At 36.6% G+C, this 232,959-nt stretch overlaps 4 protein-coding genes across 4 annotated transcripts in view; 2 read left to right on the top strand and 2 right to left on the bottom strand.

Moving 5' to 3' along the window:
• Positions 1-41,893, bottom strand: part of LOC140135580 (rhophilin-1-like) — an 83,938-nt gene extending 42,045 nt beyond the window's left edge. The window contains exons 1-4 of the mRNA XM_072157121.1: positions 41,688-41,893; positions 34,372-34,490; positions 9,111-9,315; positions 594-671 (exon numbers count right to left, since the gene is read on the bottom strand). Of these exons, the coding sequence (XP_072013222.1) occupies positions 594-671; positions 9,111-9,315; positions 34,372-34,490; positions 41,688-41,741 (456 nt within the window). The 5' untranslated portion in view covers positions 41,742-41,893. The remainder of the gene's footprint in view (positions 1-593; positions 672-9,110; positions 9,316-34,371; positions 34,491-41,687) is intronic.
• Positions 41,894-58,326: 16,433 nt separating this feature from the next.
• On the top strand, positions 58,327-60,876 carry LOC140136509 (heat shock 70 kDa protein IV-like). Its single transcript, XM_072158221.1, has 2 exons — positions 58,327-58,587; positions 59,507-60,876. The coding sequence occupies exons 1-2, from the start codon at positions 58,400-58,402 to the stop codon at positions 60,474-60,476; spliced, it is 1,158 nt and encodes a 385-aa protein (XP_072014322.1). The 5' UTR covers positions 58,327-58,399; the 3' UTR covers positions 60,477-60,876.
• Positions 60,877-63,927: 3,051 nt separating this feature from the next.
• Positions 63,928-173,213, top strand: LOC140135579 (dynein axonemal heavy chain 5-like). The gene is given in 79 exon segments (XM_072157120.1): positions 63,928-64,227; positions 82,950-83,084; positions 83,562-83,679; positions 84,362-84,522; positions 85,274-85,630; positions 86,707-86,883; positions 87,443-87,556; positions 88,188-88,295; positions 88,950-89,259; positions 89,954-90,090; positions 92,794-92,879; positions 93,342-93,663; positions 94,413-94,619; positions 95,521-95,692; positions 96,290-96,435; positions 97,140-97,284; positions 98,021-98,299; positions 98,877-99,064; positions 99,506-99,623; positions 99,942-100,075; positions 100,342-100,543; positions 101,313-101,548; positions 103,600-103,818; positions 104,450-104,608; positions 105,060-105,202; positions 108,648-108,888; positions 109,770-109,969; positions 110,628-110,781; positions 111,249-111,412; positions 112,050-112,257; positions 112,819-112,980; positions 114,826-115,050; positions 116,877-117,049; positions 117,600-117,778; positions 118,277-118,464; positions 119,180-119,374; positions 119,719-120,015; positions 120,676-120,922; positions 122,450-122,691; positions 123,889-124,029; positions 124,967-125,213; positions 126,140-126,282; positions 129,646-129,780; positions 131,372-131,494; positions 132,260-132,473; positions 133,106-133,215; positions 133,596-133,882; positions 135,105-135,297; positions 135,759-135,889; positions 136,335-136,488; positions 136,877-137,041; positions 137,608-137,834; positions 138,465-138,687; positions 139,085-139,186; positions 139,885-140,127; positions 141,903-142,031; positions 142,954-143,040; positions 144,887-145,024; positions 146,681-146,808; positions 147,711-147,879; positions 149,964-149,991; positions 149,994-150,089; positions 150,092-150,117; positions 150,978-151,133; positions 152,130-152,312; positions 153,525-153,768; positions 153,921-154,035; positions 154,796-154,986; positions 156,284-156,571; positions 156,976-157,205; positions 161,693-161,845; positions 162,778-162,933; positions 164,624-164,740; positions 165,386-165,487; positions 166,393-166,553; positions 167,392-167,548; positions 168,447-168,599; positions 169,157-169,369; positions 170,792-173,213. Coding segments are annotated over 79 exon segments (14,022 nt in total). The 5' UTR covers positions 63,928-64,098; the 3' UTR covers positions 171,179-173,213.
• A 2,651-nt stretch (positions 173,214-175,864) lies between these two features.
• On the bottom strand, positions 175,865-215,626 carry LOC140172431 (pregnancy zone protein-like). The gene is given in 34 exon segments (XM_072195579.1): positions 175,865-176,018; positions 176,753-176,855; positions 177,710-177,887; positions 178,387-178,514; positions 179,813-180,040; positions 180,554-180,765; positions 181,770-181,932; positions 182,250-182,324; positions 182,873-183,032; positions 183,475-183,556; positions 184,278-184,454; positions 185,311-185,452; positions 186,609-186,721; positions 187,498-187,639; positions 189,049-189,316; positions 189,776-190,021; positions 191,239-191,500; positions 193,530-193,602; positions 193,975-194,070; positions 194,073-194,240; positions 195,424-195,573; positions 196,011-196,183; positions 197,343-197,601; positions 202,207-202,407; positions 203,118-203,297; positions 205,034-205,143; positions 206,395-206,527; positions 208,755-208,863; positions 209,745-209,850; positions 210,880-211,066; positions 211,565-211,620; positions 213,257-213,458; positions 214,045-214,219; positions 215,454-215,626. Coding segments are annotated over 34 exon segments (5,208 nt in total). The 5' UTR covers positions 215,525-215,626; the 3' UTR covers positions 175,865-175,938.
• Between the last annotated feature and the right edge of the window lie 17,333 nt (positions 215,627-232,959).

The following is a 232,959-nucleotide window of genomic DNA, read 5'->3' as shown; positions in this document are numbered from 1 at the left end:
GGCCTCAGCGTAATAAAAATACATCGGGTATCAATATGGCAGCCACCATGGATCGCAAACTCGCCGCTAATCGTCGTAAGGAATTAAGAATTTCTCCTTTATTTGGACGTATATAAGCTGGGACTTTTACTGTTTGTCGTTTTTATTATTGCTGCAACTATATAGCCATTGATTAGTTTATGGTACAGATTCCCTTTAATAGTCTGATGTATTTCTAAGGTAAGTTATCCGCTTTCAACAAATGCTATGTGTTTTCAGTTCACTGCTGTGATTTTTATTTCGCTCAAACGATCAGCTTTGCAGACCTGAAACTTTTCCTCTTTTTAGCGGATTTCAGCTTTTTACGTTGATCAAATAATACACAATTTCTTTTATTTTCAGCCCAATTTGAGCCATTTTACCCCAATTTTATGCTGTTTTTGAGCTTTTTTGAGCTTTTTCAGCATTTTTCACTAAAGGTTAGTTTCAGGTCTGTTTTTTTGTTCTTCTTGATGCTTTGACTGAGGTACACTTTTACATAATTTGTCAAAATGGTATGCACCAAAATGTCAAACTAAATACTGGACCATTGCATAAGGGTCAAATTAAGTTACCTGTCTCAGGTCCATGAATTCCTGTACTTCTGCTGCATAGTTTTCTCTCTCTTCACTGTAGTGTTCTTGGATATAATCCTGAATAAAGAAACAAAGAAAGAATTGGCGATAATTAATTGGTGGTAATTAATGCAACAAGCTTCATGTAGCTATTGGCATGAAGCGCCCTAGTGATATTCAGTATTTAACCTCACGTAGCTGATGAAACCTGAGAGTGACACTGATATTTAGATAAAACAATGTGATATTTAGGACAGCAGCTGTGGGGCAAAATTACAAAATTTGTATTGCATTTTGTATTAAATATTATAATTATTGTTTCTTATTTATAACTTGTAAAATTGGCAAATATTCTCCTTGTCCTTTACTGCGCTATTCTGATCTTGCGCTAGCATACATGTACAAAAGTACAAGTCGTGCACACAGACAATAGAGTTAACAATTGATTACCTGTATAACAATAAGACTGTCAAGCTCAAATAACAAATCCTAGCAATGACCATGCACTTCAATAATAAAGCAAAAATATTACCAGTGTTACCAACTCTGTGAAATTAGAAGCCCAATTCGGTTACTTTTGAAGATATTCAAAGCTACTTTTGACCACTTCTTATGTCCCACAGAAAATGAAAATGAAAAAGGTATGAGAAACATTGCATATGGGTCACTTTTCAACATTGGCTCCCTGCGACTTTCCGTAGTTACCTGTCCCGTAGAAACCAATAGTTTTAGCAATAAATTGGGCTACATGTACTTATCAGTGATTTGAGCCATGATATGGGCTGAAATTTGTTGGCAACTCTGAATATTACAAGTCTGCAATGCGCAATATGGGCACGGTAAAAGGCAAATCACAAAACATGGGGAGTAACTTCGCTAAATTGGGAAATTGCTGCATAGAATTCATATGTCTAGAGGTGTCACATTTGACATAATGCTGTGAGGAGGGCATGAAGGTTAACATTATTATGAAGATATTTTTTTCTAATATCAAATTTTATAATAATAATTTATTCTGTGCTTTCATTTGATCCTAATTCTTTCAAAATTTGTAGGTAAAACAGGAAAGCATTTTGGAATATTCTTGCATTAGGATTGGCTAAGCTTGATCGATTACTGCTTTACTATATGGTAAAATAAGCTTTAAAGTAGAATATTTGTCTTGACCAATATTAAGGGTTTAAAAAATGTAGATAAATGTAGATATTTATATGCTTTAGTGCTTTTATCTGATGAAAAGTGGTTTTGAAAAGTTCTACAAAGTGTTTCTATGATCAAAAACATTAACACTAGTATTGGTCCTAATGGCTAACCTTAAAGCATGTTTTACACAGCAACTTGAATTTATATAAATATCTTAATTAACCTTTCATTAATTAAAGAAAATGCAACACCCATTATGGGATTGTTAGTATAGTCACTATACTCTTGCAGTAAAAACCTTCTAAATACCCTTCAAATGGTGTCAAAAAGGCCCAGTACAAACAAAACAGGCCTCCGATGGTATGCATTTCAAGTTTGTACAAAAACAGTCTATATAAAGTGGCATGAACACAAGTAATTGACTATTTATTTTGTAAGTTTTCTTGGCTACTTGTACTCAAAGCACCATTACATGTAATGCAATTCAAACAGAAACTTTCAATTTTGGCTTGTTGACTACATGCTCTTATCCATTCATGTACAAATACAGCTTGGCAATTGAAAATTTTCAGTCCAACTTTGCGTCATTGTGTTGTGCACTTTGGCAAGGCTTTCCACACCTACTACCTCTCCCCACCCAGGTGTAAAATCTGCTTTATTCAATCCCGGTGGGGTCACTCAACTTGCAATACTGACCGCACGATCGTTACCAAAATCAAGGAAAAAGGGGTCATTTTAGGGCATGTCCGGACAAAATTGTCCGTGAAATTGGCAAAATAGGGGTGTTTTATTGCACAAATGTTCTGCTAAATTGAAAAAGGGTTCTTATTATTTTCTCCTGATCCCGTGGCCAGATAAAAAATCACAGGAATAAATTTGGTTTCCTACTTTGTACTCATCCGTGATCAATATTGTTCTCGGTTCTGATTTATATGCAAGGGGTACTACTTGAATTCTGTGATGCCCTTGTTAATTACTGAAAAAAAACATTCATAGGCCTAAAAATCCCTTCCTTGAAATGTTGAAATAGGGTCAAAATTGCAAATGTGTCCTCGGAATCTAAAAAATAGGGGTGTTTCAGAGTACCATTTTGTCCTTGTTTTGGAGTAAAAAAGGGGGTAAAATTTCATGATTTGTCCTTGAAATCGACTGCAAAAGGGGGTCATTTGTACTTGTGGTAACGGTCCTATGCGTCCCCCCTGCCAGGGAGTGACCCCACCGGGTATTCAATGGCGGGAATGAGCAGACAAGCTGAGGTGGAGGTTGGGCACTCCGTCCTGTAAACACAGGACATTCATCTCCTTTACCTTATTAATATACTAGTTTAAAAAAAGCTTACATCCAAATACAAACTGCAAAACATGATGGAATGGAAACCAACCAAGCTACACTCAGTGATTTGATTGAAACATCAGAATTCATTGCAATTTAGCACTTAAAATCACCAGGTAAAGCAAGTGTTATGTATATGTAATTACAAATTCCCCCTCCCCCGCAAACTCCCCTGAATGCAGCTCTAAACAGAATATTATTATGAAATGATATTGAGGTTATTCAGCACCCACCCACCCATGTCAGTTGTTGATTTTACAATGACAGAGGCCGTCCTTGACGAGGACATCATAATCAATAACACTGTGCATCAATAATAGTCTCTACTCCATTTACAAGCTGATACAATTTCAATATCCATGCACAATTATTTACAATGAGACTATACATGTATAGTCTCAGCATTATATACATAGCTATAAATGAATGAGTGTATAAGCACCGAGCATCCACTATTCGCAGCATTGATAATCAATATCAGAAGTGAAAAGCCGACATATGACTACCCTGGTAATCTGGTATAATTATATGCGCTCAAATAAGGAAGACTTTTTCCAATTGATCAGGCCAAAAAAAGGTTTGTCTCAAAGCTTGCGCACGCATTTGTAAAATCACGAGATTTGAAAAAAAAAAAAATTTTTAGTTTTTTCCGGCAAAATTCGGCTAAAATCAGACTTTTTTCTCTAAATACCATATAAAAATACAAAGTTGGAAATTAAAAAAAAACACTCGTGAGCTTTGAGACAAACTTTTTTTTTTTTTGGCCTCATTTATAACAGGATTCTCAACAGTTTTCACTGGGGCCAAATTTTAGAAAAACCTAGATAATTTAATAAAATCTTTAGTGTGAAGGAGTCTGGAGCACAGAGCATGACCATAAGGGCTAAGGGGTGGATTCCAGGGCCCTACTTTGAGGCCCCAGCAATGTCACACACCCAAAACCTCCTTGTGTCTACTTACTGTGACAAAGAACATGATGAACAATGGCATCCACTTCAGATTTGACTTAAGTATATCAAGTATAGCACTTGGATTTACTCAACGGTGTCCCTCATATGGATCCATTTGAGGTGATTCTACTCTAAATGTTTGAATTGGCTTAGGCGTAATACCTCACTATCTATGAACTCCTGTGTGACACGTTATATGGACAGATGATTAACTTGGAAAACTGGAAAAAACTTATGCCACCAAATGACTCCTAGTCCTAGATGACCTTACACTCAAAAATTCACCAGTACCTCTGAGGAACCCTCACCAAAGGATGACTCCCCTGGCCCTGAAGTTGCATCAAAATCCATTGAATTCTGTGTTCTCAGCAGCACATCCCTATACGTGTACCTAACCAAACTTGCATAATTCTGTATCCCATCTCATGTAGGGCTGCACATACAGGGTGTTCCTGAAAGAACTGTATCGTCGGCAACTTAATTGTTGCATCATCAGTGCATGAGGCATCTATATATTTGACTCTGTGGAACGGGCTGAAAATGAGGAAGTTTCATAAAATTAGTTTGGTTTATGCGTTAAAATACCCAAACAATTCAGTTTCCGACGATACAGTTCTTTCAGGGACACCCTGTAACACATAGGTCTCATCTCCTAATATTAAGCACTGGCAGATGGCACCATAAAATGTAGGCCTACATGACATTTTGATTTGAACTTGCCTTACAACCTACTACACATGCACCATCTGGTAATGTAATGATGATGGTCTTCCTCGAATTCAGTCCATAACATCCATGGTTAAAAGCATTTTGAGTTGACAACAAATTAGACTTATTGTAGTACCAACGTTTTTACGTCATTGCATTTCGAGCTATTACCATCCTTCTAATTATCAATAAATTAGGTACTTCAGATATTACACCATTAGCTCTACCGCACATCCCACCAAACTAGAGCGATAACCGCACCATAGCTGAACCATGTGGCTTTGGCAGTATATTGTGGTAGGCCTATACCACTGTCACCCGGAGTCTGTAATGGACATAACTCGAAATGCTACGAAGGTATGACCACCGAATGGTGTTAATGAATCGGGAAAAGTAAAGAATATAAAATAAACTAGAGTAACTGTGCCCTTTGCAAGGGCACGAGGTAAGTTAGGCGGATGACTGTGACGATCTGATCAAGCAGCAATACTGTGCAGGATAGTATTAATTTTAATAAGACTGTTTCATTAATTGCCGCTTTTAATATACCTTGATCGTGAGAAGCTGGCATTTTGAAAACTTGACTTTTGACCTCTGTATGACCCCCTTAATGACCGTAAATGAATTTTAAAATATTTAAAACATGTTAAGAATGTCATAAAGATCATTGCATTTAAATTTCAGGTCAATTGAGGCATTTTGAAAACTTGAACTTTGAACCCTCTATTGCCCCTTAATGGCCTTAAATGAATTTGAAAATATTTTCAACATGTTTAGAATGTCATAAGGATCATTATGCTTAAATTTCAGCTCAATCGGAGCATTTTGGAAAACTTGACCTTTGACCCCCTTAATGACTTTAAATGAATCTTAAAATATTTTTTAGATGTTTAGAATATCATAAGGATCATTGCATTTAAATTTCAGCTCAATTGGAGCATTTTGAGAACCTTGACCTTTGACCCCTTTATGACCCCTTAATGACCTTAAATACATTTTTAAATGTTTGAAACATGTTTAGAATGTCACAAGGATCATTACATTTAAATTTAAGCTCAATCTGAGCATTTTCAGTTAAAATGACCTTTTTGACCCCTGTGACCCCTGGATGACCTCCGACGCTTGGAAATATTTTTATTATATTCTTTATGTTTTCCTCTTTCATATGACACCACTCATGGGGTCATACCTTCGTGGCATTTAGAGATATGTCCATTTCAGACCAAATGGTTAGTTAGTAAGCTAGTAAGTAAGCTAGTAAGTAAGCTAGTAAGTAAGCTAGTAACATACACTCTTATAGGCTGATACCATTTCATGGTTCAGCATTCAGCAAAAACCCAGGCCAAAAACAAGTGATAAAAGCTGTTGGCAAAATAACTGAAGCAAACAAGATACAATGTAATATAGATAATTTGGGTGCCTTCTCTTTTGACTGGAAATTGGGTGACATAAATGAAGAGCTTATTTCCAAACTGTGTTAAGTCCACAAGATTCAGTTTTAAAAAATTAGGAATTATGGCAATGAAAAATAGTTAGATTTCTATAAAATTACTGTGAAGTGAAGGTGACATATATACTAATATACCGTAAATGTTCGCCTAATGGCGCTATGGGCTCCTTTGATATAAGTGGAATTTTAGGCACAACCTGAAAGTGCCATCCCGTAATATTCGCACCAGCAAATAAGGGCACTGAACTTTAATTCTTGTTGGGATTTCAGAAGAGGGAGCTCTCTATTTGCACATGAAATTTACCCCAAGGCAAAGGAGCCCAGGTGCGCCATTAGGCAACCGTTTACGGTAGGACCATAAAAACATGTTAAGTTAAAATCTGGAGACTTTTGATTTGTTTTAATGAATTAATTTGTTTTTAAAATGTGGGTGGACTTAATAAGCTCTTCAAATACCTTTTGCTATTAAAAACTACCAAAAAGTTGCAGGGAAAATCTTCAAATTGGGCTACCAAATTTGTGGACTTGTTCTCAAAAGGTTGTATGAACTCTGGTGTACCCATATGACCAAAATAACATTCATGGCAAGATTGGTATCCCAAAATATTGACATATCATGTCACTGTCTTGTTGATCATCTCTTTTCTTCTCCAGTACTTTCTTCTCCAGTACAATCTCTCACTTCAAGTTCTTCCATTGTTTACAGACACAATGTATACTATTTTTTGTAATCAATTCCAGTCTAGTAACATCAATTCTTCAATAGTAGCAGACTCATTGATCACCCACACAATCCTCTTATCCATCAAATAGGCTATAGGCCTACACCCTCTTGTGCATCAAATAGGCTACATACCCTCTTTTGCATCAAAGATATATGTCAAGATTATTGTATGCATGATAAGTGTGGCAATGGCTTTATAGAGAACAGGAAGAATTGAAACAAGATTATTGAATTATTTATCAAGTGCCATTTTGCATTCCCAAATTCAAGTGGGTGGATGATCAATATGCAAGTTTTTGTATTCATTAGGGCCTAACTGCAGCCTAGAAAAAATGTTCCAAGTTTTTTAGTTTGAAAAGTTCAGGTTGATTGCATCATAAAGTTCTAATTTCTCACAGGGTCGGAATAAGAACTAATTCATCAGATTTCTGTTTTTTGGGTTTTTTTTTGTTGTTGACAAATAACCTACTCCCCATTCCAGAAAACAGCAGTAATTTTTGGGGATAAAAAAAATACTATCAAGTTCCGCCAAATGAATCATAGCTCAATCCTAATCATTCATTTAGTCCTAACTGGAGATTAAGTAAAAGTTCACTATTTTACTAATTTCTTGAAAAAAGAGCCAAAAACATGCATTTTCAGCATGTTTTCTGATAATCGAGTCACAAAAATCAAAGACTTGAAACAAGTCTAAGCATTCAAAATCTTGAGTATATGCCGAAAATTTTGCTCTAATTTTTAACTTGTTTGTGTTACTTTTTTTAAATGGTTGGTTATAAGAATGAAACATGCTTTTTTTCCTTCAAAAAATAGAATGCAATGCATAAACCGAAATTAGTCTTAGTACAAGTCTTTTGGCTTGATTGTCACAGCCCTTATTTCCAAAAATTGGCCAAATATTGAAATTCAACTTTTTTATTGCTAGTTAGGACTAACTTAAGGATTAGGATATAGCTATGTTTCATTTGGCAAAACAGGATAATATTTTTTTAATCCCAAAAAATTAGTGCTGTATTTTTCTGGAATAGGGAGTAGGTTATACTTACACATCTTTATGACATGGACGTTACTATGTACAAGATGGGTACGTATAAGAACGAGCAGGCCAAAAAAATAAGCACTCATTATTTTTGTATTGTATTGTTTTCAGCAGAGGTTATTTTTATAAACAAAATGAGATTGCGATAATAGTAATATCCAAGTACTCAGTAGTCACTATTTCTTATTTTGCGTGACAAACCCAGAAATATTACTCACGGCTTGAACTTTCGCCATCTTGGCTGATGGCTTGATCACAAGTGTTTGTTGTGATCTAGTCCACTGCGTTTCGAGCGGGAGGTTGGATGCACTCTCACTCCCAGGGTTGAAAGTTGGTCACACAAAATAAGAAATAGTTTGATCTACAGACTACAACCCTACTGATGCATCTGTTTACAGTACTCAGTAGTCAGTTACCATGTATGAGCGTGTTTCTACAGAGCCAAATACCGCTTTGGAAACGGTATGGAACCGTTAATCACTCCTGTGGAAACAGCCTCCAACGCCTTTTTGCAACGCCTTTTCATCGCCAACGGAAACCTCGTTGGAGTAGGTTTTTGCCGCTGACGAAGCGGGTAGATTTTCTGTGGAAACAGACCCAAGCGGTAACTTGCCGATTATTGAGCAAAATCAAACAAAATGGCTGTTAATCAACATGTTAATTGGACAGACGACATGACAAAAACGTTAATAACAGCCTGGGCAACATAACAAGTCCAAACTGTTATGTAAAGCCACAATTTATCCGTGATACGGAAAAACTCACGGAATTCGGGGTTTGCTCACAGAAATTTGTAAATGCTACAAAATAGTGAAAAACTGTGTAAAATGTAAAACTTTTCTCTTGATTTGCAAAATATAACAAAAAAAAGTGATTATTTAGCAATAATCAACCATTAAACAATCCATTCTAGCATTAATTCTAGGCCTACGATGCAATATTCTGGCCATACTACCGCATAAAATACACTTTTAAAACATGTTTGTCATTCAGATTAAACGGTATGAACACGCTAACGGCAAAAACCTGTCTGTGGAAACAGCAGGTTAAACGGTAAGATAACGGTAAGATAGCGTTATCCATTTAGCGGTAACTTAGCGGTGCGCCTGTAGAAACACGCTCTATGACTTGTATGTACGTAGAAAATCACAGAAATTACTCAATACCATACCTTGAATTGTGTCCTAATATCCAAGTCTTTAGTTTCTTTGAGACCCAGTGGTATAAGTGGTATACTTCTGAAAATACTATCATTCTGATATGCCTGGACTTCACTATTGATTTCAGCTAATTCTTCCTTCAGTAACTGCAGGTTTGAGTTGACAAAACTGAGCTCTAGCGCCACTTGCTCTTTCAGTTTGCGATTTGTAGCGGCTCTGAAAAGACAAGATCGGAAATATACATTGTAATAGTTGTAGATATATGTAGTAAGAATATTGAATTGTGTCATCAACTACATAGCAAGTCTGTCTTGGTCATCAGACTGGGCTCTTCAACTTGGTCAAGCTAACTTTTCCATTGATCTGGGAGGAATGAAAAACAAAATAATACCCACTATATAGCAGGTTAAGTGAATGCAGACCTGGGAAATCTTCCCACAAACAGTGTGTTTTTATTGAGCATGCGAGTGCGAGGTAATCCGGGATGATGTGAGGAATTCACAGTAACAGCCCCAGTAGAAACAGATCAGATGAAGGATGATGCAGGCCTTGCAGAGTGACATGAGTGAACCTCACCATCAGCCTGATGCAGGATTTACTCATACAAAAAGTTCATTTGAATTAAAACTTTTGCTACATGCAATGCATGTATATTTTGTGATAACACTATTAACTAGTTCTACAGCATTACAAAATAATGGCATGAGAGGTCCCCATTTACAAGAAAGGGGCACATGCAGTGCCTCAAATTCCTGGGCCCCTACCCAAGTACAGAACTTTCTAAACAGAACTTTATCAATACAAAGAAATATAAATTTTATTATAAGTATATACACAAACTGAATTTATATTCCGACTGTATAAATAGTGCCACTAATACATTGGAAATAATTCAAAGTTACAAATCCTTTCCTCTGATTGTATACATTTCAATAAAGGGATAACAAATAATGTGATGATCAATCTTTCTATCAAACACCCAACACAATAGCCAAGCCCAATGCAACCTTTCAAATTATAATGGATTGCGGTCGTTTCTTTTGTTCGCTATAATACTGATATGCCCTCAAATAGCCAAAGGTCTATAATTATTGTAACAGCATTATAAAATGGAAATCTCTTTCATGTACTACGTGTCTGACGTGTCTACATTCCTATAAATCGGAAGTGAACATTGTACATAGTACACTTTGGGGCATATGAGAAACATGCTAACATTGGTGTAGGAAATACATTTACATCAATAACATTTGACCATTTTCAGGCTGGTAACTGATCACTGTTTCTCCTAGTAAAAGGCGAGTTGGGCCTTCAGGTTATATTTTTCCTGTTTCGGTTATTTTGCTTTTTATAATACAGTTTGTTTCTGCAGAGTAATTGGAAATAAGTCAGGGAAGCCACTGACGAATAATAGGGCAAAACAAAAGTTTTTTGGGGGGAGGGATAGGGAGCAAAGTGAATTTCAGGGGGGAGGGGCAAAATCAACAAATTTTGTTCAAAGTTGCCGTAAAAAGTGGGAATTTGTGTAATTTTGGGGTTTTACTGGGGGAAAGGTTCTGACTGTACTGGAGGCATTTCCCCCCCCCCCATGCCCCCTGGTGCCACCACTGCCCCTCTCCCACTGAAAATCAATTTTAAATCATGCACATGGGGAAAAATAAAACACATACAATGAGCCTTAGGATCTCACATTGAATCCATACCTTTCTCTATACATGCAGGCTTTATTTTTCTCAATATTTGAGTATATATCCACTCCTACAATTTCCTCACTGATGACAATATTCTGCCTGTGCAAATTTTATCAGCAATGGGATGATATGATAACAAAATGATGTACCCAGTAGGAAAAAGGTAAAACAACCATAGCATACCTGGTTGTCATGGACACGGAAATTACATATTATGATAGTCCAAAAATAGGAATCCTAATTTTGTTAACTAGATTTCATAATTGCAATTTTCCAATCAATTTATTTATTGCAACCCAAAATATAATTCAATCATTTCATTTGCAATGACGACTGATACTATTGCATAAATTAATGATCAATCATTTGGTTGTCAGGATGGGAAGAAAATGGGTACGAAATATCATGGTTTCCCCAACAACACATAAACCTAGCAATGACTGGATTCAAAAGGGCGTTACTAAAACAAAGAATAATCTTTGATCTTTGGAAATACGCATGTTATGATAATATTACACAAACATTACACCAACATCATTGATAGTCCTACGTTCCAACTAGAGCCTAACTTTAACCTTTCCTCAACAAATTACAAGATGGAAAAGAATTGGGCAAGTGAAGGAGAGGGAACAACATGCAGGTCTCCAAATGTCGCCAACTGGTATAAAATAATAAAGCAAATCATGGGTGTCAGTCCTGGGAGGATGTGCCCCCCCCCTTTGGAGAAAATCAGCAATTTTTTGGTTCTTTTCAGTCACTTTTTGACAATTTAGGCCAAACATTCCCCCCCCCTTTCCAAGATGGATTGATGCCGCTGCAGCAAATCAATTATGGGATCAGGATTTATCATTGTCACTGATAAGTTTCATGGTTAAGTTAGAATTAGGGTTAGGATTAAGATATTATGATGATTAGGATTAACCCTAACCCAACTGAAACTCACTAAAGCTCACTATGAAAATCACTGCACGTGCATGCATTCCATGTGATGCCATGACCCAATCAGCTTAAGTCATACCCAGGTTATCGCTGGGGGGGGGGTACCAAGTGACTTCTTTGTTCACCTTCTCTCCTTTTTTGTTGCTTCTTTCCCTTCCAATAGTGGACAAAACCATGGGTTGATTCAGGGTTATGGTTGAGGGATGGCAACCACTATTTGTTTGTTTGTTTGTTTTATTTCTTCTTTTGCCTGGGTTACTCATTCAGTGGATGTTATAAGGTAGGCACCGGAGTTTCGCGCGATTTAAAACGGCAAAATGCGCGCCGGTTTTTTATAAAGCGAAAATGCTGAAAATTCAAGTCAAAAAGCGCGAAAATGCGTTTTCCACCACTTTTTGTATCCATTGTATGAAGTCACACACAATTCGAAGTAAATCAAGTATGCTGAATTCTGCACCTATTTCACACATGCTACTCCGATGTTTTTCTCTCCATGAAGTTGATACATGATGTGAACAATGCAAATTTTATGTGAAAAGCTACTACTGTACTGTACAATAAACATTTTAATGCATAACTGTACTTTTTTACGTCCAAATGTTGTTTTTGTCACGAACTGATTCGTATCTCGCGTGCGTTCTGTGACTTATATCCTACCCTTCTTCGTTCAATCAATTATGCATATGGGCATGAGAAAAAAATTGAAAAATGCTTAGAACTTTGAAACTACAAATGCTACAATGATACATTTGGTATCAGATGAAAGAGTTCGTTGTGCTCTGTCATTTCAGCTATCTTACAGGTAATTAAAAATATGTTTACAATGAAATTTCTTCAAAAAACCTGTTTTTTGGCCAAATTTTGTGATTTTTTAAAGAAAAACTGCCTTACTTTGGATCCAATTTACACATCCTCATTAAGATGTTGTTACAGGTTTTTTGTACAAAATTGCTCAATGAGAGTTGAAAGTTTTACATACTGTGGTGTTTTTCATGATTTTTGTATTTCTTATGTATTTTATTATGCCCTAAAATTTAGTAAACCTTTTGTCCTTCCGTTACTGTCCTTCCGTTACCATGGCTAATCCACTTAAGGCATTGTAATTAAATTACCGAAACACATAATTTCAAATGAAAAGTGATATTAAGTAGCTAACACTCAAAGGATTACATTTCCCACATTGAAAACAATGTTGCCTTACAAAATTCACATAATTTATGCAACGGAAATTTAGGTAAAAATCCATGTCCGCTTTTACCGTCCTTCCGTTATCGAGCTCATTAATATTCATATTTCATACGCGAAGGGTATTTCTGTGAAAAAAAGATGTGGAATTTGAAGGTAGCAGTATTTGTAATGAAATGGTAACATTTGTTTGATATAACTAATAAAGGTGTTTTTGATTCCCAAGTTTGAAATGTCGTTTTAGAGTGCAAATGTCCTTCCGTTACCGTGGAATTGCCCATTATATGATTAATGACGTCACTCATACATACGATCGATGTAAAGAATTAACTACCACACATGGTAACACGTCATGGAAAAAATCGGACATTTGCATATCACGGAAAGGCTTCCGGGGAGGATATTGTGCCGGTCTGGACTCGCGTAAACAGTAAATATTGGTGAATTTACATTGAAAAGTAGTGTGTTTGGCAAAATTCTCAAACTTCACGATGGACCACCAAAATCGCGATGGACCCCCAAAATCGTGATTTTTTGCGCTTTTTGCGCGATCGCGCGAAACTCCGGTGCCTATTATAAGGTATCCTCTTTTCTTCCATGAGGCCCAGGCTACAATGTATTCTGAAGTTCATCCCAAATTGAACCAGACTCGAACCCGGGACTCGAAAACCATCTGCTCTTACCTTTGGTCTACAAATTTGCTACCTAACACTGCATGGGTTCAAACTCTCTAGCATTCTGCACATATATGTAGGCCCTACAAATATGTAGTCGATATGAAAATCGTCCAATTTAATCAGACTAAATTATGCACTTCAGGAAGTAGTTTCTATGCTCAGGTATGGGCAATATTAGTACAATGGACCTTGTGATTGTTTTGTAAACAAATAGCGATCCTTCACCTTTATACAAGTACGTCAATAAACTAGGGACGCACCATTAGATATTATCGGGGGGGCTAGGGAGTTTGGGTCAGGCAGAAATTTTTTTTTTTCGCTGCCTTTGGAGGCAAATTTTTTTTTTTTGCCGCCTTCGGCGGCAAAGTTGTATTTTTTAAATTTTAATGTATACCTTTATACAGAGCTGGGTAGGGAAAATTTTTTTTTGCTCATCAATGAGGCAATTTTTTTTTTTACTCATCAGTGAGGCAAAACTTTTTTTTTTCAAAAACTCCCTAGCCCCCGATAATATCTAATGGTGCGTCCCCTACTGATGTAGTCATGCAGGTTATCATCACTTTATTATGATGACAGATAGTGGGTTCGAAGATCACTTCCGAATTTTGTAATGTAAGAATGTGTAGATGAGGAATGCAACATAATCATCCGCCTGTTAAATTATTCTTTGGGAGTGGTGGATTTTTAATTTTAGCATTTATGGACAATACTTCAACAGAAATTGTATAAAGTTCAACTGATTTAAGAATTCAAGCTTTTTATATGGTTTGATAATTTCAGGTCAGAATACGGGTAACTTTAGGACCTGAATGCAGAGCCCTGGAAATTCATGAAATTTTTCTGATGGAAACTTTTGCACTCTCCTTGTGTCTGCTTTGTTCACTCCTGCATTCGTATGTATCTTCTTTTTAAAGAAGACTCCTGGTGCAAAATATGCCAGGCCAAACATCAACGAATGAGTGTTCATGGGAGATTAGCTTTAATACTCAGAGCTCAAAAAAGCAGCCAAAAGAAGATCACCAATGACTCGCACTTAACGCACTTAACTTAATGGCTTGCACTTAATGCGCTTAATCGCTTCGTGGTGCAAGCGCAATAGTTTGAGAACTGAGCCAGTTCTAGATTAGCTCAGTATAGACCCTATCAAATACTACGTCACTCATCCTCATTTTAATAAAATTCTGCCCTCCATAAAGAGTAAGGTACTAAGGGGCAATTTACATGATAATACAATGAAACAGGTGAGAGACTTGTCCCTCAGTCACTTAGAACATAGAACCAACATGTCTGCCATTTCAATTGTTACACTGTTCCAGTTGAGTTTATATTTGAAAGGGTCTATTGAAGTCTCCAAGAGTACTAGATAACCATGGACATATTTATTATTAAATCCATGGTATAACTTTCAAACCTTGCATTACCACTTTATCAGGAGTTTTTGAAATTCTATATTTAGTTCACCAATCCACAGAGTCACATACCCATATTTAGCTCTTGAATTATTGATAAGTTTGAGTTAAAAATAAAACCAAACAAAAGGTAATAACACAAGTCCCTTTATATTTTATCCTCTCCTCTTGAGTACCCTCTTTATAATCTTGAAATATGGCATAAAAAGCAGCAAAGCTGCAAATAATGAAACATTTCCCTTCTTAAAATGGAAAACCAATTAAAAAGAAAGTGACCTGGAAAGCATTATGAACGCTTCTGTGCATCAATTGTGTTTTGCAAACTTGGTGGTCTATCAATATCATAAGATAAATTTCTTTTGAACAAAACCAAATATTTTACTCACTAGTGATGGTTTCATCATTTTATTTGACCTGAATTTTGCCAAAAAGAACGAGTGGCTTTAATTTTGCCAAAAAATGGGGAGGATACGTCCCACAGTTCCCTAGGATTGATGCCCCTGGCATGATGTAGCCATGTAGGTCAAACTGCAACATATGATAAATTGGGCATTTAAGGCCTATCTTCGCATTAAAATTTCCTGTGCAAACTGTATTATCAAAATTTATTCCTTTTTCATCAAAAGGTTTTCTATTCACTCTATTGAACCCTTTTCTCCTTCCAACTGTTGAGCCTGAACGAGTTTTCCTGACCCCTGACAAAATAGGTCACATTCTGGGCCACTAGGCTTGATCTCAACTTCATAGCTAGGGCGGTGTCATGGCAACCTGTATAAACACACTGAAGGATGGCATTCTTGCTTTTTATCTAGCAAGGAATTTTAAGTGTACTGGTATAGCTTTTATAATCATTGTTTATAGCGAGGCGTGTGCATATATATATATAAAACCAAATTAAATGGAACTAATTTGTCACTTTATAATTATAGGCCTACATGCTGCTAATACTAAGTTTTGAAAAATGTCAAAAAACTGGTAGGGCACATGACACAACAACCACTCCATCCACCAGAAGTTTAATAATTTGTACACTTTTAATTCTGATTGATCCCTATGTACTCAGCTTTGCTCCAATTTGTCACATTTTTGTAACATTATGACATACTGTCTCTAAATCAGATCAGATGAATCATTCGCATTTCAAATCTTGTCACAGAATGGTACAAAACATGCAAAATGGAAGCGGCACATAAATCTTAAGGGAGGTCTGCATACTGTATTTAAATCATCTGACATAGTGACTTATGCCCAAAAGCCATGATACTGATTCCAACCTCTGAAAAAAAAGGTTTCCACATGTTATGCCTATTAGAGACATTTGCAATGATTTGTCCTGCTGTCATTACTAACACATAGGGATCACAACCTTTTCACAGTCAATAACTCTGCTACAAAGGTGAATGTTTGACAAATTTGGAAACTGTATGCAATGGAAATGTTGATGCAAATTTGCAAAAGCTCTGTGTCATATCAAGTTTGTAAACTATGTGCAGGCATGTACGTTGGATAGTTGGGGTGCGAACAATGGCCCTTTTTCGATCGAAAAGTGTGCTTGCACCAATTTTTTTGTAAAATTGCCCCTTTGGACAATATTTCTCCCACTTTTAGACCTTTTTTTATTGTGAAAAGAAGCAAAAAGTCAAAAGGGGTCCTTTGCGTTTTTTGATGTTTTTCTTTTGGGGGGGTGGGTGCTGGCACATTCCCAACATACAGGCCTGACTGTTTGTACAATATGTGTGTTTTCAAGTGTTTTGCATGGGGCCTGTTTGATGACCATTTTGGGGTACATTTTCAGGAATTTTGGTATAGCCATGTCCCCTCACATGTGGAATGTGGATTATGTGCGAGTTGCGAGTTGAAATCTGCAAGTTGAAATTTGTGAGTTGTCAAGGAAGTTGCGACTCGGTAAAACCTTGCGAGCTGCAAGTTGAAATTTGAAAGTTGTGAGCAACAACTCACAAAATACCTTTACTCCTCACATACACTCTACCTGTTTTTCTGTAAAACATGACTGTATGTATCTAATTTCTCCATGAACCATGAGGAAATACTTTGCACTATAATGAGATTGATAGAATTTAATGTCATTTTGTTTGAATTTCACACATTTTATCATTCTAATCAAAACCACTAACACTATTGAATTCCATAGAATACAATAGATCATAACTGAGATAGATGACACTAGGTAAACAATGTGATATAAACCAGATCTATGCAGCAGATATTTTAATTGCCTCGCATACATAGGTCATGACCAACCTTTGATAATTGCATGTGAACTCCACCGAGATCACAATCACTGTCATCATCAACTGAATGTTCTGGTTTGATGTGATCAAACAAGGGTGGAGTGGTTTGTGCCTTTTACAATTTGAGATATATAGCCAACAGAATGTGTTCATCTTTTGGTTCATTTGTTTTATTGAAAATAATTGAATGTATGGTCTGATTTTAACGTACCGGTATATCAATTGGTACAAATTACTGATGATAATACATAAATACATTATGTGCAGGACAAATGATTTAAAGCTGGGCTAGGACTACAACAAAATGTTTTAGTGAAATATTACCATCCATACTGACTGTGACCCAGTTTTCCATTATGTACACAAAAATTCTATTTGCAATGGGCATGTGATTTGTCCACAATTATGATGCTAATGATGATCATAATAACCATGGTTATATTACAATCATCACAAAATGCATTCCACTTGCAAAAGGTTCTGTTTTTAAAATGGATTCCAGGTCACAAAAACATTAAATATTCAGTGAAAGTTATTTCCTTATCATTCTCAACAAAATATTGCAGGTGAAAGGTGGCTGTATAATTATGTATGATGTACGTGATAAAATTCAATGTTTTGCCAAAGCAATATCTTAAACATTTCAATTCATTTGCATGAAATAACTATTCATATAATCATAAGGCTCCAAGGCTCCTTTTTAAGTAACATTAAGTTGACTCCACAGAGCACCACCCTACCATCATAACTTTTCTGTGGAGAAAAGCAGCACATTTCCTCAAATACCTCACTATTAAAATGAGCAAGCAGTAAGCTTTTTTGTTGGCTACAAGTCAGCAGGCCTTACATGTAGAACACATGGAAAAAGAAATTACACCTTTTACCGACCAGGACCATGCAGTCCTGCATTCAAAGTTGAAAATATAACAATCACAGACAAGGAAGCGAAACCTTCCATTGAATAATAGAAAGCAGTTAGTGCAAGAGGGCCTTACCTGCAATAGCTGCCAGGTGTAATATTTTTAGATGTGTTGACCTCAGTGTTTATCAACAAAGGCAAGGGACTGGTATATCGATATGCTTGAGTGAACCCCATGCAACCACTGCACTGTTCAATAGCCTTATTGTGATGTGGCGGAGTTTTAAAAACACGAGCCCTGAACAAAATATGATGCGCGCGCATACTGCCAGGCAAAAAACAATGGAAATTGTGATCATTTGTGTGCATAATGCCAGGCATTGACATCAGAAGTCAACTCATATAGAATTCTGAAATAGTCCATAAGGCAGCTACTGCCGAAAATGCCATCTTCTAACCTACATGTACATTTGTATATTTTTATCACCTCAACAATCTACAGCCAGTCCGCTTGGGATTAAAAATTTGACACAAACTTTTGCTATATGTACAATTCAGAAGTCGAGTTGTTCTTTGCCCGTTTCCTACATGTACTTGCTGAGTATTTACTACACTTCCAGATCCTAAAGGCAATATTTATTTGTAAAGAACTTGTAGCCATAGCGGTATTTGTAAATTAGCTTCCTGAAAAATGTATACTAAGAAAAAGGCTCAAGAATGCAATCTTATGTGAACTGTTACGACACTATAACTCCTTGGTCTCCTTAGTCTATACATGGACTATATTTTCAAAAAAATCTTGAGTCTGGAAAATGTGTTTCATGTTGACTCTCTAATTGCTTAGTGGGGGACAGGAGGATGCATAAGGGTTGGAATCAGACAAATAAACAACATGAGAAACTCTACATTTAGGCTGTGGGTTTTCTATGAAACTTAGGGACTGATCCGCTATTTACGGCAGGGGGGATGGGCATTTTGGAAAAAATATAGACAAAACAATGTGCGTTCCCCCTCGCGTCCACTCAAAATTTTCGGATTCCCCTTGTTTTCCCGAGTTTCTCCATTTAAAACTTAACATTCCCCCTCTAGGTTCAACGAAACATTTCGCGTTCCCCCCTCAAGACCCAAAAATAATTTGGGTTCCCCCCTCAAAATGCCCCCCCCCGTCATAAATAACGACCGCTCCCTTAGCATTTAAACTAGTGTACATTCTCAAATGTCTAAAGATGGAAGCTTGAGTTGAACAAGTAATACACCAAAAAGTAGATTGAAGTATAAATTTGTTCTCAATAACATTTACCCAAGACTCTGAATTGAATGATATCATTTCCTCAAGATCAGTTTAAAGTTCTTGAAGTTGAAGATTGAAGTTGAAGATATAGTACAGACTTGTATATAATACTCCCGTTTTAAATTGTTTGCTCATTCAATGCAATGTACACTTATAATGCTACATTGTGTAGTGTGTACAGAGTAACAAGTCCATTTTGAAATTGAATTGAAAAGAAATTCAATCTCACACACAAGATGGTGGTTTTTGTAATCTGTATTATAATCATAATTACAGTTGCTGAATTTGAGATATGGTTCAGGTTTGTCTTTCAAGCATTGTCAGGTCTTGTTTTACCCCAGGCGTGGATTGACAGAGCTGAGCTCAGAATTAATACAGTACTAGCAAATCTTCAATAACCACTGCAGGAAGCAGTGTGATAACTATGACTTCAAGCCTAAAAAGTCATTTTAATCAAAAATGTTGTTACCTGTAGGTCTTGATTTTCCTGTTGTCAAAACAACATTTCCTTGTTTGTAATAAGAAAAGAACCGACTTTGTAATATTCAATGAAATGAAATTGCCATAAATCAAATGCCAAAACCAAAACAAAACAATTGTACAGTGTCTACAATTCTACATGTAATGCATCGCAGCATTCACATGGGCATGATGTCAAAACTTTCTACAATTTGTTTGTTTGTTTTATTTCTTCTTTAACCTGGGACACTCAATCAATTGAAAACACAATTAATCATCTGTTCTTCCTTGAGGCCCAATTAATAGTTGAACAGACAATCACAGTGAAGTATACAGGTAGGCCTAGTGATACAATTTCTACTTTGACTCATAACGCTAGTTGCAATGTGCGTAATATGTGTATGCAGTAATAAAAACCTAATAATTTTTGCCATTTATACGGCGAACAAATTATAGACCTGTATCTGATAACATAAAGTAGATCACCAGCTGGCTCCAGGTGTTTCTTCTTCTAGTTCTGCAGCAAGAGGTCCTAGGTTCAAACTTCAGCAGAGGAGAAATCCCTGTAAAAAGCTCTCTTCCAGTGCTCAAATATCGTTGCATGTTTTGGGTACAAAACTCTTATTCCACAACTACATGTAGAGGTCAGATTTGGCCATTACAGTTGAAATCTGTACACCCCCATGGAAGACAAAGCCTTAATCCTCAGTGTTGATTTCAAATTTAGGTTTATACTGCACCCATTTGAAATCACCCCCTATACAAGTGGGAGTTTTAGGTCTTGTCCTTTCACAGGGGTATATGGATTTAAACTGGAACAGCCCATAAGCTATGGTTTGAAACGGGAGGAGCTGTAGGCCTTAATCTAGATTTTTAAGCTTACCTAATTTATTATGTCGTCGCATTGTATTCGTTTATGGGGATTTCCGTCATGCAATGTCAGGACTTCCTGGCCCAAATTGATGCCAAAACTGCATCGTTTATTTAATTTCCATGCATGTACTGAAGCTAAATTGTCCACGTAAACAGTCCAATCCAAGGAAAATGGGGTTCTATCGGCACAAAATACGCCAATTTTACCTCGTGGATCGGCTGACATTTCGGTCCATTTCCAGTATAAAACATGGTTCAAATTCTTAGATTTTCTATATTTATATTCCTCAGCAATTCAGGTTTCTGCTGATATGGTGCCCAATTTTGGAGGTGCAACCATTGTTCTAAAATTCCCTGCCAAATTTCAATGTTTACTTTTGGAAAAGACGCCATTATTGTCATTTTCGCCGTCAGTGGCTTCTTCACATTCAAGTGAGGGGTTTCTCAAATAACAGTGCTTGAATTGTAATACTTTATTTCTCATTAAATTATTATATTCATAAGAAAGCAGCTTCTCCCCAGTTTTGGAAACTAGGCCAGTTTTATAGATTATTAAAGAATTAGTAAAATTATAGTTAGAAATAAAAGCAATTTAAAGAATTACTAATTACTAGGATTACCAGGTATTTTCAATCATAAAAACACTTAATACGTCATAACAAATTATTGCCCAATCAGCTTTCAGTACGTCATTCTCCCAATTTTTCTAGGCCAATCAGCTCGAGGCATTCTTGCGAGCAACAAAATTGTTCACTGTTCAAATTACTTTCGACCAGAGCAGACCTGTATAGAGCAAGCTCGTGAAATTATCGTCTGCACTCAAATTTTGATCTACTGTATTTTTCCAAATACAGACTTTGAGGTCGTACTTCACTTGCCAGGCCTATTAAAGAGGTGCCAGTTGCTTTCATTACATTGGTGTGCTAGCGGTGGGATAGTATAAAACATTTCTCAAGGAAATAACCCATAAAATTAGTCTAAGAAAGTAAACAATGGCAAATCAAGAAGTATTAGGAACAGCCCTGAGGTCCGGGAGGACACTCCCCCCTCGCATAAGGGTAGTGCCCAACACAGATAAAGACGAAGAATTTGTCCAGGCGTTAGAGGGCGCTGTGCCCGAGATGCCAGTACACGTAGAACCAAATGTAATTATTACGAATAAGGGTGACAGTCTGGGAGATGGGGGAGTAGAAGTAAGGGAGGAAGTAGGCCTAGTAAGTAATCATGGAGATGTACCCTTAGTGAGTGAAGAAACTAGAGCCCCTGCCATGGCTCAAATAAGGTCTGAGGAGTTGGTAATGATAGCAGACATTGTTACCCGTAACGTAATGGAGAAATTGGCATTTCAAGCTCAATCTCCAAGAGCAGACATGGTGGTTAACGAGCCAAGTGTAACCGATCACCATAGGCCTACTAATACAAGTAATAATGCAAGTACGTATGGTGACCCAATAATGAGGGATCTAAATAAGTTAAAGCAAAAGATGAAACCAGCGATTTATAACGGAACTACCTCTTGGCCAGATTATTTGGTTCACTTCGAGATGGTGGCCCGGCACAATGGGTGGACAGAGCCACAGAAAACCACCTGGTTGGGCACGAGCTTGCGTGGAGTCGCCCAAGGTATATTAGGCGACTTGGAAGGTGACGCCATCCTTAATTATGGCGTAAATTGTCGCTCACCTTGACCAAATGTTTGGTACGGACGGGAAGTCCGAAATGTTCGAGGCCCTCCTCGAGAAGAAAGTTAGGCAGCCTGGGGAATCGTTGCCAGAGCTGGCCCACGAAGTGCGTAGACTGGTCAAATTATCACATCCCGAAGCATCGTTGCTCATGCGTGAAAAACTGGCCAAGAAGTATTTTCTCCAAGCGATACCTAATCCAGGTTTGAGAATGAATGTCACATACAACAGAAAACCAAAGACCTTGAATGATGCTGTCAGAGACGCAATTCAATTCGAAACCCTAGAGGAGACAGAGCGTCATAAATTAGGCCTAAATAAGCCCGTAACTAAGAAAGTACATAGCCTTGAAGTTGACGTGGCACAGGTAACTGTGGAGGATAGCCCCACAGCTAGAATAGAGCAAACTGTTAAGGATACAATGAATAAGTACTCTAAGGACTTGAATAAACTCTCAAACGCACTTAGCCAAGTTCATATGTTGCAGAATTCAGGGCAGAGATCTTACCAGGGTCAATCAAATAATGCTCGCCAATCTGGATGGTCAGGCAAGAGGCCAATAGAGTGCTATTCCTGCCATCAGGAGGGTCATGTTGCAAGGGAATGCCCAAACTTTAGGCAGTTTAATCGTAGGCCAAATCAGGGAAACTAGATAACACCGAGCTTGACATGGGCCAAAGTTCGGTCACCCAAAATGTATATATTAAGGACGAAGAGCCCAAAATTATTTGTATTAGTAGAGTAAGTTATAGTAAACATGCTGCTGATGGCTTCTATGTCAAAGGTCAGGTCGAAACAGAAAATGTGAGATTCTTGGTTGACACTGGCGCGACCGTCACCATTGTCAACCCGGATGTGTTTGAGCGTATCGCCTCAACACACAAACCTAGGCTAAGTAGTGTAGATGTAAGAATGGTGACAGCAAATGGCCAAGCTATTGATTGCTTAGGCAAAGCAAAATTCAAGCTAAAAGTAAATGACACAGACACTTACCATGAAATATGGGTAGCTGACATAAATGAAGAAGGTATTCTGGGTTTCGATTTTCTAAAAGCTCATCAATGTGTACTAGATTTTGCAGAATGCTCGCTACTTCTGAATGAGCTCCCCAGCTCTCCGTATGATGATGATGAGGAAAATGAAACATACCTATGCCAAATAGCTGTAAATAAAGCTACAATTATACCAGCTGAAAGTGAAGCCCTAATTTCAACTAAGCTTGTAAATAAACCCAATAGTAGTAGTACTCTAGAAGTAGAAACACTAGGTTTAGTAGAACCGACATGGAGTTTTATTGAAAGCGAGCAAATGATGGTAGCTAAGACACTAATTGACTCCAGTACTGAAGAAGTAGTGTTAAGAGTAATCAACCCCATAATGAACCGAGACAAATGTATGAGGGCATGATAATAGCTACAGTAGAACCTATAGAGGAAATAATAGATCAACCAGAAACAGTACAATGTAAATCCATAAGTGTAGATGTAGAATCTGAAAATAAGGAAGAAATAATACCTAAATCAACTTCAGAATCAGAACTTCCAGAATATCTACAAGATTTATGGGAAAGATCTAAACAAAACTTATCAAAAGTAGAACAAGAAAGCCTACAAAAGCTCCTCATAAAATACAAACATGTATTTGCTAAGAGTAAAACAGATTTAGGGCGTACTAATTTAGTGAAGCATCATATAGATACAGGTGATGCACCTCCAGTGAAAATGCCCGCGAGGAGGCTACCCATGCATCAAAGGGAGGAAGAGAAAGTTCAAGTAGAAACAATGCTAGAACAAAATATCATAGAACCTAGTAATAGCCCTTGGCGCTCTTCTGTAGTATTAGTAAGAAAGAAAGATGGGTCGTACCGCTGGTGCGTTGATTTTCGTGGCGTAAATGCTGTAACCCGTAAGGATTAGTATGCGCTCCCGAATTGATGATACGCTCGATAGACTAAGTGGTTGAAATGGTTCTCGACCCTTGACCTTCAGAGTGGATATTGGCAGGTCGAAATGGACGCGGAAAGCCAAGACAAAACGAGCTTCCTAACAAATTTTGGGATCTTTCAGTTTGAGTTATGCCTTTTGGCCTCACAAATGCTCCTGCTACTTTCGAGCGTTTGATCGAACAAGTCCTGAAGGGGTTACAGTGGGAGACCTGTCTTGTATATTTAGATGACGTTATCGTCTTTTCCCCAGATTTTTCAGAAGCAGTAGATAGATTAAGTACCGTATTTGAACGTCTAAGTATCGCAGGCTTAAAACTAAGTCCTAAGAAGTGTAATCTATTCCAGAAAAGAGTTCAATATCTGGGTCACGTTGTTGATGAGTCAGGAATCTCAACAGATAGTGAAAAGATTGAGGCTGTAAAAGTGTGGCCAACTCCAAAGAATCCTACTCAAGTCAGGTCCTTTTTAGGACTATGTAGTTATTATAGGCGCTATATCCAGTCTTTTAGTGAGCTAGCTAGCCCATTATTTAAACTCACGGAAAAGAATAGAGTGTTTGTATGGAAAGAAGACGCTGAAACAGCTTTCCAGACACTCAAGGCTAAACTCATCGCCGCTCCCATATTAGCCTACCCTAGAATAAATGAGGATTATATACTGGATACAGATGCCAGTAATTTTGGGTTAGGTGGTGTACTATCACAAGTACAGGATGGTCATGAGCGCGTGATAGCGTATTATAGTAGAACACTAAATAAGGCAGAAAGGAACTATTGTGTGACAAGGAAAGAATTATTAGCAGTAGTTGCCTCAGTAAAACATTTCCATCACTATCTCTTTGGGAGAAAATTCTTAGTGCTTGAACCGATCACAGAGCGTTAAGATGGCTCATGAGGTTTAAGAATCCTGAAGCCCAAGTCGCCAGGTGGATCGAAGTATTGGGCACATATGATTTTGATATACAACACCGAGCAGGGCGTATTCATAGTAATGCTGATGCACTTTCTCGTAGACCATGTGAAGGTCAGGAGTGTCAGCAATGCCAGAAAATTGAGCGAAATATGGACGAAAAGTTAGTCCATGTTTCTACTAGAAAGCAGAAAGCGCCAGCACTAGTAGAAACGTCAAAAGGTGTCAACCCAAAGAGATTGTGTGATGGAAATTTAAGTAAAAGTAGTGACAATTCCTACGGACGGTGTATGAAAGACACGTCCACCAGTGACAATTCCCACGGTTGGTGCGAAAAAGGCACAACCACTAGTGACAATTCCTACGGACGGTGTATGAAAGACACGTCCACCAGTGACAATTCCCACGGTTGGTGCGAAAAAGGCACAACCACTAGTGACAATTCCTACGGACGGTGTATGAAAGACACGTCCACCAGTGACAATTCCCACGGATGGTGTATGAAAGACACATCCACTAGTGACAATTCCCACGGTTGGTGCGAAAAAGGCACAACCACTAGTGCACAACGGTGTATGAAAGACACGTCCACCAGTGACAATTCCCACGGATGGTGTATGAAAGACACATCCACTAGTGACAATTCCCACGGTTGGTGTGAAAAAGACACAACCACTAGTGACAATTCCCACGGATGCTGTATGAAAGACACATCCACTAGTGACAATTCCCACGGTTGGTGCGAAAAAGGCACAACCACCAGTGACAATTCCCACGGTTTGCGTATAAGAAACGAAACCACTAGTGACAAAGTAGTACACGGTTTGTGTTTAGAAGACACAACCAATAGTGACATAGTAGTGTGCACAATAAACCCTAGTAGACGTACTAGTAGTAATAGTAGAAGTAGTGACAATTCTTGGGCTGAGACTCTAAGTAAGCAAGAACTTAGACAAGCTCAATTAACAGATCCTGAAATAGGGAAAATACTGAAACTAAAGGAAGAAAGTGACACAAAACCATTGTGGCAAAACGTATCAGTAGAAAACCAAGTAGTCAAGAAATACTGGGGTATGTGGGAACAATTAAGAGTAGTAGAAGGGGTACTGTATATGGATAGAAGCATAGTAGAATATGAATCAGGAAGTAACAATGGTCAAGATGAAGGTGAAAGTAACCGTACGGAAAATGTTCTAGTGCTACCGTTAAGTTTACGCAAAGGCGCCTTGCGTCAACTACACAATGTTCGGATTTGTGGGCACTTAGGTGTACACAAAACCCTACAGCGTGTAAGGGAGCGCTATTATTGGGTCGGTATGACAGGAGAGGTAACGGAATGGGTGAAAAGTTGTAAAGAATGTCAAAGAAAACAGCCCCCAAAGAAAAGTGGCAGAGCCCCTATGAAACAATACAATGTGGGTGCCCCTATGGAGAGGATGGCGATAGATATTTTGGGCCCACTTCCAGAGAGTACCCTAGGAAATAAATATGTTGTCTGCATTGGTGATTATTTCACAAAATGGGTCACTGCCATTGCAATACCCGACCAAGAGGCAGAGACCGTTGCTAACGCATTAGTTCAAAATGTCTTTTGTATGTATGGATTGCCAAGGCAATTACATTCAGATCAAGGACGGAATTTTGAGAGCAAATTATTTCAGGAAATGTGCAAACTATTAGACATTGACAAAACCCGGACGACAGGATATAGGCCTCAAAGCGATGGTATGATCGAGCGATTCATGAGGACCGTCTCCGGAATGTTGAGACATTATGTGAGTCAGAGACAGGATGACTGGGACGAGCATTTACCCTATGTACTTTTAGCGTATAACTCCTCCAAGCATGAGAGCACCGGCTATTCCCCCTTTGAAATGAACTTTGGTCGTGTCCCAAAACTACCTGTGGAGATTATGTATGGTACCCCGTCGACCCATACTTACACCACAGAGTCCGAATATGTAAACGAGCTGAAAAGTCACTTGCAATATGTGCATGAATTTGCAAGGAAGAATCTCCAGATATCTAGTGACAAGCATAAGAAGCTCTATGATTTAAAATCTGACCAAAGGAAATACCAGTATCAAGTTGGCGACCTAGTGTGGTATTTCAATGATGCTCGAAAGCCTGGGGTTTGTCCTAAACTTGTTCAAAAATGGCATGGGCCATACCAAGTCATCCAGATTCTGACTGACATTTTGTACAAAATTCAGATATTAAGCCCGGTCAGCCGCCGTTGTAGAACACTAGTGGTTCACACGGATAAATTGAAGTTGTACCGGCCGGAGGTAGGGGAAAATAGTGCAGAGGATGTGCAACCCGCACCCACCCCTATCTCTGAATCTACTTATAACACTAAATCGGGGCGCGCCAGTATCAAACCGAAATGGTTTGGGGTTACCCTATAAAAATATTATGTGCAAAAGAAGCCAAGGCAGCATAAAGTACATTAATGTACATGTAAATAAGTATCGTAATGTAGAGTAAGATAAGAACCACCACAAGATATTGTTGCCCACTGGATATGTTTTAAAAATCCACGGCTATAAAACTTGCCCTAAAATTTTTCATTTATATGTTTTTCCAAAGTATGGCCATCAGGTGATAATTCCATGCTACTGGCTATTTTGGTCTAGGGATGGGGTGTGTGCACATAGACGCTCATTCCATGTGGATGTCCTACCTAGGTGGGCTAATTTAGAGAGAGCCTTGGGAGAAGCCCAGGTGGTCTTGTTTATTAGGATCTTTTGTAGTCAAAAACTGCAGTTCCATTGTTTTTAAACATTAATATGCAAGTATTTAAAACATTATCTTGAGGTGGGAGTAGCGTATAAAAGTATTTTTTTTTTTTTTATGACTGTCACCCCCACACATTTATTTTTGCAAACAAAATGAAATGAACCAAGAATTTAAAATTTCTTGTTTCCATTACAATTTTTCAGATAACAATCACAGCATGGTCATGAAGCATGCCTGTCTACTTTGCAGTCATGAAGACTTAAAATTTAATAAAAAGTGGAAACTGCATGAGCATCAAAGAAAGAAACATGGACTCAAGACACCAGACCGGTTCTCCTGCACCATCTGTAATAAATTCTCGTCTAATGACAAGGAAGAGTGGCGGAGACACACCCTGATCAGCCACAGTGCCAATGACCCTCCCCCTAGGGCCTTCAGCCCCATCAGAGCACCGACACCACCGCCGGAATCTGATGTCAGCATGGGTGCTGATGAACCATCGTCCCCCCCAAAGACACCCCCAAAAGCTACGACCACCAGGGTCGTCGACAATAATTATCCCATGCATAGTAATGTCACCGCATTACATACAACAAGACGGTACAACAAGACCCCTGTGTCCTCCGGTAAGAGGAAACCAGCTTCAGCAACATTCCACCCCTCTGTCCCCAAGAGCGCAGACTATTAGAAGAAAGTTGGAACAGGCCTCAGGAGACCAGGCAGAGAGCACCGTTATTACCAATACCAATACCACACCAATCACCCAACTTCAACAACCAGCACCTTCAGGGACGTACAAGCCTCAATTTCCAGACTGCTGTACCTGTGGAGACCCTTCAACAACATCCGCAGGGTAACCAGCCACCAACCTTGGACTTCAACTTCGCCATGACCCTGCGGATGAAGTTCTCGGTGGATTTGGTTACTGGGAGAGCTAACATCAGCATCCAGGACACCAGTCTGAGCCCAGTCAGTAGGAGGGAATTGATGTATTAAATTATTGTATTATTATATTTAACTTCCTCATACCAATGTACCAGCTCAATATATTTTTTTTTTTTTATACTATATAATTCCACAACTCAAAAATGCATTTATTATTGTAAATGCCATGTCACATTATATAACATGTTTTTATACTTAGGCCTTCATCTACTGTTACTTAATTGTACTCCATGCATGTACAGTACATGTACTAGTACATGAGTAAACAGTATGTTTCAAAATGTAGTCTGCACACTTTCAGTATTTCATATTTCTATTTCACATGTTTAACTCATTAATTTATGAGTATACAATTCACCATTTTTGGCTTACCTATTTTTATAATACATCTATTGTAATTCCATGCACACTGCAGTGCCTGTAAACATTGAATTTCGATTAAAATAATCCTCATTTTGGCCAGTCAAAATTGAAGTAATTCCCTGACATGACATGTTCCAATGACCTCACAAAACTTGTAGCCAATTATAAAGCCTCATGTCACATGTCAAGTTGTTTGGACAAATCAGCTGTGCAGTTCTATTTTTATATTTCAAAGAGCGCCGCTCGTGCTCAGTGTTTCGTGGTTCTCTTGCCTGAATTCAGAAAATTCGTGAAGCCGCATCTTTTGCAAAATTGAGCCAAAATTTACTCAGAAATATTATTTGATATATTTATTCCCGATATGTGGAACATAGGAGCGTTTGGTACATTGGTAGAAGTTATTAAATGTTTTTAGGGACTGAGCCACTGTCCATTCATAAATTTCGTAAGTGTTGTGAGGGCGCACCACCAAATCACTCCACGATTTATGTAACAGTGAAATTCGGTTAAAATAGTCCACCGCTTATTTGAGCTTGTTTCGCTTTATTTTCTAAGCGTATAGTTAAATTTTGCCCGTTTTCAGCTCATTTGCTTCCGACAAGTATATACATGAAGAATTCGGAGAAAAAGTCCCAATTTTTTTTTTTTTTTTTGAAGTTCTAGCGCGCATTTGGACAACGTCCGGTTTCCAAAATTGAGTGATTTTTTAGAGTTAAATTTGCACAATTTTTCTTTGCAGCAAAATAACAGAAAAAGTCGGTGGTTAGCAATATATTCCGTTAAAAGAATAATATTCTACACATGATCAGCTTTAATCTGATACCAAGCTTTATAGTTGAAATACGTAATTCAAGTGCCAAAACGAGAACCTAATGTAGGCCTTTTACCGTGTATTTCAACGGGCGCGTTTAATGGTGGTGCGCTCCCTTATAAGAGGCTTTCAAGATGTGTTACTATGTTCAAGGCTTCTGTACAAAAAAAGACATCGAATAAGGGCGGAAGTCTTAAAAAATCAGTTTATTTCAGTCACAAATGCTTTAAATAACTTTTGTGATTAATTTTAGGAACATTTGATTAAAAATTTACCCAAAAATACAGGTCTCTGACGTCAAGAAAAGCATGAAAAATCGCTTTCGTGAGTGCTTTTGCTGTAAATTTATATAAGATCAGAATAACGCATAAAACTGTATTGTATTTTTGCTTAAATTGCCAATATCAGTAGGCCTTGTTTTGAAGACAGAGAAGAAGAAGGGGGGGGGGGGTACTTTGACATAATTAAGTAAATAGGCCTATATTAAAGATATTCAAAACATGAATACACACATTTTGTACTTTTCTCAACTAAAAATTTTAAATTAGAAAGTGTTCTTTTGCATCAATCATTCAATTTTCTGTCCAACCTCTGCAAAACTCTGCATGTTGATGAACATGATGAAATTTGGGTCTTTTGGTGATTCCGAGCTGAGTTTTAAAACATCATTTCTTCCTAACGGAATGTCGCAGAGGGATGAAATTTTGCAAAATGACTAGAAACTATCTCTAGTTTACTTTAAAAAGTACAAATTTGGATTTTGATAACTATTGACGTTTATAAGAGGGCGCACCACCAAATCACTCCACGATTTATGTAACAGTGAAATTCGGTTAAAATAGTCCACCGCTTATTTGAGCTTGTTTCGCTTTATTTTCTAAACGTATAGTTAAATTTTGCCCGTTTTCAGCTCATTTGCTTCCGACAAGTATATACATGAAGAATTCGGAGAAAAAGTCCCAATTTTTTATTTCAGAGTTGAAGATCTGGCGCGAATTTGAACAACGTCCGGTTTCCAAAATTGAGTGATTTTTTAGAGTTAAATTTGCACAATTTTTCTTTGCAGCAAAATAACAGAAAAAGTCGGTGGTTAGCAATATATTCCGTTAAAAGAATAATATTCTACACATGATCAGCTTTAATCTGATACCAAGCTTTATAGTTGAAATACGTAATTCAAGTGCCAAAACGAGATCCAAATGTAGGCCTTTTACCGTGTATTTCAATGGTAGCGTTTAATGGTGGTGCGCTCCCTTATAAGAGGCTTTCAAGATGTGTTACTATGTTCAAGCGCTTCTGTACAAAAAGACATCGAATAAGGGCGGAAGTCTTAAAAAATCAGTTTATTTCAGTCACAAATGCTTTAAATAACTTTTGTGATTAATTTTAGGAACATTTGATTAAAAATTTACCCAAAAATACAGGTCTCTGACGTCAAGAAAAGCATGAAAAATCGCTTTCGTGAGTGCTTTTGCTGTAAATTTATATAAGATCAGAATAACGCATAAAACTTGTATTTTTGCTTAAATTGCCAATATCAGTAGGCCTTGTTTTGAAGACAGAGAAGAAGAAGGGGGGGGGGGGGTACTTTGACATAATTAAGTAAATAGGCCTATATTAAAGATATTCAAAACATGAATACACACATTTTGTACTTTTCTCAACTAAAAATTTTAAATTAGAAAGTGTTCTTTTGCATCAATCATTCAATTTTCTGTCCAACCTCTGCAAAACTCTGCATGTTGATGAACATGATGAAATTTGGGTCTTTTGGTGATTCCGAGCTGAGTTTTAAAACATCATTTCTTCCGAACGGAATGTCGCAGAGGGATGAAATTTTGCAAAATGACTAGAAACTATCTCTAGTTTACTTTAAAAAGTACAAATTTGGATTTTGATAACTATTGACGTTTATAAGAGGGCGCACCACCAAATCACTCCACGATTTATGTAACAGTGAAATTCGGTTAAAATAGTCCACCGCTTATTTGAGCTTGTTTCGGCTTTATTTTCTAAACGTATAGTTAAATTTTGCCCGTTTTCAGCTCATTTGCTTCCGACAAGTATATACATGAAGAATTCGGAGAAAAAGTCCCAATTTTTTATTTCAGAGTTGTAGTTCTAGAGCGAATTTGGACAACGTCCGGTTTCCAAAATTGAGTGATTTTTTATTGTTAAATTTGCACAATTTTTCTTTGCAGCAAAATAACAGAAAAAGTCGGTGGTTAGCAATATATTCCGTTAAAAGAATAATATTCTACACATGATCAGCTTTAATCTGATACCAAGCTTTATAGTTGAAATACGTAATTCAAGTGCCAAACGAGATCCAAATGTAGGCCTTTTACCGTGTATTTCAATGGGCGCGTTTAATGGTGGTGCGCTCCCTTGTGTCTAGACAACACGACCTTTGACCTAGGTCATCAAAACAAAATGGTAGCCTACAGTGGATAAGTGCTTTTATATTTCGTAGGTAAAATAAATCGAATGCTCATCAAATTAAAATGTATATTATTAAATTTTGGATACACCTCCTTGGAGGTAGAAACTCTGACAACTGTTGCTCGAATTAAGTCAGGGTTTCGTGCGCTGGACCATAGTTTTTCAGGTGATGTTTGGTAAGCTTAGAGTAGTAGTCTATGCCGCGATGTGAATGGTGCGTGGTGCATTGTATTGCATAGACAGAGATATTTTTGGTATGTATACTGTGTATACGGTTCAGCGTACTTGATGATTCAGTTCTTTTGCTACTAAATGAGCTTCGATATTTGATTGTCATACTTTTGCAATATCTTGTGAGTGGTTCAGTTCCAACATGTCATATGCATAATATATTGTTTTTATATAAAAATTGGTTGTTGTAGGATGAAGCACACTAGTTCGGCTGTCAATTCAAGGTAACTGTAAGGGCCGACAGCCGGGCTACACGAGAGTACCACACTGACTGGGTCACAAGGAAACTGTTGCTTCATGTTGTTGAGGCATGCCTGTTTATAGATTTTTGATGGTGCTCAAGATTTAATTAAATGACAAGTTGCTGACCCAGTCAAGGCCCGTGGTTTGCCACTTTTATGGCCGTTGTTAAGTAAAAATAAGGGTGTGTGGGACTCGTTGTGTGCGAACATCCGATAAAAATCTGTCGACTGCACTCTTTACTTCTCTTAAACATAAAAATTAGGTTGATACTTTGTACAATTTGTGGGCGAGAGTTTTAGTGAGGGGGGATAATGAAACGGGAGGAGCTGTAGGCCTTAATCTAGATTTTTAAGCTTACCTAATTTATTATGTCGTCGCATTGTATTCTGCGTTTATGGGGATTTCCGTCATGCAATGTCAGGACTTCCTGGCCCAAATTGATGCCAAAACTGCATCGTTTATTTAATTTCCATGCATGTACGAGGCTAAATTGTCCACGTAAACAGTCCAATCCAAGGAAAATGGGGTTCTATCGGCACAAAATACGTAATTTTACCTCGTGGATCGGCTGACATTTCGGTCCATTTCCAGTATAAAACATGGTTCAAATTCTTAGATTTTCTATATTTATATTCCTCAGCAATTCAGGTTTCTGCTGATATGGTGCCCAATTTTGGAGGTGCAACCATTGTTCTAAAATTCCCTGCCAAATTTCAATGTTTACTTTTGGAAAAGACGCCATTATTGTCATTTTCGTCGTCGTGTCTTCTTCCCATTCGGCGAGGGTTTTCTCAAATAACAGTGCTAATTCGTAATACTTTATTTCTCATTAAATTATTATATTCATAAGAAAGCAGCTTCTCCCCAGTTTTGGAAACTAGGCCAGTTTTATAGATTATTAAAGAATTAGTAAAATTATAGTTAGAAATAAAAGCAATTTAAAGAATTACTAATTACTAGGATTACCAGGAATTTTCAATCATAAAAACACTTAATACGTCATAACAAATTATTGCCCAATCAGCTTTCAGTACGTCATTCTCCCAATTTTTCTAGGCCAATCAGCTCGAGGCATTCTTGCGAGCAACAAAATTGTTCACTGTTCAAATTACTTTCGACCAGAGCAGACCTGTATAGAGCAAGCTCGTGAAATTATCGTCTGCACTCAAATTTTGATCTACTGTATTTTTCCAAATACAGACTTTGAGGTCGTACTTCACTTGCCAGGCCTATTAAAGAGGTGCCAGTTGCTTTCATTACAGGTTGTTGAATGGAAAGACCTCCGCCATTGGAAATTGATCAATTTGACCCATGGTATGTTTCTTACCTAAATAGATTCTCTGCACCTGCTCGCATTCTCATTTCTTTGTTGATTTGGTGGTTGAGTTTTGAGCGGCGATTTTGTAGTCTTCCCCTCACAGATTGAGCTGGAACAGGGTCACAGCCCTGGAAAAGATGAAGAGAAAAAGCAAATTATTTAATAGCGATCATACAGTTTAAACAGTACGGTAGTTTATGATGTGTAGCCTACACAATAAACATCTTGACCTCTCAATACTATCAGAAATAACTCATTTATCATCCTTTGTACCATTATTATTAAACTGGCCTCTTCACGAACTGTACAATTTTTCTAATATCTTGAAAAAACATTTTGAATGCCCCAATGGGTGTTTCAAAATCAGGCAATCTGCTACACTGCTTCCACAGGACCCTAAGTAACAAACTATTATCTAGCCTACAAAAAACCCTTCATTGTTGCCATTTGCCAAAAAAACTTTTTTTCAAAAAAGTGTTAATTGTTTAGACTTTCAGTTGGGCTATTTAAAATGTTTTCTATTATATTCTCATTTAGCACCTGCATGCTTATAGCTATTTAGTCAGCAAAGGTGGGCAAGGACTTTGTGCAACTGCAATCTACTACATTGAATGTGTGCAGATGAAGACTCCTTGAATATCTATGATGCGATGCACTACACTACACTACACCTATGATTCTATTCAATTATCGACTTATTTATTGACATTAAACCGAATACAAGTATAGTCAAGAACAATACAACAATAATCTAGTTCTATAAAATACTAATTAATACTGTCGTACATGTATGTGGCAAGAGATACAAAGCTAACAGGGAAAACATACATATATATCAATTATCTACATTTACCACGATGTTCAAAAGCTGATTTAACAAAATTGATAACAGGCTTAATGAAATCATATTCATTTGCACTCATAATCAGCTTGAAAATGTCTGAATCAGAAGATGAGTCTATATCGCCAAATTCCTTCAATAAAAATAAGTTATTATGAAGAGTGCTATAAAATGAGCATTTCATAACAAAATGAAATTCATCTTCAACTTCGTTTCTATCTTCAGACTATGACACACTTTAAAAATATTGTCCGTCAAGCAAAGTGGTATTCCACAGCTGATAGATTTTTGCTCCTTGGGCAACACATGAAAATGGCAGCATTAAATTGTTATTATTTGACAACCTTGGCCTTATCCAGACATGAGAATTAAATTCAATAGAAAAAAAAATTATAATCATAGATACAGGTATCTCAAAATAAATATTGTTTGATACACCGGCGCCAACATACATACAGTACACATTTCATAATTTATATGATCAAAATATATTTTCTGTGTTTTGGAGGCATTTTTACTGTAAGGGACACCCCTGCATTGCCTCAGGGAATGTACAATGTAGTGTACAAAATGTACGGAAATTATATTCTAGTTGATTTGCCAGTTGCATGCCTGGGAGTACACATCTATTGTTATCTACCAAAAAACGTTTCAAAACGTAAAAAGCGGCCAAAGTTTAAAAAATCTTTCCTGTGTGGCTTTTCACCCTTTTTAAACTTGGTCCCATTTATGAAAGTTTTTAAAGACCCATACTGAAGTCATCTATAGGCTACTTGTTGGTTTTCTTAGTTGTCAATGTTTATTTTGTAGAGCAAATGAATTAATGTTCGTATGCGTAATTGAAGTTTTTTTCCGTATAGACGTTATAATGTATTTTGTAGCAAATACTCACTTTGTTAAATTCTTCATCGTCATGTGCGATTCTGCGCCTTATGTACAGATGTAGGGCCTGTATGTAGCAGGTTGACACACAGTCAATTTGCTAAGTATATATAATACTCTACTACTCTTTATGATCACGCAATATAATAAAACATAAACCTTGAAATGTTTTTGATAATACATACGGTAGCCTACGTCATATTGCACCGCTTTCGAACAGTCTTAAACCTATAAGAGTACATTGTTGCATGTAAAAATTAGGACTCATTCTTCATGTTAATACTACTTTACTAAATGGGACCAAGTTTAAAAAAGGGTGAAAAGCCACACAGGAAAGATTTTTTATATTTTGGCTGCTTTTTACGTTTTGAAACGTTTTTTGGTAGATATTAATTCTTTTTTTGAGGTAAAAAAATATTGCGCGCTAAGTGGTTCTTTGTAGCCATGCGAGGTGAACTAGTTGGATATCCATATTTCGCGGTTAATGGTGCTTTGTAGCCCTGCTGGGCAAACTAGTTGGATATCCATATTTGGGGTGAGTGGTTTTTGAAGCTCCGAGGGCAAACTAGTTGGATATCCATATTTAGCGGTTAGCGGTTCTTTGTAACCCTCTGGGCAAACTAGTTGGATATCCATATTTCGCGGTTAGTGGTTTTAACGACCGTAACCACCCCAATCAGCTGCATACCGCATCCAGCTATTTTATTTATCAAAATACTATTTTTTTAATGCTATGGGGTTAACAGAATTATTAAAAAAATAATAGCTGAACCCAATAGTTCAGCCAAGGACTGGAAACGACATATTGATGACTTTATATAGAGTGTATTCAATAAACCCAAGGCGGAACGAGAGTTGCTAAGTAACCGCTATCCGAACCATAAACACACATGCATGATCAGACAACGAGTATTCAATATTGAATTTCCTCATAGCATCCCACGTTGTTCACACGTCAGTCGAATTTGGCGGTGTTGGTTTGTTAGCCCTCCAAGTTATAACATCGTTCACTTTGTGTTGAACATTGTATGTGAGCCTCGCTGTAATAACATAAAGATCAGTCTGATCAGTGTGATATCACAGAGCAGACCCTAGAGAGGGCACTTGGCTCATTTGCATGGCAGTCGGACTCTCCATTGTATTTGATCATTTGTGTATGGAGTGCAATGGCGACCCGTCATTGTATTTGTTCATGTGTGTATGGAGAGCCACTCTTGGAGCCCATGGGACTTAGGCTAGGTCCTCAGTTAGAGTTAGACGCTGTATGTACTAGAAACGCCCATTCTTGATTCTGCGTTCATTCAATGTTAGCATTAAATTTGTATTGCCCAGGCCCCGCGTAATGGAAAAACCTGAATTTGTTACATAAAAAGAAATGAAAATTAAAAATGCAAGGTTCCACCTGAGTACATATTAAATGGGTGTAGAATTTTTTTTCAAATATATATATGAATTTAGACAAACATACGGGATATAATGAACCTTTGACATGACGCCATGATGACATGATTTTATTAGTCGTTTTATATATCACCTATACCGTGTATCATAATACCAGTATTTGTAATTTTATATTATATAGAACTAATATTTTGCATCATAAATGCGCAGTTCATATGCACAGACGATTACTAATCTTCACGACTTCAAAATAACATGTTACAAAGCAGGTAATAGGTGCTGGCCTTGTCCTATTGTACTTGTTCATTTGTGTATGGAGAGCTCACTGACCTGTTAATAGAGGTCAATGGAATAGCTTCTTTATGGGGCACCTCTCCATCGGTTTCAGGGCGCAGTTCATTGAACTCAGCGGGATTCTATTGCAAGTGCTTTTATATTATTACAAAACGGATCGTGGTTATTGCCTTGACAAACCTAATAAATAATTCATACCAGGGATGAATAAATCCAGGGGTGCGGACATATCATTGGTCGCAAACCACCGGGATTCGATACAAGTTTGCGTTGTAAATGAATGCGTGAATAAGAGTGTCATCCCCTTGGCGCGATATTTGATTTCTGAATATACTCAAGTTGCCGTTGAAAATGCCTAAAATCATCAAGATATTGCAATACTGTCTAAAGTGATGTAAAATTGTGGCAAATTTGTATGATTTATCGCACATAATTTCTGCGTAGCGTGGAGAATCATTTACATAGGATTTTGGAGAAAAAAAATGTGATAATTTTAGGGAAATATAGAATGGCGGAAGAAACAAATAAAACATTTTCCTGGAATGTGTAGACCATACTCTTTCTGTTCCTATTGATTTCTATACTGAAATAATTCTTAAAATGAAGTTGTTGGATGATTTTAGTTGGCATTTCTAGAACGTAAACATGTAGGCAGATAGTAGAGAGGGCACTCTATTCACGAGATTTCTTTTCCAACGCCAAAATAGCACGAATTTTGGTGGTTTGCGAGTGAAGAGTGTCCGCACTATCGATGGACTACGTAACTGTTCAATAGGTTTTTGTAAATGAGCTAGTATTAGTGGGTAAGCTGTACATCTCTTTTTCATTGTTAAGACAACCACGCTAGGTTTTTCGATCAACGTACTATGCGTGTTTGGTCAAGCGAGGATAATTTGTAAAGCAGCAAGTAATGGTGAGGATGTTGCCCTTTTTAACTACTTCTGACTTTTGATTTAGCCCAAAATGAATCAATAAAATCGTGTATAAGATATTTGTGGGGATATTTGGGCGCTATTACAACAATTTAAATAAATGGGCACTTCTGGGTTGGATATATTATAGACTCCATAGAATTTTAAGTATGATATATTTTCGATGGTAAATATATTTTCACTTTCAAAGTTTGTAGTTTTCATAATTGCAATTTCTTAATATTATATAAAAGGTGAGAATAAGACTATAAATGTAAGAGTATGGGATAATTTTGATTGTTAATAAATGCTAAACGCCGGGCGGTAGACATCAGCAATATCAGGGATTGCTTGATTCTTGCAGTAGCTTTTATGAATAGAATACAATAGTGGATACAATAGCGGATACAATAGCGGAACAATAGAGCTCTCTTACGGGCAAATAAACCTCGTCGCGTTTTGCTAAATTTCACTTCTTCTTTTTCATGAACTAACCGTTATTTTTTTAAACTTGTGGCAAAACTTCGACCGAAGTTTTTAATACCTGGTTGATCAGTACAGTTCCTTTCAGTATTTGTGTTATGGGTGAATGAATAAATGGTATGTGACTGAATTGCCGACAGATAATTTCCCTAAATTTAAACAAAAATTTATTCTCAAGTTTTTGACAAAACATTTTTTTTTTAATCCCATAATAAAATGTCAAACTGGAGACCTGTTATGCATTTTGGGAACAGGCTGCCAGGTGGCAGACCAACTTTCTTGAAACTGGGGTTTCTGTCAAGTTGCATGGATTCAATTTTTGCTCTTTCAAATGTGATTCAATTTCTAGGCCTGCATAATTTATGATGAGCTATGGTTGGTCATGGTATTACCAAAACATTAACTATTCAGTAGTACAGTATGCCTACTGCATATCTTGTAAACACTACATTTAGTGCCCCCAAAGTCAAAACCCCCTCTTTACAGTTCTTTTTGTTGAATTTCCCACAACCTTTGGGATAATTTTTTTCTCCAAATACACTAAAATTACCACTTCAAATTTGAGCTTCAAGCACACATAGGGCATGTATGGTCTATTTCTGAGAATTTTTGCCAAAATGGCACTGAACAAAGCCCAATGTTTAGTTCTGAAGACCCCATTTTATGTCCAATCCCCCCCCTTTCCCAAACTCCAATCCGAATCCAAATCTGATGGATTGCAGTTTGTCTTCACCAAAGTTTTTGTGAAGCCCATCCCCCTCCCGGCCGAGGGTCTAGTTTCCAGTTACTCAAGAAATCTAGCTTAGAATTTGCACACGATGTAAGTAAAATACATTCAATGCTAGAGCAGGTTATCTTTTTTCTGTAGACCAGCGTTGACATTTTTTGCAACACCTGTTTATTTATTTTGCTGCTCAAAAGGTTTAAATTTGGATGAAAGCTCTTCAGACAAGTCAAAGTATCTTTAAATGTCAAATTTGCCAATTATGAACTGTTTCCCTTGTTTTTAAATCTAAGTTTGCTTCTAATATGTTGTTAAAATTACACTTCCTAAATTCTAGAGACACTCTAGAATTTAGGAAGTGTAATTTTAACAACATATTAGAAGCAAACTTAGATTTAAAAACAAGGGAAACAGTTCATAATTGGCAAATTTGACATTGTTTGGATATTTTCATTCAGACTCAGAGCAACCTGGGACTGTACAGTCTGTAGGCCTATACCTTCCTCGAGTCAGTGTCTTGTCTTTTGTACTGCCACATTCTAGGCTATAGAGACCATTGCATTCAAAATCTAGTTGGATTCGCTGAAGCATGACACCGTGTAAAGCAATGGAAGTTCAGAGGTAAACACAGTCAATAGCCGATAGGCGATTGCATCAAAAATGTTGCTAAAAATAACACTTCAGCAAAATTTTAGATTGTCCAAAATAGGCAAATCTTGCTCAAAAGTTACAGTTGACTCATCGAAATAACTTTCATCCAAATTTCAACATTAACAGAATCAACAGGTATGCTAGGTGAATTCAAATTTGCCATCAAACTGCATCATTTTATATATCAAATTAAAGCCATTGAGTTAACAAAGCCAAAACTGAAAACCTTTTTTTCATAGCACTTTCCGTAGCAAAGTTACATCTTGTCAAAGATTGACTTTCATCAAACAATGTCAAAAAGATTCAGCTAGCAAAATTCCCCAAAACAGCATTTCGGGGGTGTTTCTAGATCTTAGTCTCATTATGATAGCAGCTTTTTTTAATTGTACTGCTATCAAAATCCCTCTAAAATTCCATGTGCGAGTGACTTATCACCATACAAAAATCATATATTTGGGTCAAGTGAAGTATAGAAAACATATTTATGTAGGTTTCTTTCTTCGGGCACTTGTTTTAAATTTGTATGTAAAAATGCATTGACATTGTCGGCGAATTTGGCTAGCAAATGTGTTTGCCTGGCATACCTAGAATCAATACCCTCCGGTGCAAAAAATTGCACCGCTGTCCAACCGAAAAACCATAGCAAAGCACTCGAGCATCGAATGCGTAAACTATTGTGTGCAAAATCGAAGCTAGAGTTCTCAAGTAATGGATATGATGCAAGGAATCCAACTAGCATATTAACAGATTCCTGCAAAATTGAGTTTTTGAGAAAATCTAAAAATAAGATTTTAATTCACTGAGCTGACTCAAAGTCCAAGCCAAGGAAGGTATAGTATATAGACTGTGATGAAATAAATAATAGTACATACACCGTCCACAAAGATGTTTTTTACTTGTTCCATGCAGACTAATTGACTAACGCTCTTGCCAAGTGTGTTTATCATAACATGTACACAACATATTTCAGATCTTAATAATTATTTATGTATAACATATACATTGTATTGTAGATAGACTAGATAGTGACTGATTATGATACAACCTGTCAAAATTTGTATCCATGTACGCAATTACTACGTACGTGCATACATGGTATAGTATTGCACGCATACCACTTGTCATACGTGTTTCTCACCTTTCGGGTTGTCACATCGTTATTTAAAGCGCCGTTTTCCTCCATGGCAGGCATGGTAGAGAACTTAAATCCCACAAACACTCAACCGTATATCTTATTTTCCTATTAATCCAGTCCAATCGGTCAAATATATCCAAAGATCAGAGCAAGAAATCATTTGGTATCTCCACTTGTAAATAGTACACCAGATACGTTGATCATGTAAACATGTAGCTCGTTCACGTAGCGGTTTCGTTGTCCCACTGGCCTACTAGCGTAGATTGCCTGGCGATCGGAGTGTTATCGTCAGAGCACCTCGGACTAGTAAACATGTACTCATCTATGAGCAAACCGGTATTGCCACTGAAGGCCTCCCAAGGTTATTCCCGGTAGTGTGTCTTACACACCTGTCGCCCTTGTTCTTTACGAGAACGGTAAGTGGATTTTTGAACACCAGCTAAAATCCAATCACTAATGTAAGCTCTGCTACAGCTTTCAAGTTCAACGCTATATTGATAAAAAGCGTGGATTTCATCAAGTCTTTGATGTATATGTATAAGAGTTGGCTATTGTTATTATTACGCCAACAGGTGCGGTATCAGATCAGAATAAACCAGCTCTAAAATGGGGATTTGAAAGTAATAATTATTTTGAATATTAATTGTTCACGTTCACTAATTTCCCCTATTTGAAAAAAGTCAAAAGATTGTTTTGTTTCAGTCAAGAGATTGTTTCTCTCTAAAAAATGTAGGTCTTTTTGAAAAAAAATGTACTCAAATGATGGTCGGCTTTTCCTCCCAGCTACATTATCATAAAAAGTTTTCTTCGAGGACTGTTAAATGCCAAAAACATGAATTTTTAATAATATGCCACGAAATTTGTATTATATCGCGAGTTTTAAAAAAATTCATTTTCATTTCAAATTATTTGATATCAGAAGGATTCAGAATGCAATTAGGTTAGGTATGTCTGGTGTCCTCACAGGCCCTGTAAGAAACTGTGCAAACCGCTATCCGATCCCTTAAGCCAGGGGATAACAAAAAAGCTGAGAAAATGAGTTAGAATTGTTTGTATTTGCCTGTGTTTGTTTTTACCGAAATGCAGTGTATGTAGCCAGCACTTTTTCAGAGGGTGGGCATAGGGGAAAGCGGCAACTTTCAAGGGGAAAACTTTGACGAAAATGGTCAAAAATGGGATAAAGAATTAAAGCCTAAAAATCTTAAATACCAGGGTGGCCACTGGCCAGGGCGAGTGAGTGCAATGGAAAATTTACTATTACATTGAATGCACTATTTGACAGACTATCCTTGCTGAGTAGCATTGAGTGTTCCCCGGGGGGGGCACTCAACACAAATGACCATACGGGTATGCTCCCCGGAAAGACCCCCTTTTGGGTTTCGCAGCTCGAAAGACCCCTATATTTGACCAAAATAACGCTCCGAAAGACCCTTGATTTTGATAATTTCAGCTCTAAATGACCCCAAAATTGCTCATTCCTCATATTTCTTGTTTTTTCAGGCGATTTTCAACCAAAAAGCCAAGAAAGACCCTTGATTTTGACTTTTCGCAGCTCCAAAAGACCCCATTTTACTTGTTCACAGCCCGGTTCGCAGCTCGAAAGACCCCTTTTGCAGCACGCCGTCAGCTCCCAAAGACCCACCACCTCAAAATTCCGGGGAGCATACCCACCAAAAATTTTGATGTGCCCCCCCGGGTGAGTGTTCACCAATGAATAGCAAGGATAGGGAAGATTTCAACATTGGGGCTGATTTGGTGGCCACTCGAAGTCAAATAAGTTAAGGGTACAGCCTATAGGAATAAAGACCAATCGAACATATTCTTGTTTATGCCATAATATTGTAGTCTTTCAACCCTTTCATAACTTCAGCTGTGTAACTTACGAAAATTCCCGCTAAAAAGTGGTTCTTTTAATTTTTGAAAATCTGGATTTTTCGTACTGATCATACTATAATGATCACCAGACAATAATGTTCTAATCACACTATAGACTGTGTTGACATGAGACGTCAATTGCTAGGCAATTTCGGTCATATGCCCACGGATATGTTATGTTCAGTACGGTGTACCATGAGGAACATGCTAACTTAAAATAATTTTTGCAAACTTTGATAATTTTTACAAACTCAAATGATTTTTTACAAACTCGAATAATTATTACAAACTTTAATTTTTTTTTTTTCAAACTTTAATATAATGTATTGTGCATGTAGAGGCCCATTTATTGTCGGATTTCTGTATTTAGATCACGCAGGGGACGCACCATTAGATTCTCAGGTGTGCATGGGAGTTTGGGTCAGGCAGAATTTTTTTTGTATTTTTTTATCGCCTCCAAAGGGAGGATTTATTTTCACCGCCTTTTTTTTATTTATTTATTTATTTTTCACTTATAATGTATACCTTTATACAAAGTTGGGTGGGAGAAATTTGTTTTACTCACCAGTGAGAAAAAAAAAATTCCATCTCACTAGTGGGCGAAGTTGTTTTTTCGTCTCACTAGTGGGCGAAGTTTTTTCAAAAACTCCCATGCCCCTTGAAATCAAATGGTGCGCCTCTTAACGCGGCTGTGTACTCTAGACATTGTGAAATTCGATGAAAGTGCAAAATGTGACCACTTTAAACTTCAACGGCCATTATTTCAATGTTCATTTTCTCGGTAAAATGACGATTTAGGTACACGATAACTCAATAAATACAGCATCTAGGTAAGCAAATATGATCATCGTAAAAAGCACGATTGACTCAAGAAACGGTTTTCTCATTTTTTTATATTTTGGTCTATTTCCGATTTTAGGCATCATTTTGTGCAAATAGGCGTTTGTGAATTTTAAAAGTTCAATTTGATGTCTTATATGGTCAATATCTCAAAATATAAGGCCAATTGATATAAAAAATATAAAAAACCGTTTTTGGAATGGAGCCTCAAGTTTGAGCTAAAAACAGAATAAAATATTTCGGAAAGAGTGTTTTTTTGTTATGATGTACCTAACAAATATTGCCAAAAACTCACTTTTTTGTGATTTTCTTCAGAATTGTTGTTTTTACCCCAAATCTGTATTTATATTAAGATTGATTGATGTCTTGCCTTCATAAAAATGTATACTTTTATATGTCTTGTGCGAATAATTACAAAGTTATTGCACTTTTACTACATGCATGTCTGAGAGTACACAGCCTCCTTAACAACAATTGGGCGCTATTAATACACATTAATGTTTTTAAGCAAATAACATTCCAAAATATGGTACGTTTTCTGCCTTTGCTTGCCACGTGGTAAGCCTATGTTGAGGTTGCGATTATATAAAAAAAAAATCAAGATGGATACCAACAAGTCGTGTGGCCGAGCGGTGTAAGACCCTTCTTTAAAAAAAAAATCATATCGCATCGCGCTATAGACTCAATCTCGATAGCCTGAGTCTCGCTCTCTCGTGAAAGTCAAAAGGTTGCCAAAAAAAAATTTAAGTTTGTAAAAAATTATTTGAGTTTGTAGAAAGTTATTTGAGATTGTAAAAAAATTATTAGAGTTTGTAAAAAAAATATTTGAGTTTGTAGAAAATCATTTCAGTTTGCAAAAGAATATTTGAGTTTGTGAAAAATTATTTTAAGCTTGCATGTCCCTCATGGTACACCGTAGTTCAGGGACCGTGCTTTTAAAAAACCCGCCAGATCGCAATCAGGCCATTGACCTGTGTAGTGGTCATACGTTGCTCGCTCAACCATAACATCATGACTGTCCCTAATAGCTACTCATTAATAATGCGTTGCGTCAGGTCATGGACTCTATTCAATAATTTTAATCCTTTCTTTAAGGTCAATAGATGAAAGGGAGACCTTGAAAAACAGATGCTTGTTTCTAGATAATATTTTATCATCCAAGCTGGTGATCTAGGATATTTCTAGGAGGCGACACTTATTAATTCATACCGCTCACATCTTTCTTCATCCAATGGACTTTGGGGAACTGCTGAGATAATAAGTGGATGTTACAATCTAATCGGCTACAATCGGCATAGTTGATGATATCTGATTCTGATAATTCACTAGTAGCAGCGAAATTACAGCGCTTTGTATCCTCTGGTGCACTATATAAATCTTATATGGATTCATGTTATTTATTTATTTATTTTATAAATATTTCTTGTAAACACAATCTAATGTGGTGCTCACTACATGTAGAAGGCCTGGTCTGCAAATGTTCAGTGCATAAATCTTGTAAAGATAAAGCTTCATATGTTTAGTGTAATCAAATGAAATACCAAAGCTGGATATTATACAATCGTGATGCATTCCTTCTTGTTATGGACGACAAGTATTAACTTTGATATTATTATGGCAATATCCATTCCTTCTCAATTGATTATGCTTTCTTTTCGAAAAATAAACCATGAGGCCTAGAGGCCATGATATAAACCTATATTCGGTATGCGGAAACCTTCCACGGTTAGGGCGGCGCTTGCACTCGCATATTCGCTAAACTGCCGCCTCCTTCATTTGCCAACCTTTATCGAGGGGCGTGTTTGAGGTTTTATAGTCACTAGCGGGACACCCGCGCTACGCGCGGGTCCCCGCTAGGTGAGTAAATGGGAGCGTTCACTAAAACGGGAGGAATTACTGAACAGGTAGAATCATTGAAAAGGTAAATTTCATTTATCTGAGTCTGACCCTCGTTAAGCCTAAGTTTCCATTTTAGTTTCTTTCTTTCTTTTTAGTTTCTTCTACATGGGCTAATTTTGTTCCATTTTTTAAAAACATTTTGCTGCTAAGCTTGCAAATTTCCGTTACCATGTTTTTTATTTACTCAATCCCGTTCCCATTATTTTCTAAATCTGTCCTTTCTTACATTTCCTGTTGACTTCATTTTTATTTGCTGCTTAGCTTGTGATTTCCCGTTTTCATGTTATTTATTTAGTTCTGTCCTCAGTTTAATAGCTTTTTTTATTTAAATCATCTAATTTTATTAGATTTTATTATTCTTTCCTTCTTTAGCCTATTTTATTCCCGTTTTCATTTTCTTACTATGACTAACTATAGGCTAACCCACATACTCGTAGGCCTACCTGTTTGTCCTCATTTTGTTTTGTTTTTTAATTACAGTAGGCCTACCTCTTCATGTTGTTTGTACTCTTTAACACGCATCTTTTCCCCGTATTTATTACGCCTACGGTCGGTCGTTCACCCGTATTATCATTCATTGCGCGACTCTGCGTCGTTTACGCGCGACATGGCGTAGTGCTGCGTTACCCGCGCGCTATCGCTGCGCTACGCGAGCGGCTTGGCATTAGATACGCCCGTACGACGCGCACGGGGTAGCTTGACAACTGACTCCCTTTTTTGTTTACCCAGCATAGCAACGTACCACATTTTCACTGATTTTGAGGCCAATTCTTGACCGTTTTCAACCAAATAAAGTTTAAACACGTTCCCGTATATTCCTCGATCTCCCGTATGAATTTGGCGACATTTGGATCGAAACTGACGGAGCCTTTATAGCATACATAGATAGATAGATACATACATACAACATTTCCCTATTTATAGTAAGATACATGTAGGCCTACCATTTTTCACCCTGATGTGGCAGTCAACGTCAACGCGTTGAAGCAGCTGTTTCGCTCGCGCATCTATGTGGCGTATTAAGCGTGTGCATGTGTACACCAGCGCTTTGACCGAACGCTAGTAATTATTTGGCTGTGTCCAATTAAATGCTCACTGTACTGACATCACTACCACATCAGGATGAAAAATCGCATATCGCAAACCAGCCAAATTTGTCATAGGTTTGAATTGTAATAGGAAAACCGTGAATATATGGTCTCAAACTCTGAAACATCTGAGCAGAAACGTGTCCTTTTTCTTGGTTTAAAGTGAGTCTGTAGCTGTCGCCATTTTTGGAATATAATACAACATTCTCTGGCCAAACATCGGGTTAAATGTAAGTAAATAGTTCAAATCGTCTAAATTCAATAATATCAAACAGTCACGGACATTAAGTCAAGGCTACATGAGAAGTTTGGGGTAGGTCACGCATTTCCTTGGTATAAAAAACAGCCAAAAGGAAAAAAAAAATTCCCTCTTTTTATTACAACGCGATTTATTACGAAACAGCATTTTCATAGGGCATACGCTGGTTCTTTCAATTCTAATTTAAATTCTGTTCCTCACATGCAGTCTGATTTGGTATCTATGTTTTCATCAAAGTCTTGGGAACTAATGTGGACAGTAGTTACGTATAAAAAACGGATACTGTTTAAAATATCAGTATTTACGCGAGCGACATTTTGAGTGTGTAAAATGCATTGAAAATTGTCGGCTAAAGAATGCATAAATTAAAATCGCGAACAGTAATAGCAACAATAACTATCTACATTCCAAGCGGAAACGCTTTTCATAAGCATACCACCTATTTTTGGGCAATCGCTGCAACCGAAATATGAAATTCCAGGCCATCTGTAAAAAAGAGCGTGAGCATATTTTACTATGAACTTAGGACATCAAAACACATGTTTTAATTGGCGTCAGACCTATTTTAATGATACGATAATTATGCCCCCAATAATGGCTTTCATTTGAACTATTATTTGTTAAACTGCTATTTTTACTTTTTGAGAAATTAATGAATTTATCGAAAAACTCGACGGAGAGTGTCACCGTAACAGCTACATGCCTTAAACATCCATTTTACATATATGCAATTGGTTAACTTCACCTAGTAGGGGGGGGCTGAGGTATTGTAGCCCCGCATCAAAATTATTGAGGGGCTGCTAACAACCCCAACTTTTTGGCTTTTATTAAAACAATCAAGATTTTTTGGCGAGCCGAAAGGAGGGGGGGCAAGCAATTTTGGGCAAGCCGAGAGGGGGGGAAAGCGATTTTTAGCACACATAGCCTACTTGGGGCGCCTTTTGAATAAATCGGTCTAAAAAGGCTCGGGAAAACCGTACGTAAACACTTAAATATGCAAATTTTCCTGCTCGCTGCGCTCGCAACATTTATATAGCCCATTTAAGGTTTCAAGGAGCTCATAATTATTGCACAGCCCTTTATGTCATGATGCAGTCATGTCTACAGTAGAATTCATCTCGACCTTTGCAGGACTTAAACCCCATTAAAAGCTATTAAACCAAGATAACACTCATTGAAGCAGCTCAACTGATTAAATCAGATCTTCTCTGGTTGTGCACGAGTGTCTGTTTTCAATGTGCGACATCGCAATAATGCTGGTATTACAGCTTCAGTTGGGTAACCGATTATAAAGGAAACGAAAGGAAACAATGGTATGTGTACCATTGTTCACGAAATGAGACAAAGACCTGCTTTTTGTTAACCAGCATTCTTCAAAATGAGCAACATAATGATTGTTGACTTAACACGGTTTGGAAATAATTTCTTCATATTTTTGGTGTTATCTGTCGTTTACATATCCTTCCTAAAACACAAAAGTGCGACCCTCTCCAAACATCTAAATTAGCTAAAAATGTAGGACATGTTACAAAACTTTATTTTCTAGAACCTATTTAGAATAATTTAAATGTAGCTTTTACCGTTTTTTTGTAGTCCATACAGGACCAACGCAATATGTAGCACTATTATCAACGCCGTCAGGCGTTGGTCCTTATAGATTGGTGCTCTACCCCAGCAGCGCAATCGAATTACCATAAGCAGTGACCAGAACCAACCCAGTTAATGACAACGTAATAACTCCAAATATGGTTGGTAACCCCGCCCATTATTTAACCGCATCTGTTATGTAACTGGGACGAGTACGCTAGTCATCTCAATCGATTGATTATGAGATTGCATGGATCAAAACACTTCACACTTTTGAAGTAGCTGGGTTTCGACCAGTGTAGGCCTAAATCGTGATATCATATTGATTTATTTTGTAAAATCAGTGTTGTTATTTTAGTCTGGCTCTATTTTGGAAATGTGCTTATTTAAGCATCAAGTAGTCCATACAGGACCAACGCAATATTTAGCACAATAATCAACGCCGTCAGGCGTTGGTCCTTACACATTCGAGCTCTACCCCCAGCAGCGCACTCGAATTACCATAAGCAGTGACCTGAACCAACCCAGTTGATGACAACGCAATGACTCCAAATATGGTTGGTATCCCCGCCCCATCATTTAACCGCATCTGTTATGTAACTGGGATGAGTACGCTAATCATCTCAATCGATTGATTTTGAGATTGTATGGATCAAAACACTTCACACTTTTGAAGTCGCTGAGTTTCGATAGAGGCCTAAATCGTAATATTATGTTGAATTATTTTGTAAAAGCAGTGTTCACATAATTATATTAGCCGGGTATATTAGTCTGGCTCTATTTTGGAAATGTCTTATTTAAGCATCAAGTCATGAAGTGGCAAGTTCGCGTAAAAGCTGGCAACCAAATTGTTTTGTTTAATTCGGGCATACTGAATTCAAAACTTTTGTCTACCAAGCTATATTGGAACTCCGTGACCCTCAATAAAGACCCTCAAACACCCTACATGCGCATTGCTCATGTCATAGTCATATAGGGGGCAAAAATTAAACATGCTCCAAATTCACTAAAACATGTAAAATTATTTGCCTGGGTCTAAGGATCACAAAAAAATGTAACATATTTGCACGTAGGACATAGTTACCAAGTTATGACGCTCGACAAGTCCAAGGTCAATTTGCATGCTAGGGGTGAAAAATTAAAGTTCAAGGGATTCTTTGATTAATCACTCAATCGTTGGTTCCTTCAACCAACATCCGCCCAATAAGCATTCAACAAACAATCAAGAAAACAATCAGAACCATTTAATGAATTGATTGATTAATCAATTAATTGATATGGTCACCCAATCAATCAATCACACTTTTTATAATCACAATAACTTTGATTAGATTGATATATCGATGAATTAATAGTCAGTCAATCAATAAACTCATCAATCATCAATCAATTCGTTTGATCAATCGATCAATTATTAACAAATTACATTGTAGTCTCGCAATTAATGTACCGTATCTTGGTGTTAAAATATCAATCAATCAAGTAATCGAGTCAAGCAACCACTGAACTTATAATCAGTCTCTCAATTGGTAGGTCTTCATGGTCTTAGATCGGGCAATCTCAATCAGTCAGCCAAATAGTCACTGATCGCTCATAATTCATAAATCTCAAATTAATCAGTCTCTCAATTAACCAATCTATCAATCATTCATTCATTAATTCAATTACAAATTGCATTCGTTTATAATCCGCCACTGCTGATTGATTGTAAGATCAAATACCCATCGATTGAGGATTATACATCAATTCATCAATCGAATTCTCATTGATGATTTAATGAAATAATACATATTTAATGTAAATAAATAATAAATTAATATTTATGGATAAATAAACAAAAACTTTGAATAAACTGAATAAAAAACATAAACCTGACAAATGGCAATATATAAATCAATTAACGAATAGAAAATAAATAAATGAATATTTAAACAAATACTGATAAATAAAAATAAATATATAAAAGAATAAATGAATGAATACACATTAATAATAAATAATGATGAATAAAATAAATAAAATAAATATAATTATAGGCCTGTATTAAAAATTGAAAGAAGGAAAGAAAGAAGGAAAGAAAGAAGGAAGGAAAGAAAGAAGAAGAAGAAAGAAAGAAAGAAAGAAAGAAAGAAAGAAAGAAAGAAAGAAAGAAAGAAAGAAAGAAAGAAAGAAAGAAAGAAAAAGAAAGAAAGAAAGAAAGAAAGAAAGAAAGAAAGAAAGAAAGAAAGAAAGAAAGAAAGAAAGAAAGAAAGAAAGAAAGAAAGAAAGAAAGAAAGAAAGAAAGAAAGAAAGAAAGAAAGAAAGAAAGAAAGAAAGAAAGAAAGAAAGAAAGAAAGAAAGAAAGAAAGAAAGAAAGAAAGAAAGAAAGAAGAAAGAAAGAAAGAAAGAAAGAAAGAAAGAAAGAAAGAAAGAAAGAAAGAAAGAAAGAAAGAAAGAAAGAAAGAAAGAAAGAAAGAAAGAAAGAAAGAAAGAAAGAAAGAAAGAAAGAAAGAAAGAAAGAAAGAAAGAAAGAAAGAAAGAAAGAAAGAAAGAAAGAAAGAAAGAAAGAAAGAACTTTTAATATTAAAATATTTTCAAAAAATAAATGAGTTAAACCCCAAGTTTTTATGAAGCGTGTGTCCTCCAATTCTATATTTTTCTTAAACATGTTACACGAATAGGCCGGCCTACTTCATAATAAATAGAGCTTGTGCATATGATTTATCATACTGCAAATATGGCGGACTACTCAAACCCATTCAACAAAAGCATGATTGCAATCTACCGCGACAGTTCGCCTCACACACATAACAAATGCACTTCGATCAAATAGGTTGATGACAACATTTGATTGAATGGACTGTACTGTACCATGATTACGGTGAAGGACACCGGTTCAAATTCTTTGTTTGGAACCAATCAATAATTTCACGCACAACCTCTATACAAACAGACAAAATTAAATGTAGTGATGATAAAAGGAACTGATTGTGTGCAACCTACAGGTCAGTGAACTGGGGGTAAGAAGAAAACCGGGTATTATAATAGCATTAACACTCATATGCAACTGAAGAGGATTAATAATCAATTTTGTTACGCAATACTGTTGTCAATCCCAATCGAGAAGCTAGTGTTCTGGTAGCAGGTAGGCAAGCCACACCTACTGACAGCTATTGATGATATTCAGTCAATCGGATTGGCTGAATACCATTAGTAGCTGTCAGTAGGCGTGGTTAATCAGTGTGAAATTTCACCCGATTTTCCGGGAAGGATATGTCGAATGTCGAAGGACCCACGCCTGACGGCGTGGACTATCGTATTAAATGGAGCGTGGTCCTCCTTGAAGGACTAGCATCAAGCGGCAAGTTCGCGTAAAAGCTGGCAACCAAATTGTTTTGTTTAATTCGGGTATGCTGAATTCAAAACTTTGGTCTACCAAGCTATATATATATTGGAACTCCGTGACCCTCCAAAAGACCCCCAAACACCCTACATGCTCATGTCATCTGGGGGGGGGGGGGCAAAAATGCTCCAAATTCACTAAAAACATGTCAAATTATTTGTCTGGGTCTAAGGATCACAAAAGTGCAACATTATTGCGCACGTAGGACATATTGAGTTTTGAGGTTCGACAGGTCCAAGGTCAATTTGCACGCTAGGGGTGAAAAATTAAAAGTTGCTCCGAAAAAAAAAAAATGGATGCAAACTGTTCTTCAAGTTCAAGGGATTCTTTGATTAATCACTCAATCGTTGGTTCATTCAACCAACGATCCGTCCAATAAGTATTCAACAAACAATCAAGAAAACAATCAGAATCATTATTGAATTGATTGATTAATCAATTAATTGATATGGTCATCCAATCAATCAATATAATAATATAATATAATAGAATCACAATAACTTATTAGATTGATATATCGATAATAGTCAGTCAATTATTGAACTACTCATCAAGTATCAATCAATAATCATTCGTTCGATCAATCGATCAATTATTAACAAATTACATTGTAGTCTCGCAATTAATGTACCGTATCTTGGTGTTAAAATATCAATCAATTAAGTAATCGAGTAGTCAAGCAACCACTCAATTTATAATCAGTCTCTCAATTGTCTCTTCATGGTCTTACACTAGGATCCACAACATGCTCATCTATAATTAATAAGGGCACAATTATTCTTTAACCTCAATGCATTTGTATAGTCATTGAATGACCTTTGAAAATTTGGATACAAAACTCATACTCTGAAACTTGAGGTCAAATTTGCACTATTGAGTATTTAATTGAGGTTATTGAACTATGTCATTAGGATGAGGCCATTGTGGTCCATAGTGTTAGATCTGGCAATCTCAATCAGTCAGCCAAATAGTTATTGACCGCTCATAACTTCATCAATCTCAAATTAATCAGTCTCTCAATCAACCAATCTACCAATCATTCATTCTATAATTCAATTACAAATTGCATTCCTTTATAATTCATATGCATGATAATCATTCATTAGTGACTGATTAAGCATCAATAATCATTAATACTCTGGTTCTGATATGATTAGTCTTTGATCTAAAAATCTCTAAACAAAAAAGTAAGCAAGCAAAAATGAAAGAAATCATAATTTCACGATATAAGCTATAGAAGCCTGATCAATGGCAATATATAAATCAATCAACGAAAATAAAATAAATAAATGAATAATTAATGAACACACATTAATAATAAAACATAAATGATGATACATGAAATAAATGTAATTATAGGCCCGTATTAAATAATGAAAGAAAGAAAGAGAGAAGGAAAGAAAGAAAGAAGGAAAGAAAGAAAGAAAGAACTTGCTGAACTTTTTTTTTTTCAAGAAAAGGAATTAAAGTAAATAAATGAGTGAAACCCAAAGTTTTTATGAAGCGTGTGTCCTCCAATTCTATATTTTTCTTAAACATGTTAAACGAATAGGTCAACTATCCCAATTAATAGAGGTTGCGCATATGACGTATCATACCGTAAATATGGCGGTATACTCAAATCCATTCAACAAAAGCATGATTGCAATCTACCGAGACAGTTCGTCTCACACACATAACAAATGCACTACGATCAAATAGGCTTATGACAACATTTGATTGAATGGACTGCACTGCAATCAATAATTTCAAGCACAACCTCTATACAAAAATAGTAAGGAATCGAGGTTAACCAGGACAATATTAAATGTAGTGATGACAAAAGGAATTGATTGTGTGCAACCTACAGGTCAGTGAACTGAGGGTAAGAAGAAAACCGAGTATTATAACAGGATTAACACATGCAACTGAAGAGGGTTAATAATCAATTTTGTTACGCAATACTGGTGTCAATTCCAAGCTGGAAGCTAGTGTTCTGGTAGCAGTAGGCAAGCCACACCTACTGACAGCTATTGATGATATTTAGTCAATCGGATTGGCTGAATATCATTAGTAGCTAATCAGTAGGCGTGGTTAATCAGTTTGAGATTTCCCTCGACTTTCCAGGTCAGGATATGTCTAATCTAGAAGGACCCACGCCTGACGGCGTGGACTATCGTACTAAATGGAGCGTGGTCCTCCTTGAAGGACTATTTTTTGTGGCATCCTTCAGAAGTGAGCGGTCCGATACCAATATTTTCGGTCAAATCTCCATTCAATTAACACGGGGAGTTGGCTAGCTATGCCTTGCCCTCATATCACTCATATTTTACAAAAGTGCGACCATTTCTGAACATCTAACCTAGCTGTAATTTTAGGCCATGTTAGAGAAATATATTTGCTAGAAGTTTTGGAGAATAAATAAAATATTGGCTGGTTATTTTTCACACAGTGATGTTAACTAGGCAAGTGTCCATTCTCCCAACATACTTCATTTGTAGAGGTCACGCGTCAATGGTGAGAGCACTGTGTATTGTGTATAGGAAAACGGACAGTAACTGCAGTATGTCAAAACAGGCCGATACGAAATAGCTCGATATTTCAAGAAATGCATTATTTTACAACGTATCATATTTATCGTGATGGCGCTATACTAACAAATTACACTGACCCTGACACTGACATACAGGATTTTAACCAGGCCTACTGTTGAATTGAAACCCGGGATTGAAACGCGCCTTGGCAGAACAGACAGGTACATTAAGGGCTGGGGTATGAACGTTTGGACAGTATTTATTGTGGGACATTAGAGCACATCAGACATATCGAATTGCATTCTGAATACGAAGAATGTCATTCTGATATCAAATAATTTTGATTTTTGAAATTCGCAATTTAATACACATTTTATGGCAAATCATTAAAAATTGATATTTTTGATATTTAACAGTACTTGAAGTAAACTTTATATATCTGATGATTTATACTTAAAGTGTATGTAGGTGGGATGAAAAGCCTACGATCAATTGAAAATTTTGACCTTTCGTATTGAAGATATGGATTTTTTTTCCCAAAACACCAAAAAAAATTAGGTCTTTTGGGGAAAAAAAATCCATATCTTGAATATGAAAGGTCAAAATTTTCAATTGACCGTCGGCTTTTCCTCCCTGCTACATACACTTTAAGAATATGTCATTAGATTTATATAATTTACTTCGAGGACTGTTATATATCAAAATTTTGAAAAAATATCAAATTTTTATAATTTGTCATAAAATTTGTATTATATTGTGATTTTCAAAAATGAAAATTATTTGATATCAGAAAGACATGCTTCGTATTCAGAATGCAATTCGATAGGTCTGAGGGGCTCTCATGTCCCACAAAAAATACTGTCGAAACGCAATAAATGCTCATTTTAGATCCCTTAAAGTATGTTGCGTTTTAAGCTGTTTTAGTGTAGGCCTAGTGTTATAATTGACGATTAAATTAAATGTAAAGCAGTAGTGGTGTGATATTTTCTATTATCTTGAATTTGTCTATTTTTGCTATCTACTGAAGACAACGTAAGTGCCATTTAACTCCTGAAAAACATTTATTATGAATTAATCGTTGAGTGGCTTAGTGGTCAGTCAGTGGCGTAGCCACATGCAGCGCTATGAGCACAAGAATGAGGACAAAACTGAGTAAGGGGGTGATAGTGATCAGCAGGCGCGGAGCCTACGCGCCGGCCGGCGCCCGCCCCCTCCTCAGTCCTCAAAAAAGAGGAAAGGGGAGAAAAGAAGAGAAAAGGAGAAAGAGAAGGTTAAATTGATCGAACGTAATTTAGTCGGGAATTTATATATAACCGCACAGGTGGGTTGATCGTAAGTAGGCCTATATACCCGGATAATATAGGCCTAATCTGTGATTATTTTAGGCATTGCTTGAAGGCGGGTCCGGGTCCAAAAGCATGTGAAAATTACTGTGAGCCTGCCAATATGCAGGGTCCGTGTCACATTTTGTCACCAAAGTCAGTTTTAAGACCGGACTCAATGCTTACTTCAAAATGCCCCCCCAAGCACAAAGTCACTGCAATAAAACCCCATCACACCCTCAAAACATGCTGGGCCATCCCAAAGACAAGAGGAATGAACCCATGATCGGCTTTATAAGGTTTATGGTCGCGTCGGCTGCCAAAACTGAACGGGGCGCGATCTCAGGATGAAATTTTGTAAAAATCTTTTTTGGGGGGTCCAAGTATTTTACATGTTAGTTGCGTATCACGGTTATAGGCTTGTAAGAGGGCAAAGACAAACACAAATCCCGATTCGCATCATTTGGCCCCTGTGTCACCGTTACTGCATGCACGCGAAGCTCGCAAACAATTTCAATTGTACACTATTTAAGGCCTAAATTAAATAAAGTGAGGCAAAGTTTACATTTACCCCAAACAAACATGATAAAGGCGAAATTGTGTGTTTACCGGACCAATTTACAACGTACACTATTACCCCCGCCCCGCCCCGGGATAGAGAGGGTTGAAATTCTCTGTTCGGGGCGGTAAGGGTTGAAATTTCTTTTGGGGTGATAGCTCATCAAAATAACGAATACAGTCATGTTTGGCACAAAAAATAATAAAACAATAAAATAAAGTTCAAATTAAATCTTTTAAACTGCCATTCAGCTATGTTGTATATATATATATTTCCTGTTATTATACCAACAAAAATCTCTATTTCTCTTATCTTGTGCACTGCTGATACATCTCTGTGCATAAGTTCTGTCTTAGAGTGTTTCACTTTTTAGAGTGTATCTTGTATTTATTATTATTATTATTATACATGTATATGTACATATATCAGGAAAGAAGAACACATTGTATTTGGATTGTTTAGTCTATCTCTTCTTTCCTGGATTGTCATATTATTATGATAATCCATCTTCACATTATCATCAGTCAGAGTTTCTTCATGTCATTTATTTGTTAAGATACCAAATCATGCTATTTATTACTATTACACAAGAGGGCGACATTTCGAATCACCACGAACTCAGGCCTGACGAACTTGCGCACGAAGGTACACGAAACTCCCTTCTTCCAATCAGCAGTATTGTATTGGTTGAAGCAGCAATAAAAAAAACCGATGTTCATTATCTGAATCAATATATTATTAAAAAATAAAATTTTGATGTTTTGCAAAAGTTCATTCTACAAATCATATACTTTGAAAACTTGCTTGATTTATTGTTGTTAATGAGTTATGTAGTTTTACAAAAGTGTTGTTGTTTCAGTCCTCTTTACAACATAACTTAAGAACCACAGGACCTACAAAAGTATATCTGTGATACTATGAAATGATAAATGCAATTTTTACCAAAGCTAACTACCATTCACAAGATGCTGTGAACTACCAAATCGCAACTGTTTAAAAGTACAAAGTGTCATTGACGGATAGATAAAAGTCACAGATAAATAATTATACAAGAAATACAATGAACCCCTTAACATACTCGGGTCGAGCTCGAGTATGAATTATTTATAACCAATCGATCCGACCTTCTAGCTGTGCTTCCATGCTTCTAGCTAGCAAACCAACAACGGGATTTGCCAAAGGTTTGCGTTGCTAATAGAACACAATGAAGTTGTTACCCACACTGGTGAGTAACCATGAGGTCTCTGGATGTGGCCAGGTACTCCGGGCAGGTACTACGAGTCTTTAATTAACGAAACCATATAAACTACATTATTACTAGGCTACTGCGACAGAAAACTCGTTTCTTTACAAATTGCATTGATCATTGTCATTGAATTTCGGACTGCAATATGTCAGCCAACAAAGTACCCGCTGTTGGAATCGACTTGGGAACAACATACTCCTGTGTTGGTGTATTCCAGAATGGCCAAGTTGTAATCATTGCCAACGATCAAGGAAACAGAACCACACCAAGCTATGCGTCATTCAATGGCACAGAGAGACTGATTGGTGAAGCAGCCAAACACCAAGTTTCAATGTAAGTTTGTTTCTATTCAATCTTATTTAACACGTATAGGCCTACTTAAAGTGGAAGCCACGCCTTCGTTCTTCTGGGGTGTACCAAACCTGTCTGGTTATCAAATTAATCAGTGATAAGGTTATCTTTGAATTTGACAGGTGCTAATTGATGCAATAACATTAAAACATCAATTAGCACCTGTCAAATTCAGAGATAACCTTGTCACTGATTAATTTGATAACCAGGCAGGTTTGATTCACCACAGAATAACAGGTATGTCGGGGCTTACTCTCATGTGCTTCAAATGAGTCTGAAATTTAAACTTTGTGTGTACATGTGACTGTCTGCGCCTGTTATACTTTTATTGGGCCCGGGTACTTTTTTGGGCGAGCACTATGATATAATAATTTTGTGTGTTAATGGGGATTTCATTGTAACATTAAAAGATTATCAATGTTCAGGGTTCGCAGGTTTTTGTCGCAGGTGGGAAAAACCATGGTTTTAACCGCTTGGCAAAAACAGTTTTTGCCGGCAAAAATGGCAAAAACTAAAAAAGTGATTTAAAGTTCCGATTTTTGATCTCAAAACGAATTATTACATTAAAAAATTAATTTACATTTACTGAAATGTGGTATATCAAATTCAAAATATTTTCATTTTAAGGACTTGATGAGACAAAAAATAAGTTGAATGATTCATTAAAAGATATATGTTTACTGTTTATGAGCTTTCTGTGTACTTGTTAACATTTGAGTGACTATATTGAGTTTTTGCCAGTTTTTGCCATTTTTGCCGGTTTAAACCAGGCAAAAATTGGCAAAAACAGGTTTTTGCCAGTTATTGCCAAAACCGAACCCTGTCAATGTTTTAAATATTTTTTGAATATGGTACTAATACTATCAATTGTTTTCTTTTGCTTTTTATTTGCCATTAACAGCAATCCCCAGAATACCATCTTCGATGCCAAGCGACTGATAGGCTGCAAGTTTGATGACCAAACCGTTCAGTCAGACATGAAACATTGGCCATTCAAAGTTGTCAACGGAGAAGGCGGTAAACCAGTCATCCAAGTAGAGCACTTGGGAGAAGAGAAAACATTTGCACCGGAAGAGATCAGCTCTATGGTACTGACCAAGATGAAAGAGACAGCAGAAGCGTATCTTGGAGGAAAAGTCACAGATGCAGTCATCACGGTACCAGTATACTTCAACGAATCTCAGATACAGGCCACCAAAGATGCTGGTGTTATCGCAGGACTCAATGTACTACGAATCATCTATGAACCAACTGCTGCAGCTCTTGCTTTTGGACTGGCTAGAAAAGTGAAAGGTGAGAAGAATGTCCTCATCTTTGATTTGGGTGGTGGCACATTTGACGTGTCAGTGTTGACAATCGGTGATGACATCTTTGATGCGAAATCTACTGCTGGAGACGCCCATCTGGGAGGTGAAGACTTTGTTAACAGACTTGTCAATCATTGTGCCAATGAATTCAAGAGAAAGTACAGGAGGGACATGACCGCCAGCCATAAAGCCATGTGTAGACTTCGCAAGGCTGCAGAAAGAGCAAAGCGTACTCTTTCAGTCAGCACACAAGCTTACATTGAACTAGACTCTTTATTTGACGGTATGGATTTCGACTCCATCATTACACGTCCAAGATTTGAAGAGCTTTGCTCTGACCTGTTCCGCCAGTGCTTGCAGCTAGTAGAACAAGCTCTTCTGGATGCAAAGTTGGACAAGAACAAGATTGATGAAGTTGTGCTGGTTGGAGGATCAACTCGCATCCCAATGGTTCAAAAAATGTTGCAAGATTCCTTTAATGGCAAAGAATTGAACAAGTCCATCAACCCTGATGAAGCAGTAGCCTATGGAGCAGCAGTCCAAGCAGCAGTAATCCTTACATAACATAGAACGTCTGTCGATCCTATAAAGGTCGAATAAATTGAGCAGCAGTCTAAGCAACAATCCTTACATAACATGCATGATAGAACAATGGTCGATCTTACGATCAAATAAATTTGGTAATACGACATCATGTCAAAATTGCATGTATGTCGATTGTCCATGTTGACAAACACAACAAATTTGGATGATTCCATTTAGGTGTATGTGTATACATTACAAATATGCCACAAACTCAATTAACTCAGGTTTGAAAAAATTAACTAATTTAATATACATGATAATGAAGATCATACATTTTGGATGTGCTAAAATGTGTCATTAATCATGTTAATTATGACAGAAAAGTTTGTGGATCATTCACTTAAATGTTGATACTTTCCTCTTTATCACTCAGTATTATATAAATGTAAAACCTGAATATCAATTTTGTTAACATGCATTTGGTTAAAATGCATTTTGGGTTTTTTTGTTATGCAATAAACCAAACTGGGTTTTTGTCCAGGAAAGCTAAATATCCAATTTATCAGTGCTATTATTTTAAGTAAATGTGTGTTCTTAACTATATCATTGGTTAAGTAAAGTGTGTATAGTTGGACTATTCTTTTTGATTTGGCAAATGTTGACAACCATCAATTGATCTTTGATGACAAACATTTTCATATTCATATTATTTTGTTAACATGGTTAATCGCCACAAAATGTATACCAATCTAAATCAGTTTTTGTAATAAAGGTTTAACATTTTTGACATCCATAGAAGAATGGGCATGCTTCTGGCATTTATACCCCGGGATTTATACAGCCTATACAATGTTGCCAAAATTGAAACCGCCCTGTAATGTTTAAAGCCCCCTCCCCATCTCCCTGATATAAGCATATATATAAGTTTCAGGCTACTTCTGTCTCATCTATAGATATTACTAGTGAACACCCCTAGCATTTTGAAATGGGTGGGGGGGGGGGTGAGCACCCCGGGGCACGTACATTGATGTATTTTCATAAGGGAAGGGTGATTTTTGCTCGGAATTTCGGAGGTTTATGTAAGGATTATTGGAGTGACTACAGGCTGTATCAAAAAGATTGGTACCCATCAGTTTTGATGTTTATTGAAAAGCCTGCCTCTTCCAAATGCAACATTGGATGCTCTTGAAATGTCCATAATGTATATAGTTTATGATTTGTTATACATTAAATCTACAAATTATTTGAATCTTATGTTAAATTTGGATACTCAGACTCATTCATAATTTATCAATGAAACCTGATAGGTACCAATCATTTTGATACAGCTTGTATAAAAACATGTAAAAAGACAAGTTTTGAAAATAACTCCTCCCGTAAGCACGAAGAAGAAGACAAGCTTCACCCCCAGCTTCCACTGCGTAGGCCTACTTCATTAGATTTGTTTCCCAACGTCAGTGGGTGTACTGTACAGCTAAAAATAGTCATGAAGGTGTTGAAAATATTTTAAAAAATGCAGAAAATCATACCTTGATATCTCCTCTTTCGAACCATATATATTTGTTTCTTCATAAAATCCACGATAAGGGCTCGGTCACCCACCTTAACATTACACACCAAATTGCATTCTGAATGCGAGGAATGCCCTTTTGATATCAAATAATTTAATTAATCATTAATTTAATTTACTTCAATTGAAATTCGTGATATAATACAAATTTAAGACCTAAAAATCATTAGATTTATAGGCTACTTCTTGGACTGTTAAATGTATAAAATGTCAATTTTCAATAATTTGCCATAAAATTTGTATGATATCTTTAATTTCAAAAATGAAAGTTATTTGATATCAGAAGGACATTCGTCGAATTCAGAATGCAATTTGGTGTATCTTCCACGTCTGATCATCTGATGTGTTCAGGTCTCATAACATTATTGTGGGTGTAAAAACAACAACAACTGAGCTCTTGACATGTTCAAAAAAGCAACCCCCAAAAAAACAAAAAACAAAAAATATAAACAAAACAAAACAAAACAAAACAAAAAAAAATGTTTAATCCATAGTGCTTTATATGCAAAAGTATAAAAATTTCAATTAACCAAAATGTACGACATGTGCCTCATTTATTCGCGTTGGGGTTCGGTTTTAGGGTAATATGCTTGTTATTTAGGTCATGATTGATAGACACTATACTAAGCATAACCCTTAAACCAAACTCCAAACCCAGGGACGTAGTCAGCTTTCTAGGTGGGGGGGGCAAAGTAAATGTTAGGGGTGTAGCGCGCACAAAATTTGAATTTGACACTATTTTTACCCATGATCGGGATGAAAATGGTTTTATTGTGACCATGTGCGCGAACACTATTTTGGCCCATGATCGGGGTGAAATTTGATAGAAAAGGGGCTCCTTGCCCTTTTTCTTTTCCTTTGCCCTCCAGATTTTTTCTTTAATTTTTGGGCAGAGGGGCACCTTTTTCTTTCATTTTTTGTCAGATGGAAGTCTGCCCCCTGCTCCCTCGCTGGCTATACGCTACTGCCCAAACCCTAAATGAATGGCAACAGTTTTAAAGACTTGTCAATTTTCTCTAAACAACGAGTAGTTTCAACATCAGATGAACAGATCATCCTGTCTTTTTTAAAAGCTGAGACTTGTCTCAGAAATGATTAATTTGAACAAAATGTTACTGCTGAATATTGTTTTGAAAGAGTATTTCGTGATCCTAGAATTCTCCGGCCCGTTTTATGACATTTTAAGCACGAAAACAGCTTATTTCCAAATAGGCTTATGGCAATATCTTTGCTAAACGAAATAATCTGCAATAAAACAGACTCACAGTCAGAGGTTTCCAGGGGTATAAAAAAACTTTTTTTTAAAGAAAAATGGGAAATGAGACTGTGGAAAACTTAAAAATTATTCATCTATTTTCTTTTTGCTTTCAATTCAGTTTGATTTGTTTACAATGAATTGAATCTGTCCACCAGGTACCAATTCCGATATCAATCAACATGGTCTGAAGTTATTTATTGTTGAATATTAAATGAAACAATTAATTATCAATAGTCTATTCGAAGTTGCAAACCGATAATCGAACTTTTTGAACCCCAGGCGTTTGGCGGCTGCTCCGTCCGTCGCCTGTAGCTCAAAAATCCACCTGCCATTCTGTTGCATCTGATCAATAGCTGTCAACCTGCGGTCTAATAGGGGGACTCGTCGACTAGAACTATAGGGGTAATTATTTTACTTGGTCCTAATTTTGTCAATATTTAACAAAATATTTAGAAAAAAGAACGAAAAACATGAAACAGTCATTTTTGTAAATAACTTAGATTACAATTTCTGGTGATCTTTACCTTTATAATTTGGATTATAAATTCCTAAAAATAAATTACTACAAATGATATTCCTCCCTTGTATCAGTCGATCAGTCCACCTGTAAATCGATTAATTGCCGTCTCGTTGGAGATCGTGTACACAATCAATCAGGAAGTTACAAAATGGCGGCCGCGACGGCCTTATAAAGTTTACATCGAAGTTAACATAACTAGTTTTGAATTTATTAGTAAACTGAATAAAAATTGAGAAGGTGCTTTAGGTTCTACATACTTTAAGGTACTCGCGGGCGTTTTATTGGGTCCCAGTCGGTGCCGAGGAGACGGAGCATGGCGGACACCGAGGCGAGCAAACCGGCGACTCGTATGAAAGCTACGGGGAAGCGTGGGACCAGCGCTGATCCGAAAAACAAATCTCGCTTGGCAGCAAATGCTGGGGAGAATATCAAGGAAAAACAGGTAACGATCATTGTTAATGCCCAATGTGTATTGTGCTGTAAATGCGTGCAGTGGGTATAGAGCCTGGCTTAGATGATATAAAGATGAAGCTGCAGTTTGACATCATCAGTATTTTTTTTAATCTGCAAGGACTGTCTGTGTATAAACAAACTTCCAACTTGCATGCTTGTCTTTTATGCAATATAGTTACAAGCTTAAAATCTTGCAACTCCTTATAGCCATACCATACTAGCAACTGACTGGTGGCGTTTGTGCAATCACTAGCTTTTAGTCGCATTGTCGTGGCTAGTGAAATAGCGACAAAGTTGCCTTTATTTTTATGTAAATTATTTGCTATTTGATGCTGTGCATGTGTGTCATAATGCTAGCGTCTTATCAAACTGACATTGGCAATTCTTTTTGTGACAAGCGAAGCAAAGTTACAGCACAAAAAGCTACTCTGCTCCTTGGCGTTGCAGTTGCCTAGTATGATATGGGCGTTACTTCTACACTTTTTGAGTAGTTGTACATAGTACAGCAATTTTTTGATACAGTATGTTAGTATGTATCCTTCATACTAGTGTTTAAAATAGCCCATACTCTGCAAAATATCAGCAAAACTCAATGTGTAGGGCCAGGGTGATTTTTCCAAAGAAAATAGAAAAAATTTCCCCTGTCAATGTTTTTCAAATATAGAGTACCGGTAAGCATTAATTACAAATTTATGTGATTCAGTGGCCTGGGGAGCCAGGCACCATTGGGCCCCAATATTTAACATCTTCCAGAGCCTCTGTAATTTGCATTTTAAACACCCATCCTACACCAATCGTTGTGTATATATCGGCTTTTCTCACACTCTGTTTGAACTCTTGAGTCTTGACCAGTAAGCACTTTTAATTTTTTTTAAACTTGTCAACTACAATCATTTTGTTTGTTGTTTTTGTTATGTTTAAATTCCAAATTGATGTATTATAGCCTGAATCAATATGCTTGTAGGATTACAATATAACATGATGTAGTGTAATAGCTCCAGGTTTGAATAGACCCCACAGAGAAATATAGTTGGGATATTTTTTACGTCATGGCATAACTGGGCATTAACAGCAGAGATAAAAAAAATCATTTAGAAGCTGCATGCTGATGAGGAAGCACCCAGAAAGCAATTAACCTCCCTGCTGATGAAGCTGGCCCTTGATCTATTGGCTAGAATACGGGCAGGAAGAGAATTCCATAATTTTACATCCTCAAACTTGAGTTACAAACCTGGTTACATATTACACAGGATCATCAAAAGTCAAGAGATTAATCATGTGTTCTGTGGGTAGGGAAATGGAGTGGTAATGTTTGACTTAAGTATAGAAAAGTCTGAGGCTCTGGGTAAATACATATACGTACATTGTACGTGCATTTATTGTTGGAAAGATTAGAGAAACATTTTTACAATTATAATGGAATGAAAACATTCACCTTTAATTTACAAACACTGTTTCAAAATGTTCTCAAAGAATCTGTGTGTGGCTGTTTATTTGACTGACCAGCACTTATTGTATTATACCAGAGAAGAATTTATTACATCTTCTCTGATTATACACATGTTTATTCCACCCAAGTGGTAGATCCTGTTAGAAATTCAGATTGTTGTTGTCTTTCTGTACAGGTTTCAGAAGGGGACTAGGGCACTTCCCTGGTTTCAGAAACCAAAGTTATTCTTCTGAATCTTATTTGGTAGATCATCAATAGTATAATTTAAAATTAAAATGTACAACACACTGCACATATTTCTATAAACATAGCAAATTTGTTGTGCAGTTAGGGGGGATAGTATAATTCAGGGGTTCTCAATCTCAAGTAAAGTACCGGTATCTGAAGCTCCACTTTTTAGAAAATAAAATTGCTCAAGCTCCACTATCCTAGTGATCGAGCGAAGTGAGGAAAGTGTCATGGCATGGGGTGCTGGGTCCAGGGGCCCGCTTAAGGGCCCCTGGTGGGGATCGAGGGGGCAGATCCCCTTGAAGCTCATGGGTTTTATGCATTGTAAATTGCATAGGATGGCTCTTTTATTGCATACATTTGTAGCATTAAAATGGCAAATTAAGGGGGTACTACACCCCTGCCCAATTTTGTGCCTATTTTTGCATTTTTCTCAAAAATTATAGTGCATTGGTGACAAGTAAGATATGTATATTATAGGGGCAAGGACAACTACTGCACTGAAAATTTTATTTCAGTATGTACAGACAACTGTTGTGGAGTTACAGTCAAATATGAGTGAAAACCAATATTTGATCAATAAATCAATAACTACTTGCCTTGAGTTGCTGAATTTACAGTGCAGTAGTTGTAGTCTTTGCCCCTTTAATATACATCTTACCTGTCACCAATGCGCTATAATTTTTGAGAAAAATGCAAAAAATAAGCACAAAATTGGCCAGGGTGTAGTACCCACCCTTCACCTTAATTACATCACCATCAGTCAGCTGCGGAGCAGGCGACTACAAGCTTTCTCCAACTAATGCGATCTTGGGCAAGCGAAACAATTTTTTTTTTCTTCAGTATCCCTTCAGTATCTCCCAGGAGGTGCTGGACATACTGTAAGTACAGTGTGCTTGGCCGTCCCAGTTTCGCAGTATATGGCCTTACATATGTTGCTTTTACATGGCATATAAAATATGTAACAATTATGGTTAATGATCAATGGAAAACAATTAGTGACTGAAGTTCCCTGATCGATGTGATCGTGCAATCACTGAATCTAGCTCTTTTTCGGATTTTTAAATTTTCAATTAAATCTTTTATTTTTTTGCATACGGTCAAGCGCCACTTGGCTTGCGTCGATGCGCCACAAGTTGAGAATCCCTGGTTTGAATAATGTTAGCATATAGTGTAGATATTTTTTCAGGTAGAGTATCAATAAATATTCCAAACTCTATTCTATGTCATAAAATCATGATAAGTACTGGTGTATTTGCACTCCTGTGTTTACTGTGTTTCTTTTAATTTTGAGTTGAAATCTCCTTGTTATCAAAACTGTAGAGGGAGCTGTTGCAGCTACCATTGCATTTTGTCCAGCTACAGTGGCATGTGTGATATTGCAGATGAAGTGAGAAACACATTGCACATAAATATAACTAGTAGGCTTACTGGTCAGTTGATTGTGGGAATCTGATTTTCTTTTTTTAAATCCACATATTCTGCTAAGAATATGCTTTTACTGAAAAGAAAATTTTGGACAATTTTGTGGACTATTTTGTATTAGGTCTTAGGAATGAGTTTGATATAGAAAGAGTTAGCATCAGCTAACATCTTCTTATTTATTTATGACAAATAATAAAGTACTTATTATTTCGTATTATCGTATACAACATACACCAAGTGCAGTTGTACTGGGCCCGGTACTGGGTTACAGAATTGTACAGATGAAAAAATCTGCTAGGGATTACTATGTGGACGCTTCTGCAATGACCCAAGAGGTATGTGCATCTAACCATGGTGGGGTGACCAGCACGTAAATATACCTCCACTCCCCCTGCGTGTCAGGTAGTTCCAGTAGCGAGTACCTGTACTAGCCCAAAATGGCAACCATTTCTTGACCTGACCCAAGTAAATGAAGTACTAATAATGACAACGGTGAAATCACAAATGAAGAGCTCGGATGCAAAAAGCGATCAATTGGTTTTAATTTGAGATATGGGCAAATATAACTCGTCAAATATACAAAATAGAGTAAGAAAACAATATGAGCTGTATTTTTATCATAGTTTCAAAAATGCATCACACTCCCTGTACCTGTTGGAACCTTGATGGTAATTGTTTAGGAAAACTTGACTCATTGATGAAATTAATGATAAAATTAACAATAACTGATTTTTTTTCACAGTCAGCACTAAAAAAAAGAGGTTTTTGTCCCCTCACCCAGAGCCCACTCATACTGATGGATTCACTGAAAGCACCTGCAAAATTATAGTCTGACATTGTTTGATTCAAATTACTTAGATCATTCTCAAGAAATCTGATCAAATTTTCAGAGTGTGACCTTTCACCTTGCACATATCATGTCTATTTTTGTAATTAACATGCAATTGTTAGTCATTCATTGTCAGTTTTTTTACACGCTCTCAAAAACATCCACTCTCATACCCAATGGTGAATGCAAAGTTTCCCCATATATAACAGGGTCATAAATACTCGCAATGGTGATTCTGGGTACTGATGATGATTCTTAAAAGGACACTCAGCTTGAGTAGAGTTGAAACAATATGAACTTAGCTTACAGTGGAGCGATTAATATAGTCATTTGGTGTAGGATGTAAATTGGAAGAAACCTCAGTCAAGTGGAAAGCAGTGGAGTCATTGTTATGGGAAGAGGAGGAGGGGATATTGTTGCAGTTTTGGTGCCACAAGTTTGTTTAGTTTTTGTATTCTATTAATTAAACCTAAATGAGAAAGAAAAGGTCTGAAAGGGCTCATTTTGAGTCTGAGGTGTGTGGAGTAAGATGCAATCGTCAGGGTTTTGTTGGATGGATGGACGGATGAGAGTGAATTTGTAAGAATGAACAACAAGACTACAGAGACTGCAGAAGAGGTACAGTTTTAGTTTCTTTTTCTGTTCATGCAGCGGAGTGCAGAACTTCCAAAATGTGAGTTTTGTTTATATGAAAAGTGCACTTGCGCTGATTTTTGTGTGTAAAGAGTGGACCCAAACCCCCTAAAAATTGCTCTTTTTGAATGCCTTACAACCAAAAGGTGGGCCTTTTGTCCATTTTTCTACCACTTTGGACCTTTTTATTAGAAAAAAATAGTAAAATATGGAACTTTGTGGATTGTCTGTGTTCATGATGTGCAGAACACGCAAATCAAATAACGGCCTGGAAATTGAATCAACGATTGAAGTCATGGAGCAACATGTGCGATAACATTGCCATGTAGTACAAAAATAAACTTGGTGTTTAGCAACTGTGTGGAAGCACCACTTGATTACATATATCAGTTATTCAAGCGCAAAATAAATGTAGCTGACACTTTTTAACATCTGCAGTGTGCCTATGTTTAAGTTCGATAACAATAACCCATGCATCCGGATGCGACTGTCCCACCCCATCATTTATGCATGCTGTATCATCACCTGTCTTGTTCACAAAGCAGGTGATACAAGGAATAGCTTGTCTCATGTGATAACATCACTGCCATAATATAATGGTGTGGAGTGGTATAGAAATTCAAACCTATAAGACAATCAGGCCGAATTTCTAAAGTTATTATGAAGGACATTTTTTTATTCCTTGCCAAATGGCAATCAGCTGGATGCAGTTTACCGAAATCTATACATTATATTATGTTGTCATATAGTATTTCCAATTTTCAATTTTAATATCTTCTTAGTGAGAATGGTGAGGTCTGATTTTGAAATCATCCTGAACAGGTCCATTTACAAGAGCTGGATATGGCAGGATCAACACCCTTATCACCCCGGTATCACCCACGTACACCCTAACTACATGCACACCAGGGTGGTGTGTGTTGGGGGTGGGGGTGTTGGATCCTGGCATTGCCACAAATTGAAAATGAAAGTTTCATCTTTTCTGAGCGTGCATTTAAAACATGACCAAGGCTTATAGACATTTGCATTTTACAGGTAACTGAACAATCATAATCAATGGCAATTAAAAAGTGTAAGGGGAAAGTTTGATCATTGATGTGAGTTTTGTTCTTATGCTTTCTTGATTTATAATAACTCATCACCAAACTGAAATGTTGTTATTGGCTGACAAAAAGTTTAAAAGTGGATACCATGTGACCATCAATGCCATGGCAACTATCATATGACATACCGTACCTGTTATTGGATTCCAAAAACATCAGGGTACCACACCAATCATTCTATAAATAATCTATCAAGACTAAAAAGGAAATATTTCATTTTACAATTGACCCCCTGTCTGCTGCAGATCTATGAAGATGTTATTACCTTTGTTGTAAGACAACTTCCTTGATGAATAACTGTTACTGAATGCCTTCCTGAAATAAACAGTTCTTCCATAGAAACCAATATAAGTAAATTTAATTTTACAATCAAAATTTCTAGCAAAATTTAAATTCTTGATTGACAACAATTTTTTCAACAATCAATGGTTGAATCTGTCCCAAATCAACATTGTCTATTTTCTGCGTCCATGGTAACCAGGGGTCAGCAGCTGGTTGCTGGTATTGGATGACAGGTCAGTCAGGCCCCTTGGCAACATGCCTCAGAATTGCCAGGTATGTGGCTTTCCTGTAGAATTGGGCTCATATTTAATAACAATGGTCAATGGTCATTGGCACAATGGAGTTTCAATAGATATCATTTTTTGTGTACTGGCCCCACCCAAAATGCCAAATGCAGGAGCCAGGGGGAGAGGGGGTGGCTATCCCGGTGGCTATACCTTGGAATACAAGTGCCCCACCCAAGCCTGGGGATTCAAGTTTCATAGTCAGTGGGAGAAGTGAATTTCAGGAGCAAAATCAACAAATTATGCGCAAAATTACCTCAAACAGTGGAAATTGTGTGTTCATGCGGATGCTTCAGTTAGCTTTTGAGCTTTTCCTCGCCCTTTTCATTTATGTGAGCTGGGAAGTTCAAGTGACTTTGGGCTTCAGCTGTAAAGAAATGGTAGAATGTTAACCTATCAGAAGCTTTCAGTCACCTGAAAATTCAGGCAACCCAGTATTGACTGGACATGCTAACTCAATTGGTATTTTGTCACATTATAATGTAACCAGACCTGTGTGTTGGGGCCCACAAGTTATCATTAGACTTGGATATATTACATTGAATGTATGTGGCCTAGTTTTGAGTTAATTGTTTGATTCCATTCAGAGATATATGAGATATTACCTGCTGACATGAATACATATTTCTGTGTGTGTTGGTAGGGCTATGCCTTTTGTGTATATTGGCAGCTATTGGCATCATGTTGTCATGGCGATTTGAGACTGTGACTCTATCAAGAGGGTCATGAAACTATGTAGTAAGGTCATGGGTCAGTTGAGGCAGAGAGGAGGCCATGCATATTAGCACAGGTTCTAGAGAGAAACAGTGAATACTTTTGATTTAAACTATTGAACTATGGGTGACAGTCCCTGAGAATGTTAATGGTTTTGGAGATATTATGATAAGCTTAAGCCATTATGTGCCTGGAATATGTGTGATGAGGCTCAGGGTTGTAGCTATTAAATGATATGGATACCTTAAATCTTCTTTGATATTAACTATGGTATTGGTTTGTACATGGTTTGTAGCAGACAAGTTTCCCCAGCTTTTCCAAGCACAGTGTGATATCATACCTGAAGGACGGAAATCATACTGTGATGTTTGGTGCAGTGTCCGACCTTGCCTTGCGATCAATTTCACTTTTGAACTGGACCTGGTTCATGTGGTACGTGGTAGTGTTCAACATTCAAAACTTTTCATATTCATGGATAGGCTTGCACTGAGACCCGGGTTTCAAACACTTTGACTTGAGACCAAAGGTAGTTTATACCCTGTTTTGGAGTATAAATATAAAGCTCATTTGGATGAAATACTCATAATAACATTCTATATTCTATTTTGAGATCACCCTGAATTTCACAGCCAAAGCAGGTTGAAATCATATGTCATCGATGGCAAAATTCTTTTGCTCTGTCGATATATCAAGATTTCAAACAAAAAATGATGATAGAATGTCGGGTTCATGCATTATGAAATCAGCGAGGCTGGAATAATTTATTGATCTGTTTAACTTAGTCATAATCCTTGGATCTGTCAGTTATATTTGTTTGTGCTTGGAAACATCTTACAGCATTATGCAGTTTGACTCTGTAATGGATTAGTGTAAATGTTTGCATTGCATTGGAAAGAACTTACTGTAGTTTGTAGCATTGTGCCGAGTCATCTTGGATTGCCATTGCCTGTGGACCCCCAGTTTCAAGTGATATTTCCAGTATGATTATAAAATTATTGTGAACATGGTGAGATAGCTTCCATAATGGCATCTTCGCAGACAGTTGTTAAAGACATCAAAAAACACCAAGTAAGTATTGTGAATCGCTTTGTTGCTTTCTACCATAGAGTTTTGAGAAATTCAACTTTATAAATTGGCACTTTTTTACAGACACTGCCAAAAGGTTGAAAACAATTAATTTGATAGTAATTACTCTTAAGTTGCATATGCCAGTATGTCAAAAAACCACATGATTCTATTATGTCATATATGTCTTGATCGATGTCAGGACAGCAATAACATTGAAATCTGACATACAGCTTCCATTTAATATGCTGGTATGACAGAACAGAAACAAACAATGCGACTTCCTTATTTTAATCATTAGCTATTAAAGCTTATCTTCTAAAAACACACTTCTATGTGGCATGCATTGGTCATATGCCGTATGAGCTCGTATACATGTAAGTGTATAGCTTTTATTTTAAAAAGTGGTCATATGTCATATTAATTTAGGGCAATTAATATATCGCATTAATAAATTGGAAATATTTTCTCAAAACTTTGTTAGATTGTAGTGTGTCGGTCAGAAATTTATTATTTTAATTGAACTCATTTTGTCAAAAAGTCCTTATGCCGGCTTGCTAGAACAGCAGCGATTTTGGAAATGTTTCAACAAAAATGTCAAATAACTTGATTATAAGTATTTCAAAGCATCAAACCCAAATATGCATACTAATCATGTTATATGCTACCATAACTTGATAATTTTTTAGTGATAGCATTTTTTACAGATGGTCTACATATTACATGTATTTCTCTCTCCTTGTTAATCAGGACTGATGAAAGGCCTACTATCAGTCATTTATGTTTTACAAGTCCAATAATTTACTAATGTTTCATCTTCCAATCAGAAGACTTTCATCAGTAATGTGCCAAGCTAACTGCTGCACCTCCTCTGGCAAAACTCCCTTGTCTATTTTAGTCTTTGTCTTATTTTCATGCATCACCCAGGCACACTACCAGTTATTCTCATTCCAAACAGGCCAAATAAAACCACTTACCTTTTCCTCTGATTCCTTCTTTTCCATCACTGATAGATATGATCCTTCATAGAAAGCAAGACCTAATGCCCCAGGTAGATCCATTATTGATTGCGACTTTCTAGATTTGGGTCCAAAATTTGGGGAGTAGGTCTGTATCCAGGACAAGATCTTCGACATGATGTATTTTACATCCAAGTTTGAAAAAGAGTTTATTTTCCAATATTATTCCAAAGTATGATTGTTGACAGCTGATGAAGATGGTGCAATTTTAATCCAGAATGGCACAACTTTGAGTTGACTGAAGTTTCATTTTAATAGGCAAAGCATTAGACCATCTACGGGTGAAGTTAATAGTAGATATTAGAGGCCATTCAAAATCATTTTTTTTTTACCAAATATAAACCTGAAAAACATCATGTATCACAACTTCACCCAGCATTTAGGTCCAAAATTGGTATAAAGTGACGAAGAGTGAGTGTAAAATGTTCGAGAGTAATAGCTGGTGCACCTGATTTACCTTCAACCATACTATTTTTAGTTTGTATTAAAACCAAATACATCAAGTGTCTGGGAAAACTTTTCTGGTAGAGGTCATATTTTAAATGTAAAATATTTCACAAGACTTGGTTTCTCATGACAGTGCAACAAATTGGTATTTAGGCCTGTACATTTAAACTTGAGTACACTACAGATAGTATATGTGTTTTATCTGATGAAAATACCTTTGTTAGGATTAATTATTTTGTCAAACCCATTGGATCAAAATATTTTCAAAAATTTTAGCACCATGAAAATTATGATTTTACCTCTTGCAAATCAACCACTTGAAAAGCCTTCACCAAGTCAAGTATCTTAAATCGCTTTTAAAATGGGCCCTATTTGCTATTTGTCATACTGCCTATGTATAATTTCATGTAGGTTTTAATGGCATGACATGCAAGACAATGCAAACAAACTAAAAACCAGTTCTGAAAGTAGAAAGTGGTTACATCATTTAAATGCATAATTTATGCATTTATGCGCTCTTACGTGTTGATTAAATGGCCAACAAGTGCGACACTTGACTGTTTCTAGCAACAAATGGGATTTTTATGAGGGGTTGTATAATCTGTTTCTCATACTAACGTTTTATGATTGATAACTAGTGGACAGGTCAATAATGGCTTGAAGGGAATGGATGCTTCTGATATCTTTATTGTAGGCCTGTAAAATCACCGTAGGATGTACAGGGTATTGACTTGATAAGAATACTGAAATACTATTGAAACAAACGTACAAGACTACATGTAGAACAACAGGTTTTGTTTTCAGTAGATGAACTAGCCTCAATGATCAAGTAGCACTTGTAGACTTGTCTTGAAGGAAGGAAGTTTTGATAGATGAACCATACTAGCTTTTATTAACGTAGGATATTTTACAGCAATAAAACACAGATCCAGAGGATGTGGTGGTAGTCTGCATGTTGTTAGCCGACTGCAGTCTATGCATCTAGCTATTAAAGGGAGATATCAAAGCTTTGGAATAGTAACCAGCTACATATAGGAGGCAGATTTCTGTTAGTTGAAGTTGTAAGACAGGATATCACCAGCAACAATAGCAGATCTAAAGGATACACATTGCATGACCTGTATTCTCTGTTAAGCTTCAGCATGCTACGGATCAGCCATCTAAGGATGGATTTGAGAGGATCAGTGTGGATCACCACGTAATAGAATTCATTAAACTGGAAGCTGTTACATGTAGTAGGTGTCAGTCATGAAGAAGCATAAAGTACCAGCTCCAACAACAGCAGGTGGTAGACCAAGAGTTGTGCATCATCCTAGAAGACACCCATCTGGTGCCACCTGGTCAAGGGCTGGTAATGTTGCAAGACTTCTGGTACCTCCACCTGGACAGGTTGGTCAAGAATTTCATTGTATTTTGACAGAGGTGTTACAAAGAGAGAAAATAGACAAAAATACTGAGCACATTAAATGATCTTTAGGGGAACATGTCATCATATTCAGTAGAGCAAAGAAAACTATGATCAAACAGAACTTAAAAATGGTCTTAAGGGGAAAATGTCAAGGGTCTTTTTTGGGAAAATGTCACCGTACTGAGCCAAGCAAATTAAAGGGCATTTCGGTGATGGAACCGAGGTGTTGAACCAGGGACCCCTTGGATGCCAGACATGCGCACGGCCACACCTTGCCACAGGGGTCTACCATGGCCCGCCAAGCTCTCCCCCTATATGACTGTTCGCATTATGATGCAATCACATCAGGTGGGATGCCCACATTTGCAGATGCTTTGCGAATTGAGCTTTTTTGATGTTTGGTTTGGGGTCTTTAAGGGAAACTCTCATCATACTGAACAGAGCATATGGTCTTTAGGGGAAGATATAATACAAATTAAAGGGTCTTTAGGGGAAAATACCATGAAATAATTAACACAAAGGGTCTTTAGTGGGAAATGTCATAAAACTGAGCAAATAATAGGGTGTTTAGGTGAAAACACAATGTTTTGAAATGACTAAACCATATGATATAGAAAGGTGTACATGTATACAGATGTACAATTTGTGTATTACCATGATCAGCTTTTATTTATTTTTTAGACCAGAATTTTATACCCTAAAATTGTAGACTTTTGACAGGCACAGGGACCTTGTTTGAATTGGATGCCAAATTCTACTCCCCATCTTCCTCCAATGTCCTTAGGTGTACAATGTACATCAACATATGAGATGAAAGAAAAATCATGTACCACAATTTATTATGGTGTTGTTATATATCTTGTAAAAACACTATTATATGATGACGTTGGCACGTGTGATGATGGATGGGCAGTTATTCTCCTACGTATGTCGAATAAAAAGATGATGCCTATTGACTTCCTCTCATCAATGGCCTAGCCCAAGAACCAGATGCTGAGGATGCATAATTTATATAGTACATCACAAGACTAAGAATACATGTACGTTGCTATGTTGTGATATAAACTGCAGCATCCATATCTATCTATCCATACTCTTGATGCAGAGAGCTATACCCGACCTCATTTGCAAAGTTTAGAAAAGCTGTGAAATAGGGTGTTAAAGTTGCTGCGTTTGTAGAATAGTTGAAGTGAAGTTCATCAATCATCTTTTAATGATGTTAGATGTTAAGGAGAGAAAGAGGGAAAATTATGATCTTTGGAAGAAGTCTCTATTGTGGATAGTGAAATACATTTTGCATCTACATCAGCTTACATCTTAGTGGATAGTGTGTTTGTGTCTACATCTTTGATTCTACCAAGCGCTATTGGTAACATCAACTGAAAGGAAAAGAGACCTTGCTTAAGGTGATGTAAGAAAAATAGAATTAACCATTAAGGCCAGATATCCATCAAATCATTGGCCGACATGGCACTACGTTTTCGCGGAGGACAACGATATGAAAGGAGTCCATTACATCATCCCCATCATCATCATCATCATCATGGAGCCTCATTCGCTACGGCTGGTAATGTGGCTATGGTTGTAGCATCAAACCAGGTATGTGAGAGAACCAGGTAATGAGAGAAGAGGTACAGTACTATTCAAGTTGAAATCCATACACCCCCTGTAGAATCTCCCACATATTTCAAATAGAGTTACCCATTCAAGTAGTCCCATTTGAAATGCACACTCCCTGTGTGGAAGATTAAGGTAATGTATTCCATAGGGGCATAGTGGATTTCAACAGGAACAGCCCTATGTTGTTCAGCAAGGAAAGTTTTGCTTACACAGGTCTGGGACACAGATAATATGGGTTTGGTTCGTGAAATCAGATCACATCAACTAGGCCAGTTGCAACCTGGTGCAGACCTATCCGCACTTAGATTGTAACCGGGATTGTAACATCCGCCAATTTTCTGTGCAGCTCCCCAAATTACATTGGGTGAAGGAAGTTTTTGATAACCAAACAACTAATCACCAATTTTTTGAAGCAGGAGGAAACCGGAGATACCGGAGAAAGCCTGGGAGAGCGAGCATGGAATCGAGATAAACCAAATTCACTACAGTCTTTGGGCACGGACGGGGCTTGAACCCGGGACCTCAAGGCGAGGGAACTACCACTGGGCCTACTCCGCTCTCCTGCAATGGACATAGCTATAGTCTATCTATAAGTTTACAACCAAGGCCCAGTATTGTAACTACTGTGGCCCGCACAGGATCATGTGTAATAAAGATGCTGAGAGGATTAAGCTTATAGGGACATGGGCGCCGGCAGTTAATGGAACGAATACGGTACCCCAACTTTGACTTCAACAATTTATATAATTTAAATCTGTCTAAAACAAATTTGCCCAAAGTTGAAGACCTTAAATTATTGACCTTTAACGCATTGAGACTTATTAATTGTAATTTGCACTTTATAAAAGTGGGTTTCGTTCATTTGTTTCATTCATTTCGGTCATCCAACCATGCCCCAATTTATTTATTCCAAAAATTTTGAAAGAAATTTTAAAAAAATACTTAAATTCTCCATGTATGATTATCATTGACAAAGAGACTTAGAAAAAAGTTATTTGCCAGAAATGAATCTTATCATTTCCAATTTGAAACTTTAAAAAAAAATCCTCAACTTGGAGTTCACCGATAATTTACAGATTTAAAGCTGACCAAAACAAATTAGCTAAACTAAAAGACCACTCGTGTTTCAGGAAACCAAATGAAGCAAACATCACGTACACGCTGTAGGCGATTAGAATTCTCAGTTGTTTGGATAACCTGTTATCTTGGAAACATTATCTATTGTGTAACGGGTGGGACTGTAAAGTGATCGTACAAATCTGACAGGCGTAATTGGTTGTTCAGTATATCAGTCAAAAGGAGGTGTTTGTGTATGGCAATGATGGAAAACATTTAGTGTACCGTAATGTCTTTATTGATGGATATTTATTCATTAATGTTAAGCCTGAGAAGTAAGAAGTAGGCATATATTTGATCATAAAATAATCCCATATACTTTTTGCATAGGCATGTCAGTGGCATCACCCGAATTTGTTTAATTTTAAGGAGGGCAAAATTTTACCTTAGTTTCGCACTTTCGCATCATTTGATTTCCAGGGGGGTGGCAGCATGGAACTTGACCTACTATTGAAAAATTCTCCCTCTAGTGACATGAAAAAACAATTCCCTCACCCAACTCTGTATAAAGGTATACATTGAAATTTTTAAACAAATCGCCTCCAAAGGCGGTGAAAAAAATTGGCAGAAAAAAACCCCAATTCTGCCCAACTCAGTATCATTCAAATGCTCTAAAATCATACCAGACCAGACTAAATGCCTTTAATTGATATGTGGGTGGTATTTAATGTTTTGACTCCATTATAAAAGGACAATATTTTGGTATTTCTCAAATATGGCACACAATTTTATTCCATTTGTGGTGCTGGGTGCTCATTTGTTTGACTATTTGTATATGAAGCCATTCCTTGTGAAAACTCCAAATGAACATTATTTGTTCTTCTCTGTCTCCTTATTTGCATACGACTTAGAGTTCCCTATATGGAGGGTACATTTAGTGGTTAATAGAGTCCAGGGTTTTATAATTATGCAATACATTTACATTGGTATATCAGTTGCCTAGCAACTATCCATTGTTTTGACTAGCAATATGAACTAATGAACAAGATGAAGGACAATTGGTGGATGCAATTAATGTCACAGTATTAGCTGAGGGTTTTACAAATTATTCAGTCTTAATTAAAGTAAAGGTAATAACTTTTGGATTTTACAAAAGAATGAATATTCTGAAAGGCCTAAAAGTACTAAAATGTGTAAATAAATGTAAAGCCTTAATAAATAAATGTATAAGCCTTAATGTACAATCTTATAATATGAAATTGGTTAATTTTTTTCAAACCTGATTTTTTTGCACATTTGTAATGTTTACACATGTCCCAACTTGCACCTAAATGGAATCGGCCAAGTGTGTTGTCTTTGTAGGTCAACAGAGCAAAGTTTGATATATATTATCATAATTTAACAAATTATGATATTCCTCCCATAGAACTGCTTGTTAAATGGTCAAAATAACCAGTGGGGTTTCTTTCATGTTACCTTGTTATTTCAACTTAAAATGGACAGTAACCCTCGCGGCAGTTTTTACTAACATTATTTCAACATTTTGAATAAAGAATAACAAAATTAAAATTTGACAGAAATCATACAGTAAGGCTTTAAAGCAATAATAGGTGATTTGCAAAAGAATAGATTTTTTGTTACACAAGCTTTTAAAGCTGTAAATTATTTTTAATTTTTAATTTTTTTTATTTTTTTATTTTTTGCAAAACAAGGTCTAGGGTGTGGCCTACTTTTAGGGTCGATCGAGTTATGCCAATCAAACAATTTTATTTTTTAGGCATAAGTTGAAGGGATGAGGCTGTTGATTGCAAAGTGCTTCTTTAATGGTCAAGCAGTGATTCAGTCAAAGAGTTGAGATGGGTAAGCTTGTGGTAAAAAGAGGAAAGTCTGTAAAGGGGGAGAGACTGCATTTTGATAGATCAGGCATTTAAAAATTGCCATGAGAGATCAGGATGGTCGTACCTGTATCACAGGAAAATTTAACTACAAATGTGGACAATTGCTGTTAGGGGCTGTGCAATAATTATGAGCAAAATTATGGGTAAAATTTCCGAACGGCCTGCCAAAAATCGCTTGCCCCCCCCTCTCGGCCCGCCAAAAATCGCTTGCCCCCCCTCTCAGCCCGCCAAAAATTGCCCCCCCCTTGAACATGCCAAATTTTTGGAATCCCAAATTCCAAACTTTAAATGGTCTAGATGTATGTTGCGAGCGCAGCGAGCAGGAAAATTTGCATATTTAAGCGTTTCTGTACCATTTTCCTAAACCTTTTTAGAGCGTTTTATTAAAAAGGCGCCCAGTGAATGCGTGCCAAAAATTGCTTGCCCCCCTCTCGGCTTGCCAAAAATTGCTTGCCCTCCCCTTTGGCTCGTAAAATTTCTTGCCCCCCCAATTTTACCCTCCCCAGGGCTCATAATTATTGCACAGCCCCTTATTCATTGCCATGACCTCCCCCTACCACATAACTCCGACCAGGTACCATATATAGTCCCTGCTTAACTAATAGACCAACTGGTTCCATGTTTATGTAGTTATAGTGTCCGGACTAGTGTTAAACAGGTTTACATACCCACCACACACATATTTATCATGATATACAACATAAACACAATGCGATTCATCTGTATCACTTTGTAGTAAGTTGTCATGACACTTCACACCTGCCGAATCATCCTGTCAAATTACTGGTTGCTAGGGGATTGTTTACAGCCCTCAGGCCCTAGCAACAATTGCCTAGCCATTAAATGTGCGAACCAGCAGATTTGAAAGCATTTAATGTCATATTCTGAGCTTAATAATTCAAATATCTTATACCTGAAATAGGTCAATTGAACCCAAGATATATGAATGTGCACATCTTGCTAATTTATTTTACAAGTAGGTTCTATTGCTTATTTACATTGCTGTAAACCATGATAACCACGTACACAATTTCTACTCTCCCTCTCTCTATTTGTTCTGCCCTCTCATTCCCTCTGTCCCAATCGCTCTCTTCGTCACCTCTCCCCCTCACAGTGGTGGCTCTATGGGGAATACAGGGGGAATACCACCAATCCTGGCTTTCTACCCATGCCAAAATAAATTTTAGGCAAATTTCTACTCCAATGACAACATTTCTGATTTTTGCTCGATGAAATTCACTTTACACCTGCCCCTCCCTCCAAAAAAGAAATTCTGGTGATGCTACAACTCCCTCTCCCTCCCCTCCCTACCCACTCTCTTTTTCTTTGTTCCCCTCTCTGTCATCGACAGTGCTTTCTGACTCGCTCTTCTGTGAAGTTCTGTCTCTCTCAATCTCATCTCTTTTTCTTCTCTCACTCTCCTGTCTGCTCTGCCATCTCCTCGTTCTTTTAAGGTTTGTCTTAACCCAGGAATTATGGAAACTTTGGGCCTCATAACTGCTAAATTGTTGGTCTAAAGTATATTAAAGTATACATATTTAGAATGGCAACGACTTGGTCAATTCATCTGTGAGGCCAAATTTGGGCCAAAATGCTCATTTCACCAAAAATATTTGAAATTTGGGAAAAAATCTTTTTGACCATTTTTGGTGCAAATTTCTCAAAGTTGGTCAAAGTTAAAAAAAAAAATTAAAAAAACCCAGCTTCTAGATACTTTTATCTAGTTTTTAAAAATTAATAAAAAAAACCTTTTGGCCCAAGAATTTGTTGGTTACGTTTAACGAAAAAGAAGTGGGCCAAAAAGCCATTTTTTTAGGGGGGGGCCAAAATGAGCATTTTGGCCCAAATTTGGCCTCACAGATGAATTGACCAAGTCGTTGCCATTCTAAATATGTATACTTTAATATACTTTAGACCAACAATTTAGCAGTTCTGAGGCCCGAAAGTTTGCATATTTCCTGGGTTAAAACCAACAATAAACTCTCTTTCACTCTCTCCCGTTCTCATTTTCATTTCCCACTTATAAAGGTTAATAAGGATTGTCTTTCAGTGTGAAACATGAAAGAATTTCTTTTTCATGTTGTCATAATATAGATCAAGAAGTGTTTAATCGAGGTTAACCAGGTTAAGAATAGAATTTGAATCAAGATCTTGGTAAAACCCTAGAGTTTATCATTTGAGCTGTGGTTATGGTTATTAATTCCAGTATGTTATGTCTAGATATCGACTATGTATTTATGCATCACAGCTTTCAACATGTAAGGTTATGGGAAGAGGTTACTTGTCTTGGTACATCTATATCTATGTTCACAGGGTTGCCTAATCAGGTATTTGTTATCTGCATGGGCATTAATCTCGTGGGGGACATGCAAAATGAACCATTTTTGTTCTTTTCAGCCCCTTTTTGACAATTCAGCCAGACCCCCCCCCCCCCAAATTTCAAGCCAAATTGGCGCTAATGATCATGCTTGACTTGAAAATGGCCACCTCTAGATTGTGACTTGGGCGACTTCAGATGTTCTGCAGGAAAATGTTAATTTCTGCTTTTTTTGTGACTTGCTACACAAATCTAGCCGCAGAGCAATTTAAAAAAATGCTACGCTACCAAGAGTGATGAGAAAGGCAAGCAGAAAAAGAAGTGGTAGCCCAGCAAAAGCATGAAAACACAAAGGCAACTGTTGGGTCCCCCTGCCATGGGTGGGCAGAATCAGCACCATACAACATGCATAATAAGATTGTTGGTTACGAGTGCATCAATAAACTAGACCAGGGATTTTCTATACAAAAACACAAATCCCACCCAAACACCCCCTCAACAGTCAACGCACCCACCCATATCATTATCTATCTTAATTTCAGAGGCATGCAACCAAAATCTTAGATATTTGCTCAAACGTGAAAACACTACAAGGAGGAACATCTCTCACAGCAAACCAAACTAAAATATATAACCAGGGTGTGGTGTAAGAAAAGGCTATCGGCAATAGCTGCCCTATAGACAATGTGACAATTTCTGCATTATTGTACACATATGGCACCTGGCAGCTATTGCAGATAGGCCTTTCTTGCACCAAACACTCAGTTAAATTAAGTTGAACAAGTATAAGTACATCTCACTACACAGGTTATATTAAAAAAGTTTTTAAAAACATTTAAATAGCTTCCCTGGCTAGAGACTTAAGCCAAGTAGACAAAACTAGTTGTAGCATTAACATTTATTTTGCTTTGTTTTTGTCTTGTGTCATTGCAGCAAAAGCTAAAAGAGGAACGTGAGGCCAAACGTGCCCAACTTGATGAGCGCCATGAATTTGTTATGGATGCGGTGGCTAACAGCCTCAACCTGGAGAAAGCAGAGGTTGAAGATGCAGTCTTGGAAGGGGACACTGTGAGTATCATATCTTTGTCCATTTCACATAAAGGCCTATCTCACAAAATAAGTATTTTTGAGAAACATTTTTAACTTTGCCAAAGTCTATTGTTTCTGTATTCTTAATTTATGCAGTCTATATAATTATAGTTGAAAGAAAATCATTCCAATCTGAAGAAGGTATTCATAAAATTGATATGATATTTTAGTCAAAAACTATTCACTTTTCGTAATGTGAAATAGCAATAATTGCATATTGTGATATACAATGCAAAAATGACATTATATTTCAATGCAAAACAATTGGTCCCTATGTCATGGCAATTTTCTTAAAAGACACACATACAATGGCAGATCCTCTTGAATCCACCCTTTGATTGCTGCTGGTCAGGGAAGCAGATTTTTTCTGCTTTTATAGAAATTCCTATATATGTTCTTCAACTGGAATGAAATCTGTTATCAGTAAATGCCAAGTAATTTTTTGTTTGTCAACAGATCAAGCAGATGGATAAATTCTTTGAGACAGAAGCACAGGTGCATCTGATGTTCTTCTACCAGGATGAAGATAGCAAACCAGACACCACTAAACATGCTTGGATGCAGCAAGAAGGAGGTCAGTTTAACCCCATGAGAACTACCTGCCGATTGGCCAAAAACAAGTTTTCATTATCAATTGACCCAATCAGCAACATTGTTAGAATAATTTTACCACACAAAATTGGGGTGGATTATTTGCCATGCTCCATTCTGATTGGTGATTAAAGTGAACATATCATGTAATTGACCAATCAGAGGCAATAATAGATCGGCAGGTAGTGGTCAGGGGTTAACCTAAAACATGAAAAGGGCAGTGGCAATTACCAGAGATGACACAGCTTGCAGAGAGATCACATCCCAAATATTAAATTTGAAAGAGTTTTCAGTGGTTCAGTGGTCATCATGTTCTCTGTTAAAGACCCATCAGTGATTTGCTCATTGGGATGCGGGAGGATTGTAAGAATCATGAAAATTCAGATTTTGGCACTTTTGTTACTGTCATAGATAGCCTGCTAGTCGTTCTGAAAGTCGACAATAGAAGACATTTTGCACGAATCTGTAATATTTCTACTTAAGTATGCCCATCATAGCATTCAATATTTGTATAATAACTTGAATGTGGTGTGAGCAGATTATCAATTTAAATTTAATTCTATATTCTTTTTCAAATAGTCTTACATCTTTTAAACAGACAACATTACAGAGAGAATACCAGTGAAAGTTGCATTGACACTTACTAAAATATTTTCTCTTCACAGGTGAACCAGTTCGTCTCGGTCCTACCGGTGTAGCAAAGAGTAAGACTGGGAAACCAAGACTATTTGTTACTGATGGTACAGATTCATCCCTTAGTGGCGTGTGCGTTTTCTTTCTAAGAAGTTCACCAACCAAAAAAGTGGAGGAGGCTACAGTACACAAGGTAAACATGTAATCTATGATCAAACACCAGACCTTGAGGGAAGGGGTGAATATGGACAGGGGCGTAGCCAGCTTTCTTGGTCGGGTGGGGGGGGGGGTTAAATTTAGAAGTTTGGGGCAAAGTCAGAAAAAATTTGCCGGTTGTATCATTTTGACCCGGTATCATTGGTGGGATATATAATTATAGCAGATTTTTTTTTGAGAGACTGTACATGTAAAAGTCTTTGAGCTTCCAAAAAAGGACTTTTTGGGACAATGTTTGATGTAGCATGCACAAATTTGGTATTTTACAATATTTTTGCCCATGATCAGGATGAACTTTGATAGGAAACAGGCTCCTTGCCCCTTTTCTCTTCCTTTGCCCTCCCAATTTTCTCATTCATTTTTTGTCGAGAGGGGCACTTTTTTGTCAGCCCTGCTATTGGCTACACCACTGAATATGGATAAGTAAATAGGGACAAAAGGTTTTTTTCCAGCTCAATTAATATCTGCTCCTTTTGTTTAACCACCCTCTAAATACTGATGGTTTGCTTTTCCAAATTATAGACAAACAATATATATCATTTTTTTATTTTTTTTATTATTATTTATTTATTATTTTATTATAATAATTGACCTCCTGAAGACTTTCAAACGTTTGTCCCTATTCACTCCCATGTCCTTATTCACTCTGTTTAATGGTATTTTAGGATTTAAAGTTAAGACATTTTCACCATACTTTGACTAACCCATTCTGAATTATTTCCTTTTAGGACATGATCTTTTCAGTTCTGGATACTACTGAAGTTGGCCTGCTTAGCGCTATCGAGAGATACTTGTCAGAAATTATCATTCCATTTCTCAAATGCAATGAAAATGGCTGGGGTCAACTCGGATCACAAGCCAACTTGCAAACAAGAGAAGACTTCTTTCACAACCTCCAATCATTTGTTTCCACCCTCGAAAGTGCAAAGAATTCATTGGAGGGACGAGTGGAGCTGAAAAAATGTTCCACGTACGACTTGTCAAAGTTGTGCAAACCTGCTGATTATATTGCAGTGGCTAATAGTACTCAAGATGTGGAGACTATAGAGGGCATTATGTCAATGTGGATCAAACAGATAGAACAGGTAGGATTCTAGCATTATTTTTTATTTGTAAGATTTATCTATATTTGGTATCCCAGTGAAAATTGAAAAGTTGTCCCGCTGACCAACTCCCAAAATATCTGTACTGTGACAAAGGCTTATATAGTGAGTGGAAAGTTTTTTTCATTAACTCAGTTCCATAATCAGGTAATTTTGGTCTCTAAGACCAAAATAATGAAGATCCAAACAGTGATGTTCAGTGGATCAGAGGGAGCAAGAATCCTATTGATCACTACATGTAATCTTTTGAAGCTGCTTTGTACTATAAAAGGCTAACAAATCGTATAAGCAGGAAATTAATATTAGATGGCTGAGCTTTGGTGCTCAAGTTATCTTTAGAGCAACTAAAAGAACAAGATGACAGTCGCTATATTTAAGAAATAAAGGGTAATGCATGATCCTTTACACGAAAATAATGTGTCGAGGCAGTAAAAGCGTAAATAATGGGTGAGGCGCAGCCGAACCCATTATTTAAACGTTTTACTGCCGAGGACACATTATTTATGTAAAGGATAATGCTGCACCCTTTATTTCTATTCTATTACCACAAAATAGTGTGATTTAAAGAGAAAATATCAAATTTTTTGCCCAAATATTTCAAGTTGTTTACCTCAAGGTGGAGCGTATACAGCGTAGCCAAAGCGTATGCACATTCCAATAACACAACCTAACATTCCATTCTCCCTATAAGCAGGTATGCACATACAATAACACACCCCTGACATTCCATTCTCCCTACATAAGCAGGTGTGCTGTGCGCTCTGCTGTGCGCTGTGATGATAGAAGAACATAAAGTTCGTTGCCTTGACACTTTATCGCTAATTAATGGTCTGTCACGTGACGCGTTTCAACAAATCACAGTGCGCGATTTTGAATAATGGGTCGTGGGGGTAATAGAATACGCTATGAAAGTTATCAAATGGTATACTGGGAGAATACCGATAGATCTAAAATGATGATATACTTTTTAATTAATTTTCAATTAATAGTGGGATACTGTTGAAAATTCTGTACATTGACTGAAAACAAAATTGACTTGCGTTATTTTTTATCTTCAGGTTCTAACAGAGAGTGAACAGATGCGTAAGGAAGCTGACAACATCGGACCCAGAGCTGAGCTAGATCACTGGAAGAAACGCATGTCAAAGTTCAACTTTCTTTTGGAACAAATCAAAGGGTCAAATGTCAAGGCAGTGTTGGGTGTGTTGCAACAGGCAAAATCAAAGACAATTAAGGTAAAGTTATAATATTTCTGGTGATGAGACATAAATATGGCCTTGTGCAGTACTTACTATTTCATCATAAGTGGTACTGTGACACATGATCAAATGCAATAAACTTCCAGACTTTCAAATAGGGTTATTCTACCTGTAGTAAACATTTCATTTGAAAGAGCAGCAGCTGTACACAATCCGACCACAATGATATTTCAAAATGCAAAATGTGAGCGGGTGGAAATACTGATCAAACCAGATCAAAAAGACATCAGAAATACCAGATAATCAGACTGAATTGGATTCACTTCCTCAGGCATGTACGCGGGCATGTTCCGCAGTGTATACGGACATACTAGTCCTAGAAGAAACCCTGCACTCGCCCTATATTGAAGCGTTTAATGATTCAAGTTTCCTATCCAATAGAACCAAAGTAAGCGTGCTCTGTATTATTGCAAAGGTGCAGTCAAATGTCGGTCCTTAAATCATCCACTCGTCCAGGAAAGCTTCATCTTTTGAACATGACATGCGTGTAACTTGCTTGCTGATAGCTATACAATCCTATTATTTCCTCCTGTAGGCTTGGATGGACTTAGATCGCAGGATAACTGATGCAGCCAATGAAGCTAAAGACAATGTCAAGTATTTGTACACATTGGAGAAGTTCTGTGATCCCCTCTACAACAGTGACCCTGTAAGTAAACTATGAGTCTGCCAAAATGGTCTCATTTCCAAAAACATTCTTTGGACTATAGACCAAACATGGCGGAGTCAGTACTCTTTGTTTCTACATCATTGACTTGACATTATGCTGATGTATTAAAAAAAAAAAGGAAAATGACCTGCCTATAATTTGTTGATTTGATAAAGAAAAATTCAGTTTTATTTTTAAACCATCAGAAGACTTATTGACAGAAGCTAAAATTGTAATTGTTTAGTAGTGTGAAATTAAATTGAACATATTTAGGATATGTAGATGTATGTGAAAAGACTTTTTAAAATGAACCACTTGTCTAATAGAAAATACAAAGATATTTTTCCCTAAAAATATGGATGGAGGAAACATAGCTATGTGCAAAAGTGTATGATCTCATATTTTATGTTCCTTAGATGAAAGTTATTAATTTCCTTGCTATAACGTAACTTCAGGGACCGTCTTTTGGAATTTGCAGGAGAGCATTAAATAGCTCTTCTGGAGTCTACAAGGAGAGTTGTATAGAGCATTTACAATAGAATGTAAGGAGAGAATGGTCAACTAAGGAGAGCTAAAAATCACTCTCATCAAAAAGTCCCTGAACTAATAATTACCTATTTTCTGTCAACAGGTTGGTATGGTTGAGACCATCCCTGGTCTGATTAATGCTATCAGGATGATACATAGTATTTCTAGATTCTACAACACTTCAGAGAGAATGACATCACTCTTTGTTAAGGTAAGTGTCACATCCACCAATGCCACAGTGGGGTACATACACCCGGGGTATTGGGTAATTTTATTCACAATTAAAAAAAAAAATCAGATAAGGCGACGAAAAAAGAAAACCCTGTTCTACAGACACGACTGACCCAGATTTTCAAAAATTTGGGAAACAATTTTTTCATGTACAAATGAATGCCGACCCAAACTTTGAAAATATCACAAACAATTTTTTTTGTAGTTCCCCAAATTGCAAAAAATGACAGAATTTGTCGATTTTTGTGGTCATTTTGAAAAAAAGGCCCGGCCAACTGACCCTACTTGAAAGGTCCATCTGCTCATAGAACAAGGTGGCGTTTTTTCGTCACCTAATAGCCATATTTTACCTTACTGTAGCCAACATTTGTGAAAAATGTCCAAAATTTTGGGAAGGTTGTTAAATTTGGCCGAATATTTATCCTTATCCTTACTGTAGATCTTAATAACATCCTCTAACCATATACCCTAAACATACTTTGTGAAGTAATTTTAAACATTTTGTGAAGTAATTTTAAAATGAAATGCATTAAAAAAATTTAATTTGTAATAGTAAACCTAAAATTGTGTGTCTGGTTTTATGTTATGTGTGTATTTATAACATAAACATGATTATCTTCGTCTCCAAATCAAGGTTACCAACCAGATGATCACAGCTTGCAAGTCATACATCACTGAGGATGGTCTGATGAGCATCTGGGAACAGCCCACTGAGGAACTGATCCCTAAGTTACAAGCCTGTATCAAACTCAATCATGAGTACCAGAAATGTTTTCAGAAGACCAAGCAGAAGTTGGAATCATCCCCACAAGAACGTCAGTTTGAGTTCTCCGAGATGTACATCTTTGGAAAGTTCGATACCTTTGAGAGACGACTGACCAAGATCATTGATATGTTTGATACGATAGAGATGTTTTCACATCTCTCGGATACCAGAATTGAAGGTGAGTATCCCCTAGGGATGAAATCAAAAGTCGACCAGCTGTTTATCGCCGGTTCCGTCCGGTTCCATCTGGTTTCCATTGTTTAGAACAATAGAAACTGAATGGAACCATCCGTCAACCGCCGGTCGAGTTTTGATTTCATCCCCTAACAGAAAAAACTTACATGTTTTCCCCAAGAGGTTCGAAAATATATACAAGTACTCATATCTGGTAAAGTCTTCATGCCTCAAAAGCTTCTATCTGGTTTGAAACCTTTGCACAATTACTTGTTCATGGTGCAAAAATTAAAAACATTTTTGTTTGTTTTTATTTGTAATCATTTCAAAAGTTGACTTACATATTAAGAAACAGTTTTGAGCATTTTTTGTGCAATATGAAAAGAGATGCTGGATGGAAGATGTAACTTTTACACAAATTGATCACGTGTATGAGCTTTTCGTATGGATAAGTAGGCTCTCATTATTAAACTGATGTTAATGATTTTGATGGGCGCATGGTGATGCATTAAAGAGCACGAAAATCACGAAATTAATGTACTATGAAATGTCTCTTGCAGTGAGTCTATTATTTTAGTTTAAATCAAATCTGTATCCTTGATTTTTAATATTTTAAAGCTGCAAAATGTTGATACCCCATCAAAATCATTGATCTATGAGTATGATAAAATCCAAATTGTGCATTGTTTGCATTACAGGAATGGAGATGATGGCTAATCGCTTTACTGTGATCTATACATCCATGAAGAAGAAAGCTTACGACCCATTGGATCAAAGAAAGGCCGAATATGATTCAGATTATGCAGAATTCAAGAATTCTATCAATGAATTACAGGTATGTAGAAGGGAAATATGTTTTTAGTTAGCCATGTGCATACAAGATATTGTGATTTCCACATGAGTTTAAATTGTTTACTTACTTACTTGCTTATTTCGGGTGGTTTTCCCAAACCACAACAGCTTTCCATATCCTCCTGTCCTGCATCGCCGTTCCCAGGTTGGATGCTTCTAGTCCAGTGCCCTGCTTGAGTACATCTACATATGTAAGGGGTGGTCTACCAGGGTTTCTTGTTCCATGTTTTGGTGTCCAGGATTGGGTAAAATAACCCTATAAAACCTGTTACTGTCAGTTTAATATGAAGGAACAGTTAATAGTTACGTGAGTAAATCGCAAGGATATGTTTGGTCTGAAAGCAGACTCATTGACAAATTATTGGATATGATTATCAGAGAAAATGCATTGCCAGATGGATGTAGACCTTTGCTTGAACAGAAGTATCTCTATAGAATTACCAATGCAGATAATGTGTCTGTCTTGTAACAGTGAAATGGTGTATTATAATAGCGCAGTTTCTACATGATGAAGCATAGTAATGCGTATGGGTATTCTTGTTCAAAATGCTGGCATGTACAGTTTTCCTGTGCATAAGTTGTGATAAGGCAGCACACAAATATCTGTTTTGAATATATTGATGTGTGGCAGAGGACAGCAGCAGTTCAAAGCAGGTCTATTATAAGCAACATTGAGGGAAATTGTTTTAGTATGCTTTTTTAAGTTTTTACTTTTTGATATCGTAATTATGTCACATATTGTGGACCAAAATAACATCAATATCATGTGTGAAAAAAAAATTCAAGTATTTTGGTGTTATATTTAATTCTCGGATATGATATGTACAAATTGAAACTACAGAGTGCATCTACAAACATTTCACATGCATATGTGACCATCCACCACAAAGCCAGTGTAAAGTCACCAGTGCTTATTCAGAGATATAGGCCAATAAGCATTATAGAAATAAATCGAAAACAAAGAATTCCATGAGCAAAGTTGATTTTTGAGCACCTATTTCCCAGGCAGTTATGACAAGTGATATATATCATTCTAAAGCTTGCTTAATGTAGATTTCAACTGTTTAATAACTAAGATAACTGCGACTTTACACTGGATTCGTCGTGGATGGTCACATATGATGTTGTAAGTTATACATGACTCAAAAAAATTAGCCAATCACACTATTTGTTACTAAGCAGCTGGTTGCCAAGGTCGGAGCTTTTGCAAAGTATGCACGTTACACACATTTACGAAGATACAAAGCTCTGCACGTACACTTCTGTCCGAAAATTAAAAATAGCAACAGTAAAGGAACGTGACATACGGATGACTACAAAGGATGAAGTTCTTGGCTTAAGGCCAGAGTAATGGAAGACACATTCGTTCACGCCCGAATTTGAGATTTCTTGATATTTATCAACACTAAGATGTATTCTTTCACTTGAAACTGATAAAATACAACTTGCTAATATTTACTCGTATTTTTGCTTGATTTGTTTCACTCTTTTCAACTCTAAAAAGTCACATGGCTCAAGACAGCTTAGTAAATTGGCGGGAAATAATGAGTCAGAAATGCTGAATGCGAAATATTTTGATTACGCTACGATTCGCTTAGCGTGATGTGGCGCAACTCTGCATGCGTATGTCCAACGCAGTCTAGGCGCATTCGGTTTGTTGTTCACGCCAACAAATGTGGTGTAAACAAAACAAAAATTTGCAGTCAAAATGCCACTTAGATTTTTTAATTATTTTGAATTTTGGCGCAGTGAAAGCAGACATTATAAATTAATTGGTGCAAAAGATGCATATTTAGACCATGCACCAGATACAGCTTTACAAGCGTGAAAGTCTTACCGCTTTTAAAATATAAGGACGTTTTGTGCATAATTTTGACATTTTTTACTAAAACATCGATTTCTCAGAGTTCACTTTTGACAATATTGCACGATTTTTGTGACAAGATAACTCGAAAAATATGCAAGCAAAAGGTAAACTTTTGCACTATCGTTTAGAGTACATCAAAGCCTAGGGAAGGTTTTCTCATTTTTTCAAAATATTTGTTTTAAACAAAAATATACACCATTCTGTGCAATTTTAGCTTAATAGAGTGACAAAATTGCTTTTTTCTATGTTTTTTCAATATTTGAAAAAAGAGACGAATTTCAAAAAATAAAAAACCTTCCCTAAGTTCATGTCTCTTCTTTATAAAAAGCTAACTGAATTTTTTGTACTCCGAACGGATTTTTTTCTAAGTTGTCACAAAAAAATTGGGGTAAAAAAGTGAATTTTTGTGATTTTTTCAAAAACTCGAGATTTTGACTCATTTCCTTTCCAAAAATGTATAGTTTTATATACTTTTGACATACAATTCAGAAATAATGATGCTCGAAAAGGTCCATGTTCTCTCCCATTACACTGGCCTTAAGTGCTTAGTTTGAGTGGGAGTGGCTCCAAATGTTGTTGCTGTGTAGGTGGGGTGTGAAAAAGTCAATTTTAGGGAGGGGATCTGAAGATGAGCAATTATCAATGACTTTTTACAGGGAGGGAGGAAGAGGTAAATGCCCCAATGCTTTCCTATTTGCATTATGAAATGGTTAGATAAGTTAATGCTCAAGTGCCCATTACAACAGAAATGCAATTGGATTGACTCAATGTTCCAGGTCAAATATAAAACATGTTTTTATTTGTATTGATTTTCTTCAGGCACAAATCAAGACCTTCATGGACAACATGTTTGATAAGATCTACAATGTCCCAAGAGCACTGCAACTGATCAAAAAATTTGAAAGGTAAGTCAGCCAAGATGTAAAATAGAGAGTTTCTGTTGGAAAACAAACAAAGGAACAAATGTGACATTATGCATACAGCCACATCAAAATGATACAGTCGTTGGAAAAACACTTTTGTAATATGAATAATGGAATGGGGCAACTGTGTTGATCATCAAACATGGTTACCTGATCTGATTATTACCAATTTCGTTTTAAATAGATTTGAAAAATATCTTTCAGAGAAAATTTCTATCTCAAATTATTTTGTGAAAGCATAACTGTGTCGTTTTGATTTGGCCAATACAAATGATTAAAACTAAAGGCTTTCAATGACAATAAATGCATGAGACTTGTAATGTATGGAGAGCATTCCATCTGATATGTAAATTTGTCAATGTAATTTTAATCAGGATATCCTGCTGAAAAAAATGAAATGATTTGAACATTTGATGTAATTCCTTCATTTCTTCTCGCCTTTAGATTGAACCTGAAGAGTCTCATGATCCCAGAAAAGTACGGTCTCATCCTCCAACGCTTTGGTCGTGAAATAGAAAACACATCCAAGAACTACCAACGAAACAAAAATGAGCCACCAGTTGCTCGCGATTTACCGCCTATAGCAGGCAAGATCATGTGGGCCCGTCAGATGTTCCGTCGCATTCAGGAACCGATGGAGACCTTCCAACAGCGCCCTCAATTACTCCAAGGTGCAGAGGCGAAGAAGATAATCAAGAACTACAACAAGTTGGCTAAAGTGTTGATGGAGTTTGAAGTACTGTATCACAGAGCATGGCTTAGACAGGTAGGATGTTATTTGAATACATCATATAGAAAATAGAGCCTGTATGAGGGTATGAGGTGGAGAAGGGAGGACCTTTGTAAACACAAAACCTAATTGGGCAATTGCATGATCTCAGCTCTTATGTATTAGATGACAACCTTATGTCATCACAAGTATTGATACCATGGAACATGCTTGTAGATTCATGTGTACACAGCAAGTGCAACTGAAGATGTGCAGTTGTAAGGCACCAGAGCCAAATTTGATTGATCTTTGGATCGATCGTCGATGCTACTTCGATGCTTATTATTAATAAACTATCAACTAATTAATCAGAAGTAATGATAAAATTGCACTGTACAATGCATTACGTACAAATATTAAATGTTATAACAATTAACAATAGCTAATTCATTGATATTTCATAAATAATAAGGGTCAACCAAGCATCGATGTTCGATCAAAAGATCAAACTAATTTGTCTCTATTGCCTAAACAAGTTTCTTTTGTTTTAGAATAAGGGAATTTTTCATGACAGTAACCCAAATTTTGGAAAATAAAATGATTTATAGTTATTAATATAATATTTAACTAAGAATGAGAATAAACGATAGTCAAGTAATGCTGCAAGAATACTTGATGTTAAAATGCTAAGAGCAAGTCATTAATTGGAAATGTGTGATCAAACCATATGATATTCAGTAAGTAATTATGGTTGAATAAAGTGGCCAAGTAACTTTGTATACATTTTTATCATTTCTTCTAAACAGGTTGAAGCCATCAAATCAGGACTGCATGCATCACTGTTAGTCCGACACCCAGAGACAAATGAACTGTATGTGAACTTTGACCCTCAAATTCTGACCCTGATCCGTGAAACTGAATGCATGTCAAGACTTGGTCTGGACATTCCTATTGCTGCTAGAGCACTCAGACAGAAACAGGGCATGTTCAAAGAGCACTTCAACAAACTGCAGGTAGGTTAGATTCTCCTTAAAGACTTTATTTCATGCGAAATTTAATTAAAATCATTTGAACAAAAAACATGTATTTGGCTAAAATTTTGATCTTTCAAAGAAGAGGTTCTTGACCAATCCTTGCTTACGGATGTATTTCATGTTTAAGTAGAAAGATATTGAGGTCCCTGTGGTGAGGCAAAAAATATGTTTAAAAGGTGAAGCAAAAAAGGTGTCATAATTAGGTTGTTTTTTCATATTTTGACATATACTTAAAGAACCACAACATCTGTTGAGCTGAAATGCATAATTTAAGTTTCTTAACGGCTCTACAATAAGAATCATGTTTAATTTTTCTCACTGCCAATATAAGTTGGCCTATTCCAGTTGAAATCCATACATCTCCTTATGAAGACATGACCTTAATCTTCAGCATAGGGAGTGTGATTTTCAAATGGGGTTACCTGAATGGGTGACTCCATTTGAAATCTACACCCCCTGTGTGGGAGATTAAGGTCATTGCATCCACAGGGGGTATATGGATATCAACAGGAATAGCTCATTTGAAGAAGGTGTATTATCTGTTCCAGCTCCAGTGACACCTCAATAATTTCCTTGCACCTTTGAATGTATTGTAATAGGTATCGGGATTTTACATTGAAAACCAATATAATGCTGCTGTAGTGCTAGTATTAACAAGTAAATCAACACCTGTCCCTCCTGTGAATATATCTTACCCAAGAAAATATGGTGTCAATGGAGCTGGAAGAGATAGGCCTAATAGTCAATGAAAGCCTAGAGTTACTGGTCAGCATTGCTTCATGCCTTCTGTTTGCCCCGAGATCTGACTGTAGCAACTGATAATCATCAACAAATAGCCCTATTCTGCCCTTATATCTGAACTTGTGTGTTTGTATTTCAGATGTTACTTGAAGAAGACCAGCGAGTCCGCAGTAAAATCCTGCCTGTATTTGAGCCGTTAATGACCCCACATATTGGCAAGATTGATAAAACTATTGAACCTGGATTATCTGAACTCTCATGGACCAGTATGAACATACAATCCTACATTGATGAAGTGTATCAAGAACTTGGTATGTACAGTATATAATAATGTGAATGTCATAATTTCCAAATGAGGTTGCAACTTTGTAATTTGACACAATTTTTAGGAGCTTGTATTGTATCACAATATACCACAGTAAGAGTAGCATCCTGTTGAGTATATCTAACTTAAAGCAATATTGTAACATATTTGCTACTTAATATTTTAGTAGCTTATCCCCAAAATTTGAATTCATTCCGATTTTGCGTTTGCGAGTTATGCATGGTTATGTGTATTACACTACTCCATAGGTCACTGTGTTGTAATTTTGTTTTGTTAACCAGAATGTAGAACATAATTCAAATTTGAAAATATTTTTTTTAAACAAATAAATCTACAACAAGAAATTTTGGGAATAAACATTATGCAGCCAGCGGTTTCCAGTGGTATAAAAATCTCAACTTTTTTTAGGAAAGTGGGAGATGAGACTGTGGATCACGAAATGTCCCTTTAACACCTAGCTAACAAATTCTGTGGATGAAATTATTTCACTTAGTAATTATTTCTTACCAAGTTATGAAAAGAAATTATGTGTCAATGTTTGTGGCAATTCACTTGTGTGTGTATTTACAATTTCATGTGACAGGTGAGTTGGAGTTGCTGATGGATCGCGCCAATGAGCTCTGTGAATTCCGTATCAATTCAGTCCTTTCTGAGATGAGTAACACCATGCTATGTCAACTTCCTGAAGATGAGCCGTGGACCATTGACAACTTTCTCCTGAGAACACAGGTAAGTCATTTTATCTATTATGTATGTGTGTTTTAGCTCTGTGAATTCTCTTGTTAATTCTATCCTTATTAAGATGAGTAACATTATGTTTTCTGTCCGACGATGAGCCTGTAAAAGTTTTTTCCAGATTAATATTTTTTCCGTCTCAATATCTGAAAGTTATAATAAAACATGTAATATATCGAAATAAAACATTTGCAGAGGTGTGGATGCCACAAAAGATGTAACGTGTGAAGCAATCGGCACCCAATCTGATCAAATGTTTTACAATTAAGTAACAAAAAATGCAAATAAATAAGTTCAAAGAAATTTCATGCGGTATATGATGAATACAATAACAACTTAAGATTAAGTAGATAAGACAAGTTTAAAAAGTTAACAAGAAGAAAATCAAAACCTAGTAGGCCTAAATAACATAAAACTATAATCAATTGATAAGATGTGTTATGCATGAATAATGATAAAATGAGGTCCAATTCAATGTGAATTAGCTGTTAGATTATGGCATCATATTTTGTGACATTTATGAATATCTGTTTGGATCAGCTCATCCAGATAACACAAACAACATAACTTTCCTTTCAGTATCTGTATATTTGTTTGTGTCTTTCATTTTATGGGCTTGCCTAATATCTTTGTCAACTTGTTGTGGAGACTAGACATGAATTTTATACCAATCACATCTTATTTCTCTACTATTACAGGAGCTATGTAACAAAGGGACAGTGACTCTTCAAATCAAGAGTACTCAAGTAGAGGAGGCTGCCAATGAACTCATCAATATGCTGATGATTGAAGAAGAAGAAAATGAGGAGGAGGAGGAGCTGGAAAAAGATGTCACTGAAGAAAGTAAGTCGCTCTTTTTAAAGGGTTTTTTTTGTGATTTTAGCATCATCTTTTTAGTGTATGGTTCAATAGAAATCCACAAAAAATGATTATTTCCAAACTTTATTCGGATATTGAATTTGGGACAGTGCTCCATAGCCAACTGTGTTGTAAGTTTGGGCTGTCAAAAGACGGAAAATACAAATTGGATGATATCTTTGTCAAATGACCGAATCTGCAAGAAAGTTTATGCATACAAACATGTAGTCCCAGGTTTCTGATGGCATAAAAATCTCAACTTTTTTGGAGTAAGGAGGGATGAGGCTTTGGATCACAGAGTGTCCCTTTAAATTCCAGGATAAGAAGACCACTCAACATTTGAAAATGGCTTATTTACAAGATTAAAAATTACATGTCAGATCAGTATTTTGATGATATTTTAAATCACTGTGAAGTTCATAACATAAAGTAGTGCACACATGTAACAATCCAGTTCTTGCACAAGTCAACATTCAAGTGCCATATGTTCTTAGCAGTGATAATTACATGTTAAATATTAATCAAACATGGTGTCCAATATGATCATCATCAGAGTCTTAGTCTCGCTGATGAAAGATGGAGTAACCATCTGAAATTTCTGAGAGTTAGGAATAACTTTTGTGTGTTTGGATTAAAAGTTTCAAACTTTAATCAAGATGTCCAATAGTATATTTTTATACTAAGTAAAATTGACCAAATATCCTAACCTACTTATTAACAGATGGTGAAAAGAAAAGACAATCAAGCCCCACCCCATCTCGTCACAGTTTACGTAGCGCCTCACGTAGCCAAGGCAGTGCCAAGTCTCGAGCCCAATCAGCGGCAGCCATGAATGCTGCTAAGAAGAAACGAGAGATGCGTGAAAACATTGAAGAGGCTGCGCAAGAGTTGCTGGCTCATTTCAATCATCGCAATCTGGATGCGCTTCTTAAAGTGTGCCGCTACTCTCTGGATTCTATCAGGAAAAGGGTGACTTCAAGTTCACTTGTCAACTATCGTGGTGAGTTTTGTTGTTGTTGTTGTTGTTGTCATTGTTGTTGTTGTTGTTGAAAATTGTCAAGGCTATTGCTGTTGTTGCTGCTGTTAGTGTTATTTATAGCTTTGACTCAACTGTTTGAGTGCTTTCATCATTCACCTTGCTGGATAATCTAATGTCAAGAATCTTTTCTGCTTATATTTGGATGTCAGAAAGCATATTTGTAATGTAGTCCAAATATGAAAAGCGTAGTCCGAACATGAAACACAGTTCAAGGAGAACTGAATGGGTGACTCCATTTGAAATCTACACACCCTGAGTGGAACATTAAGGTCATTTCTTCCATATGGGGTGTATTGATTTCAAGGAGAATAGCCCAGTGGCTAATCTAAATTACAGATAATCAAACCCACGTTTACAATGTAGTAAACTTTAGCAAAATATTTTCGCATTCATATTTTATATGGACTTTTGGTGTAGTTGATATCCTTACTTATAACACTAGTTATAAAGTGTTTCATATTTCAACAAAATGAGTACACCATTTAAAATAATAAGAAAGAAATGATTGAGATGATTAAAACTGAATTTGTTTCAACAGATGTGGCACAGAAGAAAGAAAGCCGAGGAGATTGTCCATTCTTCCGATGCAGCGTGACATTGACTATACCAAATATTACCATGCAACCAGCATTAGATGAAGTACAACAAGCTGTTAATAAATCAGCACAGTTGGTATTGGGCGTGGCCAAGGGCGTGGCACTCTGGAGCAGAGAGAGGAAATCAAAGGTAAGAGTACCATATGGCAATCCTGTTTTAGGGGCATAGATTATTGTGCATATTTTTAGGGTTAAGATTTTGTTAGGATTAAGCATCAGAATCAGGGTTACAGTTATGGTAATAGTTAGGGTTAATCTGGATTTGCGGTTTGCAGGTTGCAAAATAATTTATGCCCCTAATTTAAACCAAGGAGCACCTAACATGTTAGATCGCTCCAGAGTCATCAAAAATAAAATCAATACGAATAAAAAGTGCTAATTGAAAAGATCTTCAAGATTTTCCTCAAGCATTCCATATTCTAAAACAGAAAGCTTTTATCAGTACATTTAGGTTAGGGTTCTTTGGTAAGCTTCTAGTTTGAGTACAAGACAATAGCATTTTAAAACCCAGCAGGAAAAACCAAACAGATGAAATGTTTTTTAACAAAATTAATTTTGTGATTTGAATTAGGACAAGCAGGAGGCTGACATGAGAGCTGCAGCATTGAGTGATGGAGGTCGCCGTAGTAGTATCGCAAGTACAGCAGCTTCAGAGAGCTCTCGCAGTGACATCACATCACGCAAAGGAGGTATGTATTATTAAATACTTGGTTAAGGGCTTTTGATGCAAACTTGTAAACAAATTTCCCATAACACTTTGCACAGTGTATACAAGGTATGGCAAAACTAACCTCTTCTAATCAGAAGTGGTAAAGTGTATTTTACTGAAATAGAATTCTTTCCTGATACAAAATCAAAATTTTGCTAACATGTGAATTCTGACTGTCCATTTAACCCTTATTTGAAGCTGTGTCTTTCTTGGGATGGGGAATTAATGTGTGAAAATCTATTTTATGCTTCAATATTCAACTTTGTGTATACCTATCTAACAATATACTTTTTTTCAGGACGTGATGATGGCGCTGCAAGCACTATCATGCCTCTTATTCACAGCAAGAACTATTTCAAGAATGTCAGTGAGAACAAGGAAATTGCAAAACTGGTGTCACTACTGTCTACCTGTGTCAACTCTACTAAGAAGGTCAGTAACATAATTGTAACCTAAAAACAGCATTTTTGCAGGTATATGTAAGAGCTTTGGTTGGTTCTTGCTAGATGAGTGTATGAAATTGTTTTTAAAACATTTTCATGACCTTTATATATAACTTGTCTTTTAATATGTTATCAAAACGTTTTGACCAAAACCAAAAAATGTTTGTAAACGTTTATAACATTTTAAAAACATTTTTGTGTTTACTGGGTTTGCAATAGTAATAGAACTTCTTTTCTATTATTTGAACTCTACAGGAAGTAAGCACAGCATTGGAGAAGTTTTCCAAATACCATCCCATCTGGCAGAAAGAACGTCAAGAAACACTGGATGAATTCCTTGCTCAGGATCCAAAACTGAATGACTTCCAATTTATGATCATACACTACAGAGAGACAGAGGAAGAGATCACAGCTGAACCAGAGTTCTATAATGTGGGAGCAATTGCTTTGTTTACAGGTGAATATAAGATAGTTGGATCTGGTTGTTGCGATTGGGCTATTTCATCATAAACATCATAGACATCATAAAACTTCATAACTTTAAAACCAATTATGCAAGACCATTTTATGTTTTCAGTATATGTTTGTGTGAAGAAGGTAATAATTATAGTAACTCATTTGTCAAAAATGCCTCCTTTGGCCTCCATGGACCAAATCCTGTCACATAGGCCTATGTCATACATTTCAAAGCATGAAAACAGTGATAAATAGCCATCTTTCAAGTGACCTGCAAAACATTACATGTGGTCTTTGTCCAAAAGCTAATAATAAAGATAACTAAAAATTGCAAATGAAAGTAACAGTACCAAATTTTCAGCACTCATCAATTTTTGTACCAAACTTTCAGAGTAACCATCTGATTTGAGATAAACTGACAATTGACTTCATTCACAACTGATGATGGACTTGTAAATATTGGTGTTTCTAGATTTTCAAATCATAGCCAAAAGTTCTTACCCCTGCCTGTTTTTATGACTCTTGATTCAAACCAGCTAGTAATGAAATAAGCTTACCCGAAACTTTATTTGTGTTTGTGTGTGTCACAAAAAGGCAAGCTCTGTGTTTGATAACAATCCTTTACGAATTACGACATGTTGCATTGCAATTTTACCAACAAATCATCTAAATTGCTTAATTAACCAAAATTATTTTCCTTTTTTTCAGTACTTGATGTAAAAGATTTCTGCACTTGCTAATAAAAATGCATTACTTTTTTTACTTTACAGAGCAACTGAAGCTAGGCTTGACCACAGAAGCGAAAGCGTGGCAGGTTGCTTTTGGCAAAATCTGCAATGAGAAGTATCGCAATCAGATGGAAGAAATCTTTGAGTTCATTGAGGATGTTGGAAAGCGTCTCACTCGACCAATCAAAGATCTGGATGATATCCGTATAGCCATGAAAGCGCTGTCTGAAGTCAGAGAGAACGAGATCAGGATTGATATGGAAATTGGACCTATTGAGGTATGATGTATTTCAGACTATATTACTTTGTTGAATATTTTGTATGTTTTATATTTGGTGGAAAACAGGCAATTTGTATTTTATGGAAATAGTTTTATGCAGCTAAGTAAAATGATTCATTTTAGGAATTACAAGAGTTATATGTTAAGATTTAATTTAAATCTGGTCAACCAGACATACCTATTTTTGACGGACGAACCGACATTGCGACTGAAACCTTCAGTCTTGATCTCCAGCTGGGTTGTGATGCAAATGACCTTAATATGGCTTCATATTGTCTCATTTCAGACCAACCCATTCACTCTATAACCTGTAACAACAGCGATGTCTGAAATTTGAAAATCTTCATATTGTTACTTAGTCGTACTTGACTCAAGGCCAAAATCACCTTTTACCCGAACTCACACGAATGCACAACACAAATACACTGTTTGATTAAGCTAACATAATCTAAGTCTTTAATTGAAAACAAAGTATGCTTGGTACATATAACAACAATATACACTAAAATCACACAATCAGTTTTACTCTATCGGTACTTAACCAGCGGTCTTCTTGTTGGTGATTCTAGAGTTCTTGCAATGTTCTGGACGACTGATGTAATATATCCTTATTCACTTGTCCTGCGAAAATCAGCGAAGTCCATAGTACACTTGCATTATTTTATAAATCCTTGCGTATAAAATCCTCATACGAAAATGATGATGCTTCCTCCAATCTCCTTTGCGCTGCTATCTCCACAAATATATCTCCTTGCGCTGCTTTCTCCACAAATATATCTCCTTGCGCTGCTTTCTCCAAAAATGGTGTTTCTTTCACCAATCCCTCTTTTTCCAGGGAACAGGTTTCTTTAACACAGCTCCACTGTTTTTTTTGACAGATGCGTTGCCTTCACAAACCCAGCAAACTCCAGCAATTTGACAGAAGAACTTTTAATCCTTTGATGAGGAAGAGCACTTTTGTGTGCTCGCTGTCTTCTTCGTTGCTGTATTAAAATTAGCTCAATTATTGGCTATATAAACTGGTTAAAACGCTTCTTTTTTGAAGCACGAAGACCATCACACACATGTGGAGTTTCTCAATCTCCCACGGCATTCTGTCATACATTTTCAGTCATAATAAAGGCTATGACCGCCTGTCAGATCTGTATCCAGATGCTAATAATCGTAACATTTTTCATAAAGTCCTTCACAATCCGCAGAAGACCCTCTATGTCTTACTTTGGTCCATTTTCGTAGCTTTGAAATAACCATATTTCCAGCTTGTCGGCGAAAATATCCATCCATCTCCATCGCTCAGAGGCTGTTTTAAATAGCACTGTAGGAAACTCATGATCTCCATGGCCACACTCGGTAATACTTCTTGAGTATCCTGATTTTAACTGGTTAACATTAAATACTCTCTTTTTGAGAGCTGTATCTACATCCATTCACATTACAATCATATCGATACAGGTCTGCCTAGAATTATTGCAAACATGATGTTTTGAAGCTTCCTGTGGGTATTTCCCACTATTATGTCATTTCTTTCTTTACAGTCTCAGGGATTTCCCCTTGACATAAATAGTCTTGATAAATGATGTTGTTATTGCATTCATCTGGGTTTTCCCCTAGATGTAATAATAAACAACTATTGCATGATTAGAACGGTAACTTCCCCTAGTTCATGAAACACAATTATACAGGGTACATCACAATATTAATAGGGATTCATAACCTGCAAATTTCAGGAATGACTGTGATGAATGACAATGCACCATCCTTTTTATAATCATTGTTTGAAATCGTTTGGCTTTGTTTGCGGCTTCAGTAAAACCCTGATGATTTTACACAAGAACCTCACAGGAAATGGTGGGCAGATATTTATTCTAGTGACAAACTGCAACTGACTGTTAATACCACCAAATATGTTGATTATGCATGTTTTTTTGCCCATTTACAGATGATGCTTGGGCCCTTGGATGCCCTCCCTTAACCCACTTGTGAGTAAGTTATGAGCTCAAAATTCATTATTTTACACTTATTATTATTCCAATTTTGCTTCCATCACAGGAATCCTACGCCTTGCTGAACAAGTTTGAGTTACTGGTTGCCAAAGAAGATGCAGAACGTGTGGATACCTTGCGTTACACATGGGAGAGGCTATCGGCCAATTCTGTGGAGGTTATTAATAACTTGATAACCATCCAACCTGAATTCAAGGGAGAGTTGGTGGAGAATGTTAAAACATTCACTGTGGATTGTGACACATTCTACAGCGGTTATAGAGAGGTTAGTTGAATTATTTGTTTACTTGATTGTAAATGATATTGTTAACAAACATGCTGCAGAATAAATGTTTCATTCTCTTGTGACAGTCTCAGATATTTCTTCACCTCACATAGTCAAAAAAGAACTGAAATTCCAAATTAATAAGGGATGGCTTTAAAACTCTTCTCCCAATGCCTTTGCAAAATGGGCGATCAAGCCTGGTTGCAATTATTTTGAACAATATAACATGTTTAAACTACCCGTTATGTCATGATGCAGGTGGTGGACTGGCAGTTTAGTTTTTAAGCCCTCCCTCAGACTCTTCAGTCAGGTCTCGAACAGAAACGTTATTGATAATTGTTAGAGAGTTGTTGTTGAGCATCATATTTTCTGTACCAGTGATTTATAGTACTCTCTTGCTTGCTGATATTGGAGTTTAATGAAAAAATATTGTTTTTTATATGGTGCGTTACATTAAGTTAAGCTAGATAAAGTTACATTTTACGCGCGTATGTTAATTTAACATTATGATAAGTTTAAGGCATAATATATTGATCTTAGTATGTACAAATTTGTATGTAATGTAACATCAACTTGTAGTACTGATGAAGTATTATTCCCCGTTGATAACAATGTCTGCCTGACCCCACAGAATGGCCCCATGGTACCAGGCCTTGCACCCAAGGAAGCCAGTGATCGCCTTCTTATCTTCCAAAACCAATTTGATAACCTCTTCCGCAAGTACCAGACATACACTGGAGGAGAGGAACTCTTTGGGTTACAAGTCTCAGACTATCCAGAACTTCTGCAGGTGAGAAAACATTTGTTCTTATCTGTGTATTTTTATGGAAAAGTGAAGAAAATAAGATATAATATGATTAGAAAATAATTATAATATATATACACTCACACACACACCCTAATATAATCTAAAACAGTAAAAGTGTAAAGTACTACATTGTAATACAAAATTACTGTACACATGCATCACAGAATGGTATCTGACCAATATTAATACAGAAACTACAACATTTTTTTCGTAGCAATATGGTATTTAATACTATGTTTGGTTTGGACATATGATGTAATAGAACAGAACTCTATAACACATACCCTAACCCTTAACCTGATGCTTATTCTTTTTAGACTTGCAGAAATTTAATATAAAGTCTTTCCACCTACGTATAACTTTTTTTTTATAAAACATTAGCATAAGCATCACCCTATACTAAAAGGTGTGATAATTGTAATTATATTAACAGATCAAAAAGGAGTTGAATCTACTACAGAAGTTGTATGGGCTGTACAATGATGTCATTGATAGAGTCAATGGTTACTATGATATCCTATGGGTGGATGTAGACATTGAAAAGATCAATCAAGAACTTATTGAGTTCCAGAATAGGTAAGGGAAAGGCGTTATCTTCATTGATGACCATTTGTAAGTTTGAAATTGTTTAGGTTGCATAATAATTTCTTTCAAGTTTTGTTCAATCTTTGTGTTCAGTAATTTCACAATTGATAATTTTTTGCACTTTGTGATAACAATTTTTAATGCAGTGTCTACTCTTTATGAATCAGTGATGTAGCATCAGTCATCCTAGGGGGGGGGGCGTGCACCGACCATGATTAGAGGATACCAAGCCTGATTGGGGGGTACAAGCCATTTTTCAGCAATTTTTCTATCGATTGGGGGCCATTGAGGGGCATGTGCCCCTATGACTCTATGCCTCTGTTATGAATAAAAGTATTGACTAAATCTAAATGTGATTAATCTGTGCACCATGTTCATGCCAAATTGGATCTATGGAACATATTTTATATTCACATGTCATGTGTGTAATGTCATATGAAATATGCGTTTAGTCAGATAACCTGTTGATTGAGAAATTGAATGGATAAACACATATCCATTTAATATAAGTTTTTAAAGCCATAATGTATGATTTCCATCAAATTCTAATTTGTATTCTTAACTCAAAATGTTGAAATATTATTTGTAATAACTGTCAGGAAATGTTTCCGTCCATTTTGAGCCAAAAATAAAAGGTAAAGAGAGAGAAACCCCACTGGTTATTTTGGCTGTTTAAAATGGAGGTTCTGTGAGGGACTTTTAAAATATCTGAATATGTCATTATGTCAAAATTGCTCTGATGACCTACAAACAAATTTGGCTGATTCCATTTAGATGTAAGTTGGGACATGTGCAAACATTACAAATAAGCAAAAAAATCATGTTTGAAAAAAATAAACCAATTTCATATCTTGAGATTGTACATTATGACTTTAATGAAGGAATGATATTAATGCGCGAAGGTTTTTGCCAGAGAATTTAACATAGGCACAATTTCTGAAATGTATTATCCACATAATGTGTTTATCAATGTTATTGTTTGCAGTTGTTGTTGTTTACACACACACTAATCATTTGTTTACAATCAATTTGTTTACACACTCACTAATCATTTGTTTACAATCAATTTGTTGTTGAGTTTGATGTTTGTTTGAAAGCCGGATACTGCCTATGCAATACACAGGGACACCTGTTGCATTTTAGTGGAAGATGGCTAGTTTATTAACTAACATTACCGAGTGGATTGAAACCTTTTCCCTATGAGCACCACTACTTTTTTGCTGCTTCTCAAGTTGACAATGGGCTGTTCCACAAATTTTGCACTCTCCCCCATGAAGTTATTAAATGAAAAATATTCGTGATTTCCAACAGGTGGTTTTACCAAACTAATGTTTATTGCTACTCTTTACATTAACAGTGGCATTTCCCAGTCTAACATTTAGGGTGTATATTTGGGAATATACCTAAAACGTATCAAAACTATGTGATTCCCAATTGACATTGTTGGGTTTTTATGGTATTCTTTTGGAATTTTTATGATGAGAAATCTCATACAATATTGGATAATTTTTGGAATTGCCCAGTAACATCTTTGCATGTTTTTTGAGCTATTTGCAGCTATGTTTTAAATTATAAAACTGAAATGATACTTCAGACACTTGCAATGAACAGTTTAAATTCAACCAATGATGTAAACTGTTTTATGTTGCTTTGGAAAGAACAGTATAGGTCATTGGTCAAAAAAGAAATTGTTGATTGCAAACGACTGGAGTATAAGCTACAGGGTCACAGCTTATTCTGGGCATTTTTTTATTATTTTTAGTTCTAAACTAAGCTTCAGTAGAAGTTGCAACTTGAGAAGAAACAATATTAAATAACAAATCCCCTCCATTAGGAGTAATAATATTTATAACACTCCCCTTAAATTTGCATCTTTTGTGCACTGTAATATTTAGTAATAATGAAGTATGAACTGTTTGGTGTGGAATTGATTTTTTTTGTCTTTGTAGTGAGTGTTTTGATTTGATTTATTATAAAACTTTCTAAAATAACTCTATTGTTAGAAATTAATTTTGTCACCTAATTGTATTTATGAATGTTATGGTAATTTTTAGGATGAATTAATAATTAAAATATTTGTAAGTACATTATGCACACATTTAATCAGGCAGTTTTAAAAAAATCTATTTACTCTAGTTCCCATGAACATTTTTATACAAAGAAACTCTAAATAGATAAAAAATAATAGAGATAAAACAAAAATCAGGTCTCAACGACAGCAAAAATAGGATTGAATAAAATAGTGAAGTAAGAAGGCAGTCATTTGATCAATCATATTCTGATAAAAATGAAAATTTTGATCAAAAAAATAGAAAATGTTTTAATTCTTAATTTACTCATGTGTTTAGCCATTTTTATCATGTTTGATGAGACTCATTATAACCATTCATGTTTGTCTCCTATGTCTGCCTGTTTGTGGGTGTTCATGTGGGTGTATAGATATGTATGTTTCATAAATGTATGCATATGTATGACTGTTGTCACATTTGTATTCAATGTGTAATGGTCTTGTTATATTAATAGTAAATTTGCAATCATTATTATGTTTTGATGAATCCAAGTGTGCAAAAATATTGGATCCCAAACATAATAATGATTAATTTGGATGCCTTAAGCCCAATATTTATTGGTCTCGCTATGAGTTTGACAATATTGGACTAGACTATGTCTTGTCTAATATTTTAAAACTCATAGTTCGACCAATAAATATCATTCAATCCAATTTTATATCAAACTTAGGTCATATAACAGACACAGGCAAGACTTCTTGTAGCTGGGGCATCACTAAAGTGGATAGCATAGTTTGAATCAAACTTTTAAATACTTTGCAAATCAGTTAATAAATGATCAAATGATTGTGAAAGTAAACTATTTTTTGTTCGTATACATGAATACACTTGATTCATTATTATTCCATTCAAGAGTACTTTACAGTATTGTACTTGAAGTTAGTACATCACAAAAGAACTAACTTTTCTGAATGTTCATTTTTAAAGTGTGTAAACTGGTATTGGACTCTGTCATATTGACATAAGCTTAAAAAGTTACCTTTTCAGAGCCTGTATTGAGGAGTTACGGACATCACAGCATCTTCATTCAGTGTAGGTGACCGGAGGAGTGTAATCACTACGCTGAATGAAGATGCTGTGATGGCGTCGCAAGCTACGTCACTACGCAATACAGACTCTGAAAAGCTTATATAGTATCAACTTAGGTAATCAAACTAATAAAAAATGTGAGTTTGATGGGCAAAAATCCTAAATCCTAAAGCCTACTAAAGCAAATAATGTTACAAGTCCAATTAAAAAACAATAACCTATAATACAAACAACAAGTACTAGTAAAAAGATGCAGGTCAAAGTTTATCGTATCTTAAATTAGGCACAAATTTAGAAAAAGGTTTCAATCCTAAAATGGTATGTCCATGTTCTCTAAGATGTCGCAAGCTTCCACGTGCATTGAAGGAGTGGCCGGCCTTCAACGCCCTCAAGAAAACCATTGATGATTTCAATGAGACCTGTCCACTTCTGGAGCTGATGACCAACAAGGCCATGAAGACGCGGCATTGGCAACGTATGGCGGATACTACAGGACATGTGTTTGATATTGAGAATGAAGGATTCTGTCTTAAGAATATTATGGAGGCTCCTCTGCTGCAGAACAAAGAAGATATTGAGGTAAATATGAGATTTAGAGGCGAGATTTTCGACCAAATAAGTACTCTATATATCACTAAATACTGTTATTATCAAAACAAACAAATAAACTGGCCTCAAAAAGAAACTTATAATTTTTCACAAGGTCAGATCTTAAAATCTTCTCCATAAAAATGAACAAAAATTGCACACAGGATTACTTAAATACACATGTTAGTAACCAAGCAGTTGTTCAACTGACACAACAGCAAAATGCACTGAAAAATTATAAGTTTCTTTTTTGAGGTCAGTTTAGTTATAGGTTGAATATTGTATTGTATATTTTTCAGAATTAATTGCATAATACCCAATGAATCCATATTTAAGACTTAGTCACCTAATGACCCATATAAAAAAAGAATTTTGGGAATTATTTGCCTATTGAACATTTCCGCCATGAAGCAAGAAGAACCTCGAACTGGCATGACATGAAAGGAAGAATTACATAACTTAATGCAATGTTATATGACTGGTTCAATTCCCATTCATGCATGCTGCTAGATCGAGGTGGACGTCGGAACCATGCAATGGGTGAATAATGACCTTTTCTGATCACCTACCACTCAGTGATCACTTCTGTTGATGCATTATGTTTATTGCAGATTTTTATAAATAAACAAATCAAAAAATTAAAAAAAAATCTGAAAAATAGACCTCTTTTAAACACACATAATTAGTATCATATTGTGAAAGGGATGTCACTTTCTATGAAAAATCATGTGAAGTATAACATCGTCATTAACCTTTGTTGGCAGAATATATATTTTTGCTGTGAAAAAATTCATATTAAAGTTATCACTCAATCAATCAATCAATCAATCAATCAATCAATCAATCAATCATCAATCAATCATAATTTGTAGGATATCTGCATATCAGCTGTAAAAGAGAAAGACATTGAAGCCAAGCTGAAAACAGTGATTGCTGAATGGAGTGCAAGGGACATCATGTTTGCTAACTTCAAGAACAGGGGGGAGCTACTCCTGCGTGGAGACAATACCACTGAGATCATTGGACTACTTGAAGACAGCTTGATGGTTCTTGGTTCCCTCATGAGTAACAGGTGAGTACCCCTCGGTTTGTTTTTATAAAACTGAAGATTTTGTTCATAGTTTAAGATGTCGTTTTCCTTTCAGAATTCTCAATAATGATGTGAAATGCTTGAGAAGTCTTAGCTCCAAATTTGCTCACCAATAGCTTTGCATTCAAAGCTAGATTCCTGAGCTATCAAAACCTATTAGAAATTGGGGAAGAATGACACTGCGTAATGCAATGGAAGTTTAGAAACAAACACAGCCGATTGAGAAGGGTGCTCACATCAAAAATGTTGCTAAAACTTCCAACTGAATTTAAGACAATTCAAAAAAGGCAACTTTGCTTTCCAAAGTGACTCATCAAAATAACTTTGATCCAAATTCAAACATAAACAGAATATTTAACATGCACTGCACAAAATGTCAGTGCTTATGTACTGAAAAACAATAGCTTGACACGCTAGCTTTGAAGACACAGCTATCAGTGAGCAAATTCAAAGCTAGACATGAGAAGATATCTCATGGTAGGGGTTGGAATAAATGTTTAATATGTGTAATCTTAGTTTTACAGGTCTTGTGACTTGTACGTTCGCATGGAATAAACATGTGTAACATTGGCATTTTGTCATAATTCTAGTGCCATGCCATACCATTTAATTACATCTTGTCATATCATTTATTTTTCAGATACAATGCACCATTCAAGAAGAATATCCAGTTATGGGTACAGAATCTGTCTAATACCAGTGAGATTATAGAACAATGGATGCAAGTACAGAATCTATGGGTCTATTTGGAAGCTGTGTTTGTAGGCGGTGATATTGCCAAGCAACTGCCAAAGGTAGGCATACATTGGGCTATTACATTTGAAATTCACCCTTCCCCTGTGGAAGATTTAGCCTAAGTGTTCCACAGAGGGAGTATGTGTTTCAAATAGTATAAACAATTGGGTAACTTCCATTTAAAATACTCACCGTTGTGGAAGATATAGATAAAGCTAAATACAGGGGAAGTGTGATTTTAAAATAACGCTAGTCACTTCCATTTAAAAAACATACTCCCTCTGTGGAACACTTTTCTTAAATTTTCCACATGGATGTAGTAGATTTCAAATGGAATCTCCCTAAAATGCCATGCTGCCTGACCACCATGCAACTTGTAATATGAACAACTTGATATGATATTCAACAAACTCTGGCAGGTGCATGTAAAGTCTACAATTGATCAAATGTTTTTCCTTGATTAAATGTCATGTCTTTTATAGAATTATTTACAAGTAAAAGTCTGTTATTTCCTTCTGTATTGTAGGAAGCCAAGCGGTTCAGTAACATAGACAAGTCATGGGTGAAGATCATGGTTCGAGCCCATGAGAACACTAATGTAGTCCAGTGCTGTGTAGGTGATGAGACTATGGGACAGCTATTGCCTCATCTATTGGAACAACTTGAGCTGTGTCAGAAATCACTTACTGGGTAAGTATTGACACTTTTGTGCTTGTAGGTGAAGAATTTATAGAAAATGTTTATGAACATTTTACATGCAGCAGTACTGTCCTTCCATTTTGTCATCAGATTGTGTCTATACTTTGTTTCACCTAGAGTTTGGCATAGTAGTGACATACAAGGGCGGTTTGTTGGCACACTTACTGCACAACAGTGTAAAACCACTGATGTCACTTTGTAAAGTGTGATATCAGGCCCATGCACAAGACAAAAATGACAGTGTAATACATACTTTGTGCAATAACACAGGGCTAGCTAGCAGTGCATTTGAAGCAGAAACTTGCTACCGCAACACAGGATGCTATATATAGGGCTTCGTTGCCGTAAAGACTTAATTAAAATGATGTCACTTGTCATCATGGCAGACCTCGTGAATAACTGAAAGCAGAAATTTGCTACTGCTATCATCATAGGCTACGTAAAATTAAACATATTGATATTGATAATATCAAGTTGCGTAATTGTGACTTCAATTGAAGAATTGAACATGTTTAATATCTGTGACTTCTTTATAGCAATATAAATGCTGGTATAGATTGATATTACATTTGTTCAAGATAACTTGTTCATATTAACACTATCCTCTCGGATATATTTTATTCAACAGGTACCTGGAAAAGAAGCGTCTTCTGTTCCCACGTTTCTTCTTTGTATCTGACCCAGCCCTCCTTGAGATTCTTGGCCAGGCCAGTGATTCCCATACTATCCAGGCACATCTACTGAGCATCTTTGACAACACCAAATCTGTCAAGTTCCATGAGAAGACTTATGATCAGATTCTGACAATTATCAGCTCAGAGGGAGAACAAATTGATGTATGTATGATTATGTTTATACTTCAGACTGTTTAGGGCTATTCTATGTGGTGTTACAAACTGTGCTAACCTTTAATTGAAACCTGTTATGAAAATAAACATGTTTAAAATTTTGAGTCTATTGATAAATCAAGTCATAGACAAATCAACTCATCCCAATTTGAAACATTTCCTAATAACTTACAACAGCGACTAAAATTTGTATTTTTTTGTGACATCACAGAGAATGGTCATTAAGTAGCCGACTATATTTGAATAAAGTATATGTATCAAATTTAACATTTATTCCTCTCCACACTGGTGTTGAGTGCAGACGATAGGTTTCAATTTTCTTTAAAAATTCAAAAATTTCAGAATTGTACATTTTCATGACCATATTTGGCATCAGCATGAAAAATGCATTAAAATGAATACAAACAAGCCTAGTATTGGTTCAAATGGTTCCTAAGATATATCTCAAATATCTCTAAGAAAATATCTCAAAACTTGAGACTTTTTTGCTGAAGCGTATGGCTAGCACACAGAGTATTAAGCCTACCATTGTGTGACTTTTTCCCGTAGCTTGACAAACCAGTGATGGCACAAGGCAATGTTGAACTCTGGCTGATGCAGCTGATGGTAACAGCACAACGTTCTCTACATGGGGTCATCCGTACAGCTTCTATGCAAATCACAGATGGCAACTTTCAGATGGTGGAGTTCTTGGAGTCCTATCCAGCTCAAGTAAGTATATGATGTACTGATCAGGTGTATTTGATGCAGTGTTGTAGTCAAGACCTCTATGTCCGAGACCGAGACCGAGACCAAGACCTGCCCGTCCGAGATCGAGACCGAGACCGAGACCAAACCTTCCGAGACCAACACCACCCCTTCCGAGACCGAGACCTCTAAGTTCCGAGACCAAGACCGAGACCGAGACCTTGGTTTAATCCCCTGGGATACTCAAGTTTGGTTTGGGTAGGGGTGTGCGCTGAGAATTTGAAAGGGAACTCATAATTGTACCAACTGTTTTTTGGACCTGCAGTTAACACTTTTTGTCTTAATTTTTTTTCCAAATTTCAAAAATGTTGGCGATAGTGGAGGCAAAATTAGGCCAGTGTGTGCAGGGTTAGAAACACCAGTGCGCGAAGCGCACAAAATTGAGCGATTTTACCATATTTGGGCACAAAACACACTTGTTTTCGTGCTGAAAAGAAGATGCACACTGCACAGGGCAACTATTTCTATTTGTTCATCTATTTTGCTTTTGTGGAGAATGTTCCAATTGCAAAAGTTAAGTGGGATCCTCGCTTCCACCACCTGCCCACCTATGTTTAATCATGAACTGAAATTGGAAGCTCACATCCGAACAAGCTCACTTATGATTCATTTATACTTTTTATAACTTTATAAAATGATTTTTATATCTTTATTCTTAACAATTTCTTCAACATTCATTGAAATTTAGGGTAAGGAATAAATAATGAACAACAACAGAAAATCATATCTTTTTTCTTCAGGTCTCGACAGGTCTCGAACAAAAAACGTTCGAGACCGAGACTTTTGAAGGTCCGAGACCGAGATCTTTTGAGTTCCGAGACCGAGACCTTGATATCCGAGACCGAGACACTACAAAAAAGGTCTCGAGATGGTCTCGAGACCTACAACACTGATTTGATGATAATACTTTGGGAAACAAAATGACATACATTTTCAAGATCAAGGAGATAACAAGAGCTGCATGTCAATGAACTATCGAAAGCAACAAAACAAAATAATTTGATTTTGCAGTTCTTGAAAAATATAAGTAGCATTAATCAAATATTGGCAGTGTAGGATAGAATAAATAATGCTAGACAAAAAGACAAAAAAGACAGCTGATTGTAATGATAGCCATCCTCCCCTTAATACAAATATTTGATAGCAAACCAAATGAGTGGATAAAGTTGTAAGAGGTTGTACAAAATATTGCATCTGCGGCTCTCACTGAAGATTTTGTGACCTGTAACACAGGGGCTATTTTAGTAGGAAAAGGTCACTGCACGTTGGCAAGTGTAGTTACTTTTATTGCAGTGCCTGCATCGGAATGGGGGGTCGAGGGAGTAGTCTTGAGTTCCCCGATCGGTACGCCTCTGCTCTCGTCGCGAGGCATTCCCTACCGAAAAATACAGGGAGAAGCGGAGAAACTGTTGTGTCGTCGCCGGAAAATTTTGACAATGTTCCAGAGGCGTTTTAAGGCAACTTTTGGTTGAATAAAAAATGTTTACTGGACAAAAATACTTACTTTACGTAGGATTTGCTATGATTTGTGACTCTATCTTATCTTAAGCACGGATTTGTAATTCTCATTGCACGGATTTTTAATCTCACTGCACAAACGTGCTAAGAGGCACGTTAAAATAGCCCCTGCTGTAACATCAAAATTATGCAGTTGTTATTAATAGCTATATATTCCTTCTTTCATGAGATCTAGCTTTTTAAAATCCAATCCCAATCTCATAATAGAAAAGGGGATTATAATAATGCTCAAAAGATAAACATTGTGAAATCATGTCACTGATATTACATTCCCATTATAATCCATAACAGATTGGCCTTCTTGGTATTCAACTGATCTGGACCAGAGATGCACAGGATGCCCTAGTAAATGCCAAGTATGACCGTAAGGTGATGCAGCAAACCAATCAAGGATTCCTGGAGCTCCTGAATCTACTCATTCAGCAGACCACTCGTAATCTCACCAAGGTGGAGAGAAGAAAGTTTGAGACTCTTATCACAATCCATGTGCATCAGAGGGATATCTTTGATGATTTGGTAAGATTATTAGTTTATTTAGTATTCAGCTGAGTTTGTGATAAAATGTTTCTCGGAGTACACCCTTGGCAGATACCTCTTACGCATGTAAGTTATGTAAATTTACATAAGCGTGCATCAGTCACGCATTACGCAACGCACAAATAGCGTAAGCATTGCGACCAACTGTGCGTGCATGCCATTCTATATCAATACAGAGTGTTATGAGTCTTATTTTTTCCGCCTTATATAAGCCGAACAAACTTGAACAGAAACGTGTCTTCAACATCATTCTCAAAACTCTCTCTACGTGGGTGTTGACTTCAGACAGCAAGTTTCAATAGTAACTTTTCATGATCATATTTGGAATCAGCATGAAAAATGCATTAAAATGAGTACAAACAAGCCTAGTTTTGATTGGATCAGCGGTTCTTAAGGGAAGGGGTATGAACGTTTGGACAGTATTTATTGTGGGACATTAGAGCACATCAGACATATCGAATTGCATTCTGAATATGAAGAATGTCCTTCTGATATCAAATAATTTTGACTTTTTGAACTTCGCAATGTAATACACATTTTATGGCAAATCATTAAAATTGATATTTTTGATATTTAACAGTACTTGAAGTAAACTTTATAAATCTGATAATTTATACTTAAAGTATGTAGGTGGGATGAAAAGCCGACGATCAATTGAAAATTTTGACCAGATGAAGATATGGATTTTTTCCCAAAACACCAAAACAAAATAGGTCTTTTGGGGAAAAAAAATCCATATCTTCAATATAAAAGGTCAAAATTTTCAATTGATCGTCGGCTTTTCCTCCCAGCTACATACACTTTAAGAATATATCATTAGATTTATAAAATTTATTTCGAGGACTGTTATATATCAAAAATTTGAAAAATATCAAATTTTAATAATTTGTCATAAAATTTGTATTCTATCGTGAATTTCAAAAATGAAAATTATTTGATATCAGAAAGACATGCTTCGTATTCAGAATGCAATTCGATACGTCTGAGGTGCTCTCATGTCCCACAAAAAATACTGTAGAAACGCCATAAACGCTCATTCTAGATCCCTTAAGATAGCTCTTGATATTTTGAGAAAATAGCTCAAAACGTCGGACTTTCTATGTTGAAGCCTAATGGCTACAATGCAAAGCATTAAATGACCCTCCTGTATTTCTAGTGAATCTATACAATTTATTATAAGATCTTTACATCTATAGTTTAATCAGCTCATAAGTTCTATACTTTGTCTATACTTTATTTAACATACACAATATAGACCAGACAGGTCAAATATATCACTCTTAACGTGGACCTACTTTTTCGACGTAGTGGTAAAAGCCTAACAATTTCTGCCGATTACAAGCTGATCAAACTATATAGCCCACGTTTCCTCCCAAGTTTCCATTTAGTTACAAGTGTATAATTCCACATTGATACAACTAGCAATATTCATCAAAATGGGTGCTATTTCTTTCTGATTGAAAGAAACCATATGACACAATCTAATCCAATCACACCAGAGAAGGCAATTTTAATAATTGTGTGATTGTCATCATCAAATTGCCCAGTAAGCAAGCATGCTGTAGCTCTAATCCTTGCATCCCTAGCATACTTGGTCGTAACATTATGAGCTTTTATGATGGTAATTTTCTTCTGTATTTCATTTGTTTTTGTGCCATATTTTTGTTGTATCTTAATTTCACAATTGCCAACTTTGGCCTGATAGGATCAGAATGTGTGACAGTTGATAATCAATGTTATCTTGTATTACACATTCATATAAGCCAGTATCCTGAGTATTGATGATCAATTTCTTCCACCATCAGGTACGACAACATATCAAGACTCCTGCAGATTTTGAGTGGCTGAAGCAGACTCGATTCTACTACAATGAAGACACAGACAAGATGATCATCAGTATCACTGATGTGGATTTCTTGTATCAGAATGAATTCTTGGGATGTACAGAGAGACTTGTCATCACACCTCTCACTGACAGGTTGGTATCACAGGCAATGAGAGAGAGAGAGAGGAGAGAACAAGAGGGAGGCATATACAGATAGACAAACAGATGGACAGAAAAACGGAGGGATAAGGAAACTGTGAAGGAGAATGAGAAAGAAGATATTAAGAAAGATCAGGGTTAAGTTTCACTGTGTATAATGCAAATGGATGCAGTAAAGATGCAGGGGCCAACAAATGAAAATACGCTTGATTTCAAAAAAACTGGTTAGAAATATTTCGTCATATAAATATATGATGAGTGGTTTGCATTGTGTAGAATGCTTTGCTCATAGACTAATACAGACTATTTTCCAACAGTCAGAGTTTGTCTGCATATTAGGCCATGACTTTGCATAAAGCAGGAAAGAAATTTCTGCATCCAATTCCACTGCGCACAGAACGCTTAACCTCGTTAGTGTGTGCCTGTGGGTGTGGGGTGCTTGTTTGTGTGTGTAATTGTGTGTGTGGGGGTATGTTACTTACATATTCGTAACAACAATGACATTCACCATATATATCTTAAAATTTTCTTTTTCATTCTGCAGATGTTACATTACTCTATCCCAAGCATTGGGTATGAGTTTGGGTGGTGCCCCTGCTGGTCCTGCTGGTACAGGGAAGACAGAAACTACCAAGGATATGGGAAGAACACTGGGAAAGTATGTGGTAGTGTTCAATTGCTCTGATCAGATGGACTACAGAGGTCTAGGCAGAATCTATAAAGGTGGGTTCATGATTCCAGTCCCCTTTGCTGTTATGATTCAGGACTACCAGTGGGGTTATTGTTGCAGTGCTTATTGCCTCAGGTGTTCTTGTTATAGCTGGTATTGCATAGTAAAGTGCTCCACATTTCAGACAAAGTGTTTTTCAATTTCATATGTTTTTATATTCAAAATGATACAGTTGCTTTACTAATTTTGATATATGTTATTTGTTGCTACACAATTTACGAAGTACTAAATTATGCTCTGGAACTTCTGTTTATTTATTGCCTTAGTTGTGCAAATTCTAAGTTCCAATCTAGTAGCCACAGATGATTGCTTCTCTCATACTCTGTAGGCATATGTAATACCTTACCAGCACATTTAAATAGCTTCCAAATAGGATTCACAGAGCTTCAAGCAGAAGGGCAATTTCTGTCTTTGTGCCAATTTGATGTTTGATGTTAACACATTGAGGGGTTTAATTACATTAAAGATTATCTGTGTTTCTCTTTCTGCAGGTCTTGCTCAGTCTGGTAGCTGGGGTTGCTTTGATGAGTTTAATCGTATTGAGCTCCCTGTGTTGTCTGTGGCTGCACAACAGATTGCCATTACTCTGACTGCCAAGAAGGAGAGAAAGAAACAATTTATCTTTACAGATGGTGATGTTGTGGATTTGAACCCAGAGTTTGGTCTCTTCCTTACCATGGTATGTAAGAATGATACTTGCTAATACAGGGGTTCCCAAGCAGGGGGTCATGACCCATTGGGGCTGTGAGCTAAAAATGGGCTATACCAGATGAAATTCATACAGCCCCTATGTAAAACATGACATTAATTTTCCACACAGGAAGTGTGAATTTTCAAGTACCCCATTTGCCTGTCCAATATCTCAAAAACTGAAAAGGCTGACTTAAGGGGATACTACACCCCTGCCCAATTTTGTGCCTATTTTTGCATTTTTCTCAAAAATTATAGCGCATTGGTGACAAGTAAGATATGTATAGTATAGGGGCAAGGACTACAAGTACTGCGCTAGAAATTTTATTTCAGCACAGACAACAGTTGTGGAGTTACAGTCAAAAATGAGGGAAACCAATATTTGATCAATAAATCAATAACTTCTTGCCTCGAGTTGCTGAATTTTCAGTGCAGTAGTTATTGTCCTTGCCCCTATAATATACATATCTTACTTGTCACCAATGCACTATAATTTTGAGAAAATGCAAAAATAGACACAAATTTGGCCAGGGGTGTAGTACCCCCTTAACTGCCCATTTGTGATGAATGGTCATATATTAGCACAAGAAATTCATCTTTGAAGTTTAATTTTAATATGTAAACACAATGAATAAAAGCTGTCATTTCATATTATTGTATCATATTTTCAGTTTACATAACCTTTGGCTTCCCTCTTTCTGTAGAACCCAGGTTATGCTGGTCGCCAGGAACTGCCAGAGAATCTGAAGATCAACTTCCGTACTGTTGCTATGATGGTGCCAGACAGACAGATTATCATCCGTGTCAAGCTTGCTAGTTGTGGTTTCATGGAGAACATTATCCTGGCTAGGAAATTCTACACACTCTACAAGCTGTGTGAAGAACAGCTGTCAAAGCAGGTCAGTAGTCTTTTGTTTGTTTGTCTGTGTGAGTTTGTTTGTTTGTACCATTGCACAGATGGTTGGCTGTTCAGTTTACTGGTTCGTTCGTTCGTTCGCTGGCTGGATGGCTGGGGGAAGCAAAATCATTAATCCACTTTGCAGCTTAAACGCAATAACCAATCAACTTCAAACTTGGTTTGCTAATAGTATATAATGGTCTAATGTACTGCATTCTTTTGTGTTGATTATGAAAATTGAATATCTATGAATATTAATGAGCTTATCTACATATTTTGTTGAATGGGCACCTTAATTAAGAACCACATAATTCTAATTTACTCTCTTTTCTCTTTATCCCACAGGTCCATTATGATTTTGGTCTGCGTAACATCCTCTCTGTGCTGCGTACATTGGGAGCCAACAAACGAGCCAATCCTGATGACAGTGAGAACACCATCGTGATGCGTGTCTTGCGTGACATGAATCTCTCTAAACTGGTAGACGAAGATGAACCTCTGTTCTTGTCTCTGATTAATGACTTGTTCCCAGGGATTACCCTGGATAAAGCTGGGTATCCTGACTTAGAAGCTGCTATTAGTCTGAGAGTAGATGAGGCTGGGTTGATCAACCATCCTCCATGGGTGTTGAAACTCATTCAGGTAAGTCTTCTAAAACATATATTATCTTTTTCAGACTTCAACTTTTAACTATTAGACCATGGGGAGAGAGGGGGGCACCTGTGTGGAATCCAAAGTATTTCCGTGGGTCTTCTTTAACATGCAAAACACATAATTTGGTATTGTTTACTACCCTAAAGCAGCTAAAAACATAATTATTTTGCCATGTTTTGATGTTTCATATTCAACATCCTGCCAAACATACCCTTTTAAATGATTTTTTTGTGTTTGTGACACCCAAAACATGAAAAAGTAACCTTTTTACATGTTTTTTTTTTTTGCAAGTGCCCGTGGTTAAAAATTTAAATCTTGATTATTTATATAAGCACTGAATCATCGGTGATCTTGTGCTTGGCACGTGAGGGGTCCAAGGTTCAATTCTCGGGGTACCAAATGAGATCCCACATGATGCCATGATGCAATCACCACAAGTCATATATACACACGGAATCGCTGGCTATATGGCCAGTGATCTTGTGCTTGGCAAGCGAGGGGTCTAAGGTTCGATTCTGGTAGTACCAAGTGTCTTCTTTGTTTATCTTCTCTCCTATTCTTTGTTCCTTCTTTCCCTTCTGATAGCAAAAAACCATGGGCCATGTTAGGGTTAACTATTATCATCCTTTATCATTACCTTCTTTACAGCTGTTTGAAACCCAGCGTGTACGTCACGGCATGATGGCATTAGGTCCATCCGGTGCAGGCAAGACATGTTGTATCCATCTCTTGATGAAGGCCATGACAGATTGTGGCAACCCACACAAAGAGCTGAGAATGAACCCCAAGGCTATCACAGCACCTCAGATGTTTGGTAGGCTGGATGTAGCTACCAATGACTGGACTGATGGAATCTTCTCTACACTATGGAGGAGAACTTTGAAAGCCAAGAAAGGTACGAGCTTTTTCCAGTGATGTAATTCTTCTTCATAATTTTACAGCTCGGATGAAAGTGAATCTATCTTCTGTTGAAATTTAAATTTTGGAATGTCATTTATTTCCATGGGTGTATGGGATGAGTTTTAGGTGTGTTAATGCTTGACAGATAAATATACACATCAAAGTAAATCATTTGTGTCATTCCAATTTTTGTCTCGCCTGATAAGGCAGGAGACTATATAATCACTTTTCCGTGCGTATGTATGTATGTGGGGGGGTGTGTGTGTGACAAATTTGGTGAAAGTTTTGGTTAAAGTTTGCCTTCCGCCTATTTTCTCGGAGACTAGGAGTCGCATGTTCCTCAAACTTGGTGGGTGGGTGCATCTTGACCCGAGACAGAACCGGTTTGTATTGGTTAGTGGGTCAAGGTCACTGAGGTCACCTAGGGGTCATCTGAGGTCAAATTAGTAAAAACTGTCTTGGGGCATGAAACTTGGTTGGTACAGTCAACATTTAAAGCCAAATTTTTGGAAGGTCATTCCGAGGTCACCGGGGGTCATCTGAGGTCAAATGAGTAAAAACTGTTGGATGGACATGAAACTTGGTGGGTACAGGCAACATTTAAAGCCAAATTTTTGGAAGGTCATTTCGAGGTCACCTAGGGGTCATCTGAGGTCAAATGAGTAAAAACTGTTGGATGGACATGAAACTTGGTGGGTACAGGCAACATTTAAAGCCAAATTTTTGGAAGGTCATTTCGAGGTCACCAGGGGTCATCTTGAGGTCAAATTAGTAAAACTGTCGGATGGGCATGAAACTTGGTGGGTACAGTCAACATTTAGAGCCAAATTTTGGAAGGTCATTTCAGGGTCACCAGGGGTCAGCTGAGGTCAAATTAGTAAAAACTGTTGCATGGGCATGAAACTTGGTGGGTACAGTCACCATCAGCCAGATAATCGTGCCCAGCCGATAACCGCCAAATTCATTTACCTCTACCAAAAATATTTGCGGTCGCGAAAGCAGGCGAGACTCGTGGTTCGAGAACCGCCTTGTTAAAAGTATGAATTGATTCAAAGTCAGACCATAATGTTAGGAACATTTTCATCATACTGTCTGTTCTAGGATTTCAGTTAACAATTATCTTGAATTTGAACCCTCAAATCTAAGACTCTACTTAACTTGTAAAAGAAGATAAGGTAAAGGAGACGGACCTGCATTTTTAGAGGACAGAGTACCTATCTCTCTTTCGTTAGCGATTAGGCCAGACTCCACAGTGAAATATTTGCTGTGGGGGATCACCACACCTCCTCCACAGCGAGTCTGTTACCTTCCCAGCATTTAAGAATGCTGGTATCCATTTATACACCTGGGTGGAGAGAAGAAATCAGGATAAACTGCCTTACTCATGGACACAACACAATGGCATCACCGGGGCTCGAATCCGCAACCTTCCAATTCTGAGACAGAGCCTGTTCCGCTCAGCCACCATGCTCTCGCACTTATTATAAATTATTGTAAAATTGTCTATTTTTTCCTCACAAAGGTGATCATATATGGATAGTGCTTGACGGTCCTGTTGATGCTATCTGGATTGAGAATCTCAACAGTGTACTGGATGACAACAAGACCTTGACTCTTGCCAATGGTGATCGTATTCCCATGGCACCAAACTGTAAGGTTGTCTTTGAGCCTCACAATATTGACAATGCATCACCCGCTACTGTGTCAAGAAATGGTATGGTCTACATGAGCTCATCTGGATTAGACTGGAAACCTATTCTTGAGGTAAGTGGGGAAAAAGTAATTGGAAATTGGGGTATTGAAGGTAACATTATGGACTTGCAGCTTTAAGATTGTCTATAGACCACTTGACATCATTATTTATCAACAAAGGCAAGGGACTGGTCTATTGATATGCTTGAACGAACCGCTACACTATTCAATGGCTGTCTCGAACTATATGAAATGTGGTGGGCGATTAAAAATGCATGTGGCCTGAGTAAACTACGATGCGTGCGTACACTGCAGGGCAAAGAACAATGGAAATTGCCATAATCTGCACGCATACTGCCGGGTAATGATGTCATATGTCAAGTGGTCTATATTCAGTGCAAATTGACAAATACATGAGGTGGGTTGGAGGATAGCATTACCTTGTAGTGTTTGTACTCAAATATTGAGACAAATAAAGCTGACACACATGGATATTGGAGTGGGTTCTATAAGGAAGACCCCAACCAAGGCTTGTTGTAAGGGGTGTCATTTCCTCCTCATGTGCATGATTTTTCTTGAATGCCAAAAACCTTTCAGTTTGATATATTATAAACCTTTAAAAAAACAACAAGACCTTTGGAAATAGACATGTAATTATTGGCTTCCTTGACTCATAAGGGCAATGTATTAATATTAAGTTCACCGCGGTGTTTTAGTAAAATGGCTAAAACTGGAAAATTATGGCTCCTGCCATCCACTCGTCTCCAAGGCATAACTCCTCACTTGCATTGTCAGAAAAACAAACATAAAACATTTGCATGATATTTCATGTTGATAAAAAGTAAAGTTAAGCCCCATACATTACAAGTGATCATACTATTCAGCAAATTACTTAAGCATTGTCCGTCTGCTCTGTCTGATTACTGTGTACAAAAAGAACTAGGTCATGCGATGCTACGCAACTTGACCAGCGAATGAGGTGCTGATGTGATGCCCGGGATGTGATAATGACGTGATTCAGTTAGCCAATCAGAATACCACTTCCGTATACGCCATAAACTGCGCCAAATTGGCAGACTGCTGAAGTACTGTGCTGAAAATTGTAGTTGGTGTTACGATAATATTGCCATACTTAAGTCAGAATTGATTGACATCATGCAGTCATTTTCCTTTTTTACTGTTCTTTTCTTTTGATACCTTTCAATCTTATCCTTATCATATTGTATCCTTCATGTATTATTGATTGTGATCTCTTGTTGTTGATTTCAGGGTTGGTTGACAGAACGAAACCCCCAGGAGGGAGCTGTTTTACTTGGCTTTTTTGAGGCGTCTTTCCCTCATATTTACCGACATGCCACTCAAGAGCTCATCTTCAAGATGGATGTCCTGGAATGTATGATCATTGCACAGGTAAATTTGTTATATGGTGTTGATAATTGAATTTCTCATGGACAAAAATATTGGCATAGTTCAGGATTCTCAGCAGGCATTTCAAACATTATCATTTTAAAAAGACCCAGTGTCAATTTTAATGACATATCCTTCACTTTCAAGTGACTTATACACAATTTAAATTTTTGTACACTTTTGCTGGAATTTCTGAATGGGCCTTTAAATTATGATTCATTTAGTCACAGTAAAGTTTGTTGACCAATGTTAGAGAAATTCTGGATTTTTACTTCAATATTATATAGTTTTATAAGAAATCTAATATGATAACTTTCAACAACAAACCCTTATCCTAAGGTTGGTTGATGTGGTGGGTCAACATGTCATTATGACCATTAAAGTTAATGCAAAGGTTGATCTTGGAGATATTATAGTCCACGTAACATTGGAATGCATAAACCAGTGACATATTTCGCCCCTTCCCGTAGGTAAGGTCTGTTTATTCTCTGGATCTGGATCTGGATTGGTTACTCCGTATAAGCAGGTACCTGCATCTCAACAGAGGTTTTGACCTTTGAATCCTAAGCTTGGTGTGCGGTGCAAAAAATAATCATGGAGAACTAAGTAAAATGGGTCCGGATGGCAGTCTTGAAGGCCTTGAAGTCAGTAATGTCCAGTATGCTGTGAGGGAGGCTGTTCCAGTGAGGTATTGTCCAAGGGAAGAAACTGTTTTCGTAGCTGGTTGCTTTAACTTGAATTTGCATGTAGGTTGAAGGTTCTCAAAATGGGATTGTGTTATGATGAGACCTTGTTTATCTAAATACAAGAACAAAACACTATTATTACAGTTTTTTACAGAATGTTTGCTCTTTGTCTGATACAAGTCACGTAACTAGAAAGTAAGCTACTCATACCTTCCAATAATAACGTGTGATATCTTCACACTTCCATGTTGTAGGCAATCAACCTGCTGAAAGGCCTAATTCCCAACAAAGATGACAAAGAAGGAGGTGGAGTCCCCATGGATCACCTAGAAAAGCTGTATGTCTTTGTTGTAATGTGGAGTGTTGGAGCCTTGCTGGAGTTAGAAGACCGAGCCAAGCTGCAGGAATTCATGACTAATAATGACGAATTCACTCTCAATTTGCCACCATTGAAACCAGGAAGTGAAGAGACTATATTTGACTACTTTGTGGACAATGATGGTATGTATAGTATACAGATATGTGACGTGTCATGTCAAAAGGAGACACTTTTGGGCAGGATCGTAATTGGAGAAATAGCCAAAAATCTGCCCAGGGGTGATTGTTTCACAATTTGGGTTTGTTGCAAATTTGTGATGTTATTAATGTTCAAAATATTGCCTGATAGTTTCAGGCCGGAATATAACTGGCATCTTGTATTTTTTGAGACATTTTTCAAGGTAATTCCTACTCTCAACATTGTCAATAATATTTTTAAAGGCTGATATCTCAAATTCCAATTTTATAATACCATAACTTACGAACTCAATATCTTCGCTTAGGAATGTCTGATTTCATTGGGGAAAACGGCTTTGTGGTGCAAAAAATCTATATACTTAAGATATGTAAAAACCTCAAAATTGATAACGTGCCCAAAAGTATCTCCTTTTGACATGACATGTCACATATAGATAAAACTGAACTGAACTGAATTGAACTGAACATAGGAAGATGATGAGGTCGAGAAAGAGGAATGGGCTATTCCATCTGAAATCCTTACTCCCTGTGTGGAAGACATGATCTTAATCTTCCACACAGGGAGTGTGAATTTCAAATGGGGTTACCTAAATGAAAGATTGAGGTCATGTATTTCATTTGGGGTGTGGATTTCAAATGAAATAGCCAAATGCTAAAAGATCTAAAAGCTCTAGTTTGATTGGTTACTCAGATGAATATATCAGATGAATAATTGACCAATCAGGGGCACTGTAAGAAAGGCAGTAGTGCTCATAGGGTTAAAGTTAGCCAATCATGATAATGATGCAAATTCACAACTGTTTGATTAGTTACTCAGATGATTATATCACAAAATTGACCAATCAGGGGCACTGTAAGAAAGACAGTTTCAAAAATCTCATAACAAATGCCTTTCCCTTTTTTTTTTCTAGGTGAATGGAAACATTGGGATACTCGTGTGGAAGAATGGGAATATCCATCTGACACTACCCCAGAATATGGCAGTATCTTGGTACCCAACGTAGACAATATCAGAACTGATTTTGTTATTGATACAATTGCCAAGCAAAGCAAGGTTTGTACTTGGGATGTGTGTTACTAAAATGTGTGATACCTACAACATGACCCTGACACAGACATAAATAAACTAACCCATAGATGTTGACAACATGATGGGACCTTTAGAAGAAAATTCCAGTTATGCTGATGTAGCATAAAGAAATATTTAAGTAAGGCAGTGCTATTGTGCTATTCATGTGTCATATCAATCACTATCAATCAATCAGATTTATTTTATTTTCATCAAAAATTACAACAAAATACAATAATTATAAAAAGTACAACACGATGGAGGAGGTACAACGATAAGCGAAGCCTGTAAATGCTGCACCCCCTGTATAATTAAATTACACAAATTAAAACAGAACAAAAACAAAAGCGAGGATCTGTAGCCAAAAAATTTAAACACAAATATAATGAATCAATCAATTTAAATATAATATTGTACTATAATCATGAGTATTTAACATTAACATATAGCAAATTACAAACACTGATATAAAGCATAAAAGCAATGATAAACAACTTTGAGATGACATATTAACCCCAACCCCCAAAAATCTTACAAAATCCCACGACGAAAAAACCTGTGCATGCACGAATCCCAGGGCCCAGCATGACACGCTTAACCACCCTAAGCGTTATCTGTGACGGAACCGCCGTCGGGCAGCAACAACCCAGCGCAGCCACCGGTCCAGCGACCAGCGTGCCCGGCACGCGAGGGGCCAAAGCCCGAACCCGAGGCGCCAAGCCAAAATTCCCCCCCCTGACTTTTTCGGATCTTCCCTGACCCCCGACCCCAAAAAGCAGGGTCCAGTGTTAGGGTTAACCAAGATGAATTTTTCCAGATTAGAGCCCACCCCAACCCCAACCCCAAAAATCTTACAAAATCTTACGACGAAAAAACCCGCGCACGCATGAATCCCAGGGCCCGCGACGACGCAATCACCCCAAGCGTCACATGCGGACGGAACTGCCGGCCGGGCAGCAACAACCCGCGCAGCCACCGGTCCATGACCGCGCGCCCGGCACGCGAGGGGTCAAAGGCTCGAACCCTGGGGGTGCCAAGTCAAAAACTCTTCCCCTCCTTGACTTTCTCGGATCCTCCCCGACTTCCGATCCCAAAAAGCAGGGTCCAGCGCCAGGGTTAAGTGGAGGCAATGATTTAATAGAATGATTAACAGAAATATCACACTATAATAATGAAGCAAAACATGCTTGGATCTACTTGTCATTCAGTAAGGCATGTACTCCTCTCTTAAAGAGAGAAATGTTGGTAGCCTGTCTAATCTCATAAGGTATTTGATTCCAAATTTTTGGACCATTTGAGACAACAGTACTTGTTTTGTGCAGTTGGTAATTATGCTTATTTCTAGTATTATAACTGTGAATATCCTTAAGGCTACATGCTCTTTTTGGTTGAAATTTTTGGCGGGAAATAATCCCGCCAAAACATTAAAGTAATCTTTTCCCACAACTAAATATCATAGTCAGGAAATTAATGATGCATCTGGTAGCTTAGATCATAACTTTCATTGCAGTTAGTTGCAATTATCCCAGAAAATTCTTGATTTGTTTTTACAGAGTCTTGAATTGTCGATGTTTTTGATCAAAAAACATCACTCGGTGTATTTTGAAACTCGAGGCATTAACTCTTCTCAAATTAGCCCCAAATCATAATTTATTATATGCACGTGTAGCAAACACCAATGGGAATAATTGGACGTTGTTTGCGGAGCCTAAATTTGGTTTGATTTTATTTCACAATAATTCTAAGGTGAGAATTTTGACCTGACATTTACTTTTTGGATTTCAAATTTAAATTTATTGATATACATATTTTGAATAAATAAAGAGTACGCTTACCTTTCTGCAACACTTCCCGGTATCATTAAGCATCTGCTGATAACCAACATTTTAGCTGAAAACAGTCCTTCCTATCATTTTTGAACAAAATATGGTTCAAAAGTCCGTACGCTGCGTGTATAAACTAGCACAGCGAGATAACGAACAGAGCTATTTACGGTGGGGTATCTATTGTAAGCTATTAGGGTAGGCCTATAGTATATCTCCCCGCAAGTGACAAGATGTGTCAAGCAGGGCGGTATATTCAAACGCTATTGTCTGGATCATTGAGTATCGATTGAGCACGTATACATGCAGCACGGATGTGTGTGGTCCTCCCCAGGTTTTGACATAAATTACAAATGACGCCGTGAATGACCCAACGTTTTCATTTTATTATTACTAAATTAATCGTCGTTTATCACGAGTGCTAAGAGTTGTACCAGTTCAATGTATCAAAATTAATTTGTATTAAATAAAAAACAAACAGACAAGTAGAGTCATATGTCTTTCTATGACCGTATTCCTACCAAAATCAAAATCAAAATGATTTTCAATACACTAGAAACGTGTTGATATGTATATCTTTGAAAATCGCCGAATGTTAACCACAGTCACCGTGGCACAGCATAGGCATCTTTAGCATTCAGTGAAATTGACAGGGGTTCGAACCCTGGTGAAAATTTTAGTATTTTTTATTCTTTTTACTAATGCGCTGTGCCGTTTTACAAACACGCCCCTGAATGAAACTCATGGGCATGTACCCTTAAGACTCTTAAACATAGCATCAAATGATTTTGGTAACATACCTTGGGTATACTTATACATAAAAATAGATAACTCTTTCTTGTACATATCAAATATATCAAGAACATTGTATTTATCAAAAAGTGGTCTTGAATGGCTTAAACCCACGGACTATGAGATATTATTCTTAAAGCTCTTTTTTGTAGCTTAAATAATTTGTTCAGATATGCCTTGTTTGCATTTCCCCAAAGTAAAATACCGTAATTAAAATGGGGTACAACTAGTGAACAGTAAAGGTTATACAAAGTTTGTTCGGGTAAATAATGCTTCACCTTGTTCAAAACGCCAATATTTCGAGAAGACACATTACAAATATTAACAATCTGTTTCTTCCAAGAAAGATTTTCATCAATAGTTAGACCCACTATCAGATGTCATCTGTTGGCTAGCTGGTCTAGGACATGTCTCAATGGAAATCTGCATCATCATAACACTGTCCTCCAAGATAGATTCCAGTGAACAATATATCAGAAATATATCAAACTGAACTGAACTGAAATGATTTAAACTGGTACCTCAATTGTTATTCTGAAATACCCATAGCCATATTCACTGCCAGAAATAAACTTGTCTTAATTGAGATATGGTCTCAAGATAAACTTCAATACATGGGTGACTAACATATTTTACTGAAGTGAATAAAAAGTGAGTGTTTAGTTCAAGGATCAAATTCTGTGCACAAATCAACTACATGTACAAACTACTGATATTGTCTTTCTTTGTACAGGGAGTATTGTTGATTGGTGAGCAGGGCACAGCCAAGACTGTAATGATCAAAGGCTACATGGACAAGTACAATCCTGAGAGACATGTCAGCAAGAGCTTCAACTTCTCATCCGCAACCACACCATTGATGTTCCAGGTAAGCAATTATGGACAACTTAGAGTTGGGATTATGTATCACCATAATCCTAATCCTAACCCTTGAGGTAATCTCATTATCACAAACTCTATCCTAATCCTATTTTGTTCGGCTTATAATTAACAAAAAAACCATTGTGTATTGATACACCAGAATAATAGAATGTACTACCATATTCATTCCATTAACCGCCCTGGGCGCTTAACAAAGTCATTTTGGGTGGGCGCTTATTTTTCATATTATTTACATAATTGCACAGGTAAAAAATGGCCCAAAATATGGATTTTATGTGTAGATGGTTCCATGTTTGATACATGTGTTGTTGGATCCTGTACATGTTGGAGGATCATGTGTAGTAAAGTTGCTGGGTGGGCGCATATAGGGACATGGGCGGTTAATGGAATGAATACGGTAATTGTTGGGCCCATGCAACTGTGCTAGTTGAATAATGTGTGACTGGCGTGATGTTATGCTGACACGAAAATACCTAAAAGGCTCTTAGTGGGCATCAATTCACATTGATTTGGTTATAATTGTGACTCTAAACTTGTGCTTAATTGATTGTAAATAATTTTATTTTTAATTTCAAGCATGACACATTAAAATGCATAGAATATAAATAACCAAAATTAAACCAATATGTTGTTTTTTTTGTAAAAATTCATGGAATCTATTAACAATAAGACAAATTTGTGTTTCAATTCACAAGAAAATGATTTGTTATATAGTTTTCTTTCTTTTGAACTACATGTAGTTTAGATCATGTCAATAAAGATTGCGATCTAATTTGATTCTTCTGTAAATTGATTAACCCCATGAGAACTACCTGCCGATTGGCCAAAAAGAAGTTTCATTATCAATTGGCCCAATCAGCAACATTGTTAGAATAATTTCACCACATAAAAAAATTGGGGTGAATTATTTACAAAGCTCCATTCTGATTGGTGAATAAAATGAAGATATCATGTAATTGACCAATCAGAGGCAATGTTAGATCGGCAGGTAGTGTTCAGGGGGTTAAAAGTTGATAGCCAGTTATAATTAGACTTCTTTCCAGTCTTTAACGGTAAACACTGGTTCGGGGCGATGAAAAGGACATGGTCAGGGTTAGAGTTAGGGTTAGAGGAGGTTAGGGTTTGAGTTCTCCTTTCCTATTCATCGCCCTGATCCAACGCTTACCCATCTTAAACAGTGAAATGTGTATGTGAGTAGTTTCTTGTTATTGTAAGTAAACTAAAAAATTCATCATGTTATAAGCAAAATATCTAATTCCTGTAGGATGTACCTTCTGTGTACTGTTGCATCAGCATACTTTTCATACCTAAGCCTGTGATCAGTCAATTTTCAAAAGATGCGCTTGCTTCGTAAGCATGTGGTGTATGCATACTACACTTGATGCACATGATTGTGTGTACCCAAGGTGGCTCTCATTATCTCGAATTAGATATTTTGCCTAGTATTGTACAATGCTCCGAATGGATCCAGGTTTAGAATAGAGTCCCTCCTTGATCCCTCATCAAAAATGTATCTGTATTGCGAACCATTATATACCTCTGCCTAATATGATTGTTGAACATATTTTTGTTTTCAGCGTACTATTGAGAGCTATGTTGACAAGCGTATGGGTAACACCTATGGTCCACCAGCTGGTAAGAAGATGACTGTGTTTGTAGATGATGTCAACATGCCCGTCATCAATGAATGGGGTGACCAGGTCAGTATTGCAGTCAAATATAGGTCCTTATGTTGCTTGAACCAAGATAAGATTCCAGTTGAGTGTTTAATGTATTTACTTACTGACATCTTCCCTACTAATTTGCAAACTTATATTTTTGCATTTTACTTGCTTGTCACAGGGCATATCGTATTATTTTGTCATACTGTATATCCACTGATAAAGCATCCTGAGATGAGAAAGAATGAACAGTTTACCAACCCAAAGCGTTACAATTAAACATGACAACAAGTAAATACAAATCCCAACCGGCACGCAACCCAACTTGAAAAAAAAGCAAGGGAATGTGCCAGTATGGGAATCGAACCCACGACCTTCCGATCTCTAGACGGACGCCTTATCCATTAGGCTACCAGCTCCCACTGATAAACTGTGGTTAAAACTGGGTCTAATGTAAGCAGTTTCCTCTCGTAGCGAGCAATCGTTCCCCATTGTGTTTATTTGTTCTTGTGCAGGTTGCGTACCCCCATTGCTTACTTTACATCCTGAGATGCAAAATTTGTCAAATGGGGCATTTATTATAGAGGCACATTTTCAGTGAAAAAACTTAATCGCCATGAAAATCGGAAGTGTCACTCACTCTGGTTCGTTTCCGGATTACAAACCAAGATGGCAGCCCCCATAGAATACGATATTATCACTGAAAAATCTCATGGGGCATTTATTAGTGGAAATACAGTACTTTATTAAATACAGTTCCATTGACAATCAATTGTTTTATTTTGTTGTTGTTTTTTGCTGCAGATTACCAATGAAATTGTGCGTCAGATGATGGAGATGGGCGGTTTCTACAACCTGGAGAAACCTGGAGATTTCACCATCATTGCTGACATTCAGCTGATGGCAGCCATGATCCAGCCAGGAGGAGGACGTAATGACATCCCACAACGTCTCAAGAGACAGTTCAATATCTTCAACTGCACCTTGCCATCCAATACATCCATTGATAAAATCTTTGGTAGGTCTTATTTGCCTCTAAAAGACTATAACAGGGATGCAACTTTTTGGGCTTTTGCCTGAATTTAGGCTTTTTTGTAGTCCAGATTTACGGAATTTCCTTTATTTTCAGCCCGTTTAGTGGCTATTCTGGTCATTTCCATGCTGTTTTTCAGGCTTTTTGTCAAAAGTGGAGCTACATCCCTGCTATAAATAAAGACACCTAGTACATTCTAATATTCTACTGTATAATTCACAAGGTTTGATTTTTTTCTTACAATTGCATATGCATGGTGTTTTTTTTGTATGGCCTTGATGTGATGGTTAGACTTGACATATTTCTTTTTTCTTTGATTGAAATCAAATGAAATGATTTTAGTATGAAAAGGTATTCAGAGAAAATGTGATTGTGAAGTCTAACAGAAGAATGAATTTTGTACTAAATTGTTGACATGTATTTGACACAGGTGCAAATAGTATAGGCAGGTACAAAAGTTACATTAGCTTGTTTCATTTGTTACTCCAATGCCAAAGGGTTGTGAGTGCTTCAACATTACTACGCATGTGTATGCATTCAATTCATTAACACAAAAATAGATTGATATTGTACAACTCTCTTCATTGGCTGATTTGCTTTTGAATTTCTCTCACCAGGTGTGATTGGTCCTGGTCATTACTGTGAGGCTCGTGAGTTCTCTGAAGAAGTCAGGGAGTTGATCAAAGCTCTTGTCCCTATTACCAGAAGATTATGGCAACTCACAAAGGTTGGTTCTATTTGTTTTCATCATTTGGCCTTCTAAATATTGGCTTTCTCTTGATAATAATGGGCTATTCCAGTTGAAATCCATACACCCCCTATGAAAGACTTGACCTTTGTCTCCCACACAGGGGGTGTAGATTTCAAATGGAGTCACCCATCAAGATTGGTAAGAGAGATACAACATCAGTATGTGCTTAAAATGAGTAACACATAATTGCGAAAGTGTGCACACATATGCATTGTGAAAATCTCAGACTAAGTGCAGGATGTCATCATTCATATTAGTTTATATTCTATACTGTTATTCTTCCAGTTAATTTGCTAAGTTTTTTAAATTTTATTGTAGAGTTGCAAATAATAACATCGATTCCTTTTTCTCATCAGATCAAGATGTTGCCTACACCTGCTAAATTCCATTACATCTTCAACTTGCGTGATCTGTCCCGTATCTGGCAAGGAATGATCAACACGACATCAGATGTCGTCACAAGTCAGGAAATTGTGATTGGTCTATGGAAGCACGAGTGTATGCGCGTCATCGCCGATCGCTTCACTAACCAACAGGATTGTGACTGGTTTGCTAAGACCATGTTCCGTGTGGCAGGAGAGGAGTTGGGAGAACAGCTGCAGTCATACGTAGAAAAAGATCATTATTTTGTGGACTTCTTGAGGTACGTAATGTAACATATTGCCTTATTTATGCAACTGATGTTTACACCAAAGCTGAAGGGCAATAGAATTTTATTAATTAGAGGTTAATAACTGCGCATCGGTTATTTGGAGGGCATTGTGAAAAATCTAAACATTTTGCCTTTGGAACCGAGGGATATTTCGAGGTCCAAAGCAAAATGTTTAGATTTTTCACAATGCCCGACATATTACTGATGCAAAGTTATTAACCTCATTCATAACCGTCACTTTAATCTCTTCACCTTACAAAATAACACAAAATTTAGCTCAAAAGTTGATAAAATAGATGATTTTTACATCTTCCCTTTCCCAAAATTGATCAGGCTAAAACAAGACGACCAATAACAAAAGCGTGTTTCACAATCTGTGCAAATATGGTAGCGCGCAATCCAAATACGGCAGCCAGCGCGCGCGCAGGTTGTTCGGAGCACAACAACACGCAAACGCCTTTCAATTGTGTGCGCCATTGGAACAATTACGCATTTTGCGGTCAATTGTGAGATATTAATGACCTCGATTTGCGTTCGCGTTTTAACAAATAACTAAATGTAATTGGATCGCACGCACCGCGTTTATTAATGAGGTTATGAATCTGTGTTAATATATGTGACCTGCTACCACGAAATGAGTGTTAAGTTGCAAGTTGGTAGCTTTAAGACATCCTGGCTGCTGAGTTGATGTTCTTTGTTTGTTTGTTTTCTTTGGTCCATTGTGCTATTTTAGCTTGAACAGGTGCATGTGAAACAAAGAACACTGACACAGCAGCCAGGATGTTTCAATAAGGCCAAAAAAAAAGATTGCTTGCTTGTCCTCCACTGACCAACCCTGATCTGGAAAATCTGGAAAAAAGTTTAGTTTTTGTTTTACTGTATAAATGAATACAGACCCTAATTTTGGAAATTCCAGAAAAGTTTTTTTTTCTTTCAACATTTTCGACATCCTGAAAAGTTTTTTTACAGTTTCTACACATTTCTAAACTGTTGGTATACAGTAGAGAAATATGACTCTTTAAAAAATAAATCCTGACCGATGGACCCAATTCTGAAAAGGTTGTGAAGGACAAACAAACAATCTTTTTTTTGCCTAAATACGAGCTTGCGACTTAATGTTCATTTCGTGGCAGCAGGTCATATGTATGCAGAGTCATATAATTAAACTCACCATCTTATTGATCCATTTCCACATATCTTCCTTTCATATTAGGGATGCACCAGAAGCTACTGGTGATGAACCAGATGATATGGACTTTGAGGCCCCCAAGGTATATGAGCCTATTCCATCCATGGAGAGTCTACGGATAAGATTGCTCAGTTTTATGGAGCAGTACAATGAGGCCGTACGAGGAGCTACTATGGATCTGGTGTTCTTCAATGATGCTATGATACATTTGGTCAAGGTAGGAAGGGATTTGTAGAAGTGATTTATTCAGAAATTTTCTTAATTTTGTTACACTATTATCAGGCAAGTCATGTAACATTGATTGAGATAGATATTGCTATAGTAATAATAATATTAATAACAACAACAACAACAAGGTGCTTGATAGATCATCATAAAAACATGATAAATCTAAAAATCAGATGACGCAGCACAAAAATATTTGTTGAGGGATTTCAATTTCCCTATACACTCCAAGGCAAAGTTACACTCTATCCGGGGAGTATGTGTGGTAGATGGAGCAAAAGCCAACCAACTGAAGGAAAGATTGCCACTTCCAAAAATTCTAGTAATCAAGTTACCATCAACCACAATCTTAAACCTATCCCTACTGCATGTCAGGATGCAACCTGTGTGAATTATCCTGCAATTAAATTTGATATTTTAAAAGATAATTTATAATCTGGCATTATTTTACAGATATCTCGTGTGATTCGTACACCTCGTGGCAACTGTCTTCTGGTCGGTGTTGGAGGGTCTGGTAAACAGAGTCTAACAAGGATGGCAACATTCATCGCTGGATATGATACATTCCAAATTACACTCTCAAGGTATGATAGTCATTTCTGTGTCTTGTTTCTTTATATGACTTATGTGGGCACTACCAGCCAGATTATTGGCATCTAAGAATTATTTTGATTGGTCACAAAGAGGCATATATCATGTATTGAGCCAATCACAGATGTGGTAAAAATAGTAAATAGGCCAGGAAGGGATTAAGCTTAAAATTGCTCTAAAAGCCCTATTTTGAATGGTTAATCAGATTATTATATCTTGTAGTTAACCAATCAGGGGCATTGTAAGAAAGGCATTAGTGCCCATGGGGTTAACATGGGAAAATCGTTCAGCTATCAGAAATTCCTTCTCCTTTGAATGACATGGAATGGTGTATGACAGTTACTGATAGGAACAATTTTGGCCCACATCAGATTGAACTAGGAATCTTACATTGAATGATAACCTGCATTTCAATATCTTTTTTTTTTCCGATGTCAGATCTTATAACCAGTCCAACCTGATGGAGGATTTGAAGATCTTGTATCGTACAGCAGGACAGAAAGGCAAAGGTATCTCCTTTATCTTTACTGATAATGAGATCAAAGAAGAAGGCTTCCTGGAGTACCTCAACAATGTCTTGTCATCAGGAGAGGTATGTGAGAAAAACAAGTTTGTCTTTTTGTGCTTTTGTCATCTAACAGCATTTCTGATTGGTTCATAACTTGAAATGCTCATTTCAATTGCCAATTATGACTAGACTTTTGGATTTATGGTCAAACTTGCATTTGCATATGAGCTTATTAATTAATACCCTCCTTGATTGGTTCAAACTTGGACACAATATTCATTTTGGCCAATCGGCAGGTACTTCTCATGGGGTTAACTTCAGTGACCTGGCACCCACAATCACTTGTTCTGTCAGGGTGCTGATGGTAGACCAACAGCTGGGTTTTAAATCCGCCCCTTACATGTTACATGTTTTGAGTGTTATTCTTTCAAATGAATTGTTTAACATTATTTCTTTTAATTCTGTTTCTTAGGTGTCCAACCTGTTTGCCCGTGATGAGATTGATGAGATCACTCAGGAGTTGATACCAGTGATGAAGAGGGAATACCCAAGAAGACCACCGACAGCAGAGAATCTCTATGATTACTTTATCACCAGATCAAGACAGAACCTCCATGTTGTACTCTGCTTCTCACCTGTAAGTAGTGGATACTGCTTTTTTTTAAACAGTGTCTGTGATTGGTTCATTTCATGATATAATCATCTGGATAACCAATCAAAATAAAGCTATTAGATCTCTCAGCAATTTTAAGCTTAATCCCCATCAGCTCTACTGGCTATTCTTACCATATCCCTGATTGGCTCAATATGTGATATAGTCCTCTTTATATCCAATCAAAATAGTTCTTAGAGGCTGATAATATAGCCAATAGTGATCATGCAGTTAAACTTATTAATCTGAGAGTACTAAATATGAGAGATGATACTCTTTTTGAAACTTATCTATCAGAATCGTTCATAGTTCATTTAAATTAGACAATGTTCTTTTAACATTACTTGGATCTGAAAAAGAACCTCTTCTACTTCAAATGAGATGATACTCAATATGCAAAGCTGAGTCACAAATGGAATTGGAATGTCACAAATACATCTAAATAATATTCTACAGGAATTCTGTAACATGATGTCTGTGTTAAAATTTACATATTTTTCTCATAAATATAAACCGAGTATATGTATGTAATTATATGCTACTATTTGCAGGTTGGTGAGAAATTCCGCAGTCGTGCATTGAAGTTCCCTGCTCTCATTGCTGGATGCACCATGGATTGGTTCAGTCGTTGGCCAAAGGACGCCCTCATTGCTGTAGCGCAACATTTCCTATCATCATATAATATTGTGTGCACAGATACTGTCAAGAAGGAGGTGGTACAAACTATGGGTATAATACAGGATGGGGTAGCTGAATCATGTGTGGAATATTTTGAAAGGTAAATTCAGCTTCCAGTGGCACAGTTTTTATTAGAGAATAAAGGTATTGTTTTTAGCCGCTGTCATGCATCTATCATCATTATTTCAAGTAAAAAATGAGGTGAAAGTGTCAGTCCCATTGTTGCTATGCACCTCCGAGGTCAATCAACTCGGAAACATTTGTCATGATGATTGAAAATTGAAATTTCTGAACGTAGTGATAAAAAAGTGTGCCCTATGGTTCATTTTGCATCTTCAAACATACAAGCCATCTCAAAATTAGGTCTTAGTTAATAGAAATTTTCTTTCCTGAAAGCGCCATTAAAAGTTGCTTTTTGCATTGTAAAAGTTTGTAATTTTTCACCATTTTCTGTGATTCCTTTCGATGAAGCAACTAGATGAATTAACCTCTCTTTTACATGCTACTAACCAATCACATGTTGTTGAGAGTTGATCAGTTTTTTAATTCAGTCTCAAATTATAGTAATGCACACTTTTGGTATATTCATATGTGCATGTGGGGGTGGGTGCGTGATATGTGCATGTGGGGTGGGTGCGTGTATGTATGTAAGTGATATACAATACTTGCTAAATTATTCGATTATCACCCCATCGATTCTGATCAATTCATGAATTATTGTTGTGTACAGATTCCGTCGCTCCACTCACGTCACACCCAAATCCTACCTGTCTTTCATCAATGGCTACAAAGACATCTACTCTATCAAGCATGGTGAAATCAATGAGTTATCACGTCGTATGACTACTGGTCTTGATAAGCTTGTAGAGGCTGCTGCCTCTATTGCTGAACTCAGTAAAGAATTAGTGGTGAAGGAAAAAGAACTTGAAATTGCATCTAAGGAGGCTGAAGAAGTAAGATATCAGGGATTAAGAAGGCACTATATGCTGCCATATAGAAATTAATTTCTGCATGCTATACTGTACACATTTAAAAATATGACATTTGGCAGCTATTATAGATAGTTTGCACTAACCCCTTGATATGAAAATAAATGAATACAAAGCATATTACTTAGGGTTTAGTCATATATATGCACTAAAGTTTTTTCAAACTCTACTTTTTCACATGTATGCAATGATTGCCCAAATAGTTGAGCCCAAATCGATGTCTTGTGTGTTACTAATCATTAGTTTTGAAAATCCAGATCTGGAATTTAATTTCCAACAAAGTTCATTAGCAAATAAACGACTCACAAATGTCTCCTATTTTCAATATGATCGATTTTGGTCTCTAAATCACTTTTATTAGGTGTTAAAAGCTGTAGCAGTAAAAGCGCAAGCAGCCGAGAAGGTCAAAGCTCAAGTTCAGAAGGTCAAAGACAAAGCACAAGCCATTGTAGATGACATCGCTGTAAGTATTACTTTTAACAATATTGGTAAATTCTAAATCAAAAAGTCTGGAGGCATTCTAAACTGGTTTATTAAAGTGATTTCACACTATGCCGTATATCACTGTAGTGACAGATAACAAATATTTGCTATCATAATTTACCTTTCTGGTATTGAGCTATTCCTGTTGAATTCTATATACCCCTATGGAAGACATGACCTTAATCTTGCACACAGGGAGTGTAGATTTCAAACGGAGTCACCTATTCAGGCAACCCCATTTGAAATTCACACTCCCTTTGTGGAAGATTAGGATCATGTCTATCATAGGGGCGTATGGATTTCAATTTGAATAGCCCATTTGTAAAGGAAACAAACTGAAACACTGATATCAATACCAGTGCTCATGCTCAAGGCCACAGCATATTCTTGATACTGCATTATGCAGCTTAGGCACAATACCACTTTTTGTGCTTTGAGTATGTGTCCCGATGTTGAGAATGTCAACATTGTGGGCATAGTTTTGGATTTCAGGAAATATCACAGAGATGTAGGCCTAACTGTTCCTGTTTTTTTTTTCATGAATAAGCCAAATCGGCATTAAAATTTGCTACAAAAATGGTCAATTTTAAAATTTCAAGTATGTTCTGTATGCAAAGTTAATTTTGTAGATGGGTTGTGTATTAAATCAAATATTATTTGACTGATTCTGCTGAACAGGCTGACAAATCAGTTGCTATGGAGAAATTAGAGGCAGCTAAACCTGCGTTGGCAGAAGCTGAAGCAGCCCTGAACACCATCAAGCCAGCTCACATTTCTACAGTCCGTAAACTTGGTAAACCACCGCATCTTATTATGCGTATTATGGACTGTGTGCTACTTCTATTTCAACGTAGGATAGACAACACATCGCTGGATCCAGAGAGGCCATGCCCTAAACCATCATGGCCAGAAGCTTTGAAGGTTTGTTGATATTAAAAAATTCTTGAAAGAGATGATTCATGTGTATTAGTTTCTGTATACTAACTTATTGAAGCAAAATGTTTGTTTTATCTAATGATTAGTTAGTGAGTGGTAGGTGGGATCATGGAAGAAAGAGATAAGAAGGAACCACAACGAACGCATTCACTTTGTCCACTCCCTTTACCGACATTTAGTTGACATTGTTATTCATGAGGATTTACTTTGATCAATACCCCGCTTTAAATAGGTGATTGGTATTGTATTCCATGTATTTGCATGTCTTCTGGAGCGTGTGTGAAGGATGATTTGAACTAATGACCTTCCGTGCAAGCACCCTATAGGATTTTCTCTGGTGACGTGATCATCGGTCATTGATGGCCTACATCTTTTCTTCCATTTTGCCCAATTTTTCCGAACTTTGATGATTTTTTTCTCAGAGTTGGCAGTCTTTGGCACTGAAACGAGTTAGCTAGTTACGATTATACACATATAAACTATTAAATTAAACAGGTTTTATGTACCGGACTCAACCGGAACATTGTGCATTATTTAAGAACATTTTACATCTATTTTTCATCGAAAAAGTCACCAAAATCTTACGTTATTTGCTAAAGATGAAACTCAGCAAAAAAACGGCCGATTTTGATTACCTTTTCGATGTTTTATAGGCCATTTTCTACACAACACGATCAAGAAAACAGTTTGACTGTAGATCCCAAAACAAAGCTACTATACATGTTCAGAGCATCAGTGAAATTCCATAATCTTACTTCTGGGTAGCGTTTGTTTGTTCGTGGATGGGTTTGTTATAAATTTTTTCCAGTAATGATTTCGCCAAGCATCGATCGCGGTAAATGGATTATACATGAAAGGAAGTACCATTGATAGCTTTTCTTTTCATGCGTCAATAGATAAGCGGATTAAAACTTGGCCGATCGAAGTCGTTGTGGTTCCTTCTCATCTCTTTCTTCCATGGTGGGATGGTGTGGGGGTGAGCAGGTAAATGGGTGGGTGTGGGGGTGTGTGGGCGAGCGAGTGAGTGAATGAACAAGTCAGTCAATCAATTGGTCACATGCTCACTTGCGTTTGTAAATGCCTCCAACTGTGGAGGTGTGTGTGTATTGTCACATTCACACTGTGGAGTCTGCTAACAACCGTGGAGCTCCACAGTTGAAGATAAGCTCAAAAATGGGGTTTTTGAGCCATAGAGGGGGGTATACCACCTGTCATTTTCTGATTAGAGCAACCTCCACAGTATGGCGGTTGCTGTGAGATTTGTGTAAAAAAATCTCCCCAGTTTGAATGTGGGTGTGTGAATCTCCCCAGTTGGAATATACACACACCTCCACACTTGGCGGCATTTACAAGAGGGGGTGTTTGCTCAGATTTGAACAAAGAGGGAATGTGAAATGGATGTGCTACAGTAAAAGTAGTAATTTTTCACGCTTTGCTGAGATGTGTCACAATGCTGTGTGAAATAGATCTTGATCAGGGTTGTACATACGGTGTTCAGTGGAGTCCACCACTCACTTCAGGAGCCCACCACTGATGATGGTTCATTTTGATGCTTGGGCCCACTCAACATGTGTATTTTACCAAATTTATCATTAAAGAGTCCGCTTTTTAATCAAGCAATTCCATAAATTGACGCCCAGCATTCAATTTCTGCTAGCTACAACCCTGTCTTTGATCAATTAAAAACCACTTTCATCAGGTGAGCTTTGCTATTTACATTATTCTCAAAGTAATAATATATGTATGTGTTTTTATTACAGTTGATGGGTGGATCTGGTTTTCTTCAAGGTTTAATGGCTTTCCCCAAAGATTCCATCAATGAGGAAACTGTGGAATTACTACAGCCATATCTCTCTATGGAGGATTATAACCTGGAATCTGCCAAAAAGGTGAGAAATTGTAGAACTTTTCAGTTTCTATTGTCATGTCAACAAACATAAGTGACCCGCTCCTACAAAACCAGACATAAGTCACAAACTTTGAAAATTGAGTTTTTAATGTCATCGTTTAGTATAGGTCTTCAGCTTTCATTTGATACCAAAATTGTGTTTCTGGGCCATGTGGTTCTCATTATACTGTCTTTCAATGGGAAGGGGGGAAGCGACACATAAAGAAAAGGCAAATGCAAGAAAAATGGATTTAAAGTTGTAAAATGACATGTTAAGAACTTGGTTTGGCTCAGAAAATGCACAATTTGGGTGCTTTAGATGTAAAAGAATATTTTGTTTTCAATGGTAGGTTAAAGTAAACATATTAAGGAATCAAAAAATAATAAAAACTGAAAAACAAAATCTGCAAGGTTTTTCACCCCTTTCCCAACTTTGATTCGCTGTATCTCAAAATGGCTGAATGCAACTTATGACGGGTGTCAGGTTAAAAGGGAGAGCATGGCCTAGTGGTAAGAGTACTCGCTGGTGCATGAGGGCCTTGGTTCAATTCCCAACAGTGGAGGTTTGCTGGGGTATTGACTTAGAAAACAAAGTCTAAATTTAATTGGCAACTACTGTTAATTAAATTCAGTCTTCCATTATCCCCATGGTTTATGTAGAAAACGGGTTAAGGACTTAATCCTTCAGAGGGGATGTTAAGCAGTCGGTACCATGGCCGGACACTGATGTACCATCGGTGTTAATTATGGCTCTGAAAAGAGCTGTTCAATACTTCATCCGGATGTCCTTAAACTGGAAAAGCGATTGTTTGTTGCACTTAAAACTGTACAAAACTTTGCATCTGTGTCATAATTTTAATGAATGATTTAGTTTTGATTTCTATAAATTGTTGGCATTAATTATTTATTTATTCTTTGAACAGGTCTGTGGTGATGTCGCAGGTTTGGCAGCTTGGACAACCGCTATGGCAATTTTCTTTGGAATCAACAAAGAAGTGTTACCCTTAAAGGTAATTTAACTTTATTTTTAGAAAATTTATTTTTAAAGTTGTAATAGATCATTTGTATTGAATGCTTGATCAAGTCAAGTCCTTAATTCTTTACCTGAGAATAGAGGGAGCTAAGGTTGTTGTTTTTTAAATCAGGTAATTTAGGTCAATAGATGGTACTGCATTGTTCAAAGCATGCTAAGTACATGTACATAATTGTTCAAAGGTATTCAAGCAGAAACTTCACACAAGGGTTACCGTATTCATTCCAATAAGCACCCAGGGCGCTTAACAAAGTCATTTTGGGTGGGCGCTTATTTTTTGCCTCGTTTACCTAATTTTTTCGTAAGGGGCATTTATTAGAGACAAATTTACGTATGTTATAAAAGGGTCCTGAGACGTTCTAATAGCTTTTCTGATGCAGAAAATGTATTTGCAAGTTTACGCAGGACTTGTGGTCCTCCAGCTATTTCTCAACATCTACCTGTCACTTCAACATTAATGGTACCCTTTAGCAAATTGAAAATACCCTGGGTGGGCGCTTATTGGGACATGGGCGCTTATTGGAACGAATACGGTACATGCTCTTAAAGTCATAATGTACGATCTTTTTTCAGAATTTACCTTTATTTTTTTCAAAACCGATTTTTTGGCATATTTGTAATACTTACACATGTTCTAACTTAAATCTATGAGCAAACTGTCAAATTCGTCCTATTTGTAGTAAAACGGGACGATTTTCTGTTGGTCCGACATAAAGTCATAATTTATCATTATGACTTTATGTCGGCCACGATCGCATAAACCGTAGTCTCAGATACAAAACTAGCTTAGTTACGCTCCCTCCACATGTGGAGGAGCGAACTCAAACTGGCGCAGAGGAGACTAACTCTGAGGCCGCACTCGCTGTCCTAATCCAAATAGTGCGAGATGTTTCGAGTGATAGAGGTGAAGTTTATGATGTTGTTTCTTTGCAAATTCCCAATGTTTTTCAAGCGTCCAAATGTATTGGGAACTTTCATAATGATTGCATATTATCATTTTAGAAGAAAAAAAGAAAAATCTAAAAATTTAAAAAGATCGTACATTAAGGCTTTAAGCAGTCATGTTAGCTCAATCACTGAGGTGGCAAACTCTGGCGCATGACATGGAGTCCCACAGAAAAAAATTGGAGAAAGATAAAGTGAAAGTATGTAAAGGTGGTAAACAAAGAGGCGATGAGACAAAAGCAAGAGCAGAAAGGAGAGGGATCCAGAGAAAGGGGAGAGGAGGTGAGAAGATCAGATAGAGGGACAATGTGGGAGGGAGCAAACAAAGAGGGGGATAATTTCTGCTGGATTATTGGCCCGATTTAAGCCTTACAGAGCTGGTTGAGCTAAGCTGTTATGGTTAATTGGGGTATGTTTAAGGTATGCACTTCTCAGGTTCAAGTCTCTTTAATGTTGTTATTCTATTTGACATAATAAGTGCCCCTCTCCTTATAAGCACCCCTACAGAATTGTTCAAATGACATCTCTAAGCGCTCCTTTTCAATTCACCACTACATTTTGTCAAATGTTTGAATAAAATTTACCTTTTAAACTTTCCACTTTAGGATTATACTGATTTTGACTTCAGATTCAATGTATTTTGCAGATAAATTCCCATTTTTAACTTTCATTATATAATTTTAATAAGCACCCCCTGAAAATGGGGGCACTAATAAGGTTGAAATGTGGTAAATGGTTTTTGGAATGATTTGGGGCACAGCGGTTAGTGACAATATGTGAAGTGTGCGAGGGCTGTGTGGGTTTGGCATAAATGAAATTAACAAAAAAGTTTTGTTGATAGCTAATAATAACAATTGTTTCTTTTATTTCTCATTCAGGCTAATTTGATTACTCAAGAAGCCAGATTATTGGTAGCCAATACTGATCTTGCCAAGGCACAAGCTACACTGGATGCTAAGCAAGCTGAATTAGATGCAGCACAGGCTGAGTATGATGGGGCCATGAAGAAAAAACAGGTATGCAGACATTGTGTTTCAATTAAGGTAGAAACATCGGCTATGGTGTCATGCACAGATTTGGTTTAAAATGATACAGGATGTGTAGTTGGGTGAGATAAACTTGCCTGCCAAGTTTTAATTTTTGCCAACAAAGGGTTTTTGAGTTATGCCATTTTTTGTCATTAGAAAACCAAATTGACTTTGTACATAAAGTGGTTTTGACACTAAGCCTTGTTCACTAAAATTGGTAAAAGTTTGAAAATGGATACTATGTTTAAATATTATTTTTTCTCCTTTCTATCCCATTTATAGAACTGCTTTTTGGATCTTTTTATTTCAAAAATGTTACCAAATAATATTAGTGACTTTTCTCCAATATATTGGTCAGTAATATAGGGGATATTTGAAGGTAATGTTAGTACTTGCTCAAATTTTCTTGATTTGATCTAGAAACACTGAATGACCCAATTTCATAATTATTGTCTGAGCTAACCATAGGGCCAATTTTAACAAATAAGGTGTCATATGAAAGGTAATTAAATTTAGAAACTTTTCTGGCCAGCTTTTTTAAATAAAGTGTTTCTATTTTAAGTTATGGGTGTTTTTAGATTTCCCTAATTTAAAAATAGAAAAAATGATTTTTCTCAAAAAATAAACACTTTATCAAAAAAATCTGGCGAGAGAATTTAGATATTAGGCTTATTAACCACCCCACTAACTATGGAAACCATATCACGTTCCCTCTTGGCTAGCAATAATTATTTGTAGAAACATAAGAATTGTTTCAATTTTCATGAAACATTAAAAATCAGTGGAGTAAAGACTTATCTTCAATTGGTTATATATTTGAAATGGATACATAATTCTGACTTGAAATAGTGGCTATTTTCCTGCATGGGCCTATTATCCGATGCTCCTACCTTAAGTAGGTTCAACAAATAGGTTTTCTACAGATACATTTTGCTTCTATATTTTGTGTGTCTTAGTTTTTAGCAATCACCTGCCTCTTGGGATTCCTTAATGATACTGATATTTGATTTTTGTTTCCTTCCCTATGCTAAACATACTTCTGAAAAGGTGCAACTAATTTTTCTAAGTACATTTTATTTTTGTTTTACTATTCATTTTCATATGTGACATGATCTGGTCCAGGGGGGGGGGGGAGGGGAGGGGGGCAAAGGTGGCAAATTTGAAAATTTGAAAATACACATTCACAAAACTTTAGAACCAAGTATGCTAGACCTTTGGTGTTTCAGTTTATGATAGCCTAATGTTTGTATATGGTAATAATTATAGAACTCACTTTTGAAAAATGCTTCCTTTGGCCCCCATGGAGCAGAGCATCACATATGTGACCGTACAGCACGAATGAGCCGTAAATGTCCTCAATTGTATTCTGAGTTACAGTGTAAAATGGGCATGAAGGTCGTATTCATATGTACCTCAATTTGGTGCTACGTGTACTTCATTAAATGAGATACACGTAGCACCAAATTGAAATACCTATGAATATGACCTTCATGCCCATTTTACACTGTAACTCAAAATACAATTGAGGACATTTACGGCTCATTCGTGCTGTACGGTCACATATGATTGATGTGAATGAGCATATATATATACATAAAGAAAACTGGTTGTTAAATTGACTTTTTACCATGTGTATGTTTACAGGATCTTCTTGACGATGCAGCAGCTTGTCAACGTAAGATGGATGCTGCTACTACCCTTATCACTGGGCTAGGGGGTGAGAAGGAACGATGGACTCAAGCTAACAAAGAATTCAAAGCACAAATTGAAAGGTAACATTCAGAAATGTTATCAATTTTTAATGATGCTGCTAGTCTTGATGCCTCTAACTTGAAAAGTACAATAACATCAATTCTAAGTTTATTTTCAACAATTCAACAATGCAGTGATTGGTTAGAATACTGTCAATGTACATTAACCTGATCAAATTGTGTAATCTTGTAATTATCATTAACTGTCTCCATACGCTTCGATGCATTTAGAAGGACCTATTTATGTTATGTACAACACTCACATTTCATCTTTCACTGTTATTACCCCACATTGAGTAATATTGTTGTCCCAGTTTTAGCACTTCAGACATTCCATGCAGAGTTACACATCGATCATTTATCTAGATTTTTCACTTATCCAACTAGTGCTTGGTCCCATCATGGCCGAATAAAAGAGGTTGGAATGTATTTATTATTATATACCTCATCTAAAGATTCCCGTCATCTGATTGGTTAAAAGGACGGGCATCCGCAAAAGTAACTATTCCCCGGGCATAGTTCTGCGAGTGCTTTGTTCCCAGCGTAAAATGATATTACACACACATTAATATTTTCGCACGCTAAATAGTTACGTGGAAATCCCCGATTGTAATCTGTGCCGTTCGCATTGAAACTATTAATATCTCTTCCCAAAATCGATGCTTTTAAGATTTTGTATATAAAACAAATATTGACTGCTTTTTATTCGGGGCATGGTTAAAATTATAGGCCCGCGGTGATATCAAAACCATGACTATGCCCCTCGGCGTATCACCCTGGGCCTATAATTTTCACCATGCCCCTCATAGCAGTCAATATTTGTAAACTAAGGATTACTCTTTTCCCTATAATGTATTCAACTATTGGGTATGTATAATGTTCCTTCATTTAAACTCGGACATATTACATTCTTTGTATTTCAGATTGGTTGGTGATGTGTTACTAGCTACAGGATTCCTGTCATATTCGGGGCCTTTCAACCAAGAGTTCCGTTCCAAACTACAGAAAGATTGGCAGAAAGAAATGAAGTCTAGAAAGATTCCATTCACTGCTGGGTTGAATCTTATTGAGATGTTGGTGGATAACCCAACTGTAAGTTATCTGATGATATGTGTGTGTGTCTGTTGGGGGGTCTGTCTGTGTGTCTGATTCCATTCACTGTTGGGTTGAATCTTATTGAGATGCTGGTGGATAACCCAACTGTAACTTATCTGATGATATGTGTGTGTGTCTGTTGGGGGGGGTCTGTCTGTCTGTCTGATTCCATTCACTGCTGGGTTGAATCTTATTGAGATGTTGGTGGATAACCCAACTGTAAGTTATCTGATGATATGTGTGTGTGTCTGTTGGGGGGTCTGTCTGTGTGTCTGATTCCATTCACTGTTGGGTTGAATCTTATTGAGATGCTGGTGGATAACCCAACTGTAAGTTATCTGATGATATGTGTGTGTGTCTGTTGGGGGGTCTGTCTGTGTGTCTGATTCCATTCACTGTTGGACTGAATCTTATTGAGGTGTTGGTGGATAACCTGACTGTAAGTTATCTCATGATGTGGGGGGTGTCTGTCTGTCTAATTCCATTCACTGTTGGACTGAATCTTATTGAGGTGTTGGTGGATAACCTGACTGTAAGTTATCTCATGATGTGGGGGGTGTCTGTCTGTCTGATTCCATTCACTGTTGGACTGAATCTTATTGAGATGTTGGTGGATAACCCAACTAAGTTATCTCATGTTGTGTGTGTGTGTACCGCTAGAATGTACCTCATTTCTTAACATATATAATGAACCACTTGTCTTGAATCACTGCAATTTCAGTGAAGTAATTGGATTCCTTTTTTTGTTACCAGTGTATAGTTATTTTTTGAGAAAAATGCAAAATTAGTCACAAAATTTATCAGGGGGTGTAGTACCACCTTAAGTGTAACAAAATTAAACTTGTTTATAAATTACCTAAAAGTTAAGTATAAGTCATTTAAATTGTCATTAGGTATTTTTGAAATGAAAATTTTTCTAAAAAACAAAGAAAACAGCAGTATTGACAAAGTTGAAGCCCAATTCAAATTCATATAGCAAATTTCATGACTTAAATAGAGAAATTACTGATTGGTGTAAAATGTCTTATATTGTCTTTTACACACAGCTTTGAGCTTAACCACTAGCAGGCTATGTTAGCATATATATGGCAGTCACAAATGGGCTAAAACCTGAATTTTGATTTTTAAAATATGTGACACGATCAAGGGAAATGAGTCGCATGTCGCTAATACTGATTTTGAGATATTGGCAAAGAAAGTGGTCAAATTCTTTTGTTTTGCAATGTTTTCAGCAGTCGTATCAACATAGGGTTTTCAGTTTTGAAAGCTCTTAATGTCCTCTTTAGGAATCTACATAAAACTCATTTCGATCAGAATTGAGCATGTGACTCATTCCCTTGATCATGTCACATATGCCCAATGAGCAAATCAGTGAATGGGCCTTTAATTAACAGATTTTTCAGCTGAATTAGATCAGGTGGATAAGAATGTTTGTACTTGAATAATTTGTGTTTCTCCGCACATTTTTCACTCTTTGAAGTAATTTTCTTGGAGAAGAATTCAAAGTTAATTTAGATCTCAAGTTATCAAACACCCATTGCAATTATGTTTTATTTATTGATAATCCAGGTGCCCAAAGACAAAATCAAATATAATACAACTTATAATGAAGAAAGAAAGAAAAAAAATAGCAGCTGCAGTCTTATGTTTTAGATTTAATTGACCTTTTCATATCGTGTGAATCAGCATTGGAAATGTTTGCAAAATAATCACATGGATGCGAGCGTCTTTACACGCCCGCGTAAATACACACAAGCGCTCCTCAACTGCGTGCATTGACGCAACACACAACTGGCGTAAGTGCAAACCCAAGAACTGCGTATCATGACCCATTTTTAAAAACTGGGTCATCACTTCGAAAAACTTCGATATGAAAAGGTTTATAATGAAAAAATAAGGGCAATGATTTATAGTGCACTATGCACAGGTGCATCACCTAGCTGTTGATCCACAAGCCTCAGCACAGTTTACAGGTGCTATAGAACTGATATACATTGACCTTTTGGTGGTGCTTCAAGTATTGTCTTTGCACGTTTCGTATTTTGTTTGCATAATCAAGTTGTTATTGTTATATTTTGCAGATTGCAGAATGGAATCTCCAGGGTCTTCCAACGATGAATTATCCATTCAAAATGGTATCATTGTGACCAAAGCATCACGCTTCGCCTTGCTTATAGATCCCCAGGGTCAGGGCAAAATATGGATCAAAATAGAGAAGCAGCTAATGAACTACAGGTAAAATGCCATGTCTGTCTGGGTCTGTATATATCTGTCAGTGTGTATATAAACTTGTCTGCATATCTGTCTATCTACTCTTCACCGAGTTCAAAGCAATAATGCTATCTCTGTGTTATATGAGGCGATAGAGACAGCCGAGAATCTAAGCAATACTTTTATTCTCATTCTTAAACTAAGTTGTAAAATCATGTACGCATGTTATTTATGTCTAATCTTAATGGCTGTTTGATCAAGTTCAACCAGTCACTCCCCTGCACAAAATCAGTGAATCCATTGCGTCTTTCGCACATGGACGCAAAATATCGAACTGCACTGATGCTTGAAATCACTGCGTGCATACCATGTTACCCGCAATGTATGCAAACAATATATGCAGCCACTCAGGTGTGCTCTATTGTCTCACATAACATGGGCAAGAACCAATTGAATTACAGGAAAAACAACAACTTTTTTAAGAAGAAAAAATTAACAGTGTGAAAATGCTGAATTTGTTTGAAAATACTGATTTTACATCTTGAGAACAATGGAAAGTGATCAAGAAGGTTTTGCATAAGGTCAGGGCAAACAATTAATGAATATTGTAAATGAAGATCGCCTCTTCCTGTCTCTCTCTCCCCCTCTCCCTCTATCTCTCCCTTTCTGTTGCTCCCTCCCACATTGTTCTTCTCTCTGATCCTCTCACCCCATCTCCCCTTTCTCTGGATCCCCCTCTCTCTCTCACTTCCTGCTCTTGCTTTTGTCTCATCACCTCTTCGTTTACCCCCTTTACGTACTATCTCTTTATCTTTTAACTTTTTACTTTAAAAATCTGTGTAGATTTTGATTGTACTTTGTTGTTTTCAAATCCTCCCCGTCAGGTAACATCTTTGAATCACAAGTATTTCCGTAATCACATGGAGGATTCCTTATCACTTGGAAGACCACTACTGATAGAAGATGTAGGAGAGGAGTTAGATCCAGCCCTTGACAACATCCTGGAGAAGAACTTCATCAAGAGTGGTAGCACATTTAAGGTAAGCAAGCTCCACAGCCAAATTTGTTCAATCTTAGGATGGGCCATTGATGCTGCTTTGATGCTTGTTATTAAGGAACTATCAACAAGTTAATCAAAATTAATGTCAGAATGTCATTGGTCAACACATTACATACAAAGACTATTTATAATTAACAGCAGTCAGTTAATTGATATTTCATAAATTATAAGGATCGACCAAGCATCAATGGTTGAACAAAAGATCAAACTAGTGTGGCCCCATTGCCGTAACATTAGCGTATGAGTATGGGTTAGTGTATAGGTTAGTGTATGCGTTAATGGGTTAGTATATGGGTTAGTAACATATGCTATAATTACTTCATAAACATTTTATATAATTAATCCTCATTTCTCATCAACAGTTTTTAAATTCTTCTTTAGGGTTCATACCACTAAATCTGCCTGTGAAGCCATTTCCGGTAAAAGTTTATCATGCCTATAGGCCCAACTTTGCATAAAAATTGTGCAAAATCGGTACAATATTAACAATTTTAGTGTTGAAAATCGTGTTTTACTAGAACTTGTGAATGTGATCGCTACTAATTTGAACAGAAAACATGAAAATTTGAGTGATGTTTACCGTGATGAGCACATGAACACACTAGGTCAAAACGCGGTTAGCAGTCGGACGTAAACACAGGAAAATCAGGCCTTTTCATTTAGCGCTAATTTTCTCAAGAAGTAGACCTAAAATGTTGTGTCATTTTCAGATATGTTATACAGAATTTTGTTTTGATTAAGATGATATCAAATATATATTTCAAAGTTGGACGTAACTCGACAATAAGATTCAGGCCTAAAACGTGACCCCTATTTTGCACGTAAAGTCTATGGAAAGCTATTTTGTGTTATGTACCCTTTAACCATGGCAGTCATCTTGGAAAAGGGAATATTCCCATTTATAGGTTGTGTTCAGGAATTGTTAAATTAAACTTTTCTGTTTGTGGTTCTGTTCACAATTTCTTTTTCTTAACAGGTGAAAGTTGGAGACAAAGAGGTTGATGTGATGGATGGATTCCGTCTGTACATTACAACTAAACTACCTAACCCAGCCTACACACCAGAGATCAGTGCTAGGACATCTATTATTGATTTCACTGTCACTATTAAGGGCTTGGAAGATCAGTTGCTGGGAAGAGTCATCTTGACAGAGAAGAGTGTGAGTAGGAAGGGACTATTGTTAGCTAAATTAGTGAGCTGTTCTCCACTATATCGAGAGCAGGTCTCTTATTTTATCCCTTGAAAAAGCAAAGTTTTGTCTTTTCAAAACGTCAGGTTTTTTACTTTGTTTATATGTTTTTGTTACTCCCCTATTGGATGCTATGTCATATTTTCCCTGTTTTAATTAAATTAGTGAAGTTAGCTTAATCAATAAGGCGTTCAACTATGGTGTGAGAGGTTGCAGGTTCAAACTATGGCGGTGGTTTAGTCCTGGCGGTTTAGTACACTCTTGTGTAAAAATTAAGTTAGCTTGAAATTCCCCTGGACAAGGAACTTACTGCTAATTGTCGCGTAGTAACCTGTACGAAACTCGGAAGCTGATCCTGGTGGCGAAGGTCAACTATGGAATGGGTAGGATGTGCGTTTCTAAGCAGCAACCTAAACATGCAGTTCTGTCACTACCAGTTTCGAGGTGACAAGCATGAACAGTAGTACTAAAATGATACACTTTAGGCTTAGGCACAACATCATTTTTGGTCCTATAGCGCTATCGGTGCCCGAAGAGGAAGCGACAATGACACTAGGACATTATAGGACCAAATTTGATGTAGTGCCTTAGGAAGGGAGGTGATGAAGTTGAACAATTGACAAGTGTAAAACTGTCAATGCTTTGTCAGTGTTAGCTCTAACATCATCAGACATACGTAAAAATACTAATGAAATAAAAAGTAGATGCCTGACGATTCTGCAATACCTTGAAAATTATCTAAGAATTATCTATGGTTAAAATGATGGCCATGGTAGTAATTAAGTTGTTTCAAGTATTTTATGTGGATATATACAGTTGCATCCATTTCACTGGGAGCAAAATCATCAATAACTTGGAATTAAAATTTGTGAAGGATTAACATTTGTTGTTGAAAAGTCTAGCCCTGAAGTGTAATTTTTTAAACAGGTAAACAAACACCCTTTCAGAATTTACTTTTTTGGGGGCTTGAGCAAACTGACATATGAAAATTTTGAGAGAGGAAAAAATCAGGACTCAGTGGACCTGAATCCACCTCGGTCGCTGGATTACAGGTTCAGAGTCTAACCACTATACTACATGAATTCACAGTTGATACTCAGCAATCTCAACATAAGTTAATTTTTTTGTAACGTTCTATTTTTAAATTATATTAATAATAAGGTGTGTTTTTTTGTCTTTCAGGAGCTTGAATCGGAGCGTGTGAAACTGATTGAAGATGTAACAGCTAACAAGCGTAAGATGAAAGAGCTAGAAGACAATCTCCTCTACCGTCTAACGAGCACACAAGGTTCCCTGGTAGACGATGAGTCTCTTATCACAGTGCTACAGGTTACTAAAGCTACTGCAGAAGAGGTCAGTCAGAAGCTCCAAGTTGCTGCAGAGACTGAAATCAAGATTAATTCTGCTCGTGAAGAATTCAGACCTGGTAGGTTTTTATGTTTGGTGATCATGTTGCTGTTGATTATGATGATGGTATTGCGCTGATATAGGAGTTGCAAGGGCTTGATCTTACCCAAAATAAATATCTCCCTTATTCTGTGCTTGCTCATAATTTTCTGTTGCTATATTTTTCTACAGTTGCTACACGAGGCAGTATTTTATACTTCTTGATTACTGACATGAGTATGGTGAATGTTATGTACCAGACATCACTCAAACAGTTCTTGGGACTCTTTGATCAGTCTATGACAAAGTAAGTATTTGAGCCTAAAGGCAAAGTAAGTAATTCTCGATCATGAGAGTATATACCTTTTGCGTCAGCGTACTTTTCACAGAATAACACGATTGTGCGACATACATGACCGAACCGTGACCTTGCTTAGCAACAACCATGTGATTGGTCAATTTTCAAAAGCTGTGCTAGCATGGTATGAGTTGTCTTTGCGTAGTACACTCAATGCAAATACCAGTGCGTACGCAAGTTTGCTCTCATGATCGAGAATTAGATATTTTACCTATAATTAAGGCATTTTATGTGACCAGCTTCCACCAAAACCTGTTGACTTACTTACTTTTGAGATAAATACCATAAAAATTTGTCAAATTTATTATTATTATTATCCAGTACATTTTACATTTCAAAACACAAATGTATTTGAGAAAAGAAGGATTATGTAATTAATAATTCATCAATCAATTACTGACATTTATAGAGTGCCAAAAACCAACAGTAATTGCACTCAGGTTAGGCACAAAAAGCAAAGAATAAGCAATGATTATAAAATGAAAGTGATACATGAAAAATATACTTCTAATACTACTACTACTACAATAATTTAGAAGCGAAAATGTAATTGGTTATAAGCAATTAACACAATTGTTACAATAAACATTTACAACATGTCTGGGAAAGATAATAATGTGAAAATAAAGATGGGCAAACAAACATTTCTCTTATTATTATGATGTTGTAAAAATACCCATTATTTTCTATTTAATATTGTATTTTTCAGTTCAACAAAGAGTCCAATCACCAGCAAGCGTATTGTTAACATCATCGATTTCATGACATTCTGTGTCTTCAAGTATGCTGCTAGAGGCTTGTATGAGGCTGACAAACTCATGTTCACATTGCTACTCACACTCAAGATTGACTCACAAGGAGGAAAAGTCAAACGTGAAGAGTTTATGACTTTTGTTAAAGGTGAAAATATGTGATAATTACAAGTGAACAAAATAGACTGAATCAGTACTGTCATGCATTCTCAGTGCATAGTAACAGGAATCATATTCATATTCATATTTTTTTAATAACAGCAAAAGATATCAAATATGATTAATAACATGTAGGCTATATTCTGATTTCTAAAAAGGAAACCACTAAGGCAAAATAAATTAAATAACATGTATATCATCCCTGCCCTCACTGATATTTGGAGAGTTTCAAATATTGTTGCTATTTTTCTTAATTGCTCCTTTACTTTGTTTCTAAAATTGTTGTGATGAAAAGACATGTTAAGAGGATCTTGGTTATCATTTATAAACACATTACAAACACTTTCTTCAAGCTAGGGGTAGGGCTTTGGGGAAATAACAAAAATATTAGGGCCTCCCCGTTTTTATGAAGTGTTGACAAAGGCTTTGTAATTGCAATTTTCCACAGAAATGAATGGTCAGTTTGTAACAAAATAACAAATAATAAGGGCTTCCCTCATCAAATTATGAGAAAGTCCAGATGATATTCATGACTACATGTTATTTATTTTACTTGGTCTAATTGCCCAGTTATTGGCAATTGCCCCTTGGGACAGTTTCCCAGTAGGGTAGACCATAAGTCACACTCCTGTGATACTTTTATATGTGTATGTCATGAATGGGCATGTGATATCAGGTAATTGCCCATTAGTGGGTCAACCATATCACATCTCTCACCATGGTTGGCACGATTTAAATCAATTGATTCATCACTATTTAAACCAACTTCTTCTTTTTTAAATTACTGATTTGAATCAACTTTTTAATTTTTTACTATTTTTGATCAATTTAAGTTAATTTCTTTCCTAAATTGACTGTGTTACTTCATTCCTTATGATTCTGTAACTTTTGGATACAATTAAAATGCATCTATTATGTCATTTTATCTAATGCTAAAAATTCATGTTCAGGGATGCAGAATTCAGCAGGTTTTTTTCCCAAGATTTTACCAAATTTTTCTTTGAAATTTTCACATGTAAAAACACATTTTGATTTTTTGTAAATATCTGATAGGATTGCTCATATGTCTAGCATTCCACTGGTCTCTATTGATTTTATCATTGGGTATAGCAGTTTTTGGAATAAAAAAATAAATCCATTCAAATAAAAAAAATCTGATTGAATGAAATAAATTTTTTTGATTTAAAGGAAAAATCGCCAACCCTGTCTCTCACCATGCTCACAGTAGTCGTTTTTAGAGTATATGCCTTTACATTATACATGTTTGTTTTTTTCAAATTTATCAGGTGGTGCATCACTAGATCTGAAAGGTTGCCCTCCAAAATGCAGCAAATGGATTCTTGATATCACTTGGCTCAACTTAGTGGAGCTTTCCAAACTCAAACATTTCAGCGACATCTTGAATCAGATCAGTCGTAATGAGAAGCAGTGGAGGCATTGGTTTGACAAAGATGCTCCTGAGGAAGAGATCATACCAGATGGCTATCAGAACTCATTGGATGTCTTCAGGAGACTGTTGCTGGTCAGGTCATGGTGCCCAGACAGGACCATGGCACAAGCTAGGAAATATATTGGTAGGTATCTGCCATGGTAAATCCGCCATTTTGGTTTGTTGCTAATGGAAGGCAAATAGTGTAAGAGCCCAAAATAGAATGATAATACGCATCTTTATGCTTGATGTATGTTTTGTGTGGACTGGAATATGCAGGCAAATTGTCTCTTGTGTCAATTGTACATACCAGTTAAATGCGAGGTTAACTTTGTATCAAGTGCCTCGAATTTGCACCCGATCACATTTCTCGCAAACCTGCATGGGGCCTGCATGTTTTGGCGTGGCGAGAAAAGGCCTTAAATGCTGATGATTGTCAATTTTACCTCGCGTGTTACACAACCAGAAAAGTTGGAAGATCTTTCATCAGTATTTCCTATTTATAAGTTTTATATAAAATAAATTTTTCTTCCTGATGTGTGTGTACAGTGGATTCATTGGGTGAAGAGTTTGCAGAAGGTGTGATCCTTGATTTGGAAGGTACCTGGCAGGAATCTGACATCCGTACCCCTCTGGTCTGTTTCCTATCTATGGGAAGTGATCCTACCAACATGATAGAACAATTAGCCAAGAAGCACAAGATTGAATGCCGCTCTATATCTATGGGACAGGGCCAAGAGGTGCATGCCAGAAGACTTATGCAGCAATCTATGACAAATGTGAGTGGCACATGTGTAATTGAAGTTTTGTTTTTTCTGTCATAAGAGATGAACTAGTAATCAGGGTTCCCAGCATTTCACAGATATTTCTCAGACAAATTTCCAAAATTCTATTAGAAATATTTAAAGGTTGTGTGAGGATTTGGACTGATTCAAATGACTACCTGCTACCTAGAGATGGAGAAGGGATATTTCTTTCTAAAAATATGAAATATGAACTCGGTTTATAGGTCAATGGCTGTAGAACAGTTAGGTGTCATATGTTGTATGGAAGATACATGTATACCAAAAGGACTAAAATAATTGCCCTTTTGAGCCATTCTAATTCCCTAATTTTGGCTGGTTTTTTTCCTCAGATACCTTGAGTGTTCCCTGACTTTGGCTGTTTATCAAATTTGCAGAGTTTTCCCTGATTTTAGCTGTTTTCCTTAAAAGTCCCTGCATTTTCCCTTTTTTCTCAAATTCCCTCAGTTTCCCTATCTGGAAAAATGGATATTCATATTCCTTGATTACTTAGGTATGCAGGTCCATGTTTCTACTGTGAACAAATATACCAAAATACTAGGTGATCTTAAAATTAAGCTGAGCAAAATGTAGCTGATGAGATTAATAAAAAGATCAACTAAGTCTTGATCACCATTAATCTAAACGCGTCCCCACGATAGCTTTCTATAGTTTCTCAAAAATAGAGAAACTCAAGTGTCTTTTTTCCTATACGGAATTAGTGGCCTTTTGGTTGGAATTTCTTCACAACCACCCATATTACAACCTCTATACGCATTTTTTGCATAGCAAAACTTAGCTTCTTTTTACCTAAAACTTTGCAATTTATTTGCATAAAGGTAAAATATATAGCTATACCATTCTTTTCTCTAAAAAAATATAGGCCTACCGATATCTGAACATTAGATTGCGTAACTCTATCACCCCCCTTACCACTGCGTCTAAGGCCAATTCTCTTGCACTAGATATCCGTGGTTCCCGAGCGAACGGAGACATCCTTCCGATGTTCAAGGTTCACAAGAACCTACCCCAACTTCCTGGGGGCTCACTTAGTTGGGGTTTCCAAACTGAGTGGGAGAACATCCTCACGGATTGCTCTGAAAAGCTTATGGATGCCGCTGCAAATTATCTGGTGACAGAGAGAGTTGCGACATTAGACAAAACGGCTAACGACATGGCTCAGAACGCCGTGCATGACTTCAAAAAGGCCCTTCCGCCTCAGGAGACTAGCAAGGGACTGGAGCTCTTCGACATCGTGAACAAGTCTATGAACAGGCTTAAACGAGTGAAGAGAGGCAAGGTTACCAAGCCGGGCAAACCTATCCTGCCGAAGAAGTCTACCTAGAACAAGAAGATGAAGAAGAAGTCAAAGGCAGCACGCCAACTTAAAATCTAAAGTTGGCTCTTCAACATCAAATCGGCCTTTTCAAGGCCCCCATATCTTCCAAAAAAGAGAGATGATACATGTGTCAATGCCATGCTACTTGAATCAAATAAAATATCCCCAGTTTGATACTTGATAGTGTAAAATGGCAAAAAAAAGAAAGGTTCAAAAAAAGAGGAATAAGAGACAAAATAAGGAAAAAATTAAGTCCAGAAAATGTCACTTAAAATCCAAAAAACTCAAAAAAACCAAGAAGTCCAAAAAACTTAAGGACTTGGCCAATATAAACAAAAATTAGGTCATAAACTTAGCAAACGAAAAATTCTCTGATGCAGAATACTCTGTATTAGGGAGAGGTTTGAAATTTGTAGATATCCCAAAACCCCCCAAAGCAATTTTGCTTGACAGGGATACTACAGTCTTTCTCTCTTTCTTTCTTTTGCTTCCTTCTTTCGTTCCTTTTTCTTTCTTTCTTTCTCTCTTTCTTTCTTCTTTCTCTTTCTTTCTTTCTTTCTTTCTTTCTTTCTTTCTTTCTTTCTTTCTTTCTTTCTTTCTTTCTTTCTTTCTTTCTTTCTTTCTTTCTTATTTCTCTCTTTCTTATTTCTTTCTTTCTCTCAGCCTTTCTTTCTTTTTTACTTTCTTTCTTTTTGTCTTTCCTTCTTTCTTTCTTATAGCACGGGTTTATGACATTTCGTGACACTAGTTTTGGTTAAACTGTCCGTGATTTCATTATTGTGACCTTTTCAAACATTATGCTTTTTACTGAGACCAGTAATTACTCCATTATATAAAATGCGCCTAAGCAACGCAACATAATGGATTTAATTAAATGGACTAAAAGTAGCATAATCATAAAGGCCTACTTATTGATTCACTAGGAAGGCACTTAAATTATAGAGCCTACTCCTCAGTTTATACCAAATACAAACTTTATACCTATTGTACCAACTAGATTTTCATTATCATGATCATATGTAGGCCTAGTAATAGGTCTACTCTTTTCTAATAAAGAAAAGACATCCATTTTAATGAAATCAAAACCACTCATGCTTAATTTTCATAGTAGAACATGATTTCTGTCACTAAATATTAGCATAGGCCATCACAATGTCATAATAGACATTGCATTTGCCATTTTTAGAGAAAAACTCTGTCACTAAAAATGGACCAAACTGCAAATGTCAAAAAGTTAGGCACTTTAGACCTAAGTTAATTAGGTATGCAGGTCCATGTTTCTACTGTGAACAAATATACCAAAATACTAGGTGATCTTAAAATTAAGCTGAGCAAAATGTAGCTGATGAGATTAATAAAAAGATCAACTAATCTTGATCACCATTAATCTAAACGCTGCGTCCCCACGATAGCTTTCTATAGTTTCTCAAAAATAGAGAAACTCAAGTGTCTTTTTTCCTATATTGAATAAATGGTCTTTTGCTTGGCATTTCTTCCAACCACCCATATTACAACCTCTATACGCATTTTTTGCATAGCAAAACTTAGCTTCTTTTACCTAAAACTTTGCAATTTATTTGCATAAAGGTAAAATATATAGCTATACCATTCTTTTCTCTAAAAAAATATAGGCCTACCGATATCTGAACATTAGATTGCGTAACTCTATCACCCCCCTTACCACTCTTATCCTTTTAGCTTCTTGAAGTATATATTTATATTGGTTGCATCAGTGTTATAAATAATGTGGGCCCTCTGGCTAAAAACTTGCAAGAATCAATACAGATCCGCTGATATTCTATGCTGCGGACTGGCATTGCTTGTGAAATATCGTTTCCAGTCAGTAAATGCTGACTTCAACATCAATCCTAGCTGCTATTTGGCAGACATATTTACCTGTTGATTTATGAATATGAAGTCTTAACCCCAGTTTTATAAAGTGTCACATGGATATGGACCAGTGTAACATTCAAATCTTGAAACTCATAAACATGTATTATGAGTCAAGTTCAGGTCTGTAAAAAGTGACTAAAGCTGAAGTTATACTCAATCGCTTTTGCAGAAAAGAGATTCTTACACATAATCAGTGTTTACTTTGGTTTTCAGAGTGTCAAGCCGATCAATCAATATGAATCGCTGAGACAAAAACGATGTTGCTTTTGCAAGTTAAAGAAATCTTAACTTCTGAGCGATATCACTTGACACGTAAATGCATCAACCAATCATTTCCAACCAACTGGATCTTTAATTTCGATTATTAACTTTCGGTGATGAATTAATTCAAAGCAATAAATATTAATAGTAATGGATGTTCTAAAATGTATTTTGTGGCATCTAGAATATTTTAATTTTAATTGTCATCTGCAATCACTGTGATAAGTATAAATCCAAAAGCTACAAGTGATGCATCGCGAAATTTGGCGATTGCTCACCGCTTCCCAAAAGCGGTACATCACAATCGCTCGCGATGGAGTATAAATTCAGCTTTAAGGGGGTACTACACCCCTGCCCAATTTTGTGCTTATTTTTGCATTTTTCTTAAAAATTATAGCGCATTTGTGACAAGTAAGATATGTATATTATAGGGGCAAGGACTACAACTACTGCACTGGAAATTTCATTTCAGCACAGATAACAGTTGTGGAGTTACAGTCAAAAATGAGGGAAAACCAATATTTGATCAATAAATCAATAACTACTTGCCTTGAGTTGCTGAATTGTCAGTGCAGTAGTTGTAGTCTTTGCCCCTATAACATACATATCTTACCTGTCACCAATGCGCTATAATTTTTGAGAAAAATGCAAAAATAGGCACAAAATTGGCCAGGGGTGTAGTACCCCCCTTAAGTTTCATAGCATCCTGAATGGCCTTTGAAAATGTTGTCTTATTTCTAACACTGGCTTGGTAACAATAATGGAGTAAGAAAACTAAAATAAAAAACATTTCTAAAGGAAGCAGCTTAACTTGTTTAAACACTAAACCCAAGAATCTGTATTCTTTAATATACATGTGAAATTGAAATCCTATTTGGATAATTTAGTTTCAAAGATTTATTATAATAGAACATGCAAATTGATCAAGTAAATCTTAAGTAAACATACCTATGTAGTACTAATTTAATTTTGTGAATTATCTCTTCTACAGGGAGGATGGGTGTTGCTTCAGAATTGCCATCTTAGTCTTGATTTCATGGATGAAGTGATGGACACAGTAATTGAGACAGAGACTGTTCATGATGCATACAGATTATGGATGACAACTGAAGTACACAAGAGTTTCCCCATCAGTTTATTACAGGTACGTGTATTCTCAATGACTAAGTTTAAAGTGATTGGCCAACTAATCGGCCAATCAGATTACTGTGTCTGTTGTTAGGATTGTCCGATTATTGAATCGGCCAATCAGAACCCCTCTTCCATGTTTACGCTGTGCATGGTCTCAAAGTGAAAACAAGTGCCGTTCTGCTTTGATAGAAACTGTACATGTTGACTGTTTATAAGGTGTGTGTTTTGTAACAGCTATGGAAAAAAGCTCACTTATGTAGCTTTATGGTTGTAACTCCAACTTCTAACTTAGTATGGGGAGACAGTTTGGATACTTTTAATTTTATTCTTATAACATATTTTTATATGCAGCCTACATCTAGAATGACTTTTGCAGCCAAAACCAGTTCCACAAGTAGTTTTTGTATTGTAAACTGGGATATCCACAGTAAGGCCTAAAAAATTGTTTGATTGGCGTAATATAAAAAAAAATTAGGGTAGGTAGGTAAGGTTTTTTTTTTTAAAACTTTTTAAAGCTGTAAATTGCATTTGAAAAAGACCTTGGGACTTTTTTCTTTATTATTTTTTTTCTTTTTATTTATTTGGGTTTTTTTGCGGAAAAAAGGTCAGGGTCGGGTCTACTTATAGGGTAGGTCGGGTTATGCCAATCAAAGAATTTGTTAGGCCTACTGTCTTTAATTTTTATAGGCCTACTGTCTTTAATTTTAAGAATATTTTTAAGCTTTTTCAATTTTTTATGCAAGCAAAGTGGCATATCGGGGGGAGGGGCTCAAACAGGCATCATCGCACACACAAGCACCAGAGTCAAGTGCCTTATGGATTGGACCAACTTGACTGCTGCACTTGGTCCATTTCATATGTTTGTTTGCTAGACAACAATTTAAGCAGTGGCGAATGTGAAGTATCTTGGAGTGACAAGCATTATTTTCTCTTCATCTTTTCCAGATGTGCATCAAATTTACGAATGAGCCGCCTCAGGGAATCAAAGCTGGCCTAAAGAGAACCTATGCTGGTATCAGTCAAGATCAACTAGATGTGTCCAATCTACCGCAATGGAAACCTATGCTCTATGGGACAGGATTCTTGCATACTGTTGTACAGGTAGGTCTTGTTTAGGTGATAAAAAATACAAATAAAAACCAGATAAATCATGTATATTGGGTATAATAGATATTGAGCGAAATCAGTTGCATATACATTTAGGGATTCAATCATGTTTCACCGTTCTCCATGGTTTACATCGCAAGGACAGCTGCCCGAAAACACGCTAACGATAAATTAATTCACATGACTATATCATGAGGAATGTCCCTCAGCCTTAAAAAAACATTGGTGATTTCTCGGTTGATATCAGAATAAAATGGCAATGTTTAACAGCTAGTCACTACTTCCAAAATACTGAATTCAACTTGTAAGCGTGTATTATGCACACAGGTTCCAGGCATGACACATTTTACTCCCTCACGCGTAACACATATATGCTACTGTAAAATTGTGGATTCATCACTGATTAACAAGCGTTGGCTCTTGTACAAAGGTATAGGAAGAGTTGTTGAAATATCAATTCAACCTTTTTGGAAACTTGGTCTATTAGCCACAAGTTTCTTATATGTGACCCGCTCCCACAAAACCAGACATAAGTCACTAATTTTGAAAATTGAGTTTTTGATGTCATCATTTAATACAGCTTTTATTTGATACCAAAATTATGTTTCTGGGACATATGGACCTCATTCTACAGTCTCTCAACAGGAAGGGGGAAGTGACACATAAAGAAAAGGCAAATGCAAGAAAAATGGATTTAAAGTTGTAAAATGACATGTAAAGGACTTGGGTTTGGCTCAGAAAATGCTAGATTTGGGTGCTTTAGACGTAAAAAATATTTTGTTTTCAATGGTACCTTAAAGTAAACATATTAAGGAATCAAAAAATAATAAAAACTGAAAAACAAAATCTGCAAGGTTTTTCACCCCTTTCCCAACTTTGACTCGCCGTATCTCAAAATGGCTGAGTGTGACTTATGGTGGGTTTCATCAGAGCGGGTCACATATACAGTCTTGGTGATAAAGTGATGACACACAAAATGATGGTCAATTGAAGTTGCTTGTTAATGGGATAGTCTAGGCTGTAAAAAAAATCAAATTTATGAATAGATTGATTATACGTAAGAATTAGTATGTGTAAACAAACTTAAGGGGGTACTACACCCCTCGATAAATTTGTGTCTATTTTTGGATATTTCTCAAAAACTAGTTACACAGTGGTAACAAAGTTACGTATATTATAGGGGCAAGGAATCCAATTACTACACTGGAATTTCAGTGACCCAAGACAAGCGGTTAGATTATTTATGATAAGAAATAAGGTACCGCTAGGATGTACCTCATTTCCTATCATATATACTGAACCACTTGTCTTGAGTCAGTGAAATTTCAGTGTAGTAATTGGATTCCTTGCCCCAATAATATACATAACTTTTGTTACCAGTGTGTTATTATTTTTTGAGAAAAATGCAAAAATAGTCAAAAATTTACCACATGGGTGTAGTACCCCTTAACTTGTTTTTGATATTATAAGCGAGTCATAAAATAGACAATGATTTATTGTGTATGTTTAATGTTTCAGGAGAGGCGTAAGTTTGGTCCACTTGATATTATAAGAGAGGCATAGAATAGACAATGATTTATTGTGTATGTTTAATGTTTCAGGAGAGGCGTAAGTTTGGTCCTCTTGATATTATAAGAGAGGCATAAAATAGACAATGATTTATTGTGTATGTTTAATGTTTCAGGAGAGGCGTAAGTTTGGTCCTCTTGGATGGAATATACCCTATGAGTTCAATTCTGCGGATTACAGTGCTACAGTGCAATTCATACAAAATCACTTGGATGATGTGGATATCAAAAAGGTAGGATTTTATTCTGTCTCTCTCTTCCATTCTTACTCACTATACCGCTGTAAATGGTGTGATTAGGCAAAAAAAAAAGGTTTGTCTCAAAGCTTGCGCGGCATTTGTAAAATCGCACGATTTGAAAAAAAGAAATGCAGAAACATTTTTTTATATTTTTTTCCGGAAATATTTTGCGAAAATCGGAAAATACTAAGTTGGGTTCTTTTTTTCTTGAGTCTGCATTATCAAATGATATCTCTGCTATTACTGGATGGGTTGTGTATGAAATGGTGATTTTTAGACTGTAATGTGGCAAGTAAGCTAAGTTATGTCGTTAAAAAGCATTGACAGTCACAGACAAATCGCGATCACTTTCATGTGATACATGTTGACAATTCTATATATTACCCTCGCAACCCATTATTCAAAATCGTGCACTGTGATTTATTTAAACACATCACGTGAGAGCACTTTATTCGCAATAATGGGTCAACCGCCTTAGCACTTTCTATGCATAGCACAGGGTAGTAGAATAGTTGTTATAGTCTTCAAGGTTGGGACAGTTTGGTTACTTAAAAAGTTAAGTGTTGCCACCCTAGTTGACTAATGATTAATGTTTACAAACGGTATTACAATTTTTAACAAATGATTATTTTCCTTCAGGGAGTATCATGGAATACAGTGCGCTACATGATTGGTGAGATCCAATATGGAGGACGAGTCACTGATGATTTTGACAAACGATTACTAAACACATTTGCAAGGGTAAGTTACTGATTTTTTTAGGGGAATTAGCCATAGAAGAGGTAAAACCACATAGAGGTGAGTCAATTTGGTTGCACATCTCACTGGACAAGAAGGGTCCTGCAAAGAAAACCATAAATAATGCTCATCATATTAAAAGTAGCCTTAACATGTAATACAAAAATATGGATCTGTGTTAGAAATGGAACTAAAATATATATTAATTTTATAGATAAAAAAAGATCAATGAAAACATTCCTTAAATATGTGACACGATCTGGTCCATGGGGGCCAAAGGAGGCATTTTTGAAAATTGAGTTACTGTAATTATTAAATTATACATACAATAGGCTATCATTTACTGGAAACACCAAAGGTCTAGCAAACTTGGTTCTATAGTTATGAGGTTTTGTGAAATGTATTTTCTTATGTATTTTATTGTTTTTATACTCCATATCTCAGTTTCAAATTTGCCATCTTTGGCCCCCATGGACCAGATCGTGTCACATATATTAATTTTATAGATAAAAAAGATCAATGAAAAGATATAAAAATATATCAACTAATAAGATAGAATCCGTAAATAATTCAAGAAAAAACCTTGAAAGTTTTGAAGAACAGGCTTTCATCATAACAATACTGTAAAGATTTGCCTAATGGTGCATATGGGCTACCTTGACATAACTGGAATGTTAGGCACAAACTAAAAGTGCCCTCCCGTAAAATTCCACCAGCAAATAATATTTCTTGTTGGAATTTTCAAAGGAGAGAACACTCTACATGTATGTGAAATTTATCCTAAGGCAACGAAGCCCATGTGCACCATAAGGCAAATTTTTACGGTATCAGATAATTATCTCAAATCATATAAATGTTTTTACAAAGTTCTTAAAGAGTAAACAAAGTTATTCTTGCCATCAACACAGGTGTGGTTTAGTGAGCAGATGTTCACAAATACCTTCAACTTCTACAAAGGCTATGTAATCCCCAAATGCTCCCAGGTGGCTCAGTACATGGAACATATTGCAAGCCTACCTGCTACAGACACACCAGAAGCATTTGGCCTCCATCCAAATGCTGACATCACGTAAGTAGCATTGATGCAATATGTGACGAGTCACAATGAAAGGTACCTCTTGATGGTTCATACATAAATCTTATTTTGGTAGTGCCAGTCAAACACCTTTTAAAGTTCAATCATTCTATAATCGTATTGTTGGAAAGTATAATAGGATAGGATGTCTATAGGATTGTTATATAGCTCTAATATTTGCTTTAGGTAAACCCTGCTCAAGTGGAGGACAGCAAAGCATTGCAGTTTGTATAGCTAGGTGCACATATTAACCAACCGTTAACAATGGGAGGGTTTTCTTGAACCCTTGTTGACTTGAGGATGATTTGAACTGACCGCTAATTATGATGGTCTGATATTTATTGATTTTATTCCTTGCAATGTGATAAAAGAGACATAAGTAGCAACTGACAAGAACTTGTCACATATTTGGAATTAACACAAAACCTAAGTTCAGAACTTTACAAGAGTATAATAGTTTTGCTGGAAATAAGTTACACAAATTCTAGCTCTCAAATGTCATCCATCTGGCATATATGCCTTACCAGGAGGACCTTTAAGAAAAATCACAATTTACACATGAATTCAACCATGCAGTGGACACCATGTTCAATATGCTGTATAAGAGCAACGTGGTACATGTTTGGTGTGAACAATCTTACCAAGCGAGGCATTCATTGAACACACTATTGCCAGAGTGTGGTTGGTTCTGGTGTCTTTGTTTACCGCACCAGAACTAATTTTCAACAATTTCCGATCTTGTATCAGGATAGTACTGCATAATACTGCATAGTACTGATAGTATCTGGCTACCATCATAACTACAAAACTGGTTCTGTTCCATTTATTATAGGTATCAGAGTAACACTGCCAAGGATGTACTGGGTACCATCCTAGCTATTCAACCTAAAGACAGTGGTGGTAGTGGAGGAGAAACAAGAGAAGTTGTAGTACAGAGACTAGCAGACGATATGTTGTCTAAGCTTCCTGATAATTACATCCCATATGAGGTATGTAGTCATGGCCTATTTTTCGTTATATTTTTCTTTTTTCAAATTCGCCAATAATCAACAGGTACAGACAAAATATTGTATTTTGTCGGTCGAACATCCGGGCTATCTCTAGTCTCGGGCCCAAACTGCATGTGGCTCACGGTTTGTATGAACAACAGAAACCGGCTGTGAAGGAGGCTACATAGCGATGTTGTTGGAGTGACCCTCAATTTCGGAAAAAACGACACTCGACCATTGAATTTAATTTTAAGTTTGTCAGTATATAAACGGTAAATCAAGTAAGTTTCTTCCACTCTGAAGACTTAGAAATGGTTGTTTGATTCCACTGACTATTTGCGATCGAAATTTACATAACACCAATGACAGAAATCATCAACAAAAATCTAATGTTTTCACTCGACCGTGAGTCGCATCATCAACCGGAAGTGACGTGGCACGGACCGACAGAATATACAAGCTACAATTTATTTGTCCTTTGGTGAATCTCTACCCAATTCAATGCTGGATGAAGCTAAGACCCATGTCTACAAGATCCTTCTGCAATGAATGTTAGGAGTGCAGAAGAACAAGACATATGTGACAAACTTGTTTCACCCACCTTCATACAATACACATAAATTTATTTGAAACAAGGGTCCTAATCCTTTTGTTTTTCAGGATTGCATGTAGTTAGCAGGAGATTTAGTTGCATGTATCATGTGTTCGTTTTGTGTGTATGAAGGACTCAAAATATGATCAAGTAAAATGAATTTTATATTGTGTAATAAATAGTACAAGATATGTCTAGTGTGAAATCAAGTAGTACTCATTTTTTCCATCTTGTCGTCATTTATGAGCTACATACAAATCCTTTCATATAATGCACTAATTATGTCATATTGTGTATTGTTTTTAGGTGAAACAATGTCTACAAAAGATGGGTCATCTTCAGCCTATGAATATTTTCTTGAAACAAGAGATAGACCGTATGCAACGTGTCATTCACACTGTACGCACAACACTGGTAGACCTCAAATTAGCTATTGATGGTACTATCATTATGAATGAGGTAGGTAGTCTCTTGTTTAAAATCTTTTGAGCAATTTTTGAATAGTAGCAGGGAATAAGTAGGATTGAGAAATTGCAGCGGGCTTCAATAGTAGAACAGCTGTGCAGGTGCCATTACCCTGTCATCACATATCCTGGAACAACCTGTTGTGTATATGTCGTACAAAAACATGTACTATATGCTCTGCTGATCACATGTGTGTTTAGCACCCTAGCACCCTAATGGTGGCATCCATTCATGTGTCAAATTTCTGGTTCCAGGTGGTTTCTTTTTATTCATGTTTTCTATCGTGCAAACAATAACCAGTCACATTCTGTCAGGGGCTTTGATAGTGGTTGCCATCCCAACTATAACATGTAATCGGGGGGAATTAGAATTAGTTATTCAAAAGTCTTGTCTAGAATTTTACCTGGCTATGATAAAATTGTCACTGGCCTTTGATTTATGATTGAAATGGTGCTTCATGGTGTAAACCCATCATCTGGCACTCTTAAACCACCATTTTGTTGCCAATATGTGTTATGCATAGCTATAATCTGCTCTTTTCTTTTACACAGGCTCTGCGTGATGCTCTTGACTGCATGTTTGATGCCCGTATACCCAGCAGCTGGAAGAAGATTTCATGGGAGTCTAGTACTCTTGGTTTCTGGTTCACAGAATTATGTGAGCGTGATGCTCAGTTCCGTTCCTGGTGTTTTGATGGCAGACCTAATACATTCTGGATGACTGGATTCTTCAATCCACAGGGTTTCCTTACTGCTATGAGACAGGTCAGTAGCCTTAGATTCATATACTCTGTTGCATAATTACTACACAATACTTGGGTTTGAAACATTGTTTTGTGGCTTCGGAACAAGCGGTAATTAGTGTAAACAACTCATAAGGCCATCTTAATTTAAAGTTCCATTCAGTGATCCCAGCAAAAGTGTAGAAAAATTAAATTGTTTATTTTACTTAAAAGTGAACGATAAGTCATTCAAATTGTCATTTGGTAGTTTTGGATTGAAGATTTTGGCAAAAAACAAAGAAAACAGAAGTATTGACAAAGTTGAAGCCCCATTCAAATACATGTAGCTAATTTATATACTGTCAGTATATAAATTAGATTCATGTAAATGCCTTATTTTGTCTTAAATACAAGGCTTTCAGCTGAACCACTCGCAGGCTATGTTAACACATCTATGACAATGATTACGGTACCAAAATCTGATTTTTTATCATTTTTTACAATCACCGGATGAGCAAATCACTGAATGAGCCTTTAATAGTTTGTCTCGGAGCCCCCAAGCACATTATGAAAATTACCCGCTTCTTCCACTGGATTGAGTACGTTTCATTTTCCACTTTTTTTATTCAAAAATCCACCACACAAAAATCTCACTTCTGACATCATCAGATGTAAAAATAGCCTCAATCTTAAATCTCAATCAAATTCTTGATGTTGAACACAGTAAAACTGTGCATGGTTATTCCCCAGCGTAGCGTATTCCTGTCAAAAAGCTTGTCCTAGTTTGAGAAAAAAGATTAAAGTAAACAAAAAAAACAACAACTAAAAACCGCATTCCATATATTAGGTTTTCAACTTGGGAAAGGCTTTTGAGACACACTATTAAATTAAGATGGCCTAATTGGAAAAGAAAATATAAGAACCAGTAGCGTAAAATCATTCTGTTTGGGGGTCCGTGAGATTTAGTTTCTCATCATGGCAACCAATTTAATACAAGAATTTTTTCATTTACCTTTATGACAGTGTCATGCTACATGTAGTAATGTCAACCAAATATATTGAATAACCAGATGCCAGTTACAGCTGGCCATAGGCAGTGGCAGAACCACAGGATGCAAGGAGGGGCATTTTCCCCCTTTTTTTTTCTTTGCCCCTCCAGTTTGTCTCCACCAGTCAAGACAAAATATCACAGAAAATCCACTATTTTGAGCCAAATTTGCCCTATTTTGGGGTCAAAATTACACAATTTTAGGATGTATTTCTGATTCCCCCATTTATCTTCCTGCATTGCTCTCCCCACTCCTCGAAACAAATTTCTGGCACCGCCACTGGTCATAAATGTGGTGTTTTAATTTGAAAGAGAGAAAGAGAAATTTGTAAATTGGGAGGAGAAAAGAGGAGATTTATCATCACAACATTCTTCTCACATTAATATTTATTTCTCTTTGTTTATTACTGGTAACAGGAAGTAACACGTGCACATAAAGGCTGGGCTTTGGACAGCGTCATCCTGCATAATGATGTCACTAAGATGATGAAAGATGATGTGAACCAACCACCTCAAGAAGGTGTCTATGTCTTCGGCCTATTCCTAGAGGGCGCCAGTTGGGATCGCCGAAACAGTCGCGTGATTGAACCCAAACCTAAAGTGCTATTTGAACCTTTACCGGTCATTCACATCTATGCTATTAATAGCACTGGCGGAAAAGATCCGCGGATGTACGAGTGTCCGATTTATAAAAAACCAGTAAGAACTGATTTGACCTACATTGCGTCGGTTGTGTTGAGGACAACGCAGAACCCAGATCATTGGATCTTAAGAGGTGTTGCACTGCTATGCGACATCAAGTAAATCTCTACATCACCAGAGGGCGCTTTGTTGTACATGCAAGGTGTTGTAATTGTTTTAACTGCAAAATTAATGAACCTGAGGTAATTACTTGAATCATGTTTCAGTATTGGAAAATTATATGAAAAAATTGTATGAAAATGTAAGAATTAATTTTATCAAAATTATATGACAAAATTGTATGAAAATAATAATGATCAACTATTATTGTGAGCAACAAAATGAAGATACCATTATTGATGTTGATGAGGAACTCTTTTAATATCGTTACTATGTAAGACAAAGTATTTAGATCTATAGAGGTTTAGCATTATGAAATATTTCATATTTTAAACTTGTAAATATCATAAATATCATGAATTATTTGTTAGAATGTAAAGTGAACCATAGTATCATGGTTGTAACAGTACACTTGCTTGTAAATTGGGTTATTCCAGTTAAACTCCATATTATCCTGTATGGACGACGGTCTTAATCTTCTACACAGGTAGTGTGAATTTCAAGTGAATGACTTGAATTAGTGACTCCATTTGACTCCATTCTACACATTTGTGGGAGATTAAGGACATGTCTTCTAAAAGGGGTTTATGTGTTTTAACTGGAATGGCACATTGTTGGTAAGGTAACAAAAAAGAAAACCCTGTTATACTGGCCTAAAACCTGTTTCCTGTACAAATGAATGCCTATCCAAATTTACAACATTTTAGAAAACAATTGTTTATTTTGGGTTTTTTTTAACTGGTTCGGTAACAAGTGTTATAAATGCCTTTCTTGTGTTCGAAAGCAAGGATCAAAGTAATATACATGTAAATTAGTGCAGTTACATAAAACTACATCATAAATAATGAATATAATGGGTATGTTTAAAAAAACACCCTGACTGACCTATATAGTACCAACCTAACTGTTCGCCCGTAGAACAGGGTTTTCTTTTTCTTTGCCTTATGAGTGATTTTGAATCATGCGTAATAATTGATTTTGTTGAATTAGAAAGCTGATGTGAATGTTCTTCATTTCCAATTAAGCAAAACCAAAGACAAATTTATGTTGATATTGAATCAAAACTTTTCAAAGTAATTGTCATATATTATTTCTAGATTTTCTAGATATCATGTTTACACTTGTAATGCTGAAAAGTCCGTCCACATTTGACCGCATCCTTATTATTCAGGTATTTTATTTGCAGTAAATAGTGTTCATTGCAATGAATAATAAAGGCTGTAAGAAGTTGCCTGAGTGAAATTTGAGGACAGAATGATCAACATGAAGGTCTCAGTATAATGAATTAGTTGAAAGGAATTGTCATTCAGCTATACACACTTTTTGTATGACCAATTCTTCATAAGTACATAAGGAGCAGTTTATACCGTTTTACATGTTTTTCAGTCTCCTATTGCCTGTTGTTATCTAGCTTTAAATATGTATTCCTCCTGTTGGGCAGAGAACAAAACTAGCCTTTTCAGTGAAAAAGTAGCAGTTCAGAACAGAACAGTGCGGTGTTGTTGCATGCATGCATAAGGTATAAACTGCCCCTGACAGACATTTCATCCAGTAGTAACTTAAGGTTTAAAGTCATAATGTACGATTTCTGTCAAATTTTAATTTTCTTATTTACCCAAAATGCTGAAATAATATTAGTAATAACTGCCAGAAAAGCTTTCTGTCCATTTTAAGCTTAAACTGAAAGAAACCTCACTGGCTATTTTAGTTCTTTAACATGGGAGTTCTATGACTTTATGTCAAATTTGCTCTGTTGACCTACAAACACAACAAATTTGGCTGATCCCATTTAGGTGTAAGTTGGGCCATGTATGAACATTACAAATATGCGAAAAAATCAGGTTTGAAATTTTTAAAAATAATTTCACATTATAAAATCATACATTATGGCTTTAAGTTAAAATGCGAAATCCGTCCACATGCTGATCTGACCAGTTCGATCCGTCCATGTTCGTGACATACAAATATTTGTACTAAATATCTGAGGTCTTTCACTGAAATTCATGTGTATTAGAAAATAATTTGTAATATGTATTTTCTTGAGAAGGTTAATAAATAAAGATGGTTGATTTGTGAATATTGGCATCGTCATTGTTTGATTTTGGGTGGTTACGTGTCTGTGTATTTTACTTTTTACATCTTGGGACCTAACATGTTTTTTATGCCTCCACCAAGAGGCATACTGTTTTTGCAATGTCTGTCTGTGATTCCGCCTTCCTGTAACTCCGGATGCTGTATCTCGTGAATGGATGAGCAGATTGGACTTCAGATTTTCAGGATAGGTTGGTCATGCAAACATTATTATGCTTTGAAAATCTTCCATCCTATACTTCATACACATTAAATGTATTACGGTACTTGCATAGGGAAGCAAAATTTCCCTGCAAATTCCAGAATTTCCCTCCAAATCCTGATATTTTCCTGGAATAAGCTTTCTGGATTCCACATTTTTCCACAAATGCAAGAGATTAACTACTCCAAATTGCAATCTAATATACTTATAGAAGGCACCTTGTATAAGTGCCATGATAACTAAGCACGTTCCAGATGTTTGGAGGGCGACCCCACAAAAAACCAGAAACGGCCAAAACAAGATCCTTTGCAAGACCACCTGTGTATATCCAATGCGAGACATTGCAGCTTGCATGGGACCCAATGTAAGTGAGAGACCAAGGATAACATTATACCATTATGACAAAGTTGGGCTATTTTTTCTGAGAAACAGATAACATTTCGAGATATTTCTAGCGAGATATCACAAGACCATTCTCGAAATAAAATATATTTATATCAATCCGCAATGTTATAAGGCCTGCCGATTACGAGCTAACTTTAGGGTCGCATGTATGGAGGATGTGAATTGATTCTGGTAATACATTAAGTGCTATATAAACTATTTTGTTCCTGGTTGAACAAATTCATCAGGATCGGTAGAGTAAACTCATTAACCAAAGTTCTTGATATCTGATCCAGAAATTGCACTTACTTTGTGTACGTTTCAGCAACACTGTTGCCTTTGTCAACAGTTGATGAGTGATTCCTACTGGCAACCGACGCTAGATGTATCTCTAGCGTAGGTCTTGTGTTGCCAGTTGATTTTCCATCTGGAATGTGGCTCGAAGAACACAGAAAAGAAGTGGAGAAGGTCAACAGCAAAGTAGTCACCAGAGCAGGTAGAAAAGAGTCCCTTACAATAGTTGGATGGGGGGACGCTGAGATCATTGGCACGGAACAAGAACGATTCACACGCTGGATAAAGGAGGCTATAGAAATTAGAAAGAGGAGGGCACCACCATGAACAGAGACGACGGACAGTATCAACTCTCACACATTTTTGATGAGTTTCTAGAACTGGGTTCAAGAAAATCCCCAGATGGAAAATCAACTGGCAACACCAAGACCTACACTGGAGATACATCTAAAGTCAGTTGCCGGTAGGAATCATTCACCATCAATGTTGACAAAGGCTGAAACGTACACAAAGTAAGTGCAATTTCTGGATCAGATATCAAGATTTCACTTTGGTTAATGAGTATATTTGTTCCTGTTATTTCTATTGGGAATTTGAATTTGCAAAATAACAATAACAACAACAACAAAACCCCAAATAAGAGTCAAATGCATTTTATCTAAAATTTTATATACATATAGGATATTCTTTGTACTTACAAGTAATCACATTATTGAAATCAATATCATTGGAAATTTACAATAGGTTAAAATTAATGTTTCAGTGTAAAAAATAAGTTACAAAATTGTTCTATGTTATAAAAATATCAAAAGTAAGTTACAAAATTGTTCTTTGTTTACTATAAATATATCAAAAGTATAAATTGTACAAATATTAAAACTTCTTGAATTTATCATAACCAATTTCCATTGCTAATAATTTAAATTGTTTGCTATAAAATACAAAAATAAAAACTTCTGGGAAAAAGGATACTTCTTATACTGGCCTAATATTGACTTAAAGTTATAACCATTTAACAATCTTCAAATCTTATCTTTAACTTGTACAATTTTTTATTTTATTTTATAAATCTTGTTTATGAAAGTGTTTACTTTATTTTAATTAGAAGTTTGTAGAGAAACAGTTTTTACCCGATGCCCATACCACACTAGGCAATCAAAAGGAACGTAGCATTTTTGTGACGTAACTTCCGTCGCTTATTGAAAAGCAATTACTGATATCTGACCGATAAGTTGCTGGCATGTCCTAGCATCAAATCACAACCAGTTGACTTGAAGACAACTACGTTGCTAGCCACAACTGAACTCTGGGCAGCGATACCAGCATTTGATCACTAGAGATGTTTGAATCGCACAAGTATGATTCACCTTTAAAAGTGCTTGTGAAATCAATGAACTTAGTGACCAGAGATCAGTCTCTTAGTCGGCCACCCGTCCACCTGTCTTTTTGGATAGGAAGATTAGGACGGGGCAAAATTAATGTGTCTGACAGATGCTAAATTACATTTATAAGCCAAGAAAATGTAACTCTTAAGTGGATGAAATTCATGTTGCAAAGACATATATATTTGCTGCAGCAGTACACTGTATATTTACGCACCCCTCTTATATATCCTACACAAACTGCACAGACCTGGATAATCAATGTCAATATATGGTATAAGGTTTCATAATTATGCAATATAAACATTCAATATTCTTCTAGCAAATGACTTATTGTTGCGTGGAAGACATGTATGTATACAACAACTGCAACAGAAGCACACTGGTAGTATTGTAGGATGGTCTCCTCTCTATGGCTTTGGTTTTCCTTTTGGCTGTTGGTTCTTGTCCTTTGGTGGGCATGTATTGTAATCCTTGTATGACTTCACTCCTGCAATTAATAATCATAAACAGAAATGAATACTTGTAAAATTTATATAGCAATCTTCAACACCGCTGGACATTCCCAAGAAACCCTTTTCCAGTGAATGGGAGCCAAACGCTAACTGGGGTCCATTTTTCACTCAACTTTTAACCCTTCGTAACTCAAGTAACCGTTAGTAAAGTTACGAAACCCCAATGCAAGACGTAACTTTGCGAAGGGTCCCTGTACTAAATCCCTGTTACTTATGATGGGTACCGTTTGTAAATAAGTTTAGTGAAATGGAACTTACAACTCACTGTAAGTTAAGAACAATTTTGAGACTTACGAAGCTTCGTAAAATTGAGTGAAATGGACCCCAGGTTGAATCTCTACCAGGAACAGGGGCCAAGAACAATCGGTTATGTCTTCTATAGGGGGTGTATGGATTTCAACTGGAATAGCCCAAATAACAAGGCCAAGCAAATTAAGAAACCCCACTGGTCATTTTGGCTGTTTTTGATATAGGGGACTTAATGTCTGAATCCAACATCATGTCAAATTTGCTCTGTTGACCCGACAAACACAAGAAGCTGATTTCATTTAGGTGTAAGTTGGGACATGTGTAAACATTACAATTACAAAAAATCAGGTTTGAAAAAAATTAAGTAAGTTCATATTATAAGATCTTACATTATGACTTTAAGGAAAAAAAATCATGATTGAAAACAGGACGACTATAAATAGAATGTGTTATTATTTACCTGGTTCATAGTAGTCATACACCTTGATGGATGCTGGCTTGGCACTGTCTACAAATATTTTCTGTTTAACCTCAACATCAAAACATCGCTGTGTACTATCAAACTGTGGATAATAAGAACAGCAATTCTCCCATTAATTTTTCTAAACAACTAGATTGTAAAGATTTGCCTAATGGTGCACATTGGTTTCTTTCCCTGATGGTAAATCTCAAGTACAAATAGAGAGCTCTCTCCTCTACAAATCCATCAAGAATTAAGGGTCTGTGCCCTTATTTGCTGGTGGGATTTTAACGGCAAGGCACTTTTAGTTCATGCTTAAAATTCAAGTTGCATCAAGGGAGTATATATGCACCATTAGGCAAATCTTTACGGTATTGTGATTGTTTGTTTCTTTGTATACCTGGTGGTTCTATGAGGAAACACACTTGGATCTTAATAGGACTAGATTGACCCAGGCAAAAGAAATAAGAAAAGAAAAAAGAATAAAGGTACCGACTGAAGAAAAAGTAGGTCACTCACAACATATTAAATGAATAATACTACGATGATAATGCATAAGCCTCTTCCCTTGATTGTATGATCATATTAGGCTGGCGGGTAAGCATCATTAATTGATCTCATACACTGGTATGTAATGTATTGTTTGTACTGTTTACACTGACTGCTCATATCCACAAGTCCTGTTTATCAGGGACAGTCTGTGTAGCTCAGCAGTATAGCGCTCGCCCGACAAGCAAGGTCTGGAGTTCAAGTCCCTGCACAGGCAGGTTTGTCTGGAGTTTTTACTCTGGTATATCTGCCTATACATATCATGTTTCCATTTTGTTAATTCATGTTTAAATGTGCTAGTGTGCGATTCTTCTTCCCCTGTGAATACTACGACAGTTTTGCATGAAAGAAATTCAGAATTATCAAAACCAAATGTGTGCAATTCCAGTTACGAAATATCAAACTTACATAATCAAAGTAGAGGACCAGAGGGTTTCCTTTAGATGGTGGATCTATTCTCTTCAACCCAATACTCTGTCCATGCTGTTGTAAATACAAGCCAAGTGACTCCATATCAACTGAGTATCCTGTCACCATTTTGAATTCCACAGCTGCCATATTGGTAGCATCTCGAGGACCAACGTATCTGAAAAGAAATCCAATATTTCTAATTACAATGGTGCCGAAACATGTAAATGTAATGATGTCGGTAATTTAGGGATTCAATCATGTTTCACCATTGTTCGTCACTGTCGTACAATAATGCGTCTGTGTTGTCATGCGAGGGCAGCTTTAGCTTCTCAAGCGAAATAAACCAGAAAGACGTGCCGAATGGTGAAACAATCATGTTTCACCATTGTTTGTCACCGTTGAACAATGATGCATCCATGTTGTCTGCATAGTTTACTTCACAAGGGCAGCTTTAGGTTTTCAAGCTAAATAAACCAGAAAGACGTACCGAATGAGAGTTAGTTTTTAAATGGTGAAGAACAATGGTGAAACATTATTGAATCCCTTTCAACAATGAAAACAAGCCAAATATTGTCAAATTCACATGTGCTAGGTCACTTTAAATGGATTCTAGTGGATATAATCTTTTGCTGTCACATCTTTCTCTTTCCTTTTCTGTTTAGTAATTTACTTACCTAATACAAGTAGTCAATGTTTTCTTGCCACAGTGCTGTACATTGTCTAGCGGTGACATATCCAAGGTGATTTCAAATGGGTCACGGCGAATAGTTCTCACAGCAGGAACATTATAGCGGATCTCAGCCTGTATAGAAAGAATATTATGTGAATTCCAGTGGCGTAGATTTCTTTTTGACATTGGGTGGGATGGGGTTGAAAAAAATTTCTTAAAGTAAATTCAACACCTTTGGCGGCGGAACAAGTCTAGGGGTCAAATGCGCACGAAGCGTGCAAAAATTTTTGCCATTTGAAGCTAAACTGATGAAATATGGTGCAAGAGTGGTATAAATATGCACAAAGTGCGCAAAAAGTTGCACTTTGGGGGCTAAAATGGCCAAATATAAAGTTAATTTGGTCAGAAACCCACATACAGGCGTCAACATTGGGGGGATGATTGTATAGACCATCCCCCCTGGCAAAATATTGGGGGGATTTATTCCCCCCTCCCCGGATCTAAGCCTATGGTGAATTCCAATGTGTTTTAAGAGCATTTCCATTGACATGTCATGTCCGTCCAATAACTCAGGTCCAATAACGTAATTCAATCATGCAACCATTGTGGAAAGGTGTGACAAATTTAATGCGAATGCTTGAGTGCAGAAACCACACATGAAAAATTATTTCTTCAACAACAAATCACTGTTTAGTATAAGAGATGAATAGGTTCATAAGTTGAAATCCATACACTTCATATTGAAGACATAACATGGGCCATATGGAGGAGCAGAGGGATATGAATATGGACCAGTCCCAGGGTAAAGAAAAAAATGAACAAACAAACCTTAAATTGCACACAAGGCGGTAGATTTCAAATGCAGTTTCCTATTTAAAAACTCCTTGTGTGGAAGTTTAAGTTCATACAGGGGGTGTATGGGTTTCAACTGGATAGATTTTAAATAAAGTCACTATTCAGGTAAACCCATTTGAAAACTCCCTGTATGGAAAATTAAGGTCATGCAGGGAGTGTATGGGTTTAAACTGGATTGATTTCAAATGAAGTCACCCATTCAGGTAACCCCAGTTGTAAACTCCCTGTGTAGAAAATTAAGGTAATATCAGGGGTGTATGGCTTTCAACTGGAATAGCCCAATATGGGCTATTCCATTTAAAATCCACTCTACCCCTGTCGAAGATTTTGGATATACCTTCCACAGGGGGAGTATGAATGTTAAATGTAATTGGGCAGGGTGCATCATTTTGAAACCCACACTCCCTCTGTATTATGGCTTTACCTATATCTTTCCCAACAGGAGTGAGTATTTCAAATGGAAGTTACCCAATTGTCTATTCTATTCAAAACTCATACCCCCTCTGTGGAAGACTTTAGCTAAATATTCCACAGGGGTAGTGTGGATTTCAACTGGAATAGCCCATTACACATACCTGTACTAGTGCACATCCTTTTCCTCTTGCATTAAATCTCAATGTAGTAGGCACCTCATCGAGTTCCATTCTCTGGGTCAAAATCTGATTATCTGCATTTAACACAAAGCGATTCAGAAAGGCTGCTGGAACCGTGTTGGTTTTGACGACATCAATGGCCATATTAGTGTCATTACTGTAAACTCTGCTGGCATACTGAGAGAGTGATTGCAGACCCATGACTGTGTCCTATATGATAGATTAGAAAAGTGGTATACATTTAAACCAGGCCTTCTCAACTAGTTTATTTGAAGTGCCAACTGGAAAATTTTAGTGATCATGAAGTGCCAACATGTCAAGGGAGGACTTTGCCATGTAGCGCGTGTAAATAGTGGGTAAGGTAAAGTGGTGTTCTATCGGAGGTCCAGGGGGCAGCGCCCCTCCCGGAATCTCCTGGATTGTAAGGTTTTTAAAGTCCCAGACTGGGTATTTGCACCCCTTTTTTGTTCAAGATTTATGTGAAAAAATACCGTGCGCCACTTCGATAGACTCCAAGCGCCACAAGTGGCGCGCGCGCCGCCAGTTGAGAAGCCCTGATTTAAACGTTTATGAAAAAAAGTATGAAATTGAGTTTGATAATGGCGAGAGCATCAAAAGTACTCAACTAGAATGAACAATTAGACTTAAGACAGGAATTTAAGCATTTCTGCGAGTACCATTCTTGATTTCAATTTGATATGTTGGTGATGCAACCTGACCTACCTGAGTCGAAGAATATCCACCTAATGCACTTCTTTGTTGATTCATCCATCGTACAATAGGCATAGCATCAGCAACATCCTTGTCATCTGAGGTGAGGTATGCTAGCAGGGCATAGGATGTCATCTCAACCGATGCTGATGGTGGTCTGCAGTAGATGCAGTCACTCTCCATGGGCTCGTTATCAGTGCGTTTCCAATACATGAGGCCACCAGCTATGAAAAATCAAAGATCATATAGAATATCTTTATATAATAACCTTCGATAGTGATGGGATGGAGTGGATATAATCCCTGCAAGAGTTTTCTACCTGCATGCTGACATGCTCAAATTTATAACCAAATGATTATTCTTTGGTTCACCTCAAGTTCAGTAGTGGTGTGTGTATTTCTCTGATTGTAACATGGAACCGCGTACATGGATACACAAATAAGTAATATAAAATATAAATAATATCCAATTTGGTTATATAAACCAGATACAATAAGAGTTAATAGTAACTTTGCATAAGATGTTTCTTAAATACATGGCGGAATTGATTAATCGATGATGAACTTTTAATGCTGTTATCAACATTATTCCATAACTTAGTAGCTGCATATTTAATAGATTTTTCACAGAAAGCTTTTTTGATAAAAGGAAGCCTCAGACGATCTTTATTTCTGGTGTTTAAGTCATGGATCTTAGACTTGGTAAAGTATAATAATATAGGGCATTTCGTATAAGCTAGGGAGGGGGTTGCAACATGTCCCAAACCCTTTGTTAGATGTGTTACCATTTGGGTGAAACAAGGTTAACCCATGATCTTGAGGATGAACAGATAAAATGTAAATAATAGTCTTTGAAAAGTATAGAGAATTTTACATGTTAGGCATAAACACCTGTCATTTTTTACCCACTACCAGTTTTGTTAAGTGTGTGAAAGGGAGCAGTCACCCTTGACCTTGTAACATAACATCTTTAGGGCTTCATCAATCTTTGGATTGTTCCCTAATAGCGCATTGGGCCATTCCAGTTGAAATCCATACACTCCCTATAGAAGACATGACTTTATAGTCTTTCATACAGGGGTGTAATTGAGTCACCCATTCAGGTAACCTCATTTGAAATTCACACTCCCTGTGTGGAAGATTAAAAGATCAAATCTTCCATATGGGGTGTATGGATATCAACTGGAATAGCCCATTGTGTCCCATAAAGCACACAGAATCTGTCTTACCTTCAGTATGTGCAAGTGTGTCTAATTGCTGCAGTCCAAGGCGTCCATCAGGGTTCTCGGCTAACAAGAGAGCATATGTAACCAAAGCCAAAGCGTATGGATCACTATATACCTCAGTCAGTCTAGCAGTGATGCATTCCTCTGCATGTACTACTTGAGTGTCCTGTATAAGATACAACACAATAAAATTTCTGTGCATGTATTTTATAAGGTTAACTATTTATTTTGTACCACTTGAACAATGCCAAATAGTAAACTAGTTGATTTAAAATGATTGTGTCCTCATTTGAATTTTAGGGTTATTGTAAAGAGTGCCGATCAACCAGAATCCCTTAGATAATAGTCTTATTGTAAGATGAATCTATTGTATTGGCATATTTCCGGCTGTCTCGTATTGATTTAGCTTTCATTAAAAATCATATTGAAATGGAATCTTTAGACTGTGCTATGATTTCAACATATGGTTTGCATTATACTTACATCTGGATTAACACCAGCTTCCAATAGAGAAACCAGCACATAGGCAGTAAGAGTCACCTCATCAGAAACACCACCCTAATGATGAAAAGAAAGAATTAATTACAACTGACTTTATTTATTTTGGTTAACCAAGACAATCAGCGATTAATACTATATTATGTCGGGAGCGATTACAGAATATAGGGTGCAACTCTTATATAATTCTTGGCCACGATGGAATACTCGGCACGCTTGTAGCTCCGCTCCAGGATTAACACCCCCACATATAACAGTCTAGAAGATTGCATGCACCTGCCTTACACTGAGTACACACTTAGTACGATATATGGACGCAACAGGTGCATTCCAGGTTGCAGGGGTGTGAGTGACCACAAATAAAAATGCCTGAAAAACTTTGCAATTTGGAAAGCTCCTATACTTTTATATAGAGGAAGTGCAAAACAGAGATAAAAATCAAGATCAAAAAGTCTGAATTCAGATCTTAATCTGAACTCTCACGCCCCTGATTGGCAAAGAATTACTTTAAAAACCTATAATCCACAGCATGAAGAGAATAAGTCAAGTCAATGTTTGGCTATTGTCCCTGTCCCTCAAAGGAGTTCTTAGTTCACCAATGTTCTCACCTTCATTGACTGATGTCTCAACACACCCCTCTTTTCAAAGCATCCTGTGTCCTTCTTTTGTTGTCTCAACAACCAATTACGAGTTACAATGATATCACTAGTGTCTATATCAATAAACATGTTGGCTTGAACAAAAGATTTGAGCACAAATGCTGTCAACCTGTTGAGGACAAAAAAAAATATGAAAAAGAAAATGATGTGGGAGGATAGTGTAATTTCTGAATGTCTCTTTAAACCTGAGTTTTTGGTACAAGCACTAGACACACCGTATAAGTCATGTACCTCACCCCTCATAAACTTTTGTTTGTAAGTTTTATTTCTAATTGCATTTCAAAATGTTTACTTAAACGGACAATTTTGTCTTTGTTTATTTTTACACAAAAGATATGTGTCACATGCAGAACTGGAACATTTTGAGTCATTACATTAAAAATTTTAATTACAAAAAAAAAAAAAAAAAAAGAAAAAGAAAAAAAGTAAACGATTACAGTAAAAGCAAAGATATAGAAGGATGTTAAAAGATAGATCTACTTAAAATAGGTAAGTGCAATAGACGACACAACCCGACCAAGAGAATGTGATATGTGGCTTTTAATGCTTACCATGTGCTGCCTTCCCCGTCACTCTGACCAAATGCACTATAAGAGCCATCATTCAAACGATAAGTTAGCTCTCGTTGGTATCCTTGAGAAACAAAAATGACAAATTTGTTAGCAGTTGTATGTACTGATAGAAATCCCTTAAGAATAAATTACTTTTAACAAATAAACTACCACACCCTGTGATTTAAAAAAACGTAGTGACTTATAGTGCTCAACACCTAGACATTGGATCCACATGCCCCAGCACACTTTACAGGTTGTCGCTGACCACTACAACCCCAATATTATTCCAATAACCATTAAACAACACAAGGACTTACACCTAAGAAGTGCACACCCTAGACCATCCACAACTGATTTCTCAGCCAGGACCAGCTTGCCGAGTTTTGTATGGCTTACACCAAGACAATTAGCAGCAACTTCCATGTCCAGGAGTATTTCAAACTCAAGGTTTACATGAAAGTGTGCTAGCAGCTACTAACCACTGCCAGGGTTCGAACCCAGAATTGCTTGCACCATAGTCGAATGCCTTAACGACTGAGCTAACTTGATTGCCTTAAGAGCAAGCGTTATGGTGTGGTATGTATTCTTTAGTTATTTTCAATGTTTGCTCTCTTCGAATTCTTAAGTTAGAACATTTTGTTTTGACAAAGCCCTGTTGTATATCGGAAAACTTGTAATTTTGGTGTGTGACAGGCAAGTATGTAGCACCAGAACTCACAATGCTCTATCACCATACTAACTTTAAAATTCATTACCCATTGCCCAAAGTACACTGTTTACATAAAATGGTATATACCTACCTATTCTCAAGAATTCTAAAGCTTTGGTCTCAATATCTCTAGTCAGTTGGTTGGTACTAGTCAGATATTCTAACACATATATGTTGGGTGCAAATTTGATCATATTTTGTTCTCCGCATCCAGTTGGCATTTGTAGAATACTATCAAGGTTGGACAACACTGAGCCCATCATGTCACCTGCAATCACATCACAAAATAATATTAGCCTTTTTTTGTAAATAGTGATTAGGTAAAAAAACAGGCTTGCCTTATGTACCCTGCACATATGTGACATGATCAAGGGGAATGAGTCACATGTCGGCCCTGGTCAAAAATGAGTTTTACACATGTTTCTAAAGAGGACATTTAGAGCTTTCAGAAACTGAAAACCCCATGTTGATACGATTTTTCTTTTGTGAAGTTACGTCAATTTATCAATCGCTGAAAACAATATAAAACAAAAGAATTTTCACACTTTCTTTGCCAATATCTCAAAATCAATATTAGCGACATCCGACTCATTTCCCTTGATCGTGTCACATATTAGATTTATGCTGCACATTTGCTCATGCCAAATTAGAGTTTTTTCAAAAAGTTTTTAACCAAAATTTAATATTCAGCTTCACGGTTTCTGGGCCGATCATATCCCCAAGGTAAAAAATGTAGCCTATCAAAGACTTCATATAGCATCAGATATAATAGGACACAGAATTCAAACAAGAGACAAAATGTTCTTGAATCTTGGATGAAATTATCAGGTACAAAGGGGTAGAAAGGTATTGAAATCTGGTCTTTTTTCAGGCACAGATTGTGTTTTTAAACTCTATTATGGGTAGCCCACATAGGAAAAAACCCAATAGAATTCTTACCAGAGATAAATATTCTGCCCCTTGCAGAATCTTGGGTGAAATCAGCTGGTACAAAGGGGTAGAAATGTACTGAAATCAGGTCTCCTTTTTCCAGTAACAGATTATATCTTTTTAAAACTTGGATATGGGCAGTCCACAAAGAAAAAAAAACCCAGATCTATAGGATTAGGGTATAGAATTCTTACCAGAGATAAATATTCTGCCCCTTGCAGAATCTTGGATAACATCAGCTGGTACCGATAGTGGCACAACTGTATTGAAATCAGGTCCTCCTTCTTCCAAGCAAACCATCTCAGAGAATGTTTCTTCTCTTTCCACACCCTCAGGCTGTATGGATATGAATAAATACCATTATATAACTGATGAGGTAAATTATATGGATAGGTCATGCCTTGATCTGCCTGATAGGGATGGGTTATATGTTGATCTGTCTGATGAAGGAAAATATAGGTATGTGTCATGCCTTGATATGTATCATGATTTGACCTATGAATCAATTCTCTACTGTAAGGCCTGCAAAATGAATACAAAATTGAACTTTTTGACAGAAAAAAATTGTCAAATTTCCGAAGAATCTTTTGTCAATGTTATTCACAGAGCCATCACCACAGTGTTGCACACTTGTTGGGGAACTTTGTCTTGTTAAAGTACCATATTTCTTTTGCAATTTTCTGCAATTTCTTTTCTTTGATTGGCACCAGATGAATCAAACGGGAGAACAGATTAGTGTAGTGGCCTTCCCACTGGCTTCTCACCACTGTGGCCTGGGTCAATTCCCAGGGTTGAACTTGGTTGCCGATCCATGCTCATCCTTGCAGGTTTTTCTCTGAGTGCTCTGGGTTTCCTTCTGCTTCTAAAATCGAACCTCTTCCCATACCCCCGTCTCCTCATATTCGGTTAACATCCCTTTAATTTAGTTGCCTCTTAGCACTATTGGGCTTTGCCTGGCTTTGGCCAAATATGTGATAAATAAACCTTCCTTTTACGTGCTACTAACCAATCAAGGTTTGTGGGGATTTGTTTTTCATAAATATCAGCTGTTGCGAGCCTGCAAATACTTACAAGATCACATGATGGGGGCTCATCTTACATGTCAGCAAGAATTTACACATAATTGTCAATTACCATAGCTACCTACCCTACTTTGTTCAGCCTATTACTCAAATATAACTGCATTGGGCCATTCCATTTAAAATACACACTACTCCTGGGAAAGATTTAGTTAAAGTCTTCCACAGCAGGAGTATGAGTTTCAAATATAATAGACAGTTGGGTAACTTCTATTGGAAATACTTACTCCAGTTGTGGAAGATAATGTAAAACCATAATACAGTGGGAGTATGGGTTTAATAAAAATGATTATCTCTGACCAATTACATTTGAAAAATATACTTCCCCATAGGGGTAGTGTGGATTTCAACTGGAATAGCCCATTTCAAAAACAATAACATAACAAACTTCAACATAACATGATCTGTCATACCTCGATTAACAAGGTGTCTTCGATAGCATCTCTCACTCCGTTCACATTTGCCAAGAAAACGTTGTTGCCGCATAATGGTACATTAGATCCAGGAGTCACATAGCTGCCATGTACTGTAAGACAAGTAAAGTAGCAAATGGAATTTGTGATGACATAACTGCATATCTACAGCAGTTAAAGGGGGTGGCTCAGTTTGTTCATATACCATGATTTCTAGCTTATGTTTAGACCTATTACCGAATATTTCACTAGCAGTTTGGATATTAGAAGAAATGCGTGTCACAATGGCCCATAGAACAGTATGGGTTATATACCACATGAGGCTATCACTTGTTTGTTCATATCATATTAAAGAAACATATTATAGACCTAAGCTGAGTTATAAGAAAAATATGTACGTTCTTCAAATGCCAAAAATCTGAATTTTAATGAGGAAAAGTGAGGGTGGGGTTCTGGCTGTCAACTGTGACACACACCATTCATCTTATTCTGATTATCACTTACAAAAAAGTCCTTGTAGCTTAAAGTTTCTAAGTATTACATTCTAGTTTCAGAATCTACAGACTTTGAGCAACAAGTTAATCCTGTCAAAAGATGTCAGTGTCACATCGCTTTGTGCTCCACACCAATGTCTGGGGCTTGCATGCACAAAGTTATGTGATGTGTTATAATTGCTATAATTCATTATTTATTAATGAATGAAGGAAACAACTTATTCTGCCAATTACAAAATACTACTCCTACAATGGATGGAAATCATATGATGCAGGTTAATCTATTAAACCTTACACTTCAAATGGACATACACTGGAGTCACATATTGATTGAACCTTTTTTACACCATAATAGCATTTCTACAAAACCGATAAGAATTTGTTTCCATAGTTACCTGTGACTTTGATTTCTCCAATTTCTCTTGGGATGATGGTAAAGTTGACCGTCTTGGATTCTCGATCACACACACATACATACTTGTTAGGGGAGGCATCCAAGAGACTGAATTCGCTGGACTGTTCTATTGATAACTCAATCTTGGGAGAGAAACAGACAAGTAGAACATTATAAATATTCAAATAAGGCCTAAAAAAATTGTTTGATTGGCGTAACCCGACCGACCCTAAAAATAGGCCAAACCCTAGACTTTTTTCTTATATTTTTGCAAAAAATGAATAAAAAAATCCAAAAAAAATTTTCAGCTTAAAATGTGTGTAAAAATAAAAAATATTAAAAAAAATGCCGACCGACCTACCCTAATTTTTTTTTCATGTTACGCCAATCAAACAATTTTTTTTTAGGCCTAAGTGTGTATCCATTTAGGGGTGGATTATAGTTTCACTTGTTCATGAAACTTATATTGACTTGTAAACAAAAACATAGATAAACATAGATTGCTGAGCTTGAGCTAGTATTACAGCACCAAATACTACTACAATGGTAATTGAATTTGAGTACAGTCCAACCTCTCTTATCCAGACCTCTTTTATATGGATCTCTCTGTTATCCGGATGTGAAATCTTCACAGGGAAATATGTTTTTGATGATTTACCACAGGTAATTCCATGCTCTGAATGCTTAGAATGAGATCTATGTTGCAAATAGCACTCTAAAGCCATCTTTTAGTGTTATTACACCATGTTTAAACAATCTTTTTTGTCGTCACCATTTCAGTACTTGGGACAGTCAATGCAGAATTACATGTATTTCACTTATCCGGATTTTTCACTTATCTGGACGATGCTTGGTCCCATCATGGCCAGATAAGAGAGGTTGGACTGTAGATCTCTTGGCTAATTTAATAATATTTGGTGCAGATTTTATACCATGTTTCATTGTTCATATTATATTTTTATATATGATCACGGCTGGATTTTTTTTATAGTATTGCTTCAGTGGTTTTGATTAGAATTTTTTGGGAAAAATATAGTCCACATCTGTTAATTTCGGAATGTTGTAAACATACAAATTAATGGCCATTCCATTTTGAAATCCACATCCCTTGTGGAGATTACTAGATATCTCTATGCGGTCAATCCAGATAGAATAATTTATGTGTAACATGATAAAATCAGCAGTAGAAAATGTTAAAATCTAGTTGGATTTTATACACAATTTGGCTCCTTGGATACACCATATTGAAAATACAGGTAGTGTATGGTATTTTGACAGCATTTATGGAAGACTTTAGTTGAAAAAAAAATGGTAGGGCATTTATTAGAGGTGGCTTTAATTTGAGAGCATATGGTATTTGCAATTCAAAAATCTCCCACACCTTTTCCACTGTTTTCCATTGTTGATCTGAAATGGCTAAAACTGTTGAATATGGTTGTAATTCCAAATTCTTCTTCAAGGGGGCTGAATACGGCAAGTTATATGACAGGGGGAGGGGGTCTTCTTCAAAGGGAGGGGGGTCTTTCAAATTGAACAGCCCAATATTACTTACAGTGAAGCAGTCAGTAAGATAGTTGAACACAGTCACATCAATACAAATGATCTCTTTTCTGATGGCTGAATACGGCAAGTTATATGACAGGGGAGGGGTCTTCTTCAAAGGGAGGGGGTCTTTCAAATTGAACAGCCCAATATTACTTACAGTGAAGCAGTCAGTAAGATAGTTGAACACAGTCACATCAATACAAATGGTCTCTTCTCTGATGGCTGAATACAGCAAGTTATATGACAGGGGAAGGGTCTTCTTCAAAGGGAGGGGTCTTTCAAATTGAACAGCACAATATTACTTACAGTGAAGCAGTCAGTAAGATAGTTGAACACAGTCACATCAATACAAATGATCTCTTTTCTGATGGCTGAATACGGCAAGTTATATGACAGGGGAGAGGGTCTTCTTCAAGGGAGGGGGGTCTTTCAAATTGAACAGCCCAATATTACTTACAGTGAAGCAGTCAGTAAGATAGTTGAACACGGTCACATCAATACAAATGGTCTCTTCTCTGATGGCTGAATCGGCAAGTTATATGACAGGGGAGGGTCTTCTTCAAAGGGAGGGGTCTTTCAAATTGAACAGCCCAATATTACTTACAGTGAAGCAGTCAGTAAGATAGTTGAACACAGTCACATCAATACAAATGATCTCTTTTCTGATGGCTGAATCGGCAAGTTATATGACAGGGGAGGGTCTTCTTCAAAGGGAGGGGTCTTTCAAATTGAACAGCCCAATATTACTTACAGTGAAGCAGTCAGTAAGATAGTTGAACACGGTCACATCAATAGGAATGGTTTCTTCTCTGATGGCTGAATACGGCAAGTTATATGACAGAAAGAAAGGTTGGAATGCTCGTAACTCCACTGGGTCAGCAATACCAAAGCCATTGTCAGTGGAAGTACAGAAACCATTGGCTACCCACTCTGTTATGGTGTGAGGGACTTCACTGTCAATGCTAGCACTCCCAGATTCACTGTGTTTGAAAGAAGGCAATGGTTCTTATCAATTTGATATTTTATGAGTTAAAGGGGGGTAACTCTATTGGGTTTGGATATGGATTGTCTTTAAAATTACATAATAATATCAAATATCGCCCCTTTATGCTGCTTTGTGAAACGAGAGCATTTTCAGCGTAAATGTGAATAAATAGCCAAATTTGCAATCCAATACCTTGGTATACGTGAATTGCATTCTGGGCAGGCAACCAACAACAACAACAATTCTGGTTCGTATGACGACAATGCTGTACAATGCCCGGCCCGTATTGAAGGGAAAATATTTATGTTTTTTTTTCGTTCCGTTTCAGAAAAAAAAGGAAACAAAATATATTTCCCCTTGCAATATGTACATTTCAAATGACTATAAAAAAGTTTGGGTTAAAAAATGGAGAGGAAAAAAAGGCTTCCGATACCGGGTTTTGAACCGGGTATCTCTCGGGTAAAACACAACGCGCTAACCGATTGAGCTAAATTGCCCACTTCGTCCATTTCGGAATTGTATAACTATATACGGCGCCGCCTCCTCAACAGTTAGTGTGGTTCGCTTTTTCACAGAATGTGTATGGCCTTGAAACCAAAGTAGCTGTTGAGGAGACTGATGATCGCAATTAATTCCCTACCCAGAAATCCGAAGAAGTTTTAGTATTTACAAACTGGTAGCCTGTAAAAACCGCTGTGTTTCATGATTTCTCGAAATACATCGACTTGGGCGTCAAATTTCAGGATAGTAATGAGAAAAATAGTATCTATCATGTGAATCCAAAACCTCATTAACAATGAAAAATATCGGGGAGATGATGCTGTCGATCAGGTCACGGACCTTTAAGGTGTGACTTGAAGGGCCTTTGTTCTTGGAAGCGTAAATGCTCAACCAATTAAAAAATTAATCTTGTGAAAAAAATTGACAAAATTTGCCTTATTGAAAAAACAAATAAACCACAAAAATAGTAAGATATCAATTAATTACTTATTGTTGTAGCTTAATTAATCAAAGTTCAAGATATTTTGACACTGAATTTACTCCTTATAAAATGTATGACTCCATACATGATTGAAATTGAGCAACATATTGAAAAAAATAAAGATTTGATAGCGTTGATACACCAAATAAAATCATATTCAGCTAAAGTGACACAAGCACTCAGGTTGTTTAAATAAATCAAATAAAATTTGTTTGACTTCTGCAACTTACTCTGTAACTGTAAGCAACCATAGCCAAGTCTCTGGAAAGTAACTCCTGATCTCCACTAGTGGGGATGTTGATTGGGGTGCCATGTCATCTATGTCTAAGCTCATAGTATCTAACACAATATTATAATCTACCATATCAGGCATATAAGGCATTGGTTGTCTTGCCATGGGCTGTTTTGCCATTGGTCCTCTTAATGGTCCTCCTCCTCTTGCAATTGTTGGGCCAGGTTGACCCATTGGACCATGCATATAGTAGTAAGGATCTGTACTCCATTAATCATAAAAATAAAGACCAGATACATAAACAATATAATATAGGTTTTCCTGGTCAATTTAAGCAACTTGTGCGTTTGATTTAATAAAAGTGTCATTCGTTTTCGCATAAGATTGAATGATCATAGCGAATCCTGATTTCTTTTTCACACTATGAGCAATCGATTTCATTTTAGTTCAATCAAATTAATGTATGATCAGAACAATTCATTATTGTGAATTCAATTTCGTTCTCGAATGTTTCAATTTCACCATTAGACGTCTAATTTAAATAAATAGGCAATCAATTTCGCCAAAGATGCACGGGGACTGCGAAAGCGTTGTTAATCCTATTTTCAATTTCATGCATTGACAATCTAATTAGCGAAAAGAAATTCAATTTGAAATTATGCGCATTTTCAAGTATACTGACATAGGCCTATAGGCCCTAAGTCTACGTTGCAGCAGAAAAAAAGTGAGTAGCCCTATGTAACACAGAATAAACACACAAATGTTTTAATGGGTAATGCTTGTAATGAGAAGTATACTTTAGGTGCAGTCTGACAGTGTTCATTTATAAACACATTAATGCTTGCAAATCTGAATGTAAAAATTTAAACACACAAAGCGCATTAAAATATGTTTAAAACATCGCTTAACACGTTCGGGTGTTAGCAATATTAACACTTTAACATGACAGTTAATCCAGTGGCGTAGCGTCATAGGGGTACGGGGGAAGGGTGGCACATGCCCCAATCGAAAAGCCCACAGGAAAATGGCGAAAAAATGGCTTGTGCCCCCCATCAGACCGGTGCCCCCAATCATGGTCCCCGAATAAAAAATTAATAAAATGTTATACTATAGGCCTATATATAGTACAGATTTTCACACAATGAAATGGACACGAAATGGGTCTAATTAAACAGGTTTGTGATGTGAAGGATATGTTTATAAGTCGACTGCAAAATATGCTTAGCTATTTAATTTCTGGATGTTGTTTTGACTGTGTTCATTCAGTTTTTAGTCTTATCGATACATATTATACAATTAAAAATACGAAGATTTAAAAAAAGACCTATCGTAAGAAGAAGTAGCATTAACGTAAAGGAAGAGTTTCATTATATTTTTATAATTATGATTAACTACACTGAGCTTGATTGAACTATGGGACATACATCACTTTATGGTTTCTGAACTAAACCGGGAAAGATGCTTTTGAATATAATTCATTTTCTTTTTTACTAGGCCTATGCATGATACGGCAATTTTAAACATTACTTACAAATATGTTTTCCCTTCACAATTAATATAGCAACGTGCTTGTTTGAACAATGTTGACGATACATGTAGGCCTATCTATTGTTCAATATAAACACGATAAATAGCATTTTATATTTTTCCATTGTAAAATATTTAAGAACTTCTGGATTTGATTCTGCACTTTGCGAATTCGATTGATAATTTTTCCATTTTGTTTCCGCATATATGAATTTGTATTTCCAAATAGGCTCTGAATTCAAGGCCACGTGAATTTGGCTGCACAATTCTATGAAATTTGCTGCACTAAAGTGCTTGAAATTGGGTGCACTATTTAGAATTTTGACGCGTATTAATGAAATAGATTGCACATTTGCTAAATTGAAATCGAGAATGTAAGCGTTCATTCAATTTCATGTGATGAGGAATGAAACTTATATTAAACTGAACGCCCAAAGTTTGAAATTGGACGGGAAAACCTATATTAAAATTTTGACTGCTATTGCCAGTTAGCTCTAACTAATAAGTATTTAGCTGTGTTTCATTTGACAAAACAGGGTATGTTTTTATTAATTCAAATAAATTATTGTATTTTTTTAAAACCAGGAGTAGTAGTGTAATTGTACCCAAAGTCATTACGTCCAATCTTCATCAAAACAATCAAACCTTGCCAAGGAAATGAGAAAATGTTACATTCTATTTTCTATCATAATATTGTTTTAACAATATTTAAAAATAATATAATTAAGCAGTAACAAACAAATAAAAGTCATTTCAACTCACAGATTTCACTTATCCTTTTATAGCAAGGTTTATTTTCAACATCCAGGTTTGTTAACACAATCATTCCTGCATTCTGCAAAGGAAAAAAAACAAGGTTGTGAAAACTGTCTTATATTATATTCTGTTCATCTTAAATATATCTTTATTTTTTTTTAAATTTTTATAATTTACACCTACGATATCAATGCAAATTTAAGGCATACCTAAATTTTGTGGTCACGACTTTGATTTTCATATGGAGACTGGCATCCCAACAGTAACCTTTTGGACACTTCACACCAAAAGTTGATCGTACACTCTTGGTAACTTGTATCAGCGTGGTTGAGTGATGGTTAGTTGACTAAAGGATCAGGATTTAGCTATGTTTCATTTGGCAAAACAGGATAATATTTTTTTAATCCAAAACAATTAGTGCCATATTTTTATGGAATAGGGAGTAACTTACTTCAAATGCTTTGGCTGCATCAATGTGCCTAGAAAAGAGACTTGTTCTGGTTCTTCTTGTTGGCTGGCTCGACGTTTCTCTCTTGACAGCTCCTCCTCCTCAACATCCCTCCGCCACCTTGGCCTGTCTGGTGATAGTCCTGGGCGTCCTGGTTGTGGTCTTGGAAGTGGACCTGTGTGTGGACCTTCCTCAGTGTATGAACCAGTGCATTGGGATGATGGATTGAGTACAGTTAGTGTATTAAAACTCTGTAATGGGTCCTGAACCTACAATGCAAGTGAGAATGAAGTACATGGTTTTTCAGTTGTTGTGGTCCAAGAAAAACAAGCAAAGTTCCCTCCCCGGGCTTTGAAAAGTGGGAAAACATTAACCACAATTTGCGATGTGGATATCCTTCGGTCTGTTTTAGACCAAAATTAACCTCATTGCGGCCTATTTTAGTATCAAAATTTCAAATTTGTGGTCCACAACAAAAGCGCAGTGCATGCATATCAAGGGCACCAAGTTTTGAATGCTTTGCTTTTTAGTCATTACACAATAACATGCACAGTTGGTAGACAACAAAAGACTAAGGTACTCCAACCACTGTATTAAACACCACAGTGGGTATTGTAATACTTCCAACTGGAGAATTAATTACAGGTTAATAACTGCGCATCGGTTATTTGGAGGGCATTGTGAAAAATCTAAAAATTTTGCCTTTGGAACCGAGGAATATTCCGAGGTCCAAAGCAAAATGTTTAGATTTTTCACAATGCCCGACATATTACCGATGCAAAGTTATTTAACTCATTCATAACCGTCACTTTAATCTCTTCACCTTACAAAATAACACAAAATTTTGCTCAAAAGTTTAGAAAAATAGATGATTTTTACATCTTTCCTTTCCAAAAATAGATCAGGCTAAAACAGGACGACCAATAACAAAAGTGGGTATCACTATCTGTGCAAATATGGTAGCGCGCAAACCAAATACGGCAGCTAGCGCACACGCAGTTTGTTCGACCCACAACAACACACAAACGCCGGCCAATTGTGTGCCCCATTGGAACAATTACGCATTTTGCATTGAATTGTGAGATATTAATGACCTTGATTTGCGTTCGCGTTTTTACAAATAACTAAATGTAATTGGACCGCACGCATCGCGTTTATTAATGAGGTTATGAATAAAAAATAAAACAGTTGTTATGCCAGACATCCATGTCCATGATCCTAGGTTGTGACGGTCTGTGAGATCCCATGACCTAGCAGTGGAAATCCCAAGATCAAACCTTGTCAGCCATGAAAGATCATTTCTACCATCCACAGCCCAATTATGGAATTATCTTCTTGCCCAAATTCCAGCCATTAGATCAAGGGCCAGCTTCAGCAGGGAGGTTAATCGCTTTCTGGGTGCTTCCTCGTCAGTTATGTCGTAAAAAAAGCCTATTTTTTATATAATATTACCTTTTGAGCCGTGAGCTGGTTAGAATCTCGTAGAAGATGGACACTTTTATCCACAACTCCTAATGCACACAGTGATTGAGGGGATGCGTTTACTGTTAACCGCATAGCCGCTCCCGGAAGTGCTTCAGGATTGGTAAAATCCAATGACACCTACAACATCAAAAGTATAAAAGAATAATTATCACATTATCCTCATGCATATAATATCAATATATATCATGCAGAAGACAACAATAACGACATATCACTGGTTTGAGGTTGTATAAACCAGTGATATTGTCATATAGCATGAAGGAACACAAGATAACTATATAATATCAACCCTAGCAGATTGTTGTTCCCTATACGCATTTGGTTTAAGTGGATTTTTGTGAATTTGTCCTTCAACAAAGGGCTAAATTCAATGTTTTTACAGCAAAAAGCAGACTTTTAGAGACCTTTTCCTACAAAATGGGGCTGATTTTCAATGTTTTTTACAGAAAAAAATGTATTTTTTCAGATTGGCATTTTGAGAAGTACACCCAGCTAATGGGCCTGCTTATGTACACCTTTGAACTGTCCCCCCCAATAGGCTACCTCATACATACCTGATTGGCAAAGATGTTGGTGACTGTGAACTCTGCACTCCCTGATACTATCTCTCCATCAGGTAGAATGTAATAGACAAGAACTTTGCTCTTGGGTCCCATGTATGATGACACATTAAATGGCAGGTTCACATGAGCTACATCAGTGAAGTGGTATGTTGGTAGGGGTGGTTCTGAATTAGAATTAAGTGGTAGACACACACACACACAAGAAATTAGCTGAGAAAGAACAACTTCTAGTTGTATAAATTGGCAATATTATGAGGTACAAATTCACTCAATAGGATTTATTGATTTATTACAATTATATCAACACAACACAATCCTCTCATCTCAAGGATTCTGAAAAAGTATGGTTTGAACTATCTGTAAGGGACTGTGCAATAATTATGAGCCCTGGGGGAGGGTAAAATTGGGGGGTGGGGCAAGAAATTTTTGGCGAGCCGAAAGGGGGGAAGCAATTTTGGCGAGCCGAGGGGGGCAAGCAATTTTTGGCACGCATTCACGTGGCGCCTTTATAATCAGGCATGAGACTGCACTTTCCTAAAAAAAACTGAAAAAACTGAAAATGCGCGTGAAATTGGGCAAAAAGTACCAAAAACAGGCTGAAATTAAATAAAGTTGCGGAAATTTTGACTATAAAAAAAACTGAATTCAGTTTTTAAACTGAAAATTCTCATGCCTGTATAATAAAACGCTCTAAAAGGTTTAGGAAAACAGTACGGAAACGCTTAAATATGCAGATTTTTTGGCGGGTCGAGAGGGGGGGAGTACAAGCGATTTTTGGCGAGCCATTTGGAAATTTTACAAATTATTGCACAGCCCCTACATATACTGTTCTTTTATAAGTAAAAAGGTCAAAGCCGAGAGGTGGTCAGTTATTTTGGCAACACATAATGGGTCAGAAACTAAAAGTGCTCTGCGATTTCAACAAATATTATCTAAAATTGTCTGTCATGTAATATAGAGTCAAATAAGGAATAGTTTGCACTGTCTAGAAAGATTCATCACTGCCAAAATCCAACAATAATGTTCAACCCCTATAGGTCCTATGGACCATGACCTATTTTGCAAGGTAATAAAACATCCTAGATGGTGAGAACTATTCTTTGATTCGTGTTTACATGATAAACAATTTTGGGTTACCTGAATGGGTGAATCCATATGAAATATAAACCCCTTGTGTAGGAGATAAAGGCATTTCATCCACAAGGGGTGTATGGATATCAGCTAGAATAGCCAATTTCAATAAACTACACTGCTGTAAGACAACACACATTGTTTAATGATAAGAATATTATTTGTGTAGGAAACTGAGATACCAATACATACCCACAATTCTTGATCCTCCATAAGAAGAAGAGCCCATTCCTCTTTTGGCGCGTGGACGTGCTTCTTTTGCATATGGTCTAACATCACGCCCTGCATCAGTTTCAAACTGACCACGTGGGATTGGTAACAATTCTATATTTGGTTTGTTTACAACTGGAATAGAGGGCTGATCAGGACGTGTTTCAGTAGGTGTCTCTACAATAGGGCTATCAGTCCATCTCTGTTGGCCGCTATGAACAATGTTACCACGGGACATTATCTATGGAATAATCATACAAACAAAATGTTAGCTTCAGCAAACAAGAGAAAGATGGCAAAAAAGGGTGATATCTCAGTTTGTAAACGATATATTAAGCTTTACATTGTGACTTGTATGATGACACAGGTGCTTACCGTGCTTAATATGTGAATCCATGTTGGTTCTTTAAAAAATGTATCTTTTGTAGCTAGAAATTCTCATATGTTAATATATGAACAATGATACACAATGTCCTTGACATATGAATCCATGTTGATTCCATTAATGATATTCTGTATTTTCAAATTCATGAATGTTTGTATTTCCAATGTGTCTGATTATATGAATATATTATGTTTATTCCATAAGTTGGTCATCTATCACATTGAGTATGTAGCTATCTTAATATGCAAACCGTGTTTGATAAATATGTTCATTATAATGGCATATGCAAGCCAAGTAATATCTAAGTATAACCCTAATATTTTGCTGTGTTTACAGCATATCTAGGTTATTGCTTTATAATTTGTTCCTTTTGTTGTTTTCATTTATATTTTTATGTCTTGTTTATGTGCTATATGTTCCCATCTTGTAAAAAGAAATCATAGAAAGTTAATATGCAAATTATGTAAGAAATATGTTCACAAATGTTGCAGTGACCTATCTGCAAAGGAGTTCAGAAGTAATGACTTTACCAAATATTGGCATTGTTCTAATTGTAATGAAAATCTGGCACTGCCTTTTAATCACTTTACTGATGAGCGTGAATTTCAACTTGAACTGTACAGGTGCTTTGAGGATATGTCGGCTGATACTGAATATCTGAAATCTCATTTTGAAAACATGAAGTATAATCCTCTAGACAAGAGTGATGCATTTGAAGTAAATGATTGTAATAACAACACACAATACTTTTCCACCGATAACCTAAAAGAAACAGCTGGTATCAAAAGCAACAATTTATCCTTACTTTGTAGTAACGTAAGAAGTCTGACTAAAAATTTCGATACACTAAAGGAGTTACTCTCAGAAATTGATGTCAACTTTCAAATCATTGGACTGGTTGAAACTTGGTTGAACGAAAAGCCTCATGATTACTATCATCTAAGAGGATACAACCTCGAATTGTGTAATAGAAATGACAAGAGAGGCGGTGGTGTATCTATGTATGTTGACGAAAATATTGCTTATAATGTTAGACATGATATTAATGATCTAAATCAGCTGAAATATACTGAATCGTTGTTTATAGAAATTGAAAAAAGTAATTCGCAAAACATTGTAGTTGGTGTAGTATATAGACCACCTGACCAAAACATTGATGAGTTTAATAAGTATATTGATGCAGTATTATGTAAAATAACGGGTCAGGAAAATAAGCTTCTATATATAATGGGTGATTTTAACATTAACCTATTTAATGCGATGTTCATAAACCAACTGGTGAATTTGTAGATGTTATAACATCATACTCTTTATACCCTAGTATAACTAAACCGACTCGGATAACTAGAAAATCAGCAACTCTTATTGATAACTTCTTTACCAACAATTATGCAAATCAAACATCTGGCATTATTCTTACTGATATAAGTGACCATCTTCCTATATTTGTGTCTACAAACCTAAGTGTTTATGGTAAAGATACCAATGATGTTGTCATAGAAATTAGGGATATGAGTGTTCAAAACATTGATACACTTAAAGATAACCTTCGTAAGGTTGACTGGGCCAATGTGTGTGAAAATCATGATGCTAATACATCGTACAACAAGTTTATTGATAAATTTAAAGAGGTATTTGATGAATGTATTCCTAAAAAGGTAGTTAAGAAATCTCAGTACTAAAAATAGGATGCCTAGGGCACCTTGGATAACCTATTCTCTGCTGAAATGTATTCGTAAAAAAGAACAAGCTGTTCAAAAAACAAATCCAAAAACCCACTGATGCAAATGTACAAAGATATAAGATGTATCGTAACAGGTTAAACTCCTTATTAAGGAGGGCAAAACAAAATTATTTCAGTTCCCAACTGAACAAAGAAAGGTTTAATATGCGAAATACATGGAAAATTTTGAATTCGGTGCTCAGATGTCCGAATAAGACATCTTGTCAGAAGTTTGTAAGCAACAATGAAACTTATACTGACCCCCCTAAAGTAGCAAACAAATTCAATGAGTTTTTTGCAAGCATTGGTCCCTCATTAGCTGCTTCTATAAAACATCAAGGTAAAAATTTTGATGAATACCTAATTAATAGCAGCAACTCTACCTGTTTTTTCCAACCAACTGACGAAAATGAAATCCTGAAGATTATTAATAATTTGGGTAATAGAAAAAGTCCAGGTTATGATCAAATAAAGTCTGATGTGGTAAAATTGGTTGCCGATGAAATTGTATATCCATTGAAAATCATATTTAACAAGTCGCTCACAGAAGGAATAGTTCCTGATGCCATGAAAATAGCAAAGGTAGTGCCTATATACAAGAAAGACTCCCTACAATCATTTGGTAATTATAGACCAGTATCTGTGTTGCCTTGTTTCTCCAAAATTCTTGAAAGAATTGTTCATGAAAGATGTAGTAACTTTTAAATGCCAAAGAATTATTGTACAATAGACAATACGGGTTCCGTCATAAACATTCTACCTATATGGCCGTATTAGACTTTATTAAAGATACAAATAAGGCTATTGATGAAAATATGTGTACTGCAAGTATCTTCATGGACCTTTCAAAGGCCTTCGATACTATTGATCATGACATTCTATTACAAAAGTTGTACCATTATGGCTTTCGTGGTGTATCATATGACTGGTTCGAAAACTATTTGTCAAATCGTAAACAATATGTATCCTTTAATTCAGCAAATTCATCTCATACCAGTGTTAAATGTGGGGTGCCACAGGGTTCCATCCTGGGGCCACTACTATTTATTGTATATATGAATGACATCAGTGAAACATCGAAACTTCTATCTTTCATATTATTTGCAGATGATACAACTGTTTTTCTTTCTGATAACAATATTCAAAGGCTTTGTGATAATTTAAATAAAGAGTTGAAGGAAATTGTTAACTGGTTTAAGTGTAACAAGTTATCCTTAAATGCCAGTAAAACAAATCTTATGTTTATTGGAACACCTCATCAAACAAAAAATGTAACTGAAGTTCACAATGTATTTCTCGATGGATGCAAACTTTCACGTGTGTATGATGTCAAATTTCTGGGAATTACACTTGATGAAAACCTTACTTGGAGGTCACACATTAACAACATTTGTAAGACCTGTTCTAGGAATATTGGCGTCTTAAACAAAGTAAAGTTATTTTTACCTAAACCAAGCTTGTATCAGTTGTATTGTACACTAATCTTACCATATTTAACTTACGGTATAGTATTGTGGGGTTCTGCTAATAACTATAATTTAAACAGAATTGTGAAGCTCCAAAAAGAGCAGTTAGAATTATCACAAATAGTTCAGTATCTTTGCCACACCAAACCACTGTTCGAAAAGTACAATTTACTTAATATATGTCAATTATTTAATAAAGAACTGGGTATTTTTATGTACAAATATCATATGAGTTTATTACCAAGATCATTTGACAATTTGTTCATAAACATGAAGTCTATTCACAATTATAATACCAGAAAGAAAGAGAACTATCGTACTGATATCCATAAAATGACTGATGTTCTAACACTTGGTCCTAGGTTATGGAATAGTTTGCCAAGTGAAATTAAAGAAGCTAAACGGGTAAATGAATTCAAAAATAGCATTATAAGGTATTTAAAATCTAATTAATACCTCTCAAAATCTCATAATTTCTTGTTCTTGCCGACTCTGTACACAATTCACCATAATGTATTATCAAACACTGCTAAATTATTTGTTGCTTTAATTTGCATTTTGCATAACTTAAGATGGGTTCTTTGTATGTTTTTATGTTTTTGTGTATAATTAATGTTTTGATTATTTAATGTACAATTATAATTATATGTTATAAGGTGGTACATCGTTTTCAGGCCTCTTGGCCTTGTGATGTGCCTGCCTTCATCAATACTTGTTAATGTGCAATAATTTAATTTACCTCTGTTGTTACATTGTATGCTTTATGAGATTGATGAAAAATAAAAGATTGATTGATTGATTGATTGATAGGTTGTATAAAGGCGAGATTGTCATGTAGTTACACCGACTCAATTGACACTTAAACATCACTGTGCCTTTGTGTAGCAATCTAAATTCAGGTCCCAAGTTCAAATCCTGGTCAAAGTAATAAACATGTTCTTCCTTGACTCAAGACTCTTTTGTCTTAAAACCCATGGCAGTTTCAAAAACGAATGCGGAATGCACTTTTTTTTTCAAAAGTTTTAATTAAAACTCAATTTTGAATTTATTTTACGAAAATTTTCAAGTATCGAATCAACTAAATTTTCTTCAAAATATTTCTCACGTTTATGGCAAAAAACTACATTTCAGCTGAAATTGATGCGCTAAGAAAAAACAATTGCGCGTGTGTGATTTGAGACATAAGATTGTTTTTTAGCCTGATTTCCTGCTGGATAACACATGGACAAACTCTGGAAAATGATATTTGCTTTCAATATATTTGTAACTTACCTTGTAATGAAATGTAACAGTACTCTGGTCACTTGGAACAGTGAAGTCCACTTCAATGTTGTCTTTCTGACCACTCTGTTTGCCACCTGACATAGGTGCTACCGTTAAGAAATTGCCACTTGGAGAAAACCAGGCCTGTAAATACTTGTCTGATCTGATATCTTTTGCAAATTCTTCATTTTCGTGAGCTGTAACCTTTGCCTAAATTTGAATATGAAAGGTATCAAATGTAAGAAAATCTTGGTACCTCAGGGGTAGTAATGTTATTTTTGTCATCATCTTAGTAATGATAATCATCATCATCATCAGTCATCATTGTTACCACCATCATGATCATCCCACCAACACAATCACCATCAAAGTTACCCTTCCCTGGGACTATCATCACCATTACCAGCATCATCATCATCACTGTCACCACCACCACCACCACCCTCATCTCATTAGCATTACCATAAGCGCCATCATTTTCATCATCATAATCATCATCATTGGTCATCCTCATCATCATCACCATAAATGACATCGTGATAATCATCATCGTCATTGACCATCATTATCATTGTCCTCATCATCATTAAAACCATCATCACTCACCATCATAGAGGAAAAAATTCTACATCTAAACATTATGAGTTCAAGCTGTATCAAAATGCTTGGTACCCATCAGTTTACATTGAGAATGGATGAGCCTGACACATCAAAATTCAACATAAGATCCAAATAATTTGTAAATTAACTGTAAAACAAGTCATAAACTATCCATTCTGGACATTTCAAGCGTATCCAATGTTGTATTTGGAAGAAGCAGGCTTTTTAATAAACATCAACATTGGGTACCCATCATTTTGATAAACCCTGTATGATATTGACCATAATGGTCCCCTAACAAAATCACACACAAGACTTACGCTAATCTTTAGTTTTGTATTAACAGCACTCCGTGGTGATGTGAGGATAAATTTGCCGACTCCATTTGAGATGCTAACGATGACAGAATCCTTGAATCTATCACCTCCCTCGTAATTACGTAATTCCACTTTCACATTTTTGTTGCTAACTGGGTACTTGTCTGGATACGTAAGGTGAACCTGTTCAAGCAATTAGTTGTTTTAGTCTCATTGTTAATGGTGTTTCACAATTAATTGTAGAATATTCTCCCTCCTTTTTAGATTCAACTTCCTTAGACATACAGTGAATAAGTTTCAATTTATATGATCGTAATTTGATGTCTTTTAGGTGCAGATTTAATTGTTTTTCTTTACATTAATTATGTAACTGTGACATAGTATAACCCCTAATTGAGGGAGAAATTTGATAAATAACTCAATTTGTTATTTATATTGTTCACTATTTATAATGTGTTCATTTTTAATTTTTATAAGTAAATCTAGTTTTAATTATAAATATGTGACCATCCAGCACAACTGAGCCCTGAAGTCGCCAATCATCATTTTTGAGATATTCAACCAAAATATTCTGCTTGAAATTAGCTTTAAAATGATGTATATCATGTCTATAGTACTTGACATTAAGTAGTGAAAAATCAATAAAACAGTCAATAAATCCTTTGTTTCCTATTGTTTATTGTTAAGTTCAATGGAGCATATCTCAATAGTGGCACTGGCGACATCCGGGCTCAGTTGTGGTGGAAGGTCACATATATAATATAAAAGGATTCAGAGAAAAAGTTAAAAAGTTCACCCTTATGCAGAGTTAAATTCTGGTGTGAGGAAGTGAAACTTCTCACATATTAAAAATGGGAGATAAATTCCAAGATGACCATAGTTTGCTACAACAGGTGGTATGTTCAAAAGTAATGATCAATTGGGTCCTGTTTTCTAACTATCTGACTAAATAATCATAAATGTGGTTTTGGCCAAGGAAATAACATGTCAAAATATTATTAATTAACTACCCTATACTTGGCCAAACCATCCCTTTTCCAGGATTCAGATAGGCTCAAGGGACACCACCCACTTTCCTGGTGATCTGAATCATACCAGTCATTGAAAGGTGATATCTAAACCTACTTGGAAGTTTGTGATTGGTTAGGAAAGTTTAGTATCACAGTTAAGAAGCTTCCCATTGAATAAGATAATATTATCTGATTCCATTATTGTATGTGTATGAATAGACTTTCTTAAGTCTAATCTACAACTTGACTCAGAGAGCACCTAACTGAAGTGATCAAAGAAGATTTAAAATGCCATCGAAATGTAAAAAGCTGATCTTTTGTAATGAAATAGCTATACTTTAGAGATAGAAACATATCAATAAGTGTACAATGGCCACACTATTCATCCATCACATGGGAACTAAGGTAGAACAGTGATAGAGCATTGATTGGTCATCCCAGGTTTGCGATTTGCTCATTCGGAAAATTGTAAAAATCATCAAAATGCATTTTTTGCAGCTATGTTAGTAGCATATATGTGCTTACATAGTCAACTAGTGGTTCAGCTAACAGATGTGTATTAAAGACAAAATACAACATTTTACATGAAACTTTAATATCTCTACCAAAGTAGAGGAATGGGGCTCTAACTTTGTCAATACTTCTGTTTCTTTTTTGTTGTTTTTTCAAAATGTTTCATTTCAAACTTATCCTTTCAAGCAATTTATATATATATACATAATAATTTTCGCTTGGATCACTGAATGGGCCTTAAAATAAGAATTAAATAAATAATAATACAATCACACACATAACACCCCTACACACATACAACCCTGCACAACATGAACACACACAATACAGGTGTGAATGTTTCAATTATAAAACATATTATTAAAGGTTACACTGTAACCTCAATGGTTTACTTACCACCCCATGATATGGTAGACCAGGTTTGAATGTATCTGGACCCTCAATAACTAAACTGTAAAGTTCATCAGTTAGATCTGCTACATCACCACTTTCAACCATTGTCACATCTGGATACAATAAAATAGGGTTATTCCATTTGCTGTCAAATTGAAATTTTTGAATTTTTCTTCATTTTAAAAATATGGGTCAAAAAAGGTCAAAATTAGACTTTTTTCAATTTTTGACCAAAACAAAGAAAAAATTCAAAAAACCAAATCTAGTTTTGTTCTTTAGAACACAAATATGCAATTTTCATCAATTTGATATTTAGGGTAAGTTGTTATGGTGGACCGAAAAAAATTGGCATGGAAAATCAAATTTGGCGCTTTTCTCAAAAACTGCGCATTTTTGCAGGAATCCGCCATGCTAGTTGTCTAAAAATTCCCACTTTGAGAGATCCTGTGCGCGCCCTTAATTTGCATTTTCGAGTAACACTAAAATGACCACATCTCTGAAACTGCAAGTCTAATTGTGATGGGGTTTTCATCCAGATATAGTTTTGAAAATGGAACATACATGTATATTGAACTTGTAAACTGAATTTTGATTCTGCCTGGCAAATGACACAGTTTGATTGATTGTCACATGCAGTGGTGGCACGGGGGGGCATTTGTCAAAACTCTTGCACCTGTTTCCCCCCAATTTTGCTATTCAAGTAAATCCTGGGTCATATAACCTTTTTCTTACTCTATACTTATGTGCTGTTAACCCCTGGTAAAGTTTGTGATATTTTATCTGAAAATCATATATGCCAGATACTAAGTGCTGTTAACCCCAGGTAAAGTTTGTGACATTTTATGCGTAAATCATATATGCCAGATACTATACTATGATTAGCTCTTAATAGGCAAGAATTATTCGGTTTTTGTTACTGCACAAGTCCGAAAGTCCAAACTTACGCCCCCGTAAATGCAAAAAAGCCTGCGTCAGTCACGCAATATACAAAGTGCTGTTCACGTAGGTGTTGCGCCTAGGTGCATTTACGCCATTCTATATCAATCCACCATGTTATGAATATTGCTATTCCGAAATGATCAGAGTATAGATGAGTTGACCTCAATGTTTATCAATAAAGGCAAGGGACTGGTATATCGATATGCTTGACTGAACCCCGTGCAACCACTACACTCTTCAATAGCCTTATTATGATGAGGCGGGAGTTTTAAAAACACGAGCCCTGAACAAAATATGATGCGCGCGCATACTGCCAGGCAAAAAAACAATGGAAATTGTGATGATGCATGCGCATACTGTCAGGCATTGACATCAGAAGTCAACTCATCTATAGGCTGACTCTGTAGCAAGACCCATTCTCTCACCTGTTCCATGTTCAGTAAAAGCAGCGTCTACGTGCAATTTGTAAGAGTAATAATTGTAGCGGCTAAATATCTGCTTCATATTTAATAATGATGAATCAATTTGAAACGTGTGGCACCCATCTGATCCAGTGTCCTGTAAAAAAAAATTGATATACCGTAATATTATATTTTGTATAAAAGAGGCACACAAAACCAATGTTTTTTAGATAATGAAGTCATACAAATTATAACTTAGCCCATTTTGGATACAGAATCAAAATTTGTTGGTAATTTTTTTTATCAACCACAAATGATCCTAGCAAGTGGCTCTAGGTCTAAGGACTCTCCAAATCCGTGAAAGAAAATTAAATATTGTAAGGATCGGGTGGAAAAAAAGTCATTTTGGTTCTAGTTTGGGTGTGAAGAGAAAGGACAATGGTGGCAGTGGAGCCCACCAAGGTTAATTTCAATGCCCAGGAGGGGTACTCAGTACAAATGACCATACAGGGATGTGTCACAAACATGGGTCTTATCAAATTTTTTCCAAATTTTTTCACCCGGGTTTCAATGCTGGAGTCCACTATTCAAACTCAAAGACCATTAGTGTTTAACTGTGTACTATATAGATTGAATGTATCCTTCCACTGTCCAGTATTGGTAAAATCTTGAGCATCTGCCTGCCGATCTAACATTGCCTCTGATTGGTCAATTACGAGGGGCAGTCAGTATGTTTTAAGAGTTGACTTGTGACGTCATATGTGGATTGTTTTCATGGTATTTCTCAATGATTACATAAACACTGTACCTTTGTCTTTCAAACAACACATGTAAAAATTATATCACACACATGATTACGTAACAGCATTAGCATAAAATCAATGGTCTAGAGTCACCTGGTGAAATTGAGTCGTTTTTTGTTAAGGGAAATAAGAGGCTAAAATGAGGTATTGTTGTATTTTCTATATTTTCTCGGGAATTAAAGAATGGAGAATGCTGCCTTTAGGAACAGTAATAGAACATAAACTACCAATTCATTAAACCATGTTTGTTGGGCTGTAAAGGTTTTAGTTTATTTAAAATGCGTGGTCAAATATGTCTTATTTTTGACAAAAACAAGGCTTTTCTTTCTATAAAAATCTTGATATTGCCAAAAATAACAAACGTGGAAATTTAAGTTTTTTTGCCAGTTCTGTTGACTAATCTCCAAACATTAAAACGGGAGTCTCCCTAGAAAATATTTGAATCCATGATTAAAATATAACTGTTATTCTACCATTGTTACATTTATACAAAAAGTAGTGGTACATAGAGAGAGGCCATCGTTTGAATGAGAAATTTATTTTTTAAACTTTTCTGTTCATTTCAGGTTGAAATCATCCATAAAATTTCATATGAATATTTAAATTAAAATTTTCATAGCATTTTGTAATATTTTAGGCCCTATTTACATGGAATTTTGCAATTTTCTTGCATTTCCACCATGTTGTATCGGTCATCCTACCTACGCATGCATGAATTGTTGTTTGATTTGCACCAGTTATCATCGCACTGAGTACCAGCTCTCACACGTGACCAGTCATTATATTTTAGTCTGTTTCATTTTGGAGATAATTAATGTCATTTGTAATAACTGCTTTTTCATTTTCGCCATTTTTGCAGAACAATTTTGCTTCCATTCAAGCCCTAAAGTTGTTGAAGTTTCTAGACGTCCCATTTCCACCACAGTTTAATGACAAGTCTCATATTTTACCAAATGCAAACTGAGGACCTAGTGTTTATTCCTGCCCAAAGCTAGCCATATGCACCTTGTACTTTTGCTGTTCTCGGACATTTTAAACACATGTCTTTGCTGTAATTTAAAAGGCCCGCCTTTTTGCGTGATTTGGCAGTGTCCCTAGTCTATTGATTTTATGCTAATGCTGTTACGTAATCATGTGCATGATATAATTTTTACATGTATTGTTTGAAAGACAAAGGTACAATGTTTATGTAATCATTGAGAAATGCCATGAAAACAATCCACATATGACGTCACGAGTCAACTCTTAAAACATACTGACTGCCCCTCGTACATGATATTTTCACTTTAATCACCAATCAGAATGGAGCTTTGCAAATATTTTACCCCAATTTTTTTGAGTGGCAAAATTATTCTAACAATGTTGCTGATTGGTCCAATTGATAATGAAAACTTCTTTTTGGCCAATCGGCAGGTAGTTCTCATGGGGTTAAAATATCATGTTTCTGTACATTGCATTCAAACTCTACTAGCAAATGCAGGCTTTGTATGAAATTAAATCAGGTGGGTGCTTGCTTTAATAAAGGGACATGGGCACTGGGGCAGTTAATGGAAGGATTAGGGTAAATGAATAAAATATTACCTCAATTAGTCTTGTTATTTCTGGTAATGGCAGTGAATTAAATCTGTAAGTTGTACTCAGACTGAAATTAGCTTCAATTCCTCCTCTCACTGGCTCACCATAACTGTACCTAGAAACAGCAAAAAGCAATATAAGAACTAATTTTGATATCAATAAACAAAAACAAAAAGAAGCACTGTAATCTTGATAAACTGGCACTGTCTGTATACATGTTTGCATGTTAGTTGAGGAGGAGCGAGGAGCCGGAAATTCAAACTAAACATTTCCCATTCAAATTAACGCTGAAATTCAATCTAAAGGAACTGTAGAAACATTTTGGCAGCCAACAAAACTTGCTAACCAAATAAGTGATTTAATCTTGAACTTTGAAAAACTAAAAGGGAAAGGAGATACCTTGGATCTTGACAGGGTTCCTATACACATGCAGTCTGAGATGAATATAACTAAAGAGATAGGAATTAGCAATGCACTTTTACCATTGTCTACTCTGAACCATGTCTTCCGCGCATCATTATACAAATACCTCAATCAATTTCTTTAAATTATCACACTTTCTATAATGTGCAATCACTAAAAGAACATGCTCAGTACATGAATTCAATTCTTAAAATACGAAGAAAAAAATGAACTCATAGGTTGCATTCATTTGGCAGGAATTGCTACACAAAATGGGTCCAAATTCATTAAATTACGTCAAAATGTAATGTAAGCTTCTTTTTTTTCCAGATGTTAACACAATTTCTTGAATTTTGGCTTATTTTATTAAAGGGTGGGCAGCTTGAGAAGGGAATGATGGTCACCATGATTAATGAGATTTTCTATCATGGTGTTATGTGATTTCTTCATTATACCAAAAACATTATGTAAGCTACGGCTTACACTCTGGAAGCTACGATACGAATTTCAAAGTGTACCCAGCTTTTAAATAACAAGTGAATAATATTTTTGAGGGAGCAGTCTGCCTAGCCCTCAGATTATGCCCAGCTGTACAAAGATTTAGCATACTTACTCCCACATATTTTTACATTGATCTCCTGTGCCCTTTTGTACACATATGATGGCTGTGGTACGATTTTGACTTCAAATTTTGGTAACACTGTAAAACAATAGACACAATTAGAATGTACATATTAAGTGGCAATACTTGCTGATCAACATGATCAAGAGCAGGTGTATATATGACTGGAATAGAAGAAAGCTTAAGGGCTCGGTCACCCACCTTTGCTCAGTATTTTTGGTTGGACCTGTGATTGTCAGGTCCAACATTGTGATTGTTTGGAGCACTTCAGCAAAAAAAGATTGAGTGCTGGTTGTCATACTTCACATATGGCAGAGGCCATTTTTGGCACACCATTTTATGAATTCACCACCACATGCACAGGGGTACACATAATTATTGTATTTACTTTACAGCCTAAATCAGAATCAATGAAATAATGATCCCTAAGGTAGAAGTACACACAGACATGAATGTATCGTGTGTACTATATCATGATCCATCAAGGTAGCTAGGAAGTACACACAGACATAAATGAGATCAAACAACATGTTCACACAATCATGGGGAGAATGTTATAATTGGAAATTATATTTGCCTCCTCTGGGATTTGAACTCAGGACCTCTTGCACTATGTCCCACTGCTCTGTTCACCTTGCATAGAACTCACATCCTGTTGCTTTGCACAGGTACCAGGATGTGGTTAAGACTTTTTGCCAAGAATTCAAGCAATACAAGGTTAGTGTATAATGCTGCATTGATTATCCATAGTGCAGGGGGGCAAAAGTACACAAAAGCTCCCAAAATTTAAGAATTTGCATGTGTAGCGAGCCACAAAAAAAATCAGATTTTTCAAGCTTGTTAGATCAAAAAGGGTCCAAATTGCCCCCCCCCCTCTTGGAAAAAAGTCTACTTTTTCAAAATCAGCACCCCGCACAAAAAACCTGGTTACGGGCCTGAGTGCAAATATAAAAAATACGAATAAAAGCTTTGGATAAGAGAGATCTAGATTTGTACAAAAATAAGGTTCACCTGTAATCATGTTTTTAAAAGCACCATGAACTTTAAGGTGCAGCAATACTCATTAAGAGGGAGGTAGTATTTGAAGAACAAGAATTAAAAACTTACCATATTCCCCAACCTCAAATGTCTGCCTGACCTTTTTACTCCCTACTGCGGCAAAAATGGTCCAAATTCCAAGAGGTGGTTCTGGAGATAGCGGCATTTCCAGGTCGGCTAATCCAACTCGAGTGTCCACGTTGCTCCATTGCTGTACACGTCTACCACCTGGCTCCTCTACGTATATTCGTCTGATCTGTGTACAGGGAAATATTGAGAGAAATTAAGCTCTGAATGAAGCAGTGCACATGTAACAAAGTTGCAGGGACTGCCAACTGCCTTTTGAGGAGGGTGAGAGCAATCGCTCTCTACTGCTTTCCTTAAATCTGATATAGGAGAGTGATTTTTCGCTCTTCTTCTCTCTTTACATTCTATTGTAATGCTCTAAACAGCTCTCCTTGAAGACTTCAGAAGAGCAATTTTATGCTTTCCTGCAAATTCCAAAAGACAGTCCCTGAAGTTGTTGACTTTTAATGGCATGCATATCAATTTCTTTCCCTGCATTAAATCAAGAAAGCACATCGTCGTTGGGCAGGAAAAACCTCATATCTGTCTTTGGCCCCTGAACATGTTTAAAGCAAAACTGCCAACAGGTTACATAGGAGGTTTGCTTTAAACATGTTCAGGGGCCAAAGACACATAGGAGGTCACTTTTTCCTGCCAAATGACGACATTAGGATCTTCTGGTATTTACCTTCTGAATGTGTGGTTTCAGATCTGGATATTCTAAACTGAGGATGCGAAATTTAACTGAAAAGAAAAGAAACATAATAATTGTCAATATTACTAAAAGAAAACAGGAAAAAATAGACAAATATAAAAAGGCTGAGGTCTCATCTGAAACTAATTTGAAACACTATCAGACCACCATGATCATTGATCCTTATTATTGTCTATCACTTTCAATATTGTAGACTTTGGTCTGTTTGGATCAGATCATGTCACATGTTTTTTTAACATTTACAAAATTCCATTTTAATAAAATTTAGGCCTTGCATATTTCTGAATGGCAAATCCAGAATACTTACAACTTGAGCTTAAGGGCTGGGGTATGAATGTTTGGACAGTATTTTTTGTGGGACATTAGAGCACATCAGACATATCAAATTGCATTCTGAATTCTGATATCAAATAATTTTATTTTTTGAAATTTACGATATAACACACATTTCATGGCAAATGATTAAAAATTGATATTTTTTATATTTAACAGTCCTCGAAGTAAACTTTAAAAAGCTAATGATATGCCCTTAAAGTGCATGAAGCTGGGATGAAAAACCAACAATCAATTACAAAATTTTGACCTTTCGTATTGAAGATATATGGATTTGTTCCCCAAAACACCAAAAAAAATAGGTCTTTTGGGAAAATAATGTATATCTTCAATATGAAAGGTAAAAGTTTTCAATTGATCGTCGGCTTTTCATCCCAGCTGATGTAGACATACACTTTAAGTACACATCATTAGATTTATAACAAGTATTAATTTTCAGGTGACTAACTTTGGAATTAAAAGTACTCAAATCCATTACAGGTAAGATCATTAGATTTAGAAAGTTTACTTTGAGGACTGTTAAATATCCAAAATTTTAAAAATATCCAATTTTAATAATTTGTCATAAAATTTGTCTTATATCACGAATAAAAAAATAAAAAAATCATTATTTGATATCAGAAGGACATTCCTCGTATTCAGAATTCAATTTGATATATATCTGATGCGCTTGTAACAGTGCAGAATGTTGATGCGGGAGTCTTACTTTTTTATAAGATATTCTTGTTTGGAAAACTAACAAATTGCCGACTCATCCCGATCGATGTCCCACAAAAAATTCTGTCCAAACATTCATACCAGAGCCCTTAAAATAGATCTAGATAGAAACAAATAACTGACAGGGAACGAGACATGAGTCAGGTAAATGGAATGTTAACAAACATCCCTGCCAAGAATATTGATGGCCAAAACAGGAGATATGTAATCAACTTGGCACCAAAATCATGCTGATTTGACCATAGACCATCAAAACATGTATTTTAGTTTTTGTTTTGATGTCTATGATTTGACACAAATCCCAAAAGGGAATGTATAGTTAAGTTGTAATTGTATACATTTCACCAAATTAAGATCCTAAAAATAAAGATCTTTGATCTAACATTGCCTGCAAATATTAGAATTACTATTTACATCTATGACATCATTCTCCATTAGCCCTGGGAGGTTGTAGACATGGAAATTGTATAACTGCTATTTTACAAATGATATTGCTTCAAACTAGCTTTAACTGGCTGGTGCAAAAGGAGTATACTACTATAGCAATACATGGTGATGTTCCTCATCTTTGGTTCAAAATTTCATAAATTCAAATATTAACAAAATTCACTGTACCTGTTTGACCAGCCTTGTAAATTGGTTTGTCAGTTTGTATGTACGTTTGTATCTTGTTAGCACTAGACAGATTGATGTCCTTTTGTTGGGTGTCCAGAAATGGTATCCCATCAATGGTTCTTCCTGCCACCTCCACTTCCAGCAGCACCCTGACAATCTCTTGAGGCCGCTCATAGATGGACGAAGATGGGATGGTGGGAACCTATTAGAAAGAGAACAATATCACTTTATACCACCTGTCAGTAGTTTGAATCAATCCATCTAACGTTTTGTATGTATTGTAAAGTCATCCTGTGGATGAGCAGCCCAACAGCAGGGAAAGCTATTGTAAAATATATCTATTCCCATCCCATCAAGTATTACTGTTAGAGATGGTGGTCCTGGTTTTGCATCATTTTTAAAAATAATGATTTCTGTATTTTGATATCACCAAATTTTAAAATTTAAATGATCATTTTTTTTCTCCCCAACCAAAAACATCCTTAAAGTCAACCAAAGTGGCTCAACCCAGTAGTGTCTAAGAGTTGGCAATTCCAAGCTTGAATTAATAATAAAAATTGATGCTCAAACATATTCCAGGCCTAAAATTTCATCAGGATTTATGAGAAATATAATACAACTTACAAGCTTTCTTCTAATGCCAAAATCTCCATTTTCTATTTGACAGGAAAAAGTGAGGGATGTAGTCTGTCTGGTAAAATGTTTCGGGTTTGTGAGAAAAATATGAGCTTAATTTCCTCATACACCAAAACTACAGGTACAGTAATCCAACCTGATACATTACATACCGTTACATCCAAGCACACATCATCTTCAGTAGGCTTTGCAGAGACCTCAGCCAGTATGGTGCTAGACCTTTGGATTCTAATGACCAAAGACTTTTCTAGCAAGTTGTAAAATGTTGCACAGACTTTCTCTGTTGATTCTGTGACAAATTGCTGGGGTGCTGTCACCAGGAAGCCACTGTTGAAATAATTTGAAATAATTTTTTGAGATAAAGTACCAGTTACAATAATTTTTTGAGATAAAGTACCGGTTACAATTTAGGTTGGGGTAAAGCCATGATTTCTCTGTGTTACAAAATGTAAAATCTGTGTTACAAATTTGATGATTTCCGTGATTTTCCGTTTTCCACTATAAAGTGCTGAAAAGTTTAAACAAATATGCTTTAAAGGCGTATTTTGGCATTTGGCTTACCTTTTACTGTAGTATGACCAGACTCTTGCATCTTAGGCCTAGAATTAATGCTATAATGGATTGTTTAATGGCTGATTACTGCTTAATATTCATTTTTCTTTTTTTTAATTTGAAAATCAACACAAAAGTTAGACATTTTACACAGTTTTACACTATTTTGTGGCATTTTCAAATTTCCGTGAGCAAACCCCAAATTCCGTGAATTTGTCCATTTTTCCGTATCACGGAGAAATCATGGCTTTAGGTTAGGTTAAAGGGATGAACCTGTGTTCACAGGCCAGAGTGTGCTCATCTCTCTGCATCTCTATCTCCTGAGCGAGTAGGCCAGACTCAGCTCAATTTAATGTTGCTGTGGAAGATACACATCTTCCACAGGGAGTCTGTTACTTTCCTGGCATTGAGACGACAGGAGAGCAAGTGTCACAGAAATGCTTAAGAACTCAAACTGGTCAACACTCCAACAAAGACGCAAGATAGCTAGACTTTCAACATTCCAGAAATCATATCAGGGTTACCTGCCCATCCCTATCCGAACACTACTACGCCCGGTCATGGCGTCCTACTCGCTGCGTACCCACAGCAAATCATTCATAGAACTGTCAACAAAAAAGGACTGCTTTAAGAACTCCTTCATACCAAGAACACTAAAGGAGTGAGTGAATGACACCGCCTGAGTCAATCGTTACATACATCGAATGTATGGAGCCGGTATATAAACCATCTAAGGCCTTGTCCAATTGGTAAAAGCCGAAACTCACACATACGATGGGTGTAGTCAATCGTCAGCATTGAAGAACCCAAGCAGTTCAAAGCACAAGTAACAAATCTCCAATAGCTCAACCATTAAGCGCACACCATTTTCCGGTTCGCCTTCCCCACCAGGGGTGTTGAACTGTACCAAGAAGAAGAAGAAGAAGATGTCTTTGTGATGACAGTTGACACACATATTCCATGCAGGGGTGGGTGTACAGACCGGGTGAGAATATTTAAGCTTACTTACGTTTCGGCTCTTGCTAATGCACCGGTTACGAAGAGCATAATTGCCAGCCCAGACATCTGACTCAGCTCCATGTTTGTTTGTTAAATGTTTCTACTGATAAACTACCTACTGTGAAATCATCGAAGATTTGCCATCAAGTTATCTGCTGAAGACCTTTGCACTCCGTCGTGTTTATATTATGCGCCGTCGACCAAACAACACCCAAACCAAACTGTAGTATTGCGCAAAACTTGCAGATCTACTTTCTGTCAAACTTGTTTCAACGATCTTTAATTCTTTATAACTCTTTTTAACCACTTTAATAAGGAAGGTAGTGTTATCATAGTCCATTTATTTATTCTTAAATATATTTTTCTTTACATTATATTTCAGAAAGATAGATGATTATTATTTTTTAGAGCTGTCTGACTTCTGCGGAGTAATATTTAAAAGAATCAATTAAGTTAATCGGTTAAAACTTGGAAAAGCCCCATGAATGACGTCATTTAAAGTGTAAACACGGTTTCACTTACGGGCGCGCTTCATTGTAAATCCCTTGGTAAATCCCCGGTAAATCCATATTAAAATAAATAATAAATAAGCATTTCTTCACGGGAGGCTTATATGGACAACTTCAGATCAAAAGATTTCTCAGAAACAGTGAGAAGGAAGGCATTCTAAGAAAAGACGGTAAGCGAATACGTATCCTGTTCATGAAGAACAATAAGTTTATGGGCTGGCAATTTCTTGAGAAGGTCCCAAATTTACAAAAAGTTGGCGTCTCGCGTCAATATAAACATTGCGACCCCACCTATTTCGGCAACAAAAATTATGACCCCCATCACCGATGCACCTTACCCCCTGAGGCTAAAATTGTCAGTCTTTTTGAATAAAATAAACACACAATCTCAGTGTGGTCATCTTGTGATCCCGGGCTTGTGATCCCTCGGCCTTTTCATCAAAACTTTTATGACCCCCGCCCCCCCCCCCTATTTTCTTTAAGAAACTTGAATATTAAGGGCATTTCGTGATCCACAGCCTCATCCCTCACTTTTCTCAAAAAAGAATTGAGATTTTTATATCACTGGAAACCTCTGGCTACATAATGTTTATGTACAAAATATTTCTTGCAGATTAATTCGTTTAGCAAAGATATCGTGAAATTTGAATTTCGTTCTGGTGTTATTATACTAACATGCCCTGCAAAAATCAAGACTTTAGGTGCTGTCGTTTTGTCAAAATTCGGCATTTCGAATAGAACGCAGTATAAACCGTCGTTAGCATTTCCCAGAGTATTTCGCACTTGTGATTGATTTTCGTAAAAAAGACATTTCAATTTCGTCCCGAAAAAATTTTGAGCTAGAAACTCTAATAGTAATACAAGTTCCCTATTGTTCCATTAGATTCCAATATTGTAGCATTATATTTCGTCGTAAAACTGCTGGTTCAAATTCGTCTGAAAATACCTAGCGATCCCTTTCGCAAAAGCAAATTCGTCATTTTTCATTGAAATTCATTATCGTTTCATTAAATTTCGCCTCAATTATATAGGCCTATGCAATACATCAAACGTGCGTGCAATCTTGGGTGTTGTTTGGTCTGTTTTTTTAAAACATGTTTTATAGGCTATTGTTATCTTTTTTATTTGTGCTTATAATCTCATTATGGAGGTTTTAATTTCTTTTTACTTTTTTAATCCAATAATTGTTAGACTAAACATGTTAAAGATTATACGGTAGGCATATAAGTCCACATCATTCTTAAAGGAGTATTTCGTGATCCTAGCATCCTCTTTTTATGACATTTTCCCCCGGCATTTTCCCCCTATTTTTCAGCACCGGTAGATATCCACGAAAAAAGCTTATTTCCAAAATTTCAGTTCCGATTTTGCGCTTGTGAGTTATGCATGATTTTGTATATCATGATATAGACAATGTGTTGTAATTTCGTTCTGGTATACAGAATGAAATTCAAATTTCACGATATTTTTGCTAAACGAATTAATCTGTATGCAAGAAATTTTTTGTATATAAAGATTATGTAACCAGAGGTTTCCAGTGATATAAAAATCTCAACTTTTTTTGAGAAAAGTGGGGGGATGAGGCTGTGGATCACGAAATGCCCTTTTAAGGGTACAGCCTATAGGAATAAAGACCAATCGAACATATTCTTGTTTATGCCATAATATTGTAGTCTTTCAACCCTTTCATAACTTCAGCTGTGTAACTTACGAAAATTCCCGCTAAAAAGTGGTTCTTTTAATTTTTGAAAATCTGGATTTTTCGTACTGATCATACTATAATGATCACCAGACAATAATGTTCTAATCACACTATAGACTGTGTTGACATGAGACGTCAATTGCTAGGCAATTTCGGTCATATAGCCCACGGATATGTTATGTTCAGTACGGTGTACCATGAGGAACATGCTAACTTAAAATAATTTATGCAAACTTTGATAATTTTTTACAAACTCAAATGAATTTTTACAAACTCGAATAATTATAACAAACTTTAATTTTTGTTGTTGCAAACTTTAATATAATGTATTGTGCATGTAGAGGCCCATTTATTGTCGGATTTCTGTATTTAGATCACGCAGGGGACGCACCATTAGATTCTCAGCGGTGCATGGGAGTTTGGGTCAGGCAGAATTGTTTTGTATTTTTTATCGCCTCCAAAGGGAGGATTTATTTTCACCGCCTTTTTTATTTATTTATTTATTTTTCAATTATAATGTATACCTTTATACAAAGTTGGGTGGGAGAAATTTGTTTTACTCACCAGTGAGGCAAAAAAATGTTCCATCTCACTAGTGGGCGAAGTTGTTTTTTCGTCTCACTAGTGGGCGAAGTTTTTTTTCAAAAAAACTCCCATTCCCCTTGGAAATCAAATGGTGCGCCTCTTAACGCGGCTGTGTACTCTAGACATTGTTTCTTTCGCAAAATTGAGGGTTTTTTTTATGTTTGCACTTTGTTATGTTTTTTATAAATAAAAGGAATGAAAATCCAGATGTGTAAACTCCAACTGCAATATTTTAAGGATTTTATTTCACTATTCCACTCGTGTTTGAAATTGAAAAGGAAAGAAAATCTTTGTTGAACCAGCAGGGTACACGCGCCCAACAACGCATCGCGTTGCGTATCGCGCAATTTGTTAACGCACAAATACGCTACGCATACGTGACGCTTATCTGCATGCTGATGGAAACACCACGAAAGCACTGATTTCACAAAAACCTAGTGGTCAAATGGCTCCGTTTTAGCTGATAAAATGTGGGTTTTTTCAAGTTCTTTCCCCGATTTAAATATCAAGTTATGAATGGATTTCGCTCAAACTTCTCAAGGGGCTGTGGATTTACCCGATGTTCACGTAATGTAATGTACAAAAACAAAACTGCCCTATTCCCCTGTGAAATTCGATGAAAGTGCAAAATGTGACCACTTTAAACTTCAACGGCCATTATTTCAATGTTCATTTTCTCGGTAAAATGACGATTTAGGTACACGATAACTCAATAAATACAGCATCTATAGGTAAGCAAATATGATCATCGTAAAAGCACGATTGACTCCAGAAACGGTTTTCTCATTTTTTTTATATTTTGGTCTATTTCCGATTTTAGGCATCATTTTGTGCAAATAGGCGTTTGTGAATTTTAAAAAGTTCAATTTGATGTCTTATATGGTCAATATCTCAAAATATAAGGCCAATTGATATAAAAAAATATAAAAAATGGAATGGAGCCTCAAGTTTGAGCTAAAAACAAAATAAAATATTTTGGAAAGAGGGTTTTTGTTATGACGTACCTAACAAATATTGCCAAAAACTCACTTTTTTGTGATTTTCTTCAGAATTGTTGTTTTTACCCCAAATCTGTATTTATATTAAGATTTATTGATGTCTTGCCTTGTGCGAATAATTACAAAGTTATTGCACTTTTACTACATGCATGTCTGAGAGTACACAGCCTCCTTAACAACAATTGGGCGCTATTAATACACATTAATGTTTTTAAGCAAATAAAATTCCAAAATATGGTACGTTTTCTGCCTTTGCTTGCCACGTGGTAAGCCTATGTTGAGGTTGCGATTATATGTAAAAAAAATTCAAGATGGATACCAACAAGTCGTGTGGCCGAGCGGTCTAAGACCCTTCTTTAAAAAATCATATCGCATCGCGCATAGACTCAATCTCGATAGTCTGAGTCTCGCTGGGAGTCTTGCTCTCTCGTGAAAGTCGAAAGTTCGCAAAAAAATATTTCAAGTTTGTAAAAAATTATTTGAGTTTGTAGAAAGTTATTTGAGATTGTAAAAAAATTATTAGAGTTTGTAAAAAAAATATTTGAGTTTGTAGAAAATCATTTCAGTTTGCAAAAAAATATTTGAGTTTGTGAAAAATTATTTTAAGTTTGCATGTCCCTCATGGTACACCGTAGTTCAGGGACCGTGCTTTTAAAAACCCGCCAGATCGCAATCAGGCCATTGACCTGTGTAGTGGTCATACGTTGCTCGCTCAACCATAACATCATGACTGTCCCTAATAGCTACTCATTAATAATGCGTTGCGTCAGGTCATGGACTCTATTCAATAATTTTAATCCTTTCTTTAAGGTCAATAGATGAAAGGGAGACCTTGAAAAACAGATGCGTGTTTCTAGATAATATTTTATCATCCAAGCTGGTGATCTAGGATATTTCTAGGAGGCGACACTTATTAATTCATACCGCTCACATCTTTCTTCATCCAATGGACTTTGGGGAACTGCTGAGATAATAAGTGGATGTTACAATCTAATCGGCTACAATCGGCATAGTTGATGATATCTGATTCTGATAATTCACTAGTAGCAGCGAAATTACAGCGCTTTGTATCCTCTGGTGCACTATATAAATCTTATATGGATTCATGTTATTTATTTATTTTATAAATATTTCTTGTAAACACAATCTAATGTGGTGCTCACTACATGTAGAAGGCCTGGTCTGCAAATGTTCAGTGGATAAATCTAGTAAAGATAAAGCTTCATATGTTTAGTGTAATCAAATGAAATACCAAAGCTGGATATTATACAATCGTGATGCATTCCTTCTTGTTATGGACGACAAGTATTAACTTTGATATTATTATGGCAATATCCATTCCCTTCTCAATTGATTATGCTTTCTTTTCGAAAAATAAACCATGAGGCCTAGAGGCCATGATATAAACCTATATTCGGTATGCGGAAACCTTCCACGGTTAGGGCGGCGCTTGCACTCGCATATTCGCTAAACTGCCGCCTCCTTCATTTGCCAACCTTTATCGAGGGGCGTGTTTGAGGTTTTATAGTCATACATGTAGGCCTACCATTTTTCACCCTGATGTGGCAGTCAACGTCAACGCGTTGAAGCAGCTGTTTCGCTCGCGCATCTATGTGGCGTATTAAGCGTGTGCATGTGTACACCAGCGCTTTGACCGAACGCTAGTAATTATTTGGCTGTGCCCAATTAAATGCTCACTGTACTGACATCACTACGGTACCACATCAGGATGAAAAATCGCATATCGCAAACCAGCCAAATTTGTCATAGGTTTGAATTGTAATAGGAAAACCGTGAATATATGGTCTCAAACTCTGAAACATCTGAGCAGAAACGTGTCCTTTTTACTGGTTTAAAGTGAGTCTGTAGTTGTCGCCATCTTTGGAATATAATACAACATTCTCTGGCCAAACATCGGGTTAAATGTAAGTAAATAGTTCAAATCGTCTAAATTCAATAATATCAAACAGTCACGGACATTAAGTCAAGGCTACATAAGAAGTTTGGGGTAGGTCACGCATTTCCTTGGTATAAAAAACAGCCAAAAGGATGTCCAAAATTCCCTCTTTTTATCACAACGCGATTTATTACGAAACAGCATTTTCATAGGGCATACGCTGGTTCTTTCAATTCTAGTTTAAAATCTGTTCGTCACATGCAGTCTGATTTGGTATCTATGTTTTCATCAAAGTCTTGGGAACTAATGTGGACAGTAGTTTCGTTTAAAAACGGATACTGTTTAAAATATCAGTATTTACGCGAGCGACATTTTGAGTGTGTAAAATGCATTGAAAATTGTCGGCTAAAGAATGCATAAATTAAAATCGCGAACAGTAATAGCAACAATAACTATCTACATTCCAAGCGGAAACGCTTTTCATAAGCATACCACCTATTTTTGGGCAATCGCTGCAACCGAAATATGAAATTCCAGGCCATCTGTAAAAAAGAGCGTGAGCATATTTTACTATGAACTTGGGACATCAAAACACATGTTTTAATTGGTGTCAGACCTATTTTAATGATACGATAATTATGCCCCCAATAATGGCTTTCATTTGAACTATTATTTGTTAAACTGCTATTTTTACTTTTTGAGAAATTAATGAATTTATCGAAAAACTCGACGGAGAGTGTCACCGTAACAGCTACCTCCCTTAAGCAACTTTTGTTGGGTGATTACTGGATTACTTTTATTGCTTCATGTTGTAATTCTGTTCTGTATTTCTTCCTTTCTTTGATTTTCTTCTCTGATTATAAGTTTAAGATAAACCTTATATTGATGCAATATATATATAAATACTTTATATTCCTTCAGCCTTATTTTATGTATAGGCCTATCACTTGTTTTCTTTTTCTTTAACATTGGTACTTGGTTATGGGTCCTCCTAAACACTGCAAGAAGAGTTTTAACTCTATTTGATAAATATCTTCAAGTGATATTATTAACTTTCATAAAGCAACACGCCGAATACTTATCAACTAAAATCGTCAAATTACTATGTACTGGTATTTAAAGCTTGGGTCTTAAGCAAGTGAAGTGGATTGTCAGTCAAGTCAAAGGTAGCATCTTCCCAGGCTATGTCCACGTCATGCAGGTCAATTAGGCAACGATCATAAATACTTTGGTAGGGGGGGGGGTGTAAAATGTTGATTTCGGTATGTCAAAACTTTTTGACCCCCTCCCTCTGTCTGTATGTTAAACTTTTAGAACCCCCCCTCTTTATGGACTGAAATTTTTTTGACCCCCCCTTTGTCACACCCAAACTTTTACCCCCCCCCCACACACACACACATAATGAAGGTATACTAGTACATAAAATACTCCGCTCTTGTTTCCACTTATTTTACTAGTATAGTGGATTAAACCACAGATATTGGAACATTTGTTCCAATATCTGTGATTAAACTTAGGCCTATACAGTTTCAACCTTGTACAAATTCAAGCAAACAGATCCGCAATAAATTTATTATTTATCAGTGTCACTCTTACAGGCCTATGTCTATAATAGGCCTAAATTGTCAGGACATCATAAAATATAAATTTTGGGGCACAGACGAAAAACAATTGCAGTTGCTTTACATACATATATACCGGAGCTTTAAAAAAATGCTTTACTGGGTGTGCATTTTGTATTTTACTCTATTTGCGCTATGATCGGGATGAAAAGGGCTTTATTGTGACAATGTGCGCTGTAATGCAACAAGTGTGTTAAAAATTCCTACAGGTAACAAATGAAGTTTATTGAATGACAAAACGATATATTTCAATTTTGTGTTGGACACAAAAATGCCATTCATTTGGTAGTAGAGTGAAGTCGTTATAAGCTAGATGCAGAGAATTTAAAGTGTTAAGGATTGAAATATCGTATTATTTAGTTGTGATATTTGGTTCCAAGAGAGAGAAAGAGATGTAAGACCTTTGGCAAATTCAAATATTCCGTGTGGTAATTCAGATATCCTGTTATTATCAAGATACAGTACTTCTGTATTATCAAAATAAAATGTGAACACTGGGATCGTAAGAAGTCTGTTGTTCTCGATATAAAGGTATTTCAAATTAACATTTTACGAAAAAATCACCGGATATTGTAGTTAAGCGATTGTTGGCGATTTCCAATATCCTCAAATTGATATTGCTATAGAACATTTCATCTTCAAATGACGATATTCTGTTATTGCCGAGACTTAAGATTTCTAAATGCGTGGAAATGATTGAACCCGATAGCAAGTTATACTGTTATGTTCGATGTCCAAATAATACAAGTTTGTTAACGAAAGAGTGATTGGAAATTCTATCATACCATTGTAAGTTCTTGAAACTTTGTTAAGGGATGGGGTATGAACGTTTGGACAGTATTTATTGTGGGACATTAGAGCACATCAGACATATCGAATTGCATTCTGAATACGAAGAATGTCCTTCTGATATCCAATAATTTTGATATTTTGAAATTCGCAATGTAATATACATTTTATAGCAAATGATTAAAATTTATATATTTGATATTTATTAAACAGTACTCGAAGTAAACTTTATAAATCTGATGATTTATACTTAAAGTTTATGTAGGTGGGATGAAAAGCCGACGAAGATTGAAGATATGGAAAAATCCATATCTTCAATATGAAAGGTCAAAATTTTAAATTGATCGTCGGCTTTTCCTTCCAGCTACATACACTTTAAGAATATATCATTAGATTTATAAAATTTACTTCGAGGACTATTATATATCAAAATTGTGAAAAATATGAAATTTTAATAATTTGTCATAAAATTTGTATTATATCGTGAATTTCAAAAAATGATAATTATTTGATATCAGAAAGACATTCTTCGTATTCAGAATGCAATTCGATATGTCTGATGTGCTCTCATGTCCCACAAAAAAAACTGTCGAAACGCTCAAAACGCTCATTCCAGATCCCTTAATCCATCGAAAATATACCTTCCGGTAAGCTTGTAATTCGATTGAATTTCATGTATAGTCTAGTCAGTTGCGTTAAATTATTGAAAGCATTTGAAGACAATATATTTATCTTATTACTATTAAGGAGTATGTCTTCAAGGTTCAAAGTCAAGCTAAATTTTTATTGGTCACTGAATTTAATTCATTACCGTCTAAATCTAAATACAGTAGGTTAAATTGATATTTCATTGTTAATAAATGTTTCATTCTTGAAGATATTCATCAGGACTGTTCATAGTAGATTGTTATTTGTAAATTCATACAACTAGTCCAATAAAATTCCACTTACATGCAGACGTTTCGTAAACTACCAGTTTACTTTTTCAGATGAAGAGAAGATTTCTAAGTCTAAATACAAACAACTGTATCCAACCGCGGAGAATGTCCCTCGACTCTATTGCACGCCTAAAATTCACAAGCCCAATGCACCGCTTCGACCAATCGTCGATTACACCTCTACAATAGGCTATGAATCGTCCAAATGGCTGGCTGATATTCTGGCTCCCATGGTAGGAAATTCTTCTCATCATTTGTTGAACTCGAAAGCGTTAGCGGAGGAATTAGTGGAGGTGGTTATAGAAGAAGGAGATATATTAAACTCCCATGATGTGGTGTCTTTGTTCACCTGTACACCCATTGGTACAGTGTTGGACATAGTAAAGGAAAGGCTTCAGAAGGAGAGTTGGTTGAAGGAATACAACAAATCGTCTGGTTTCAACTTAGCAACAGAAGATGTAGTGGAGTTGTTGGAATTTATCTTATCAACCACTTATTTCACATTTCGCGGAAAGATATATAGACAGCGATTTGGAGCAGCTATGGGCAGTCCTGTGTCACCGTTGGCAGCGAATATATTTATGGAACATCTAGAAAGTACTGCTATCGCGACTGCCCCACTGGAATGCAAACCAAAGCTGTGGAAAAGATATGTGGACGACACCTTAGAAATTGTTGCTAAAGACGAAGTCAACAATCTTACCGACCATTTGAATCAAACAGATGACACCGATTCCATCAAATTTACTTTTGAAAAGGAAGAAGACGGCAAGATACCATTTCTTGACACTTTGATTGTTCGGCGAGAGGATGGGTCAGTGAAATTATTGGTTTATCGTAAGGCAACTCACACTGACCAATACTTGAACTTCAAATCGCATCACCCTCTCCACCAGAAACTTGGGGTTGTGCGCACGCTATTAGACAGAAAGAACAAACTTGTCACAGAAGATCAAGACAAAGTAGAAGAGGAGAAACACATCAACGATGCCCTCCAAAAATGTGGCTATCCAGCATGGAGTGTTGAGAAAGTTAAGAGAATCAGATGGCCAAGCCTAAGCCGGTGAAAGAAAGGACCAAGAAAAGTGATGCCACAAAGTCAAAAGGGTTGGTTGTCATGTCATCCCTTACGTGGAGGGCGTGTCGGAACGTATCTCCAGGGTGTTTAAATCGTATAATATCGCCACAGCCATGAAACCACATTGTACTTTGCGTAACCTTTTGGTCCACCCCAAGGACAAACGGGAGCCACATAACTCAACTGACGTCATCTATTCAATCCCATGCGGAAATTGTGATTTGTCTTATATCGGGGAGACTGGTAGGAAGTTCGGAAAGCGATTGGATGAACACAAAACGGAGGCAGAGAAAATTGGTGATAACATAAAAACTAGAGCCACCAGAAAGGCTTCCCAATCAGTCGTCCATAAATCTGCCATTACAGATCATGTGGTAGAAAATAATCATGTCATTGACTGGAAAGAGGCTAGGATCGTGGGCAAAGAGAGTAACAGGTACAAGAGGTGGATCAAGGAGGCAATTACCATTAGGAAGCAGGGCAACACCATGAACAGAGACGAGGGGCAATACAACTTAAGTCACGTATTTGACGATCTGATTTCCAATGGAAAATCAACTGGCAACTCCGTTGCCAAGCAGCAGAAAACATCAGCTGTACACAGATCGTCATTGCAAGTTGCAACAATAGCATCGAAAAAGTAAACTGGTAGTTTACGAAACGTCTGCATGTAAGTGGAATTTTATTGGATTAGTTGTATGAATTTACAAATAACAAAATAAATGTTTCAAATTATTATATATTAGCCAACTCGAGTATATTCAAATTTGCAAGGTCGTTGAAAATGTTTTTCGGTAAATCTATAATAGCATTGTTTTTTAATTTCAGAGTGTTCAATTTGGTAAGATTCGCGAAAACGTCATGTGGCGGCAACAAAACAAGACTGTTGTCATAATTTATGATTTTAAACTTTTGATCTCAACACAAGATTAGACATACCTCAAATTTTCGGTCGTAACTTCGACCTTCATCAGGAGACTGGCAACCGGGCTGGCAACCCAAGTAGACTCTTGGTAGCTGGTATCGGCCCCCGTCACGGATAAGTGAAGGTTGGTTGACTCAAATGTAGATGGCCTCCTTGACACCCCTTTCGAAATACTTAGGTTCCCGGTCAAGGATCTTAACCTGCTCCAAGTCAATTTGGTGCCCCAGGGATTCGATGTGGATGTGTTTGGAACTTGGACGACGCGTACGGTGCTCAAGGAATCTGGCTTTCAAGGATCGGTCTGTTTCGCCAATATATGATTCCGACCACTGACTACGACTAAGTGTTGGGGTCAAGTGTCCAAAAGGTCATTGATCCCAAACTTGGGTTGCCAGTCTCCCGATGAAGGTCGAAGTTACGACCGAAAATTTGAGGTATGTCTAATCTTGTGTTGAGATCAAAAGTTTAAAATCATAAATTATGATGTCTACCAACACAGATGAACTTTCATGCTAGTAAGACTGTTGTCGTTGAGATTTAATGAATGCAGATGCAAATTGGATTCAAAAATGATATCTGGTATTGAACGCAATCGATTCTAAGAAATATCAAGAAATTCTAAATTGTCAAGTCCTTCAAATATTCCAGGGGGCAACTCTGTGATTAGGTTCTTAGAAACATCTCGATTAACAGTGTCATGTTTTTGAATAAACCTAAAGGTAAAGAAACCAATCTGATACGCGTCAAAAATAACTGTTGGAGATCATCGTTTGAGTTGAATACTTGGTCTGTCAGAGTTCTGATTGGGTTGTAAACGAGGGAGAGAGTCTCTAAATGTACAAGGTTGTTGAAAATTCCAATTGGCAGCTCAGTTATCTGATTCGAACTAATACGTAATAACAACAGGTTAGTTGTGTTACTGAACAGTCCTAATGGCAAGTAAACAATTTTATTTTGATTTAAAAACAAAATCTTTAGATTCGGAGTCGAGAGAAAACGTCATCTTCAAGGGAAGTTATCAAGTTTCCCGCCAAGTGGAGACTTGACAAATCGTCCAGCACGTCTAAATTTCCATTATTTAATCTCGTAATCTGATTGCCATCCAATATGAGGATAAGCAATTGACTTTTTTATGCTGAGCGCCTCCGATGGCACGTAATCGAACCCATTACTTGCGAGACCAATATACATGATATACGATAACTGTCCACAATTGTCGAAAATTATATTTGAAACATTCGTCAACTCATTATGTGCCACATGGAGGGAATCTAATCGGAATAAAGTATTAAATAGTTCAGGTGGTAGCCCATATCAAAAAATGAGACCTTTTCGGATAACTTCCCGATAGTCACCGGGTAGACACCGGCAAATTTCACATGCAAATTAGATAGGTAGCGGGTGGCCACCCGATAAATTTTTGGGAAACAATAGTGGATACCTTTCAGGTAATAGATACCGGATGACTACCAGATGACTGTTTTGGGAAACTAGCGGGTAACCACCGATGACTTTTTGGGGAACCAGCGGATAACTACCCGATAACTTTTCGGGGACCTAGCGGATAACTTTTGGTGACGATATACCTGGTGACCTCTTTGGAGACTTCCTGTTGACCTTTTGGGGAATGCAGAAATACAAATTCATGAGTATGCACAAATTTAGTAGGCAATTTAGCTTATTATTTGAATTGTAGCTTTTGGAGAAATACAACTCTGCAGTCATGGCAGTTGAGCTTGTGCTATCTTGCTATAAGAAACTTGAAAGTGTACAATGTAATTGTAGTTATTGTACAAAAATATTTTTCTGATTTAATTTGGTTCCTTTCAATTACCGTAATGTACAACCAATTGTTATGATATCAGCATATAAACATGTATTACAGAACCTATGTGATCACATCACTGACACAGCCTATAATTTCTATATCAAATATTATAATTTAAAAATACAACAAATAGCTTAACATAAAGCTTATCAGTTAATTGACACATTAGTCAAAATCATGTATGATTTACTAGAAAAGATATAAACTAAAACATTCAAATGTGTCATATATTAGGTACATTGTGTATAAAAACTGCATCTATACAAATCATTTCATACAAATTTTCCTACCTGCATTGTCATATGAAATCAAGCATTCAATGCTTTATAATTCCTACAGCATGTTCCAGCATCTTGTAATGTCCTACATGTAAATCCATACATTTTGGACCACAAATAACTTGAATATTCTGCACAAATATATTCCAACTGCCAACAGCTAGCTACTCCATTTTGAATTCATAAAGTGACCTTAATTTGACCTTATACCCACCCACGCATTCTTAAGATGCTTAATGCTATTTTCAAGGTCAAATTAAAAGCGGATAACCACCGGGTAACTCCTGCAAAGAATATAAGTTTCTGGGAACTTCTGGGTAACTCATTTGAAATATTTGAGTTTTTGGGAGACTTCCGGATGTCTACCCGAAAACTTTTGGATAACTTAATTAGGTATCCGCAAGGTATCCGCTAGCGGGCACTTTCGGATAACTCTGGAAAAGGTACCCGAAAGGTTTCTGATGACCACCGAATGGTCATCGGGTGGTCACCGGGAAACCTTTCTTTTTGCTATGGGAGATGGGTGATATGATTGCTTCCTATGTGAAACACGGTAAGATTCTGAATGTTGAATCAAAACATTGAGGTGGAAGGGAAGTCAAGTTATTATGGGACATATCCATGTATTTTAATTGTCCAAGTTCGTCGAACATGTTAGGTGGTAAAGCTGTAATTTGATTACATTGGGCTATTCCAATTGAAATCCACACTACCCCCGTGGAAGATTTTGGAAATATCTGCCACAGAGGGAGTATGTTTTTCAAATGTAATTGGTCAGGGTTAATCATTTTGAAACCCATACTTCCCATGCATTATGGCTTTTTCTATATTTTCAAGTATTTCAAATGGAGGTTACTTAATTGTCTATTCTATTCAAAACTCATACTCCTTTTGTGGAAGACTTTAGCTAAATCTTCCAAAGGGTAGTGTGGATTTTCATTCATTCATTCATTCATGGTTTATTAAAAGACACGGTAGCAGCTAAAAGCTGAATTGCTGTGAAATTTACAATCATTAAAAAACAACAAAAAGCATGACATAGATTTAAATATCAGAAAATATCACTTAAGGGGGTACTACACCCCTCGATAAACATGTGTCCACTCTCGCATCCCTCCCAAAAACCAACAACACAGTGGCAACAAAAGTCATGCACACTACAGGGGCGAGGAATCCAACCACCACACCGGAATCCCAGTGACCCAAGACAGGCGGTCCGTTGTTCATGATAAGAAATAAGGTACTACTAAGGATGTACTCCGTTCCCCATCATACACACTGAACCGCCCGTCCTGAGCCACCGAAACCCCAGTGCAGCAATTGGACTCCCCGCCCCAACAACATACCGCCCCAACCCCGGGGGGCTGAAGAAAATTCAATTTTGCCGCCCCTTCCTCAACAGCCCGAAAAGGTTGCCCCAAATTTTTCATGGTCGTTTGAAAAAGTGAAGAGCAAAAAAAAAAAAAAAAGAAAAAAGGGTTTCAGGCGCTAGCGCCCTAAAAGCAGCACAGTTTGATGCATAGTACCATTTTTTCAAAATTTTTTATGCTTTATCAAATTATTCCGCCCTTTTTTTATCTACTAATTCTTTTTTACGCCCCCTTCGTTTTTACCGCCCCTGTTTTTGCTGCCCCTTCTTCTTCCGCCGCCCCTTCATTTTTGCCGCCCCCTGCTTTTACCCCGGGGGGGCTGGCGCCCCAAAGCCCCCCAAAAAATACGCGCATGCCAGTGTGCTACTACTTTCTGAGAAAAATGCAAAAATAGTCACAAATTAACCACAGGGGTGCAGTACCCCCTTAAAGTACACAAAAAAAAACCAAGTGGCGAGACCTCATCCTGTAACCAGAACCCACAGAAAGAGAGGACCGCTGCTAAAAGTGCGGTCAACTGGACTAGGGAAAATGGTGGAAAGGAGGCGGTCTCACCCAAGGATAAAATTATTCAAATAGTAATGACCAATAAATATGATATTGCACGTGAAGAAATACATTATTCAAAATAAATAACAGTAAAAAGAACACAGGCATTGTAAACAAAAGCGACACATGGTTAAATTGTTGAAATGCACATCAGGTATGAAAGCATCACTATAAAAATGGTTGGTACATATTGCAGTTAAGAGTTCAGCAGTCTGGTTAGGTAAGGTATTGCACTATCATAGTATCTTTTGGTTTTCCAAGTTTGGGTTGCAAGTTTGTGAGCTCCACGCAAGTTTCTGCCATGGGCAGAACGCCTATCAGTGGGTAACACCAGTCACGGAAGGTTGGGTCTTCAAGTAATTTTTTGGCAAAGTCAAGACATATTTGATGCCTTCTTGTAGCCAACGAGTCTAGGGAGCATACTTGGAGTGCATCATGATAAGATATGTATTGTTGACGCAACATGATTCTCAGTGCCCGCTTCTGGACTCTTTCTAAAGCAGCGGATTGAACAGATATGTATTGTTGACGCAACATGATTCTCAGTGCCCGCTTCTGGACTCTTTCTAAAGCAGCGGATTGAACATTTGTGAGACTGCTATGCCACACAGGGACCGAGTACTCAAGCAGTGGTCTAATGAAGCCAACGTAAATGGTGATCAGATCTTGCAGGGGCAAGTTAAACCGCTTAAGAGTAGTTAACATGAACAATCTACCTGCAGCACGTTTTATGACACTGTTGATATGAATGTCCCACTTTAAGTCACTGCTGATCTGAACACCCAATACCTTGACAACATCAACCTAATTGCTGATTGCATAATAATAGCGGAGAAGGTGCGACTGGTGATTTAGAAAAACCAACCATCATCGACATGCACTTGGTTGCATTGAGTGACATATTATTGCTCTCAGACCATTGGTCAAAGTTATTAAGATGCTCTTGGAGATGACTTTGCTGGTTCAGCCAACATTTCTCCACTAGTGTGATATCATCTACATATTTCAGTGCAGAAATTTGCTGAACATTGGAGATGGCAGCATCATTGTTTAACACTAAGAATGAACCTGGGCCAACCAAGGTACCTTGTGGAACACCCCCTTTCAGGGTTCTCCAACTAGAAGTGATAGACTGGTAACGCACACACTGAGACCTATTGCTAAGAAAATCGCACAACCACGGAAAGATTTCAGGCCTGGTACCCATATCAAGGAGCTTGGGGATGATGATGTTGTGATCAACCCGATCAAATGCCTTACTAAAATCAGTTACCACTACTCTACATGTACTCTTAGGTTTATCAGTATGCTCATACAACTCGTTGAGCAGTTTCACAAGATAATGGGATGTAGATCTGCCCTTTCTATTACCAAATTGGTTCACATCAATGCGAGGCTCAATGTCTTCCATGACCCAATTCATGATGAAAAATTCAGCTAGTTTAGAAGCTTTTAGAGAAGTGATCAGTGAGTGAAATGGGTCGTAGTTTGTCCCAAGTAGGGCGAGTAGTTTTAGGTATCGGCACTACAACCGCCTTCTTCCATTGGCGAGGTACAACTCCTTCCTGATAGGAAGTATTCAAGATTTCAGTAAGCGGAGAGCTCAATTCGTACGCAAATTCGCTGATAAGTTTAGCTGGAATACCATCCGGACCACTCGCTTTTTTTAGAGCTTATCTGTTTGAGTTTGTTATACACATTCCACACTGGAACTACAGGGGATTGACCATAGTTGGTCTAAAACTAGGCAAATCACACATCTCCAGAGGGCAAAGGTCTTCACTGATGGAAACAAAGTGATTGTTAATACTATCTGCGACATCTTTGTCTGCGTTGGGATCAACGCCATGCAACAGGGGGCTGAATTCGCGGTTGACATTTATTGCCCGTTGTCATAACACGTATTTACTTATACCAAGCAGATGGGTTTGACTTTTTGAGTTTGTGAATCCTTTCATGGTAGAAGGAATGCTTAGCCGCGCTGATAGCTCTTTTAACCTTATTTCGGAGTTGCTTCCAAAGTGGTGTTCTGCCATGTTGGAAAGCAGATTGTCTCTTTTTAATAAGTCTTTTCACTTCAGTAGTCATCCACGGCTTGTCTTCCTGGTAAAGTTTCACAGTTTTTTCTGGAAAGTAATCCTCCATCTTGGTGTTGAGTGTTCTATAAAAGGCGTCACACTTATCCTGTGTACCCACAGCCTCGTGAACTTCATACCAGTCATGGTTGGTGATCCAACCACCGAAGTCTCGGATATTAGAGTCTTTAAATGGGCGAATAACACGCTTGGTGGTAATGTTTGTGCGCGAGACTGGCTGTAAAGGAATCCAGGAGACACCTGAGTGGTCACTCTTCCCCAAAGGAGAGGAAGCTTGAGGTTTGTGGTAAAAGTCAGGCAGATTGGTGATGATTTTGTCAAGGGTTGCTGTACCTCTTGTCGGGAAATCCAC

The sequence above is a fragment of the Amphiura filiformis genome, chromosome 16, assembly GCF_039555335.1.
Source record: "Amphiura filiformis chromosome 16, Afil_fr2py, whole genome shotgun sequence".
NCBI classification, from domain to species: Eukaryota; Metazoa; Echinodermata; class Ophiuroidea; order Amphilepidida; family Amphiuridae; genus Amphiura; species Amphiura filiformis.
This window is presented reverse-complemented; position numbering and strand designations above follow the sequence as displayed.

Excerpts from the sequence above, each read along its gene's own strand:
- LOC140136509 (XM_072158221.1), top strand. The coding sequence starts at position 58,400 with ATGTCAGCCAACAAAGTACCCGCTGTTGGAATCGACTTGGGAACAACA. Across the intron at positions 58,588-59,506 it reads GCCAAACACCAAGTTTCAAT|CAATCCCCAGAATACCATCT; the intron begins GTAAGTTTGTTT and ends TGCCATTAACAG.